This window comes from Triturus cristatus, chromosome 8 (assembly GCF_964204655.1).
Source record: "Triturus cristatus chromosome 8, aTriCri1.1, whole genome shotgun sequence".
In the NCBI taxonomy this organism is placed as follows: Eukaryota; Metazoa; Chordata; class Amphibia; order Caudata; family Salamandridae; genus Triturus; species Triturus cristatus.
In genome coordinates this window covers 541,535,925-541,824,282 of record NC_140591.1, presented here as the reverse complement: position 1 = coordinate 541,824,282, position 288,358 = coordinate 541,535,925, and positions in this window count along the sequence as shown.

The following is a 288,358-nucleotide window of genomic DNA, read 5'->3' as shown; positions in this document are numbered from 1 at the left end:
AAAGTAACATAAGAACCAAAAATCTGAAATCAACGGTGGCCAGTCATTTTATACAAGCAGGACACAACATCAGTCAACTTCAATTACGTGTACTGGAAATAATAACCAGAGGCGAAGGAAAAGATAACCACAATTATCTACTACACAGCGAAAATCATTGGATACGCCTATTGAACTCCATGAAACCCGATGGGATGAATGATCATATGGAATATCTGTTATCTCTGATTGACTTCATAAGGAACAAACTACGTCGTATCCACATAGTGATATGAACATCAACGTCATTGATGATTGACATTGTTATGAACATATCACGTAATATCTAAATATTGTGCCTCATGCACCCATTTTTAACCTATTGTTAATCTACACCATTTTCTCATATTTGTTCTATATTTTTTATATAGTTATTTTTATATAGTTTTAGCCTGCTCGTCTTATCACACTGGATTTGATTTCATCCTTTTGTATGTGAACGTACTTGAGTCCGTTATTTTCGAGGATTCACTCACTTGTCCCATTTTTACTTCAACCACTGACGTCATCACGCTCCATTTAAACACACGGAACAACTTCCACTTTATTTTATACTGAACGCGCCAGGATCACAACAAACACACACCCGACACGACGAGTAAGTAAACACGAAGCGCGTTAACATTGCATTTTATTTGAGCACTACAGAGTAGTCCGTCAGACAACTGAGAGGCACACGCCGGCAATATTCACCCATAGCAAGTTAAATGTAGAAATAGATCCGAGCACCATAGATGATAAATCACGATCAGTTTAATAACTGAAAGATGCACGCCGGCTACCGTAACTCACCCGAACACCATAGAAGATGTATAACTGAAAGGCACACGCTAATCACATGGCCCTCATTAGTATTCACCAAACTCCATAAGTTCTTAGTGCACAGTAACTCATTGCTTTAGACCTGTATCGCGTTTCACCAGCACCCGTTTTCACCACTGTAAATACACACCAAGCACCCTTTGTACCTTCAGATACACCACTTTTACCTCGCACTAGCCACTTGTATATTGTTTTTTAAGACCCCTTGGTCCTTGTATATTGAGCATCACCCTTTTAATTTATTACAGATATTCCCCAGATGAAGGCCAATGGGCCGAAATGCATTGGAATATTTGAATGTCATATATAAAATTGAGTATAACAGATGCATTATGGGTGATGAAGTATCATTTCCCTAGGATGAAAAACTAAAATAAAAACCAATTCGGAGATTATCTCAGAAAATTGTATGAAACTTTATTGAACAGGATAAAATCTCACAGTAGAGATACAAATCTGTGCCGAGGGGACATGTTCATGGGGATGCGATTTATTTCATTGAAACACACACTCTGGTTCGGAGAGTGATACCCAGGAGCAGGGAGAACCAAATTAACCATTGGAGAAACCCACAGCTGTGCACGCACTACCTAATTATAAAAAACACTGAGTGGGTTTTCCCACGCAACTCCCATGGGTTTTTGAAGCATTCCCAAATTTTTCAAAAGTGGTAGACCAGGGAATGCTCTAAAAAGGGGGAGGCATATCGAGGACAAATATATGTATTTCTCCTTGTTACTTCCTTTTTCTATATGTGCATTCTGCAGCGCACAAAGAAGGTGGAATAGGCCTCTCAGTATTGTTTTTGTACAGGGGGGTGTCTCTTCCTGCATAATTACAATACTGCTTGCAATGCAGACACTCGTGCACCATGGTGCAAGGTTGCATGCATTGACTCTAGGCAGCCTATTGTGTGCCAGCGCTGGGGAAAGGACAGGAATGCACTGTATTGCAAGGAATACAGCACATTCCTTCCTTTCCCTGTAAAGTAGCATTGCATTAGAATCCCATTAATATACCCTCCCCATGGCTGGCAGTAATGGGATAACCACTAAAACATTCTTGTCCACCTCATTTAATGTGCTGGTGACGGCGGCTTTCTGAACCCCTGAGGTGATGGCTGCTCTAAAATTTGAAAACCAATGTCCAGGCTGCCACCAGTGGAAATAATATAGGAAATGATACAAGAGTAGTCACCTTATTTACCTATTTTTTATGGAACACCCTTCCTGCTGTTTTCCTGTTCTTGCACCATCTTGAAAACCAGGGCAGCACTGGGCACAAACAAAGGAAAACATTTACATTGCCTCATCTCCCCTCGTGTGCCCCCTCCCCGCACCAGATATTTGGTTCATTGTTTATTCCTTAAAGAAATAGAAAAATACTGATAGTTCTAGCACGGAGATAAGGCATACCAATCCTCTCTTCATACAGACATCCCATAGCCTAAAGAACACCCTCAATTCTTAACTCAGAATATCTTTAATGACACTAAACAAAATCATCCTTTTCTAATCATGGTATCTGATAGGTGCAATCAGGAAACAGATTTACATTGGTTAAGTGTGCTTTAAAACTACATCAAGGGTAAGTAATTGAAAGGACAACTCATGCAATGTCGCTGCATGCATAAAGTTCTTCAGTCTTTCCGATAATTTAAGTGCAGTCAATATAAAACGTATGACCATGTTATTATGTATAGAACATGTTAATATAATGATCCCCTACCAACAGATGCAATGAAAGAAATATGTAATTTGTATTTAAAAGTCGCTAAATATATTAACTTGAGGGTTAACTATATCTTGCATAGAGTCAGAAAACCTACTTAGGTGATGGACATCATTCGAATATTGGAATGTTGAGAGCTCCATTGAAGATAATGGAGTAGCTTTCGGCTTATAATGCCCTTTTTAGGCCTCGAGCTCCAACATTCCAATGTTTTTCTTGAAGTTTCTCCCTTTTTTATTTAGAACATTCTACCCTTACTAGGTGGAATATTCTAGCCATATAACCCTTCTGCCTCAGGCTATACCAGTGGCAAAAGGCCATCTCCCTCGTGACTGGCCCTCGCCTGCGGCTCAGGGCCTTTAACAACAGGTATATCCCTAGCCAACAGCCTATAATGCTATATTCTGTTACTAAGAACGTGGTGCATTCATGGTCAGACATTTTACTAACATATGAAATCTCCACTTTTCACAAAGTGATCTGCACTCACTTCAGTTTAGAAGTCGATCTTTCATTATTAATGTATTGTGAGCGACCTTTACATCCATTTTGTTTCAATTGTTTTCAGACAGTGGTTAATTTGAAAAAATGTATGTGCCAGGCCCCAGGTATTTCAAGGGTCCGCTACAGCTGGCACAATCCACATGTCAGGTTAATCCCCAGGTTTAAGTCCAAATACATTTTATCATTGTCTAAATTTCTCCAGTAATGAACTTTGCTTAAAATACACACCATACCACCATGTGGTGCATTCTTATAAATATATGCCATTGTTTTCAAATAAGTGAATTACTCCAGCACAAAATTAGCATTTTCAGAAATTCACAATCTCAGCAGGTAAGCATTAATCCACTAGAGAAAACATGGAGGCATATTTACAAGCGCATTGCACCACCAGAGTGTAAAATTTTGTGATGCTCCGGTGGCCCTGTGCCTAGCGCCATAAAAATATGGCCCTCCTCAACTAAGCTTTCCCGGCAAAGGGGCGTGCAATGGGATTTGCTGTGGGTGTTTCCACACAACACCCATTGTTTTTTGACATTGCTCCAGATTTCCAAGGATCTGTATATTGAGGCAGCGCCAAAGATGTACACCTCCCCAGGGGACGTGTAAAAGTGAGGCAACTAGGAGAAATACCTTTATTTTGACTCGTTTTTTTTCTTTCTATGTGTGCATCTCTCCCTGCACAAAAGTAATCATCCCCACCATGCAAGGACCCTTGCACCATGGTGCAAGGGTGCCTGTGCTGGTACTAGGCTGTTTTTTATACCAGAACAGGATTGAGTACTGAATGAATGAAATAAGCTTTATTTCGATAAAACATATCTTAAAAAGCACATACAAATGTAACATACAGAGTAAGCACAAACCGTTAAAAATGCAGTAACAATCATGCATCCCAAGATAAGCAGCAAAAGTTTAAAAAGTACATATAGACATAATAAATAAGACAATGTAAAAGGAGAATATATACAAAGGGGAGAATCAATCATCCAGCTTAACTAAGGGCTACAAGGGCTTTGGTTCTTAACAGCCAGGACCACCTCAAGAATTTCGACAGAGCGCAGACATGAAGAGGTCGAGCATCTGATTTCAGAATGCGCAAGGCTATGCGGTGGTCACGTGTTCCCAGAGTTTTGCATAGGGGATTAAGCCAATAAGATCTTGGAATTTTGTATTTCGGGCATGCAAATAAAACATGTGCAATTGACTCAATTATGGACTCAAAAAAAGGGCAGTATGGTGATGTCTGGGAGGGTGGTTTCCAGCGTGCAGTCAGCTCACGAACCGGGAGAGTGCCAATCCTGAACTTAAGATAGAGGGATCAGTCATACGGCTTTTGAATTATATCGAGGTAAGGCTCGTAACACACTACATCTTTAATCGTGAGGAATTCAATAGTTCTACTGCCACCAAGGGAGCTAGAATTTCTTTTTGCAATCACCCAACTCTAGTAAAGTTTCTTGAGCTCTGCTTTTGGGGGAGAAGTTTTATTATCCCATGCATCTCTAAGGCCGAGATCAAGAAGTAAAGCTTTGACATCTTTCAACCATTTAATTTTATGCCAAGAAGGGATGGATAGTATATCAGATAAACCCTCCGCGTATTTGGCTAACTCAGGGGTCCGCCAAATCCGGGCCCACAGGAGTAAGGGGCGTACTTTTGCCAGGTCTTTCATTGCATGGCACCCTAGGTCCATTAGTAACGGAACTAAAGGGGTGCTCTGCGGAAGTGCCAACAGTTCCTTATAGAAGCTAGATTCAGACTTGGCAAGCTCGTCAATGTTAGTTAGGCCCCATAGTTCGGCACCATAAAGTGCCGAACTCACACCTTTTGCTTTATATATGTCCAGAGCTGGAGCTATTGGCCGGGACATGGAGGATCGATGCTCCCTGAGGAGGGCGCCAGTAACCCTCTTGTGGGTTAGTAACATTTTTCGTAAATGGGATGACCAGGACACAGTGTCTGTAATGCGAATACCCAAGTAATCGAATTCTTTTACCCGCTCAAGAGTAACCGAATTCAAAACTGGGGGCCGCCCTAACTTTCTAGGTGGATTTAAGATTAGGTACTTGGTTTTGGTAGTGTTTATAATGAGGCCTCTAGCACTACAGAAAGCTTGGATGCTATCAAGCAGGATTTGTAATCCCTTCGGTGATTTGGATAGCAGGAGAGTGTCATCCGCGAACAGGAGAGTTGGAATACGGCCGCCCGCCAGGGATGGTGCATCAGAAGGGACTTTTTTCAGATGATCCACTACACCATTCACATAAAGTGAAAATAGGGTAGGGGCAAGAACACATCCCTGGCGGACGCCCCTGTTCACTGGGATTCTCTCCGTTTTCTGGCCCTGAGACCCCCATCGCACTTGGGCATAATTTCCATCATGTAATTTCATTAGTAAGGCGAACAAGTAAGGAGGAATATTCATGTTGGCCAAAACACGCCACAAAGTATCACGGGGGACAAGGTCGAAAGCTACTTTCAGGTCGATAAAGGCAAGATAGAGACTACCCTTTCCAAGGAGTACGACCTTCCAATAAAGGAGAAACAGTCTAAAGGCCTGCTCTATGGTGCCTGTCCCGACCCTAAAGCCTGCTTGGTAGTCTGAGAGGATATTGTTGTCATTTGCCCAAGATAAAATCCTCTCCAAAATCACTTTCCCAGTCACCTTCTGAGATGAATCAATAAGACTGATCGGGCGATAATTCGCTGGATCGTCTCTGGCTCCCTTTCTAAATATGGGAACAACCTCCACCCCCTTCCAAGACTCGGGGACCGGGGCACCATTTTCGATGGCTTTGATTAAGGTAGAAAGAAGCTTCCCCCATCTAGATGGGTCAAGTTTTAAAACATCGCCAGGAATGCCGTCTGGGCCAGCTGCCTTCAGGGGAACAATAGACTTAATGGCAAAGACTACTTCCTTTTTAGTGAAAGGAGCAATGTTCGAAGCTTTCACAAGGGGGGGGGGACGTCTTCAATAGAGGGTGTCCCCAAATCTTCCGACCGGGAAGAATAGAGTTTAGAAAAATGTTCGAGCCAGGCCATGCTCGTGATGTTACCTGTTAAAAGTACACGGGCTGGTCTGGTTTTGGATCTAATTATTTCTCAGAAGGAGCCAGAATCTCGTTTGAGGGAGGCCTCTCTTAGTGTCTGCCAATACTGTTCTTCCCAGAGTTTTTTTGGCATTAGAGACAGTAATCTTATAGTCCTTCCTAGCCAACTGGATCTTGGATGTGATCCTAGTTTTAATGGCCGCAATTAGGGCAGATTTTTTCTTCCTACAAATTGGTGTATACCACCCATCGGTGGGGGTGCGTTTGGTCACACCTCTTGGTGGGCCACCTTTATCCTCTATACGGAATAAATTACCCAGCTTGCTTATAGTATCTTGAAAGACCAAAGAAGCCTTATCTTAGGGAGTCTCATGGGTACTTAGTAAGGCCAGATCAACTTGCACTTCCCGCAGTATTGATCTTATCAAATCAACTTTCACATCATCTAGGCTCACGTTACGCCATTTAAGGCGTCTCTCGCAGTTGGCGGGACATACCTCATGGGTTTGCATAGTGCTAATTACTGGGAGGGGCAGAAACCCACGTATATCTTCCCATAGTGATTTTATACTGAGAGATAGCTGATTGTGGTCGCTATCGTGTGAGGGGATTATTTCCATATCTACCTCATGTGCCCAGAGATTAAGATCAAGAAGTATATAGTCGATCTGAGATGTATGATTGGTCCTATTGTAAGTGTGCGTACCTTGAAGGTCAGAAGGTGTTCTGCCATTTGTAGCCCTTAATCCAAACTCGAGAGTCATAGTATTTAAAAATATGGCTGTTTTCGTCCATCTCTTTATAGGAGTTAAGGATAGCAATGGGATGCCTCTTTTGAAGTCATCCTCAAAAAAGATCGGGAAGATCCAATGAGGCGAGAGGCTCATAGGAACAGTTGAAGTCGCCAGCTATTAATATATGGGATGTATGGTGGCACTTGCGCAATTCACTCTCAAGGAGTGGAAATACAGGCGATAATGCACCACCGTTAAGACCCCTGGCGTAGACGTTATAGATCACAAGAGACTTCCTTCCATGGGAACCCTTTAAGGTAAGTTTTAGAATGTCAGGGGAAACAGTACAAACCTGCCTTACAGAGCACCCAATGGAGATGTTAACCCAAATCAGGAGACCGCCCGAGGGGCGACCTCTTCCTGTTAATGGTAGAATGGCCGGTATAAAGAAAGTGGGTAACCGACCATGTGATGGGGCACTGCACTCCATGTCTCCTGGAAGATACAAATGGAGTAAGGCGTTATTAAGGAGTTCCAATCTGGAAGGTCAAGTTTGCTGGAAAGACCAGCTACATTCCAACTAAGAACCTTAAGAGAGGAAGCATCAGTTGCTACATCTTGCGTTGTGATGGGACCAGGAGAGTTCGAAGAATCCTGTAGAGAGTTATATGGAAAGGACGGCAAAGGACAGTTGCTAGCCTGATGAAAAGAGGTAGACTGCAGGCTACACTGCTGGATATTTTGGGGAAATTCCTCGGTTAGAGCGGTAAACGCAATTGGATCTTTAATTTTTTGGGCTCCTGCAGAGGGATAAATTTTGTCCCCAGAAAAAGAAGATTCATGTCAATAGGAATCAAAGCGCCCATAAGGGGCACAATACCTATTTTGGACAAAAGGAAGGTGGACATTTCCACAAGGAGGCCAATTTCCCATGAAATATTCATCCTGGGGCAGGTGAAGAGGGCAAGGGTGTAAATGATGGGAATACACAGGGTCAGAATAAAATTGACTTAGGTCTAAACATTCTATCCCGTTGGTATTAGAGCCTGGGTGTCCATTATTACAAATTAGCTTGGTTACATGGGGATCCCTAAAATTTATAATGACACAATCACCAGACGTTTGCTTTGGTCTGTTCCCTATTACACAGTTACTTTAAATGAAAAACCTGCTGGTACTTACAGAAGAATGGACCTTCAATGGGCAACTGTGCCGCCCCCACATACGCGAAAATATTTATGGGGAATTTTGAAGAACAACACATACTAACAGTACCAGAATGGAAGAAACACTTGAAACTTTTCATAAGATTTATTGATGATATCTTCATCTTTAGGAACGGCTCATCTACAGAACTGAGTGATCAACTAGCTAAACTCAACCAGGTAGATGAAAGAATTCAATTTACTTACGAAATCCAACAACAATCAATCAATTTTTAGATGTAAGGAGAACAAAAACAAACTATGGATTTGAGAAAGACTTATATAGGAAAGAAACAGACAGAAACAATACCCTTCTATATAGAAGTTTCCATCAATTATCACTCAAAAACCACATGCCTTGCACTCAGTTATTAAGAGTGAAAAGAATTGTATCAAATCCGGAAATCAGGGTGATACGCATCAACAACATGCTACAACGATTCAAGGCAAGAGATTATCCAGAACATATACTTAAACAAGCTGAGAACCGATGTGAAACAATAAGCAGAGATAAATTGTTATTACCCAAAGAAAAGGTTACAAAAGAACGGATGACTGTGGTATTCTACCATGAGTGGGACCTACAAAAGGACCATCAAAAAACATTGGTCACTATTACGGTTGGCACCAGATTTCAACCACATCTTTGAACAGGAACCAATTTTTGCTTACACCAGGGCAAAACATTTAGGAGAGATCATAAAAAATCCTAGAAAACAACAGAGCAACACCTCATACAAAGGAACTGTAGCCTGCTGGAATTGTAAAAACTGTAATAACATTATTACCGGCCCTTACATAACACACCCGATGAAAGGACTTAAGATCAAATTAAAAGTGACAGCCACATGTGACACATCAAACCTAGTATACCTGTTGAAGTGCCCCTGTGGGAAAAGTTACGTGGGACAGACTGAAAGAAAAATCAAGATTCGCAATAACGAACATAAAAGTAACATAAGAACCAAAAATCAACGGTGGCCAGTCATTTTATAGAAGCAGGACACAACATCAGTCAACTTCAATTACGTGTACTGGAAATAATAACCAGAGGCGAAGAAAAAGATAACCACAATTATCTACTACACAGCGAAAATCATTGGATACGCCTATTGAACTCCATGAAACCCGATGGGATGAATGATCATATGGAATATCTATGTTATCTCTGATTGACTTCATAAGGAACAAACTACGTCGTATCCACATAGTGATATGAACATCAACGTCATTGATAATTGACATTGTTATGAACACATCACGTAATATCTAAATATTGGGCCTCATGCACCCATTTTTAACCTATTGTTAATCTACACCATTTTCTCATATTTGTTCTATATTTTTTATATAGTTATTTTTATATCGTTTTAGCCTGCTCGTCTTATCACACTGGATTTGATTTCATCCTTTTGTATGTGAACGTACTTGAGTGAGTTATTTTCGAGGATTCACTCACTAGTCCCATTTTTACTTCAACCACTGACGTCGTCACGCTCCATTTAAACACACGGAACAACTTCCACTTTGTTTTATACAGAACGCGCCAGGATCACAACAAACACACACCCGACACGACGAGTAACTAAACAGGAAGGGCGTTAACATTGCATTTTATTTGAGCACTACAGAGTAGTCCGCCAGACAACTGAGAGGCACACGCCGGCAATATTCACCCATAGCACGTTAAATGTAGAAATAGATCCGAGCACCATAGATGATAAATCACGATCAGTTTAATAACTGAAAGATGCACGCCGGCTACCGTAACTCACCCGAACACCATAGAAGATGTATAACTGAAAGGCACACGCTAATCACATGGCCCTCATTAGTATTCACCAAACTCCATAAGTTCTGAGTGCACAGTAACTCATTGCTTTAGACCTGTATCGCGTTTCACCAGCACCCGTTTTCACCACTGTAAATACACACCAAGCACCCTTTGACATAAAATGTACCTTCAGATACACAACTTTTACCTCGCACTAGCCACTTGTATATTTTTTTTAAGACCCCTTGTTCTTTGTATATTGAGCAGCACCCTTTTCATTTATTACAGATATTCCCCAGATGAAGGCCAATGGGCCGAAATGCATTGGAATATTTGAATGTCATATATAAAATTGAGTATAACAGATGCATTATGGGTGATGAAGTATCATTTCCCTAGGATGAAAAACTAAAATAAAAACCAATTCGGAGATTATCTCAGAAAATTGTATGAAACTTTATTGAACAGGATAAAATCTCACAGTAGAGATACAAATCTGTGCCGAGGGGACATGTTCATGGGGATGCGATTTATTTCATTGAAACACACACTCTGGTTCGGAGAGTGATACCCAGGAGCAGGGAGAACCAAATTAACCATTGGAGAAACCCACAGCTGTGCACGCACTACCTAATTATAAAAAACACTGAGTGGGTTTTCCCACGCAACTCCCATGGGTTTTTGAAGCATTCCCAAATTTTTCAAAAGTGGTAGACCAGGGAATGCTCTAAAAAGGGGGAGGCATATCGAGGACAAATATATGTATTTCTCCTTGTTACTTCCTTTTTCTATATGTGCATTCTGCAGCGCACAAAGAAGGTGGAATAGGCCTCTCAGTATTGTTTTTGTACAGGGGGGTGTCTCTTCCTGCATAATTACAATACTGCTTGCAATGCAGACACTCGTGCACCATGGTGCAAGGTTGCATGCATTGACTCTAGGCAGCCTATTGTGTGCCAGCGCTGGGGAAAGGACAGGAATGCACTGTATTGCAATGAATACAGCACATTCCTGCCCTTTCCCTGTAAAGTAGCATTGCATTAGAATCCCATTAATATACCCCCCCCATGGCTGGCAGTAATGGGATAACCACTAAAACATTCTTGTCCACCTCATTTAATGTGCTGGTGACGGCGGCTTTCTGAACCCCTGAGGTGATGGCTGCTCTAAAATTTGAAAACCAATGTCCAGGCTGCCACCAGTGGAAATAATATAGGAAATGATACAAGAGTAGTCACCTTATTTACCTATTTTTTATGGAACACCCTTCCTGATGTTTTCCTGTTCTTGCACCATCTTGAAAACCAGGGCAGCACTGGGCACAAACAAAGGAAAACATTTACATTGCCTCATCTCCCCTCGTGTGCCCCCTCCCCGCACCAGATATTTGGTTCATTGTTTATTCCTTAAAGAAATAGAAAAATACTGATAGTTCTAGCACGGAGATAAGGCATACCAATCCTCTCTTCATACAGACATCCCATAGCCTAAAGAACACCCTCAATTCTTAACTCAGAATATCTTTAATGACACCAAACAAAATCATCCTTTTCTAATCATGGTATCTGATAGGTGCAATCAGGAAACAGATTTACATTGGTTAAGTGTGCTTTAAAACTACATCAAGGGTAAGTAATTGAAAGGACAACTCATGCAATGTCGCTGCATGCATAAAGTTCTTCAGTCTTTCCGATAATTTAAGTGCAGTCAATATAAAACGTATGACCATGTTATTATGTATAGAACATGTTAATATAATGATCCCCTACCAACAGATGCAATGAAAGAAATATGTAATTTGTATTTAAAAGTCGCTAAGTATATTAACTTGAGGGTTAACTATATCTTGCATAGAGTCAGAAAACCTACTTAGGTGATGGACATCATTCGAATATTGGAATGTTGAGAGCTCCATTGAAGATAATGGAGTAGCTTTGGGCTTATAATGCCCTTTTTAGGCCTCGAGCTCCAACATTCCAATGTTTTTCTTGAAGTTTCTCCCTTTTTTATTTAGAACATTCTACCCTTACTAGGTGGAATATTCTAGCCATATAACCCTTCTGCCTCAGGCTATACCAGTGGCAAAAGGCCATCTCCCTCGTGACTGGCCCTCGCCTGCGGCTCAGGGCCTTTAACAACAGGTATATCCCTAGCCAACAGCCTATAATGCTATATTCTGTTACTAAGAACGTGGTGCATTCATGGTCAGACATTTTACTAACATATGAAATCTCCACTTTTCAAAAAGTGATCTGCACTCACTTCAGTTTAGAAGTCGATCTTTCATTATTAATGTATTGTGAGCGACCTTTACATCCATTTTGTTTCAATTGTTTTCAGACAGTGGTTAATTTGAAAAAATGTATGTGCCAGGCCCCAGGTATTTCAAGGGTCCCCTACAGCTGGCACAATCCACATGTCAGGTTAATCCCCAGGTTTAAGTCCAAATACACTTTATCATTGTCTAAATTTCTCCAGTAATGAACTTTGCTTAAAATACACACCATACCACCATGTGGTGCATTCTTATAAATATATGCCATTGTTTTCAAATAAGTGAATTACTCCAGCACAAAATTAGCATTTTCAGAAATTCACAATCTCAGCAGGTAAGCATTAATCCACTAGAGAAAACATGGAGGCATATTTACAAGCGCATTGCACCACCAGAGTGTAAAATTTTGTGATGCTCCGGTGGCCCTGTGCCTAGCGCCATAAAAATATGGCCCTCCTCAACTAAGCTTTCCCGGCAAAGGGGCGTGCAATGGGTTTTGCTGTGGGTGTTTCCACACAACACCCATTGTTTTTTGACATTGCTCCAGATTTCCAAGGATCTGTATATTGAGGCAGCGCCAAAGATGTACACCTCCCCAGGGGATGTGTAAAAGTGAGGCAACTAGGAGAAATACCTTTATTTCGACTCGTTTTTTTTCTTTCTATGTGTGCATCTCTCCCTGCACAAAAGTAATCATCCCCACCATGCAAGGACCCTTGCACCATGGTGCAAGGGTGCCTGTGCTGGTACTAGGCTGTTTTTTATACCAGAACAGGATTGAGTACTGAATGAATGAAATAAGCTTTATTTCGATAAAACATATCTTAAAAAGCACATACAAATGTAACATACAGAGTAAGCACAAAGCGTTAAAAATGCAGTAACAATCATGCATCCCAAGATAAGCAGCAAAAGTTTAAAAAGAACATATAGACATAATAAATAAGACAATGTAAAAGGAGAATATATACAAAGGGGAGAATCAATCATCCAGCTTAACTAAGGGCTACAAGGGCTTTGGTTCTTAACAGCCAGAACCACCTCAAGAATTTCGACAGAGTGCAGACATGAAGAGGTCGAGCATCTGATTTCAGAATGCGCAAGGCTATGCGGTGGTCACGTGTTCCCAGAGTTTTGCATAGGGGATTAAGCCAATAAGATCTTGGAATTTTGTATTTCGGGCATGCAAATAAAACATGTGCAATTGACTCAATTATGGACTCACAAAAAGGGCAGTATGGTGATGTCTGGGAGGGTGGTTTCCAGCGTGCAGTCAGCTCACGAACCGGGAGAGTGCCAATCCTGAACTTAAGATAGAGGGATCGGTCATACGGCTTTTGAATTATATCGAGGTAAGGCTCGTAACACACTACATCTTTAATCGTGAGGAATTCAATAGTTCTACTGCCACCAAGGGAGCTAGAATTTCTTTTTGCAATCACCCAACTCCAGTAAAGTTTCTTGAGCTCTGCTTTTGGGGGAGATGTTTTATTATCCCATGCATCTCTAAGGCCGAGATCAAGAAGTAAAGCTTTGACATCTTTCAACCATTTAATTTTATGCCAAGAAGGGATGGATAGTATATCAGATAAACCCTCCGCGTATTTGGCTAACTCAGGGGTCCGCCAAATCCGGGCCCATAGGAGTAAGGGGCGTACTTTTGCCAGGTCTTTCATTGCATGGCACCCTAGGTCCATTAGTAACGGAACTAAAAGGGGGCTCTGCGGAAGTGCCAACAGTTCCTTATAGAAGCTAGATTCAGACTTGGCAAGCTCGTCAATGTTAGTTAGGCCCCATGGTTCGGCACCATAAAGTGCCGAACTCACACCTTTTGCTTTATATATGTCCAGAGCTGGAGCTATTGGCCGGGACATGGAGGATCGATGCTCCCTGAGGAGGGCGCCAGTAACCCTCTTGTGGGTTAGTAACATTTTTCGTAAATGGGATGACCAGGACATAGTGTCTGTAATGCGAATACCCAAGTAATCGAATTCTTTTACCCGCTCAAGAGTAACCGAATTCAAAACTGGGGGCCGCCCTAACTTTCTAGGTGGATTTAAGATTAGGTACTTGGTTTTGGTAGTGTTTATAATGAGGCCTCTAGCACTACAGAAAGCTTGGATGCTATCAAGCAGGATTTGTAATCCCTTCGGTGATTTGGATGGCAGGAGAGTGTCATCCGCGAACAGGAGAGTTGGTATACGGTCGCCCGCCAGGGATGGTGCATCAGAAGGGACTTTTTTCAGATGATCCACTACACCATTCACATAAAGTGAAAATAGGGTAGGGGCAAGAACACATCCCTGGCGGACGCCCCTGTTCACTGGGATTCTCTCCGTTTTCTGGCCCTGAGACCCCCATCGCACTTGGGCATAATTTCCATCATGTAATTTCATTAGTAAGGCCAACAAGTAAGGAGGAATATTCATGTTGTTCAAAACACGCCACAAAGTATCACGGGGGACAAGGTCGAAAGCTGTTTTCAGGTCGATAAAGGCAAGATAGAGACTACCCTTTCCAAGGAGTACGACCTTCCAATAAAGGAGAAACAGTCTAAAGGCCTGCTCTATGGTGCCTGTCCCGACCCTAAAGCCTGCTTGGTAGTCTGAGAGGATATTGTTGTCATTTGCCCAAGATAAAATCCTCTCCAAAATCACTTTCCCAGTCACCTTCTGAGATGAATCAATAAGACTGATCGGGCGATAATTCGCTGGATCGTCTCTGGCTCCCTTTTTAAATATGGGAACAACCTCCGCCCCCTTCCAAGACTCGGGGACCGGGGCACCATTTTCGATGGCTTTGATTAAGGTAGAAAGAAGCTTCCCCCATCTAGATGGGTCAAGTTTTAAAACATCGCCAGGAATGCCGTCTGGGCCAGCTGCCTTCAGGGGAACAATAGACTTAATGGCAAAGACTACTTCCTTTTTAGTGAAAGGAGCAATGTTCGAAGCTTTCACAAGGGGGGGGACGTCTTCAATAGAGGGTGTCCCCAAATCTTCCGACCGGGAAGAATAGAGTTTAGAAAAATGTTCGAGCCAGGCCATGCTCGTGATGTTACATGTTAAAAGTACATGGGCTGGTCTGGTTTTGGATCTAATTATTTCCCAGAAGGAGCCAGAATCTCGTTTGAGGGAGGCCTCTCTTAGTGTCTGCCAATACTGTTCTTCCCAGAGTTTTTTGGCATTAGAGACAGTCATCTTATAGTCCTTCCTAGCCAACTGGATCTTGGATGTGATCCTAGTTTTAATGGCCGCAATTAGGGCAGATTTTTTCTTCCTACAAATTGGTGTATACCACCCATCGGTGGGGGTGCGTTTGGTCACACCTCTTGGTGGGCCACCTTTACCCTCTATACGGAATAAATTACCCAGCTTGCTTATAGTATCTTGAAAGACCAAAGAAGCCTTATCATAGGGAGTCTCATGGGTACTTAGTAAGGCCAGATCAACTTGCACTTCCCGCAGTATTGATCTTATCAAATCAACTTTCACATCATCTAGGTTCACGTTACGCCATTTAAGGCGTCTCTCGCAGTTGGCGGGACATACCTCATGGGTTTGCATAGTGCTAATTACTGAGAGGGGCAGAAACCCACGTATATCTTCCCATAGTGATTTTATACTGAGAGATAGCTTATTGTGGTCGCTATCGTGTGAGGGGATTATTTCCATATCTACCTCATGTGCCCAGAGATTAAGATCAAGAAGTATATAGTCGATCTGAGATGTATGATTGGTCCTATTGTAAGTGTGCGTACCTTGAAGGTCAGAAGGTGTTCTGCCATTTGTAGCCCTTAATCCAAACTCGAGAGTCATAGTATTTAAAAATATGGCTGTTTTCGTCCATCTCTTTATAGGAGTTAAGGATAGCAATGGGATGCCTCTTTTGAAGTCATCCTCAAAAAAGATCGGGAAGATCCAATGAGGCGAGAGGCTCATAGGAACAGTTGAAGTCGCCAGCTATTAATATATGGGATGTATGGTGGCACTTGCGCAATTCACTCTCAAGGAGTGGAAATACAGGCGATAATGCACCACCGTTAAGACCCCTGGTGTAGACGTTATAGATCACAAGAGACTTCCTTCCATGGGAACCCTTTAAGGTAAGTTTTAGAATGTCAGGGGAAACAGTACAAACCTGCCTTACAGAGCACCCAATGGAGATGTTAACCCAAATCAGGAGACCGCCCGAGAGGCGACCTCTTCCTGTTAATGGTAGAATGGCCGGTATAAAGAAAGTGGTGTAACCGACCATGTGATTGGGCACTGTACTCCATGTCTCCTGGAAGATACAAATGGAGTAAGGCGTTATTAAGGAGTTCCAATCTGGAAGGTCAAGTTTGCTGGAAAGACCAGCTACATTCCAACTAAGAACCTTAAGAGAGGAAGCATCAGTTGCTACATCTTGCGTTGTGATGGGACCAGGAGAGTTCGAAGAATCCTGTAGAGAGTTATATGGAAAGGACGGCAAAGGACAGTTGCTAGCCTGATGAAAAGAGGTAGACTGCAGGCTACACTGCTGGATATTTTGGGGAAAGTCCTCGGTTAGAGCGGTAAACGCAATTGGATCTTTAATTTTTTGGGCTCCTGCAGAGGGATAAATTTTGTCCCCAGAAAAAGAAGATTCATGTCAATAGGAATCATAGCGCCCATAAGGGGCACAATACCTATTTTGGACAAAAGGAAGGTGGACATTTCCACAAGGAGGCCAATTTCCCATGAAATATTCATCCTGGGGCAGGTGAAGAGGGCAAGGGTGTAAATGATGGGAATACACAGGGTCAGAATAAAATTGACTTGGGTCTAAACATTCTATCCCGTTGGTATTAGAGCCTGGGTGTCCATTATTACAAATTAGCTTGGTTACATGGGGATCCCTAAAATTTATAATGACGCAATCACCAGACGTTTGCTTTGGTCTGTTCCCTATTACACAGTTACTTTAAATGAAAAACCTGCTGGTACTTACAGAAGAATGGACCTTCAATGGGCAACTGTGCCGCCCCCACATACGCGAAAATATTTATGGGGAATTTTGAAGAACAACACATACTAACAGTACCAGAATGGAAGAAACACTTGAAACTTTTCATAAGATTTATTGATGATATCTTCATCTTTAGGAACGGCTCATCTACAGAACTGAGTGATCAACTAGCTAAACTCAACCAGGTAGATGAAAGAATTCAATTTACTTACGAAATCCAACAACAATCAATCAATTTTTAGATGTAAGGAGAACAAAAACAAACTATGGATTTGAGAAAGACTTATATAGGAAAGAAACAGACAGAAACAATACCCTTCTATATAGAAGTTTCCATCAATTATCACTCAAAAACCACATGCCTTGCACTCAGTTATTAAGAGTGAAAAGAATTGTATCAAATCCGGAAATCAGGGTGATACGCATCAACAACATGCTACAACGATTCAAGGCAAGAGATTATCCAGAACATATACTTAAACAAGCTGAGAACCGATGTGAAACAATAAGCAGAGATAAATTGTTATTACCCAAAGAAAAGGTTACAAAAGAACGGATGACTGTGGTATTCTACCATGAGTGGGACCTACAAAAGGACCATCAAAAAACATTGGTCACTATTACGGTTGGCACCAGATTTCAACCACATCTTTGAACAGGAACCAATTTTTGCTTACACCAGGGCAAAACATTTAGGAGAGATCATAAAAAATCCTAGAAAACAACAGAGCAACACCTCATACAAAGGAACTGTAGCCTGCTGGAATTGTAAAAACTGTAATAACATTATTACCGGCCCTTACATAACACACCCGATGAAAGGACTTAAGATCAAATTAAAAGTGACAGCCACATGTGACACATCAAACCTAGTATACCTGTTGAAGTGCCCCTGTGGGAAAAGTTACGTGGGACAGACTGAAAGAAAAATCAAGATTCGCAATAACGAACATAAAAGTAACATAAGAACCAAAAATCTGAAATCAACGGTGGCCAGTCATTTTATAGAAGCAGGACACAACATCAGTCAACTTCAATTACGTGTACTGGAAATAATAACCAGAGGCGAAGGAAAAGATAACCAAAATTATCTACTACACAGCGAAAATCATTGGATACGCCTATTGAACTCCATGAAACCCGATGGGATGAATGATCATATGGAATATCTGTTATCTCTGATTGACTTCATAAGGAACAAACTACGTCGTATCCACATAGTGATATGAACATCAACGTCATTGATAATTGACATTGTTATGAACACATCACGTAATATCTAAATATTGGGCCTCATGCACCCATTTTTAACCTATTGTTAATCTACACCATTTTCTCATATTTGTTCTATATTTTTTATATAGTTATTTTTATATATCGTTTTAGCCTGCTCGTCTTATCACACTGGATTTGATTTCATCATTTTGTATGTGAACGTACTTGAGTCCGTTATTTTCGAGGATTCACTCGCTAGTCCCATTTTTACTTCAACCACTGACGTCGTCACACTCCATTTAAACACACGGAACAACTTCCACTTTGTTTTATACAGAACGCGCCAGGATCACAACAAACACACACCCGACACGACGAGTAAGTAAACAGGAAGGGCGTTAACATTGCATTTTATTTGAGCACTACAGAGTAGTCCGTCAGACAACTGAGAGGCACACGCCGGCAATATTCACCCATAGCACGTTAAATGTAGAAATAGATCCGAGCACCATAGATGATAAATCACGATCAGTTTAATAACTGAAAGATGCACGCCGGCTACCGTAACTCACCCGAACGCCATAGAAGATGTATAACTGAAAGGCACACGCTAATCACATGGCCCTCATTAGTATTCACCAAACTCCATAAGTTCTTAGTGCACAGTAACTCATTGCTTTAGACCTGTATCGCGTTTCACCAGCACCCGTTTTCACCACTGTAAATACACACCAAGCACCCTTTGACATAAAATGTACCTTCAGATACACAACTTTTACCTCGCACTAGCCACTTGTATATTTTTTTTAAGACCCCTTGTTCTTTGTATATTGAGCAGCACCCTTTTCATTTATTACAGATATTCCCCAGATGAAGGCCAATGGGCCGAAATGCATTGGAATATTTGAATGTCTTCCTCCAAAAGGTGCAGGACATCTTGTCGGATATCTCTAGGCTCTCGGACAGTTTACCAACACAACTTGGTATGGACAGCTTGCAGTCCGTAGGAGCTTTGGTTAGGTTCCCAGCCATCAATGGAGAGCACCTGATAGAACTGGTTAGCCGTATAAAATCAGGATCCTCCAGTGATCCCTGCCCTCCGAAAATTTTCAAACTAGCCTTGCCAGGTATCCAATCCCAGCTCTTGCAGCTAATCAATGCTTCATTGGAAGCGGGTTACCTCCCAGCATCCCTGAAGGAGGCCAGGGTTTCCCCACTTCTGAAGAAAGCAGGTACTGACCCTTTAGTACTAAAAAACTACAGGCCTATCTCTCAGCTGCCTTTCCTAAGTAAGATCTTGGAAAAACATGTCTTGAATGTAGTCACCCACTACCTTGAGGAGCACCATCTCCTACATGTCAGGCAGGCGGGATTCCGACCACAACATAGTACGGAACTGGTGATGGCCACGGTCACCGATGAGCTAAGAGTAAGAGCCGATAATAAACAACCCTGCGCTCTGATTCTGTTAGATCTCTCGGCAGCTTTCGATACGGTCAGCCATTCCATCTTGCTGAGCCGTATCACGAAGTTGGGGATTGCTGGCCAGGCATACAAGTGGCTGGAGTCCTTCCTGTCGGGTCGCTCTCAGAGGGTTCAGATGGGGGACCAGATATCAGGGAGTAGTGATGTGACCTGGGGGGTGCCTCAAGGATCCGCACTCTCCCCCCTACTGTTTAATATCTATCTGCAACCCCTGATTGAGCAACTCACGCGTAAGAACTGTGAGGTCTTTAACTACGCAGACGACACACAGTTACTGGTCCAGCTGGGTGATACATCAGAGGCCCAGGAAGCAGTCAGAGATCTTCTGAGATTCACGGTCAACTGGATGACTAACAACTTCCTTAAAGTTAATGCAGATAAAACGGAGGTTCTGGTGGTGACTAACATTGCCAATCCCTGGGATGATCTGTACTGGCCCCCAGAACTCGGCAAAACTCCCAGCCCTGGGACGGTAGTGAAGAGTCTTGGCCTAAAGATCGATGCGGCTCTCTCTATGGCCCCCCAAGTGTCGGCGGTGGTAGGTTCCTGTACTGCCGTGATGTGGCAGCTGCGTAAACTTACTGCCATTCTCTCTGCCTCCACGCTGCAGACTGTTGTCTCCGCTACCGTCATCTCGAGGCTAGATTATGGCAATGTTCTGTACCTGGGCCTGTCACAGAAGCTGATGAGGAAACTGCAAGTCGTGCAAAACGACGCTGCCAGACTGGTCTTTTCTCTTCCTAGAAGTGCACATGCATCCACTCTCCTTCGCAAACTGCATTGGCTTCCAGTGAAGCTTAGGGTTCATTTTAAAGGCCTCTGTATGGCCCATAAAGCACTGTTTGGCAATGCCCCGGAATATATTAAACAGCGATTAAGGAAGTATGTTCCCGGTAGGTCACTACGTTCTGGTTCTGTCCCAAATTTGGCTCAACCTAGATTCAATTTAAAAACTAAAGGAGGTAGGGCTTTCTCAGTGCTCATTCCTCAACTCTGGAATGACCTTCCTCCGAGCCTGAAGGAAGAAATCAACCTTCTTTCCTTCAGGAAAAAATTGAAGACATTCTTGTTTGGCACTGTAACATCTTCGGCCTAATTGGGAATTGGCAGATGGTTGGGAGGGGCATGATGTTTGTGGGTCGCCTGTTTAGCGCTTAGAGACCAGTGGTGATAAGCGCTCTATAAGAGCCATATAACATAACATAACATATATAAAATTGAGTATAACAGATGCATTATGGGTGATGAAGTATCATTTCCCTAGGATGAAAAACTAAAATAAAAACCAATTCGGAAATTATCTCAGAAAATTGTATGAAACTTTATTGAACAGGATAAAATCTCACAGTAGAGATACAAATCTGTGCCCAGGGGACATACCCCACGTTCATGGGGATGCGATTTAGTTCATTGAAACACACACTCTGGTTCGGAGAGTGATACCCAGGAGCACGAAGAACCAAATTAACCATTGGAGAAACCCACAGCTGTGCACGCACTACCTAATTATAAAAAACACTGAGTGGGTTTTCCCACGCAACTCCCATGGGTTTTTGAAGCATTCCCAAATTTTTCAAAAGTGGTAGACCAGGGAATGCTCCAAAAAGGGGAGGCATATCGAGGACAAATATATGTATTTCTCCTTGTTACTTCCTTTTTCTATATGTGCATTCTGCAGCGCACAAAGAAGGTGGAATAGGCCTCTCAGTATTGTTTTTGTACAGGGGGGTGTCTCTTCCTGCATAATTACAATACTGCTTGCAATGCAGACACTCGTGCACCATGGTGCAAGGTTGCATGCATTGACTCTTGGCAGCCTATTGTGTGCCAGCGCTGGGGAAAGGACAGGAATGCACTGTATTGCAAGGAATACAGCACATTCCTGCCCTTTCCCTGTAAAGTAGCATTGCATTAGAATCCCATTAATATACCCCCCCCATGGCTGGCAGTAATGGGATAACCACTAAAACATTCTTGTCCACCTCATTTAATGTGCTGGTGACGGCGGCTTTCTGAACCCCTGAGGTGATGGCTGCTCTAAAATTTGAAAACCAATGTCCAGGCTGCCACCAGTGGAAATAATATAGGAAATGATACAAGAGTAGTCACCTTATTTACCTATTTTTTATGGAACACCCTTCCTGCTGTTTTCCTGTTCTTGCACCATCTTGAAAACCAGGGCAGCACTGGGCACAAACAAAGGAAAACATTTACATTGCCTCATCTCCCCTCGTGTGCCCCCTCCCCGCACCAGATATTTGGTTCATTGTTTATTCCTTAAAGAAATAGAAAAATACTGATAGTTCTAGCACGGAGATAAGGCATACCAATCCTCGCTTCATACAGACATCCCATAGCCTAAAGAACACCCTCAATTCTTAACTCAGAATATCTTTAATGACACTAAACAAAATCATCCTTTTCTAATCATGGTATCTGATAGGTGCAATCAGGAAACAGATTTACATTGGTTAAGTGTGCTTTAAAACTACATCAAGGGTAAGTAATTGAAAGGACAACTCATGCAATGTCGCTGCATGCATAAAGTTCTTCAGTCTTTCCGATAATTTAAGTGCAGTCAATATAAAACGTATGGCCATGTTATTATGTATAGAACATGTTAATATAATGATCCCCTACCAACAGATGCAATGAAAGAAATATGTAATTTGTATTTAAAAGTCGCTCAGTATATTAACTTGAGGGTTAACTATATCTTGCATAGTGTCAGAAAACCTACTTAGAAGGTGATGGACATCATTCGAATATTGGAATGTTGAGAGCTCCATTGAAGATAATGGAGTAGCTTTGGACTCGAGCTCCAACATTCCAATGTTTTTCTTGAAGTTTCTCCCTTTTTTTATTTAGAACATTCTACCCTTACTAGATGGAATATTCTAGCCATATAACCCTTCTGCCTCAGGCTATACCAGTGGCAAAAGGCCATCTCCCTCGTGACTGGCCCTCGCCTGCGGCTCAGGGCCTTTAACAATAGGTATATCCCTAGCCAACAGCCTATAATGCTATATTCTGTTACTAAGAACGTGGTGCATTCATGGTCAGACATTTTACTAACATATGAAATCTCCGCTTTACACAAAGTGATCTGCACTCACTTCAGTTCAAAAGTCGATCTTTCATTATTAATGTATTGTGAGCGACCTTTACATCCATTTTGTTTCAATTGTTTTCAGACAGTGGTTAATTTGAAAAAATGTATGTGCCCGGCCCCAGGTATTTCAAGGGTCCGCTACAGCTGGCACAATCCACATGTCAGGTTAATCCCCAGGTTTAAGTCCAAATACATTTTATCATTGTCTAAATTTCTCCAGTAATGAACTTTGCTTAAAATACACACCATACCACCATGAGGTGCATTCTTTTAAATATATGCCATTGTTTTCAAATAAGTGAAACACTCCAGCACAAAATTAGCATTTTCAGAAATTCACAATCTCAGCAGGTAAGCATTAATCCACTAGAGAAAACATGGAGGCATATTTACAAGCACATTGCACCACCAGAGTGTAACATTTTGTGATGCTCCGGTGGCCCTGTGCCTAGCGCCATAAAAATATGGTCCTCCTCAACTAAGCTTTCCCGGCAAAGGGGCGTGCAATGGGTTTCCACACAACACCCATTGTTTTTTGACATTGCTCCAGATTTCCAAGGATCTGTATATTGAGGCAGCGCCAACGATGTACACCTCCCCAGGGGACGTGTAAAAGTGATGCAACTAGGAGAAATACCTTTATTTCGACTCGTTTTTTTTTCTTTCTATGTGTGCATCTCTCCCTGCACAAAAGTAATCATCCCCACCATGCAAGGACCCTTGCACCATGGTGCAAGGGTGCTTGTGCTGGTACTAGGCTGTTTTTTATACCAGAGCAGGATTGAGTACAGGAATGCACTGTATTGTTGTAAATACGGCACATTTCTGCATTTAAAGAGATTACTTCATGATGTTGTAATAATTGAATTTCCCAGAGATGTCCTTTGCCAAACAAGACAATAGGATATATTTTCAATCCCCTGGAACCACTGGACAATCACTTTTTTGATGCTCTGATGCGCTTTATGCAAGCCCATGATTACAAGGCCCCACTAAGCCACATTGTGCGGCTTAACACAGCCTTGAGAATATTGCCCTCTGCAACACTGTTTTCTGCGACAAAGAGGTGTGCAATTGGTGTTGCTGTTGGCATTCCCAGACACATCCATGGTTTTTTGAAACTACTCCAGATTTACAAGGATCTGTAAATCTGAGGGTGTGAAAAAAACTCACCCCTTTCAAAAGGAGGCTTGAATGTGGCACAACAAGGAGAAAGGGTGAAACAAGTGGGAAAACCCACTTGATACCTCGCACTGTTCACTGAATGGGAAAAAAATCCCTAAGTGCAAATTTATCAAGATTTTTCTTGGAAAATTAATTCTTAATTAAGAACAAGAAGAATGTGTTTATGGCATTTAAACGATTTTTGCAACAAAAAAACAGCAAGAATTTAATCATCACATAACCATTGTTCAATTCACAATACGTTTGACAATAAATTGGTACATCATATTCAATTTGGATAAGTATACAATGAACTTAAATTTCTGTTGTAATGAAGAAGAAAATAATCAAGTTGTATTTGTCATCATTGATGTTGGAGCCCAATGCATTTCGGGATTGTGGAATCCCTTCGTCAGGGGCAGTCTAAAAAATAAACAAACTAACATGTAGATAGGGAACCTTAAAGATTCAAGCATAATTTAGGCTGATGCTCAAATGGTGGAGACGCATGCATGTGTAACCTCGGTGACGGTTACTGATATTATCGACTCAAGTGCACATGTTCCAAAATGGTGGGATTAGTATATAAATATGGTAGAAAAAAGAAGCGTGAACAAAGATGCCAGGTAGGGTAGAAAACCAACAAGATCTTCAGGATGTAACGAGTGGAAGATGAAAAACGTGAAAAATTATGGAAATGGGAACTAGCCACAAGTGCTGAAAAAAGTGAACGTCGAAGCGCTCACCTCAATGAAGCAATAATGATGAAGAGTCAATGGGTGACCAGCCAGTCGGTCGCTTTAAACAAACTGGAGTGTAGAGAAAAATAAAACGATGATGTAGCCTTGTGTCAACTCAAGATCAAGCCTTACTGAACTCTGCTGAGTACAAATGAAGAGTAAGCATTTACCTGAAGTCTCGGCAAGACTGCTGAAGATGCTGTGTTTCCGGGCAATGCCGTAGAGCTGTGAACCGGGCATGAACCGGGCATGAACGTGTGCTGGCGGGAGATGCGTGGGCGAGTACACAAAAACGATCTGTGAATAGTGAAAAATGAGGTAAACCTGCTGCATGGTTACGTGCAGGATGATGACGCGCAACGGGAGCGAGCTGGTGAACGCTGGTGTGCCTGAAGTCCGTGTGGTTACGCTCGAAGACGTACTGACGCTGTGAATGAACCGGAACGAATCTCGAAGGAAACGCAGTGATAGGTCAAGAGGTTACGGCTGGGTTAAATGGTCGTGGACAAAAAGAATGGAAGAAAGACTGAAGGTGTAAAAATCGAGGAAAAAGGTAATGATAGCTGATGGCATGACATGTCAAAATGGGTGAAATGAGAAAAACTGGAGTGGTCACTAGGAAATAAAAACGAAAGATGATGGTGGAATGGAGAGAACCTGTTAAATAGACTCGCGTGCGGAAAAGTCGGTTAAAAACTGAGAAGGAGAAAAAAAAAAAAAAAGAATAGATGTGCTGATGCAAAAAATACTGGCAGGTAATGAGAAACAACAAGAAGTCAAAAACCAAGGATACAAATGCTGTGAACAGATAATGAGAAACAACAGGAAATTGAAGATCAAGGATAATTAAATGAAAAAGGTGGCAGAGCACACAACAAATGAATGAGTGGAAACACTAAAGTTCTGAAAAATGGGATGAGTGGAATAATAAAGTGTTCACGTGTGAAGGAAAAATAACGGAATGAGTTCATCAAGAGCCTGAGAAAAAGAGAAAGTGCTGTATAAAGAAATTGAATGTGCTTGTACGGAATGTGTGTGTTAGTAATATTAAACAATAACGAATTGTGTGAGCATATTTGATGTGGCATAAGGACTTGTTCCATCTATACCTGAACACAGATACCAGTGATACAAACAATTGTCAATTATTACTTGTCAGAATACTGGATGGGCACAGAACAGTACATAAGTGATCAGTAAATACATGATAAATACCATGGTTAAAAATGTGGACTTGATGTTTTTGAAAAAAATGGGTAAGGGAAAAAAGGATAGTGGTGGTGTGTCTGGGATGCTAATTTCAGAGGGAAAAAAAATTCTTAGAGGTAACAACTCATATCAATCCGGTCATTTAATCCGTGTGGAATCAAACTGTTCAAAAATTTGATCCAATGGGTTTCTCTTTGGAGAAGCTTTTGGGTAATGTCGTATAGGTTTAGATGCGGTGGAAAATTTGGATTCAATCAATCAATCAATCAAATAAGCTTTAATTCGGTTTGTACAAATACAACCATATAAGCTGAACAGATTAAAATTACATTAAATAACAAGACATATAATTCGGCAAAATCATGGACAGGTAGTTATTCCTATACAAGCCCTAACTTAACTGGCATTGAATGGTGAGTCATAATTAATATATCCAAAAATATACATATTTAGAAATAAATAAGACATTATAAAATTAAGTCATTTAAAATCTTTTGTCAATAGCTATTACCATGTAGGTGAGGGAAGTAGATGGCTAACATAAAGTGACTCGTGCATAAAAATGGGTCCAACTCATTATAGTAAAGTGACTTATGCATAAAATAGATTATTCCATGAATGACTTATACATAACTATAACATCAAAGTAAAATACAATTTGACATTTATCATTTAGCAGATAATTATAGATTTCCTAGCGGCTCTGCATTTTATAATATATAGTGCTACATGGAAACAAATGTCCCAACTCTCTAGAGAACAGAGTAGGTTCATGGCATCAGCTGTTAAGCGAATGTTATATTTTAAAAGGATCGGTTTCAGATAAAATTTCCTCAGGAATATATAAAATTTACAAAACAACAGGAAATGGCAACAACTTTGTTTGGAGACATTGTCACATGGGCATACTTTGCTAGAACCAGCCCCAGTCACAGGGAATGATACGAGATGGTGTACGGTACCCAGTCTTAAACGTACAAGAACATATCGGTGTGATTTCCTGGTCACTTCCACCAAATATGTCTGAAGGCCTTTTTTTAGGTTAAGCTGCCTATAAAATACAGAAGTTTTATAGGTCTTAATCAATTTATTCCTTTCTTCTGTTTTATATAGAAGGAATGTATCTTTAATTTCCTTCTTAGAAGGTAGAATATCACCAACTGAATCTTTGGAGATCTTAATTCCAAATAAGATGTTATACCAAAAAATAATATAATTCAGCCATTGAATGCGAAGATGGAAATCCAGTTTAAGACAATCCTTAATTACAGACTGTGTGAACCCAGTTTCCTCTTTGTTCCATATTGAACGCCATAATAGTAGAGGGCGTAATGCAGCCAGGTCCGATAAATAATTAAGGCCTGTTTCTTGATGAATTAAATCAGATGAGGCTGCAACTGGGACACATAACAGACGTTTAAGGAATGTATTTTCATTTGTTTGCAATTGGGCCATTGGGGAATAGCCCCATAAACCTGCTCCGTTTAAGGCCGAAGAGACACATCTTGCGTTATATATGGTTAACATATCTTTTATTCTGTAATCCCCTATTTTTGAGGCAAAACGAAAAATGCCATTAGAATTTCTAGTCATTTTGTGACCAATGTTTCCTTGCTCGTTGGACCATTTGCCATTCGCATCAAAATTGATGCCTAAATAACAAAAGGTATCAACCGCTTGTATCTTCGAGCCTTCAAGAGAAAAGGACCGTGATGATTTAATTTTACGTCCACATATCATGGTAAAAGTTTTTAGTTTGTTAATCAGCAATTTCCTGTCATTAATAAAACCAGTAAAAACATCAATTAAACGTTGTAGACCCAGAGGAGTGCGTGAAATTAGGACGGCGTCGTCCGCATATAACAAAATGGGCACAACAGTGTTATCTATTTTGGGGGCATCAGCAGGGGTATTATTTAAAACCTCGGCAATTTGATTTATAAAAAGAGAAAATAAAAGAGGAGCCAATACGCACCCTTGTCTGATGCCCCTGCGCACAGCGAAAAAAGGGGTTCGCTCACCCATCGGACCATAGCGCACACTACAAGAAAGTTTTTCATATATCCTGGCTAGGAAAAACACAATCTCCTTTGGTGCCCCAGATTCCAGTAGTATCGACCAGAGGAGCGAATGATCCACTAAATCAAACGCACTGCTTAAGTCGGCAAAGCATAAAAACAAATTACCCCCTTTTACCACTGTATATTTGTTAATAAGTAATTCCAAATTAACACATTGTTCAATGGTCCCAATGCCCTTCCTAAAACCATATTGGACTGGAGTCAGTACATTGGATTCTTCGGCCCATGTTTCCAATCTTTTTAAAAGCACCCTACTTAGTACTTTTATGGAAGAATCTAGCAATGAAATAGGGCGATAATTGCATGCTTCCGCGCGCGAACCCTTTTTAAAAAGTGGGACAATTAAAGATTCGGCCCATGACAATGGGAAATTGCCTGTAGCAGCAGTATTAAAAATTCTTGCAAGGATTGGTGCCCAGAGATCCATTTCGTCCTTGTATAGATCAATCGGGACACCATCCGGGCCGGGGGCTTTTCCCCCTTTGCTATTTAACAAACCTTCACGCACCTCCTCAACGCTAATTGATAGTGATAATGGGGGCCAAGTAAAATTATTTATTAAAAGAGGAAAAGTTAAAACGATCTGTTGTGGGTTAAAAAATTTTGAAAAGTGCTCAATCCATTCAGTGCAATTAACATGGGACATCAACTCCGGGGTGCAATCCTCTTTTAGAAAGGGGCTATTTACAGTTTCCCAAAAGAGTTTGATATTGTTCAACTCACTGGCCATGGTTAGTTTATCCCAAGCGTCTGATCTCAGTGCCTTTTTTTGTGCAAGAATTGCTTGTTTGTAGTCTTTACGTAGTTTACAGACAAGAGATTGATTACGAGGTTTAGTCCTTAGTGCTAGTTTTAATTTTGATAAAATCTTGGAGCATTCAGAGTCGAACCACTTCTTACCATTCTGCCTAGAACCTTTGGTGTTCCTAGTTAAGATATTTTTTATAACAGTATTTATGGTATCAAATTCCATACATAGCTTTCCAGGGGTAACCTCCTCACTGAGGCAGTAAATAATACTGTCCCTGCATTTACCAATCACATCCCGTTGGATCTTTTGTGGGTCCAGACCAGTCCACTTAAGTCTGCTACCGTTTGGTCTAATGGGGAGGATATCATTGATTGTATGGGTAATGCTAGTAATTCTGTTTCCCCAGGCTAACAAAACTATGGAAATACTGTTATGATCACTAACTACCTGTTCGGATATCCAAAGGTTCATATAAGGGCAGTTCTTGGAGAATAGGATATGATCTATGTTGGTACTAGCTTCCCTGCCAGTGAATGTGGGACATTTATGATGGTCCTCATTTAAAGTGCAATCCAACAGCTCAAGATCGAATTTGGCCATTAAGGTGTTGAGGATTGTACCATATTCACAATGGGAAAAGTGCAACATGTCATCTTTATTACCATCAGTGGTGGAATAGGTATTCAAATAACCGCAAGAATTAGTATATATGGTGGGACATGCTTGAATGTTAAAATCGCCGGCCCACAAAACTGCAGCCAATTTGCTAGATGAATTTAAAAGTCCGTCCAGCTCTTTTTCCAGTGGCGCTAAACAAGCTCCTCTATCTTTCTGGAAATTATTATTATAGAAATTTACTAGTACCAGGTCTTTGCCTTGCGGGAAAGATAATCGTAAAACTTGACTATAATTGTCGATAGGTAAGTGAGATAAAACTTTGCAACCAATCAGTTTAGTAGAAATTAACACCATAAGACCTCCTTTTGCTCTACCCATTAGCGAGGGGGTCGCATTTACATAGTACGAGGTATAGCCCTCTACCGAGATAGGTTCTGTACTCCATGTTTCTTGCAAGCATATAATATCAGTGCCGCAAGTAATAAAGTCTTGCCAGAAGGGCATCCCTAATTTGTTTCTAATACCTGCTATATTCCATGTAGTCAATGTGTACCCCTTTTGAGTTAAAATTTCTTCGTCAATAATCAAATTTTTAGGTACATCCTTACACAAGTTAAACTTATCAGAAGTATCAACTATAGGATTAACAGGCTCATTGTCACCATTTACCCCTGTTAACTTGGTTGTCAAAAGCAGGTCCGTACGCAATCCTTCACTATTCTCCTTTTGTATAGGGGTCAGGTTTGGTGTCCCATTTCCCTCCCCATCAACAATCTCCACAGATTTTGTGTGTCAATCAGTGTCCTCCATTGAGGTCAGACATTGAAACCTATTATACAGTGGTAGTGGTGCACTCACATAATGGGTAATGGGTTTCATGACATGATTATTAGCTAATGGGTGTCTATAAAAGTAGGCAAGTGGCAACAGAGTAGTATTAAATACCCAATGAGAGGGAGGGGGGGCACTACGCAGAACTTTATGTGCCCAGAATGGTGATCTAAAACTAATAATAATACAGTCCCCATTAAAGTTCTTAGTTGTGGGGCCTATCCATCCTACTCGCTGAGTGAGTAGGATCTGTTCTGCATATAAAATTGGCAGACCACAGTTATTAGTTAACCAATAAAGAGTTTTGTTTTTCAGAGTCTCATTGGTCTCAAGTTGCCCTTCCCGTAGCCTAGGGACATTACAAAGGATCGCGACATACGCTCCACATTCTGGAGGTAGATTCATTACCGATGGTACATTATCACTTTTGTAATCTATATGGTGAAAAGTACTCTTCAATTGCTCTGGTTTTTGGGGCCCATGTTTCCCAGCATCTGCCCTTGGAGTTACAACCTTTTCCGATGGAGCTGTGTCTTTATCTTCGCTAGTCCCTACATCAGGGGGGCGGCTATTACTACTACATGAGCTTATAGGTAAGGTACTTGGGGCACCTAGTTGTTTATCTCACCCCCTTGATCTTGACTTTGTGCCATCAGATACGTGCGAGGCAGGGGCGGGGGTAGGTGTGGGCATCCTCCTGCTCTGATCAGGGTTGGGTATAGTGGCAACTGATTGGGTTGAAATCGGCTTGAGTGAGAGTATTATTGTCTGTACATGTTGATCAATGGAATTAACCCTAGCTTCAAGAGCCCGAATACTCTCGTTAATGGGCCCTAGAAAGGTTGATACAAGTACGTCCAATCTTTCCCAAAAGCCATCAGTACTGGGCTCAATATTGGGACGATTTAGCTGGACATTAGTAACCTCTGGTTGATCTACACGTGGCTCTACTACAAGTAGTTTTTGGGCCGCTTTAGAATGGCGGCCATTTCCTTTACCCTTGGGTTTAGATGCCTTATGTTCTTTGTTATTATGTTTTTGTTTATTTTTGGCCTTTTGGCCTCGTGTTTGAACTGGTGAAGTAATAACAGGGGATTGTGTAATAACAATAGGTGTCCCAACAACACTATTACCATCAACATTAATAAAGTCATTAGCCAAAGGCTCCTCCTCATTTGAAACCTGCTTCGACAGTACAGGGGTGATGGACAGTCTGCTTGCCGGAGGAGTGTGATCCAAAGTCCGAGAATGATTAGAGTTAATTAATTCCGAGTTAATGTTAGTTCCTGGAAGTTCAGGTAAACCAGCGTAGGAAATCATTAACATAGAGTCATAGGAATTGCCCAAGGTTGTAGATGCATTCTCAGGTAAAATAGGTGGGACTGATCCAATAGGAAGAGAGAGACGCCTTTCGGTAGACTCTATAGCCGAAGCGACTACCCCTATAGTCTTTTGCAGCATTCTGTCAATTGCTGTTAGGCTTGGAAGAGGATTGGTAGATGTTTTATTATGTCTGGTGTTGGGTCGTGGATGGGTAGGATTGTTTTTACCCATAGCAGACTAGCGTGACAGACAGAATATACTATTCAATGGCAACTCTTACCTCCACCACGGGTGCTATAGATCGTAGCGAACAAGGGGGGTGGCCCAGCCCAGCCTCGTCCTGCCCCGGACGGCCACAGACGGTCCCGCCCTTGTCCCGGGCTTCGCCCGGGCGCTGCCCGCGCGCGTCCCGCGCTGCGAGACTGCTGGAGTCCTTAAATGTGACCCGGGCGCAGCGTGATGACGGGTACAACTAGCGCCGGGTGCTTTGAACTCTGGGGGATGTAGTCTCCCCAGGGCCGTTCCCCTCACGGCGGCGATATTAGAAATGAGGTGGAGGGTCAGGAGTGCCCCCAACACTGGCCGTTTCCCTCACGGCAGGCTCCAGGAACAGCAGAGAGCAATAGTAGTTTTCAGCGCGTCCCGCGCTGCGAGACTGCTGGAGTCCTTAAATGTGACCCGGGCGCAGCGTGATGACGGGTACAACTAGCGCCGGGTGCTTTGAACTCTGGGGGATGTAGTCTCCCCAGGGCCGTTCCCCTCACGGCGGCGATATTAGAAATGAGGTGGAGGGTCAGGAGTGCCCCCAACACTGGCCGTTTCCCTCACGGCAGGCTCCAGGAACAGCAGAGAGCAATAGTAGTTTTCAGCGCGTCCCGCGCTGCGGGACTGCTGGAGTCCTTAAATGTGACCCGGGCGCAGCGTGATGACGGGTACAACTAGCGCCGGGTGCTTTGAACTCTGGGGGATGTAGTCTCCCCAGGGCCGTTCCCCTCACGGCGGCGATATTAGAAATGAGGTGGAGGGTCAGGAGTGCCCCCAACACTGGCCGTTTCCCTCACGGCAGGCTCCAGGAACAGCAGAGAGCAATAGTAGTTTTCAGCGCGTCCCGCGCTGCGGGACTGCTGGAGTCCTTAAATGTGACCCGGGCGCAGCGTGATGACGGGTACAACTAGCGCCGGGTGCTTTGAACTCTGGGGGATGTAGTCTCCCCAGGGCCGTTCCCCTCACGGCGGCGATATTAGAAATGAGGTGGAGGGTCAGGAGTGCCCCCAACACTGGCCGTTTCCCTCACGGCAGGCTCCAGGAACAGCAGAGAGCAATCTTGTGTTAGCTTGGTTGGTGATTGAAGTAATTTGGTTCTATCTAGTTGTTGAGCACGTGAGAAGCAATCTTTGAGTACATTTTCAAGGTAGCCTCGTTCTTTGAACCACTGAATATATTCCTGTTCTTTGATTTGGCTTGTATCTGGGTTGGAGCAGATGTATCCGACTGTAGTTGGGAATATGGAAGGTTCCTAAGAAGACTCTCAGTGTTGAACATGATGTTTTCAGATTCAAAGAGTGACATGAAGGTGTTGGCATAAGCAACACTGACTGGTGGAATCATATATTGATGTATTGTCGTTATATTGATGACATCTTCATATTATGGACAGACACCAACACAAACCTCGAAATCATGATTAGTGCACTCAACACCATCAATCCGAGGATTCAATTCACCCACAACATCCAACAACAACAAATTCATTTCCTTGACGTTCTCATCTCTAAGTCACCAGACAACCGGACTTTTGAGACTTCTGTTTTTCAAAAACCAACGGACCGCAACAGCACATTAGCTTTCACCAGCTTTCACCCTAAAAGTCTTCTTAGGAACCTTCCATATTCCCAACTACTTTAGAGTCAGACGCATCTGCTTCAACCCCGATACAAACCAAATCAAAGAACAGGAATATATTCAGCGGTTCAAAGAACAAGGCTACCCTGAAAATGTACTCAAAGATTGCTTGAAGATCTTGTTGGTTTTTTACCCTACCTGGCATCTTTGTTCATGCTTCTTTTATCTACCATATTTATATACTAATCCCACCATTTTGGAGCATGTGCACTTGAGTCGATAATATCAGTAACCGTCACCGAGGTTACACATGCATGCGTCTCCACCATTTGAGCATCAGCCTAAATTATGCTTGAATCTTTAAGGTTCCCTATCTACATGTTAGTTTGTTTATTTTTTAGACTGCCCCTGACGAAGGGATTCCACAATCCCGAAATGCATTGGGCTCCAACATCAATGATGACAAATACAACTTGATTATTTTCTTCTTCATTACAACAGAAATTTAAGTTCATTGTATACTTATCCAAATTGAATATGATGTACCAATTTATTGTCAAACGTATTGTGAAATGAACAATGCTTATGTGATGATTAAATTCTTGCTGTTTTTTTGTTGCAAAAATCATTTAAATGCTAAAAACACATTCTTCTTGTTCTTAATTAAGAATTAATTTTCCAAGAAAAATCTTGATAAATTTGCACTTAGGGATTTTTATCCCATTCAGTGAACAGTGCGAAGTACCAAGTGGGTTTTCCCACTTGTTTCACCCTTTCATAGTTTCACATCCGTGGTGACAACGGATGCAGTACCTCGGCACCCTTAGTTGAAATACCTTTATCCCAACACGTCTAAAATTTTAAATTTAGTCTTGCTCACAAATTGGAGTGCTCCTTATTCCCATTCCCTCACAACAAGGAGAAATACTTAAATACTTGTATTTCTCCTCATCTTTTTGCTCTTTCTATGGGGTATATTTACAAGAACCGGTGCTCTGCTGTTTTGCCACAGCAGAGCGACAAACATTTTACCGCTTCAGTACAACTGTTTCTAATGCCATGTTATCGTCATATTTACAATACAGCACTCCATGGCATTAGGAAGGAGCTGTGGTCATAAAAACAGATGCTGATGCGTTGGCGGTGTCATTACAAATTTCACGCTAATGCTGCAAAATTGACGTTCAGCCAATTAACGGCTAGAAAAGTATGCTAGCCATCCTAGCATCACTTTTGGGTGCTTATTGCGAAAATAAAACTCTGCTAGTGCAAAAAAAAACTTACACTTACCTGAAAGCACCGATGGAGAAGCCATGATTGAGCACAGCCCAGAACAAAAACCCCAGCATCCCCATTACCTGCCAGGATGACCAGCCAGAGTCCCAAGGGAAGCACCTGTTTTCACCACTGTAAATACACACCAAGCACCCTTTGTACCTTCAAATACACAACTTTTACCTCGCACTAGCCACTTGTATATTGTTTTTTAAGACCCCTTGGTCCTTGTATATTGAGCAGCACCCTTTTAATTTATTACAGATATTCCCCAGATGAAGGCCAATGGGCCGAAATGCATTGGAATATTTGAATGTCATATATAAAATTGAGTATAACAGATGCATTATGGGTGATGAAGTATCATTTCCCTAGGATGAAAAACTAAAATAAAAACCAATTCGGAAATTATCTCAGAAAATTGTATGAAACTTTATTGAACAGGATAAAATCTCACAGTAGAGATACAAATCTGTGCCGAGGGGACATACCCCACGTTCATGGGGATGCGATTTAGTTCATTGAAACACACACTGGTTCGGAGAGTGATACCCAGGAGCAGGAAGAACCAAATTAACCATTGGAGAAACCCACAGCTGTGCACGCACTACCTAATTATAAGAAACACTGAGTGGGTTTTCCCACGCAACTCCCATGGGTTTTTGAAGCATTCCCAAATTTTTCAAAAGTGGTAGACCAGGGAATGCTCCAAAAAGGGGAGGCATATCGAGGACAAATATATGTATTTCTCCTTGTTACTTCCTTTTTCTATATGTGCATTCTGCAGCGCACAAAGAAGGTGGAATAGGCCTCTCAGTATTGTTTTTGTACAGGGGGGTGTCTCTTCCTGCATAATTACAATACTGCTTGCAATGCAGACACTCGTGCACCATGGTGCAAGGTTGCATGCATTGACTCTTGGCAGCCTATTGTGTGCCAGCGCTGGGGAAAGGACAGGAATGCACTGTATTGCAAGGAATACAGCACATTCCTGCCCTTTCCCTGTAAAGTAGCATTGCATTAGAATCCCATTAATATACCCCCCCCATGGCTGGCAGTAATGGGATAACCACTAAAACATTCTTGTCCACCTCATTTAATGTGCTGGTGACGGCGGCTTTCTGAACCCCTGAGGTGATGGCTGCTCTAAAATTTGAAAACCAATGTCCAGGCTGCCACCAGTGGAAATAATATAGGAAATGATACAAGAGTAGTCACCTTATTTACCTATTTTTTATGGAACACCCTTCCTGCTGTTTTCCTGTTCTTGCACCATCTTGAAAACCAGGGCAGCACTGGGCACAAACAAAGGAAAACATTTACATTGCCTCATCTCCCCTCGTGTGCCCCCTCCCCGCACCAGATATTTGGTTCATTGTTTTTTCCTTAAAGAAATAGAAAAATACTGATAGTTCTAGCACGGAGATAAGGCATACCAATCCTCGCTTCATACAGACATCCCATAGCCTAAAGAACACCCTCAATTCATAACTCAGAATATCTTTAATGACACTAAACAAAATCATCCTTTTCTAATCATGGTATCTGATAGGTGCAATCAGGAAACAGATTTACATTGGTTAAGTGTGCTTTAAAACTACATCAAGGGTAAGTAATTGAAAGGACAACTCATGCAATGTCGCTGCATGCATAAAGTTCTTCAGTCTTTCCGATAATTTAAGTGCAGTCAATATAAAACGTATGGCCATGTTATTATGTATAGAACATGTTAATATAATGATCCCCTACCAACAGATGCAATGAAAGAAATATGTAATTTGTATTTAAAAGTCGCTCAGTATATTAACTTGAGGGTTAACTATATCTTGCATAGTGTCAGAAAACCTACTTAGAAGGTGATGGACATCATTCGAATATTGGAATGTTGAGAGCTCCATTGAAGATAATGGAGTAGCTTTGGGCTTATAATGCCCTTTTTAGGCCTCGAGCTCCAACATTCCAATGTTTTTCTTGAAGTTTCTCCCTTTTTTATTTAGAACATTCTACCCTTACTAGGTGGAATATTCTAGCCATATAACCCTTCTGCCTCAGGCTATAGCAGTGGCAAAAGACCATCTCCCTTGTGACTGGCCCTCGCCTGCGGCTCAGGGCCTTTAACAACAGGTATATCCCTAGCCAACAGCCTATAATGCTATATTCTGTTACTAAGAACGTGGTGCATTCATGGTCAGACATTTTTCTAACATATGAAATCTCCACTTTTCACAAAGTGATCTGCACTCACTTCAGTTTAGAAGTCGATCTTTCATTATTAATGTATTGTGAGCGACCTTTACATCCATTTTGTTTCAATTGTTTTCAGACAGTGGTTAATTTGAAAAAATGTATGTGCCAGGCCCCAGGTATTTCAAGGGTCCGCTACAGCTGGCACAATCCACATGTCAGGTTAATCCCCAGGTTTAAGTCCAAATACATTTTATCATTGTCTAAATTTCTCCAGTAATGAACTTTGCTTAAAATACACACCATACCACCATGTGGTGCATTCTTATAAATATATGCCATTGTTTTCAAATATGTGAATTACTCCAGCACAAAATTAGCATTTTCAGAAATTCACAATCCCAGCAGGTAAGCACTAATCCACTAGAGAAAACATGGAGGCATATTTACAAGCGCATTGCACCACCAGAGTGTAAAATTTTGTGATGCTCCGGTGACCCTGTGCCTAGCGCCATAAAAATATGGCCCTCCTCAACTAAGCTTTCCCGGCAAAGGGGCGTGCAATGGGTTTTGCTGTGGGTGTTTCCACACAACACCCATTGTTTTTTGACATTGCTCCAGATTTCCAAGGATCTGTATATTGAGGCAGCGCCAAAGATGTAAACCTCCCCAGGGGACGTGTAAAAGTGAGGCAACTAGGAGAAATACCTTTATTTCGACTCGTTTTTTTTCTTTCTATGTGTGCATCTCTCCCTGCACAAAAGTAATCATCCCCACCATGCAAGGACCCTTGCACCATGGTGCAAGGGTGCCTGTGCTGGTACTAGGCTGTTTTTTATACCAGAACAGGATTGAGTACTGAATGAATGAAATAAGCTTTATTTCGATAAAACATATCTTAAAAAGCACATACAAATGTAACATACAGAGTAAGCACAAACCGTTAAAAATGCAGTAACAATCATGCATCCCAAGATAAGCATCAAAAGTTTAAAAAGTACATATAGACATAATAAATAAGACAATGTAAAAGGAGAATATATACAAAGGGGAGAATCAATCATCCAGCTTAACTAAGGGCTACAAGGGCTTTGGTTCTTAACAGCCAGGACCACCTCAAGAATTTCGACAGAGCGCAGATATGAAGAGGTCGAGCATCTGATTTCAGAATGCGCAAGGCTATGCGGTGGTCACGTGTTCCCAGAGTTTTGCATAGGGGATTAAGCCAATAAGATCTTGGAATTTTGTATTTCGGGCATGCAAATAAAACATGTGCAATTGACTCAATTATGGACTCACAAAAAGGGCAGTATGGTGATGTCTGGGAGGGTGGTTTCCAGCGTGCATTCAGCTCACGAACCGGGAGAGTGCCAATCCTGAACTTAAGATAGAGGGATCGGTCATACGGCTTTTGAATTATATCGAGGTAAGGCTCGTAACACACTACATCTTTAATCGTGAGGAATTCAATAGTTCTACTGCCACCAAGGGAGCTAGAATTTCTTTTTGCAATCACCCAACTCCAGTAAAGTTTCTTGAGCTCTGCTTTTGGGGGAGATGTTTTATTATCCCATGCATCTCTAAGGCCGAGATCAAGAAGTAAAGCTTTGACATCTTTCAACCATTTAATTTTATGCCAAGAAGGGATGGATAGTATATCAGATAAACCCTCCGCGTATTTGGCTAACTCAGGGGTCCGCCAAATCCGGGCCCATAGGAGTAAGGGGCGTACTTTTGCCAGGTCTTTCATTGCATGGCACCCTAGGTCCATTAGTAACGGAACTAAAGGGGTGCTCTGCGGAAGTGCCAACAGTTCCTTATAGAAGCTAGATTCAGACTTGGCAAGCTCGTCAATGTTAGTTAGGCCCCATAGTTCGGCACCATAAAGTGCCGAACTCACACCTTTTGCTTTATATATGTCCAGAGCTGGAGCTATTGGCCGGGACATGGAGGATCGATGCTCCCTGAGGAGGGCGCCAGTAACCCTCTTGTGGGTTAGTAACATTTTTCGTAAATGGGATGACCAGGACATAGTGTCTGTAATGCAAATACCCAAGTAATCGAATTCTTTTACCCGCTCAAGAGTAACCGAATTCAAAACTGGGGGCCGCCCTAACTTTCTAGGTGGATTTAAGATTAGGTACTTGGTTTTGGTAGTGTTTATAATGAGGCCTCTAGCACTACAGAAAGCTTGGATGCTATCAAGCAGGATTTGTAATCCCTTCGGTGATTTGGATAGCAGGAGAGTGTCATCCGCGAACAGGAGAGTTGGAATACGGTCGCCCGCCAGGGATGGTGCATCAGAAGGGACTTTTTTCAGATGATCCACTACACCATTCACATAAAGTGAAAATAGGGTAGGGGTAAGAACACATCCCTGGCGGACGCCCCAGTTCACTGGGATTCTCTCCGTTTTCTGGCCCTGAGACCCCCATCGCACTTGGGCATAATTTCCATCATGTAATTTCATTAGTAAGGCCAACAAGTAAGGAGGAATATTCATGTTGGCCAAAACACGCCACAAAGTATCACGGGGGACAAGGTCGAAAGCTGTTTTCAGGTCGATAAAGGCAAGATAGAGACTACCCTTTCCAAGGAGTACGACCTTCCAATAAAGGAGAAACAGTCTAAAGGCCTGCTCTATGGTGCCTGTCCCGACCCTAAAGCCTGCTTGGTAGTCTGAGAGGATATTGTTGTCATTTGCCCAAGATAAAATCCTCTCCAAAATCACTTTCCCAGTCACCTTCTGAGATGAATCAATAAGACTGATCGGGCGATAATTCGCTGGATCGTCTCTGGCTCCCCTTTTAAATATGGGAACAACCTCCGCCCCCTTCCAAGACTCGGGGACCGGGGCACCATTATCGATGGCTTTGATTAAGGTAGAAAGAAGCTTCCCCCATCTAGATGGGTCAAGTTTTAAAACATCGCCAGGAATGCCGTCTGGGCCAGCTGCCTTCAGGGGAACAATAGACTTAATGGCAAAGACTACTTCCTGTTCAGTGAAAGGAGCAATGTTCGAAGCTTTCACAAGGGGGGGGACGTCTTCAATAGAGGGTGTCCCCAAATCTTCCGACCGGGAAGTATAGAGTTTAGAAAAATGTTCGAACCAGGCCATGCTCGTGATGTTACATGTTAAAAGTACATGGGCTGGTCTGGTTTTGGATCTAATTATTTCCCAGAAGGAGCCAGAATCTCGTTTGAGGGAGGCCTCTCTTAGTGTCTGCCAATATTGTTCTTCCCAGAGTTTTTTGGCATTAGAGACAGTAATCTTATAGTCCTTCCTAGCCAACTGGATCTTGGATGTGATCCTAGTTTTAATGGCCGCAATTAGGGCAGATTTTTTCTTCCTACAAATTGGTGTATACCACCCATCGGTGGGGGTGCGTTTGGTCACACCGCTTGGTGGGCCACCTTTACCCTCTATACAGAATAAATTACCCAGCTTGCTTATAGTATCTTGAAAGACCAAAGAAGCCTTATCATAGGGAGTCTCATGGGTACTTAGTAAGGCCAGATCAACTTGCACTTCCTGCAGTATTGATCTTATCAAATCAACTTTCACATCATCTAGGCTCACGTTACGCCATTTAAGGCGTCTCTCGCAGTTGGCGGGACATACCTCATGGGTTTGCATAGTGCTAATTACTGGGAGGGGCAGAAACCCACGTATATCTTCCCATAGTGATTTTATACTGAGAGATAGCTGATTGTGGTCGCTATCGTGTGAGGGGATTATTTCCATATCTACCTCATGTGCCCAGAGATTAAGATCAAGAAGTATATAGTCGATCCGAGATGTATGATTGGTCCTATTGTAAGTGTGCGTACCTTGAAGGTCAGAAGGTGTTCTGCCATTTGTAGCCCTTAATCCAAACTCGAGAGTCATAGTATTTAAAAATATGGCTGTTTTCGTCCATCTCTTTATAGGAGTTAAGGATAGCAATGGGATGCCTCTTTTGAAGTCATCCTCAAAAAAGATCGGGAAGATCCAATGAGGGGAGAGGCTCATAGGAACAGTTGAAGTCGCCAGCTATTAATATATGGGATGTATGGTGGCACTTGCGCAATTCACTCTCAAGGAGTGGAAATACAGGCGATAATGCACCACCGTTAAGACCCCTGGCGTAGACGTTATAGATCACAATAGACTTCCTTCCGTGGGAACCCTTTAAGGTAAGTTTTAGAATGTCAGGGGAAACAGTACAAACCTGCCTTACAGAGCACCCAATGGAGATGTTAACCCAAATCAGGAGACCGCCCGAGGGTCGACCTCTTCCTGTTAATGGTAGAATGGCAGGTATAAAGAAAGTGGTGTAACCGACCAATGCATGAGGCACTGTACTCCATGTCTCCTGGAAGATACAAATGGAGTAAGGCGTTATTAAGGAGTTCCAATCTGGAAGGTCAAGTTTGCTGGAAAGACCAGCTACATTCCAACTAAGAACCTTAAGAGAGGAAGCATCAGTTGCTACATCTTGCGTTGTGATGGGACCAGGAGAGTTCGAAGAATCCTGTAGAGAGTTATATGGAAAGGACGGCAAAGGACAGTTGCTAGCCTGATGAAAAGAGGTAGACTGCAGGCTACACTGCTGGATATTTTGGGGAAATTCCTCGGTTAGAGCGGTAAACGCAATTGGATCTTTAATTTTTTGGGCTCCTGCAGAGGGATAAATTTTGTCCCCAGAAAAAGAAGATTCATGTCAATAGGAATCATAGCGCCCATAAGGGGCACAATACCTATTTTGGACAAAAGGAAGGTGGACATTTCCACAAGGAGGCCAATTTCCCATGAAATATTCATCCTGGGGCAGGTGAAGAGGGCGAGGGTGTAAATGATGGGAATACACAGGGTCAGAATAAAATTGACTTAGGTCTAAACATTCTATTGGTATTAGAGCCTGGGTGTCCATTATTACAAATTAGCTTGGTTACATGGGGATCCCTAAAATTTATAATGACGCAATCACCAGACGTTTGCTTTGGTCTGTTCCCCACCCAAGAAACCCTCCTAACATGAAGAACATGGCCATCCAGGTGCCTAGGGAGTGGCCTATTAATGTTCAGCCAGTATGTCGTCTTGTTTTTTAGCTCGGTGAAAGATTCTGTCTTGCCAGCTTTAAGGTGTGGAACACCTGTTAGAACAGCAACAAAGGGCTGGCACTCGGGTGGAAGGTTAATGTGAGGTAGTTTTTCCACAGGGATACTGGCAACGCCATTCAGGTGGTCTTGGGCTGGGTCGTTACTAAGTAGTTTGGAAGAGTTCTGCGCGGGTTTTGCTGCGCAACCTGGTGCTTCAAGAGTAGTGGGGCTGTCGGTTAAAGCAATGGATAATTTCTTCCCCTTGGATAAAGTACCCGATTTAGATGTAGATGCCGGGGACTTAGTACCATGAAAAATAATTCCATTCGTTACCCCTGGGCATGAGGCCGCATTTAGGTGTGATGGAGCAATTTTGGGAGCAGGGTCAACGTGTATAATTTGGTGGGGGTCAATGGTTACACAATTTTCTTGGCCCATTTTTGAATGCAGCTTGATTAGAGATTTCAGGGAGAAGAAGTTGTCCAAGGAGGACTGTTCAAACTTCTCAAGCCTCTCGGACAGTATTATCACTCTTTCCATCAGAGGTTATAGAAGGGAGTTAATAAGTGACTTGATTTGATCGATAAACAAGTGATGGAATTCTGGGACCTCTAACGAATCAGAATGTAAAGGGCGCTGCTCAGCAGAGTTTGTGGGAACTAAATTAGGGGTCTGTACGAGAGATGGTCTGGACCTCTGGTGGTGAGGTTGAGAAGAAACTGTACGACCTGCTTTCTTTTCGACAGTGTTACACAATTTCCCTTTGCTTTTCTTGGGGACTTTTGTATGGCCCTCAATGTTACCGCTGCCCACTCTTTTACTTTTACTTAGAGTGGGTTTCGGTCCTGCTGGGGTAGGTGGCTCGGGGGAAACACAAGTTTCGGGAGAAGGAGATGTGTTATTAATAGATTCAGAAACAACTAATGAGGTAGGGAAAAGAGGAGAGTATGATAAGTTGAGCTGTGAATGTGAGCCATGGGCTATGGGTCTCGCAAGAGGCACAGCCACAGTGGGTGACGTGTGATGTGTGTGTCCCAGTGGCATTCCATTGGGTAAACTATTATCTGGGGCAGGAGAAACAGCGGAAGCAATCTTTCCAATTGAAGAGCGTTTATCGTTGTGCACGTCAAGGGAAAGACGGCGTTCAGTGAGGGCAATTTCTTTTTCGAGTACAGAACAGGCGCGAATTATAAAATGGTCTAAAGTGCCGCTTACTGATGGCCCGCCTGGAGCGCCTCCCCTACCTGATCGGGTCGACATTGCCATTGACAGGTGGTATGGGAACAGTATAGAACGTAAGGTGAGGCTAACCGTATGTTATACGCACGAGAACTCAGTATAAGTACGGTCAACAGCAGATAGTCACATTACCGTCCTGGAGCAGGGACAAGAGACCTGGAGGATGGGCCTGGCCCGGCCTCCCTCAGCCCCTGACGGCCACAGATGGTCCCACCCTTGTCCTGGGCTTCTCCCGGCGCCGTCCGCGCACGTCCCGCGACGCGGGGGCTCAGTTCAAATGTATGCGCCTCCGTGCGCGGTGGTGATGATGAAGGCGGACTTCCGCCGCTAAGGCTCCTGGGGATTGTGGTCCTGCTCTCGGCGGCCGGAAAGGAACGTGGCTGCGGCAGGAAGATTGGAGATTCGGCCCCAGCACCAAGATCAGGTAGGATGATAGACACTGCCGGTTTTGCTATGCCCAAGGTTTCAAAGTCGCCCGCTCTGCCGGGGCTCAGTTCGAATTTATGCGCCTCCGTGCGCGGTGTTGATGATGAAGGCGGACTTCCGCCGCTAAGGCTCCTGGGGATTGTGGTCCTGCTCTCGGCGGCCGCAAAGGAACGTGGCTGCGGCGGCGGCAGGAAGATTGGAGATTCGGCCCCTGCACCAAGATCAGGTAGGATGATAGACACTGCCGGTTTTGCTATGCCCAAGGTTTCAAAGTCGCCCGCTCTGCCGGGGCTCAGTTCGAATTTATGCGCCTCCGTGCGCGGTGGTGATGATGTAGGCAGACTTCCGCCGCTAAGGCTCCTGGGGATTGTGGTCCTGCTCTCGGCGGCCGCAAAGGAACGTGGCTGCGGCAGGAAGATTGGAGATTTGGCCCCAGCACCAAGATCAGGTAGGATGATAGACACTGCCGGTTTTGCTATGCCCAAGGTTTCAAAGTCGCCCGCTCTGCCGGGGCTCAGTTCGAATTTATGCGCCTCCGTGCGCGGTGGTGATGATGAAGGCGGACTTCCGCCGCTAAGGCTCCTGGGGATTGTGGTCCTGCTCTCGGCGGCCGCAAAGGAACGTGGCTGCGGTGGCGGCAGGAAGATTGGAGATTCGGCCCCAGCACCAAGATCAGGTAGGATGATAGACACTGCCGGTTTTGCTATGCCCAAGGTTTCAAAGTCGCCCGCTCTGCCGGGGCTCAGTTCGAATTTATGCGCCTCCGTGCGCGGTGGTGATGATGAAGGCGGACTTCCGCCGCTAAGGCTCCTGGGGATTGTGGTCCTGCTCTCGGTGGCCGCAAAGGAACGTGGCTGCGGCGGCGGCAGGAAGATTGGAGATTCGGCCCCAGCACCAAGATCAGGTAGGATGATAGACACTGCCGGTTTTGCTATGCCCAAGGTTTCAAAGTCGCCTGGAATGCACTGTATTGTTGTAAATATGGCACATTTCTGCATTTAAAGAGGAGATTACTTCATGATGTTGTAATAATTGAATTTCCCAGAGATGTCCTTTGCCAAACAAGACAATAGGATATATTTTCAATCCCCTGGAACCACTGGACAATCACTTTTTTGATGCTCTGATACGCTTTATGCAAGCCCATGATTACAAGGCCCCGCTAAGCCACATTGTGCGGCTTAACACAGCCTTGAGAATATTGCCCTCTGCAACACTGTTTTCTGCGATAAAGAGGTGTGCAATGGGTGTTGCTGTTGGCATTCCCAGACACATCCATGTTTTTTTTAAACTAATCCAGATTGACAAGAATCTGTAAATCTGAGGGTGTGAAAAAAACTCACCCCTTTCAAAAGGGGGCTTGAATGTGGCCAACAAGGAGAAAGGGTGAAACAAGTGGGAAAACCCACTTGATACCTAGCACTGTTCACTGAATGGGAAAAAAATCCCTAAGTGCAAATCAAGATTTTTCTTGGAAAATTAATTCTTAATTAAGAACAAGAAGAATGTGTTTATGGCATTTAAACGATTTTTGCAACAAAAAAACAGCAAGAATTTAATCATCACATAAGCATTGTTCATTTCACAATACGTTTGACAATATATTGGTACATCATATTGAATTTGGATAAGTATACAATGAACTTAAATTTCTGTTGTAATGAAGAAGAAAATAATCAAGTTGTATTTGTCATCATTGATGTTGGAGCCCAATGCATTTCGGAATTGTGGAATCCCTTCCTCAGGGGCAGTCTAAAAAATAAACAAACTAACATGTACATAGGGAACCTTAAAGATTCAAGCATAATTTAGGCTGATGCTCAAATGGTGGAGACGCATGCATGTGTAACCTCGGTGACGGTTACTGATATTATCGACTCAAGTGCACATGTTCCAAAATGGTGGGATTAGTATATAAATATGGTAGAAAAAAGAAGCGTGAACAAAGATGCCAGGTAGGGTAGAAAACCAACAAGATCTTCAGGATGTAACGAATGGAAGATGAAAAAAGTGAAAAATTATGGAAATGGGAACTAGCCACAAGTGCTGAAGAAAGTGAACGTCGAAGCGCTCACCTCAATGAAGCAATAATGATGAAGAGTCAATGGGTGACCAGCCAGTCGGTCGCTTTAAACAAACTGGAGTGTAGAGAAAAATAAAACGATGATGTAGCCTTGTGGCAACTCAAGATCAAGCCTTACTGAACTGTGCTGAGTACAAATGAAGAGTAAGCGTTTACCTGAAGTCTCGGCGAGACTGCTGAAGAAGCTGTGTTTCCGGGCAATGCTGTAGAGCTGTTAACCGGGCATGAACGTGTGCTGGCGGGAGATGCGTGGGCAAGTACACAAAAACGGTCTGTGAATAGTGAAAAATGAGGTAAACCTACTGCATGGTTACGTGCAGGATGATGACGCGCAACGGGAGCGAGCTGGTGAACGCTGGTGTACCTTATGTCCGTGTGGTTACGCTCGAAGATGTACTGACGCTGTGAATGAACCAGAACGAATCTCGAAGGAAACGCAGTGATAGGTCAAGAGGTTACGGCTGGGTTAAATGGTCGTGGACAAATAGAATGGAAGAAAGACTGAAGGTGTAAAAATCGAGGGAAAAGGTAATTATAGCTGATGGCATGACATGTCAAAATGGGTGAAATGAGAAAAACTGGAGTGGTCACTATGAAATAAAAAGGAAAGAAGATGGTGTAATGGAGAGAACCTGTTAAATAGACTCGCGTGCGGAAAAGTCGGTTAAAAACTGAGAAGGAGAAAAAAACAAACAAAAAGAATAGATGTGCTGATGCAAAAAATACTGGCAGGTAATGAGAAACAACAAGAAGTCAAAAACCAAGGATACAAATGCTGTGAACAGATAATGAGAAACAACAGGAAATTGAAGATGAAGGATAATTAAATGAAAAAGGTGGCAGAGCACACAACAAATAAATGAGTGGAAACAATAAAGTTCTGAAAAATGGGAGGAGTGGAATAACAAAGTGTTCACGTGTGAAGGAAAAATAAAGGAATGAGTTCATCAAGAGCCTGAGAAAAAGAAAAAGTGCTGTATAAAGAAATTGAATGTGCTTGTACGGAATGTGTGTGTTAGTAATATTAAACAATAACGAATTGTGTGAGCATATTTGATGTGGCATAAGGACTTGTTCCATCTATACCTGAACACAGATACCAGTGATACAAACAATTGTCAATTATTACTTGTCAGAATACTGGATGGGCACAGAACAGGACATAAGTGATCAGTAAATACATGATAAATACCATGGTTAAAAATGTGGACTTGATGTTTTTGAAAAAAATGGGTAAAGGAAAAAAAGGATAGTGGTGGTGTGTCTGGGATGCTAACTTCAGAGGGAAAAAAATTCTTAGAGGTAACAACTCATATCAATCCGGTCATTTAATCCGTGTGGAATCAAAATGTTCAAAAATGTGATCCAATGGATTTCTCTTTGGAGAAGCTTTTGGGTAATCTCGTGTATGTTTAGATGAGGTGGAAAATTTGGATACAAAAACAGAAGGATCTTGTGTTAGCTTGGTTGGTGATTGAAGTAATTTGGTTCTATCTAGTTGTTGAGCACGTGACAAGCAATCTTTGAGTACATTTTCAGGGTATCCTCGTTCTTTGAACCGCTGAATATATTCCTGTTCTTTGATTTGGCTTGTATCGGGGTTGGAGCAGATGCGTCTGACTGTAGTTGGGAATATGGAAGGTTCCTAAGAAGACTCTTAGGGTGAAAGCTGGTGAAAGCTTTCACCCTAAGAGTCCGTGTTGGACATGATGTTTTCAGATTCAAAGAGTGACATGAAGGTGTTGGCATAAGCAACACTGACTTGTGGAATCATATATTGATGTATTGTCGTTATATTGATGTCATCTTCATATTATGGACAGACACCAACACAACCCTCGAAATCATGATTACTGCACTCAACACCATCAATCCGAGGATTCAATTCACCCACAACATCCAACAACAACAAATTCCTTTCCTTGACGTTCTTATCTCTAAGTCACCAGACAACCGGACTTTTGAGACTTCTGTTTTTCAAAAACCAACGGACCGCAACAGCACATTAGCTTTCACCAGCTTTCACCCTAAGAGTCTTCTTAGGAACCTTTCATATTCCCAACTACTTAGAGTCAGACGCATCTGCTCCAACCTCGATACAAGCCAAATCAAAGAACAGGAATATATTCAGCGGTTCAAAGAACGAGGCTACCCTGAAAATGTACTCAAAGATTGCTTGAAGATCTTGTTGGTTTTCTACCCTACCTGGCATCTTTGTTCATGCTTCTTTTATCTACCATATTTATATACTAATCCCACCATCAATGATGACAAATACAACTTGATTATTTTCTTCTTCACTACAACAGAAATTTAAGTTCAGTGTATACTTATCCAAATTGAATATGATGTACCAATTTATTGTCAAACGTATTGTGAAATGAACAATGCTTATGTGATGATTACATTCTTGCTGTTTTTTTGTTGCAAAAATCGTTTAAATGCCATAAACACATTCTTCTTGTTCTTAATTAAGAATTAATTTTCCAAGAAAAATCTTGATAAATTTGCACTTAGGGATTTTTTTTCCCATTCAGTGAACAGTACCAAGTGGGTTTTCCCACTTGTTTCACCCTTTCATAGTTTCACATCCGTGGTGACAACAGCACCCTTAGTTGAAATACCTTTATCCCAACACGTCTAAAATTTTAAATTTAGTCTTGCTCACAAATTGGAGTGCTCATTATTCCCATTTCCTCACAACAAGGAGAAATACTTAAATACTTGTATTTCTCCTCGTCTTTTTGCTCTTTCTATGGGGTATATTTACAAGAACTGGTGCTCTGCTATTTTGCCACAGCAGAGCGACAAACATTTTACCGCTTCAGTACAACTGTTTCTAATGCCATGTTATCGTCATATTTACAATACAGCACTCCATGGCATTAGGAAGGAGCTGTGGTCATAAAAACAGATGCTGATGCGTTGGCGGTGTCATTACAAATTTCACGCTAATGCTGCAAAATTGACGTTCAGCCAATTAACGGCTAGAAAAGTATGCTAGCCATCCTAGCATCACTTTTGGGTGCTTATTGCGAAAATAAAACTCTGCTACGTGCAAAAAAAATTACACTTACCTGAAAGCACCGATGGAGATGCCATGATTGAGCACAGCCCAGAACAAAAACCCCAGCATCCCCAGTACCTGACCAGCCAGAGTCCCAAGGGAAGAGGAAGTGCAAGTTCAGTCAGGAGGAGAATGAGATACTGATCACTGCGGTGACAGATCACCAAGACCAGCTCTTTATCAGCTCTAAAGTGCCATTAGGGAGGAAAAAGACCACATGGCAGACCATAGTGGACAAGATGAACAGCGTTGCTGAAGTCAAGAGAACAGTGAATGACTGTAAGAAGCGCTGGCATGATTATAAGTGCAAGACAAAGGAGAAACTGGCAACCAATCTCAAGGCAGCATTGCAGACCGGAGGTGGTAGTCCAGTGCCCCAAGAAGAGCTGGATCCCTTGGAGGAGCAGGTGTCCGCGGTCATCTCCGAGGAGTCAGTGGTTGGAGTTGTGGGGCAGGATAGTGCTGGCTATGATGAACTACAACAGAAACAGGGTAATTTGCAAGAAGGGGCAATGTGGGGAACTACGCAATGTCATGCAGTGCATGCAGCTATGTCCTAGCACTCTCTGGCACTGTCTTCAGGCCAAAGGGTGGGATGCTGTCTCATCTATTTTGTAAACATGACATCAGTGGATGGCTCATGGGCATTTTGATAGTATATTGATGTAGGGCAACACCATAAGCCTATGGCTGTGCTACCCTGCATCAAAAGGAAAGGGCAGGAATGTGCGCTAACTAAAAGATATGGTGCATTTCTGTCCTTTCTGCCAGTGCTGGAGCATAAACCACATACGTTCATCAAAGCAGGCACCCTTGCACTGGCTTTGGTGCCAACCATCTGAATGTGCAGCAGCATACAGAGATGCACAGGGATGTGTTGTATTTACATAATCACAGTGCAGCCTTGTACTTTCCTAATCGTACAGCTTGGCACAGCAAGGTGGTTTGTGGCACTGCACTACACCACATGTCCCTCTGTCTCAACTGGGCTCATGCACATTAATCTAGCTTGCAAATAAATCATAGCACAGAATTGGCATCCCAGAGGTGAAAAGACACACCTGAGGGTTGGGGGCTATGTATACCATGGGTAGTACCTACGCATAGAGATTTGAAGAGTCATGTCCATAGTCACCTATGTTAAACTACTTTGTACGCAGCTGTCCTGGCAAGCAAGCTCAGAGAACACAGGTGTTAGCTGCCATGGTAGGGACCACCTGACCTCTCATCTACTAAATATGACTGGGTGTGGGGTAAATGCAAGTGATGTACACCAGAGGACCACGGGCCATATTAACAGTGAAATGCCGCACTGCGTCGATGCAAACAAATCAGCTGTGCTGAGCTGCGTCATTGCAAAAATGCATGGATGGGCTGAAATTACAGGAATATGTGCCACCCCTGTTCACAACCCTGCCCTGGTGCAAAAAGAACAGTTGTGCCCCAATGCAAACCACCTTGTACAATTCTTGTGAACAAGGTGCACCCCTGTGCTTTTTAAATGACAGAGGGTGGTGTTGCTAAATTTCTTACGCCTACATGTTGTGTCATTTCTATGTGACTATGCCCCTCGGTGGGTACACGTTACCATCTCCAGCACCACTACCATCTGGGGTGCTGCCTGACACATATCACATTATAAGAGCCTGCAATATCAGTCTATTAGATAGGGTCACGCATGATGTATGTCTCGTAGGCACATGGGACTCAATGTATGATGAGGATGCCTTCACTGTGTGACCGTAAGTTGGTTGCCAGGACCAAAATCACAACAGCTAGAGGATGCGTGTAAACATACAAGTGCACAGGTCTGATGAAAGCAATGTGTGACACCCTGCAGACAAACAACTCTGGTCCTGTAGAGATAGGTTGAACATCAGTGATCATAATCCAACTACTATGACAGGGCCCATTCACTCAGAGTAGGCACACAGTGGTAGTGATAAAAATGCTGAAATCTAGTCATCCGAAAGGGAAATACAGTGTGATTTGCAATCCATACCCTTATGTAATAGTTGTCCTACGCATCAATGAGGAACTAAAATTTAAATGTGTTGCCCCTTGATTGTCAGCTGGATTACTCATGTCAACATCTAAGAGGGATAAGCAATAGCATTTCTCGCTCTCATTGCACGGAATGAACCCTCACCTCCTGGCTAGTAAACTGTACTAGACTTTAGCAATGATGGGGATGATGACAATATTCAAACCATCGACCAGGACACCGTCCAAGAAGTCCTGGATCCATGGGACACCATCTCCACATACGGGGAGGATTAACAGCATTGTGAGGCCTCCACATCCTCTGCCTACAAACCAACAGGTACCACCTACTACTCCACCCAGACCCTTGGACTCCGAGGACCCACAGGTTAACTTCCAACGTACTGAAATAGGAGTCCAGTGGCAGTTGGTAGAGCAGGTGCGGGAGGGTTTGGAGCCCATGGCAGCCACCCTAGAGGGAGTCAGTGGGTGCCTCAGGCCCAATAGAGGCACCTACTCTCCGCTCCGTGGCATCCAGCAGTCCCTGGCTGACATCGCTGGTGTCAGAAGGCAGAGACATGAACAAATGCCCTGCCAAAGGGGTACCAGTGAGGTGGTCAACCAGCTGGGGGTAATGAGGATGATCCAGGCGTCCGTTGAGCAGAGGCTGACTCCCACTTTGCTGCCATTGCTGCCTACCACCGTAACATTGCTGCTGTGTTGAGAAACCAGCAGATCCTCCGCGTTGCTGTGCTGCCTCATATGTTGGCACAGATCACTGCTGCTGCAGGTACGGGATCCACATATTCCGCCCCTGATGTGTGTGTGCTTCCCTCGGATGCCCTACCTACAACACCACCCTCATGGGAAAGATCGCACACATCAGAGGAGGAAGATGTGGATGGTACCTCTTTCCAACAAAGAAGTCTCTGGTAGCATTCATCTGTTCCACGTACTCGGTGTCACCTTTGCCCAGTGATTATGAACATGCCAGGGTACATCTGCTTTCACTGTCTTCATTTTGACTTCACAGTGTTCACCTTGACCATTTGTAGACTGTCAATGTGGCCTATTCTCCCTAATGACATTTTGTTCATACTCCTGACTGAAGCACCCCTCTCTTCCACATGTCCCATAATATGTTCCCCACATGGACTCTGTTTGGACATCCACTGGCTCTTAACTTTTCTTTCGGGTTGTTGTCTTATGAACTTTACCTGTTAGCCACTTCAACATTTGCACAAATAAATAAATGCACTTAGAACTATCTGTGTGTTCTTCGTCTAAAGGAGTCAGGACCAGGTTGACCATTTAAAATCTGTGAGGCAAACACATCAGTTACTTGCCAAATGGACATGTTTTTGTGGATTCAGGGGCAATGCTAGGCAGTGAGAGTAAACATATTTGGTGAATACTATTTGTGCATTGACTAGCAAGTTCTTACTCAAGGTTGCAAGCATGAAGTTCAACTGGTGTCATTCAGTCAATGTTAAGGGTGAATCCCACAAGTGCCGGGTCCACCCATAGTTACGAGCACACATTCATCATTGGGCTGAACAGTAAACTCTACAAGTGTGAGTGGGTACGGGTCAGCAATCAGTGTGTGAGTCCTAAAACCTACTAATTGGGCAAATGCTTTTGACTACAACATTTCTCCAAGGCATTTTGCATGATGTACCCACACAGAGCTATTGTATGTGAACACCTGATTTGCACTGTGTACAATCTCCAGTATGATTGCCACGTCCACTACTCAACAATGTCTTACAGTTAGATGATATCAAGTCATGGTCAACCGGACAGATCTCTGTCCATAGGTAAGACACCGATTCACACATGTTGCCAAACACTGCTAGGAAAGACATATGCATGTAGATAACATTACCTGAGCACATATGGTAACTCCCACACAGTAATGTAGCAAATACTGTAATGTCAATAGAAAAGTTAAAAATATAAAACTACCTACCCTATACTAACTATTCTAACCTAACTAATACTATCTTATCGTATCTAACATCGAAAATTACCTTCTCTTAACCTACCTTGCTCTACACATTTAGCGTGACTTGGTAGACATAAACCGCCCCACCCCCCTTTAAGACACGGCTTCACACAAGGACAACATAAACTATACCTTAAAATGTAAATACCTACACATAGGATCCTATCCGATCATATATATTTTTGTATATTTAATTATTTAAATATTTTTTGTTTTTTATTGTTTTATACATATGAAACACATAAGTCCCATCCCTCAAAAAAGTACGCCAGCCCAACCCTACAAAACCCCTAAAACCACTATTCCTGTACTATCACTATTACTACACTAACCTATACTAAGCTATAAAAAATGATGTGTAATGTTAAAACTATATACAGTGGGAAGGGCAGAAAGGGTCCTTGTGGCTATGGTCACTTGGGCCTTTCCTCTGCCTGCTTGATCTCATAGAGGAGTGTCATAGTCTTGTTTATTTTGTTTTCCAAAACAGCCAGCGGCAACTTCAAATCAGAAATGGCCATCCTCCAGTCCAGTTCAAAAGAGCAAGGCTCTCCTCTGACCTGAAGTGTGGGTCCAGGTGGTTGTAAAACCCGATGGTGGAGGTACTGGCTACTGGTGGCTCGGAGGTACCTTTGCTGGAATGTCCATTTCTGCCAGAACTCCCTTTGTCAAGTGTTGGTGGTCAGAGTGGAAAGTTTCACCACTTAGTTTAGTTTAGTTTTTGTTTATGAAGCGCCTGGTTACACCAGCTGGTGTGTCCCCGTGCTCTTTCAATTCCAGCTGATAACTTCAAGGGCCATTTGCATGCAGTTATGTTGCCTTCAGTTCAACTCTGTGAACAACCATGTTTTTAATCTCTTGCGGAAGATTGTGTGTGATTGTTCTGTTTGGAGAGATATAGGAAGCTCGTTCCAGCTCTTTGCTGTCAAATATCTGAATGAGCGTGCACCTTGTGTGCTCTTCTTATCTTCGGGACGTCTACTTGGTGTGTCCCTGTTAATCTTAGCTGACGTACCGTTTTATATGGTAGGTGTAGGTTGTGCAGGTAAGCAGGGCCTTTCCCCTGCAAAATACGATGGCCAAAACACAGTGCCTTGAATTTAATCCGTTTCTGCACAGGCAACCAATGCAGTGTTTTCAGTGCATTTTTAGATGGTGCCTTTCTCTGTAAGTTTAGGGCCAAACGGGCGGCTGCATTGTGTGTGGATTGCAGCTTCTGAAGACCCTTTTTTGTTACACCCAGAAGCAGCACATTCCCATAATCCATTCTTGATGTAACGAGTGCATGGATTAGGGTTTTTCTGGCAGTCATAGGAAGGATGTCCAGGGTTTTCCTGATAATCGTCATAATCTCGTAGCATTTTCCTCTTGTTCTATTAATTTGGACTTTGAAAGACAGTTTCGAGTCCATCCATACTCCCAGATTTTTCACCTCTGTCTTGTGGTCGGGAGTAGGTCCTAGCATGATTGGCCACCATAACGGTGACCATATAGATGGGGAGTTCCCCACTACTAGCACCTCTGTCTTACTGCCATTCAGGTTCAGAGTTACCACTAACTGAGTATCATCTGCGTACGACACAATCGAAACTCCACGTTTTTCTACTATGTCTGCCGGGGGTGCTATATAAATATTAAAAAGAGTTGGGCCCAATATAGAGCCCTGTGGCACCCCCTGTGCCAGATTAATGGATTTAGATGTGTACGCAGATTGTATCACTTGAAAGCTGCAGTCCTGCATAAAGGATAACCTCCAGTCCATCGCAGTCCCGGTCACACCCCCTCTCCTTTAGACAATGAATGAGCAGCTTATGTGACACCTTATCGAATGCTGCGCTCAGGGCTAATACGACCAGCGCAGTTGTCAGCCCTTTGTCTACTCTCTTCCGTATTGTTTCAGTAGCAAAGAGCAAAGCTGTCTCAGTTGAGTAAGTTGGTCTAAAGACAGATTATGTGGGATGAAGTAGATTATTCTCCTTTATATGCCGTTCAAGCTGTTTATTAACCACTTTTTCGGCTATTTTTGAGAAGTATGGTAACAGTGAGACTGGTCGTAGGTTTCTTAGTACGTTCCCATCTGCTATGGGTTTTTTCTTAGTTGGGCGACCCATTGCTCGTTTCCACCTATCAGGTAGTGGGCCTTCCTGAAAGGAGGTGTCTAGCAATTGTCGAATATAGGGGAGTATTACCTCTAACCCTATACCAATCACCTTGGGGAGTAGCTGGATCGGTAGGGGAGCCTGATCTTATACTATGTGCTATCTTTTTCAAATCTTCTAGAGGGGGCAGAGAAATTGTTGAATACTGTTTTCGCCCCAGTCTTGTATTTGCTCTTTGGGTTGTATACAGCCATTCCAGGCATCAACAGTGAAAGAATCCTAGATCTTGGAAACTTTTCCAGCAAAAAAACTCCGCATTATCATTGCATGCCTCTACTGAGCCTAAGATTGGGGTTATTGTTCTCTCTAATGAGGATATCTCTTTAAAAATTCTAAATGGTTCCTTTGATGAATTGTCTGCTATCTTAATTCTTTCAGAGTAATAGATCGCACATGCTTTCTTTATAAGTGAATGATATTGTCTAAGCTTGATTTTATATATCATTTTCTCTGAGTCTAAGAAGCTTTCTCTCCATTTTCGTTCTTGCTTTTTGCATACCTTTCTGGCCAATCGTAGAGTCTCATTGAACCAAGGTGCACTCTTTGTCTGCCTCTGTGGACTACTGTTGGTCCATGGCGCAGCCACATCTAATGCGTCAATAATTGATTTATCTACCCCTAGGCTTGCTTCATTACTGTTATTTCCCATGATAGGATGGTTTGCTAAGAAGGCCTGGGTAAAATTACTCTCATTGAATTTAGCCCATTTCCTTCGCCTGTTGTAGGTCAGTAAACCGTTTTTTGTAGGTGATCTTAGTATTGGGATAGAGAACGTCACCAGATAGTGGTCTGACTTTGGCACCACCGTTGGATGTTCTACCAATAATCCTTTACAATTAGAAAAAATGGGGTCTAGTAGGTGTCCTAATTGATGAGTAGCATGTGTAGATTTCAATTCTACTGGAGCCCCGCCTACTCCTGGTGTAAAGATTGTGCTTCTTTACACATTTTATCATCAAAATGTATGTTTAAGTCTCCCAGAACAATTGGGTTACTATGGTACAATGCAGGTTGGATTAAATTTTCCAAAAGGCTCAAATTAAAATCTTTACATGTCCCTGGGGGTCTATAAATCAAATAACCATTTATAGTTTGTTTATCGTTAGGTTTTATTGTAAATACCCCCGCTTCACATTCTCCAATGTTTGTCTCCATCAATGTACAACTAAGTGTCAGTTCATAAATTATGGCTATACCTCCTCCCTTCTTCTTAGTACGGTCCAGTCTAAGAATTCCATAGTCAGAAGGGAGTGCTTGTAAGATGTCAGGCGCAGAAGATTCCTGTAGCCAAGTTTCAGTAACAAACAAGACGTCTGGATCATTCTCTGACATACATTCATGTGTTTCAGTTTTATGTCTACACAATGATCTACAGTTAATGAGAAGGCATCTCAAAGCGTGGGCGGTTTGTTTGGTAGTCCGTTCAATAATGGGATTTAATTTGAACGGGCAGTGTGTACATTTCCTTGTTGCTAGCTCTATGTCAAGATTGTGTCTGCAATTTGGCAATGATTTTGGTTCTAGTTGTCTAAGTTGAGCACTGGAATATTTTATCCTACTTTCTAGAAAAAAATGGGCAGCGCTTTTTGGCCCCTGGTCCCGGTTGGGCGCGGACGGGCGCAGACAGGCTTGCCGGTGGCGCGACCGCTGCACACGTCTGCTGCGCGTCCTTGCTGTCATCTACTTTTGTATGTGCGATAGTCGTACCACTAGACCGCTCCCTTCAGCGGAAGTGTGTCAAACAGCTTCCAGCCCCGCCCTCCGCACAATCGGCACTCTCAGCCGCGGCGGACCAGGACATATTGGGGAAAGAGCAGGCTTGGTGCACTAATCAGGCAAGAACAAGGTTAGCGTTCATTTTAAAACTAAATAATTGGTATTTGTTCCTCAAATGTTTCACTTCGGCGCATTAAAAAAACATTGAAGCAATTTTAAAGCACACAGCTAAATCTTTAAGTTCCAGTTGGTAGCGTCGCTACCGCAGCCATGTTACCTGCTGCTAACTTGCCCTGAGCTTTCTCCCCCTTGTACCATTTCTTCATGGCCCTGTGTGCCTTGGCAACTCATCTGAGGTGGTGGTTGCGCTCCTTTATTTTGTTGTGCTGCATCAGTTGCTCTGGGGTCATGTTGTCTGTTGAAGCAATAAGGATAACTGCCAGTCAAAGGGTGACTGGAAATAGGTACCAACATCATGACATATAATTATTTACACAACAGCTAAGGTAGCAGCCCCTACAAGCTAAATTCATCTTGCAGCTTAGAGTGACCATGCATATGCCTATTATCTATCATATTAGATGTACTAAACCCTAATAATAAAGGCAGGCCAATTTCTTCACAATGCAGTTGCACCACCATGGCACACCTAGGTAAGACCATGTTAGTACTTAGTATGCTTGGTAACAATGCACTTTGGTACCCATGGAATGGTACATATGTCACTTTAACTGTACATTTGTGTGCCTTTTGCACCCTGCAATGGTATTTATGCCATAGGGATTTGTGACAGTAAGATGTACAAAGTCTGCAATGTACATGTATTGTCTCACAACTTAGTATAACTGATATCGCAAGGACCCATATCAGGACACATTGCTAACTAAACTGAACACTTGGCAGGTATGACATGTAACAATAGATGTTGAATAAGTATCTCACATCACACAAAGGCATGTGAATCCTCTACCATCAGAACTGTTGTAAGTCCATGTTGGACTATGCCACTACTCATGACATGCTACCAATACATAGCATGTGCAACTGACATGCATTCCAAATATATCACAATCACATACATATTCAGATGTGTATATACTACCCCATATATTCGTAAAGTCTGCCACTGTGATCATGACTCTCCTGTCAAGCCTCTATCATGTGGTCCATCCCAGATTGGAAAAATGTTCTCCTTGACAGTAGTCATAGGCTGATAGACATGCAACAATTAACGCCCACTTTTCTCAACCTATCTATCTTAATCCAAAAGTTTATTTGTGATAGGAAAGCGCATTGAATCTGGCAAGTCACACGGCGTGTGATATCACACTCATTCCTTGTACTACACAATTAGCATGGATGAAGACACTTACTGGTGAAGTTGGAGTCCTTGAAGTTATCCACCTCACTATGTGTGTATGATGGGTCCATCTACAAGACATAACATTTAAAACACATCAGTAAATTAAAACACATATTTGATATGCAACAGGAGCACCACGCATATGCATAGCTATTGGCTTTGTAATCCTTCAGTTTATGAATAATAACATTTCGCAGTTGACATGCCTAAATGATGCACATTGGTAAGTCCGGCTGAAGTGTACATACATATTAAGATCCAAAACCTACATTGATTGACCAGTGTGCGGAACCAGCTCATAAACCACAACACTAACAATTTTCACTATGGTAGCTGTCTTTTATGATTCTCTGCACCTGCATACATCACATACCATACTCAGCAGGGTATTGCAAAACCCAGGCCCTCTTAAATTCTGAAACCAGAAATTAAGTATGTTACATACATTTAACATGATGCGTACTTGTTCCCTAATTTAGGTGAGTTCTGTACCTGTCGGTGCTGCTGAGTGCATCAAATTTTTCACACATGTTCCATGCATCATTAAGCTTGAAATAGCTTAATTGAATAATAACACATGTGGGATAGGTTGAGATGTGTCATATTCAGGGTAGCATACCCTTGGATACAGTACCATGTGAGTTGACTTCCATCTGACATACATTGGACCGCTCATACTAGAGACATGTACTATGTGAGTCTCATATGTAAGGACAGCTCCAGTGGCTCTACACACAAAAACAACTCCATGAGGCCATGCAAATGCAGCACGTGGCATTTGCTATGCAGTCAGAGATATGTAGTCAGGCAGGCCAGTGCGAAACACAGGGTTGCAATAGCGGACATCAAAGAGCCATACCTTTTGCATAAGAAATGCTGTTCAAGATCTGCAATATCTGTTTCGCCACATTCAGAGGTGAGCTATGTAGTGTAAGGCATGGCAGGCCCCATTAATGACTGACAACCCAGGAGGATATTCGAGACATTGCTATGGGCCTTATTTACAAGACCCTTGGGCAGCCGATGCATCACTTTTGACAATGTAAATAGCCCCTTTACATGTAATGTAAATGCATGCTGTGAAATAAGCAGCTCTGGAGCAGATCTGTACTACTGGTCTGTCATCATATGACTTGCCCAGGCGTATGCTATGGGCATATACATCAGCTCAATACTTCCTCGGGACTCATTTGTATCACCTACAGAGGCGCGTATACTTGTATGGCATGCGCAGTGTCACAGATAGCACTGGTACAGAGATCGTGCCAGCTCTCTAGCCACATCATTTCCCGCTTTTGAATGGGGGCATGGCTAGTTTAAGCCAAAGGTTAGGTGAGTCATACTTAATGGTACCACAAACAATCAATGGGTTCAAGTGACACATAGGATATCTGACAAATCATGTGTACTTACCAGTTACTCCTTCAGCTTCTTTGCCAACATAATCCAGGAGGTCAAACTCCCTGCCGACCTCATTAGCCGAGCAATGTTTTAGCTGCTGGTTGTTTCTGTCCACTCCGAATGTCCTCTGCATCTGGAGACATAAACTCTCCCAGCATTATTTTCAGACCTTCACTGAGTAACCCTGAATGACACATCCCCCACTGGCCACCATGGCAGACAGGTAATGCATTACTAGCCACATGAAGACCCCAAACTCCTGCTTAGTCCTGGGGCGAGACAGACACTTTCCCGACATGATCTCACCCCAATAATAATAACACCCAAAAACAACTAAACTCCCCCCGAAACCCACTACTATCCTTATAACAAATATAACCCAAAAGACAAACACCCAATAGCACATAGGACAATACACCGCAATATACAACGATAAAACTCAAAAAGGACTTGAGGGACACGACATGGACAGTATGCATGATGAACTAGCTCCAGCCACACCGAAACCACTCTCCAGCACAACCAAGAAACCACCACTCCCAAGCTCAGATAGAAAAACTGTGACTTAAAGTGAAAATGAAAGTAATTTCACAGTTCCTGGTTTGCAACATGCAGGATCCATTGCATCTTTTCCCTTTAGCCATTACTTCACTTCCTTGGGCAGATGTGTCACAATTTCAGCTGAAGTATCATTTTTTTTTAACGCAGGCAGTCAATGCGTCAATTTCACACAAGGCCTGACAAGGCACAATGCTTTTTTTGTATGCTTAGGGTGGGAAGCGCCATTTTTGGCTTACGTGGTGGCTGGAAAAATCCCGCTTAACCCTTTCCGTGCGCACAACCGCCGGGAGCCATCGTGCACAACGGTGCTCGTGTGCGCCGGACGGCTCCCGAATGTCCTCGCACATGGCACCGGAAATCCCTCTGGTGCAGGCACCAGAGGGATTTCTTTTTCTTCCCCAATGTCTTGGGAGCTGTGGAAGAGCTTCCCCAGCTCCCGAGGCCCCCAAACGGTTTCTATGAAATGATGATCCGCGCGCACATCGCACTGACATCATTTCATACAAACAGAAACTGAAATGAGCTTTCTCAGCCCCTGGAGCATGTAGAAAGATGGGAGCGGTATCATTGGAAAGGGGAGAATCCCCTGCAAACCTCAAATTTAGCGGAAAAAAATAACTTTTTCTCAAATTTCTGTGTGGGAAAGTTCTAGAATCCACGTGGATCCACAAATTTCCTACCACCCAGCGTTCCCGCACGTCTCCCGATAAAAATTATACCTCGGTTGCGTGGGTGGGACAAGTACCCGCGACAGGCAAGGGCTCAAAACACATAGAGGAGACATCAAAATGACCTATCACAAAACACCCTGGTTTTGAAAGGGGGGTCACCTGGGTTTTTGGCCCCGGGCTTGGCGGCCATCTTGGAAAACTACCAAACCCACACATTTTTGAAAACTAGACACCTGGGGGAGTTCAGTAAGTATGGCTTGCGCAGATCCCCCAAAGTTCTCCTACCCAGAATGCCCTGCAAACCTCAAATTTAGCTGAAAAAAACACAAGTGTGGGTGGGGCAAGGGCCTGTGACTGGGAAGAGCCCAAAACATAGGGAATAAGGGTAAAGCACCGAAAATTCTAAGCGCTACATTTTTTAAAAAATAAGGTTTTTAGCCAATTCTGCATTGGACACCCATATACGTGAGGTATCATTTTACTCTGAACACTAGGGAGAACACTGTGGGGTAGGACATTTGTGCCGGCACAGTGATTCCATGCAAAGATATGTGTAAAAGGTTTTTTTTTCAGCTAAATTTGAGGTTTGCATAGCATTCTGGGTAGGAAAACGTAGGGGGATCCACGCAAGCCATACCTCATTGTACTCCCCTGGGTGTCTAGTTTTCTGAAATGTTTGGGTTTGGTAGTTTCCCAAGATGGCCGCCGAACCCTGGGACAAAACCCCAGGTGCCCCCCCCCAAAACCAGGTAGTTTTGTTATAGGTAATTTTGAAGTCTTCACAGTACGATTTGGGACATTTCCTGTTGCAGCCACTATGCCTACCCACACAAGTGAGGTACCATTTTTATTGGGAGACCTGGGGGAATGCTGGGTGGGAGGAAATTTGTGGATCCACGCTGATTCCAGAACTTTTCCACACAGAAATTTGAGAAAAAAGTAATTTTTTTCAGCTAAATTTGAGGTTTGCAGGGGATTCTGGGTAGGAGAATGTTGGAGGACCCTCGCAAGCCATTCCTCGCTGGACTCCCCTGGGTTTGGTAGGTTTCCCTTGATGGCTGCCGAGCCACGGGCCAAAAACTCATGGGACCCCCCTTGCAAAACAAGGTTGGTTTGTGATAGGTAATTTTGATTTCGCCTCAATAGGTTTTTGGTTCTTGCCTGTCACGGGTACTTGACCCACCCAAGCGAGTGAGGTATCATTTTTATTGGGAGATCTGGGGTAACGCTGGATGGTAGGAAATTTGTGGATCCACATAGATTCCAGAACTTTCCCACACAGAAATTTGACAAAAAAGTGATTTTTTCAGCTAAATTTGAGGTTTTCAGGGGACTCTGGGTAGGAGAATGTTGGGGGACACCCATGTTAGCCATACCTTGCTGGACTCCCATGATTGTCTAGTTTTCAGAAATGTGGTGGTTTGGTAGGTTTCACTAGATGGCCGCCGAGCCTCGGGCCAAAAACAAATAGGACTCCCCTTGCAAAACCAGGTTGGTTTGCGATAGGTAATTTTGATGTCGCCTCAATAGGTTTTGGGCCCTTGCCTGTCACGGATACTTGACCCACCCATGCAAGTAAGGTATCACTTTCTCAGAAGACTTTAGGTAACACGGGGTGGGTGGAATTTGGTAGATCCAGGCAGTTTCCCGAACTTTCCACCACAGAAATGTGACAAAAATGGGTTTTATTGGACAGATGTTTAGGTTTGCAAGGGATTCTGAGCAACAGAGCCTGGTGAGAGCCAGTCAAGTCACCCCATCCTGGATTCCCCTGTGTGACTAGTTAAAAAAAATGTATAGGTTTGCTAGGTCTCCATAGGTTCCGGCAGAGCTAGGGTTAAAAAACTACAGCTAGGCACTTTGCAAAAAAAGGGTCATTTTTCACTGCGAAAATGTGGTGTGTCCACGTTGCGTTTTGGGCCGTTTCATGTCGCGGGCACTAGGCCTACCCACACAAATGAGGTACTATTTTTATCGGGAGACTTACGGTAACACAGAATTATAGAGCAACTGTTATTACCTATTGACTTTTGATGCATTTCTGCCTTCCAATTGAAAGACAATGTGTAAAAAAGAAGTCATTTTGAAAAATTACCTATAATTCCCATGCTAGTATGGGTACTTCCAATTTCGGAAATGTGCAAATATCCACTGTTTCTAAACTCTATATTTTGTTCCCATTTCAGAAATACACAGGTGTCTTTCATACTGATTTTCCCAAAATAATTGCTATATAGTCGGTACATAATTAAAAACCATTGCAAAATGCTGATCAGTTATAGGCTCTGGGTTCTAGTTCTTGGTGAACCTACAAGTCCTATATATCCCCACAACCAGAAAGGTCCAGCGGATGTAACGGTGTAATTTGCTTTCAAATAGCTGTCATGATTAGATGAAGTTACAGTTGAAAACTTTGACACAAATGGCTGTTTTTTTCAACTAATTTTCAATTTTTCCTATATTTAACTGTTAGTTTCTATAAAGAAACCTTGAAGGATCTACACAAATGACCCCTTGCTGAATTTAGAATTTTGTCTACGTTTATAAAATGTATAGCTTTTCAGGATCCATTATTGCTTTCATACCCATTTCTACCATTAACTGGAAGGAGACACAAAGCAAAAAAAAATGCAAAAATAGGCTATGTTCCAGAAAAACTGTGCAAAAAATAAATCGGTTTTCTGACAAAAGTCTGCTTGTCCCTGAAAGCTGGGAAGTTGGTGATTTCAGCACCACATCCCCTTTTTTGATACTATTTGCAGGGAAAAAAAGATACTTTCATCTGTTCCACTTTTTTCCCATTTTTCCAAAACAAAACCACATTAAGCTGTATTTTGGCTAATTTCTGGGTCCCCTCCAGGGGAATCCACAAACCCTGGGTACCGTTGAAATTCCCATGATGTTGGAAAAAAAGGACGCAAATTTGGCGTGGATACCTTATGTGGTCAAAAGGTTACAGGGGCCTAAGCGCAAACTACCCCAAATAGCCCAAAAAAGGCTTAGCACGGGAGGGAAGGCCTGGCAGCCAAGGGGTTAATGATCATGCATTATTTTTGTTTGAGGCAATGGGCAAAACCTATTTTTTGAGTGTATTGAGATGTGCAATGCATGTAATAATGTACAGAGATTGCAGTATGGGGGGCGAGTAGATGAATTTACCTGTTTACAGTCTTTGCGTGTGTTTACGACGTGTGTTTGCGATGAACATATGTGTGAGTTCATCCTGTTCAGGGACCATACTACGCATAGTGCCCAGATACTCTGGTAGCACAAGGGCACACCTTACCAGATGTTCTCTGTGAGCTAAATTAGTTCTAGCACCCATTGAAATTGTATTAGCTTCCCCTAGGGTTGCAACAGGCTACCACTGCCATCGGGTAAGTGCACTCAAATCTACGACAGCTCAGCCTGCTTTCAAACAGCCCTGTTTCCCACAGTGGAGGTATCAGCCTGTGTGGAGATTTGGGAGTGTACAGCGATTGGCTGCGCCACCATGAAAGAGGCTGTATGGAGGGTGCTATTTGATTGTTTGAATATTTGCCATTCATACCCTACTGCCATACCCCACAGGAAAGTTACAGTGTCATCATTTGTGGCCAACATGATCCGCAATCATGCTGATTGCTATGGTAGATCACCATGCATGCCATATCGTGACCTCCTTCAAATTGCTGATAGTAAGGCTGCGTCCATCACTCCATAACTACACTCTGCATCAAGGCGGTGTTGCTTGTGCATAGCAGTGGTTGTTCACATGGAACACTTTTGCACTGGCAAAGTATAGAATATAGCATTTCTATGTGTGATATGAGATAACCTACTGGATTTGACATGTAGATACAGCTATTGAAGTAGCATATGTAGACTGTAGTTTTGTGCTTGTGTTCCCAGGCACATACCATGTGGAACACTTCAAAGTCATCATATTATGAGTGCCCTCTACTATCGTCCACAAGTATGAGGTCGTATAAATGGCGAGCAGCAGGAGAGACAGACACACAGTCATTGCCCACTATCTACATTACCAAGCCCATGTTAATTGTAGGTTACAATGAAGGACTGTTGAACTTGGCCCTTCAGGCAGGTTCACCCCTGAACTTTTTGCCTTAAGCTCTGACATATTGGTAGTGATTTTTGGCCTCTGCGCACTTTAGCACTGTGGCCCAGTGTAAAGTGCGTGCGCTCTGAGTGCGTGTGGTGAGATTGGCCTGCCCTCCCATAGGAATGCATGGGGGATATGTGTGTCCATGGTAATTCCTGGTATGAGAGGAGTGCAGAGTCGAGTTTAGTATGTGCGAACTCGTGAGAATAAATGCTTCGCAATGGTGGGCGCAGATTTATTGTGTCTATTGGAGAAGTGCCGCTTTTAGAAGTTGGCATTTCTGTGTGCTGTGTGATGTGAAGGTGACACAGGAAAATGCTGTATAAAAGAAGGGGCTGTGACCCCATGAAAATGTTCTGCTTTGGATCCTGATTCCTGCGGGGCGTGCTGCTGCTGGGGCCCAGGAGGACTTGCCAGGAGGGCTGCCTCCCTGGGTCCAGCTATGCCCTGGAACCCTTTTGCCTTTCTTCCCAGCTTCCAGGACCTTTGCAGTATGGAAGTGCTTTGCTTTACTTTGAAAGTGCCAGCTGATGGAGAGCGCTTTATTTGCTATTTCTGGAGCCCCTTTGTTTTGAGGAGGGACCCTCTGTGTACTGCCCTTGCAGCGCTGAGCTGCAGCGTGTCCTGAGGGAGTCCCGACGTAGGGACTCCCCCCGCTTTCTCTGATTTCTTCATGGGTGCCCACCCACATGGCCACTATTTTTATATTTCGAAAAGCAGGAGCCCACCCTGCTTTATATTCTAAATCGGAGGGAGCCTACCCCTCACTGCGCCTTGTTGACTTTTGTTTTTGGACTGCGGGTGCCCAACCCGCATTCTGCTGCCGGAGAGATCACCACCACAGCCCGAGGGAGTAATGGCCGCCAACCCGGAAGCCAGGCAAAGTTCGCCTGCTTCTGGGCGGGGCTGGCGGCAGGACCGGAAATCGTGCCCTGTTGATGCCTGGCTCCCGGGAGTCGATGGAGCCCCGGTATGCCAAGGGGGAGGACGAGAGCCTACCCTGCCTCCCCGAGTACTGATGATGAGTCCCGGGTCCCAGGAGGGGGCCCGGGTGAAGAGCTGTGATGCCGCGAAGCCAGGTGGGACTCCCGTAGTGAAGAGGGACTCCCACAGGCAACCACAGCGTGACCGGGAGAGGCGGCCCCAGAAGAGAGACGAGCCTCCCGAGCCCCACCGGCGCAGAGAGCAGCCGAGCTCGGCAGCAGGACGGCCCGCAGCCCGGTGGGTGAAGAGGGCTGGGGGGGAGAAGAGGGGACCGAGGCACAAGTTCCGGTACCTACCCCCTGAGCGGTCCCACATGGCAGAGGGCCGCTCCATCGTGGGCATGTTTTGTTTTAGAGCCCGTGTGGCTCCATCGGGGGCATGGTGGTTTGAAAGTGCCAGTGCGCTTCCTTGGGGACAGATGTGTTTAGGAGAGCCAGTGCGCTCCAACGCTTGGGGGCAAGTTATTCTTAGTGCATACTTGTTTTTAGAGCCTAGATGGCTCCAACGCTCCACATATTTTCCAGAGCCTGTGTGGCTCCACTGTTCTGCATATGGTGTACAGAGCCCCGTGTGGCTCCAACATGGGGGCAGAGTGTATTAAGGAGCCCTAGTGAGGCGCCCGAGGGCATAGCCATGCCAGGGCCCATTTTGCCTAATTGATCAGAGGGCACAGTGAGTGCCAGGCCTGCAGGTGTGACCCACAGCTGTGCAGCACTTAGTGCCAGCTGCGCCGTTTAGGCTTCCTTCTTGAGTCACAGCTGCCCAGCAAGTAGTGGGCAGCTGCAACGTTTAGGTTTGCGCAGTGGCACACCCTTGACTTTCTCTGCATTGGCAGCAGCCCTGACTCTTTGGACATAGGGCATTTGAGCCCCTTTTTGAGATGACCTGTTGGCCAGGGGGACGGTTAGATTTATAGGGCGCCAGGCCCTAATGTGATGTGGTGCTAGGAAATGTAATGTGTATAATATGTTTTACGCACCCAGTTTGATACCTCTAGAATGTGGTTTATGCTAGTGAGATTATGTTCAACTGTGTGATTTATGCCCCTAATGTAGTTATACATAGGAGGTTAGGGTCTAATGCGTTTAGAGAGAATTGCATAATGTGTTTATGCTGGTGAGGTTGGCGCACAATGCGCTTGGCACCTAATGTGATACTGTGCATAATGTGGTTTATGTTACAGGCTGAAGCTGAATACAGTGATTACCAGTAGGTACTGGTTGTGTCCTATGATTATGATATGTTCTACATTTAGTAAGTTCACTTTGTGATGGTACCAGTGTTCCAGTTGGCCCTGTCAGGTGTAAATAATCCCTTGTAAATATGACCTACTGCCAGGTGGCACCATGTATAATATGTGCTTACTATTCTAATGTGCTATAATAATACAAAGGCCATATTTAAATATAACCTATAATCCTTTTGTGGTGTGCCAGGGATGTTGTTGCTGTGTGCGTGTGCGCAAATGCTTTACACATTGCCTCCGGGATAAGCCTGACTGCTCGTGCTAAGCTACCAAGGGGGTGAGCAGGGGTTATCTTTGGCTTGTAACTTCCATGCCCTGACTAGAGTGGTGGTTTCTGCCTGGCTTTGGCGCACGCCTTTGCCAACCAGAGATCCCATTTCTAACAAGGACTATCTGCTAAAGGTAGTTGGCGAACACCCACTATTTCATTTGTACCAGATGATGTTCAGTGCTCTTTGTTATACATAGCTACATACATTATCTGGGGGACTATTAGCAGCAGGTCAAATGTGAATGATTAGGTGTTTGCTGTGAGAATGAAATCAAAAAGCATACACAGTGGTAGTGCTCATATATTTATTTACAAATAGATTAACAATGTTAGATCTGTCATCATTTTGTGAGATCATGTCCATCACTCATGATTCTGTGAAGAAATGGTTGATTATTTTGTCCCTCTGCCGTATTTTGGCAATTGATGGTAGGCTCCTCATCTTCCTCCTCCTCATTGTCTGGCAGTTCCTGCTCCCCATTGTCGAATCTGCCCTTGGCACATTTGTCCTTACACATACGTTGTGCAATATTCAGCACACCAACATCACTTTGCACACCATAGGCAGCGAGTGTATCAATCTACCCCCAGATATGTCAAGGCTTCGGAAGCATCATTTTTATACTTCAAATGTCTGCTAAATGATGGACCTGGTGCTGCATAGGGCATGATTGTAGGTCTGCTGGGCATCTGTTTGTGGGTTTTTCAGAGGAGTCTTGACCCATGGCAGCAGAGCATATCCTTGGTCAGCTGCAAAGAAAGGAGGTGTACAATTAGTTACGAGTCACAACAAGCAATGACCCATCATTCATGTCCATACTGTTATGTGTCCTGGTTGGCTCATACACCGTGCTTACTGTAAAAGACGTGCTTTGATATTGTGTGGCATACACGCCAGTAGGGATTAGAAATGATTGGCGCTGGGCCACACATACAGGTGTGCTGTCCTATGCAATGCACTTACTATCTGTCATACTTGTGAGTGCCAATGTCAAGCAGGTGATGATTTGTCAACAGTAGGGAGAGTAAAATTGCCATATCTCACATTCACCTATTGTATCTATTATTGGCTACTATTGCCATTCCTGAACTGATACCGATCTGTTTTACCACATGTAACAGGAGCAGGTGATGTGGCGTACTTCAGTCACACAATAATTGCCATTGAGAGCCAATGTTGTTCAGTGTGTACTGCAATGGGAAGGATAGTGAGTGGATATCAATGTGGGACATGATAGTATACACATGGCAGTTCACAGTGTCCACTACGGTGACAGTACACAAGGGGTTAGAAATATGTGTTAATTGTGCACTGTACAGCGCAACTGGTAGACTAACTACACTACAGTGCCACACTGCTTGTTGACAGTGTAGGCTATATTTTCCACATGTTTTTTTGTCCAGTGTGTTGTGACTGCAACGGCAGAACCTGTGTAGTATTACTCCAAGACACACATTATTCCCATAATAACTCTGTTGTTGGCTATCGTGGAAGACATAGTTTGTGCATGAGGCTGCACCTTGCTGCACAGTCTGTGGCCTTGAATGAATGATAGTGGTTTGTGCACAACAAAAAAGTGTGTGCATATGATGTGATGCGTGTTTATGATGAGTGATATAATGTAGCATGGTAAACCTAATCCTGGTAAGGTTCATATATGACAATATTTCTCAGTTTCACAGGTCTGGGATACATCTCATGATCATGAGATTTACATGTGGACACACAGACTAGAGACGGTTATTATCTTGCTTCAACAGAGTTTTTTGATGCATTATTTTACAAGGTGTTGCATATGTGAGGGTCTTTGACACTATTAAATGCACACATAGGGCCTCATTTAGCACTTGCATCCAAAGTGCAGGTGTCTAATGTGCCTTTTTCCTAACATACAGCAGATCCAGTGTTTGTCCCATACGCACCATCACATGGTAGTGACTAGTGCAACACCCTCCCTTGCACCATGGTGCACCTGTGTCAGCTTAGTGTCCTCACATGAGGTCATGCTTTAAGGGACACATTCCAGCACCAAAAAACAGACAATCTATGCAATTACCTCCTCCTATGTGTCATGTGGAATGCAGGACACTTAATAACTGGACATGACCAAGAGACATGTTATTCCGTATCATCATTTCACCTCCCCTTGGGAGGCACAATATTTGCACACAGTCCCAGGGTGCCTGAACATAGGATGTGTGGAAATGTGTGAGATCTTCATTGGTGTTGCACTGGTAAGGCCGCTGCAAGGCCAATGGAACACATTCTTACGGGGGGTCAAGGAATGCTGCACTTTGTTGTGGCTTGCCTTACTGCATACCAATGAGGCCATGCAATATCATGCAGACAGACGTTGCATTGCCATACTGATATGATTTGGGAAGCTGCTCCACCAGAGCATCTTGAATAGTGATACTCTATCAGCGCAGTTCCCTTTTACATATGGCCCACAGTGCCTTTGGCAGTATAGACGTGTGACTTGAAGGGGTTGTGTTGTGCATATGCCATGTAATATGGTACAAGTATGTAGGCCCACACCAACTACATATGCACTGCCTCATACAACCCAAGAGTAATATATCAACGTATTCCTACATAATTGACTGCAATGAGGTCTTTCAAGTGCTTCAGATATATTTACCAACCCGTAGTCCTTTCCCATAGGTCCCATTCTGGAAGTGCTCATTGATGGTGGAATACCGAAAGATAAAACAATAATGAGCACTGCCAGGGTACTCTTCAGAGACATTTATGAAGAGGCCCAGATGATCCATGACTGCCTGCACATTCATTGAATAGGTGTGCCTCCTGTTGCGGTACATGTGTGATGTTGCCGCTGGAGACACAAGTTGCACACGGGTGAAGTCCATTGCCAAAAATACATGTGGAAATCATGTCATGACATAACAGCCTTGCTTGTTCTTATGTTGTTGCTGCGCTGTGTTGGGTAAATAGTGATAATGGGGTGTGATCCTTATGATGGCATCCAGAAAGGAGGGGAGGAACCTTGAGAAGGATGCCTGGGATAGTCCTGCCACTCTGGCCTTGGTGGGTTGGAAAGTTCCAGATGCCAGCATATGCAGGACAGCAAGTAGCTTGGCCTATGACAGAGGTCTTCAAACTTTTGTAGGTTGAGCCCCCCCAGCTGAATTTTTTTAGATGTTGGGCCCCCCCACAACCTGACTGAAATTTTTGGAATCGACCACCACGCGCATATTCCAAGCATATCCAGCAAATAATGTTCAATACAATAAAAGTGTTTAGTTAACGGCAGGTTTGTGAGCGGGTGTGGTGAAATCACAGAGGCTTATTACACAGCTCAAAACACCACTTTCCAAGATAAAATGTGCGCAAATTGTTTTTACTAGGATGCTTTGTTTCACCACCAACATAAATGTGAGAGGTGTGCCTGTTTTTCAGAGACGGTCAATCTGTGGATGGATTTTTGCTACTGCCATCCTCAGGTTGTGCTCCACGTCGAGTCTTGAACGGTACTTAGTCTTTAAAACCGCAAGTGCTGAGAAACCAATCTCACATAAATAGGACGAGCTGAAAGGCAAGAGAGTTTTGATAGCGGTTTCTCCCAAAGCTGAATATTTTGCAGAGATTTTCAGCCAAGACAGGGACTGTAAGCTAGACAGTGTTTTCAGATTTTTCGAGCACTCCCTAGTTTAGAGCTGGTATACGAGAAACAAATCTTCTCTAGAAATCATTACCAAACGTTTTAGGCAGCATTATAATAGGATAATTGCCCACCAACCAGTTATGGATCTGAAGATAGTTGAAAGTCCACACAGAGGGCGCTGAACGAACACCTAATTGAGAATTCCGTTGTGGTACGATAAGTTGCTTGCCTGAAGCATGGGGGGATTTAGGACACGTCGGGCTGATGTTTAAAAAACAAAAATAGACCTAATAATAAATTAATGATGTTGTCTATTTTACTTCAGAGTAATGTTGTCTGACAGACTTTGTGATGGCATGGACATGTTAGGGATTTTGGGTGCCCTGGGCCAAAACTATTTTTGGGGGCCCTTGTTCAGTACAGCTTTGAGTTTAAATGATTTACTTTCAGCTCTGCCATACTCTATTTAGCCAGGCTACTAACGGTGCACAGGCACTGTAGTCGAAATTCTAAAAGCGTTTACATCTAATATTCAGAGATAGTGATGTGTTTTCACTTTTGTTACAAAGCAGCAGCCCACTAATTTTACAGTGAATAATATCTGTGATATCCTCCAATTTCTCATATGTGAGGACCCGCTTGGATCTAACTTTTTTATGGTTGTTGCATGAAACAAACACATTTCTCTGCAAATAGTAATAGACTCCCTCATATCAATCACATTAAAAAGAAATTAAACAAAACTGTTTGTAAGAATCTGTTGAGGAATTATTCCAGGCCATCGGGGCAAAAACAGAAATGTCTCTATCAAGGGGCCCCTGGAAGGCTGGATTGCAGTGCATTTAGATGGCTCCTTTTGTAATTTAGGACAAAAACCTTGATGGGGTACGACACGCCCATACTTGTGTACAGGGGTGAGTGAGGTGACCATATGAATTTGGGTGCGCATTTTAGTGCAGAGTGGGAATAATGAATGTATGGTTAGGGGTGGGCTTATTTGAGTGAGATTGCAGATTGAGCAGTGAGGGGGACAGGTGTGTGAAGTATCACATGAGTGCAGGTTGAGTAGTGTGCTCGTGTGCAGGGTGAGGTACAGGGTGAACAGCGCCAGTGCATTGTGAGTGCAGAGTGATCACTGTGAGTGGAGGGTAAGTGGGTGAATGGTGTGAGTGCATGGTGATGGTGTGAGCGCATTGTGATTGCTGTGATTGCAGAGTTATCAGTGTGAGTGGAGGGTAAGTGGGTGAATGGTGTGAGTATATCGGATCAGTGTGAGTGCAGGGTGAGGGTGAAAGTGAAGGGCAAGAAGGAGGAGCGAGTTGTCTGAATGCAAGGTGCAATCCCAGACACTTGAAGTAACTCAGCAAGTTATTGATGGCAGCGTAGGGTTTCAAATGTGTTAAACTATTGCTCTTATGACAGTAACCAGGGATAAGGGTGGAGGAAAGAAATAATGTGCTGATCCCTCAACAAACTTCCAGTCTTATGATTAGGGTTTCCACCTCATTATTTTTATGTCACAGGCGGTATAAAAATAAGCAGTCACCTAAAGCTGTATTTTCAGCACTTGTCTGTGCATACTTTGAACAGCAAATATAAATAGAAAGAACTTTTAATTGTTTTCTAGAGCTGCCTGAATGATCCATGACTGATAATAAAAGGGAACAAAGACAGAAAAGTCACATTACAAATAAATTCATACTTCTTTATTTATAACCATATTTCGTGTCAAGACAAGCAATTTGCAGGCTGTTTAAACAACACATGGTTGGCTGGCATTTTGCGCGCCTGCCTGTGTAATTTTAAAAGAAACTTTCAGGGACGTTTTAAGAATTTTGTGGGAACTGGGCTAAATGTATTTTGGGGTCCCCTGTTCGGTCCAGCTTTGATTTTATGATCCAGTCTCAGCTCTTTCATGCCTTCTTTGGTCAAATAAATGTGTGTACATCTGATATTCAGGGATAGTGATGTGTGTTTTCAGTATGTAACACAACAGCAGTCCACTAATATTACTGCAAATAATCTCTGTCACACCCTCCCATTTCTCATATGCGAGGTCCTGTACTGATCTAAAATCAACTTTTTATATGGATGTTGCATGACACAAACACATTTTGTCTGCAAAATGTCTATAATAGACTCATACACAATAAAAACAAATGATAGAAAAACCCTATTTACAACATTGTGTTTACAAAATGTTAAAGGTCATGAGGGCAAGACTTTAGAACAGAGCTGGCAGTTACAGAGCTGGCAGTTTCAATCCCCCCAACTCCCTTTGAAAGGCTGGAGCCCACCTTGCCCATACCTTAAAACGTCTGTGGAAACGTTGTCTCCATTCTGGGAAGAGCTAACTCTCCCAGGAGGGGGTTAATTCATAGACCTGAAATGCTTCAGCTGCGGTGGGAGGCAGGGGGTCTCCTCTGCTATGATATCGAAAGCGAAGAGTCCTGTTGCAATGCTTTCGGTTTTAGCAGAGGAGACAGCCTGCCTTCCACTGCAGCTGAAGCATTTCGGCTCTATGAATGAACCCCCTCCTGGGAGAGTTAAAAAGACAAAAGCATGGGCACTTCGTGCCCCGTCGATTTCCACTCCCGCCCCCCTCCAACCATTACGGGAGTTCTCCAAGAAGACTTGGAGTGCGCGCCCCCCCTGAGATGGTGTCGCGCCCCCCCAGGGGGGCGCGCCCCACAGATTGAAGAACTCTGGCCTATGAGGTATGACGGTGCAGTGCTGCGAAGTTGGCTGAATTGGTGCTATCTGATGCAGGAGGTGGAAAATGGACTCCCTCCTGAGCCTGTAATGGACAATGACCTCCTCCGAGGTCAATGAGGAAAATCCACTGGTGGTATGTCCGCTTCCTTCTCCTGCAATGCCTCTGTGGTTGTCATGGGCATGGTCATCTCCTTGGTGCTCCGAGATGCAGTAGTAGATCTATGGTGTAGCTGAGCTTGCCAGAGTGATTTGGGTGTGTTCTGCTATAATACCAGTGCCCATGTGCCATTTTTAGGCTTGTTTTTACAAAAGTAGTGCCATTTCTGAAAATCCTTGTACATACGGCTGTGTCAGTTTTGCGATGCTTTTTCCATGGGTATGCCCACTTTGCATATCATCACCAAAACCTGCAGCTAACGCATCTGGCGATAAGAAAAGTAGGCGCTAGCAGTGAAAAAGTGACGCTAAAGGGCTCTAGCATCACCTTCTAAAAATATTGTGCCAAAAAAAGCCATCAAAGCATCAAATAAGTGACACAGCAACGGAGTCAGGTTCTTCTAAATATGCCTTTATGTGTGCTGCATTCTGCAGCACACATAGAAGGAGCAAAACACAATTAATGAAGGTTTTTGTGCAGGAAGACAGGGCGGGGAGATGAGGAAAAATAAATGTTTTCCTTTTTTCCTGTCCAGTTCTGCCATGGTTTTCAAGGTGGTGTAGGAATGGGAAAACAGTGGGAATGGTGAGCCATAATAAATAGGTAAATACGATGACTGCTCTTTATCATTTCCATTGGCGGCTGCCGGGACAATGGTTTTCCAGCGATGGAGCTGCCATCAGCTCAGGCGTTCAGAAAGCTGCCATACCCAGCACACTAAAGGAGGTGGACGAGAATGTTTTGGTGGTTATCACATTACTGCCAGCCATTTAAGGGCATATATATATATAATTGTAATGCAACACTGCATTACAGGGAAAGGGCAGGAATGCACTGCATTTATTCCAACGCAGCACATTCCTGTCCTTTTCCCAGTTCTGGCACACAATGGGCTGCCTAGTGCCAATGCAGGCATCCTTGCACCATGGTGCATGGGTACCTGTATTGCAAGCAAGATTGTATTTTGCAGGAAGGTAAACCTTTCTGTACAAATAGAGTACTGAGAGGGATATTCCTCTTTCTGTCTGTGCTGCAGAATGCAACACACACAAAACTAGGAAGTAACAAGGAGAAATAATGATATTTCTCCACGATATGCCTCACCTGAGATGGCCTATCTTTTTTGCGCATTCCCAGGTCTACCACTTTTGGAAAATCCGGAAATGCATAAAAAAACATGGGAGTTGCATGGGAAAACCCACGCAACACTCATGGAATGCCTTCCCAAGGCAGGGTTACAAAATGTAGCGATTTTCAGTGTGATGCGTTTTTCCAGATTTATGAAGCCACTCAGGCCTTGCGTGGCTTCATAAATCTGATTTTTGAATTGCGTTGCTCTTGCACCACATTGCATGGTGCAAGGCATGACACAACTGGGCTCATACATATGGCCCTAAGCAGGGCCATGAATGAGAGGTTAGTTACATAGATGGCTGCATTAAATGCAAAGTCATAACAGCTAAAGCTGTAGCATGGTTGAATCTACACAGAGTTCTGTGTCTGTTGAAGGGGAGAATTCCAGCAGGATTGTAAACCTGTAATCTGGGGCATATTTACACGCCCCTAGTGCCACCGGAGCGTCACCTTTTTTGACGCCCTGGTGACGCTCTGTGCAAGCCCATATTTACAAAGCTGTGCATACCCACTTTGCGTGGCTTAACACAGCCTTGTAAATATGGCCCCCTGCATTGTAGTTTTCTGTGGCAAAGGGGAGTGGAATGGGTGTTGCTGTGGGCGTTCCCAGCAACATCCATGGCTTTTTGACACTGCTCCAGATATACAAGGATCTGAAAAATGCCTTTCAAAATACTTTTATTTCTCCTTGTATGTGTTTGCTGCATTCTGCAGCAGACATAGAAGCAGCAAAACCCCAGTATTGTTTTTGTGCAGGAAGGTATCCCTTCCTGCACAAACACAATCATCTCTACAAAGCAGGTGCCCTTATACCATGGTGAAAGGGTGCCTGCGTTAGCGCTAGGCACCTTTTTTTGCACCGGAGCAGGGGTGAGCACAGGGATGCGCTGTATTCTTGTTAATACAGCGCATCCCACATTTTGAAAATGACGCACCTCAGCGCAACAAACTTTCTTGCGGCACTGCGTTGTGCCCTTTTCATGTAAATATGCCCCCCCCCCACAGTGATGTAGCTAGGATGGGGCGGTGGGGGCGGTCCGGCCCAGGTGGCACTATTTTGGGGGAGGCATTCAGATAATGCTCAGCTTGCTTTCGTGGACGTTCAGGGACGGGCAGAGAAGGAATAGGACTCGGGCAATGTCCTCTTCTTTTTTTGTGCTGGCAGCTGTCCCCCCCCTCTCTTCCTATTATTCCCTCTCTTTCTGTCTTGCTCCTCAATTACTGAAAACCGTGACTTGAAGAAACGGTTTACAACCTCTCTTTCCTTCTTTCATTTAGTTGCTTCCCTGTGAAATGGATCCAAAAAAGAAAAACACCCTTGCGAGAAATGCTCTTTTTCTGACATTTTTCTATTCCAAAGTGCAGCGAGATCTAGAGAAATAGAAGGTTTTAAATATGAAAAATAAATACATAACTAAATAAAGCAAGACAGAGTGGTTGCAAAGTGGCCAGATTGGTTTTATTTACATCCAAATACATCAGCATCACTTTACAGAGTTTGCCAGTGAAGTGCTACTTTTGTTTTCCCGTCTTTCTTTGAACAGCATTGTTGTTCCCAGGTGAGAAAGTATACCATTCCTGGAGGTACTGCAATACCTGGTTGATGGGTGGATTGGAAAACCACATGTGTACCATGGCTCTGTATTTATGGATGTGGTCTTTTTAAACCATGCTGCTTACGTTTTGTAATGATATAAGCAATGGACATTGAAACGGTTCCCTTCAGGGCCCTCTAGTCATGTCCTTAACTTTTCAGGTAAAACCACTCGCTGATTTCTGAATAGTGAGTGAGAGATCGTTAAGGTAAAAATGTTGTTTCTGCTTATATTTCACATGCTTTACTTAATCTTGCATTCCCTATGAGTGGTTGCTTTTACTTTTTTATTTTAGGCCACATATTACTCTTATCAAGTGCATAATTTGAATTGAGCCACATCCAAGTGTTTATAGCGGGCACAATTAGGTTATAGCTGAAGGCAGTGCGAGTTTCTTTCAGTGGGGAAGTATGGTGTTCAGTGGGGGAGAGGATGTGGCACTTTGGCCAGAGCTGTCGAATTTGGAACTGGGATCCGGGTTCAGCCTTCATGACCAGTCCACCGGACCACTCTACTGGGGAGTACATTCCCATGCTAGACCTTAGAAGGCCCTACTAGACCTTAGAAGGCTTGAAGTCTTAGCACAAGCAGGTGTACCCTAGTGGTGTCAATTGTGGGTTAACCTTGAAGGCCTCTCCACCTCAATCCATACTGAAGTTCATCTCCAGTCTTGCGGGCAGGCCTACGAAGCAGCACACCCTAGAGCAACAGTGATCCAGTCGCTGTGACTCTGTCACTGAGGTCACATGAACCTTGAGCAGGTTAGGGCGATGCGAACGGTGTGACCTCACTGGGTACCTATTTTGGGAGGGTGCGTAGTGTTTGCAAGTATATTATGGTTTAAAAAAAACTTGCTGCCTCCTTCCTGGCCTCCAGCAATTTTCAGAAACAATAAAAATGTCAGGATAACTTCGGTGATTAATGTTCTTCCTAGAGAGAGATCAGAGTTTTGTCTAGTGGAAGGGTTGACTCCTGGAAAGGTAGCACAGAGGGTTAATGTGCCTGCTGCAAAGAACATGTACCATGCAGATCACAAAGTGCACTGCTTTAATGGGGGGACCATGATGAATGGTCATTTAATGTCAGCTGTAGATGATGGATCCCTGAAAAGTGTCTGGTATGTGCATGTGTGCATTGTGCTGAGGAGATTACCAGGTAATTATTCACACAGCTCTCTGATGGATGTCACATGCGGTTTTTCTGAGTCCCCAGATAGATCATGCAGTCTGTGTGTTCTCTTTTGTGCTGCCAGTCACTGGTGTATTCAACTGTGTAGCCTTGGACCGTGTCATATATGTGCATGTAACTTGCATGATCGAGGCAACTATTAGCGGCGATACTACGTGTCTCTCGGACCTCTTTCAAGTGCTCGCCGTCCTTTTTCCCCAGCAACCAGGGGCGGCAATCTGAGGGATAGCCCCGGGCGCCACAAGCTCTAGCTACGCCTCTGCCCCCCATGTCTTTCAACTGTGGACTGTTGTCAAACCAACTGTTACTCAGAAAAGTCCATGTACTTTAAGTGTTCTTAATCACATTGGAATAAGATCACATCAAATAAGCATACATTCTATTAAACACGCTGGTGCTTGAAAAGTGCTGGGGAAAATGCAGTAATTTTAAACCATTGCATTTGCCATCAACTATGTATGAAGTCTACTAAATATGTTCAGCATAAATAAAAGCACTTGTGCAAACACGTGTCATAATTATAATATATTGTGTACCTATTTCCTTTGTATGTGCAAAATATAGCAGTAATTTTCGTAACAGAAACGTGTTTTCCGACCGGCGAATTGTGTTTTCATTATATAGTGCTTGAGCTCCTCATCCGAACAGAACAATGTGGCTATAGATGAGACAACACTGCCATCTAGGGTTCGATTTGCCACGGATATCCAAACTGGAATTGGAACTGTGAATGCCATAGTAAAGACATCGCACTCTTACAATAATCGTGATGCTATAGAGAAGTAAACAATCTATTGTCGCAGTCATTTTCGAGCTGGATATTAATAAGTAATTATCAGTCTTTATTAATGCTATTTTGGTTGCCGGGTATGTTGGAATCGATATCAGTGTATTATTGACTTCGTAATTAACAATATCATGGTTAATAAACTGCATTCTGACAACATCTTTCACACTCACCTTAGGTGCATATAAAATACACAAGTAATACATGCGTTATAGAAAGAATCATGGTTCATGTAAATGTGCGAGACTTGCATGTTTAGTAAAGCTAAGGCAATCTGTGACACATTGGTTCAAGGGAGGGTAGGAAAAGGGGTCCACGCCAATTGTCGTGATCCAGGCTTCCTTGGGGGCATATTATCAAGCACAATTATCGTCGGTTTAGCGGCAGAGAACTGCCGCTAAACCGGCGATAATGGGCTTGAAAATATGCCGCAGAGAATTCCAATAGAATCCCATGTTGACACCAGAACATGGGCTTCTATGGAAATTCTCAAGGGCATATTATCAAGCCCATTATCGCCGCTTTAGCGTCAGTTTTCTGCCGCTAAACCGACGATAATTTTTAACGCCGTCCATGATAATATGCCCCTTGGTTTTGATACTTTCATCCACGGAAAGCAGTAGGGGGCATATTATCAAGCCAGGCGATAAAATTATCGCCGCTTTAGCGGCAGAAAACTGCCGATAAAACGGCGATAATGGGCTCGATAATATGCTCTATGGAATTCCAATTGAAGCCCATGTTAAATGTGAAGGACGTTGAGCATGGGCTTCAATTGGAATTCCATAGAGCATATTATCAAGCCTATTATCGCCGTTTTAGCGGCAGTTTTCTGCCACTAAAGCGGCGATAATTCTATCGCTTGGCTTGATAATATGCCCCTAGGTGAGTTGTCATTTACTCCTAAAACCATCAAAAGTCATGTTTTTGGCACTAGAACAAGACCCTTTCAACGTGTTCTTTAAATCTCATTGGGGGATATTTAGAAAATGCTTGAGTGTGGTGTTACGGCAAATTTGGTGACACCGCGTTCTGACATTCCATTTTCCCTAGCGCTGGTGTTAAAAAAATGCCTAGCACCAGAACAGGCACTATTGTGCCATGATGCAAGGATGGCTGTGCTGCAGGGAGATTGTTTATGTGCAGGTAGGGACACCTCCCTGTGCATAAACAATCAATAATGGTGATTTGCTCTTTCAATGTGTTTTGCAGAATGCAGCACACTAAGGGGCATATTATCAAGAAACAGAGTTAAAATTATCTCCGCTTTAGCGGCAGAAAACTGCCGCTAAAGCGGCGATAATGGGCTTGATAATATGCCCTTGAGAATTCCCATAGAAGCCCATATTTTGGTGACAATATGGGCTTCTATTGGAATTCTCAAGTGCATATTATCAAGCCCATTATCGCCGCTTTAGCGGCAGTTTTCTCCGCTAAAGCGGCGATAACTTTAACTCCATGCTTGATAATATGCCCCTTAGAAAGAGCAAAAAAACAGGATAAATCTAACATTTGACCTTGTATCACTATTCTAAGTCCATGTATTACCTGGCCTTAGTTTTTGGGGCTGCCCCAGCCTTGTAAATCTGGTGCAGCGTCACAAAGCAATGGGTGTTGTGGTGGAACTTCCACAGCAACAGCCATTGCCCCCACCACCTTTGCCACAGCAGACTTCTGCGGCAAGAGGCATTTTTCAAGGTGGCATTAAGCCACGCCAAGTGGCTTAAGGCCACCCTGTAAATATGGGGAATGGCGCAACGTCACCGATCCGTCAGAAAAAGTGCTTCTCCGGTGGCATTACGGGCTTTTAAATATGCCCCCATCTTCTGAATTTTTAAACATGTTAGATCAAGCAATACCCTGAGAAAACAATGATTTGGAGTACTCTTTGTGGCTTCTATATTCATTACTACAAATCCTAGTCATTGGCAAAGTCATATCTATCTGAGGTTTTGGATAGTGAGTTTGCTGTATTTTATTTGCTAGCCTACCTGTTGCATTAGTTAATTTTTTCGCCACTTTGTCTCATCTCTGAATATTTTTGAATGTAGGATGGTACATCAAACACACAAAAGGTGATAGGAGTATGCTTGTAATACGTTTAACCACTGGCAATCACTCAGGTTACCCTCCAACCCATTGTGTGTTAGATGTAGTGCCTTAAGTGGCCATGGGTATGCCCAAGACGTGGGTCCCTTACTCACTGTGCCATTTACCCAATGAGCTGCCCCTGAGTTACACCCGACTGAAGAGCCCAAATCAGGGTGAAACTGGTCTTGAATTGCTTGTGTTCAGGAACCTGGCTTGGCAGTTCGGGTTGGACTGTTCCTATTGGAGCAGGGACAGGACTGATGTGCATATGGCTAGGTCTAATCTGAGGTGGCATGGTGGGCAAAAGTATGAAAGGTTGGAATGTTACCCCAAATTATTTCCAGTGATCAAACTTCTAGTAAGCTTCCTCCCATCACTTTTTGTGCTTGTTGCTAGTAGTGACATCATCATGACAGGAATGCCCCTGATATGCATGAATTACAGCTCTAATGCATGGGTCAGCCTTACAGCATGTGCAGGTGCCATAGACAATTAAATTATGTAAAGAATTACCACCTCACATCCAGAACAATAACTGTACCATGGGTGCCACAAGATAAGGTTAGTATCAACATTATGGCTGGTTCAACATGAATGACTGGATATACAGCCCCTTGTCAATAACTCTTAGAGTCACAAATCTAGTGTTTTTCCTTCTATGTGCATCTGTCACTCATTGAACACTTCTGCATTGTGTGTACACTTTAATCATGATGTAGTCAATCAAATTATCTTTATGGAAATAAATTGTATTAAGTACCACTTTGGTTTTGGTTAGTTGGTTACCACATTGACTTATGTTTTCTTGGATAGAACTAGTCGAATGTGTTTCCTAGTGGATGAATGGACATCCCCCAAATTGAAAAAAATGCCTTGTTACAAACCAGTCGGCAGTGAACCACTCTTCTCAATGGAACCCTGCTATGGTTGAGTTCTAGGACAGCTTTGCTTGATCACAAAGGGTCTATGTGTCCATTGCTGGAGAGTCTCGTCCAGCCCCTCTGACTTCATGTTATATATCTTGGTGCTTGGTGCACCTGTGTAGAAAGAATATTACCACGTTGCCATGCCTCTACCCACTGCAGTACTGGCTTCACCTAAGCACTGCCTTCTTCATGCAATGGATCTTCAAATGCCCTCCTGAGCAGTCAGTAAGCCTTCTCATTGGAATATGGATGCAGGCAGCCCACCTGGCAGGCCTGTTGGTTCTTTCTCTGGTGCTAGTCCTCAACCTGGCAAAGGAAATTGGCAATTCATCTTGTACGCAGATGACACACAGCTGCTGTGTACATGTGAGAAAGGCAAGGACTTAGACGGAAAGCTGATTTCTCGCTGTCTCACCAAGGTGTTTCAGTGGCTGTAGTCAGACCATTTGAGATGCAATCTGGATAAAACAGAGATTGTGACCTTTGGAGCTGTCACCCTCAAGTTTGTGGAAACCTGTTGGCTGAACAACCAGCTGCTCCCTGGCCTCCCACAAAACTGTGTCAAGAATCTCAGAATTAAGATAGAGAGCACCCTCTCCTTCCTTTTGCAGATTGAAGCTCTTGCTGGGTCTTGTTTCATCGTGCTTTGCATGCTGAAACAATTTCTTCCGCTTCTATCTGAGGCTGCTGGTTGAAAGATCGTGTCAAACCTGATTATGTCTATATTAGACTATGGGAATGCGCTGTACTTTGGCCTCCCTGACTATCTCCTTAACAAACTACAGGTGGTTCAGAATTCTGCTGCAAAACTGCTGCTCAGACTGCCTCCCAGGTCCCACATGACCCCTCACCTAAGGTCCCTGTATTGGCTCCAGGTGAAAAAGAGGGTGGCGTTTAAAGTAGGGGTGGGCGGAATTTGCGAAATTCACTTTCGCAAATTATCGCGAAAATGTTAAAAATCTCCGCAAACACGCGGAAATATCGCGAAGATGCGGAAGTTTTTTTCCCGCCCGTTCGCGGTATTTTCTGCTTGGTCGCGGCTCGCCAACTTACCCATGCGGTTGCTCGCGGGCGCGGCCACCTTGTTTTCACTTGTCTCGCGGTGCAGGATCGCGAGAAGAAAGACGTGATCGCGTGACACATGACGTTACTGCGGGCGCGAACTGTCATGAGACAGCGCAAATGGCTACCAACAATCCAACATCTCGTGGAGAACGCGACCGGATCGGGAAAACTTGTCGGCGAACGTGGGGATTCAGGTAAGGCGATCGCGCGCATGCGAGAATGTATTATTTTACAGCGCGAGCAAGAAACAAATTATCGCTAAGCTGAGGAATGCGGAAATTTTGCCATTTTCGCGCTTTCCGTGGAACGCGAAAATGCCAAATTATCACAATTTCCGCAAACGGAACGGAATTTTGGCCCAGGCCTAGTTTAAAGGCATGGTCCTCATGTACAAGGCCTTACATGGGACAGGAGCATTATATCTCAATAAGAGAATCAGTACTTACACCCCGGCTCGCAACCTTTGCTCTTTTTCGGTGTGCCTTGCAAATGTGCCCCGCATTGACCACTTCAGAATGGGTGGGAGATGCTTTTCCTATCTAGGTTCACTCTTTTGGAACAGACTCCCACGAGATCTTTGGCTTATAGACAGCCTTGATTTGTTCAAGAACAAGCTCAAAACCTGGTTTTTACCAGTTAATCCCTAGGTCTGCCCAATTCCCTTTATGACAGTGCCGGGACACTCTTTGAGTAGCTGTGCGCTTTATAAATTAATATAACATAACAATTACTCCCCCAACAATGGAGCTGAGAGAAGTCTTCCAGTCGGATGTATGTCGTTACAACGCACACTTTTACAACACATGCACTTACAACGCATTTTTTACAACGCAACATCCACTACAACGCATTCCATTACATCGCATGACACTACAACGCATTTTTAAAAACTACCTTTACAACGCATTCCATTACATCGCATACTACCTTTACAACGCATACCATTACAACGCATAATATTAAATTGCATTTAAGGTAAGTATTGGATAGTATAGGGGTAAAAAATACTATTCTTACTCCAGGGGGTGCAACAGTAGGGTAAGTGTTGGATAGTATAGGGGTAAAAATTACTATTCTTACTCCAGGGGGTGCAACAGTAGGGTAAGTGTTGGATAGTATAGGGGTAAAAATTACTATTCTAACTCCAGGGGGTGCAACAGTAGGGTAAGTGTTGGATAGTATAGGGGTAAAAATTACTATTCTAACTCCAGGGGGTGCAACAGTAGGGTAAGTGTTGGATAGTATAGGGGTAAAAATTACTATTCTAACTCCAGGGGGTGCAACAGTAGGGTAAGTGTTGGATAGTATAGGGGTAAAAATTACTATTCTAACTCCATGGGGTGCAACAGTAGGGTAAGTGTTGGATAGTATAGGGGTAAAAATTACTATTCTAACTCCAGGGGGTGCAACAGTAGGGTAAGTGTTGGATAGTATAGGGGTAAAAATTACTATTCTAACTCCAGGGGGTGCAACAGTAGGGTAAGTGTTGGATAGTATAGGGGTAAAAATTACTATTCTAACTCCAGGGGGTGCAACAGTAGGGTAAGTGTTGGATAGTATAGGGGTAATAATTACTATTCTAACTCCAGGGGGTGCAACAGTAGGGTAAGTGTTGGATAGTGTAGGGGTTTTAATGTAATATTATGCGTTGTAATGGTATGCGTTGTAATGGTATGCGTTGTAAAGGTAGTATGCGATGTAATGGAATGCGTTGTAAAGGTAGTTTTTAAAAATGCGTTGTAGTGTCATGCGATGTAATGGAATGCGTTGTAGTGGATGTTACGTTGTAAAAAATGCGTTGTAAGTGTAGTGCGTTGTAAAAGTTGCGTTGTAAAGGTTGTTCCCCCTTCCAGTTACCAATGGTTCATGACCCAGTCTCTGGTAAGGAAATCTTGGCACACAGACTGAATGTTTCTGCCCCATCCATATACTCAAGTTGCAGATAGACTTTTGAATATTCAAGTAGTTTAGTTTGGTGACTCTCTCTAGTCTGGCCCACTGCCAAGATCCACGAAATGTCTGAATAGACCCTCAAATCCACATTGGCTATCCGAGCTCTGTCTCTCCCTGTCCACCTCTGGTACCACTAAATATCAAAACAGAAGCCAATGTGGCAATGGCTACATGCACCACAGTTACTTCACTCCTACCTGTAACTCTCATATATATGCACACAAGTGCTACTCGTCTTAAACTTGGATGGGTGAATAACCTCATAGTAGGAACTTGCAGGCACACTGAAAAGGCCATATCCCTACCAGTTGACAGGTTAAATAAAGTCTTACATAATTACCAAAATTAGCATTGCTGCCACAACTGAAAGTCTTCTGCAGTCCAGGTAGGTGATAGTAATCATGTCCATGCAAAGAGGCATAGACAGTGTGCCCCTGCAACCTCATTGCCTTGCTTAGGGTCTTATTGCTTTTCAAAAAATGCCTCAACACACATGCATGGTCTCAATGTGCATCGAGGTGGTGGTCAAAACACTACTTTTTAATTTGGAGCAGGGCGGCACACTCTCCAGAGACATGCAGCTGGACCTTTCTCTGTCCCAATACTGCATAACACTCACAATATGGTGGACAGGATATCTGCCAGCTTTGGGAAATTGTAATGCATCTACGAAACTCTACTTATCCCTTCATATTACTGAGAAATACACCGTAGTGACATCAAATCTACAAATACATTGAGCTCGTACATGTTTCCAAGCTCTATTTGATCAAAGGTCTTAAATTAAGGGGGCTATCACAAACCATCCTCCCCAATGCTGGGTCAGTTTCTAGCAGACATGGTAGAAAAACATGCTTTCAAGTCACTGGAAGGAACATATGTGACACAGGAGAAGTCAAATCACAACTTTTCTCACAAGCAGGGTGTGGTATCCTAGGTTATTGAACCACTTCTTGAAGTGGTTCTGTAACCTAGGAGATTGGGGCGGTTGAGGCAGGCTGGACTGAAGACTGTGATCTCAGCAGCTGCTTTGGGGAGTGGTCCTGTGGATGAGGTTTACGTGAACTTAAACTTAAATAAACATCCTTTACGTTCTCTGTTATACTCGTTGGCAGCCATCTCAGTAAAGGAAAACTTCTCGGATTGGGTGAAAGCTACAAAAAGTGAAAGGTGAAGGCTACGATGAGCATGCGGTAATGCGCACACCAAACATAGAGAGCAGTGACGAATAAATAAATTGAAGGACAGTGCCAGCGCGGTGATACGCACCCCGAAATAAAAAAAGGACAGTTACCTACATATTTTTTTTTTTAAAAAGCGCGGTGACGCACACACCATTTAAACCTTTGTTATCACACGTCTTTCCACTTTTATATGACAAAGGTAACAGCGCGGTGACGCGCACACCAAATAAAGGTCATACACTTTCAAGTTTTCGGTGGCACGCAATCCTGTTTAATATTTAGCGTGCACTAATTTAAAGCTGTGATGCAAACGATGTGACAATCATTCACTTTGAAGTTTGTCATTATCTAGCATGCACCATGTTTATTTCTCTGTGGTCTCACACGCCATTTAAATACTCCCTGTTTATGGCACGGTGACATGCACACCATTTTAAGAATTCTCTTCCTTTATTAATTTTGTATTTTCTCACTTCTATTACCACTATGGCTATGCAAAATGTTCCTACACCTTCATTTTTCCTAAATTCACCGGGTGATCCACCATTAAAATGTTCTAAATGGAAGAAGGTGTTCGCTCATTATGCAAAAGTGTGTGATGCTAATTTATGTGCGGAGAGAAAAACATCCCTTTTGCTACATTGCCTTTGTTCTGAGGGTCAAGAGGTGTATGAGCATCTTCCAGAACTAATAGAAGATATTGTGGCTGATTTAAGTGAATACAAAATTGCTATCAAAAAGATTGATATTCATTATCTGCCCAAATTAAGCATGGTTTTGTAAAGATATCACTTTGGAAGAAGGTTGCAACATGAAGGTGAGACTGTTGAACAATATATTACTATTCTTCGTAAATTGGCTTCTACATGCAATTTTGGAGCCTCCTGTGAAGAACATCTTCGAGATCAATTCATGTTAGGGTGTAACTTGGAAAAAGCCAAAGAATCTATGTGGGAGAAGAATGATCCATCTTTACATGAGGTGTTAACTATGGCAAAAACTTCTGAACATTCAAAGGCTTGTGTAGAAGTGATAAAGAAAGATGCCTTAGCCACAAATAAAGATGCTGATGCAAGTGGAAAAGTAGTAGAAAAGGACAAGGATACATTTCAGAAACCTAATTCATCCAACACAAAGTACAGTTCTCAAAACAAGTCTGCAAATAACAACTTTGTAGGAAAGTGTTTTCAGTGTGGCGATACGGGACACTTGGCCAATAACAAATTATGTCCTGGATGGAAAGCTACGTGTAAGGTTTGTGGGAGGAAAGGGCATGCTTCTAAATGTTGTAGATCGAGTTCATCAAGCAAGACCAAAGTTAGAGAAGTTGAATGCGATGATGAAGATTATGTGGAAGAAATTATTATTCTAGAAAACTGTGTTGAGAAACTTGATGGTCCACTCGAAAAAGTACTAGTGAATGACAAAGAAGTTCTTATGCTTTTTGACTCTGGGGCGAAGATTACTTTGATACCATTTACATTTTATGAAAAAGAACTTAAGAATTGTGTAAAGTTACTAAAACCAGATATAAAACCTAGAGGGTATGGCGGTGAAGCAATAAAACTAGCTGGATATTTTTGGGGTTCTATAGAATTTAAGGACAGGATCACCTCTGGGAAAATGTATGTTTCGATCAAAGGAGACTCGTTGATAAGCTGGTCACATCAACAAGACCTTTTTGTTTTTCTGGATCCTAATGCTAAACCTATGGTCTATTTAAGAGATAGACCCTATGTCAATTCAGTTGGAATTGATTGTAACAACCTACTGGATAAGTTTTCTGAAGTCTTTAAGAATGAGCTTGGGTGCTTAAAGAATTATGCTCATGAGATTAGGTTGAAAGAAAATGCCATTCCCAAAGCTGCCAAAGTAAGAAATGTTCCCATGGCTGTTAGAGATAACATGAAAATAGAATTAGACAAGCTTGTTGCCAATGGGATAATTGAAGAAGTTGAGGCTTCTCTATGGGTCTCCCCAGTCGTGATGGCCCGTAAGGCCAATGGGGAGGCTCGTCTTTGCATAGATTTGAGGGAGCTAAATAAAGCAGTGGTTGTTGACCACTATCCCTTGCCCAATATTAGTTAGATGCTGAGCATGCTAAATGGTGCCAAATATTTTCTTCCCTTGATCTCAGTTCAGCCTACCACCAAAATAAACTTACTGAAAAATCCCAAGAATTGACGATTTCACCACACCCTTTGGTACCTTTAAATTCCTAAGGATGCCATTTCGGCAGCTTCAGTTTTTCAGTGAGCCATGGAAAGAATATTAAAGGGTGTGGTGGGGGTGAAAATCTATCAAGATGATATCTTGGTCTCTGGTTCAACTGAATTAGAACACAACACAAGACTTTGTGAGGTTTTAGATATCTTATTGAAATCTGGTGTGACTCTAAAAAGGGCTAAGTGCAAGTTTGGAGTTCAAGGGATTGAGCACTTGGGACATCTTGTCACAAGCAAAGGAATCCAACCAAAAAAAATGTTGATTGACACAATAGAGAATTTACCTTCTCCAAAGAATAGAGAGGAGTTGGTTAAATTCTTGGGAATGGCTGAATTTTACAACAAATGTATTCCCAAGTTTGCTGAGAGGTCATTATCTTTAAGATCTTTGTTAAAGAAGAACACAGAATTTGTCTGGTCAAATCCATGTGAAAAAGAATTCTTGGATATCAAATCCAGTCTGACCTTGGGAGTTTTGATGTTGGTGATGATGTGATTGTGATGACTGATGCTAGTTCTAGAGGTTTAGGTGGTGTATTGTTGCAAAGATCAGGAGGTGTGTATAGAACGATTGCTTTTATTTCTAGAAGTTTGCGTGGTGCTGAAATTAGTTATTCAGTCATCGAAAAAGAAGCCTTAGCTGTTTTCTCTGCGGTAAGAAAACTGAAAAAATTTCTTTGGGGGCGCAGTTTTGAAATAAAAACGGATCATAAGCCACTTAAGGAGGTCTTTTCAAAGAAGGGTGTGGCTCAGATATCAGTTTGTATACATAGGTGGGTTATTGCTTTGCAAGAGTTTGATTTTCAGATAAACTATATTCCTGGTGCTAGTAATTTACAGGCAGATTGTCTTTCAAGATTGGTTGATGAATCTGTATGGAACATAGATTCCTTGGAGGAAAGTTTTGCTGGTGAAGAGTTTGAAGAAGATTTTAAGGTGTGTTGTGTTACTGAAGGGATAATACAGGAGACAGAGTGGAAAGTTTCCTTGGAGTAGGATGCTTGTTTGCAGAAGGTCATGAAAATGGTTTTAGAGGGTTGGACGGTAAAAAATAAGGTTGAGGCTGTTTTAATGAGTTTTTGGGAAGTTTGTAATGAACTCTCTATTATTGATGATTTACTCATGAGAGGGAGTAAACTTGTTCCTCCGGAATATCTGAGATTACTTTTGGCAAAGAAGGCTCATTCCAGTCATATGGGCATTTCTAAAACCAAAGAGAGGGTCAGGGAAAATTTCTGGTGGCCTTCGATGGACTTAATGATTGAAAGAGAGGTTAGAGAGTGTTTGGATTGTGCTAAAAGTGACAAGGTGTTAAAGTGTAGAACACAACCTATGGTTGTTAGAGAGAGGGCAGCTGGTCCGTGGGTAGACATTTCAATGGATATTCTGGGTCCTATAAGAGTCAGTTCAGAGGACAGATATGTGATTGTTTGTTTGGACATGTTTTCACGGTGGCCAGAAATAAAGGTCGTGAATTCAATTGAGTCTAGTGATGTGATAACATTTTTAGAAGAATTGTTTGAGAGAGAAGGTTTTCCGTCCAGTCTCCTTACAGATAATGGGGTACAATTTACATCTAGGCAAGTTGAAGAGTTTCTTAAGGAGAGAGGTGTAAAGCATAAAAAGGCTTCACTCTATCATCCGGAGTCTAATGGTGTTGTTGAACGCTTTATTAAGGTTTTAAAGGAACGTCTTCAGTTGTCTCTAATTTGTGAATCTAACTGGGTGGAAGGATTGAGAAAGAAAGTAAGAGAATACAGGTTGACTCCTCATTCTAGCACAGGGATCTCACCTTTCTGTTTGTTTGAGGGGAGATTACCTTGGTGTGAGGTAAGTCCTGGTTGGCTCATTGAGAAAAGGTTAAAAGTTGATAAAGAAATTTGTGTTCCTACAGGTTGGGAAGCCAAAGAGGAAGAGAAAAAGTTAAAATCCAGGATAGTGTATGACATGAGAAAGGCTGTTAAAGAAACTAAGGTTGAAATAGGAGATTGGGTGAGAATCAAATCTCCAAGAAAAGGTGTAAAGTGTTCAAAATTTAGCATGCCTTGTCAGGTTAAGAGATTATTTAAAAATGCTTTCAAGACTGATGACAATAGAATTTGGAATTTGAACAGAATTTCTAAATGTTCTTATGAGCCTGAAACTGTTCCTTCGTTTTCCAATATTAGACCAGCTTCCGGTCCTGCTACCTTGAAGACTAAAATATGAGGGTCTGATAGAGTGCTGGTCAGACCTAAACGTGAAAAATGTACACCTATTCGCTTTAAAGATTATGTTTAGTATTTTGTTTTTGTTTTCCTTTTAATTTAGTTGTTTGTTTATTAATGTAAAGCTATTCGCTTTTATGATTAGGTTTAGTATTTTGTTTTTGTTTTCCTTTTAATTTAATTGTTTGTTTATTATAGGTAAGGAGGTGATGTGGTATCCTAGGTTATAGAACCACTTCTTGAAGTGGTTCTGTAACCTAGGAGATTGGGGCGGTTGAGGCAGACTGGACTGAAGACTGCGATCTCAGCAGCTGCTTCGTGGAGTGGTCCTGTGGATGAGCTCTACGTGAACTTAAACTTAAATAAACATCCTTTACATTCTCTATTATACTCGATATCTCATTATTACACAGGGATATCTAACTGCCCATTCAGGTCCAAGCAGATAACTCATTAATAACTAATGACAACGTGTAAGAAGCTGTGGCCCTTCCACCTCACCTTTTGTACCTCAAGAAGAGTGTCTGTCAGGCTGAGAAAAGTTCAGCCTGAAAGACACTCTTCATTTTCTGGTCAGGCAGTCAGGAGCTAAACATGCGCTAAATGCACAGACTACTAGCTGCCTGAGCTGAACTTTACTGGGCTCGGGATGTCACAGCTCCTGTGGTTGTGACCTCCTCTTCTCAGAAAAGGTCCTCGAGGCCCTCCCCCTCGTGACAAAGGGGAGCATCGCTCATTGCCTCGGACATGGGCGCTTCAGTTTTTAGGTCTGAAGTTCCCAGGGCCGAGTGTCACTCAATGACACCTCATCACAGGATGGGGTGGGCTCAGCAGTCTCACTAATCCCATCCCACTCTGTGACGAGTTTGGGACTGCTGCCTTACACACAGTGTTGGCCAGTAATTTTAGGAAGGAGGGAGATGGACAGGACTCACACGCCCACATACACACTCATTCACATCTATGCATTTACACACGCATGAACACACACATATTGATTCACGATAGTCATTACCAAATATACTTACATACATGCACACACGCATGAATCATTAATTTTAAAAAAATCACAATTACCAGCAGCTCTGCCTTGGAGGAGCCAGGATGCTTGAGACTGCTGCCTTCCCACACTGGCTGACCTAAGGTCAACCAGCGAGGGAAGGCAGCAGTCCCAGCTATCCTGGGACATCTGAGGCAGAGCTTCAGGTAAGTGTGATTTTACTTTTAATGAACGTTTGGTTCATGTGTGTATATTTGAATATTTATGTTGATATTGATATATATTATGCCATTGCGCTGAATGGTACACTAGCATACATGAACTAAATTGCATCATTATTATCAAATTCACCCGTCATGAACTCTCCAGCAACCCTGACTCATAAATATGTGATCAGTGATCAGGCAAGTTCCCCTGCGTCTGTTTCTTCAGCTGCAATCCCGCGGTGCATCGGTTCTTGCAACCATGACAGGCGTTGCGTTATCTCTGCAGTGGCGCAGCAATGTGTGGAAATTCGTCTCGCACAGTGGTGCTGTGTCAGGAAAAACAGCCACAAGAAGAGCAAAGAGTCAATTTTATCAGTTCTTCGGGTTTCTTCCAGCACCCAACAGCAGAAACAACCTCAAGAGGCCCAGAACTGGAAGAGGCACCTCCTGGCAGTTCAGAACTCTCAGCAGCAGAGTTCAGGGGAGCTGGGACTTCAGAGCAGAAGGCCAGCATACACAGGCCCTTAGAGATTCTTCTTCAAGCAGGTTCACAACAAAGTTCCAGTCTTTGTCCTTTCCTTGGCAGAAACAGCAACTGCAGGCCAACCCCACACAGTAGACTTCAAAGGGGCAGTACTCCTCCTAACAGTTCTTTAGCTCTTCTCCTTGGCAAATGTTCCTCTTGAGTCCAGAAGTGATCTAAAGTTCTGAGGTCTAAGGTCTACTACGTATACCCCATTCTGTCTTTGTGCTCTTTGTGCAAGGGTCTCTGAGCCCAGTCCAAACCAGTTCTCTCCTCACCGGTGCAGTATGACAACAGGCATGGACACAGCATTGTTCAAGAGAGACAGGCCCTATTCAGGTGCAAGGACAAGTCCTCCCACTACTCTAAATTCAGCTCAGCTCTGAGTCGTCCAGGAAGGGCCAGGCACACCTCAACCCCCCAGAGGATGTCCACAATGAGTGCACATCCACAGGCCCTGTCACTTCAAAACCAGACAGTCAATTCACAACAGGCAAAGGCACAGAGAATGATTAAACAAGGAAATGCCTACTTTCTAAAAGTGGCATTTTCAAACTCACAATATAAAAACCATCTTTACTAAAAGATGTGTTATTAAACTCTGAATTCAGAGAGACTAAACTTTATTTCTCTATCATGATCCAATAGTAAGTTATACTTGTAAGTTGTTACAAATTATCTCTCATTCGATTCTATGGGACAGATAGACTTTCAATAGTGAAAAACTAAATTAGCAGTATTTCACCATCGGGATTTTTCATACACACAAGTACATACCCTACCTTTCACATACACTGCACCCTGCCCATGGGGGTACCTTGGGCCACCTAAGGGGTGCCTTACATGTAAGAAAAGGGAAGGCTAGGGCCTGGCAAGTGAGTGCTCTTGCCAGGTTGAAATGGCAGTTTAAAACAGTGCACAGACACTGCAGTGGCAGGACTGAGATACCTTTGCAGAGCTGCTCAAGTGCGTGGCACAATCAGTGCTACAGGCTCACTAGTAGCATTTGATTTTCAGGCCCTGGCACACTCAGTGGACTTTACTGGGGACTTACCAGTAGATCAAATACGTCAATCCGGGAGAACCAATTGTAATAAAAGTTTACACAGGGAACACTTACACTTTGACACTGATCAGCAGTGGCAAAGTACTCAAAGTGTCTAAGCCAGCAAAAACAAAATCCAGCACAGCATAATAAATATAGGAGGTAGAGGCAAAAAGTCAGGGGAAACCACGCCAAAGATGCCAAGTCAATCAACACGCAGTACACTCAGTCATCATGCACCCCTCAAGCCAGACATCTGGACTCATTACCCACTGGCCCACACTGTGTCCACACAAAGTCGAGCCCTAACTGCATTTGCTATCAAGGACCTTTGATTTGCGACTCTACAGACAAGGCCCGCATTATTTTACCAAACAAGGATCGCCGGATGTAATTTGATGACATCCAAACCTGTATAAAAATCTTTTGTATACATTTTATTTTGAGACAGTCCTCATAACGTTTCTGTACACTGTACTCCGGGCCGAAGTGTTTAATTAAACAAAATGTTTCTGTTTTGCCGAACGTGTCTTTTCTTTTCTTTTTTTATTCTAGCAACATTTGGTAATGAATATTGTGAATCGAAATGTATGCGTGTGTGTAAATGCATAGAAGTGAGAGTGTATGTGAGTTCCGAACACCCCCCTCCCTCCTAAAGTTAACAGCCGCCACAATGTGTAAGCTTTGTGGTATGACCTGGGACAACATTTCTAAATCATCTCTCACTTCAGTGGTGTAAGCTGAGAATCTAGGACGTTAACCTAACTCAGATTCCAGTCATCCGCTTAATAAAAGTGATGACAACAGAAACAATGCCCTACAGTGAGCACCAGTTATATCAGGTGTCTTGGTGAGTGTCTTTTTCAATCATGATTAATGTAATTGTGTATATGAGGAAATTTGCACCAACAAAGTATCATCATCAAACTGCGATTCTCTCATTGGACCCGCAACTATCTGATTGCCACTGGTACTTGGTATTCTCTAACTGATACAGTGTCCACAATTCTTTAAATTCTTCTAAGTTGCTGATGGCTTGTGAACTTACACTTTCAACGACGAATTTGCAGCATATTAAAAAGACAGAAGGAAACTCCTGGAAGATTAGAAATATGTAATGGTGGCCTTACACTTTAACGCTGCATCTTAGGGTTTACACTTCTTAGCGGAGAAAATACCTCACTCCTTATATAAAACAATGATTGAGGGAGTTAAGGGATTGCAGCTGATATTTGCAGTGACCTCCTGTAGGTCAAGATTTTGAATAATGATAAGGTCAGTTCTGCCTTCGATCCTTCTGAGGTGGTTACATTGTGTATTTTAAGTTGGTAGCAGGTGCTACTTACAGCACGTAGGACAAGCTAAGGAAATTAATTAATTAATCCTTTGAAGTGTTTTGAAAACACAGCATAGCAGCTGCCAGGGAATAAGGGTAAAGGGGCGGGGTGGAGTGGGTTGGCATGGGGGAGAAAGAAAATAATTCCACTTACCTCTTCCGCCGGCTGCTGCTTTCCTCGCTTCTCCGGCAGTCCTGGAACCAGGAACCACCCAGGCTCCCCATAGCCAATCACAACGCTGCAATACAGCACTGTGATTGGTCTGAGCACCGTGGATTGGCGCTCAGATGGGGATTGGGGTTCTGGACATGTTCCCCACCAGGTTGTGTAATGCAGCCTGTTAGGGAACATGCAAGGTGTGCATGACTTTTTGGCCAGGCCAAGACGGCTAGCCATGCAATCATGCACGCTTGGAGTGTGCAAACCACTCCTTCCCCTGTGCCTCAAGTCACGCCCTGCCTTAACCCAGCCCGATCCTACGAAAAATAACATTATAATACCTATGTTATTATGATTTTATTTTTCCTGCTCAAAGAGAAGTGGGACTACGCTCCTCCGCCTTAGAGGAGGAGCTGCCCCTGAATCACCATCTCTTTTAATAGCTTCCTCCCTAACACTCTCTCACAACCATGCTCTCTGACATACTCTCTTTTAATGACACGCCCTCGCATACTCCATTGTGCATTCATCCGCTACAGAGTGTAACTCACAAGTAGACGAACAGTATCTCAGTTACGACGTCCTTAACACTACTGATTAAAGCACAGCTCTGTTTACTATGTGAGGATCGTGTGCCTCTTCTGTCTAATCACGGAAGGTCACAGAAAGGGACTGTCGCTCGCGTTGTCCTTTTGATGTGCGCCGTGGACATGACGCGCACATTGTAACAAAGGGCAGAAGCTTAATGAGCCCTATTAGAAATGAGAACCTGCTCTGTATGTTTGAGTTCCAAAGAGGTTGCTTTGAAAATTAAGGGCAGCGTTGCTTAAGAGCGGGGTCAGAGGGGTTGCGGTGGCAGGTTGCACATCACATCTATGAATGTCAAAAATTGGAACTGAATGAATTCAGTGCTAAAGAGAAATCAATTTCTGTCTGTTGGAGTTAATTAGCAATTGATTTTGACTAGCTGTAAACACATACTCGCCATTAAGGATTCTGAACGTTATTCTTCTGGGACCACGGTTGAATTACAAGCACACCCAATGTGAACGGAAAGGGCTAACTCAATTATTTTATGTTTTATTTTAGGTTGAAACTTTTAATGGTAATGTACTAGGAGCCTAAGGAAACAGGTAATCCAAAGCAGGAGCGACGGCTATCTGAATCCACTAAATGCCTGGTGACATGAATTTATAGTGCAATTCATCATAGGGTACAGATAAGAAACTGGAGAGGGTAAGCTGACAAGTTTAACTGATTGCACCAAGTAAAAATACAAGAAATGTATTTGCTGCTGACGCCTGGGAGACCAAAGATGTGCATGTTTTTATAAATGGAACAACAGAGCAAGTTGTGCAGGCGTGGGCTACCGACAGAGTGCTGACTGTTCCATCATACTAATGTGCCAAAGGAGGCGACACAGGGACGTCTCATCAGGAGGGTGGGAGTCATGGCGCGACTGTTCTGCATCAGTGTACCAAGTATGAATCCATGCATGTATGTACATATGCACACGTGTGCACCAGTAGACGAACCCAAATGAGAAGGACATGCACACATTGCAGCATTCTGTGCAGGAGGAATATCTGCCCGTTACTGATAACAATGATGCGTGTTACAGCTTTCAACATTAAGGAGATCGAATTAGAATAGGGGTTGGATTATCGGGATGATGGTGCCAGGGCACTGCATGCACACTTCAGGCATGTGCAGTGTTTGCAATTAATTACAATTAGGGAACTCTATCCCCTTTCTCATCTTTAACCCTAAAATAATTTATTAATGCTTTTATTTAGTTTAGTTTACTTATGTATTTATTTGAAATAAATATAGATACATTTTTGGACATAAATATGGTCATTAAGGACATGAAAGGTGATCGAAAAATCTGTACACAGATGCTGATTTGTGAGCGACGAAAAGCTAAATGAAATGATACATCGAAACGTTTACATGGTACATTCCAGCCCTGAATTGGAGAAACACATTCCTTGACCTTTTTGTTTGAATAAATTATTAATATATGTGGTAATATGCAAGCCATACTACTGTTTGCATTTCTTTTCAAATTCATACTTGTCGCCTGTCACATTTGCTGATGATGGGATACAATCGAATAAGATGTGAAATAAGTACAACAAATACCGGCAAAGCCAATAAGTCTGGCATTTGCTGTTAAGCTTTTGGCTTTTTCCGCTGCTTGTTTCCTTCAAATGTCTTTTGGCAAAGTATAAAGAAAAACAATTCAAATATGGTGGACTGGACATGTGCACTTGATGCATGCCTACGCACAGGCAGTCATCTTTGAATAATCTTAAAACCCTTTTAGAAACAGGTGTCGCTGTAGTGCCTGGCTGGGATCCAGCACACTGTCATCTGCAGCGAGGCCTCAGCAGCAGTTTTAGGGCGGCTGGGCCCTCGCAAAATAAACAAAGGAAAACAATTTTTTTAACTAAAAAGGGTATACTGGCCCAATCGTCTCTGGCATCGACATGAACTACTCTTGAATTTGAATTCCATATGCCAGCAGGTAAAATAGCAACAATTACAGTGAGTGGAGCCAATGGCTGAAGTGGGCAGACCCGCTGACCACTGCTGAATGCTGTGGTTGGCCATGCAAAATGTGACTGCCTCCACACTAGACCAGAGGATGAAGAGTACTGACTGAAAGGCCCTGTAAATATATGGAGTCATTTGGGAGTAACAAAGGCAAGTAGGTCAGCCCCCCCTTTCTGTATGCTCCTTCGATGACTACAGAGTTTTGTGTATGTATGACTAGATGCCACAACCCTGTTCAGATAGGCAAGGGGTAAGCAGAAGTTACTGGGCCCAACTGGGGGGGTTGAGAACTTATTCTCCTGATGTCCTGAAGCCTGATCTACTATGTATCTTGAGCAACTGGCCCCCAGAACCCATTCAGCCATTGACTCTCACGGGTAGCGCAGGACGGCCAGTCCAAGGGTTTTCGGTTGGGGAGGTCCCACGCCCCTCTTGCTAGTGGTAGTGGTTCCTCCTCATTCACATCAGGCGACATTCAGGTTAACCCCAACTAGTAGTTCGAGTTTCAGGAGTCTGAATCTTTATTGAAGTCAAAAGAGCTCCAGCTCTGAAGCGCTAAAAGGCAAGCATGTTTTCCAAAGGTTGTCTTTTCTCGAAAATCAATCTTACCCACACCAGCAGAATCTGAATGACTAGAGTATCCACGCATGCCACTTTGTGTAATGTGCCGTTAATAATATTAACGTGTGTGAACGTTTAAATGCACTCATGAAATGCAACTTGAGAAATTTAAGCTTTATAAACGTGTTCACTAATGTTCGTTTTAAATATGAAGATGTGTTCTTAATTCACGTTTGCATTTATACTTTCAATCAAATTTGCCTGCATACTGAAAGTCATGTTTGAAAGTGTAATCATGTATGCTTTTACTCACGCTTGCCTTTGTTCTTGAGTTACATGTTCACAAGTATACTCATGTATTTGAAGTGCACGTTTAAATGTTTAGTAAAAGTGAGTCTGACTAAAGACTATAATTTTGGAATGCATTTTGCTTGGTTAACATGTTCTTTCTTTTGCAGGCACTTTCTCATGATTTCATTAGCTAGTCTGATTATTAATTGGCAATAAATCTACTTCACTTCAATCACCGATTCCTGGTCCTTATTGTGGGGACAAATGGGCTTCACGTAAGTAGATTTGCTTTACTATTGCTAACTCGCACAGCGTCACGATCAACTTAAAAGGATTCATCAGATGGGAGATAGTAAATCATGCACAGGCGTTCTCTCAGTATCATCCAACACATTTACTTTATAATTGTCTAGTGATACCAATTAGTGACTGCTTAAGTCATTCAGAATGGTCAGAGTAGATCTGCACTACCGGTTTACCACACTGCAAGCCAAACTGGTCAATTGGGCTTGGCAATCACCCACCATGCAGGCAGCAAAGGAAAAAAATGAAGTGTTTGATAAAACTCAGAAATAATACAATGTGATTGGTATTGACCTTAGACTCATCTTTTGAATAAGGCCACCCTACTTAGACCAAGATAAAGCTCTCCTCCCCATCATCTATATATGCCATACAAGGGCCATGTTGCAGCAGTTTCAGATTCACATGACGTTGCAATGAAGAGGATGTGAATACGTTAAAAATCCACAATAAAAAAGTCCCACAAAGGACGCATCAGCCAACAGAGACCAACCGATGGCGATCAGTCAGAAATCTTGAAGCGAATCATGCAGAACACTCCCCCATGGAGAACCAATTACAGACCAATAATGCAAAAGCAAGAGAGACCCAGGGTGAAGGAACTGTGAAGTAGAGAAAAACCTTAGAAATATAACATACAGTAGCATTCAGCAGTAACGTCGTTTAGTCACCACAGCCCTGCTAGGAGCATGATAATTGTCCTGAAATACAGCACAGGAGGATCTGTTTATGCACTTCGAGTTCAGAAGCAGCAGATAATCACCCCAAGGTCCGTCTAACAGTGCCAAAGCAGAGCTGCTGACTTCAGGAATGAAAAATACTGGCTCGAGTTCCGGCCTCTGCTCAACATCCTGTAATTCCGTGCAGTCATTCAATCTCAGAGTTTATAAAAAAAATTGCTAATTAATCTGGTTCACTTTCAAAGCACGCTAATGCATTCGCAATATAGGAAACTACATAAATAAATAGAAAACAGTACAGACACAAAAGAAGGACTATGAATCTGTCAAGAAAGGCAGGTTTGTTACTAGTGATGAAGTGTACCTAAGTTTTGGAAGTAACTAATGCATCTTTGCGTCTTCTGTACGAAGACATCAACAATGATAAAATCAAAACGGTTTTCATAACATGGCAGGGCCTCCTATGAAGATGAATTTTATGAAAGAAATAAAAAGACCCATTATTCACAACTGGCGAGAAGCTTCCAAGAGAATGAGTGTAGGGAACATGCACAGAGGAAAGATATTGCTGAATACTATATGAGCCTTAGAACGCTGGGAAGACAGGCATGGCAACAACTTCTTGTAAAAGCCAGCTCGTTCCTGGTATCAAAGTGAAGCACTCTTACCCAACCCCATTGACGTCCTACAGCTAGATCAATTGGGGTGGTGCTAAGCTGTGAATAATGCCAAAGATGCTGTCTCAGTGCTGTGCTTATTTTTGTACTTACTACAAAGCGTATTTACTAAATAAGCTTTGTGAATGTTATAGCAGGTTCCAATACCCATGGTGCACTTTTGCCTCCCTCTCCTCATCATAATGTTCGCAGCAGCTACCTGTAAGGGCTTTGTGCACCGAGCTATGTTCTCCCTGGGAGGCACTATTTTATGCATGGATGTTCTACGTCCCAACTGCGGGATCAAATGTAGAGTGGAAAAATGCTGTCACTCACAGTGAAATCAGCTAATGGCTGAAGAGGGTGGAACCATTCCCCCATACTGTATGCTATACTGGGCTGTGTAATGTTATAGGCCAAGGAGTGCTCCTGCATGTGCCCCCTGGCCTCTTGGTGATAATGGTTCTGCCCATGGGTCACACAACCCGAGTCAAAAAATAAACGAGCAAGGCTGGAGTTTGGCAGTGCTGCACCAAACCAAGGGCAGGTGAACAGGCTCGCTAATCCAGAGGGACTCCTCCCCGCGCGCTGTGTCCCTGTGCGGCCTACTCGTGGTCAGACCTCAGGACCCAACAAATGGCGATGAGGAAGAGTTCCCCGCCCTCGCATCAACGGGCTGCTGTACTGAATCGCACCGCTCCCCTGCTCGATGCATAATCCAGCCCGGCAGCCCTCCAATGCCGTGGTGTGCTGCACCTCCCCATCCACGCCTCCTGGCTCCAGATGGCAGCTGCTTTTTAAATTTTGTATGTATGCTCTACAGTGCAGCAAACATGCAAAGTTGGAAAAATGTGGAGACTTTTTAAAGTTGCTCCAATAATGTGCCTGTCTCGACAAGGCGCAATTTTGAGGCCAAAGCCCTGTCTACAATTGTTAGTAGATAGGGATGGTCGGTTGCATGGTAACGCCCTTGTACCAACCTTGGTACACTCTTTGATGCATAATTGTGCATATGCTACATTGCGTTACTTCAGGCAACTTTCCGATACAAATCATGATTTGCGATGTCAAGTACATCCCGTTACAACACTTTGCAAAGGGTCTACATCTCTTTTGTGATGCAAACCCCATGCAAAAAGCTAGTAAACCTAGACCTTAATAAAAGTCCAAGTATTTTACCCAATATTTGGCCTCAGAAACAGGAAGATGAACATCAAATGTTGGTTGATAAATCCCACAATTCCTGTGTACAATGTATAGAAACAGCATTCCATGAATGAGTCATGAGTAATGCAAGCTAGCCAGCAAATATCAAACAACAATACCACTATGGGAACCTGTGGAAAAGCAGGACAATTAATAGTATAGAAATAAGATGTGTTGGAGCCACGATAATATGGTTCATAAATGTATTTATTCCTGCAAATAAAAAGGGAAACCTAATGTTCTTAGATAAACAAAGCAAGTCATCCAATTAAACAAGATATACAATGAAAGTGTTTACAAAAAGAGTAGACTAACACTGTAAAATTAATATTGTTGAATGCCCCAAAAAAGGATTGTTTTGTATCTTTTTCTTGCGTCTCTGTTGCTTATGTAGCTTTTGTAAAAAGAGGTTGGGGTCTCATTTACAATATTTTGACGCATGGCGACACGGCAAGCCTTCCTGCTGCGATGCCCTGCATCAAAAGAAAAGGGCAGGAATGCGCTGCATCTACTGGATGCGGCTCATTTCTGTCCTTTTCCCGTGTGCTGGCATACATTGGCTGTTTGCACCTATTCAGGCACCCTTGCTCCATGGTGCAAGGGTGTCTGCATTGTAGGGGTGGTTGTTTTTGTGCAGAAAGGGACACCTTCCTGCACACTAACAATCACAATAGGTGTTTCATCTTTCTTTGTGTGCTGCAGACTAGATAAAGAAAAACTGAGGAGACAAAAAGGTATTTCTCCTTGTTGCGCCTCCCTTATTCATCCCCTGGGATGGTGTAGGAATCTGATGCATTGACAGGTTTACAAAACCTTGTAAATTTGGGAATGTGTCAGGTTCCATGGATTTTTCTTGGGAACACCAGCAGCAGCACCCATGGAATGCCCCTTTCACACAGAGTAATGCATGAAAGGGGGCATTTTTACAAGTTCATGAAAAGCCACGCAGGGTGACTTTACGTGGCCTTGTAAATACGGGCAGGTGGGCTGCGCCACTAATGGATCAGAAAAAGTGATGGACCGGCGGCGCAATGGGCTTGTAAATAATCCCCTTGGTTTTTGATTTGGCACAGAGATCTCTAAAAACAGCTGGCCGTAGTCTTCCTGAGTGGCAGAGGTCATTATCTCCACTCTTCGGCCAGACAATAGGTCTCCCTCTCTACACTGAAGGTGGATAAAACAGGAGTAACAGAATTGTGTTACTGTCCTGAGGCATAGAAAATACGTTCATGTCACCTGTCCTGGTGCTATGACATAAAAAAAATGCTAGCTGGTCAGAGTATTAAAATAGATACACATGGTTCTCAAGAAAAAATACACAAAAATGGTACCTCTTTGCTCTTATGTGACGTGAGTCCAAGCATGGTCTGTTTATCTGTTGAGGTGGAGAAATGAATGCTGGCATCTGTGCTTAATTTACAAAAAAGTAAGTGCCAGGGCTCTTCTCCAGAGGCCACTGCAATTAGCACCACCAATTGTCCCTGCCACCCCTACCAAGGCTTGTAACAACACAATTTCTAAGAATCATACTCCCATTTGTGTATCAATTCTAAATATTCCATTCCACCTAAAGCTATAAGGCTGGCCAGGGCAGCAAGTATTTTACATTTTTAAATTGTATTGAATTATTAAACATTCTGATGCTGTGCTCATATCAAAATGTGATAAACAGCATCACCATGTTGCGAACTGTCATAAGTGCCGGTGGTGAGAATGCAGTGCCGTACCGAACACTGGCAACCACCAGCTCAACTTAAGGACTGGTTGTTGTATGAAGTCACAAACCAATGTTACACTGCTATATACTTTTGTCAGAATGTGTGTGATGTGACAAGTACTGTCAGAATTCAGATATGTCCAGCATTACGTGGAATTTTGCAAATGTTATTGTAAAAAAAAAAATATTCTGCCTATTACCTCAACACCTATGACACAATAATGCTAATGGATTCATTCCTAGAACTTCCCATTATATATATGTCAAAGAACGTTCGGTGCACTCACGGGCATGTTGCAGGCTTACATCATCTGCAGACACGTTTCTGGCTTCTGCCTTCTTCAGTGCGGAAAGCCTCAATTCCTGGAGCTCAGTGACATTTAAACCAACCTGAAATCTAATAGGTGGTACTTTAGCCAATGGGAGATCTGTATTCCTCAAAGGCCAGCGGTGGGGTGTTCGCGCTTTGCTACGATGCGTTGTTGTTCGAGCCTTGACGCTCCATTCCGTACTTTCAAATTTCCATATTCCTCCACATCCAAGCATATCCACTGTGCTCCCATGCCCCTTGCCTGCCGCTGGATGATATGTCTGATTACCCTGTGGGTGTCCTCCTTATGATAGAGCACCCTGGCTTTGTATAAGCCATGACCATCACGGGTCGTCTGGGTCCGTCAGCTGCAGTTCTGGTAGCACTCACGGGGCTTGACGCTGGCTTACATCAACCGCAGACGCGTTTCTGGCTTCTGACTTCTTCAGTGCAGAAAGCCTCAATTCCAAGAGCTCAGTGACATTTAAACCAACCTGAAATCTAATAGGTGGTACTTTAGTCAATGGGAGAGCTGTATTCCTCAAAGGCCGGCGGTGGGGCGTTCACGCTTCTGCTACGATTCGTTGTTTTTCGAGCCTTGATGCTCCATTACGTACATTTCAAATTGCCATATTCCACCACATCCAATCATAGCCACTGTGCTCCCATGCCCCTCGTCTGCCGCTGGATGATATGGCCGATTACCCTGTGGGTGTCCTCCTTATGATAGAGCACCCTGGCTTTGTATAAGGAACGACCATCACGGGTCAACAGGGTCCGTCAGCGGTGGTTCTGGTAGCCCCATATTAAATTATAACCACAGTTCCACCTAGGCCACCGAACCTCGGCGGGTGCACCTGTAAAGCGGGGGTGGGACCCATTTGTTTAATGTCAAAGAACGTTCGGTGCACTCACTGGGCTTGTCGCAGGCTTACATCATCAGCAGACGCGTTTTGGGCTTCTGCCTTCTTCAGTGCGGAAAGCCTCAATTCCTGGAGCTCAGTGGCATTTAAACCAACCTGAAATCTAATAGGTGGTACTTTAGCCAATGGGAGATCTGTATTCCTCAAAGGCCGGCGGTGGGGAGTTTGTGCTTCTGCTACGATGCGTTGTTGTTCGAGCCTTGATGCTCCATTCCGTTCTTTCAAATTGCTATATTCCACCACCTCCAATCATAGCCACTGTGCTCCCATGCCCCTCGCCTGCCGCTGGATGATATGTCCAATTACCTGTGGGTGTCTTCCTTATGATATAGCACTATGGCTTTGTATAAGCCACGACCATTACGGGTCGACAGGGTCCGTCAGCAGCGGTTCTGGTAGCCCCATAATAAATTATACCCACAGTTCCACCTGGGCCACCGATCCTCGGCAGGTGCATCCGTAAAGCGGGGGTGGGACCCGTTTGTTTAATGTCACTGGGCTTGTCACAGGCTTACATTATCCGCAGACACGTTTCTGGCTTCTGCCTTCTTCAGTGCGGAAAGCCTCAATTCCTGGAGCTCAGTGACATTTAAACCAACCTGAAATCTAATAGGTGGTACTTTAGCCAATGGGAGAGCTGTATTCCTCAATGGCCAGCGGTGGGGCGTTCGCATTTCTACTACACCGCATTGTTGTTCGAGCCTTGATGCTCCGTTCCGTACTTTCATATTGCCATATTCCACCACCTCCAATCATAGTCACTGTGCTCCCATGCCCCTCGCCTGCCACTGGTTGATATGTCCTATTGCCCTGTGGGTGTCCTCCTTATGATAGAGCACCCTGGCTTTGTATAATCCGCGACAATCACGTGTCGACAGGGTCCGTCAGCGGCGGTTCTGGTAGCCCCATATTAAATTATAACCACAGTTCCACCTGGGCCACCGGGTGCATCTGTAAAGCGGGGGTGGGACCCGTTTGTTTAATGTCAAAGAACGTTTGGTGCACTCACAGGGCCTGTCGCAGGCTTACATCATCCGCAGACGAGTTTCTGGTTTCTGACTTCTTCATTGCAGAAAGCCTCAATTTCTGGAGCTCAGTGAATATATATATTCACTGAGAAAACCATAGGTTTCAGGGATGTTATAGTTAGTTGGACATTTCACTCGTACAAAGCCATTGAAATTCCCCCGTCATAGTTAGTTCAGATAACTATAACTCGTGCCCCCGCAATGCACTGCTGATGACATCACATATTACATCATTCATGACATGGTCAGTGACATCACTGATGACATCACTGATGACATCTCAAATGACATCACTGATGACATCACTGATGACCTCATCCAGTGACTGTGTGTTTCTATAACGTTTAAATATGTTTTATATGTATGCCAAGGTGTATTGAAGAATGAGTGGGTGTATGAGTGTCTGGATTGAGGATTTAGTATGTGCGTGACTGACTGTATACGTGAGTGATTAAATGTGTCTTACTGAATGCATTGGTTAGTGACTAAACTGACTGAATGTGTGTATCAATATGTCTGTTGTTGTGTAAGCGGCTGCATGTGTTGGTCGGTAGTTACATGAGTGTCTTTATGGGTTATTGATTGGTTGCCTGAGTATTTGTATGGGAGACTGAGTGTCTGTGTGGGTGGGTGGGAGGTGTGTGACTCTGTGCATAGATGCGTGAATGGTTGATTCACTGGGTGTATGGGTTCACGAGTGCATGTGGAAACAGCTGTATGGGTGGGTGAGTGTGTGTATGGGTGTGTTGGAGAGAGATTGGATGTCTCAGTGGTACATGTCCAAGTAACTACATATGTAAAAGGCAGTGTATGTGAAGCTTGGAGTATATAATTGACTATACGTGAGAGTCAGTGACTGTGAGAGTGGCTGCATGGATGAGTGTGTATTTGTATCAGTGATTGTATGAAAGTGTAAGTATGCATTACTATATGTTTGAATAAGTGAGGTGGTGTGTGTATAACTGCATAGGTGAGGAAATGGGAGCGTGATTTATTCTTTGCATGACTGACTAGGTGTGTGGGTAACTCCATGGATGAGTGGCAGTGTGGGAGTGTTTGTATAGGTGTATGCGTGCATATGATAGTGTTGTATTGGTGAGTGACTGTATGTATGAGTGATTGTATGGGTGAATGAGTGGATGTGTGTGTAGACCTAAGAATCAGTGAGTGGATATGTAGTAACTGGTATTGGTGTGTCTATGGTTTCAAAAATGGTAGTCTGTATTTTAGAATGGGTGTATCAAAGGTTATATTAGGGTGTGAGGAGGTACATCGTATTATCAAGTAGATGATGTCATCAGTGATGTCATCTGAGATGTCATCAGTGATGTCACTGACCATGTCATGAATGATGTTGATAACCTGTATATCGAAGGCTACCACTGTTTCAGCCTGACATCTCTAAAACCTAGTTTTGGCCGAGCGGTGGGCGGACTTTTTACGGGGATTAGAATTTTGGCAGGCGGTACAATTAATGTTTTGAAGTCAGACAACCTTGCTAATTCCAACATTCAAATTCTGGAATACAAATTGAAATCAAAGACCACAATTTATCTAATCAATTTTTATAACAATGATTTTAATGGTGTACCGAACAAAAATTTTGTTGCTTTATCTAAGGTTTTAAATATAATTGATTGTTCCATGTCAGTAGATACTAAGACTAGTATTCTGATCGCGGGAGATTTTAATGTGAAACTTATAGATAACTATGGATCCACTAACTTTGATCACTGTAATGACCGCAGGGGTTTGGAACTGATTAGCATACTCTCTGATTTTAATCTTGTTGACGTAATGAGTGTAGGGTATGATATGAATTTTCCCTACGCCCCTACGTTTAAGGGCAGGGATAACGGTTCAATTATCGATTACATTTTTACATCACCTGTGTTAACGGACTGTTTAATCAAATCTTCTGTGGTGCAAACGTCCTTCAGCGATCATAATCCTTTGTTTGCTATCTTTAACCTCGCACCCAGTCCGATTTTTATGAATTTAAATGGAGCTAGGGATATCACACCCTCAATTGATGGCCTTCGCCTTAAATGGAGAGGAATTGATTGTGGGGCTATTATAGATACGATTCAGGAGGCATATCCGGATCTATTGAAATGTCTCTCCTCCCCTAGTACAAATAATGAAGAACTGATTACTGATTTTGAAGCTTTATGCACCAATATAAAAACTCTCCTGTCAGTCCCACTCTCTACTGACCATAAAGAGCCACGGTGGTTTGATACATCTTGCTCCGTGGCCAATAGAGAGTTAAGAAAGGCCCTCTCTGCCAATCCCAGGTGTAAGGACGCTGTTCGAGCCGCCAGGAAAAACTATAAAGATAAAACATCGAAAAGGAAGGCAAATTTGCTCTCCGATCACTGGGATAAGCTGGTTATCAGCGCCAATCTGGGTGGCAGCGGCCCATTTTGGACGGCAGTTAGGAGAACGAGGGAAATGGGCAAAGAGCTTACTAAAATTAGTTGCAACATAACCAGTACAGCCTGGGAGACCCATTTTTCTAATATTTATGCTGCCCCCTCTGATGAGCAACCTCTCCCTAACCTGAACCAAACAGCAGGCTTAGAGATTTCGGACTTAGAAGTCAGGAAAGCTATCAAAGAGAGCCTAGGCAACAAGGCGCCCGGGCCAGACGGCCTCCCTATAGATATCCTTAAATTTAATGTTGATCTTTGGACACCAATACTTTTAAACATTTTTAATAGTCTTCCACATGTAGCCATGCCTGCCACCTGGGCTACTAGTATTATTGTCCCCATTTACAAAAAGGGAGACAGATCTGACCCAGTAAACTATCGTCCCATCTCCCTCCTGGACAATACTTTAAAAATACTAGGACGAATAATTTATAATAGGGTACTGGTATGGGCGTCTGATTCTGACTTTTTAGACCCCTGCCAGATGGGGTTTAGGAGTGGGGTAGGAACAGTCGAGCAATGCCTAAACTTAAAATTGATAATAGATAAATACTGCATTGCTCGCTCATCCCCCGTTTACCTAGCTTTTATGGATCTTTCATCCGCATTCGATCTTGTGAATAGATCCAAGCTATGGTTAACTCTCCTGTCAAATGGTCTCGATGCCACTCTTGTTAGATTTTTAGCCTATCTCCATACTGACTTGAAAGCTCGGGTACGTATTGGTATGGGCGGAGAGGTATCGGGAGCCATTAAGATAGGGAGGGGGGTGAGACAGGGGTGCGTCTTAGCACCCCTGCTGTTTATCATTTATATTAATGGCCTGTCCAACTGTTTAAAGAAAGCTACCCCCGATGTCCCAATTATTTTAGGAAATCCCTTGCCCGTACTTTTATATGCAGACGACGCTGTCCTTTTGGCACGTACACCAAACGCCTTACGTCTGCTTGTACATAGTTTTGTAAATTTTATGGAGGGACTGGATTTGAAAGTTAATTTTAAAAAGTCTTTTATTATGCCTTGTGGGCCGGGCAAAAGGAAGCTCGGCACTATTCAAATTGGAACAGATAAACTCGAATCTGTCCATAAGTTCCCTTATCTGGGGTTGGTTTTCGCTGCGAACGGCTCCTGGAGTGGGCATGTGGCCCACGCCACGAGCAAGTTCTCGAAAGCCAACAACTCCGTCCTGAGTCTCCCACGCCCTAAGAAAATCGGCGCCACTAAGGCTATTGTTCAAATTTTTAAATTACAGTGTTCCCCTGTTGCTACGTATGGAGCCGAAGTTTGGGGATCGGCCAGCAGCATTGGTATTCAAAGAGAGGAAAACCGTTTTTGCAGGAAATTGCTGGGAGCACCGATTTCCTCTTCCAATTTCATTTGTCATAACGAACTTAACCTCCCATTCATAAACGATTTTATTAAAGCAAGACCAGCACTCTTCTGGATCAGAATCTGGAGGAATGAGGCTGCTGCCCTTACGCAAAATATCATTAGGGACTGCCTCAATAGTGATAATGGCATACAGATCCCCTGGTTTAAAGAAGTTTTTAAAATATTTAATGAAATTGGAAGAGGTATTTTGTTTACTGAGCCAACGGCTATTGAACCAAAGGACAAACATGAGGTTCAAAAGGCACTCTATGCACTTTATCGTAATGAACGGCTTGGAATTGAACTACAGAAATCAGGGGTCAAAAAATACCTTGGTAATGGTCTCTGTATGCAAATCATGCCACCCTACCTATCACTGCCTATGTCAAATTGGGAACGATCTCTACTGTTTCGTCTAAGGGCAGGAATTGTTAAATTTCTGCTCTCTTTTCCTCTGGGGTATCAACACCATACTGTCCTTACCCCCTGCCCCTGTGACGGTACAAGCACTCAAGACGATTTGCACTTTCTGTTTTTCTGTAAATATTATGTGAGATATACCAAATGGCTTTTGACCCCATATTTTAGAAAGCTCAGACCTCTTACACTTCAGGAATCCTATATGCTGCTGCTCACCCTGGACAATGATGAACTGACATTTCGCACTAGCACTTTTCTAAGACTAGCCATACGTGCACGCAAGACTATGGAAAGTCCTTCTAATCAGATTCAGTCAAAAAATACTACTGCTAAAACCTTATAAGTTAATGGAATTTACTGTTTAACCTTTGTATGAATTGCTTTGTTACTATGAAATGTAAATTATTTAACCGTTTTGTATTATGTGTATGTATATGTTCTTTGATGTGTCGGTACTTTTATGAATTTTAACAAATTCGAATAAAGGTCTTTTGAAACTTGAAACTTGAAAACTTGAATGAGTGGATGTGTGTGTAGACCTAAGAATCAGTGAGTGGATATGTAGTAACTGGTATTGGTGTGTCTATGGTTTCAAAAATGGTAGTCTGTATTTTAGAATGGGTGTATCAAAGGTTATATTAGGGTGTGAGGAGGTACATCGTATTATCAAGTAGATGATGTCATCAGTGATGTCATCTGAGATGTCATCAGTGATGTCACTGACCATGTCATGAATGATGTAATATGTGACGTCATCAGCAGTGCATTGCGGGGGCATGAGTTATAGTTAGCTGAACTAACTATAACGGGGGAATTTTCTATGGTTTTGGACGAGTGAAATGTCCAACTAACTATAACGTCCCTGAAACCTATGGTTTTTTCAGTGAATTTCTAAGGTTTTTTAAATGATAATTTCTAACTATAACGTGCCTGAAACCTATGGTTTTTTAAGTGAATTTCAATGTTTTTTAAAATGCTAATTACTAACTATGTCTACAAAGTTAGGACATGTGAAGAAAGAGGTAGAAAAGCGCAAATGCAGAAAGAGGCAACAGAAGTCCAGAAAGAAAAAGCAAAGTGTAGGAAGAAGCAAGAGATGTGCAGAAAGAACCAACAGAGGCATAGAAAGTCCTCCTGTGCCCCCAACGTTTTAGTGACAGGTACTGGTGGTAGCTGACTCTGACTAACCAGGACCAGAGCAAGTGCTCTGCAAAAATACACTTAGAATACAGTGAAAACACCTACATACACTAGGGAACACTATGTGTTGGGGTACCCCTGTAATGAGCATGACCTCCTCTGTATTTGCCATGAGTTAGTGCTTGGGTCATTGCATGAGTACATGGGTAGTGACTGGATGATTAGAGTGCTGCAAGGACAGTGCATGGTGATTTTATAGCTGCTTGGGATTTGGCGGAGTGATTGGATAAGTACACGATGCTGGATGGGTGATTGGAGGAGTGCATGGGTGGTGACAGAGGGATTTCTGGAGTGCATGGGTACCACCTGGGTAATTGGAGGAGTGAATAAGTACTGTGTAGGTGGTTGGAGGTCTGCATGGGTAGTGCACAGGGGACTGTAGCGGTGCATGTTTTAGTGGCTGGGTCACTCCATAAATACATGGATACTGACTGGAAGATTAGATTACTGCAAGGAGAGTGCATGGTGAATTTATAAGTGCTTGGGTTTTGGTGGAGTGATTGTATAAGTACACACATGTCCGATCAGGCCCCGCCCCCTCCCTTCACCACTGTGCAAACACGCCCCCTGGCAGGTTTTAATTTGGGGGATTAATTCCCCTTGAATCCTGAGGGTCCCTGGGGGTCAACTAGCCCACCATGTACCTCCAGTAAGGGCCACAGCTGCGTTGCAGAGAGGTGGTCCGAGGCCACGCCCCTTTTTACACTTCTCTGCAACGCAACTCTGTGGCACTTACTGGACATACCTGGTGGGCTAGTTGGCCCCCAGAGACCCTCAGGATTCAAGGAGACTTAATTCCCCAACTTAAAATGTGCCACAGGGCTCCTTTTCTTGTTTTTCGCGTTTGTTTTTTCTCTTTTCTTGTGACTCAGTTCTACATAGCAATGGAATTTTTTTTTCAGAGTGGGAGCCAAGTGTGACTGAGCTGACAAATTACAAATCAACCGGGCAGCAGTATTCTGACAAAGCTGTAGTTTAGGTCGCAAGGTTTCACTAGCTGTGACCAGCAATGCATTCCCATAAGCCTGGGGCTAATTATAAGCGTCGGGACCAGAATACCAGAAGAAAAATCCCAAACCAAGTTAGGAAAACAGAGAACATTTAAATAAATAAAATATTAAAAAACCAATTACAATCTAATCAGTAGAACTGGAGATGTGAATTTTTTACGTTTTTTGTGTAATGTCCCACTCTGTAGGCTCCAAGGTGTTGCCGTTACACTCAACCTTTTCCTGGACAGTGAAAGGGGAAGGGTTCCCATGTCCCTTGGTCTTTCTCTTTTGGAAAACTCCTGGGCCATATTTGCAGGGTCTAGGTCCTCTTGGTTTCCCTCTTGGGCTGCCATGGACCTTGTGGTCAGGGACACCCACCCCGGCAACCCTAACATCTGCAAGCGGGACCAGAGCTCCACCACCTTCTAGATGATGTGCTCTAAGTCATTAACAAGAAAACAACCCACAAGCATGACAGCACGAGCAGCTAACTTCAAGGAACCTGAGCCCATTCCCACTCAAACGGAACCAGAGCCACAGGATAGTGACTCTTACAGTTGTCTGCTAAAACATGCTGTTAGGGTTGTGGTTAACAAGGAAACCCGAGGGTCACCCTGGACTTTGGGTAAGTACATGTGAAAGAAACACTTGTCCTACAGTTAAAAACATTACAATCAAAATAAAAGAACCAAATAGTTATTTTAGTCATTAATTATAATATATCATGTATAAAGAACTTTTATTAAAAAATGTTTTCCTTGTGATGATGCAGTGGGTGTGTAGGGAGAAATGTGCTTAGTGCTCTCACTAACGTGATACACACATGTGAAGAAATTCAGTGATCAAAGTTGTGTATCTTTAAAACAAGAACAGGGCCCATTTATACATAATATGATCTTTCTAAGGCCCATAGTAGTAGTGGATGGCGTTTCGATCCCTCAAGAAGATAATGGGACCACAATCAGACCTCCTATGATAAAGAGGAGTCTAAAACAAGGAGAACGAGGAATGAAAAAAAGAATAACAAACATAGCTAAGGAAGGATAGTGTTACGGTGTGAGGTGTAAGCCTTAATATAGACTTTATACTCACAGAGCTAAGATTGAAAGCATCTATGGGGAAGAAATGCAGCTGTCCATAAAATTAGAGGTCAGAGTTCAAGATATAGCCGGTAGGCTGCCTAATAAAAGCAAAAATTGTAGAAGTGAGAAGAACAAGCTCTACCAGAATCCTAGTAGGTTTAGTTAACAGTTAGCATAATTTAATTTGTGATGACTGTCCCACTGGAGTATGGCTGAAAAAGACAATTTTAAAAAGGAGGGGAAATGTCTTCAAGTATCTTGAGGCAAGAAGTGTGAATAAAACAACATATAAAATGAGAAAGGCAATACCTTTTAGATTTTCCTGAACAAAAATTATAATGGGCTGGAAGGGAGACTATAAGGCAGCATATACGTGCACAGATACTGTGCGCACTGTATCGCAGTGTATGCATGCACAGAGTGCTTTGCTGTGCTCAGAAGGTAAAAGGTGATTCACATAGATTGGTCCCTGAACTGCAGTTCTGCATGCCGGTCGGGCAAATTCCAATGAAGGGAAAGCTGTGCATGCTCAATGGGGAAGTCCATGGGGGAGTAGTGGAGGTCAAAGGACTAATAAGGAGAAGGGAATAAGTGGCTGTCGTGTTGGGAAAACACAAATTGTCCTATGGAAAGGTTACAGGAAAGTAGAATAGGGAAAATATCTAGACAAACAGATTAGAGACAGATGTATTGTCAGACAAAATAAATCAATAGAAGTCATGTGTAACACAACAATTTAGCATATGTGATAAATGCAGAGAACAGGAAACAGCCACAACATTTGCATGTGTTACCTCGCATGCTTTTACAATGCGGTCGTTACAACGCGAGCCAGTACATCACAAGTCATTTCAACGACTTGCTGTAGGGGGCGCACTGGTGTTGGATTTACAATCCAACTCCTGCCCTGCTGTTGCAAATAAGGTCAAATAAGGATCCCACAAGTGATATCCAGGTGAAGATTTTTAAACTCACAACAGTTGCTAAAGAAGAGGGGATTATAGGCAAATATTAATTATTTATCCTGAATATAAAGAACCCTCGTACCCCCGTGATTTACATGTGCCCAAAATTCACAAAAAACCATCAAGTCTCCTGGAAAGACCCATTGTATCCAGGTGTGGTTCTATACTCGAACCCATAGAGCAATATATAGATGTCTTTATAAAACCTTTTTTGCCTTGGCACTTGTCTTAAATTAGGATTTTTTCTTAAATTAGGATTTTGTCTTAAATTAAACTTAAGTTAAACTTAAGGGTGTCTTAAGTTTTGGTTTTAAGACGAAAACCTAATTTAAGACAAAATCCTAATTTAAGACAAAATCCTAACTTTACTACTACTAAATGCCTTCTGTGAATACCAAAAGTAGTAAATTTAGGATTTTGGCTCAGATTAGTTCTGTGAATCGGCCCCTAAGAAATCTGAAAATCTGGCTTGGACTACTATATAGCTTGAGTTACCGATATACAAGTCCGGAGTTTGCCCCAGCAAAAAAACTTAGATCTGAACTGATTGGCAAGAATTCAGAGGGATTGTTGTGGGGACTGGGGGAGCCAGTGAGAATTAGAGAGCACAGGATATTCTTGATGGTTGAGTTAGCTTTTTACTCTGAGTTTATACGATATTTAGCATGTTTGGGTGTGTTTCGTAGTCTATATTTGTGAATATGTGTAGAGTGTGAGGTAAGGCATTTTTTCAGGGGACTCTAATGCTTGGTGTATACTATAAACTATAAAACTCCAATAAAATATATTAGAATAAAGGACTTATTCAAGGACTATGGTTGCAATTATATAGAGGCAGACTGTCCTTTGTATATGCCCAGTCATGTGTCCCAAGATTTGGCGCTCAAGCAATACATCACAGTGGCACACATAAATACACACACACAACTCTAACAAATATTACTTCAATAAGCCCCACTGTGGATTCCCTAAATTTTTCCCAGTAGTAATAGAATGACATCATCTTTTACTTTGATATCAGTTTTTGCTGATAAAAAAACAATAACCTGGCTGTAAGTCCTCCTTATTCTCTACCTCATGTCCTACTTGATCCTCATTTGCAAATGCATATGTAAACATCCGTTTATTTATGTGCATACTAGGCATGGTAATATTTTTGTAAGATGCAGAAAATGTGAATGTGAAGCTTAGATGTTTTCTTCCTTGGAAACAAGAATAATCTTTGACACATCTTGTTTCTCAGTTGCAAATGTTTTGTGTTTCATAAATACGCTGCACTAGAATCAATCTCCTGTAAATGTAATTGAATGATAAAAACAAAACAATATTTGCCACTAATATATCTGTCACTCACCCAACTTCTTAGCCGCTCCTGCACAATGGTGAGGCGCCATACATTATGAGGCCGTGTTAACGTCAAATATGTAGAATCAGATTATTCATTGCACACTCTTTGCTGGTGATTGGGAGGTTTTACGAAATATACGGCTGGGATTCTAGTCGCTGTGCTTTACGTTGATAACAATAACTGTAAAATACATATTGTTGCTCTCTGTAATTGCCGCCATTTATCATGCAGAACAGCATGAGTTATGCCGCTGCACGACAAAAGCACTTTGCATCAATGAAAGTTTCTGAGTAAAATGAAATAGGGGATATTATTAGGGAATCTTTTCGATTTGAAGACATTATTCAAGAAATGATACAATAATGAAAAGAAAATTGAGGAAATGGCAAGAAGAACGAGGCTTGAATTAATAGTTGAATGTTGTGTTAGCAATTCTACAGCCCACTCATCATCAGTAAAGCACAACCGGGCATATTATCAAGGACGGCGTTAAAAATTAATGGGCTTGATAATATGCCCTGGAGAATTCCAATAGAAGTCCATGTTCTGGTGTCAACATGGGCTTCTATTGGAATTCTCCGGGGCATATTATCAAGCCCATTATCGCTGCTTTAGCAGCAGTTTTCTGCCGCTAAACCAGCGATAATTTTAACGCCGTCCTTGATAATATGCCCCAACGTACTTTGGGGCATATTATCAAGCCAGGCGATACAATTATCGCCGCTTTAGCGGCAGAAAACTTCCGCTAAAATGGCGATAATGGGCTTGATAATATGCTCTATGGAATTCCAATTGAAGCCCATGTTAGACGTCCTTCACATTTAACATGGGCTTCAAATGGAATTCCATAGAGCATATTATCAAGCCCATTATCGCCGTTTTAGCGGCAGTTTTCTGCCGCTAAAGCGGCGATAATTTTATCGCCTGGCTTGATAATATGCCCCACAGAGAGAAAATGAAACTGAATGTTGTTGTTAATATTACTATTATTATTAATAATATTAATACATTGGAGTGCTTCAGAAATAGGGAGGGTTCAAAGGCACCACTTCAACATCAACTTCGAATCCAAATAATTTTCTATTTGTATTTAATTTGTCACCATCTGCAATTAATGTGCTGTTCATATGGTGAAGGTTCATTTATTTGTATTTTATTTTATTTTTTTGTTTTACTTTCTCCCTTGGGGGCATATTATCAAGACAGGCGATAAAATTATTGCCGCTTTAGCGGCAGAAAACTGCCGCTAAAACGGCGATAATGGGCTTAATAATATGCTCTATGGAATTCCAATTGAAGATCAGGATAGATGTCCTTCACATCTAACATGGGCTTCAATTGGAATTCCATAGAGCATATTCTCAAGCCCATTATCGCCGTTTTAGCGGCAGTTTTCTGCCGCTAAAGCGGCGATAATTTTATCGCCTGGCTTGATAATATGCCCCCAAGAGTCTTTAGGACGGATCTATTTATTTTCTTATTTTCAGTTTGATGACATTTATGAAAATGTATTTCCTTATTTTATCATTTGTCCAAGTGTTTTGCTTATGTTATGGTTATTTTATTCCGAAATTACTATCAACTAAACTATGTTTATTCTCTTAAAATGCTTTTAACAGATAGAGATTATTTATGAGTAATTGAGGATTTCATATGCAGATCGCAAGAAGATCTTCTCGATATTGTGTAGTGGGCTGCACACCTGAATATGGGAGTAAACAATCACTTGAGCGATTGAAAAGAAAGGCCGAAACCAAGAAAAACAGGAAATGTTCTATCTACTCACAGTTCAATATCTGACAAAAAATGGGCGGGAAGAGAGACATTGATATACCCGGGAAGGAGTAGACAAAGTGACAAGGGGGCATATTATCAAGCCAGGCGATAAAATTATCGCCGCTTTATCGGCAGAAAACTGCCGCTAAAACGGCGATAATGGGCTTGATAATATGCTCTATGGAATTCCAATTGAACCCCATGTTAGATGTCCTTCATATCTAACATGGGCTTCAATTGGAATTCCATAGAGCATATTATCAAGCCCATTATCGCCGTTTTAGCGGCAGTTTTCTGCCGCTAAAGCCTCGATAATTTTATCGCCTGGCTTGTTAATATGCCCCAATGACATCTGTGAACACAGTTCCTGGAACAACATCGACCCCAGAGTGCTCCTATTTAGAAAATAGCGTAAGGAAAACGTCATGACCCATTAATAATAGATTTCCACTTTCAAAATCAGCTACTGCCCTAATAGCTTGCTTCCTTTGAACCTTCACAGCACTCAGTTGCGATTTGACTAGGTGTGTGCTATACAAATACCACTGACATAAACACAACCATACACACATATGCATGTACGCCTGATTAGTAATTGTGAAAAACCAAGATGAAAATCTCTGCATGCCTGGAGAAGATTGATGAATATTTTCTTTGAATTACCAGTTAAACCAGGAATATGGCTAGCAAAATTGCATAATTTATTTGATATAGGGGACATTACCAATTCTAGTCAGGTTTGCATACTTATGTAGAGCTCTCCTAGAACTGATTGCCATGTTTGTCATAGATAATAAAATAAGAGATTGCAAAAGATAAATCAGATGTAGTATTGATGAATTATCGAATAGGATTGGTATAGCCGGTCATTTGGCATTTTGTTATAAATCTTTGTTGATGTGGGGTTCCTATTACTATTATTTGAAGTTTCTGCTGAGGAATCACGAGGAAAATATGTCTTTGTTGTTTAAACCGCCAATGTGTACATGGTATGAATCATGTATTACTCTCTTCCCCTAGTTAATATTGCCTTAGCAAGAGATTAATAGTGATGCGTGTTTGTAGCAAATTCACCTTTCAGTGCGCTGTCCTTAGAATTTTCACTGTGTTATGGACTGATTTTTCCTGGAATTGGGAAGGACTCTGTGAGTTGTGACATTGCTATCCAGGCCCCAAATGTGTATGTTCTTTCCTTATACACATAGATTAAAAAGCTGTTACACCCAATTGGCATATTCACCTCTACTCTAAGGCCATAGTTTGTTGGTGCAGGAGTGTAGTATCCTCCGCCACGGGGGATCCTTTTCTCTAGCCACCCACCCACCTCTCCTGGTGTTCTGTTAGTTTACGCCACTGTGATTAGAATGTCACAGCGGCCAACGTTCGAAGTCGAGCTCCCTACGTGGGGTATTGACGAGACCGGTGTTCGCTATCACAGCTGTGGCTGAGGTCATCCTGTGTACTTCTTTCAAATAAACAACTTTGTTCCATCTTCGCTGAGTCTCTTCGTCCCTGCTGATGAAGTAACCACTTTTCTACACTGGCGACAAGTAACGTGGAAACGAAACTACCAGAAGTACATTGAGAGGGGCCTCAACACGCTAAACAAGTATGCTGAAGGGGGGACCCAGGGGGTGCAGGGCGCGAGCCAGGTCTCCCCCTGGGTGGCTTCGCACAATGGAGCGGCCACCTAGGTGTAGGTCAGGGGAGGCAATCAGGGAGGCGCGCGATGCGAGGGAAGGGCATAAGTAGGTGGAGGGAAGGGCGGGAAACTTACTGTGCCCTCGGGAGTGGGGAGGAGGGGCCGGCGGAATTTTTGTCCATTTCGCTCACCGTAGGAGCAATGACGTCGCGGGAGGCGGTCCGGGTGCTCTGCGAGGCCGGTAGAGGGGATTTGCTCAAGCCCGGTGTTGCTGGTCAGGCCTGGGTGGGCCTTGAACGCGCCCCCCAGGAAGGCGAGGAGTGGCGTCGCGAGGGCGGTGGCGACCTGCATATCCCCGAGGCCCCAGGCTGGAGAAGAGGTCACGCTGGCAACGGCAGAGGGGCCTGACCAGGCCTGGTTCGGGGGAGAGGAGGCGCAGGCTGGCCCGGCTGCTGAGGTGCACGAGGAAGTGCAGGTACGTGGGCCCGCTCGTCCCGCTGTGGGCGGGCAGCGCGCAAAAACGGGAGGAAGGAGGGGGCGGTCCTTAGTTTCGTCCGGTTTGCGTGGGTAAAGTGCTGTGGGCAGGGCCGGTGTGTCGGCTATGAGTGCCAGGCGCCGAGGGCGTGCTAAGAGTTTCGAGGCATTGGAAGCCCCTTTGCAGTGTCAAGCTCCCTCCCCAGCTTTCGGGCCTACTGGTGTGGTGTGGCAGAGCAGCCCCCAATTGGTGCATGTCAATGGACAGCAGTTTTTCCTGAGCCCAGCGCCATCATTGCCAGAGATTTCCACCCCGGAGGCATGTAAGGAGTCACATCCGGTGGGGAAGTTGGGGGTTTTGCCAAGCAGGAGTGTCGTGGGGGCCCTGGGTGCGGACAGGGCAGGTGCAGCCTATGCAGGAGGAGACAGTTTGGGGCACAGTAGTGCGCTGGGAGGTGCGGACTACACACAGTTGCAGGCTGGTTCTTCCCAACTTTTTGGTACATGCCCCCTTTTTTCTCAAGGCGAGTTCAGTGGCCAGGCAGTACACAGGTCCTCAGGCACGTCAATGGTGCATGGGCCACAGGGAACGACTTTGGAAGGGTTTTCACAGAAGGGGGCACAGGCGTCACAGGCAGGTTGGTGGGTATGGGTGGGTAGTGAGGGTGCGACGGTCACGGCGAAGGGTGGCAGACTTAAGGACCGGGGCTTTGCAGTGGGAGAGACGGAGCAGTATGGCTTGAGCGGCTTGCAGGAAGATATGCCGGTTTTAACCACAAGGGCTGCGGCCGGCAAGCGCACAAAGCGGACGGAGCACGATACGGCTCTGTCTGGGGGGCCTACTGAGGGAGGGCGATCTGGAGCGGATTTCCTTTCACAGATAGGTCACCCTTCCGCTCTGAGGACTGCTCAGTGGAATTTGGGTTCTGGAAGAGGGGGTTTGTTGGATGTGATGGGGGACAGTGGGGCACCTTCCGGTGATTTTGGTGTTGTGGGGTGTCCGGATATGGACAGTGATGATTTGGAGGAAGGAGAATTGAGGGATGGGGATGGTGACATTGGGGAAAAATTGGGGAAATCTGAGAGGGGCAAGAGGGGTTTGTTGGGGCAACAAAATGTGCTTAGTTTTTTGCAGACGTCAAGTGCGGACAATGCAAAGGCGCGGGCTCCTCCATCTGTCAGTCGACCACAAGCAGACCGGGCAGTCATCAACCCACGAACAGCTCCTTTGCCTACAGGTACGGCTGGGTGGTGGTCGGTTTGGCAGCCAGGGGGTCACCCGCAAAAATCAACCAGGTCTATTGGCATTGGGGGGGATACATTGGGGGATAAGGTATCTTCCAAGGTGGGGCAACAAGGTTCCTCTATGGGGGAGGTGAGGGGGGGTTGCCCTCGTCCCTGGGACACAGTCTATGACGACTCCGGGTAAGGGGGCCAAGGATGCAGGGAAGGAAGATAAAAATATACACAAAAAACTGCCTTGTATGGGGATTGCTATGCCGTTGGGCTCGCATTTATCAGAGAAGACAAAAAGCAGAATTTGGCGTCATGAGTTTGTGGATGTTTTTAAATTGTTAAACCGCGACATTCAGGCAAAAGAGGGGTCTAAGGAGGAAGAATGGGAGCTGGCTAGGTGTTCTAGGGTCCCCAAAACTATTGAGAACTGGACTTCCGCTTTTCTGATATACGCCAGCATATATTGTGAAAAATATCCAGATAGGGCGGTAGCTATTTTCAAATACATGGATATTATTTGGAAAGCTCAGAGTTACTTTGGGGGTTTTGCATGGCTGTCATATGACGAGGAGTTTAGAGCTCGTCTGAGTGTGTCTCATGACAGACCCTGGGGTGATGTGGATTCTGAGTTGTGGCTACAATGGATGGCGTCTTCTCAGCCGCCTGCTACTACTCACACGGCTAGTGGGCTACCAATATCGTATCGGCCCTTTCAATCTCGTCCCGCCCAGACTGGGGCGGGGTTGGGAGGCAGAGGGCAGACAACCAATTTTGGGGCCTGTTGGAACTTCAACAAGTGTTTCTGCAACAGGCAGTTTTGCAGATATAAGCATGAGGGCTCGCAATGTGGTGGCAAACATCCCCTCACACAGGGCCTCATGTAGGTAGCCAAATACCGGTCGGTAATGGCCGATTTTCGGTAAATATGCCGTTACCGACCGGTATTCAGACAAGTGAGATGTAGGAGTCCAAAAACCACTTTTCGGTAAATATGAGGCGGTAAATACCGAATCATATTTACCGAATTCTAAAATACCGATTCATATTTACCGAAGACATAATTAACGATTCGGTAAACATGAAGTGGTAAATATGAAGTGGTAAAATTTAAAATGACATGTAGGAGCACTCGGTAATTAAGAAATCCAGTAAAATCGGTAAATAAGAGTCGGTAATTAACACGGATTAAAAGCAGGTGGTAACCATCAACAATGGATATAAGCAAACCCAAAATGCAACAGCGTGGACAACATGGCCGCTATGTACGTCATTGCAAGGCGCCTACGTCTACAGGCAGCAGGACTGAGGGTGTGGCGACGGGAGGAACAAATCTACAGACAGCGCATCACACTATCACAGCTGACTGATGCAGAGATACATGAGAGGTACAGGCTAGACCCCGAAACCATCATGGACTTAATCAGGGACCTACACCCACTCCTGGACCATCCAATAAGAAGGGCGCACGCCATACCCCCACATGTGCAGGTGCTCTGCAGCCTACATCTGTTGGCATCCGGCAGTTATCAGGTGGTGATAGCTGCGGTGGGTGGGGTATCCCAGAGTTGCCTATCACGTTTCTTCAGGAAGTTCCTGGATGCCATGATGCAGAGAATGCACCACTACATCAGCTTCCCGAACACACAGGCTGCACTGCAGAAAACAAAAACTGACTTTTATCACATGGCACAGTTCCCCCATGTCATCGGCTGTATTGATGGTACACACATTCCAATCTGTCCACCAGCTGATACAGAGCACATCTACAGGAACAGGAAGTCCACCCACTCCATCAATGTGCAGGTGATCTGTGATGCAGGGAACATCATCACAGATATTGTTGCAAAGTTTCCTGGGAGCACCCACAACTCTTACATCTTCCAGAATAGTGGGATATACACACGACTGAGTGCCGGAGAATTCGGAGAGGGATACCTGCTAGGTAAGTAACAGTGACGCCCCTTGAAACCTGCAAATCATAGTGTCATGAGGCATGTTACTGATGGTTCCCTTTTACTCATCCAGGCGACAGTGCATATGCATGCCGGTCATTCATCCTCACTCCCTACCTACACCCAGCAACCCAGAGTGAGAGACGATACAACGTGGCACACAAAACAACACGCAATGTGGTGGAGCGCACGTTTGGACTACTGAAGAGCAGGTTCCGCTGCCTGCACAAGAGCGGAGGCGCACGCCAGTACAAACCCATCACCTGCTGCAAGATAATTGCCACTTGTGCAATGCTGCACAACCTTGCCACGAAAAAAGGTACAGATGTGGAACTAACATATTTTGAGGACAACGAGGATGAGTCAGGCCAGCCAGAGGGCAACGCAGCTAGAGTGCCAACTGCAATCGATGGGAGAGAGAGACGGGCAGAGATCACATCCAACTATTTCTGAGTAAGTAAGGGGACACAGCGAGTTGTGAGAAGTCCTGACGTAGTTTTAATGTGGCACCACGCCATGCACACATGAACAGGCCAATCTGGCAATATACCATCTATACAAGGAGTATGTCCAGGGTTACGTCACCCAATGGGAAGTGGCTAAGCAGGGCTACATCAATGTTTGCGCATACGCGCTGCAGTGGTGGATTGCACGGCCTGTGCATCCTCACTAGAGCCAACCCCAAGCCGCCTGCTGCTCCTGCGTGCTTCTGGGACGGGGGGTGTGATGCTGCTGCTGGTGTCGATGCTCTCCGCAGCATCCCCTGCAGCAGTTGTCGACGCCTGACTAGTCAATAGCACCCCTAGTGCACTTGTCACCTGCACCATCCCCCGAGACAGGTCGCTGCAGCACTGTGTTAGGCCCTCCTGCATCGTCACAGAGCGCCGGCACAGTAGAGAAGTGGCAGTTGCCAGACGGTTGAGTGCCCTGCTGGTAGTGTCCCTTCTCTGGCGTTCCCGGCGCCGTGCTTCGATGTCAGCATCTAATTTGCTGCACAACTGCTGGATAGACTGGGACATGTCCCGAATGCCCGCAGCCATGCCGCTAATGTTAGTGTCCATGTTGACTAATGTTGTCTTCATCACCCGCATGTGCCTCTGGACTGACATGACTGCCTTTGATTGCAGGCGCTGTTGCTTCAACATTTGGCCCTCGAGCCCCAAGAAGACACCATGGCCGTCAGTGGGTGCTGGTGGACTCTGGACACGCGACCTGCGGCGCCCTCTTGCTTCCGTCTGTGCTGCCTGTGAGGTGTGGGGCACAGTGGCATGGCTCCCTTCCTGGGGCCCGGTGCGGTCTTCTGGGCCCATGCTGTCGTCTGACGAGGTGTCTAAGGCTCGTAGCCTGGCTGCTGGACGCCTCCTCATTCTCACGCCTGCAAGCAGAGATGTGGCCGGTGATTCGAACATGAGTGGCGATGCTGGCTCTGGTGGTGGTGATGCTGGCTCTCGGTGAGGTGATGCTGGCTCTGTGTGCGGCGAGGCTGGCTGTGTTGGTGGTGCGGCTGCCAGTGGGCCTGCTCCCTGGTCTGAACTTGTGCTGGCTAGAGGTGATTTATGTGGCCGGTGTGCCGTCTCTCCTGCAGCATGCCCTGTCCTGCATGATGTCACATCTGTGGACAGAAATACAACATTGGCTCAGTGTCCCCGAAGGGCTGCATTGCAAGCGTCACAATAAATCATTTCACATTCCAATATGTCCCCTGTCTCCTTGTGCCTCGAGTGCGTGACATGCCTTGTTGCCCTGTAACATTTACGTCATGGTTAGTGTTGCCCTGACTACATCTCCCGGAATGCATTGCCTGTCTGCACTGACACGTGTGGACTGCAGTGTGATTCTCGTTTCACAATTGGGGGATGTGGGATAGGGGTAGGGGGGGCTACATTGCTGTGCTTTCGTCTTACCTTGGTGTGTTGCGGCTCTGGCAGAGCTGTCGGCGTCCCCAAGACCCACGACGCTCTCTTGCTCGATTGTGGCCGCCACCAGCTCCTCCAGTTCGGTGAGGGCAGGTGCCCTGTTGGTTCCACCTCCGGTCTGGCTGGCCTCCTTCTGGATGTCGCCCATATTCCTCTTGGTTACAATCCTGAGGTCATACCAGCGCTTTTTGAGGACCTCAATGTCCCTGTGGGTCACTCCCACAGCATTGACCTGCGCCTGGATGGCCAGCCATATGTTGCGCTTTTCCACCTCAGGCACTTGCAGGGATTGCCTTCCAAACAGCTTCTGGTGCTGCTTCACCACCTCCTCCACCAGCACCTGGAGTTCCTTGGGGCTAAATTTCAGCTTCCTCCTCCTTTCCCCTCCGTCTTTCTGTGTTCTCTGGCTGGACATGCTGTTCGTTTACCCGCTCGCACATGCAACGGCTCCCTGCCTCTCCTCTGCACTCCAAGCCTCTCCAGGGTCGGCTAATTATGTACACCTGCCTGGGTGTGGCCACTTCGGCTAATTATGTACACCTGCCTGGGTGTGGGCACTTCCTGGTTGGGTGGGCTGTCGTTGCACTGGATTAGCTGTTTCGTCAAGTCATGTGATTTTATTTACCGAATCCGTACATACCGATTCGGTATTTTCCGATTCGGTAAATACCACCTCGGTATTTTCCGATTCGGTAAATACCACCTCGGTATTTTCCGATTCGGTAAATACCACCTCGGTATTTACCGATTCGGTGAATTCCGATTCGTGATTACCGAATGTTACCGAATCGGTAACTGTTACCGAATTTTTACCTACATATAACTTACCGATTCTAATTTACCGATTCGGTACGGCTCGGTATTTAAGAACCGGTAAAATTTATTTACCTACATGAGGCCCACAATGTTTTGCTGGCCAGAGGTTTGGGGAGCAGGGCAGGGGCAGCGGGGAAAAGGCCATTTTTTCCAGTTTGCAGCAAAAGGGTCCTACCCCAGTTAAGTTTGAGATTTTGGTGCAATGGTTGGAGGAGTATCCGGATGTTGAGGCTGCCAGTAAACTCTTTTGGGGCTTCAAGGATGTTTTCAAAATAGGTTACCAGGATCCGAGACTGAGTAGGTGGTCTGATAATTTGAAGTCAGCTAAAGAGTTCCCACAGGTGGTTCAGCAGAAGTTGAGATCTGAAGTGGAGGCAGGTAGAATTGCTGGTCCCTTTGAATGCTGTCCAATGCCCAATTTGATTGTCTCTCCACTGGGGTGGTACCCAAGAAGAAAGCGGGGGAGTTCCGGCTGATACACCACCTGTCCTGGCCTGAGGGTTCCTCCATTAACGATTTTATATCGCCAGTAGATTCATGCGTGTCCTACGCTTCAGTGGATGATGCTCTGCGTTTGATTAGATCGGCAGGGAGAGAGGCGCAATTGGCCAAGAGTGATATCCAGTCTGCTTTTCGGCTGCTACCCATTCATCCTTCTGACTTTGAACTGTTGGGTATGCAGGTGCAGGGAGATTTTTATGTAGATAGAATGCTTCCGATGGGATGTTATCTTGTGCCCTTTTTGAAACGTTCAGCACGTTCTTGCATGGCGCTTTGCTCATGTTACTGGTCATGCACTCATTTGTCATTATTTGGACGATTTTCTGTTCATTGGCGTTCAGAACACAGGTCAGTGTCAGGGAGCTTTGCTTTCTTTTCAGGTAATGGCACAAGAGTTGGGAGTGAGGGGCCGAGTACAACAATGGTGTTCTTGGGTATTGAAATCGACACAGTGGCTATGGTAGCACGGTTGCCAGTGGCAAAAGTTCAGGAGATTTCTGAATTTTTGACATCTGTGATAGCAGAGAGCAAATTGGAGCTCAGGAAGGTGCAGAAACTTTTGGGCTACCTTAATTTTGCATGTCGGGTGGTCCGGGCTCGGAGAACGTTTTGCAGGAGGTTGGGAATGTCTATGTCTGGGGCTTTTCTTCCTCACCACAGAGTGCGTATCTCAGCAGCTACTAGGGCTGATTTGTCTATATGGTTGACTTTTTTGGCAGAGTTTAATGGTGTGTCTTTGTTTTTTGTGGATGAAGACATGATTTGGCAAGTGCAGATTTACTCGGATGCGTCCGGGGCAAAAGGTTTTGGTGTCTTTTGGGAAGGGCGTTGGTGCGCTGAGAGTTGGCAACGCCATTGGATATTGCAAGGTCGTAGTATCGCTTTCCTAGAGTTTTTTCCCCTTCTAGTTGCCTTGTATGTTTGGGGTGACGAGTTTCAGAATCGTTCAGTACTGTTTCACGTTGATAATCTAACGGTGGTTGAATTGATTAATAAACAGAAAGCCAAGGATTTGAGAGTCTTACTCTTGCTGCGTGCTTTTATGCTCAAATGTTTACAGCTCAACGTTGTTTTTAAGGCACGACATATCCCAGGAGTGCATAATGGTATAGCAGACTCTCTGTCTCGTTTGCAGTGGGCGAGATTTCGCAGGCTGGCTACCGGGGCAGAACACACCAAGACGCCAATCCCGCAGTGTTTCTGGGAGTGGGGGGACTGAGACTTGTCGCCTTCATAGAGAACTCAATAGCGGCATCTACAAGACGGAGGTATCAGCACGCATGGAGCGAGTTCTTGCGCTATGGTAAACTGTGTGCTGAGAATAGGTGGAGGATGGGCGATGATCAGTTGGTACTAGGTTTTGTGTTACACATGATAGACAAAGGTTTTTCACATACTACCATTTCTGGCAAGTTGGCCGGGATTTCTTTTTATGGGCAGTTGTGGTGGGGGAGGGATCTGGTAAAGGGGGTTTTGGTGAAGAGGGTCCTCAGAGGTTTAAGTAGGGTGCGGGTGGGGGGACAAAACAGTTACGCAGGGCAGTGACTTATGATTTGCTACAAAGAATGCTTTTGCAGTTACCAATTTTATGTTACAATTAGTCTGAGTGTAGGCTGTTTCGGTTATGTTTTCTATGGTTGTTTTTTGGGGCCTTCAGAGCGTCGGAGCTCCTTGGGCTACGCCATAGGTCAGGTATTCACAGTGATGAGATTTTTTTAGAAGAGCACAGGTTGCGCCTTTGGTTGAGATCTTCAAAAACTGATCAACTGGGCAGGGGAAAATGGGTTTTCTTAAACAGAAGTGAGGAGGGTTTCTGCTGTCCTGTAGGGGAATGGGAGATTTTCAAGGATTCTAGTGTTTTTGCCCCGGGACACATATTTTGCCATGCCTCGGGACACCCGATATCCGTGGCTCAGCTGCTGGCTGTGATGAGGAAGGTACTCATTAGCTTGGGGGAAAATCCCTTCAGTTTTGGAACGCACTCTTTCCGTATTGGGGCAGCCACAGAGGCAGCCAGGTTGGTTTGGTCCTGGGCAGACATACGTCGTATTGGGAGATGGAAGTCCAAATGTTGCGAAAAATATGTTAGGAAATACTCTGCATAGATCCTCGTTCTTTTGGTTAATCATTGTTTTTCTATCTAGGTAAGGCACCGGGGCTTGTAAGTTCGAAAAAGACAACATGGATAATAGGACACTCCTTCGTAAAATGGGCTGCAGTTTATGCTGAGCAACAGATTTGCGGGTGCTCACTTGGACTGCAAAGTGCCAACCATGAGGTGGTATGGAAAGGAAAAGGGGGAATGCGTTGGGAGGGTTTGTTTCCTGTGTTGGCCACAATGTGTTCTGGAGGGGGACCACCGAATTTGCTCATTATTCATTTGGGAGAGAATGACCTGGTCGACTTATCTGGGCTGACTCTAATAAAGCTGATGAAACATGATCTGGAGGTCCTCCAGTCTACGTGGTAGGGCACTCAGTTGATTTGTACAGAGTTCATTACGAGGTTGCACTGGAGAGGAGCACGTCAACACGCAGCTATGTAGAAGGCAAGAAGGAAGGTCAACCGAGCTATGAGACTGTTCTGTGAGGGTCGTGGGGTGAGGGTCCTCGCTCACTCCCACATAAAAAGCACGGAAGGGTATCTGTTCCGGGAATATGGGGTTCATCTGTCTAAAATGGGGCAGGCATACTACCTATTGGAGTTAAGAGACTTGATTGCACAAATCTGGAATGAAAATATATGGTGCTCTTGAGAAGGGTTTTTTTGCAATAACAAAGAATTTTCTTTTAGGTGGGGCAGGAAAACTGTTGGTTTTCCTGGGTGGCGGGGTTTTTGCTGGGGGGGTGGGCAGCCTAGAGTGGGATTGTCCATCCTCCAACGGGGGAGGGGGGGAGCAGTCACGTGAACAGGAAATGAGAATTAGGGGAAGATACACACAGGGGCAGTATTCTGGTTAGGAGTGGGGTAGGTTTTGGGGAGAGGTGAAGACAAACTTGGGGAAGTTTATTTCTTTGCAGAAAATTATAATTGGCACCCGTCTTAATAAAGTGGCCTTTTTTGCTAAACGAGTAAGTGGTGGTTCGTGAGTTATTGTGCGAGGGGGGACCCAGGGGGTGCAGGGCGCGAGCCATGTCTCCCCCTGGGTGGCTTCGCACAATGGAGCGGCTACCCAGGTGTAGGTCAGGGGAGGCAATCAGGGAGGCGCGCGGTGCAAGGGAAGGGCATAAGTAGGGGGAGGGAAGGGCGGGAAAATCACTGTGCCCTCGGGAGCGGAGAGGAGGGGCTGGCAGAATTTTTGTCCCACCCACCCATCCCTTTTTTTGCTAAGACATTGTTTTATCCCCTTTTTTGATTGGCAATAAGCCTGTATTAATTTATTTTTGCCACGCTAAGACAGGTATTCTTTTAATTTCAGGCCAGATAGTGTCATGGGTAGGCGGGGTTTTTGCTGGGGGGGTGGGCAGCCTTGAGCGGGATTGTCCATCCTCCAACGGGGGAGGGGGGGACCAGTCACATGAACAGGAAATGAGAATTAGGGGAAGATACACACAGGGGCAGTATTCTGGTTAGGAGTGGGGTTTTACATTGGGGGTAGGTTTTGGGGAGAGGTGAAGACAAACTTGGGGAAGTTTATTTAATTGCAGAAAATTATTTGGCACCTATCTTAATAAAGTGGCCTTTTTTGCTAAACGAGTAAGTGGTGGTTCGTGAGTTATTGTGCGAAGGTGACTGACAGGAATCGTGAGAACATAAAGGAACTTTGTTGGCCCTGGGAATAATGAAATTGGGATTTATTATGGAGGAACAAGTAAATTTTTCTCGTCCAAAGCTGTCACTTGTTGGGGTGAAGCCGACTCAGCGAGTGACATCTGCCGTGTATTTGTGTGGAAATACTGCCAAGGGAAAGTAACAGCAGGTTATCCCCATGCTAGTTGCGCTGACTCGCACAGCTGGTGTTGGTGGTAGGGAGATTCGCATTCCAAGCCCCCACGAGACATCGTCGTGTCAGGTGTGTTAAGTAAAACTCATTCAGCTGAGGAGACTGTATTCAACGCTTCAGAGCATCGCCGGTCACGCTGATTGGCACAGCTCCTAGGCATAGGGAAGTTTTGTGTGCAGCCCCTGTCCTCAGGACTTCAAAATTGTGGCACAGTGTTTCCTCTCACCATTCCCTCAATGTCAATTTCCTCACGGGCATCTTGCACTCGGTGAGAAAAAGAAAGGAGCTGGGGTCACACCAGTCTGAAGTTGTGGTGTCTAATCAAACATGTTCAAAGTAAGTCACTAATCCAGGAGGAGTACAGTCATGGCTTTCTCTATTCACGACAAAGAGGAAATAAAACATAAACCTTACATATGACGAGTGGTTTGTGAGATGAACTGTGACTTGTACGGTAAACCGTTTCTCAAGCATATACTGCCTCCTAGTGGTTAGAACTATACTTTCACCAGTCTGTTCCCAGAGGTTTGATTTTCTCATCACGCCTGGACAGATTGGAGATCACTGTTCATTCTTCCATGCCTGCTGCTCCCTCAGTTCCCTGCACAAAAATTGTCTGGTATAAAGGGTGGGAAAGTTCTGGAGGGCAGGAAGCCGTGCAGTTGTGAGCTTAAACATCAAGAATATACATTTTTTGTGTTGTACACGGTATTCCCATTTAACCATCTATATTATCTTGTAGACAGCATGCAGAATGTTACTCCTCCACCTTTTTTCCTATCCACCCCAGGAGAGCCAGTCCTAAAATGGAACAAGTGGAAGAAAGTTTTTCAGAACTATGCAGTGGTTTGTGGACCTAACTTGGGGTAGGAAAGGAAAGTAGCACTTCTTTTGCACTATCTAGGAGCAGAAGGGCTAGAAATATTGGAACATCTGCCTGAGTTGAATGCTAGTGATGCGAGAGCTTTGAATGAGTACGAAATCAGCCTAAAAAAATTGGATATCCATTTCTTGCCAAAAATTAGCATGATAATGGAACGCTACAATTTTGGAAAGAGAGGGCAGAAGGAAGGGGAAACGGTGGAAGAATTTGTATCAGAGTTAAGGAAACTAGCTGCCACGTGCAAATTTGGGGGCGCATGTGAAGAACGGATATGTGATCAATTCCTGTTGAAGTGTAAAATTGAACATATACGTGAAGAGTTGTGGTTGAAAGATGACCCGCCTCTTGGGGAAGTACTCAGTGTAGCGCAACAAGTAGGACACATGATGGAATGTGTGAGTGAGATAAAGCAGGATAGCGAGGGCAATGCTAAAGGGAGTGAAGTCTCGGTTGAAAGTGAGAAAGAACTGGCAGTCAAGTCTCAAAAAAAGGAGAGTAAAAGCGTTTGGAGTTTCAAGGGAAGCTGTTATAGGTGTGTTATAGGTTTGGATTGAAGGCCAACTGCAATAAGTGTGGGAGAAGGGGACATTTCAGACAATGTTGTAGAAGCAATCCAAATTTCAGAAAACCATTCAGGGGTGACACCACCCGCGCATGTGATGAAATTGTGTTACAAGTTAAGAGTGAGTCTGTCAGCAATCCTAAAGACTTCATGGCGGTAGAGGAGACAAAAATTGAAGCAATATTTGACTCATGCTCAAAACTGACTATAATATCTGCAGAAGATTTTGAGAAAATCTTCAAGGGAAAATTGTCCTTGCAGAGAATGGATGTGAGACTGCTATGGTGGGCAACCCATACAAATGAAAGGTTACTTCTGGGGCACGGTAGGTTATAAAGACAGGCTGTCAGTTGCTAAAATGTATGTGTCTAGGTAAGGAGATAACATCCTGGGTTGGCAAGCACTGAAAGATTTGGGAGTATACCTCAATCCCTACGAGTACCCCAAAATACTGATACAAGAAGTGGGTAGAACACTAGAAGGGATAGAGGAAAAATTCAAGGACGTATTTACAGACAAATTAGGATGCCTAAATGTTAGAATCCGGGTACTCTGGTTGGCACAGGTAGGTACTTGTGACAAGCAGGGAACCTTTCCTCTAGTCAGGGTAAGGGGTTACACTCCTAAAATAACCCCTGCTCACCCTCTAGGTAGCTTGGCGCGAGCAGACAAGGCTTATCTCAGAGCGTTATAGGTTAAGCACATACAGTAACCAAGTGACAACACTACAAATGGACACCACACAGGTATGTATATTTAAAAATAAGGATTCTTTATATAGGATTATCACAAGACCATTAAACGAATAAAAATACACAATACGGTTGCTTAGTTGGTAGAAGATTGCTTAGTTTCTCTTAAGTTCTTAAATGCTACACTTTAAGTCAATGTACCTTAGATGCGACACGCAGGGCAACGAAAGTGTTGCAGCGATGCAGATGCGTTGAAGTTCTTGGTGCAAAAGAAATAAAGACGGGATCTTCCAGATGCGTTACGCTTCTCCGATGTTGCGAGAAGGCTCGACTTGATGCGTCAGCTACAGGGGCGTCACCTTTGGCGAGATGCGACAACAGCGGCCTTGGCAGCGGCACTCTTCTCCGATGTTGCGAGATGCTTCCGCTCGATGCGATGCTGCAGCGGCGACACCCCTTCTGCGAGATGCGACAACAGCGGCTCCGACGGCGGCACGCTTCTCCGTGGATGCGAGGCGCTTTTCTGGATGCGGTGCAATGCGACAACTACGATGGCTGCGATGGCAACACGCTTCCTCCTCGATGCGAGACTCTCCTCTCGATACGGTGCAATGCGACAGCTACGATGGCTGCAATGGCGACACGCTTCTTCGGCATTGCGATACACTTCCGGAATGATGCGAGACGCTTCCGCTCGATGCGATGCTGCAGCGGCGACACTCTCTGCGAGATGCGACGGCAACAGCTCCGACGGCGGCACACTTCTCTTCCTTGCGTCGCGCTCTCAGCTCCTTGCGACACGCAGTCCCTCAGAAGGCCCAACAACAGCAGCAAGCACTTCTAAAAGACTCTGGGGAGCTGGGGGTGAAGTCCACTGGTCCTGGGACTTCGTTCAGGGGGCAAGCTCAGTTCAAGCCCTTGGAGATCTTTTCAAAGCACAAGTTGAAGCAAAGTCTTTAGTAGTCTTTCTCCTCTCCTTCAGCAGCAAGGCAACCAATGCAGGCCAATCCCCCAGGTCAGGGACAGTACTCCTGCTACAGCTTTCCCAGTTCCTTCTCCTCAGGCAGAGGTTCTTCTTGTTTCAGCAGGATCTGATTTCTTGGGAGCAGGGTCCCAATACTTATACCCCTAATTCCTTTGTTCCTCTGGGGTAGAGGGGCCTTTGCCCAGTCCAAACCAGTTCTTGAGCACTCTGTTGACATTACTCTGCCATTCTATTCAGGGTGCAGGGCAGAGACATCAGCCGCTCCACAGGGGGTGGAACCAGCATTGTGGTAGCAGAGCACAACCCTATTCAGAGCCCAGGTGTACTCCTCCCACCCATCTGGCTGCCAATCTTCCTATTCACCACCAGGCTACCTAGCCCTGCCCCTCTGGGTTTCCCCAGCCCTGTCACTCACACAACCAGACAGGCAGATACACATCATAGTAGAGGCGGGCTGAAATGGTCAGGCAAGCAAATACCAACTTTCTAAAAGTGGTATTTGCAAACACAGAATATTAAAATAAACTTTACTAAAAGATGTATTTTATTATTCTGAGTTCAGGCATACTAAACTCGAATTTCTACCATGTTCTCTGGGTCTGTTAGGATCATAGAATGTAACAATTCTAGCAGCCCATTCTGGCCTATGGAGAAGAGGTAGCCTTACAATAGTGAAAAACGAAAATGGCTGTAATTCACTATTAGGACATGCCCCACACATCAGGGCTTGTCCTACCTTATACTTACAATGCACCCTGCCCTTGGGCCTACCATAGGGGTGACTAATATGAAGTTATGGGAAGGTTTAGGGACTGGGAAGTGGGTGCACTTGCCCAGTCAGTATGACAGTACCAGACTGCACGCAGGTTCTGCAATGGCAGACCTTAGATACATTTTACCAGGCCACTTCTGTGGGTGGCACAACCAGTGCTGCAAGCCCACCAGCAGCATTTGTATTTACAAGCCCTGGGCACTCCTGGTGCACTTTACTGGGGTCTGACAGTAAACCAAATAAGCCAATCATGGAATCCAACCAACATATACATTTTAAATAGGGAGCACTTGCACTGTGGCACTGGTTGGCAGTGGCACAGTGCTCTGAGCAGCTAACATCAGCAAAACACATGAGGCACAGCGACAAAAAGTGGAAGGGAGACTAACTCAAATGTGCCAGGTCTAACACGAGTCCCCTCCAGCTGAAAAGTGGGGAGAACTACCCTACCCCAGGGAGTTCCTCATCACTAAGGCGGAAAAATCTGGACAGACCGTCAGCATTGGCGTGATCTGTACCAGGGCGATGTTCCACCGTGAAATCCATACCCTGTAGGGAAATGGACCACCTCAACAGCTTTGGATTCTCACCCCTCATATGCATCAACCATCTGAAGGGCCTGTGGTCTGTCTGAACCCTGAAGTGAGACCCAAAAAGGTATGGTCTTAGCTTCTTCAGCGCCCAGACCACAGCAAATGCCTCACGCTCAATAGTACTCCATCTCTGTTCCCGTGGTAGTAACCTCCTACTAATAAAGGCTACAGGTTGATCTTGGCCCTCTTCATTAATCTGTGAAAGAACAGCCCCCACACCATGCTCTGAAGCGTCTGTCTGAACGATATACTCTTGGGAGAAGTTGGGAGCCAAAAGCACGGGCGCTGTGCACATAGCAGCTTTCAGGGCCTCAAAAGATTTCTGACAGGTGTCAGTCCAGATCACCTTCCTGGGCTGCTTCCTTGAAGTCAGCGCTGTCAAGGGGGCAACAATGTTGCCATACCCCTTGACAAACCTCCTGTAGTACCCGGTGAGACCTAGGAAGGCTCTCACCTCTGTCTGGGTTTTGGGCGACTCCCAATTCAGGATGGTTTCTATCTTGGGTTGAAGGGGTGCCACCTGGCCACTCCCAACTTGGTGCCCCAAGTACACCACTGAACCCTGCCCGATCTGGCACTTACTCGCCTTGATCGTGAGGCCTGCCCTCCGCAGCGCCATCAACAATTCCCAGAGGTGGCGCAGGTGTTCCTCCCACGTGGAGCTGAACACTGCGATGTCATCCAGGTAGGCGGCACTAAACGAATCCAGCCCAACCAACACCTGGTTGACCAACCTCTGGAAGGTGGCAGGGGCATTTTTCATCCCAAAGGGCATAACCCGGAACTGGTAATGCCCATCAGGGGTGGAAAATGCTGACCTCTCTTTGGCCCCCTCGGTCAAGGCGATCTGCCAATACCCAGATGTTAGATCAAACGTGCTGAGATAGTTGGCAGCCCCTAGCCGATCTATGAGCTCATCAGCTCTGGGGATGGGGTGTGCGTCAGTCCTGGTGACTGAATTGAGTCCTCTGTAGTCCACACAGAACCGGAGTTCAGGTGTGGCTCCCGGCGCTGCAGCCTTTGGGACCAAGACCACGGGGCTGGCCCAAGGACTGCTTGAGGACTCAATTACCCCAAGGGCAAACATCTTGGAGACCTCCTCCTTGATGCAGACCCTTACCCTGTCAGTCACCCTGTAGTCCTTGTGCCTCACAGGTGTACTATCCCCAGTGTCCACATCATGGACCCACCAATCAGTGACACCGGGAACCAGGGAAAACAGATCAGAAAATTGTCCCAGCAGCTGGCGACAATCATTCTGTTGCTCAGGGGTCAGGGCAGAAGAGAGGATGACACCATCCACTGACCCATCTTGCTCCTTGGCTGACAGGAGGTCAGGAAGAGGCTCGGTCTCCTCCTCCATCCCAGCATCTGTCGCTAAGAGCATGCCCACTTGGGACCTCTCCAAGTGGGGCTTGAGGCGGTTGACATGTAGGACCCTTAAGGGGTTCCTAGGAGACTTCAGGTCCACCAAGTAGGTAACAGGACTCTTGCGCTCCACAACCTCAAAGGGACCAGTCCACTTATCCTGGAGCGCACACAGCTCCACGGGGGCCAAGACCCACACCTTCTGTCCAGGCTGAAGCTCTACCAGAGTGGCATTCTGGTCGCACCACCGCTTCATCTCCTCCTGGCTGGCTTCCAGGTTTGCCTCAGCAAGTTCCCTGAAACGCCTAGTCTGGTTTCTGAAGGCCAGCATGTAGCTATATACATTCTGGGGAGGTTTCCTGGGAGATTGCTCCCAGCCTTCCTTGACCAGACTTAGAGGTCCTCTCACTGGGTGTCTGTACAGAAGCTCAAAGGGACTGAACCCTAGAGACTTCTGTGGCACCTCTCTGTAAGCAAAGAGAAGGCATGGTAAGAGGACATCCCACTTACACCTCATGGGTTCCTCAAGACCCATTATCATGCCTTTTAGGGTTCGGTTGAATCTCTCAACCAACCCGTTTCCTTGGGGGTGGGAAGGTGTGGGGAACTTGTAGGTTCCACCACACTCTTGCCAAAGGGATTTCATATATTTAGATATGAAATTGGTACCTCGGTCAGACACCACCTCTAGAGGGAATCCCACTCGGGAGAAAATTCCCATCAGCGCACGTCCCACCACGGGGGCCGTCACTGTCCTCAGAGGTATGGCTTTCGGGTACCGGGTAGCATGGTCCACCAGGACCAGGATGAACCTATTGCCCATCGCTGTCCTGGGTTTCAGTGGCCCTACAATGTCAATCCCCACTCGCAGGAATGGGGTACTGACCACAGGGAATGGTTGGAGTGGAGCCTTCTGCTTCTTTCCACTCTTCCCACTTGCCTGGCAAGTTTGGCATGTTCTGCAGTGGGTGTCTGAACTCCTGCGCATTTGGGGCCAAAAGAAGTGGGTGACAAGCCTTTCAAAGGTCTTGTCCTGCCCCAAATGTCCTGCTAATGGCACATCGTGAGCCAGCCCCAGTAGGAAGGCTCTGAAGCGCTGGGGTACCACCAGCACACGGGCTGACCCAGGCTCAGCAACCTTAGGCTCAGAATACAGGAGGTCGTTCTCCCAGTAAATGAAATGTGTTCTGGACTGATCACCGTTGGCCTGGTCTGCAGCCTGCTGCCACATACCCACAAGAGAAGGGCATTCTTTTTGCTCCCTGCAGAACTCTTTCCTGGAGGGTCCTCCTTCTTGCTGCAAATGGGTCAGCTCAGGCAGGTCCCCCAGTGCAGCTATCTGTTCCCCTGTAGGTTCCAGGGCATCCCCCTCAAGGTCTGCTTCCTCCTGGACCGGTGGAACTTCAGGAGCCGGTTTCCCGTGCGCCCTGCTCCTTCTCTTTCAGGCCGGTCCCTGGGCCTCCCTCTCAGGCTCCAGGACCTCTTGAGTACCTCTACTGGCTGCCATGGACCGTGTGGTGACACACGCCCAATCCGGCATACCCAACATCTCCAGGTGAGCACTCCGCTCCACCTTAGCCCAAGGTGAGCTCTCCAAGTTGTTCCCTAACAGACAGTCCACAGGCATGGTTGGCCTCACAGCTACCTGAAGAGTACCAGAGACCCCCCCCCCCACTGAAAGGGAACCTGAGCCACTGGGCAGTGACTCTCGGTGTTGTCGGCGGCAACAACCGGATAGAATGCTCCTGGGACAACCTGCTCCTGAGACACCAGGTGGTGCTTGACAGCCGTCACACTTGCTCCTGTGTCTCTGAGAGCTTCAACCCTATGGCCATTTATGGTCACCCACTGCCTGTATTTTTTAGTGTTCTCAGGCAGCTGGGTTTGGGGGACCACTTCACAGTCTCCTAATGAGACAAGGGACATCTCTGAGGGACCCCACCCACCTTGGGCACCCATCTCCTCCCCCAGGGCTACACTAGTCACCTGCCGGGAGGGAGCACCAGTGGGTGCAGGTTTACCAAACAATGGACACTTCACATCAGAGGCAAAATGCCCCATGTTACCACACTTGTAACATCTGATGGGCCCCTTCTGAACAGGTGTACCTGTTGGGGCCCCGGTCAGCTTCTGCGGTGGGGGAGGCTGAGAAACTTTCCCTTGGTTCCCTTGGGGATTACTTTGGGGCCTCTTCTGGGACTCCCTCTGTTTACCCTTGTCCCCCCCACTCTTCTGCTGGGGACCCTGCCCACCTTTGGCGGAATCTCCCACTTGACCCTTGTGAACCCTGGTACTGACCCAGCGGTCCGCCTCCTCAGCAAGCTTCCTATGGTTAGTCAGCCTACTATCAATCAGGTGTTGGCGTAGCTCAGGAAAACAATTACTAGACAAGTGCTCCCATGCCATTAAATCAAGAAGCCCTTGAAAATCATTAACTTTGCTACCCTTCACCCAACCATCCAGTGCTCTGCAAAAAAAAGTCACATACTCAACATACGTACTGTTTGCAATCTTGGTGCAACCCCTGAACCTTTGCCTATACAACTCAAGGGTCAACCCATACCTAGACATCAAAGCAGCCTTCATATGGGGGTAGGAATTATAATCATCTGAAGGCAAATCCAGCAGTGTATCCCGCCCCTCGCTAAGGAACCGTCCCCACAATCCCGCTCCCCAATCTTTCTCAGGGACCCGGTGGGAAGACATGGCTACCTCATAGGCCTTAAACCACTGCCCTATGTCATCATTCTTGAAGAATTCCTTAACCACATCCTTGGGTATGTACACCCTTGATTCTTTCTGCACTGACGGTGTGCTGCCACCAGAGGGAGTAGACTCTAAACTCTTAGCTTTCAGATCTAATTCCCTCAACTTTGTTTCATGCTCCATTTGTATTCTTCTCTCTTCCAGAGCCAGCTTTTTGCTCTCTAGCTCCAGCTGCCCATTCAATTTGAGCTTTGCCATTTCCATTTCGTGCATCCTACCCTCTCTTCTATCTGCCAGCTCCTCTGGAGATATACTTTTCCTAGAAACACTGCTACCAGCAGGGGAAGGGCTTCTCCTTCCTCTTGAGCCCACTGGCCCATCCAGTTGTTCATCTGCATTTTCATCATCAGTGGCCTTCCTTGCTTCTACCCAGGTCCTCAGCGCCTTGTAGAGCTGTGTCTTGTTTTTACATCCAGTTGTAGAAACATTAAACTTCTTGCAAAATAACTTTAGCTGTTTGGCAGTGTAATTATCTATTTCCTCTTCTTCCCATTCGAATTTGGTACCAACAGAGACTATAAAGACAGAAATAGCTCAGCACACATCTTAAATTCATATATTGTAGACAGAAATATTTGTCAAAATCAATAATCAACAAGTATGTGATATATCCCCAAAGATTCACGGTAAACTTTGTTGTCTGGATGATGATTTTTTCTTTATTTTGTAGTTCAAATTATTCCGATTTAAAAGTACAGCATACAATTCATAGCCAATTCATAGCCGACGCGACGCGTTTCGTCCCTACGGGACTTCTTCAAGGCTATAAAGATACATATATAGGACATACATTATTATATACAATTAAAATTACATAAAAAGAAAAGACACAATTATCACTTAAAGATCTAAAGTATTTTCTCAATACATTTTATATGTACAGTTAAGACCGAGAATCTATGCGGACTAGGGGATACATTCAGGAACAGAAACGAGAATATAAAAGAAGCAATTTTTTGGAGGATCTGACAGAGTTTCCCTGATCTTTTTTAACATTTATAGTCAAAATGTATTTATGTCCAGTTTTTTCTAACTCTTGTATATATGTATTTCAGTTTTGTTCAAATTAATCAATCAGTGTTACAAACAATTTATATACAATAGTTCTGCAGGCAAAGTGTGCCACAATTAACATTAATCAATGGTATCCAGCATGAGAAAGAGTCAATAATTGCCTAATATTGTACATACCTCGCAAATAATGCTTAAAAGATCCAACACGAGTTAAAGTTTTCCCTTTTTTTTCTTTCTGTAATTGTATGGTCAAATGTCTAAAATCTATAATGAGGAGCAAAGATTTATGTCAAATTGTTGTTCTAATAAAGATCGAACCATTCATAATGTACAGAATTATCTTATCTTGTCTAAAGAAACAAAAATTGTGTAAAACATAAACAGTTGATGTGTGGTTGTGCTTATGACAAAGCAAAAACAACTAAATCATATTTTAGCTTTATTATCGAATTATTTGGACAAATTAACCTGGTAAGTTTGGTAGACATGTAATTTGACCAATAGAGACCATTTATTCAGAGCGTTGGTTTAAACATATATGGTACATAAAACATACCTCATGTTGACAAAACCTCTGTATTTGTGTGATGTAGAGGTTGAAAATGCAAGGTACGATGGCCTTGATCCTATAGGAAAAGGAGTTCATGCAGATTATGGTTACAATTTTTCGAAGTTGTGTTATTATTTTTAGTTTTTAATTTTACTACTCTATATGGTAAACGATATAACATGTAAGGTTATCAGCATAAAAGCGATTGGTTAAAGCTTACAATGCAAAAGGCCATATTCAAGTTGAACATGGCGGTATGGACATCTATTAGACCATGAAAGTTTCTATTATACAGTACATGCTAATCCATTAGAACTTGAGATATATGCACCAATTTGCATCGTTCATGTTTAAAATATGCAAAAACTATCAAACGATGTGCTTCAATTTCAGAACTTGTTTGAAGTAATTAACGAATTCAATTAGGCTTATATTTAATAAAGATCAAAATTATGTACATCACGGACATTTGTGTGCTATCCTACTATGTATACAAAAAGTGTACATGAAGTGAACACAGCGCTGTTAATGAAAACGCGCTGAGAACGATAATATGGTCATCACAGGGCTCAACATATCCGATGTATATCATTCTAGTACAATAAGAATTGTGAGCTTGAGTGAAAACCCCACTATTAGTGGGGACACTCCTTATCCAACCTAAGGTCAAAAGTATAGCTAATCGAACAACAATGGTCTTTATGGGATTCCAAATTGCTCATAAGACTCCTAAATGGGAGCGTAAGCAAAACCGCGCTCGTACGTAAACGTCAGCGCCATATATACAAGTTAAATAGGCACCATCTAATGGCTCTATGATCGCAGGAAACAGCAGTACCATAATTACGATGTTAAAGAAAATCCCTGGGCGATTATGAAAAGTAAGAAGAAAGAAAGTAAAAGTTTAATATACGCGATTTTAAAACTTACGTGAGATATGGTCAAACGCCACAGGGTCCGCGCTCCGCGTATGCAAAAAAGGTGGAAAATGACCGATTGGCGCTGTGCCTCTATATATATGCGGAATTTAACTATCTACACCTGTGTGGTGTGAAGCAAAATTGGATGCCAAAGCGGAAACCATGTAATGTTATAGAACACCTACACAAACTTATCCGCCATCTTGGAATGGTATGACGATCCTAGCGATAGATATGTAATAATTTTAAGGAATATCTTAAATACAATGATATATATTTAAGACAAAGAAAGGAGAGTAGTGTATGTTTATATTCAGCAAATAACAGGAATTCAATATAAAACTTAAGCAATTAACCAATTCAACATTTATTAAACGCTGTCACGGAAAAAATATCCGCCATTTTGTAATGGTTATGCGCAGACGAAACAGAGAGAAAAGAAAAATAAAAGCAATGTCAAGCCTAAATTGTGAATTAAGAGCAAGATCTGAACGTACGGCAAATAACTTATATTCAGCGAATAACAAAACTCAATGTGAAACTTGAGCATTAGCCATTTCAACATTTATTGAAGGCAGTAACAGAAAAGTATCCGCCATTTTGTAATGGTTATTTGTAAACGAAAGAACGAAAAAAAGAGAAAAGCAGTATCAAGTCTGAATAGTAAATTAAAGATAAGGTATGAACGTACAGCAATCGACATGTTATAAGCAAAGTAGATGTTAATAACGTGTAGCGCATGTATATATAACTAGTGACATATGCTAAAACGACAAATAAAATGTCTGCCTTTTTACAGAGTTGTCAAGTAAACCGACTCAACCGCCATATTGGAGTGGTTGTTTAGGATGGAAGGAGGTGTCAGAAATACATTGTATATAAAATAGAATTGCAAACGATAGTTCAGGTAATAAAGTCAGGTTATTAGCAGATGGCCATCAGTGGTGAACTATGATATTATATTACGTTACCTGAAAAGAATAATCATCATTTTTTTGAAAGGTGGAATATATCTGCTCAAGCAGGCCATGAATGGAAGACTGATATTCATAGTTCCTATTTGACCTATCTCATTGCAGGGCATAAGTTATTATAAGCACCCAGATGAGATTGAAAAAATGTATTTTATATTATTTGTTCATGTATATTGTATTGATGACATAATCTACAATAGTGGCAAATGACAAGAGAATGGAATCCCAGGAAGTTAGTCAAAGCCAGTTATCATCTGAGAATGAAAGAACACAGGAAAAATGGTAGAGCCAGGGTGCACGCTAAGCGATCGATGTGACCATGAAATATAATATTACAAATTGATGTTCGAGTTATTTTCGAGGGCATATGTCAGAACGTCAAATGCTGCTACAAAAAATGGTAAAATTCATTGTTGGTGTTAAGACCAAGCATTACAGTACGCAAACGACAAATCCAGCATGCCTCGGTTTGTCTTAAAAATGCTGTCCTGTCACCACCCCTTTCATTTTTGGTGACATGATCTATAGCATGAAAAGTGATCTTAGTATTCTCCGGATGGGTTTCATGTATATGAACGGAGACAGGATATTTATCATCTCGATTTTTTATAGCCCTGACATGTTCCTGTATTCTTGTCTTTAGACTGCGAATACTGCTTCCAACATAAGCTTTTCCACATGCACATTTGAGAAGATAAACCGTGTGTGTGGTATTGCAGTTGATAAAGGACTTAATTTCAAATTTCTTCGAGTTGCAATATTGAAAACCAACAGTCTTATTAGTTCCCAAATTGCAGATGTTACAATTACCACAAATGAAAAAACCACAGGGTTTTTCAGGTAACCAAGTTTGTTGGCAAAGTTTCAATGATTTTACATAGCTAGGACAGATAACATTCTTTATGGTTCCTCCCCTCCTGTAGATTACTTTTGGTTTAGTGGAGACTAAATTGGCAGATGAGGTATTTGATGTCAGTAAATGCCAATTTTTTCTGAGTATATTAAATATTTGTCCACTAAATGAATTATATTCAGTTATAAATGCCAAATCCACATGATCAGCATGAGCCTTCTTGCTTTTGGCCTTAGAGAGAATGGATTTGCTGTCTTTTTTGACAATCTTATCCTCAGCCCTTTGTAGACAATCCTTATCGTAACCTCTTTGTACAAATTTTTTCTTAATCTTTTGTACTTGTGTCAAGAATGTATGATCCTCGCTGCAATTGCGGCGAGCCCTAACCATTTCTCCAAAAGGGATTGATGAGATGGTTGCTTTCGGATGACAGCTCCTAGCGTGGAGGACGCTGTTGCAGGCAGTCGACTTTCTAAAAGTATCGCTATGTATTGTGTTGTCTTTAGAATACAGTCTTAGATCTAAAAAGTCTATCTCTTGTTTGGAGCTCTTGATTGGTAATTTTACGTTAAACCCATTGTTGTTCAAATAATAGTGATATTCTGTGAGCTCTTCCTCACTTCCTTTCCATATAAGGAAGATATTGTCAATATATCTACAGAAGAAGAGGATGTTATCTATCCATTTGCTTGCCCCTGAGCCCCAGGCATGCTCCACCTCATACAATCCCATAAAAAGATTAGCATAAGATGGAGCAAACCTGGAGCCCATGGCGGTTCCCTGCTTTTGGAGAAACCAGTCCCCACCATGCATAAATGCATTGTGTGTGAGAATCAGTTCGGACATTTGTAGTAACATATGTGTATGGTGCAGATGTTTTGCATTCCGTTTGTGCAAATAGAATTTCAATGCTCTTAAGCCACATGACATCTGTATGCATGTGTAGAGACCTTCCACATCCATAGTTACGAACGTGAAGGTATCCTTTTCCCATTTGAAATCTTCCAATTTGCGGATTAGATCTTTGCTATCTCTTAAGTGAGATGGTAAATTTAGTACTATTGGTTGAAGGAAATGGTCAACATACTCAGCAATTCTCTCAGTGGGTCCTCCGTTACCAGATATTATAGGCCGGCCAGGTGGAAAGGAACCACCTTTGTGTATCTTCGGTAGGATGTAGATACAGGGGTGCCTGGAATTATTTGCTGTGAGATATCTATATTCCAGATCGGTAATAAGGCATGACTCCTGCCAATCCATTAAGTGCGCATTGATGGTCTTTTCAATGGCTGTAGTAGGATTGCTCTTAAGTTGTTCATAACAGTTTCCCTGTCCTAGTTGGCGATTAATTTCAGCCAAATAGTCAACCCTATCCATAAGGACAATGTTGCCGCCCTTATCTGCCTCGCGAACGACTACATTGTTATCATCTCTAATTGAGTATAAAAATTCTTTATCCTCATTAGTTAGATTAGGGGGGCATGCATATTTTTTATTCTTGACATAACTGTCCTCAAGTTTGTGTAATTCTTCAGTTATTTTTCTTGAGAACTCGTCTATGCTGAGGTCTGTTACAGTTGTAGGAGTGAATTTAGATTTTTGGCGTAAGCCACTGTCTATAGACGTGTCTTCACGTATATTAAGATCTAATGCAAAGTCCATTAAGTCAGTTGAATCATTCACATCGTCTAACGTAGTGAGAAGATGTAATACATTCACATCCGAAATGCTAAAATTCGAGTCTAGAACAGTGTCAGAAAAAGAATGATGGGCAAAGGGATCTTCTGGAAAATATTTCTTTAATTTAAGTTTGCGGACAAATCTGAATAAGTCCAGATGAACATTTTCAAAAGAAGGTCTCTCAGTTTTACAAAAATTAAGACCCATGCTTAACACAGATTTCTCATGGTCATTTAGAGCTCTAGATGATAAATTTACAATGCTCAAGGTGTTCAATACATCATTATTATCGCTGCCCATTTCATGGTTCACAGTCTTTGTTATTTCTTGCCCTGTTGTGTTTCTACTCGTGCCTTTGTTCCTGCCCTTGTGTTTCTGGCCACCCCTCCTTGTTCTTCGATAGGGTTTTTCTTTTTGTTTCCCAGACGGTACCGCTGTACCTCTCGTAAAAAAACAGAAGGAGCATTTGGAATACTAGATATGCTAGTACCTTCCCCAGAATCGCTATCAATTGAAGAGATGGAGGTGTTACTAGAGGAGGTGTTCGTATCTTTCACATTACTCTGTATATCAGTGGTCTGTTTGGGCATCATATCATCATATTTACGTGCAAATGTGAATATGCGACCTTTGTCATAATCTCCCTGATCACGTAATATCGTTTGTTGTTTTTTCTCTTTAAGATATATTTGATATTTCGCTAGTTCTTTTTTTTAAATTTCTTGATTCTTTGTGGTGACATCTCCCATATTCATATCACTAATTTATTTTTCTAATCTGGATATATCTTCCCTGATTTTTTTAACTTTACGTTCGGAATTCCTAATAAGAATATCCATCATTTTGTAAGATGAGTCATAAAGACCCTCCTCCCATTCTGCTAATAAATCAGGGTCCAGATCTTCATAATTGGGGAAGATGAGGATACGGAGCCCACGTGGAATTCTCTTATTTTCAAGATATTTCTTTACGGTAGCTCCGTCCCACCATTTGGCAAGCTCTTGTAGATGATGTAGGGTTATTCGTGGTCTCACTTCTTACAGTATTAAAAAGATCCCCTATCAGTTCCTCCCTATTGTCTTCAAAATTCATTATATTAGAAATAGTTACTGTAAATTTAACTGTGCTAGGTGGCCCAAATTTGTGCAATACAAAACAGCAATGAGAAGATCAGGGCACTAGAAAACCTGCACCAATCAAGCTAGTACAATATTGTAAACAGACAAAAATATGGTGCAAAGAGCCAGGGACGTGACCTTCATGCGTCCCTAATATTTGGTGTCACCCAAAAAAATGCAAAAGACAGAAATAGCTCAGCACACAACTTAAATTCACATATTGTAGACAGAAATATTTGTCAAAATCAATAATCAACAAGTATGTGATATATCCCCAAAGATTCGCGGTAAACTTCGTTGTCTGGATGGTGAATTTTTCTTTATTTTGTAGTTCAAATTATTCCGATTTAAAAGTACAGCATACAATTCATAGCCAATTCATAGCCGACGCAACGCGTTTCGTCCCTACGGGACTTCTTCAAGGCTATAAAAATACATATATAGGACATACATTATTATATACAATTAAAATTACATAAAAAGAAAAGACACAATTATCACTTAAAGATCTAAAGTATTTTCTCAATACATTTTATATGTACAGTCAAGACCGAGAATCTATGCGGACTAGGGGATACATTCAGGAACAGAAACGAGAATATAAAAGAAGCAATTTTTTGGAGGATCTAACAGAGTTTCCCTGTTCTTTTTTAACATTTATAGACAAAATGTATTTATGTCCAGTTTTTTCGAACTCTTTATATGTATTTCAGTGTTATTCAAATTAATCAATCAGTGTTACAAACAATTTATATACAATAGTTCTGCAGGCAAAGTGTGCCACAATTACCATTAATCAATGGTATCCAGCATGAGACTATGGATGCTGCTTTCTCCACCATGGTAAAGCTTGGCAGTGCTCAAAAATAGACAGATTGCAGACCTTCACGAAGTGCAAGTTCTCTGCTTCTGAAACCACCGATTTTCCACAAAAAGAGAACCAGTTACAGAGCATTCTCAGGCATTGCGCCAAAGATTTGGAACTCTCTTACACCGGAAGACTGTCAATCTCATCTAGAGCTTCATTCAAAAAGGAAGTAAAGACAATTCTCATCAACAAGTTTCTGCCCTAAAAGACCTTGGCTCTTTTGTCTACTTACCTGGCCACTATTCTGATGCCGGATTGATTACTAAATTTTTGTACATCTGTGAGATCCAGTGTTACAATTCTATTCACATATATGTAATGATTGTTCTTTCCCTGCAAATGAATCCTACCTACCCTAAATGGGAAGCGCTCTGATACCCTCTGGATTCATATTCGCTAAAAATAGTATAAATATGTATGTATATGTATGCCCCAATGGGAGCACAATGAGATGTTCAAAGGAGGGAACAGGTGACGACAATTCAGCAGCAGCATCTGAAGAAGACGAAAAGTCGAAATGCATTATGCCATGCTGACAATCTGTGAATAAAGGCTTCAACAGAATCCCCGCTGTGTCCCTGGACTTTTTTGAAGGAAGCTGGTCGTTTGGTGATATTTTTCATGCCTGCCTGGAGCGCCATACAGGGACCCGTCCATCATGTGTCCTGGTCTTTCCTGGCAATTCGGACTGTGTAATAAAGGTATTTATTTCGCCAGGACCACCTCGAAAACGGACCATACCAGCGGCCACTGCGACCAGGCAGCCCGTGATTACATGGGGAGGCGAGCATGACTTCAGTTTGCCTCAGGCCCGGTGTGTTCTCATTACTGGGGCTGGACGTAGGGGACCTGAGGAAGCCTGCAACACGTTTATAATTTTGTTTTAACCTGCCACTACATGGCCCCCCCTTTGTGATGCAATGTTCAGCACTCACAGCAGTTACAATCTTATCCGGCTGCAGTACTTACCTGAACAATGAATGCTGGGAATTGTAGTTATACATGAAACTACATTCCTTATATGGCAGCAGGACCAGCTCATCTCCCACCAATGGGAGTGCAATGAGATGTTCAAAGGAGGGAACAAGTGACGACAATTCCGCAGCAGCATCTGAAGAAGACGAAAAGTCGAAATACATTATGCCATGCTGACAATTTGTGAATAAAGGCTTCAACAGAATCCCCGCTGTGTCCCTGGACTTCTTTGAAGGAAGGTGGTCGTTTGGTGATATGTATGTATATATTCACTGAAAAAACCATAGGTTTCAGGCATGATATAGTTAGGAATTAGCATTTAAAAAACATTTGAAATTCACTGAAAAAAACATAGGTTTCAGGTCTGATATAGTTAGGAATTAGCATTTAAAAAACCTTAGAAATTCACTGAAAAAACAATAGGTTTTAGGGGTGTTATAGTTAGCTGGACATTTCACTTGAACAAAACCATTGAAATTCCTCCGATATAGTTAGTTATACTAACTACATCTCGCGCGCCCGCAATCCACTGCTGATGATGTCACATATTACATCATTCATGACATGGTCAGTGACATCACTGATGACATCTCAAATGACATCACTGATGACATCACTGATGACATCATCCAGTGAATGTGGTTTGGTTCGTTATTTAAATATGTATTATATATATAGCAATTTGCATTGAAGAATGAGTAGATATATAAATATAAATATCTGGATGGAGGATTTAGTAGCAGTGTGATTGACTGTTTACTTTACTAATTTATAGTGTCTCACTAAATATATTGGATAGTGACTAAACTGTGTGAATATCTGTATCACTTTGCCAGTTGTTGTGTAAACTGCTGCACTAGTTGGTTACTAGCTATGTGAAAGTCTATATTATTTATTGATTAGTTAACTGACTATTTGTATGGGAGATGGAATGTGTGTGTGGTTCGGTGGGGGGTGTGTGACTGCCCAAAGATGTGTGAATAGTTGATTCAGTAGGTATATGAAGTTAAAACTACATGTTATAACAGTTGTTTGGGTGAGTGAATATCTTTATGGGTGTGGTGATGAGCAAATATATGTCTCAATGGTACATGTCCAACAAACTAGAAAAATAAAAGCCAGTGTATGTGTCAGTTGTTGTATATAAATAAGTATACATAAGACACAGTGATTGTATGAGTGACTGTATGGATAACTGTATAGTTGTAATAGTGATTTTAAAACACACTAAGTATGAGCTATTATCTATATGAATAGATGAAGTGGTGTTTTTATGTGTATAGCTAAGTAAAATTAAGTATGATCCATTGTTTGCATAAGTGAGTAGGATGACTTCATAAGTGATTAGGATGTGTGCTGGTGTGTAATGTTGATATAGGTGTATAAGTATATTTGATAGTGTTCTATTGATCATTGACAGCATGTATGAGTGAATCTATAGGTAAGTGATTAGATGTGTGTATAGATCTAGGAATCACTGAGTGGGTGTTTAGAAACTTGTATTGGTGTGTCAATGGTTTTAAATCTGGCACTCTCTATTTTACAGTGAGTGATGAAAGGTTATACTAGTGTATGATGAGGTGTATCTGATTGTCACGTGGATGATGTCATCAGTGATGTCATCAGTGATGTCATTTGAGATGTCATCAGTGATGTCACTGACCATGTCATGAATGATGTAATATGTGACATCATCAGCAGTGGATTGCGGGCGCGCGAGATGTAGCTAGTACAACTAACTATATCGGAGGAATTTCAATGGTTTTGTTCGAGTGAAATGTCCAGCTAACTATTACACCCCTAAAACCTATTGTTTTTTCTGTGAATTTCCAAGGTTTTTTAAATGCTAATTCCTAACTATATCAGGCCTGAAACCTATGTTTATTTTAGTGAATTTCACAGGTTTTTTAAATGCTATTCCCTAACTATATCAGGCCTGAAACCTATGGTTTTTTCAGTGAATTTCACAGGTTTTTTAAATGCTAATTCCTAACTATATCAGGCCTGAAACCTATGTTTTTTTCAGTGAATTTCAAAGGTTTTGTAAATGACAATTTTTAATGTATTAATTGTTATACTGATTTTTTTATACTGATTTACTACATAGTTTAAAGATATTTTATTTTTTTAATTACATTATACATTACAATACAAAATATACTTTCTCAGAATGAATTACTTTAGTTTAAATACTTTGCAAATAGGCAATAGACTTTTAAGTACAGTAGTTACAGTTGTTGCAATGGGCAACACAATTTCAAACACAAAGCAACATTGAGCTCAATGTGAATTTCTAGTCAAATGCAATTAGTTACTTTATGGATTACTTTTCTAACCACAGGACTGGATGCTAGATTCAGTCCTTGGACATCTCCTGTAAACAGTTGAGTAAAAGCGTTTTGGTTACAGTAGTGACTTTTAAGGATTATTATTGTATTTTAAAAGTTGACACTTAGAAAATGTTTCACACAGAATCACCAATGTTATCCTATGGCAGAAAATTCACTTAGCAGGTAAGTAGTGTTATCGTTACTTTTTCTTACTCAGTGGTGGATCCTGGATCCAGCACAGGTGAATCTCCTGTAAACAGTTGAAAGAATGTGTTTAAGTCATACAGACGATTTTTTAGGAATATTTTTAGTTTGTGAAAATAGACACTTAGAAACTTTTCTGCTGAAAACCACACAATGGATTCCTATGGAAGGAAATACAAGTTACTGGTAAGTACGCTTAGAATTATTTTTCAGGGTCAGTGCTGGGCTAAAAGATGCAGCCCTGGGTTCTCTCCTGATAACAGGTGAGTAAATCGGAATTCGTAGTTCGACTGATTTTAGAGGAATATTTGTACTTTTCAAAAATGGACACTTGGAAACTTTTCTGCTGAAAACCACACAATGGATTCCTATGGAAGGAAATACAAGTTACTGGTAAATATGCTTAGAATTATTTTTCAGGGTCAGTGCTGGGCTAAAAGATGCAGCCCTGGGTTCTCTCCTGATAACAGGTGAGTAAATCGGAATTCGTAGTTCGGCTGATTTTAGAGGAATATGTGTACGTTTCAAAAATGGACACTAGAAACTTATCTGCTGAAAACCACACAATGGATTCCTATGGAAAGAAATACAAGTTACTGGTAAGTACGCTAAGAATTACTTTTCAGGGTCAGTGCTGGTCTAAAAGACGCAGCACTGGGTTCTCTCCAGATAACAGGTGAGTAAAGCGGAATTCGTAGTTCGGCTGATTTTAGAGGAATATTTGTACGTTTCAAAAATGGACACTTAGAAACTTTTCTGCTGAAAACCACACAATTGATTCCCATGGAAAGAAATACAAGTTACTGGTAAGTACGCTTAGAATTACTTTTCAGGGTCAGTGCTGGGCTAAAAGATGCAGCCCTGGTTTCTCTCCTGATAACAGGTGAGTAAATCAGAATTCGTAGTTCGGCTGATTTTAGGGGAATATTTCTACGTTTCAAAAATGGACACTTCAAAACTTTTCTGCTGAAAACCACACAATGGATTCCTATGGAAAGAAATACAAGTTACTGGTAAATACGCTTAGAATTACTTTTCAGGGTCAGTGCTGGTCTAAAAGATGCAGCCCTGTGTTCTCTCCTGATAACAGGTGAGTAAATCAGAATTCGTAGTTCGGCTGATTTTAGAGGAATATTTGTACAAAGGTAAAGGAAGGGGGCAGGGCCTGAGGTGACGTGTGCAAACACACCCTGTGGCGCTTTTTAAGTTGGGGAATTAATTCCTCTTCAATCCTGCGGTCCCCTGGGGGCCAACTAGCGAACCAGGTACCTCCAGTATGCGTCAGGGAGCTGCGTTGCAGAGAGGTGTTCAGAGGCCACGCCCCTTTTTACAACACTCTGCTGATGAAAAGGAACTGCTCTGAGCCAGAAGAAATGGAAAGCAAATTTCTGGAAACAAAGACACGCTTTGCGAAACGTGGTTATAAACATGGTGATATCGTGCGTGGAGAGGCCAAAGCAAGACAGAAAACAAGAGCCCAAACTCTCATTGTGAAAAATAAACATGAGAAAACATGAGAAAACAATTAAAAACGATGAAATGCCACGATTAATTATGACTTATTCTAAAGAAATTTTTAAAATTCGCAAAATCCTGATGAAATACTGGAATGTGATCAAAAAAGATACAGACATTGGTTCCACAATAGGAGATCGACCTCTAATCTCATTTAGAAAGGTACCATCACTTTGTGACACATTAGTCAACAGTCACTTTGAATTAAAAAAAACAGAAACCTGGCTTCAAAAATGACAAAAGGGATTCACAAAATGTCAGACTTGTAAAGCTTGCAAAGTAGGAAAAAAGTCATCAAAGATCCAAGAGGAAAAACATTTGAAATCAAAGACACAATTACATGTGAATCGCAGTTTGTAGTCTATCTTATTGAATGTCTTTGTGGCAAATGCTATATAGGCTCTACGATCTGTCCATTGAAAAAGCGTATATTAGAACACATTAGAGCGATCCAAAACAAAGACAGAACTTTTGCCATAGCTAAACATCTGCAATGTCACAGTGGAAACACTTGGCAAGATATTAGATACTCAGGCTTAGCGACGATTTGTGAACATGAAAGAGGAGGCAATCGTACTCAGAAGCTGAGACGCTTGGAGTCAGAATTAATAATCCGCTTTAAAACGAAAAGCCCATTGGGGCTCAATGGAGATAAAGAGATGTATGTACATCTGTAAATAACAGACTCGATATATGGTACTTCAAATATGTACAAATGGGATTCGATTCTAAAAATCGTCTTGTTTGCTATCCATTTGGCTGAAAAATATGAATATTGAAATTGATTGTTAAAATGTGATGGAATGAAAAGGAAAAAAACATATAAGAAACACAATGGTATAATCATGGTCAATAATAGTTTCTGTCCACTGCTTGCCCTGCTGCTTGGCATGGTGTGGAACATCAGGTTAATTTTGGAGCTGTTCAGGGCACTCAGCCGTGATTTGTTTGATACTTAGTCAATATAGTGTGAGCGGTCGTTCCATAGAGAGCCCGAGATGCGCTTAGATAAGCGATGAAGCAATGAGTGTCACTTGGTGTGAGAATCTCAAATCACTTATAAACCACTCACGGACAACCACTCAGGTATTGATAAAAAAGCCCCTAATAAACTAGTGCGATACACCTATGCCGGACAGCATCGCAAATATGGACTGAAAGCATGGAATCGTGCTTGACTTAAGTAAACAAACTACCTAACCCACAATGCCCCATTGTGGGATAATGTGGAGCCAAGGTATAAATTAGTGAAACAAACATTGGACTTATGTTACTACCGTGATCAGGAACTGTGTGAGTTCGAAACGCGTAGGTGGGGAAGAGGAAAAGGTCATTAAAACTGAGCTGATAAATCCAAGAGGAGTGAGGCATTTTTTCTTCATGTGATTGATACATATATATATATATATACGCTCTTTTGACTTACCCCCAGAATTGAGCTGCACTCACACACAGGACCAAAGGTGGCAAGCCTTTATTTCAGAGAACAAGCGGCATGCTGCAGGCGGTATCAATCTGACAGCCGCAAACGCGACCTGCCTGATGCGTTTTGAAGGTGTATACCTCTTCTTCAGAGGCAATCGCGATTGCAGGCCTGCTCTGGTTTCCATCCAAATATGCCAATTTAACACCCCCAGATGGGCGGGTCAAATGTCCCAGGGCATCATGGAACTTGTAGTCCCGGTAAATCCAACCACTGATGGTGCACTTATGTTCTGTCCCTTTCAAGCCCACAGATGGGCCACCGCCCACAGAGTTCACTTTAATCCCTAGTCTGTGCTCCACAAACAAAGGCTTCGGCATATGTCCTGCATTGTGGCCCGCTCTCTTCCCTGGGTGGTGCAGCTCGACGGCCAGGCCGCCGCCAAAAATGTACGCTCTTTTGCCTTACCCTAAGAATTGAGCTGCACTCGCACACAGGACCAAAGGTGGCAAGCCTTTATTTCAGAGTACAAGCGGCATGCTGCAGGCAGTATCAATCTAACAACCACACACGTGACCTGCCTGACGCGTTTCGAAGGTGTATCCCTCTTCTTCAGAAGCAATCGCAGTTGCAGGAGTGCTCTGGTTTCCATCCAAATATGCCAATTTAACGCCCCCAGATGGGCGGGTCAAGTGTCCCAGGGCATCATGGAACTTGTAGTCCTGGTAAATCCAACCACTGATGGTGCACTTATGTTCTGTCCCTATCAAGCCCACAGATGGGCCACCGCCCACACAGTCCACTTTAATCCCTGGTCTTTGCTCCACAAACAACGGCTTCGGCATATGTCCTGCCGTGTGGCACCCTCTCTTCACGGGGTGGTGCAGCTCGACGGCTGGGACGCCACCAAAAATTTACTCTCTTTTGCCTTACCCCCAGAATTGAGCTGCACTCGCACACAGGACCAAAGGTGGCAAGCCTTTATTTCAGAGTACATGCGGCATGCTGCAGGCAGTATCAATCTAACAACCACACACGTGACCTGCCTGACACGTTTCGAAGGTGTATCCCTCTTCTTCAGAGGCAATCGCAGTTGCAGGAGTGCTCTGGTTTCCATCCAAATATGCCAATTTAACGCCCCCAGATGGCGGGTCAAGTGTCCCAGGGCATCATGGAACTTGTAGTCCCGGTAAATCCAACCACTGATGGTGCACTTATGTTCTGTCCCTATCAAGCCCACAGATGGGCCACCGCCCACAGAGTTCACTTTAATTCCTGGTCTGTGCTCCACTATTAACGGCTTCAGTATATGTCCTGCCGTGTGGCCCCCTCTCTTCACGGGGTGGTGCATCTCGACGGCCGGGCTGCCACCAAAAATGTATGCCTTTTGCCTTACCTCCAGAATTGAGCTGCACTCGCACACAGGACCAAAAGTGGCAAGCCTTTATTTCAGAATTCAAGCGGCATGCTGCACGCAGTATCAATCTGACAGCCACAAACGCGACCTGCCTGACGCGTTTCAAAGGTGTATCCCTCTTCTTCAGAGGCAATACTGCCTGCAGCATGCCGCTTGTACTCTTAAATAAAGGCTTGCCACCTTTGGTCCTATGTGCGAGTGCAGCTCAATTCTGGGGATAAGGCAAAAGAGTGTACATTTTTGGCAGCGCTGAACAGACTCAAACAAAATTTGTCAGGGAGGTAGATGTCGCTTCAAGGGAGTACCTTTTGCTTTTCTGGTGTAAATCCATTAAGTAGTTTTTGAGAAATGTAATTGTAAATTATAGTGATATCTCTGGCAGTGGATATTTAGCGGAGGTTTCACGATGAATCATGAATGCACGGGACAAGGGGAATGCTCTAATTGGCTGGTAGCAACCTGAATAGATATTTGGGGCTGCCTTTTTATCTATCGGGAATGGTTCCTGGGGGCGAAAATCTGTGTGAAACCCCATATAAGGGATCAGGGTGGAGATACGTTGACCCCATGGTTGAGAACTGGAGGTATTAGTGACACAAGTTATGTGTCCAAAGTTGATTTATTTAATCACGGCCAATATTCGCGACTGCCAGCTCAGCCACCCTGTGTACTGTTGCAGGGATGTTGCGACTACCTACGTTGTTGCGAATATTGTTGAAAATATTTTAAAAATAAGTGAATTATTAGTACACATTAAATTATTTTGAGATTTTGATGAATTTGATAGAGTTATTTATATAGTGAGTTTTCTACTGTGATAGTTAGAATTAATTATATAGCTATATTTTTTTAATGTGATGGTGGCTATTGAAATCCTCCTTTTGCTCTCTGCGTTTGCGACGTAGCCGCAGGGATCACGATTACCGATGTTATCGCGGTATCCAGAGTCACCGCAAAAACAGAAAATAGGATTTAGAGATGGTTGTTCTAGTATTCAATAGAAAAACCTAAGTTTGAAGTGTACAGTGCTAAACTGCTAGTGTGTAGAATACTGTAATGTGTGTGCATATATGTGTTTTCACTTTATGGAAAAGGCGTGATCGGCATGGTTAATGACCGCATCGCGGCGTCCCAAAAAACCAAAATAAGTCTGAAAGATGGTTTTTAAAGAAACTTAGTACTAACATATGATCTAAACATGCTTTGAAAGAAGTATGTATGTAATAGTGTGTGTAGGGCAATGTTCAGAATGGATTGATTTAGATATTATTTTTGGAAGTGTTGATGGCCATTGCATGTCTGCATTTGTTTTCCGTTTAAGTGACTTGCCCACAGGGATCGCGTTGTTGTCACTTAGATCCCCAAAAAGTAGAGAGAATAAAAAACCTTTAGAAAAACACTTCACACTATTTTGGGTACTAGGGTGGCTCTGACAATTGCTGTTGTGTTGGTTGTATGTATATGGCTGCTACACATAAGTCCGGATGTAGAATTTCAGGTTACTTATAAACACCCCATTGCTTTCATATGTAAAGTGCACTCCATCATTTCTATAAATTCCATGCATGTCAAAACACAGGTTGTTGTTATAGATTCAACCCATGTGATGGTCTCTGAGGAATGCAGACACAGGTTTATTAACATGTGGCCTAGCTTTGTCAATCTGAGGACAGAATTGATTTGACCACTTCAATTTCTGTCTTTGGCATATATTAGAGTACAACAAGACAGTGTGAGGGAAAGTGACATCAGTTGTGCAATGGTTTCTTTCATTACGATTTCCTCCGGTCCGGAAGTCCTACCTCCGGGCCGGAAGTCCCACCTCCGGGCCAGAATCTCCGCCTCTTGGCCGGAATCTCCGGCCCAAGTGCGGACGTAAAGTTAGTAGTCGTAAACCCATTCTGTGAATACCAAAAGTAGTAAGTGCATTCTGTGAATACCAAAAGTAGTAAGATTAGGATTTTGTCTTAAGTTAATTCTGTGAATCGGGCCCAAGGTGCCTAGGTCATTGCCATCTAAGTGCACTATCATGCGGTGAAGAGCTTGGAATCCACAATGGATTTAACCAAAGCCAGCAACTGATGAAACTCTCTGGCCACTCCAAGTAATTTGCACATTTGGCAAACCCGAGTCTCTGTCAATACCTCTCTTTTTTGCAGCCTCTTAAGCCCAATAGATGTAGCTGCGGCCCATAATCCATACTCTAAGCATTTTGAAGTGAAGCAGCAATAGCAGTCAGGAGATATATTTCATTGGATGGTGTAAGCATGAAAGTGAATAAAATTAGGTAGTCTTATTTTTGGCTGTTGTTTAAGAAAATAAATGTAATACAGACCTTAATATGCTTTTGACTTTGTGGAGTACAGCACACCTGCCGTATCTTATTTTGAAGCAGCAAGTTCCTTCTAGAATGTGTTACGAACTTGGGACCTACTTGTTGCACTGGGTTGGTAGGTATACTGAGGTAAGAATGTATTGAGGGGGAAGTGTGTTAAAGAGACAGAACATTTTAAAAAGTTTGAGGAGAGGAGTGATGACAATTTAAGTAATGGCAAGATTTAATTTTGGTTCTTGTGGTTGCACATAGCTATGTATACTGTGGGACTTTTGAGTTTACTTAAAGATGCAGGCACTACCCTTGCACTCATTCATTCACTGAGGCATTACCCATGCACTGATCCACTCACACAGTCATTACTCATGCACTCATCCAAACACCCAGATAGTAGTGATATACTCATGTAATCATGCAGGCAGCAACTATGCAGAATGGAATGACCCATGGAGTTCTGATATACTCAAGGAATCATCTAGGTAGTACCTGTATCCTCAAAGAATCACCTAAGTACTATGTATGCACCAATTCAATCACCCAGTGAGTATTCATGTATTCAACCAGAAATACATGTTTTACTGAACAATATGTAGTCTTTCAAAACCATCTGGTGAATGATATATGAAGCTGTGACATTCTTTTGGATGCAGTTGGAAGAATTAGTGAGGTATGTGCTTTGATAGACATTAATGTGCAGATTGTTATAAGCACCATTTCACAAAAGATTATTCTGATACATTGAAGTAGAACAGTAATGAGATAGTAAATAGAGCACTAATACATGTGTAGATAGGCATCCAATAGCTATTATGTTGTGTTTGAATTTATTGTAGTGAGACTCTGTATGTACTTGTTTACTTGGGGCTACATTTAGAAGAAAGTAATGCAGTGTGGAGCTGCAAGCCATAAGGCTGTGTCATGCTGCATTACTTTCAAAGCACAGGGATGTGTCATATTTACAACAATATGATGGATTCCTATGCTCTCCCCTGTGCTTGTGCAGAACTGGCTAACATGCACCAATGCAGACACCCTTGCACCATGATGCAAGGGTGCCTATGTAGTGGGGATGATAGTTTTTGTGCAGGAAGGGGCACCTTTCTGTACAAAAACAATCACAAGAGGTGTTTTCCGCTTTGTCTGCATGGTGTTGAATGCAACATGCATAGAAACAGGAAGAAATTAGGAGAAAACATGTATTTGTTCTCGTTGCATCTCCCTACACCTCCCTGGGGAGCGCCACCCACAGCAACACCCATGTCATGCATCTTGCACGCAAAGTGGTGCCTGAAAAAGCTCCTGTATTTATAAAGCCATTAAAAGCTATGCAGAGCGGCTTTGTAAATATAGAGCACCACATTACGGTGCCAGTGTGTCAAAAGAAGTGATGCTCCAGAAAGTTCATGGTGCTTGTAAAAATGCCTTCTTGCCTTAATGTTTATTTTAAAATGTACTATAGAATGGATAAACTGTTCTTTCACCATGTATAAGTGAGAAGTGAGATATGCTGCAGCTGTGTTGTAAAAGAGGGTGCTAAAATGTTAAAAGGTAACTAATAAAATTTTGTGTTTTGCCCTGTGTTTGTTATATTGAAGTAAGTTCATGTAATAATATTTCTAGGTTCATCTGTAGATTTAAAACTATAACATAACATGAAAAATGTTTTTGCATTATATGTTAGAATTGAGTTGCAAAAGGGGCAAAATGCAGAAAAAGTGGTTAAAGAAAAAAGAGCTACTGGTAAGAGGACAAAGTCATTTCTCAACAGTATATGCATTTACAAAAAATACAAAATGAACATTAAATTATGACTATGAGAAACACAGAAAAGATTGTAAAAGGCATGGACGCGCCTTAACCAGGAAGCCGTTTAAGAAAATCAGAGGCAGAATGTTTCGGAGTAGAGTGGTTATACATCTACAGAGAACTATGAAGAAGTATAGACGAAGGAGAGAGGCACTGACTCATAGAAAATGAGTTGACAGAGTAGTTGATAAGGCCTTTGTTTAGAAGAGGAAGCTTTTCATTTTGATTCTAAATAGAATGAAGTCTCTTGATAAAAGTGTTTTGCATGAAGAGACAAACCCAGAAGAAAGGATTAGTGAATAGAAGTAACTTTTGTACAGTTGTTTGTGGAGAATAGATGCATATTTCTTGTACAGAGCCCTTCTTAAAATGAAGAAAGCTATCTCCGGAATAAGAGATTTGTTTATGCTATTGATGAAAGGGAACGATATTATGAAATGAAGAATGACATTCATATAGGAAAAGAGGTGATTGCACCTAGTAATGCAGGAGAAGGTATTGCAGAAGAGGTACAAGGAGGCATAGTCAGGCCTCTGTTTACAGATGGAATTGTAGTAGTATTTGAAGTATTAGACAGCAATCCATTGATATATTAAGGACATTCCTATGTATATTTCCAAGGCAAAGTTCAAAACACAAAATAAGTACTTTACAAGGTTTCGATCCTTGCAAGCTGAGAAAGCATACAGATTTGCAGGGACACTCACTCGCTTGTTTATAAAAGAAATTGTGCCACAGCACCTTTCATAATTTTTGGATGTTAGCTGTACACCAGTCAACAATGCAAACTTTAGTTAGGAGGCTGTATTATGTAAAAACTCCTGGTTTATGTTTAGGAGAAATGAATAGGGCACTTTCGCATGGTACTATGGCAGAGGTAGAAAAGGTTTGTGATGATATGCAGTTTGGTGCAGAAAAGGACTATAGGAAAATTGAAGAGTTGATAATAGGAGGAGTTGTATAACGCGACACAGGTACTACAGTTGATAGTTTTGAAAAAGAGATTAGAAAATTTAAGACAGTATGTGCTGAAAAACCAGAGTATGTTTGTATATGCTGTCGGCACACTCACAACTAGAATCAAACACAGACTATTGACTTATATTTAGAAAGTGAAATAGAGAATAATGATAACTGGCAAAAGTTTGCACTGTACTTATTTTTAGAAGAAACATTTCACTTGTCCACACAAAAAGTGATATGTAAGTACTGCTACATGCACAAAAGTTAGAACTGGTTCCCATTCCAGAAGCACTTTAAGGTTTAAATATGTATGAGTCCATTTTTATCCAAGCTATACATCTATTTCAGGCGATAATAAGTGTGAAGCCACAGTCAGGCAAGTTAACCCCAACAGAGCTGCAAACATTTCTAAACGGTGGATTACTATATTTGCCATTAGATGTTTAGAAAAACATTGAAATTATAGGGGTAGATATAGATTTAGAGGAAGGACTTGTAATTCTTGTAAATGGTGTGCCTACCAAGATCAAGAAGATATGGCAGTAGTTAGTAGATGTTACCAAAGTTAAAAAAGCTACTTTATTCCTGGTGCAAAACAATGTAGAAATGTGGAAAGCCTGCAAGATACAACACATATGGAGGATCAGGCATTTCCATCAATAGGTCAGATTGAGGAGGTGGATCAGTCCAGAACAGAAGAAATGATTGAACAATATAGCATCCACGTTTGCATTCTAAAGAGGTTATTGATGATGCAATTGAGCTGTTTCAAATGTAGGAAGCAAAAGGAGCTCTATTAAGTGTGCGAGAAAAAGGTTTAAAAGCTTGGTGTATCCCACATCTTTTTTCTACAGGAGTAGGTGGCAAGTATGACGAGCGGCCTTTGCAAATACCTGCAGCTGAGTATAGATATAGTAGACTTTATTAAGAAGACCAACTTGCTCCTTCCCAAAGGATAGTAGTGACAACATTTTAAGACAAGTTCTATGATTCCAAAATCATAGATTTGCAAAATACTGTCAGCTAAGATACAGAGCAAAAGGAAAATTGTAAGCAAGCTGTTGTTTTGGATTCCCATGACCTGTCATCTCACAAGGAAGAGACAACAGCTTTTTGTCTGCAGTCAGACATACACTTACAAGGAAATCACTGAAAAATACATACAACCTAAGAAGAACAGAGGATTCCAAATACATTAATGACTACAAACCTGTGATTCTGAAGAAGTGAAATGCAAACAAGGAGGTGCAGTTTGTTGCAGACAACTCATTTGCTGTTGCTCAGTATTCCATCTTATATAACAAAGTCAGAAAAAACTGAGAAGAAAGATGTGGGAGGAGATAACAGCAGAAAAGAATCTTACGAAGAAAGTGTACAGTTTTAGTTTGAAAATGCTTTCTCACAGAGAGATATGCTCCTATGAGTTTGTAGACCGGTTAAGCTCAGCTAGTTTGTTTTCTAAATCTAGAGGAGTTTTATGGGTGAGTGTAGGGCTTGCTAATACTCGTAACAGAGTACTGAAATCTTTTCCTGAAATTCAATATCTTGCAAAATTTAAGTCAAACAGTACAGTTATTATTGAAGAGTAACATGCTGGATACGTACTATTCGAGAAGAAAGGAAGTGACTTTATGAAATACTTCAACATTATACTTTCAGAAGTAAGGTCAGTGAAAGCATAGATGAAGGTAAATTTGCTGTGGCTGGATGTGAAGGATGTTTGGTGAGACATAACCAAGGACATGTAATCAACCATTGAAAGCTAAGTTGCCCAACTCAAGAGTTTTTCTATTTAGCCTTGTTACAGTTGTTTAAGCCATGGTGAACTGAAAGTGAGCTACTTGTAGAAATTGCCTGTTATGAAGACTCTTTCAATGCTGTGAAAGACAGCAATGAGTGCTCTGTGTTTCCAGTGTATCTTCAAATGTTGAGAGATGAGATTGAACAGGAAGAAACAATTTCTGCTGAGATAGCAAGAGAGAGTTCTCAGAGCAGTCAAAGTTCAACACCTAGAAGTCAAGATTCTCTTGGACAGCCAATCATTGAAAATGAATCTGCAATAGCTTTGAATGAGGAGGTGGAGAATGCAATGCAGAAAGTAAGACATGAAACTGTGGATCCAGAACTACTAATACATCAACTGATTGCAGATCAAAAATACATTTTTGAAGAGGTAAAAGGTAAAGTAGACATGGGTTTCTCAATGAGAATAAAAAGTGTGCATGTTCTACATATAAACCAGTTCTATTGTAAATAAGTGGTCAAGCTGGGACTGGAAAAAGTTTCTTAATTAACATACTGACAAGTTACCTACAGAAGAGAACAGAGTCTAATTTGTCATGTGTAGTCACTGCGCCAACAGGCTTAGCTGCTCATAATGTTAAAGGAGTAACCCTTCATCGAACATACCAATAAATTACAATACAAAAAATTATCTGGTGATGCTTGTCATGAAGTGGGAAGAGTATTAAAAATAATAAAGCTCCTAATTATTGATGAAGTCAGTATGGTGTCTAACCTAATGCTAGCTTTTATACATTTAAAAATTCAGCAAATATTAAAAACTGATTAAGATGTACTTTTTGGAGGAAACACGTATTAGACTTTGGAGACCTGCTATAACTAGCTCCCATAAAAGGACAACCTGTATTCAAGAAACTACTACATAATGAAACAGGGATCTCACTAGGAAGTATTGGAAATGTAAACATATGGGAAAACTTTCAATACAAAGAGTTAATCAAAAATATGCACCAAGCATCAGATATGCATTATGCAGATATACTAAATGATATAAGAGTGGGAGTCCTCACAAAAGAGGGAAAGACAATATTACAAACCCATCTCATCAAAAACTTGTTTCCAAGTAATGCTTTGGCTGCTGAAGTAATGTACAGTTTTGTTAAGGAAGAGAAGTCTATTGTTTGTTTGATGACTACTCTTGAGGAGTGTAGCAAACTCAATGAACAATTATTGCAACTGGTAAAAGAAGAGATTGATGAAATTAGAGCAGATGATAAAACAGAACATCAAGGAGTTACAGTGCCACTAACAGAAAAACTGCAATCAAAATTGGATTGTTTAGAAAAGTCTGTGTTGAAAACTGCAGGATGAGAAAAACAGTATGTATCTGTAGAAATTGTTGTGTAATCTTACGTCGTAATTTAAATGTTGAATAAGGGCTAGTGAAAGTTGCAATGGGTAAATGTATGAAATTTGTTATTATCCAAACAGGAATGATGTGGAATACTTAGTCATAAAATGTGATGATATTGCTGAAGTTAAGCAGATTGGTAGGTGTGTTGTATGTTTCCCACTTGTGAAAGACTTGTATGTCCAGTGAAATCAGTTTCCAGTGTCTTTAGCATATGCAGTAACTATTCCTAAATTGCAAGGTTTTTAGATACAATTCTTGTTAATATTGGTAGTAGTGTATTAAAAGAAGGAATGTTATATGTTGCTTCGTCGCGAATTAGAAAATTGTCTGGTTTATTCCTGATTGATTTTGATGAGAAGTAAGTAAGTGCTGATTTGAGCTGTGTAATGGTGTATAAACACTTAAGCGCTCAATATGCACTTCATTTAGACCAGTCTCCTGTTGTTTAAATAGCAATACTGTGTCCAAAGCGGAAAATATCTAAACAGTTCATCACAGTTGAACAGAAAGATGAACAAAAAGAAAATCAACAAGGAGGAAAGAAAACAAAATTGGAGCACAATGAGGAAATACAAGGCTATCACTTTGATAATAAATCAGGACTGAACTGTTATGCAAATTTTGTGTTAAATAGACTATATAATTTACTTCATTTTGCAAATTCTATGAAAGAAAAGGTAGATTAAAGAATGTCTTCACAACTGTGTAGTTTACTTGAAGAATTAAGAAGTAATAGAAATATTATACATTCTGCTACTGGAATGAGAAAACTCACTGATGACTGGACTGGATCAGTAGTGTTCACTCAATATATTCAGCAGGTTGCTCAAGAACTTCTAATGGTAATGATAGGACTATTAGATGAAGAAGATGTGAATATCAATGAAATATTTGGCTTAACTTATAAATGGACCCGTAACTGTGAAGATTGTGAATTTAGGTCTAGCACTGAATTCAATTCAGAACAATTCCTCTGCTGGACATTATCAGATTGTGAAACTGGGCCCTTTGAAGATTTAACTACAAACGATCATCAAGAAAAGACCTGTCAAAACTGCAGATCTGTCAGGTTTCTAGTTTCTCAGGAGCAGTACCCTCAAGAAGCCCACCTTCCGGCAGCTTTGACTCTGTGTAAAATACACCAGAGGATCAAAGTGGCCAGACGAGGGGAATTGAATTAGGAAGGGTACTGTGGGGAGGGAGACCTGGAACGAAGATATCACAATAGTTCTAGTTTCTTGCTTCTTTCCTCAGAAATCTAAATATATTCATATACATGAAACAAACTTTATTTGTAAAAAAAAAAAGTTTTCAAGGAATTTTAGGAAATATATATATAAATCATCAATTCACTTATTCTCAGTGCCTTGATAACATTCCCCAGAGTGTTTGCCTTTAATATCTCATACTCCTGGTTCATGGACAATTATAAATATATAAATTCTTATTTCACAAGAATTAAAGATTGGTGCTGAATCCACACTAGTAAGGAAGTTTTTGAATTTACGGCTTTAGTCACAATATTGAAACAACATTTGTCCTTGACCTTTACTCCTTTTGTGCTTAAGTAGTTCCTATTATTAAAGAGAAATTTGTTATGCTTAATAGTATGAGCCAAGTTTGTTATTTGTTACATTTAACAGTATGCACCAAGTTTGTTCAATAATTTTCAAAAAATGTCTTAATTAGTTGCCTCGGAATATCACACATTGGATTCTCACGTGGGTCTGAATTGTTTGTTTCTCATACACGATCCTCAATGTGCACGGAAAAGCATCAAACTGAAAAGACTGTCGTCTACTACCTGAATGTTCACGTCCCTTCAAAAGATCTTTCTAGACTGGAAATGAGCGACATTCCTTTGCTCGTCGGAGAGTCCCCTGCCGCACGTTGAAGCCGAAGGAATAATCCGCAGGGAGCGGATGGGTGCGGCCTTCTTTTATAGAGGCCACTTAATGTACGGCAACCTCCGTGTTCCAAATGTCTGCACAACACGAACACAGTGAAATAAATACTTGCCACAGAATAAAAGGAAATACACGCTTTCCCTGTCTACTATGCAGTTCAAAATAAAATAACAAAAAGGTAAAATAAAATACAACATAAAATAATAAAGCCTTTGGCAAAACAATAAGGCTAAATAAATCAAAGGCCAAGGCATGATAGAGCAGCTCAAGGAGGATCCTGCCAAGTTCTGCATAACCCAGTGTGAGAGCGGCGCAATAGGAGTCATACATGCCCAACACAATGTTAATCAGCGCAGCTCACAATGTTAGTCAGCGCAGAGCGGTAGGAGTCAGCGCAGCGCGGTAGGGGTCGTGCAAAGAACAGAACTTAGGTCAACATTGTTTCTACAGAGGTATGGAAAAAACATCATAGTCATGCTACAACGATGCAGAGTGTATGGAACTAAAATTACAAACTTTAAAGCTGCACAAATTTCCATATCAAAAAGAACTTTCACAACTAAAGCAATAATATTGCATGAAGGAGTTAATATAACCTCTGGATAATACACAATATATTTAAAATGTCAAACAGGATGGACAGAGTGCAGAGACTTACAAGTGACATTCAAATTGAGACTACCCAAAAAGTTACCAAACTCACATCTGCTGTTTCTAGAACCGAAGTTTTAAGGAGAATCTAAGATAAGAAAAGTTGGTATTGTGTTGATATGTATGTGGATTATGAGTTTCTGAGTCATTACTCTGCCTACTGGGGGTATTGTCTACAGCAAGCTGTTAGAAAAGGAGGACTTTTTAACTGTGAGGAAAGGAATTTATAAATATTTGAGGACTGCATTGTGTTACTACAGATAAAAAGTAAATGTATGTACTATAATATCAGTAGCCTGAAGTTGTAGGTGAAAATTCTCTTCACCACAAAACAAAAGTCCCCTATAGTTTCTGCTACAGCAACTTCTACGATGTACTATGAGTTATATTTTTCATACATGGACCAAGAACATTTTGGACATCATTTGGCCTAACAGGGATGATGTTTATAAAAGGATATGCAAAAATGAATATTGCTTCATAATTGTTGGACATTTTGTACCAGATATAATAATATCATAAACAATTTTACCATATAGTTTTCAATAAGGTAGTAAGCTATCAACAAGCCACATTAAAAAACTTTTAGTGAGTGCAGTGAACAGTATGTATGAAAGCTGAAGACAGGAAAAAACAGTAAAACATTTGTCTGCTTTGACACTAGGCAGCCCATTGTGCGCTAGTGCAGGGAAAAGGACAGGAATGCAAGCTATTGTGATAAATATGTCACATTCCTGCCCTTTCCCTGTAACTCAGCACAGCAAAGTGACTTGCTGCGCTATGTTACCTTTTCATATATAAACCCCTTCGTATCTATGGGCAGACTAATAAGAAGGGGATGAGCTTCTGCATACTAAGTGATTAATTTTAAAAGCCAAAAACCGAACGCATATGCATTTTATACATTTTGCTTGATTTCCATGAAGCAAAAGGATGAGAAAAGCCAACTAACCTTCCCAATAGAAAGCTGGATGTGAGCAAAATGAGAATGTGCTCGATTGTTCTACCTTAGAAGTGTCCAGGAGAAATAAGAGGTAGCAGCATCCAGCTGAGGTGCCAAATTAATATTATATTTTCCTGGCTTTAATCTTTGTTGTTCCCATAGGCCAAGGTCTGAACATTTTTTGCAATAATTTAAATCAAAACATTACAATATTCTTTGTATTTTGGAATATTAGGAAAAGCTTTTTGACCGTGCAGATGGTAGCAAGAAACATTATGCATAACTAAACCTGACTGTTAACACTACCATTATAATACCCCCAACTCCCAAACTTTGCAATTGAGGAAGAGAATATGTGCCATCTTTCAGTGAAAACTGCATGGTTTTTTTCAAAGATGACAAATGTTGCCCACTTCTCTGGCATATGAACATGTCAGTGAGGAAAGTGGACCCAGATATGCATACCCCTGTACATCCTGAGTGTATGCAAAAGAAGAGCAGTTGTGCACAAATTAGTGTGTCCATCTGCTTACCAGCTATTATTCAATCTAATAGTCTATTGAAGATTTAGCTGTTTGATTGGTATGGAAGCAACAATAACACTAACGTACCCAGGGAAAAATGTTCTTCCTTATAAAGAAAGTTATTCCCCTACAGTCCAGTAACCTTAAAGGGGATCCCCTTCCCCTGCAAATCCTGGTAGGGAAGCTCCTCCAGCCCATAGATAAATTACCAATCTTTGTTTACAACGAGAATACCTTTCCAACTTTCTACACAATGGTACAGTACAGGTGAATTGCAAATACATTGTTTTGAACTTATTTACATGTTACAAGTATTCTTTTCAGCTTGTGTTCAGACCATTTAAGTCTAAAACACATATACGTGTATCTAGAAGTCTGTCTGACATAGTGCTGGAATTAATTCACTGCGTATACATCTATACATGAGGCAGGGACAGTGTTGCAGGCAGCACTGGAGGTGGTGGTGGTGGATGCCGCACAGGTCATTACAGCAGGGGTCAGCACCGTTTTTGTTGCTGAGGTGGTGGTGGTGGGGACAGTGGGGGCCTGGGACCTGGTGCGCCCTGGCAGGCCTGATGGGCCAGCTTCTGGGTCCGCATCCGAGAAATTTAGGGAGTCTGCATCCGAGAGTCCATGTTGCGGGTGAGGTTCTGGACTTTTAAGAGTCCAGAGGTGTCAGGGAAACAACACCCAAAGACCCCTGAGTTCCTTCCTGTCTTGGTGCACAAATAAACAGAGACGCGGGCTTCTCGATGGTGGCGTCAGAGACCAAGATTTATTTACTGCAGGGACACAGAAGTCATAGGAACCACACGACGGCAGAATCTACGAGACTGTTCGAATTGCAAAAAGTGGGTTGCTCCTTGTTAGACCTGACATCCTTGGCGTGGGTTTTTCCCCTATCCTTTGCCTCTGCTACATGGATTTTTGATGCTGTGCTGGATTTCGTTTTGCTGGTTTAGATGCTTTGGACACTCTGCCACTGCTAATCAGTGCCAGAGTGTAAGTGCTCCCTGTATAAAATATCATATTGATTGGATATACCTGATTGGCATATCTGTATCACCATGAAGTCCCTAGTAAAGTGCACTGTGTGTGCCAGGGCTGGTGAGGACGGATGCTACTAGTGGGTCTGCAGCGCTGATTGCGCCACCCACCTGTGTAGCCCTAAAACAGTGTCTCAGGCCTGCCGCCGCAGGCCTGCCTGCAGTCCCCGGACTGCCATGTCCCCCTGGCCAGTGTCCACAGTGACCGGGCCTAACCCTTCCCTTTTCGTACGCATCAGTCTTCCCTATGGAAGGCCCAAGGTACCCCCCTGGGCAGGGTGCAGTGTATGTAGAAGGTAGAGCATGTACTAGTGCAGGTAACATGTTCTGGTAGTGAACACCGGCCATCTTGTGTGTTCACTACTGCAAGGTTATCTTGTTCCATAGGCTATCATGAGGGAGGCGGCTGCCAATGGCTACCCGCCTAGCTTCTCATACGAACAAGATAAGACATGAGTGTTTGATATCCCTGAGCTCAGCATTTAATAACACATCTTTTATGAGAGATTGTTTTTAAATCCTGAGTTGGAGAACAGTACTTTTTAGAGAGTAACTGTTCTCTTGTCTGACCCTTCTGTGTGCCTGGGCGCGCTTGTGGATTGACTGTCTGGTTTGAGAGTGACAGGGGCTGGGGTTCCCCCGGGAGGTTGGCTGAGTCAGCCCTCTGCTGAATGGTAACAATCGCAAGGAGAGTGGAGGGAGGAGATAGCACCTGGGATTGAATAGGGTTGTGCCTGCCTGCCACTCTGCTGGCTCCACCTCCTGCTGGGCGGCTGACGACCTTGCCCCTCGCTCTGAAAAGAATGTAGAAGCCAGGAAAACAAAGTGCTCCAGCAACACCCAGAACGGGATCAGACCGGGCTCAGGACCCACTTGCACAAAGACTTCAAAGACTTCTAGGGGTATAAGTACAAGACCCCTGACAACAGATTTTTAGATTCGACCATCGAGAGGAACCTCTGCTGAAAGACGGACCGCTGAAGAACTAAAGGAAGATTGCCGTGCTGTGTGCTCTAAAGGCTGACCTGTTCTGGCGTACAACTGAAGCTAAGGAGAAGAAGGGGTCCTGCTGTGTGCTGACCCTATCCACTTGACCAAACAAGACTTTGCTGTGTGCTGTGTCTTCAACCGAATCTCCAAGGGCCTGAGAAGAGCTGGCCGCCTGTTTCGCAACCCAGGGATAGAAAGGTTGCCAAGAACTCAAGACTCTGCTGTGTCCCACCTGCGCTGCTGTGTGCCGCAGGGGCCGTGGATTGTTCAAACAAGCTTCTCAACATCTGCCTGCGAGGTGGGCTGGCTGCTCTCTGTCTTACTGGAGAGTCCCGCACCGAGCCGGGCCCGACGCCGGTTGCCGCATCAAGAAGATCGACGTGCTCATCGGCACGTGCTTTGCCGCGACCCGGAGGCCTGAAGCAGATCGAGAGTCGTATTTCCCTGCTCTACAAAGCCGCTCTGTGAGTGGCTGTCTCCGGTGACGTCGACATCGTCACTGGGGGCTCGTCGAGGGAGTTGTGGAATCCTTGCACCGAACAGCCCGAGGAGCGCTTGTGCAACGAGCGCAGTGACACCGCCGGAGCAACGTAGCTGCCTAAAATATCGAGAGCCTACAAACTGATTCATTCTCAGTGAGTATCGAATCACTCAAGAGACTAGAGACTATCGTCTGACGATCCCGACCGACCAAGAAAGCGAATATTGTGTAAACCTGTGATGCTTGATTTCAACTGCGGAAGCTAGATAAAGATATATTATTTTTGATATAACTCACCTGTGTGGTCTAAGTTTGTGGTGTCCGGAGGGGAGATCATTGTGGTGTCTACGTGCAAATACCTTACACATTGCCTTTGGGATAAGCCTGTCTGCTCGAGCCAAGCTACCTAGAGGGTGAGCAGGGGTTATCTACCGTGTGTGTCCCTGTACCCTGACTAGAAGCAAGGGTCCCTATTTGGTCTAAGGTGTACACCTCTGCCAACTAGAGACCCCCAGATCTAACATTGGTGGTCAGCGGTGCGGATAAGAACCAGTATTTGCACTTGACCTGCAGTGATTCTTCGTACATCACTAATCTAGTAAGCAGTTGCATTGCACAAAGTTTTTAGCGAAGACTATTCTTGGAGGATCGACGAAGCATCATGTCTCTGAACGGAGTAGGCGAGGAGCCGGAATTACAATTCGAGGTGAAAAAGTTGTTTGAGTATAAGAAGGAGCAACTAAAGCAATTATGCAAGCAGCTTGGATGCCCAGCGAAGGGCAGCGCCAACAAGACGGAGCTACAGAAAGCTCTAAGGGCCTGGTGGGAGGCCAAGAATGGCGCAACCGAGGAAACTACTGAAGGGGATGGCACACCGGAGCACGGATTTGGATCCGATGATCTGCCAGTGAATAGGCCAGCGTCTAGGGCTGGCAGCGCCCATGCCAGTAGGAGCCTCTCTCCAGAGGAGCTGGAGGAAAACCAAAGGGTTAGAGCCCATGAGATTGAACTTTTTAAGCTCAAAGCTCAAGCGGAAGAAAGGAAACTGCGCCTTGACAGTGAGAAAGAGGCGGAGGAGAGGAGGAATGCTCTCGCTTTGGAAGAAAAGAAACTCCAGTTGGCTCATGAGTTGAGCATGAGGGAGCTGGACATTAAAGCCAAACAAGTGGCGTCCAGTCCGAATGGTGGCAGCGCACAACCAGTACAGGCGGGTAAAGTATACATACCGAAAGATTTGGTGCAGAATTATCAGAGGGGTGAGGATATCTATGCATGGTTTAGATCCTATGAGCTTGCCTTGAAGATGAATGAAGTGCCTGAGAAGAGTTGGGGAGCGGGTTTGTGGAAGCATTTTGAGGCCTCTGGGAGGGATGTCTTAGCACCCTTAGAAGCAGCAGGGACCTTAACCTACCCCACGATGAAGGAGGCCTTATGCCTCAGGTATGGGCTTACACCAGAACAGTACCGCCAGAAGTTTAGGAACTTCAAGAAACTTGATTCGAGTACGTGGGTGGAGTGTGTGAGTATGTACACGCGTGCACTGGAAGGTTGGATAAAGGGCAGCAAAGTTACTGATTATGTGGGGTTGTGTCACTTGATTAGTTGGGAGCACTTGAGTAGTCTATGTGTTCCAGAGATGCGCCAGCATCTTTTAGACAGCAAGTTAACTGATCCCAGTGAGCATGCTAAAGAGGCAGACCGCTGGACTAGCACCAGGGTCAACAAAGGGGTGGTAAGTATGCCAGCCAAGGGTGGGCAGGGTCCCCAGCAGAAAGGTGGGGAGGACAAGGGTAACAGTAAGGAGTTCTCTAAAGGGCCCCAAAACAGTTCCCAGGAGAAGGAGTCCCAAGCCCCCAAGCCGAAGAGGTCTTGGCCCCCTAAGGGCAATAGACCACCGCCTACTTGCTATGCTTGTAGGGAAGTGGGGCATATCGCCCCTAAATGTCCCAAGAAACCCCCAGCACCAGCTGCTGCCCCAGTCCCAGGGTTAGCTAGTGTAGCTTTGGGAGGGGATTTGATTTCCAGTGGGGAAAAGGGAGTAGCTATGATGACCCTTGTCTCGTTAGGAGACCAAGAGATGGTCCAGGATACCTTGATACCTGCTAACACTAAGAAATACGGGCAAAAGGTGACCATCAATGGGAGCGAGATAGAGGCTCTGAGAGACACCGGGGCTAGTGTGACATCTGTCAGGTGTCAGTGGGTGTCTGAAGAGCAAGTCATTCCCAATGTGCTCCGCCCAGTAGTGGCAGCTGACACTTCAGTTCGCCTCTGCAAGACGGCGCGTGTTCCCTTTACATGGGGGGGAGTCTCTGGTACCTTGGAAGTCTGTGTCAGTGATGCCTTGCCGGTAGATTGTCTGTTGGGTAACGACCTGGAGAGCTCTCCATGGAAGGACGTAGAACACAGAACTCACTTGGAGATGTTAGGACTGCCAGCGTGGATCTGTGTATCCACACGTGCCATGACAGCCAGTAAGGGTGGATCAGTAGAACTGGAGCCTGGAACGACGGCCCAGGAACCTGCCAGGAGAGGAAGGGGCAGAGGGCGCGGGAAACCGGCCCCCACTGTTCCCACGGTCCAGGAGGAAGCAGAACCTGAGGGGGATGCCCTGGAACCTACAGGGGAGCAGGTGGCCGAACTGGGGGAGTTGCCTGAGCTGACCCATTGGCAGCAAGAGGGTGGCCCCTCCAGGGAGGAATTCTGCCAGGCTCAGAAAGAGTGCCCTTCTCTCGTCGGTGTGCGGCAGCAGGCTGCAGACCAGGCAGCAGGCCTAGGGTCCAAGGAACATTTGATTTACTGGGAAGATGACTTACTGTATAGTGAGCCTAAGTTCGCTGAGCCCGGTGCAGCCCGTGTGCTGGTGGTACCCGAGCGCTTCAGGAACTTCTTACTGGGTCTGGCTCACGACGTGCCTCTCGCAGGACATCTGGGGCAAGACAAGACCTATCACAGGCTTGTCACCCACTTCTACTGGCCCCAGATGAAGAAGCACGTCGGTACCTTTTGTAAGTCATGCCAAACCTGTCAAGCCAGTGGTAAGAGCGGAGGGAAGTGTGTGGCGCCCCTCCAGCCGTTTCCTGTAGTGAGCACCCCTTTCGAGCGGGTGGGCATTGATATCGTAGGGCCCCTGGATCCCAAGACTGCCTTAGGCAACAGGTTTATCCTGGTCTTGGTGGATCACACCACTCGGTACCCGGAAGCAGTCCCTCTCAGGACAATCACAGCACCCATGGTGGGCCGTGCATTGATGGGGATCTTTTCCCGCGTGGGGTTCCCCCGAGAGGTGGTCTCCGACCGGGGTACCAACTTCATCTCTAGGTACATGAAGTCTCTGTGGGAGGAGTGTGGGGTAATTTATAAGTTCACCACTCCTTACCACCCTCAAGGAAATGGGCTGGTTGAAAGGTTCAACCGCACCCTGAAAGGTATGATCATGGGCCTAGCGGAGCCCATGAGACGGAAGTGGGATGTCTTGTTACCATGCCTGTTGTTTGCCTACAGGGAGGTGCCTCAGAAGTCCTTAGGGTTCAGCCCCTTTGAACTCCTGTATGGCCACCCTGTTAGAGGACCTCTCACACTGGTGAAGGAGGGGTGGGAGAAATCCCGTGGGAAAACCCCCCAGGATGTGTTCAGCTATGTGCTGGCCATCCGCAACCAAACGCAGCGCTTCAGGAAGCTCGCTCAGGAGAACCTAGAAGCCAGCCAGGAGGAGATGAAAAGATGGTACGACCAGAATACCACTCTGGTAGAATTTCATCCCGGGCAGAAAGTGTGGGTGATGGCGCCGGTGGAGCCTTGTGCGCTCCGTGAAAAGTGGACCGGGCCATATGAGGTGGTGGAGCGCAAGAGCGCAAGAGTGAGGTGACCTACCTGATCAACATGAAGACTCCTAGGCAGCCCCTTAGAGTCTTGCATGTGAACTGCCTCAAACCCCACTTCGAGAGGTCTGAAGTGACGATGCTCATGGCTACAGATGACGGTGGGGAAGAGGATAGTGATCCTCTCCCTGACCTCCTGGCAACCAAGGAGCAAGACGGGTCAGTGGATGGTGTGGTCCTCTCGCCCACCCTGACCCCAGAGCAGCAGAGCGACTGTCGCCAGGTGTTGGGTCAGTTTGCCTCCCTGTTCTCCCTGACACCAGGTGTCACCAATTGGTGCGTCCATGATGTGGACACTGGAGATAGCCTGCCTGTGAAACAGAAGTTTTACAGAGTAGCTGACAAGGTCAGGGCCAGCATCAAGGAAGAAGTTTCCAAGATGTTGGTGTTAGGGGTAATTGAGCCCTCTAGCAGTCCCTGGGCTAGCCCAGTGGTCCTCGTTCCCAAGAAATCTGCTACACCCGGTGGCCCGTCAGAACTCCGGTTTTGCGTGGACTACCGCGGGCTCAATGCGGTCACCAAGACTGACGCACACCCCATCCCCAGAGCTGATGAGCTCGTGGATCGGTTAGGAGCTGCCCGGTACCTCAACACCTTCGATTTGACTTCGGGGTACTGGCAGATTGCCTTAACTGACGGGGCAAAGGAGAGGTCGGCATTTTCAACGCCAGAGGGGCACTTCCAGTTTCGAGTCATGCCCTTTGGATTGAAGAATGCCCCTGCCACCTTCCAGAGACTGGTCAACCGGGTACTGACCGGGCTGGAGCAATTCAGCGCCGCATACCTGGATGACATTGCTGTGTTCAGCTCCACTTGGGAAGAACACTTGCAACACCTCTGTGAAGTGTTGAGGGCGCTGCAGAAGGCAGGTCTCACTATCAAGGCCAGTAAGTGCCAGATAGGGCAGGGATCGGTGGTGTATTTGGGACACCAGGTGGGGAGCGGCCAGGTGGCGCCCCTACAGGCGAAGATCGATACCATTCTGGCTTGGGAACCCCCCAAGACGCAGACAGAGGTGAGAGCCTTTCTAGGACTCACCGGGTATTACAGACGGTTCATCAAGGGATACGGCACCATTGTTGCCCCCTTGACGGAACTAACCTCTAGAAATCAGCCCAGGAAAGTGAATTGGACCGAGGCCTGTCAAACTGCTTTTGATGCCCTGAAAACAGCACCTGTGCTTAAGGCACCTGACTTTTCGAGTGAGTTCGTAGTGCAGACAGACGCTTCAGAGCAAGGCGTGGGAGCAGTACTCTCACAGATGGACGACGAGGGCGGGGACCAACCCGTAGCTTTCATTAGTAGAAGGCTATTTCCCAGGGAACAGAGGTGGAGCGCTATTGAAAGGGAAGCATTTGCTGTGGTCTGGGCTCTGAAGAAGCTGAGGCCCTACCTGTTTGGGACTCACTTCCGTGTTCAGACTGACCACAGGCCCCTCAGATGGTTAATGCAGATGAGGGGTGAGAAACCAAAACTGTTGAGGTGGTCCATCTCCCTACAGGGAATGGACTTTACGGTGGAACACCGTCCCGGTACAGAGCACGCCAATGCTGATGGTCTGTCCAGGTTTTTCCGCCTTAGCGATGAGAACTCCCAAGAGGGTGGGTAGTTCTCCCCGCTTTCAGCTGGAGGGGACACGTGTTAGACCTGACATCCTTGGCGTGGGTTTTTCCCCTATCCTTTGCCTCTGCTACATGGATTTTTGATGCTGTGCTGGATTTTGTTTTGCTGGTTTAGATGCTTTGGACACTCTGCCACTGCTAATCAGTGCCAGAGTGTAAGTGCTCCCTGTATAAAATATCATAGTTATTTGATATACCTGATTGGCATATCTGTATCACCATGAAGTCCCTAGTAAAGTGCACTGTGTGTGCCAGGGCTGGTGAGGACGGATGCTACTAGTGGGTCTGCAGCGCTGATTGCGCCACCCACCTGTGTAGCCCTAAAACAGTGTCTCAGGCCTGCCGCCGCAGGCCTGCCTGCAGTGTCCACACTGACCGGGCCTAACCCTTCCCTTTTCGTACGCATCAGTCATCCCTATGGAAGGCACAAGGTACCCCCCTGGGCAGGGTGCAGTGTATGTAGAAGGTAGAGCATGTACTAGTGCAGGTAACATGTTCTGGTAGTGAACACCGGCCATCTTGTGTGTTCACTACTGCAAGGTTATCTTGTTCCATAGGCTATCATGAGGGAGGCGGCTGCCAATGGCTACCCGCCTAGCTTCTCATACGAACAAGATAAGACATGAGTGTTTGATATCCCTGAGCTCAGCATTTAATAACACATCTTTTAGGAGAGATTGTTTTTAAATCCTGAGTTGGAGAACAGTACTTTTTAGAGAGTAACTGTTCTCTTGTCTGACCCTTCTGTGTGCCTGGGCGCGCTTGTGGATTGACTGTCTGGTTTGAGAGTGACAGGGGCTGGGGTTCCCCCGGGAGGTTGGCTGAGTCAGCCCTCTGCTGAATGGCGACAATCGCAAGGAGAGTGGAGGGAGGAGATAGCACCTGGGATTGAATAGGGTTGTGCCTGCCTGCCACTCTGCTGGCTCCACCTCCTGCTGGGCGGCTGACGACCTTGCCCATCGCTCTGAAAAGAATGTAGAAGCCAGGAAAACAAAGTGCTCCAGCAACACCCAGAACTGGATCAGACCGGGCTCAGGACCCACTTGCACAAAGACTTCAAAGACTTCTAGGGGTATAAGTACAAGACCCCTGACAACAGATTTTTAGATTCGACCATCGAGAGGAACCTCCGCTGAAAGACGGACCGCTGAAGAACTAAAGGAAGATTGCCGTGCTGTGTGCTCTAAAGGCTGACCTGTTCTGGCGTACAACTGAAGCTAAGGAGAAGAAGGGGTGCTGCTGTGTGCTGACCCTATCCACTTGACCAAACAAGACTTTGCTGTGTGCTGTGTCTTCAACCGAATCTCCAAGGGCCTGAGAAGAGCTGGCCGCCTGTTTCGCAACCCAGGGATAGAAAGGTTGCCAAGAACTCAAGACTCTGCTGTGTCCCACCTGCGCTGCTGTGTGCCACTACTAGAACATACTTCAAATTGTTACAGCGCTCAAGCTGGATATAATCCATCTGCAGAACCTCAAAGGGTGCAGTGGGCGTCGCAAATCCTCCTGCTGGAGTTCGCGTGCCTTTCCCTGGGTTATACTTCAGACAGATCATACAGGTCTGCACCACCCTCTTTGCTGTGCTAGCAATCTCTGGATGCTCCCAGACTTGGGTAAGCAATTTCACAATTGCGGAAGCTCCAACATGTGCTAGCCCATGTGCCATCTGAACCATAGGTTGTACAAAAGCCGTGGGTAATTTCCATCTATCCATCTGCTTATTTCTCCAGCAGCCTTCATCATCCAACTCTCCCTCGCTAGCCCATTGCTCCCGCTCTTTATCAGAAGCGGTCCTTTGCATTTCTCGCACTTCTTCCTTTGCATCACGCCATCTCTCCACCTGTGTTTTCACTACATACATGGCAGTAGTACCGGGCTGCATCGCAGTCTCCCGTGCCACTCGGTCTGCTAACGCATTTCCTTCTCCAACTTTATCAACTACTTTCCTATGGGCACTACACTTAACAATGGCAATTTTCTTCGGGTATGTCAATGCAGTTAAAAGATTGTGGACTAATTCCCCATGCATTATCTGTACCCCATGTGACGTTAGAAACCCTCTCTCCTTCCAGAGTAGGCCGAAATCGTGCGCTACTCCGAAGGCATAGCGGCTGTCTGTGTAAACATTCACACACAATCCTGTACTGAGCTCACACGCTCGTGTTAACGCTATCAGTTCTGCTGCTTGAGCTGATTTCTGCGGTATGCGTGCTGTCTCCACTATCGTCTGCAATGTGGTAATTGCATACGCCGCTGAAGCCGTACCATCTGGTAGCTTCAGGCATGACCCGTCTACCCACAATTCTCCATCTACCTCTGAAAAGGGCGTATCCTGGAGATCAATACGACCCTTTGTTTGTTCCTCAGTCACAAGAATACAATCATGCGCCTTCTGCGCCTCAGGCTGGGTCTCGGGGTATGGCAACAATGTGGCCGGGTTTAATGTCACGCACCTTTTCAACGTAATATGAGGAGCCAAAAGCGTCAACTCATATCCCGTTAAACGGGCACTGGTCAAATGCTGCGTCTTTGTTTGATTAAGCAGGGCATCAACAGCATGGGGAACTAACACCAACAGTTTATGGGACAACACAATTCCTTCACTTTGGCGTATTGACACAGCTGTCGCCGCAACCGAGCGAAAACACCCTGGTAATGCTCGGGCGACAGGATCAAGTACAGCCGAAAAGTATGCACAAGGGCGCTGCTTATCACCATGCATCTGCACTAAAACTGATAATGCACATCCATCTTTCTCATGCACATACAACGAAAAGGGTTTAGCATAATCAGGGGTCCCTAACACTGGTGCTGAGCAAAGGGCCCGTCGTAATTGCTGAAAAGCAGCATCACACTCATCTGACCAAGGGATTGGGATAGGCGTATCTTTTGTCAAGAGAGCTAGTAATGGCTTAGCTATGTGTGAAAACCCCATTATCCATTGTCTACAAAAAGAAACAAGGCCCAAAAATGCACGCACATCCTTCTGCGTGGATGGTCTCGGTGTGTCCAAGATTACTTGGATACGATCTGGTGTGAGTGCACGCCCCTCCTTAGACAAAAGGTGACCCAAGTAAGTCACCTTTGGTCTACAGAATTGCAATTTCTTCCTAGACACCTTATGATTGTGGGATGCTAAAAAGGAAAGTAGGGATAACGTGCTCTTCTCACACAACTCCAGGGTGTCAGCCGCCAACAAGATGTCATCGACATATTGAATGAGGGCGACCCCCTCGAGTAAAACAAAGGAGTCCAACTGTCGTTTCAAAGCTTGACTATAAATACTAGGGCTTTCTGTGTAGCCCTGGGGAATTCTACAAAAACGATAAGATCTATTGTTTAATGTGAACCCAAAAAGAAATCGGCTATCAGGGTGAATGGGAATAGAAAAGAAGGCATTTTTCAAATCAATCACTGAGAACACGGTCGCCGTAGGCGGGACCAATGTAAGCAACGTCGTGATATCGGGAACCACCGGGTACTGAGGTATCACGATCTTGTTTACCTCCCTCAAATCAATTATGAACCGATAGACCTTTGCATCCGTGTCCTTTTTCAGAATAGGGAGAATCGGACTGTTACAGATATTATAGGGAACTTCTTCCACTACTCCTACTGTGATCAAATCTTGCACAATCTGTATGAGAGCTTCCTCGCCCTCCTGGGAAATACGATACTGTGGGAGGCGTGGTAGCACCGCCCCCTCCTGAACACTAATGTGGACCGGAGGAATCACCATTTGTCCCACATCTGTGTCCGAAGTCGCCCATAAAGCGCGGGGGAGGGTAGCCAACAACGCATCCTCTGAGATCGTACACATCCGCCCAGATCGGGGGTAGTTGTCATTTAGAATCACCCTCACACCCTCAGGGGAACAGCGAATTGTAGCCCTAAAGTGCTTTAACATGTCAAGGCCCATAATGTTATCCGGTGTGTACGGGGCAAGCAGGAACGGACAGGGCGCAGAAAAACAATCAACCGTAAATGTAAGGGGCTGTGAAAGAGGGCTTCGGGAAAGCGTACCGTCAAACCCTACCGATGTAACCATTGAGCCGGATGGGGGAGCCCCCGGAACCAAGTACCTAGACAATGCACTACGTGTCGCTCCTGTATCCACTAGGAACTGATCAGTAGAACCTAAAACCTCAGCCGATACATAAGGACCCGTCTGATCGACCGGCACCTCAACTGATTCAGACCCCCATCCAACGCATTCCTATGCATGCTGAGAATCATGGTATTCCGAACGATCGATATCCGATACATGATACTGGTGCTGGCGATCAAAAACATTGGAGCTATCTCGGTGCTGTCCGGCAGTATCAAAACGGACATTATCGTTAGAACTCCCTCTAAAGTTCGAGAAGCCCCCTCTACCTCTCGGGCCACCCGGAGTGTGCCCCTGCCGCGAAGCACGCAACACTGGGCACTCCCTGGCCCAATGGCCCAACTGCTTGCAGTACGCACACTGGTTCCTATTCAAATCAGATCGGCCCGAAGGGGGACCATAAGATCCGCCCCTTCCCCTATTATTATTACCCCGGCGGGGCGGGCCATATACTTGTGCTAACATCACTTTGGTTTTGAGATCTTTCGATTTCTTCTCCTCCTGGCCCTTCGCCTCGTGCTCCTGACGCTCATAATACTGGGCGATGGTCAGAAGGGCCGTCGGTGTCGCGGAGGACCAAGAACTCTGACTCGCTTTTAGCCGGGCCGCAACTGCCGGCAGCAGATTAGCCACATATTTGTCCGCGAAAACGTGGCGGCCTGTGTCGTCGGTAAGCGACTGGCCACTAAAGTCATGGAACGTTTCTTCAAAGCGCGTGAAGAAATCTGCAACTGACTCATCAACTTTCTGCTTACATGCCGCTAACATATTCCAGTCAATCTTTTTAGGGGGAATTATTGTTTTCAATTTAGCCACAATAGCAGCAGGGAGATCTAAAATATTCTGGGGTGGTTTCTGTGCGGGCTTCCTTTCCCTATCTTCATCCTCAAGGTCAGACCATCGAGCCTTAAAGGCAACTATATCATCTACCTTTCGGACAGACCGCCACGTGTCCGGTGGTAGAATAAGGCCAAAGAACAGGTCTATATCTGCTAAAGTCATAATGCAAGAATTCAAGGCCCCCTCAACTTCCTCATAAAAGGCCGCTGGATTCTTGCGGGGGTCAGGCAACGCATTCTTTAATGCCATAACATCGGCCCTATGCCATGGAGTATAAACCCAGTTATACACAAAATATCCCCTAGCATCGGCGGAATTAATGTCCGAGCTAGTCCCTGCTCCTTTCGGAGGGACATACAAAGGTGCCGCCTCTCGCATCGGTTTAGCATGCACTACATTATCCTTATCTGACTGGGAGGTGGATGGGTAGTCCCCTGCCGCAACCGAATCCGACTGCTTCTCCTCCTCCGCTTGTTGGCGTGCTTTCTCTCCAAGGGCCAGCACCTCGTCCCGTAAGGCGAACAGCCGTCGAGCCGCCTCAGGAGCCTGAGAGGGAGAAAAAACACCGTTACGTATTGCTCTGGCATCCAAAGCCACTTCGTCAGGCTCTAGGACATCGGAATATTTTCGAAAAGCAGTAATCACTTCATCCGCGAAATGACCCAGAAAATACACTTTATCTCTCTCCTGCCACGGCCCCCAAGTTTGAAATAAGTTCTCCATGGATACCTTGCCCTTAAGCGCACGGAAAGAAATTTTCCGAAGCTCAGCCATTTGCTCGGCCGACAGCATTGACCGTGTGTCTACTTTACCCGAAGCTGGGTCGGAATCTTGCGGCCGTGGAGCAGACGCGCCAACATAAGGGGGCGGAGAGCGATCTAGCAAAGAAAAATCATCATCAGGATTATTAAGGACAGGATAAAGCGGCTGACGAACAACATATTGACCCGAAACTTGGAGCCTACGTTCTTTCTCTTGTCTGTCCGTTTGCTCTTTGTCCTCCCGACGCTTTGCTTCCTGAGCTCGCACATGATCATTCTTCCGTTGTTCTTTATCAAACAGCGCTTTCTCACGTTTCTCTCGCTCACGCACTTCCTTCACCCATAATCGCACACACTCAAACATATCCTGACGAGCACGTCGCTTACACATACACTGTTCCACATACTCAATCTTACGTATATCAAACGATCCATACAAAGGCCATCGCAACTCAGGATCCTTCCTCGTATATTTCCTCCACAACGTGCTGTACATTATGGAAGAAAGACCATGCTTCACGTACATATCCCTATTAGGAGTCCCCTCTGGGGGAGCTGGAGCAGATTCCTCGAGGTTCAACCGGTGTCCAAAACAGCAGCACCACTTACGAAGTGCGCTAAAAGCAGGCATGCTAGGAATAATGCAAAATATGCAATATTATCAAGAAAAATGTCACTTAATCGTTGCGACGTCCAAAGTTTGCACAGCTCCGGAGAAATTTCTCCACATTACCTGCCTATATGTGTTGCAACGCATATATTTTCACAAAGACAAATTCAAAATATGACTAGTCACCATCAATCAAACTCAAATAGCCAGACCAGGCTTCAAAACTCGGAGCAAGTACCGTACAACGGTTCTTACCAATCAAGAGTCCAGGTTCCAACTGCCAAGCTCCACAATCGCCCAAACGGCTCTCACGGCAGGACCGACAGAAGAGGTCTCAGTCGATGACTGGCGCCACCCAGACGGTCAGCTCGGAAGGGAAGGAAGAAAAACCTCGGGATGCCAGGGCTAAGACGCCGCTGGCAGTGATCACGTCCCCGGCCAAACTCGTCACCTTCGTCGCGACCAGTCCTTCGAGCATCCGAGTCGCCGATGAGCCCCACGTGACGGGCGCCAATTGATGAATACAAGCCCCAGCTAGGCCCGCAAGAGACAAGGGTTCGCTCTTCTGTAACGAAATCTGTAAGGAAGTTGGCACGGAAACTGCAAAGTACAAAGACAACGTTTATTAACCCTTAAGGGTGGTCCTACAATCCACACAACACTCTTCAGTATTGCAAGGAGTAGCACACAGAACTTGCGTACATTGTCCCCTTTTATACACAACAGAGGGGCTCATGAGTGGGTGGATACCACATGAGGTTGAAGAACATTACCATTTAGGGTCATTCTCGATACTGAATCAATACATGGGCGGAGCTAACACACTCCTTGAGCCCGCGAAAACACATGGTCAAGCAAAGCTAATTATAACAGATGTGGTCAAGTCTGGGCATGCGCCAGATAGACAAGAAAGCTATTTATACCTGTTACTAGGCAGATTACAAGAGCAACTAACACAGAGGTCGGACTCTCCTCGTGACGAACACGTGGCAGCATGTCAATACAAAATGGAGTCCGGACTTCGGCCAACATAATGAAGAGAACACGATAAAAGGGGAAGCATTAATGTTTTCAGTAAATGCTTAATCACATTCTGCTTTAATTTACAACAACATTGCCGGCCGGGCTTCCTTTTTAAACAACTTCATTTCTAGGTTGTCTAGAATTTCAATTTCAAAGCTACCATGCGGTGGCCAACTAAGGACACCATCTTTCCTGGTGTAATGGACCCATACTTCATTATAAGCGATAGGACCTACACCGTGTTTACAATAGAGCTCATATGTAGGAGTTCCAATCGGAGGAACCGAACACGGATCCTCCAACCGGGAATCCCCGTTGCAACTTAACCAGGACAGGAAACAATTACTACTGTTAGTCATTACAAACTAAGGACAGATTCCAACCAAAATGCGCAAAGAACTTAGGCCTACCAAATGAACCAATACCAAAACAAAGATTATCTTAACAAGAGCAACCAATGATAATCTACGAATTCAAAAACAAACGTATCCAGAGAGCAAAACAAGAGCAACAAAGAACAACCAAACTGAGCACAACCCACTTAATACTTAACTGAAATGTGGAAGACGTCACCAAGGAGAACCCGTCTACGTCTCGCCGTACTAAGGTCTGCACCTCGGGTCCAAGACAGGGCGACAATCAGGGCAGCGGTCCTCTGTAGCCATCTGGGAACGGGAACCCTCGTGGAAGAGATCGTCGGGCCACTTTTACGACATGCAGGGATCGATGAAGCGGGGTACCTCCCTCCGGAATCTTCACACGAAGCTCCTCGAAATTTTCAGGCTTTGGACCGGTACCGAATGACGTCGCCCCACGTTGGGCGCCAATTTGAGGTTCTGGACTTTTAAGAGTCCAGAGGTGTCAGGGAAACAACACCCAAAGACCCCTGAGTTCCTTCCTGTCTTGGTGCACAAATAAAAAGAGACGCGGGCTTCTCGATGGTGGCGTCAGAGACCAAGATTTATTTACTGCAGGGACACAGAAGTCATAGGAACCACACGAAGGCAGAATCTACGAGACTGTTCGAATTGCAAAAAGTGGGTTGCTCCTTAAATACACAAAATATGTCTTCAGGCAACATTACACGAATATCTTTCATGCCCAACCCGGTATCCCAAACAGACAATAAATATACACCAAACAATAATTAGTCGTAGGGTTTTGGTATTCGATCAAGTCTCTTTGTCAGTGTTCCATTCTTTGACCGATCCTCCCCATCATAAAAATCGCATCCTCCCCATTGTAAAAGCCCAGAAGGAGAGGAGCAGAGCCAGGTGTAAGGGATAGGAATATAGGATAAGAGGTGTTTATGGATCATAAACGGGCATGGCTACCGTCTTCGGCCTCTCAATCAGGACAATGGACACGAGAACCAGTATAGCAGGGTTGGCCTCAGGCAGGGGAGGCAGCTTGATTCTGCCTAGTCACGCAGCGTCAGCTTCCTCGGGCTCGAGCTTACGTGTCCTTAACAAGGTGATTCTGCCGGGGTCATCGCTCGTCCATTGACTATGTGAGGGCAAGAAACAAAATGGGTGCCGTATCTAAAATGGATGCCATGATTTTACAACAGAATGCCCTATTTCTCAGTGAATTCATGCTCGTAGCGCAGCGAAAACACTGTCATGCATTAAATGGATCATTTACGGTTCATTGGTACCAAAATCGTGTCAATACTACGATACCGAATACACGGGTTCGGAACGCTACAGAACCTCACGGGGGTGGGGAGACTGGCTCTGCAGGATAGTGTTGTCATCTGCAGCAGTCAATTCTTGGTCACCTATAGAACAGAGAGTAAATGGTCATTGAAGTGCACCCCACAAGCTTGGTGTTAGACGTTTGATGTTACATGTTATACACCACACATTTTACTTTGAGATCACTTTGTATGGCTGCACGGTACTGAGCATCATGACATGACATGGAAGTGCATACATTACTTGTCCATGGTGTGACATGTCAATAGATACCATGCTCCACGTGCAGATTGTGTGATAACGAGGACATGTCGTCCTCTAACGAATAGCAGCACAACAACTTTATGTGAAGCATCTTTGTTGTTTACTCTGCATCGAAGACATTCCTTCTGAGCATGTACAAGCCAAAGTTATCCCATGCATCCCTCTGTCATTTCATGTTTGCTTTATTTTTAAAACTGACCATGCTTGTTTTGTTTTCATATGGGCCTTGATGCTCTGCCCCCATGGCACTTACATATAACCTTCAGTGCTGTGCATGATTGTGCCCTGAATTTCTTCAACATGTGATTAGGTGAGTCAAACTTTAATTTCTGTGACGGTTGCATACGCTTAGCACACTGGAAGTGGCTCTTGGGTCTATGGGATGTAAGGGCTAGTGTGATCATATGGCTCCATGCTTTTTGACAGGAATGGCAGGGTGCATGCACTGTCTACCTACATGTTCTGTGGCACAGTTGAGGGGAATTGCTGACACATGTTTCTGGTTGTGGGGGGAGTGCTCCATCTTGCTGAGCTGTGAGACAAGGGGGCCTGATGGGAGTTGAAGTGCTGCCTTGCTGCCCACAAACACCCCTCCCTGTTGATATGGCTACCTACCTGTAAGGTGAAGGTGAACAATGCAATGGCTGCCACATGCTTCTGGGTGTGGGGCAGTGTTCCATCCTGCTGGGCTGTGGGACAAGAAAACATAAGATGGCTACCTACCTGTAAGTTTGAAGAGAGCAATGCAATGTCAGCCACAGGGTTGTGGGTGTGGAGAGTGCTCCATCTTGCTCAGCTGTGGGACAAGGGGGGCCTGGTGGGAGTTGTAGTGCTGGCTTCCCACCGCCAAACACCCCTCCCTGTTAAAATGGCTACCTACCTGTAAGTTTGGTTGATGAGAGGCAATAGCTGCCACATGCTTCTGGGTGGGGGATTGCTCCATCTTGCACAGCTGTGGGACAAGGGGGCCTGGTAGGAGTTGTAGTGCTACCTTGCCACCCCCAAACACCCCTCCCTGTTAAGATGGCTACCTACCTGTAAGTTTGGTTGGTGAGAGACAATGGCTGACACATGGTTGTGGGTGGGGGGAGTTCTCCATCTTGCTCAGCTGTGGGACAAGGGGGCCTGGTGGGAGTTGTAGTGCTGGCTGCCTTTACACATGCAACCCTGGGAATGTTGCTAGCTACCTTTGGGGTGATTCAGAGGGAGTGAATGTTACATCTCTGAGACATGTTGGGGAGTGTATGGTGCACATAAATGCATTTGGGCCTAGGAGGTGTTGCTTTGTAGTTGTGCAAGACAGTACATAGCAGTGTGATGGTAGACATTTGTTGTTACTTACCAGCCTCCACTCCCCCAGCTATTCCTGTGAGACTCTCTGGATACAGTATGCCAAGCACCTTTTCCTCCCATGCGGTGAATGGGAGGGCCACCGCCAGTCATCTGAGCCAGCTTGAGGTTCTTGTTGTTCTTCACTTTCACCTTGCTCTTGAGGTCATGCCACCGCTTCACGATCTCCTTCTTGGTGCGTGGGACAGTCCCTACTTCATTGACCTTGCTGACTATCCTTGCCCACGTTTGTGTTCTGGTGGCTAATGGTGTCTGTTGGACCAGGTTTCCAAACAATTGTGGTTCTACACTGATTACATCATCTACCATGACTGACAACTCATTGTCAGTGAATTTGGGCATTTTCTTCTGTGCCATGGTGTGCAAATGGGTTAAAGGTGCAAGTTTGAGAGTGGTGGTGATGATGTAAGTGGTGTGTGTGTGTGTCTTCTTGTGCTGGTGAGATGTGTGGTAGTTTGCCTCTCCTTTGTGGTGTAGGGATGTTTCCTTCAGTGGTGGAGTGTTGCAAAGGATTCTGGTCAGGGGAGGGGCTGGTTTTATACTCAGTTTTGTGGGTGTGTCAGAATGGAGTGTACCAGTCAGGTGTGTTGTGTGGGTTGACCTGGGATTTGTATTTTTTTAATTGCTATGGGGATGAGTGATTGGGGTGTGTTAGGTGTTTTTTGGGGCTGAGCCAGTTTGATGGGTACACTTGGTGGGCATGTTGTGTGTTTTTTTTTTGCTGACACCAATATTTTTCCGGAGCGGCCGTGGCGGTGGGTATACAACCGCCCTACAACCCGCTCTCCCATTCATCAGTGGTTGCCATTGCGGCAGTCGGAAACAGTGTATCGTTCCGCTGTCACATCAATGGTATCCTAATTTCACGTGCTGTCAATCCGCTGGCCGATGCGGGGGTTTTGAGTTTTTCCGCCGTGAATCCGACCGTCGCAGACTGATTTTCACCAGCTCCACACGCTACCGGTGGTCTTTCATGGCATCGTTCCGCCGCGGTCGGATTTTTCTGGTGGTTCGTCCTAATCAGACCACCGGTTTGCCACGGTACATGCGGACGGTTCTCATTTCCACGTACACGGCGGTCAGAATGGTTTTCCGACCGCCGTCCTAATCGACCCCTTAGATCCTTGTCTTCGGAGTTTTGCTAAAGTATCAAGTAAACTTATCATTGAAAATGACATTTTGTTGAGGCATGATTTATTTGTACCACTTGTCGGTATTAGAGACAAACTTATTCAGTGGGCTCATTCTGGGCATCCTGGGGCTTCTGGAACAAAAAAATTACTCAAACTTTATTATTGGTGGCCGGGAATGGATGCCTTTATTGAATGGTTTGTGGATAACTGTAGTGTGTGTGTTAGATTTGATAAACATTGGAAGGTTTTTACTGAGCCTTTATCTGTTCAGGATGCTCCTATGGAGCCCCGGGAAAGAGTTTCTATTGATTTCTCAGGGCCATATGATTGTTTAGGCAGTGTGAGCAGATTTTTGATTGTTGTCATTGACATTTTTTCCAAGTGGATGTATTACACGTTTGTTGAACATCCCAATACAGATGAGGTTATATTTTTCAGAATTGAAAGAGCACCTGATGTTCTTACGTCCGATAACAGTGGGCAATTTGTTTCTACCAAGATGTTCGTTCTGAAAGGGCACCTTTGTATTGTCTTAGGGCTAATGGTCAAGTCGAGAGGGCCAATAGGTTCATAAAAGAAGGGATTTAGACTGCATTAGAGAGCAATCTTGATGTTCTTGAATTTTTGAAGGAAAATATTTGGAGTTATCGTGCGGTGGAGTAACTCCATATATTTTGGTTAGGGGTAGGCAAGTTAAAATGTTTTTGACACCTCTTTTTTTAAGAATTTAAAAGGTGACACTTTAGAGTCGTGCATTGCTAAAGCCAGAAGTAATATAACTTCTTCTCACATCTATGGAAAAGCTTACCATGACACCTGTCATAAGGATAAGAGCAAACATTTTGAAATTGGTGATTGGGTGCGTGTTATCAAACCTTCCTTACAAAGTAAGGGTTCTTTGAAATTCTCTGTGCCTTTCAAAGTAGTGAGAGTTTCTGATCCTGCTGTTTTGCTAAAGGACAAGGGTTGGTGGAACAAGAGCTCTATAGCTGTTCTCAAACCTGGGCAGGAATGTTTCTTTGAGCAGGAAAAGTTTGTGGATGCTGATGTGTGGTTTGGTGAGAATGGGGGAAGTGTATTCCTGCTCAAGGTTCTACTGGGGGTCTTACGGTTGGTGAAGGCTCCAGTGGAGGCATCAGCATTTCTGATGCTCATCCGGTTGAACCAGTTGAGGAAGGGAGTGTTCTACAGGGTTCTTCTGATGAGGCTAGTCTCATGTTACAAAAAAAGGTGTACCAAGGTACCAAAGAAGTTTGAAGATTACATTTTGGAGTAATTTCTATTTTTTTATTTTTGTTTTTTTTTGTAAGAAGGATAAATGTGGTAATTCATATTGTTTTTCTTTCTTTTATGTTAATTCATTTAATGTTTAACTCTTGTAGAGCATTCTTTATTAACTCCATCGCTTCTTTACACCTTACGCTATCACTCGGGGTTTAAACCGAGCCCCAGTAGTGCATGTACAAATACACTTAGGTGCCGATTCCGATCCGGTAAAACCCGGGTACGAATGGTCGTACGGAGCGTTTTTTCCGTCCGACTCGTACCCGGGAAAAACAGCTTACAAACTCGCAAGTACGATTCGTACAGAACTACCATTTCTGCACGAGTCGTAAAAAACACCGACCGGCAAAAAAATGCATACAAATCTGAATCTGGACGGCGCATACGCGACGTACGGACGGAGTCAGACAGCGTTCTACGGACCAGCAAGTACGATTCGTGCCGACGTCACTCCGCACGCAGCATTTTTTATGGCCAAAAACTGCTGGGAAATTGAGGACGACGCGAACAAGGAGTCCCGGTACGCGACGGACAGCGATGGACCCCAACCTACCCGTCATCCCGGCCCTCATAGCCTACCACCTCGTGTACAGAAACCGCCGCAGAAGGTCAGAACAACCCCCAGGGGCAAAGGGGGGGGGGGTGTGCAAGGGGCAGGAAACATAACCCACACCCCACAAATTACTAATACATCCTGCACATGAATTACCTCCATGGTCTGATCACTTCGAGGGGCGTGTCCACCAATCCCATGTCCTGCCACAACGGAAGTGGACGTGGACGCGTACCCGTCACCACCACAATGGTGGTACGGGACGTACCCACACCCCCCAGAGCATGGTTACGGCCCGTCCCACCATTGTAGTGGTGATGTAGGGGTACGTGTGGGTACGGGCCGTACCACGCGTACCCCTACGTCACCGCCACAATGGTGGTACGGCCCGTACCCACACTCTCCAGAGTGTGGGTACGGGCCGTACCACGCGTACCCCTATGTCACCGCCACAATGGTGGTACAGCCCGTACCCACGCTCTCTAGAGCGTGGGTACGGGCCGTACCACCATTGCAGTGGTGATGTAGGGGTACGCGTGTACGGACCGTACCCACGCCCCCAGAGCATGGGTACGGGCCGTACCATGCGTACACCTACGTCACCGCCACAATGGTGGTACGGCCTGTACCCACGCCCCCAGAGCGTGGGTACGGGCCGTACCACGCGTACCCCTACGTCACCGCCACAATGGTGGTACGGCCCGTACCCACGCTCCCAGAGCATGGGTACGGGCCATACCACCATTGCAGTGGTGATGTAGAGGTACGCGTGTACGGACCGTACCCACGCCCCCAGAGCATGGGTACGGGCCGTACACGCGTATCCCTACAGCCCCAATACATGATGGATACAAGGCGTACACACGCCACGAATGTAGGTGTACGGCTTGGTGCAGCACATCAGCTGTAAATTGGGGGTGGTGTATGGTCAGGACAGCAGTGTACCACAGCAAGGGCGCAGGTGGGTGGGTGAAGAGGACCCCCAGCAGTGCCCAGACATATGAGGGGTGGGTGCCCATCACCCCCAGCAGTGCCCAGACATATGAGGGGTGGGTGCAGAGGACTCCCAGCAGTGCCCAGACATATGAGGGGTGTGTGCCTATCACTCCCAGCAGTGCCCAGATATATGAGGGGTGGGTGCAGAGGACCCCCAGCAGTGACCAGACATATGAGGGGTTTGTGCCTATCACTCCCAGCAGTGCCCAGACATGTGAGGGGTGGGTGCAGAGGACTCACAGCAGTGCCCAGACATATGAGGGGTGGGTGCCTATCACTCCCAGCAGTGCCCAGACATATGAGGGGTGTGTGCCTATCACTCCCAGCAGTGCCCAGACATATGAGGGGTGGGTGCCCATCACTCCCAGCAGTGCCCAGACATATGAGGGGTGGGTACAGAGGACCCCCAGAAGTGCCCAAACATATGAGAGGTGGGTGCCTATCACTCCCAGCAGTGCCCAGACATGTGAGGGGTGGGTGCCTATCACTCCCAGCAGTGCCCAGACATGTGAGGGGTGGGTGCAGAGGACCCCCAGCATTGCCCAGACATATGAGGGGTGGGTGCCTATCACTCCCAGCAGTGCCCAGACATAGGAGGGATGGGTGCACAGGACCCCCAGCAGTGCCCAGACATATGAAGGGTGGGTGCCTATCACTCCCAGCAGTGCCCAGACATATGAGGGGTGGGTGCCTATCACTCCCAGCACTGCCCAGACATATGAGGGGTGGGTGCCTATCACTCCCTGCAGTGCCTAGACATATGAGGGGTGTGTGCCTATCACTCCCAGCAGTGCCCAGACATATGAGGGGTGGGTGCCTATCACTCCCAGCAGTGCCCAGACACATGAGGGGTGGGTGCAGAGGACCCCCAGCAGTGGACAGAGACATGGGGGTGTACATCATTATCAGATGACCACAGCTCCATGGGTGAATGTACGTATCCCTAACTTAGGACAATGAGGATAGTGCCATAACAACACATCACTGACAGCATTGTCCCATTCCCAGGAGGAAGGAGGTCTTACACCCACTGCATGACACACCACATGTGGGTGTGCGGACAAATAACACATGCATACCCACCCCTGGCAGATGCAGCACAATACACACACTGAGATCATGCCACAAGACTGTATAGTCATGTCACTGCCTAACAAACTAAGAGAGCCAAAGAGAACACACACTGTCACGCACATCCCAGGACTGATAGGAATGTTCAGGTGCTGGGCTAGCCACCAAGATGTTGTCTGTCATGGAACGAATAGTGTGGAGTTCCCACAGATACAATGCCCACAATTGTGAGTCAGGTGTTCAAATACCCAGCAGAACAAGTACCATATGTGTACTAGGCTGGGATCACACACATGCATTGTGCGGAAAAGGGACCATTTATCCATGAAGGCATGGCAAAATACTCTATACACAAGTACAGTGAGAACCAAGGATGGCACAGACAATGCAGGCAGACACATTGCTGAGCAGGCATGCCCAGAGTTGAAGGGATCCATCACCAACAAAGGACATGTAGACACAGGGCAACAAAACAATTGTGCAACTCTCTGCAGGGGAGATGTCAGGTGCCACAGAGGAAAGAACACCCCTTGGGACAACGTCTCCAAACACAAAGAGCATACACGACAAAGAATCTTTGCAGAGATCGCGTGATGGAACGCAGATACCAGGTTCCACCCTATGAGCAGCAGACCACAACATTTCCCTGAAACATAACACATGCCCCCAACCCCAACTCCTGTAGCATCAGCATCAACATCAATACCTGAAATGCAAGACTTTTCCAAAGTAAAAGAAAATGCTTTATTCAGCATGAAAATAATAATGTGTAAACGAGACTATTCACAAAGGCCAATGGCCAGTCGATATCAGCAGTCCTTGGGGGGGGGACACATGGCCATGCATCTCCCCTAGCTTGCCTGCACATCACAAGAGTGTTTCGTCGACTGGGGGGGGGGGGCATCATGTGGGGAAGGACCAGGCACTGCAGGGACAGGAGGGGGAAGGGTAGGTGTTGTGGGTGCAGGGACGGACGACTCCACCACAGGGGGTGGGGCAGCGCCAAAGGTGGAGGCGAGCTCAGCGCTGCACACTTCTGCCAGTTCTTCAAGCGTCTCCCCTGCACCCGGAGAAACAACAGGCCCCAAGGAGGGAGGGGGGTCGGAGGGATGGGTTGCAGCGCTACTGGGGGAGGTGGTGGACGGGCTGGGGGACTTAACTCCCCTACCCGTGGAGTGCTGTGACCGTTTGCGTCCAGATGAACTAGTGGGGCTGAGGCCCAGCCCAGCAAAGTAGGCCTCCTTCTCCGAATCTGGGGCAGGGGAGCCAAGGGGAGTGACATCGGAGGGACTGGGGAGTGAGTCATGTGGATGAGAACTGTGGCTGCGTGCCTGCCTGTGTGCCCCAGACCCAGTGGGTGTGCCTGCTACCCCCTGAGTGTGCGTGTCAGGATGTGTGCGCTTGCCCTTACGTGGTGGTGTGCTGCTTGTGTCTGGTGGGGTGCGTGTGTGTGGATGTCTGGGTGTGCTTGGGACAGGCATGGGTGTTGGACTTGTGGATGGGCCAGGGGTAGGGTGGGAGGCAGCACTGCAGGTGACTCGCTACTGCCGTCAGTGACGAGTCCAGGGACCTCAGCAACATCCGTTGGTCAGACATCGCTGATGACATGCCCTCCATTTACGACACCATCTGGGTCAGCTGTCTGGTGTGGCCATGGAGGACAGTCAGGATCGATGTCTGCCCAACTTGCAACTGCCGCTGAATGTCCACAGACTCGGCAGTGAGGGCAGCAGGGGGGACAGGGGCAGGGTGTGCGGTGCCTGGCACAAAGGAGACACGGTGTGGCCTAGCACGGACAGAAGAGACCCGAGCAAGTGGGAGGGCAGTGATGGGAATGGAGGGGGCGGCGAGAGATGTACTGCTGCTTTCAGCTCTGGGAGCAGCCTCCGCCCCCTCAGGGAGCTCAGCCTCAGACCCGTCTGCCTCGTAGTCTGTGTTGGTGCGGGGCAGGTCCTCCGCCTCACTCCCCTCGCCCTCCGTGCCACCAGATCCCACCGACTCCACAGCAGTGGTGGCACCACTGCTCGATCCCTCCTCCACGCCGTGCCGGTGTCTCCCTCGGTGTCCTCCGATGATGCTGTGGGCAAGGTGAAGAGACAGGAAAAAATCAGTCACCTGTATACATCTGACTCATGAGTCCAAACAAAATAGGCAACAGTGCATATCAGGAAAGGCATCAGGAGTAACATCTAGGATACTCCCCACATATGTAAGCCCTGCACTCCCCAGTTGGTTGACGCACCATGCCACTTGCAAACAATGAAAATTAGTACACAACAGCAAATAACTTGAAATCACAAGATCATGAGAAGCTAGTGTCTGGGATCAGTTGAGCACAGCAAGACTATGAAGGCATGCCACCTCTTGTTGACTGGGAAACAAACAGTATTGTCGCACCCAAGGCCAAATACCACATGCCAATGAAGAAGGTGTCCCCACACTCAGAGACCTGTGAGTACTTTTGACCCCCAAAGAAATACATTGTGACTCCTGGAGAATCACAACCCTTTACAAAATGGACATGTCTAGCATGTGTGAATGTGGCACTCTGTGAACACAACACACATAGCAGAAGTCACACAAGGAGGTGCACACCAAACTACATGTACACAGTCATTGTCTGAGCTGCCAGACTCATTAAAATCAGCCACTGTTAGGAAGAAATGGCGTAGCAGTAAGTACATATACATGGCACCAGGGTGGCTGGATGACTTGACACTCGTAATTTGGTACCAGCAACAACCAAGGACTAACACAAATGCTAGCACACTGTGGGAACATGCATATGTATGAACTCCAAACAAGTGTTGTCCAAACTGTGCATTACTGTAAAATGCGCCAGCGTGTCCCTTGAAAGTGTAAAGGTGGTGCCTTGTGCACTTGCTTGGGAGACATCTGTCCTGCAGGCACATCATTGTCCTTCACAACCAAGCAACAAGGTCAAGCATATGAAACATTGGGACATGTTGACAGGTGTAGTGAGTGCCAATGGACATTTTCCCAGAGTAAAAACTTGAATAATGTCATTTGTCACATGGCTATCCGTCACCTGATCACATAGTTGGCTACACATATCACCTACTGACTGTCATCTGGAGTGGCACACATGTCCACACCCAGGACAATGCATAAGCTAATGGGCCTGCAATTGTTTAACAAAAAAGCCTAGCTGTACTGTGGGTTCCCACTCATGGCAAGCCAGAATGTACCCACAGATGTCAGCACACAAAGTCACAACTGTGTAGCATCTGAACCACACACAGGTGCCAAAAATGTCCAAGCAGGATACATGATTGCCAATAACTGACAAAGGCAATGAAGCACCAACAGCAAGCACTGGCCAACATCACGGGGGCACTGCACGATGACTTTCTGTACTTTGATTCATCACACACAAGTCAGCACTGGCAATGAAACATCAGTGTTGAACATGTACGCCCCTCCCGTGCACCCCCACCCATACCTGAGTCAATGTGACTGATACCAATCAAGAAGTGAGAGCTCATATTCAGGGTTACAATAACTGTGCTTGAAAACTAGCTTTATTAACACGACATCACCTTGTAGGGCTGGTAAAACATATTGGTCACAAACAATCATCAGCAGATTGTTGTGAATAGCCACACAGGCACTGCCCAGTGTGAGTATGCACAAGCAAACTGGTGTATCCCTGTCCAGTGGGCAAATGTATCACACATGTGAAAACTACTACCTAGGGCAGGGAACAATGCCACAGAGGCAGAGCCATTATGAACCCACAGTGAATGTGCACAGTGTTGGATGACACACATGAGTAGGAGGGCAGGCTGTGACAGGGGACTGTAGTGTGCACACTGCTCCATGGTCCTGGAATGAGCTGACTGTTACAGGAGCAACCGTCCCGGCACTATGCATATATCCCACTCATGCACATCATGTCTGAGGTCACAACATTGGTAATGCATGCAGCACGTCTGTTCTTTTGAAACCTCACACTCGTATGTTGGGACTCAGCATCAGTGGCAACAAATATGCACCCCCTAATGACTGTACAGGACAGGGCACAGGCAGACCACCCCCACACATGATGCTGAAAGCATTGTGCACCTTGATAAAGTGGCAGCCTAGATGACCATGTGCAATAGTGATCACACACAGACCAGGCAACACATGTCAAGGTGGGGAAGGGAGGAAGAACAGCGCAGGTTGACTGTGGGGGAACAGGATATGCACTGCACATATATACCCTGGCAGTGTCTCCAGGCGACTGAGCAGCAACAAAAGCTTGCAACACACAACAAACACACATGTACCTACCCCCTTCCTGCTGCTGTAACTCCTGTATCCGCCTATACAGGTCAGAGAAGACCACCGCCAGGACACGCCGCATCTGGTGGGTCAGGCGCCGGCGCCCGCCATGCTTGCGAGGAGGTGAGTCCTTCAGCATGACCTGGGCGATCCTCCGGGTCCAGCACCGGATGTCCTGCCATCTCTTACTCACTTGTGGCAGGCGCCGACTGCGACCCTCCGCAGATTGCACGGCCTTGACGGCGCCCTTCCAGATCTTCCCCTTGTGGTAGGGGGATACCTGTGTGGATGACAAAGTGGGACAACATCACTACACCTGCACCATGTCACAGAGACACACAGTTGACCATCTTAGATTTGTAGAACAGGGCATAGTATGCTGGCAAGTAATAGCACCTTAGTCATAGGGACTTTTTCCACTGGGGATGCAGCAATGCACTACATGGCATAGTAAGTACACAGGTGGCATGAGGGGTGCAAACCAATCCCTGATCATGGCACACACTGTGCATCCCAAGCAACACAAGGCTGATGGACAGCAACGCAAAGCAGTCACATGCGCCAGGCCACTGACGAAACCTTAGCAGAGTACACAGACACACACAGGCACACCTCAATCACCTGCCATTGGCAACAGCGGATGCAAACCTCACTCTGCACATGTGCCACTTGCCAGGGGGTGTCACAGGTGTGGGGCTAGCTCTGCAAGTCAGACACACAGCACAGCTTACTTCACACATCAGATTGATTGAGCAGTTGCCTCCTCCATGCAGCTGTGGTGCAACACTCCACATAGACACTCATCCACATGACAAGACACATTCACACACATCAATGTCCAGGGGGCGTACACATCATTTGGACATTCTCACCACTCTCACCACAGCTCCACTCAACTCTCACACACATCTGTGGGTGCAGTCACCTGTCACACCGGGGTGACCACTGAATCACCGCAGGACAATAGAACAAGAATGCCCACGAGGATTTGACTGGCGGAATGTGCCATGCACTATGCAGTGAATGTCACAGTAAGCACAATGCAAGTGAGGAGTGCACACATGAACTACATCAAGCCCTGCATGGGAGACATAAGCCATCCCCCCCCGGGACCCACCCCACCCAACATTGCATGTCTGTCACACCTGGCCACAATGCCAGAAGTGACAGACACAATAACGGTGCACAGGCAAAGGTACTGGAGTCAGCACTCACCTGCTCCCCTGGTCGACCATACAGCATGGGGTACTGTGGGAGAATCACATCCAGCAGGGCCTCGTTCTCCTCCTGGGTGTAAGGCTGGGCCCTCTCCACAGTCCTTGACATGGTGCCAGAGGGAGACAATACAGCAGCAGTGGTATCGACTGACATGTTGTTCAGGCAAGTGCCCTCTCATGTGTTCTGCCTGCCTTATATCTGCCTTGCTGGCCTATTTCATAAACAGAAGTACAGAGTGATTGGTCAGACTCATTTGCATCCTACGTTTCCTCCAATCCCTTTAAACATACGCCAGTGACAGCCTTTGCATCTTTCGATTTTGCAGCATCATGTCAAGTCAACAACCACTTCGCAACAATGTTAAATGTGGCCAACTGATTTTTCCAGATCACATGGTGTAAAAATTTGAACCTGAAAGTCGGTATCCATGACAACCAGCATGCATTTAGGCCCTAATACTTGTCCCTCATGTGTCCCCATTGTAATTCTTAAATCCACACACAGGTACGGCGCTTTTCACACGTACCCCTAGGGCACCATCACTACAGTGATACGGGCCGTACTCACGCGTTTACTGCCCATATCACTAGGCCCTACGGTACCCCCAACGATAGTGATACGGCACGTACTCACGCGTGTACGGGCCGTACACGCGTGAGTACGTGCCTATCACCATGGTTGGGGGTACCGTAGGGCCTAGTGATACGGCATGTACTCACGTGTGTACGGGCCGTACACGCATGGGCCGTACTCACGCGTGTACAGGCCATACACGCATGAGTACATGCCTATCACTATGGTTGGGGGTACTGGCGAGCCTAGTGATACGGAAAGTACTCACGCGTGTACGGGCCGTACACGCGTGAGTACGTGCCTATCACTATGGTTGGGGGTACTGTATAGCCTAGTGATATGGCACGTACTCATGCGTGTACGGGCCGTACACGCGTAAGTACGTGCCTATAACTATGGTTGGGGGTACCGTAGAGCCTAGTGATACGGCACGTACTCACGCATGTACAGGCCGTACACACGTGAGTACATGCCTATCACTATGGTTGGGGGTACCGTAGAGACTAGTGATACGGCACGTACTCATGCGTGTACGGGCCGTACACGCGTGAGTATGTGCCGTATCACTAGGCCCTACGGTACCCCCAACCATAGTGATAGGCACATACTCATGCGTGTACGGCCCGTACACGCGTGAGTACAGGCCCTACACACACCCTCAGAGCGTGTGTACTGCGTTTCACTGCTTACACTGGTGATAGGAGGCGCACACAAAAGGAATGGAGGTGTCAGACTCGCACAAGGCTGTACATCAAGTCATTGTCAGTGCAGTCCTTCATGTGCAGGGCCTAGGTGTGTCAGGCAGTGATGTGGCACATGTCTCCTTATGTTGTGGCACAATAGATGTGTGATGAGCTGTTTACACATGTCATGTGTGATGGGGCACTACGTGGCACACTTCCCCTTCACACTTTGCACATGTGTGCATGTGCGGCACACGTGTCAAGCACTGCATCACTGGTATGGCACAGTCAGCAACACCCGTAACTGTCCCCTGATGGCAGGTACACGGATAATTACACCTGACATGTGACTCCCAGTGTGCCACGATGTGACTATGTCATGTGTGTGTCATGTGTTCCCATGAGCTTTCCGCTGGTGTTCCGTCAACTCCATCTGCTGTTGCAGCGTCCAACATGTGTATGTGTGCATTTGTGCATGACACACATATATGCACACCATGCCACATGTGGACTCACACGTTACATGTGTCATGATGGTTCGAAGATGACTTCCTGACGTGAGGCAATGTCTGCGTTGTCTCAATGTCTGTGACATAAGTTTTTGAAATGTGTGTCATCTGTCCATTTCCAGATAACATGTGACCTGTGCGTCTAGACTCCCGCCATCTGTCTGTATGAGATGACATCCTTCTAATGCTAATATGTGGATGTCTGTCACTCATGTAATGTGTCTGGCTTGTCACTTACACTGGCCAACAGCTATTTCATGGCATGTCACGTCAACATTGCCATGCAAGTATTGTGGCTGGCTCTTCATAGGAGTATCACCTGGCTGGCCCACATGTCCTGGATGTATTGCACAGCACAGACTCTGTATTAAGCAGATGTGTATTAGCTGTTGACCATGTGCTCACCTCAGTGACATTGGTGTGGTAATGTACTCACTCTTCGTTATTCCTTCCAAATCTCTGCAGGGCACCGCCTCTCCCCAGACGAATGCCAGACCTGGATGCCATGCATGAACATGACTGCATACGCAGATACAGATTCTCGCAAGAGTTGATAGAGGACTTGACCCGCCGGCTTGCACCACACCTCCAACCACAACACAGGTATCCTACAGCTCTGACCCCCAAGGTGAAGGTGATGGCAGCCCTACATTTTTTTGCAACCGGCACGTTTCAATTGACCCTAGCTGATGTCGGTGGCATGTCCCAGACTATGTTCAGCCGTGTCCTGCATGATGTTATAGAAGCCATGTTGTTGTACCTGGATGAATTCATCCATTTTCCCACTCGTGAGCAGTTGACAGGTGTCAAGGGTGAGTTCTATGCCCTGGGAGGGATGCCTCATGTAATTGAGGCCATTGATGGGACACATGTGGCTTTGGTACCACCACAGGCACAGGAGGTAGCCTTCCGTAACCGTAAACATTACCACTCCATTAATGCGCTTGTGGTGTCTCTTGCTAACATGCTGATTACCCATGTCTGTGCACGTTTTCCAGGGTCCGCACACGATGCATACATCATGATGCGTAGCAGGGTGCCAGAAATGATGCTGCAGCTGCACGCGGAACGAGCATGTCTTGGTGGGTATACTCTGTTATTCCTGTGTTCAGCGCTATCTTTGTATCTTACGGCATCTCGTGACCCACTTCTTCACATGATGTTTCCATGTAGGGGACTCTGGCTATCCCAACATGCCATGGCTGATGACGCCTCTCCGCAACCCCAGAACAGCCGCAGAAAACCGGCACAACGACACCCATGGGCAGACGAGGCGTGTGATTGAGAGGACGTTTGGACTCCTGAAGAGCAGATTCCGGTGCCTCCACAAGATCGGCGGCGCCCTCCCATATGCCCCGCTGAAGGTCTGCAAAATCTTCATTGTGTGCTGCATACTGCACAACATGGCAGTGGAGAAGGCCGTGCCACTCATCCTTGATCCGGATGAGCAGGATCATCCACCCGTGGAGGATGAAGGGCTCGGGCACGGGGCAAGTGAGGATGGGGATGAGGATGAGGACATCCGGAGTCAGCTTATCTGCAACTTCTTCACATGATGGTGAGTCCCTGTGTCTGAGTGTGCACACTTTGAGCCTTGTGTGGCATGTGTTGCAATGTGTGTGTCGAGCTGACTGTGTGCTAAGTGACTTGGAGGTGTTTTCTGATGTGTCATTCAAGTGATGATGTCATTCCACACATATTAGCTGGGACACTAAATTTGTTAAGGGCATGGTGACAACATCATTCCTGTAGAGTACATGTACATGTCTGCGGATTACTAGCTCTTCGCTGACTTGTTGTGTGTCTGTCCTCCCCAGGTTCTTGCGGCTGTCGTCTGCTCATGTCATCATTCCCCTCCTGCTATTCCTCATGAGTATTGCAACGTGTGCTGGATCAGAGTTACATGCACAGACATGGTGACAAGTCATTTGGGGTAAGGAGTGCAGCAAGGCATTTTGTGGGTGGTACGTGTTTGTGATATGTGAGGACTGCTCCTGTGCATGTTGTGTTACCATGCATACATGTCGACTCACCATGGGCCACATGACGTGTTGCATGGCTCCCATGAATTGATGGTCACCCTTCCTGGCAGTCATCTGTAATGGTGTGTGGATTCTGATGGAGGCATCAATGTGTGTATAACGGCTCCAAGGAACATACGGGATGCTAATGGTGGACATAGTGTGGGACATCCCCATATGAGGCTCAATGGGGAATTGTAGACTCTCCGTGTAAAGCAAGGGGTGTTAGGCTCAACCCCTTCACTTGTGTGCCAGCTCAGTAGGATTTACACATCTGTGTGTTGACGGGGGTGTCCAGTGTAGGTCACACATGGTCAGCCAAATGACCTGTGAGTCTGTTCCAATTGATGCATTTCCCTTAGTGTGCGGCTGAGTAATTAGGGTGTTTGTCACACTCCAAGGTGCCTCATCTCTGTCAATGCAGGTCTCTTGCCACTTTGCATGCGGCATATCAGGCATAGTTGTGGAAGATTATGCATAGGAGTCCATGTGTAGTTTAGCAGCATGCATGCAGTTGCTCATGGGTTAGGCTCCCTATTGGGCATGAAGTACATGGTCGTGTATGTTTTTTGGCATGTTGGTCCGCACAATGGGCCACCAACAGCTGCTGAGGGTGTGTCTCTTGTGCGCAGGTCGGCCTTCAGTTTCCTGATCCGGTGTCATGCTTCTTTGGTGATTGTGCATGCATTGTCTCTGGGTGTGCCATGTGACACTGGACACTCCTTACTTTACACACACGCCTGTTGCAGTTGTGCTTCTGACATCCTAGTCTATGTGTGCAAATTCTGTCATTTTGCGAGGAGATGCCGCCTGCTGCTGCAGCCTCTGCAGAAAGGGCCAACAGAGTATCCAGATTTGGCAACACACACGTCTCCAGGATGCTCCTCACTTCCTCCCTCCACCCATTCATTTTGCTATCCTCAGCTTGTCTATGCCACTGTTGACGCCACGCGGTGCCAAAGGCTGGACCATCAGCACATGCAAGGTGCACATTGCACCACCATCCTGTCCTTGCATTACCCACATCACACTACAGTCTGATGTATCAACCACACTCTGAGCTATGTCCATCCGCACATCCAACGCCTGCTGTCAGACATACCCTGGGCACACACACGACACCTTTGTCTGCTGAGTGTGCAACTCCAACTGCCTACACTGCGCTGCCCCACCTTCCAGGCCCTGTCACACCAACCAGGTCACATCCCTAATACTCCCCACAGGCTCTGTAGCCCAGTAAGGGCATGGGAGTGGGACTCAGGGCTTCAGCATGTAGTATGGTGTCATCGTCTGGGACATGGCACAGGTATCATCTCTCAGCATGTCAATCTACAGAGTCTCCAGGACCCCCTCTCCACCATCACATGCGCACAGCACCTCATCATCAGCTCGTATGCCATTGACAGCCAGGTGCTCCTCACCTTCAACAAGGTCACAGACATTGGCAGTTCCATCATTCAAGTATGCATGAGATCTATTGATGGATGGCTGCACACGAGCACCCGGAGGCTGGACTTGTTCAAGGCTGAGGTGAACATCTGAGGATTGTCCCCTTCCAGCTGGGTCAAGTGCCTGTGTCCCACCCGCAAGAGCCCTGCACAAGCACCCAGTACCACACACACAAGATGGTGTGCATCATGTTTGGCTCACTCACATATGCCATGCTAGTCCACAGCATCTGTACCTCATGCTGCAACGCCCTCTGCATTATGCACATGTTCCACAGAGAGATCCACTCCAAGAAAAGACAGACCATCCCCCAGGTCCATGACAACATCCGTGTCAAATACTGCCCTGCCCTCTACAGAGCAAGTACATCCAAACTCCTAGGAAACTGGTCCACTTCCAGGGTGCATCTGCACACCTCAGATTCAACACCCTGCACCCCAGCTACCTCACCGTCCACCATGGATAGCTGCAATGGATTACTGTCTGCTGCAGGGTGACCTCCACACTCCCCACCCACACTCAGGAGGCAGTCCACAACCCCGACCCCAACCAACCTTGTACGTCTGTCATCCTAGATCCCGTTGGGCCATCTCCGTGCATCCAACCTTGCCCTGGCCACCGTTCTTCACATCCACTGTACTCCAGCATACAGGACATTGTTCTCCCACCTGGCCACACATACCTGGGACTCCCTCCCCGGGAACCTCCACATGAGCCATGACCTCTACGCCTTGATGATGATCTCCCAAATAGGTCTCTCCGCACAGTTTAGCGAGCCCCCCCTCAGCAGCCAGAGGCCATCACAGGTGAGTGTTGTGCTCCATGCCTACATTGAATGATACCTTGTGACCCATGTGTGTCCTGTACCAGACTCTGATTCCAGGGTATGGATGGCTGGAGTTGGTTCAACACTCAGCCATAGTTTGACATTTCCACACACATATGTCGTTGAATGATGCAAAATGACAGGAATGTCTCATGTCCAAAGAGTAATATTTATTTACGGTGGGGTAAGTGGTTTGGTAGATGCAATTGGGTGCTGTACCAGGGGAATAGAATCCAAAGTTCACAGGGGGAGATGGTATCCTTGGCGTTGGAAGTCATCAGAGACCACAGTGTTGGTCATCATTGGTCAGACTGTGACCAGCAAGTCCATGTGGGAGAGAATGTCATTGGATGAGGTGCTGCTGTTGCACCGGAGGGCCAGGTGCCAGGCCAGGTGACCTGGGAGATGTGGATGGTCCGCTGACTCTCACGGTCTTTTCCGTGGACAACCCACCTTCCTCCGGGGACCCTCAGATGCAGGCCTTGACGATGCTGGGGACGCTCCGTCAGATGAATCCTCCTCCTCCTCCCTCCCTGTGTCTGGTGCTGGTCTACGCGTGGTGGCACAGGGAGGGTTTGCCAGGCTTTGGGCGATCTGACAGAGTGATTGGCTCACGCCCCTGTGCACTGCCAGGAGCCCAGCCAGTCTTGCCTCCATCCGTCCTTGGTGTTGTTGATGACTGGCATGATGCTCGACCTGCAGGTTCTTAATGTCATCGAGGGTCCCCTGCATCTCGGAGAGTCTTGACACGACCTGGTTGATGCCTCTGGTGTCACACCGGTATGAGTCCAGGATGTTGCGTATGTGTGACATACCGGGGTCCTGAGCTGGCTGGTCAGGTTCGCGCCTCCGCCTGCCTCCACTCCCACCACCCCTGCCCACTTGAGCCTGGCCTGCCCTTGTGGGCACATCAGGTCTACGGGACACCTGAGGGATGGCATTTGCAGGGTTGCCTGCCTCCTCCTGGGTGCCCGGAGAACCTTGTCCCTCCTGGTCAGACTGGCTCTGTTGTTCAATGTGAGCAGGGCTCCTGGGTGTGTCCTGGGATGTGGCAGGAAGGGGGGTGGTGGTTGGCACAGATGTACCTGACGCAGGTGCTGCAGGGGCTTGGGCACCAGAGGGTCCAGGTTGGTCGGGGTAATTCACGGAGTGGTGAGAGTCGTCGCTGCCGGTGGGATCATCTTCACGCAGTGCCTGGGACTGTGATTCTTCCCCCCCAGTGTTGGGGGGAAATCGACGATACAGATATTTACATATTTAAACATTACTCACTAAGCCATGTATTCACTATGATACACTTTATCAGTCAGTTACACAATACATTTTTCAAAAAAAAAATCATCCATTTAGACACATATATACACATTTATTGTTCCATCGACCTTGAGATATACATATATAAAACATATTTAATTTTCAGAAAAACACACATTCACTGGATGATGTCATCAGTGATGTCATTTGAGATGTCATCAGTGATGTCATGAGTGATGTCAGTGACCATGTCATGAGTGATGTAATATGTGACGTCATCAGCAGTGGATTGCGGGTGCGCGAGTTATAGTTAGCTGAACTAACTATAACGGGGGAATTTCATTGGTTTTTTACGAGTGAAATGTCCAGCTAACTATAACGTCTGTGAAACCTATGGTTTTTTCACTGAATTTGCAAGGTTTTTTAAATGCTAATTTCTAACTATAACGTGTGTGAAACCCATGGTTTTTTCAGTGAATTTGTATATTTTTATTAATGCTAATTCTTATATTTAACGTGTGTGAAACATTTCTTTTTTTTTATCTTTGCAAGGTTTTTTACATCTTTTTTTTTTACTTTTTTTTCCCTTTAAACACTATGGTAAAATTTAATGCATTCTGCAATATATAAAGTTTCACCTTTTTTTAAAAAAAGGTAAGATATAGTTGTATAACATAGTGAATCTTTTTAACAAATAAAAAAAAAAAAATAATAATTTTTACCGTACGCGCACGGTAAGCTTACCGTAAGCGCACGTTTCGCTTTATGTACGTAATATTTCTACTCTGTTTGCGTATGGTTACACAATTTGCGTAGGCGTCCGTACTTCCTACGCGACGCGTAAGAGCATACTTTACACGCGTACGTGCGTGCGCACGTTACGCAGAAGTGTTCGAGCGTGCCTGTTATGCGCATGCGCGCGTGCGTGTGTCTTTTGTACGCGCATGCGTACTTTTACCGTAAGTGCTCCGTAAGCATAACGTAAGCGTAACGTACGCGCACGGTTGGTCATGTGATCAAGAAACAACACTTTTGATTGGTTTAAACTACTTTCAGTTCTAGAACCTTCCTACACCACACCTCATTACTGCTTGTGACCCCTTAGGAGAAGGAGCTGAGTTGTCTTTGAGATACGATGGCAGAACAGCAGTCCTCTTCTGAGAGTGAGCCTGGTAGCAGCATCATCAGAGAGAGAAGGAGGAAACAAAAGACTTCTTTTGTATGGGAATATTTTACCTATCCAGAGGGGCAGAAAAAGGTAAATGCTCCTTTAGTCACCTGCTCACTTTGTGAGCGTGTCTTATCTAGAGGGAATCCAAGGAAGAAGTATTCCTTTGGCAATCACTCTATTATTAGACACATTAAGGATAAACATCCCAGGACTTATGCTCGACATACTGGAGAAACATCTCCAGTAAGTCACCCGAGCACACCTGCAGAAGCTCAGCCGAGTACATCTTCGGCAGCTCAGCTGAGCCCTTCCTCTGCGGTGGGAGCATCACCCTTTTCTGCTCCTCTGGATATAAACCCTCGTTTTGGGAGGGTTTCAATGAGGTGCACAAGATGTCATGGCCTTATTGTTCATGCGGAGACCAGTGTTTCCCTACTAAACAATAGGATAGACCAGCACATCTGTGGTCCTTGTTAGTATTCCCATTCTTTCTTTCCTCTTTCCCTTTATGAACACAACGGTTCTTTTAAGAGCCAACCTTACCTCTTAACTTTTTTTAAAAAAATGTAATCACTTTTTTATTTTTTTTATTTTTACCGTACGCGTACGGAACGCGCATTTTTTTTTTTTTTTTTAAAACAAAATTTTTTTAATCACTCTACAAGGTCCTTGAGGGACAACTACAGAAATGAGAAAAGCATAGAGAAGAGTAGTGAAAAAAAGTGAGCATTAAATAAATGTGTGATAATTCCAGAAATTTCACACTTACCTGACAATCAAAATAACTTAATTAAAAATAAGTGATTTATTTAACTTTCTATAAAGAAGTTCATTTTTCATATTTTTCCTTTCTCAATCTGTGAAAAAAGAAAAAGGTATTAATATTTAACAATACATTTTAGAATACAGTGCACATATTTTCATATTTCAACAAACATTTTTTTGCCCTTTTTTTGCTGTTTTCAGAATATATTGCATTTCACTGTAAATCGTAAAAGCAATTGCATTCATCACTTAACAGCGGGCAAAAAAAAAAAAACAATCTGAAAGATTGTTTAAAAAAAGCCCAGAATCTCTTCTCACTAAACCATACCGTAATAGAAATGTAACATTTGCAATAAAAATCTCACCTAAGAACAATAGCTAATTCCAATAAATATCGTCTGAAAATTCTGTTGCATAAGCATAATCACCAAAATAATTTGTGTCAAAGAAGTCCACAATGCAAATTATTACCTTTCCTTGAGGCCAAATGGTAATTTTTAAAATATTTTTTGATGACATTTCCAATGGTAATCCAATTAAATTGCAATAATGTTTTGTACAGATGTTGCAATTTCTGTCTAAAATTTTGGTTTCAGAAAAATTAAATAGGAATTTGCTAAATCAAAAGGCAAACGTTGCTTGAAAACCAAGGCAGAAAATGGCCGACAACAGTTCCTGGTTTCGAATGTAGAGGGACACTCGACAGCCAATTAGCATTTAGCACGCGATCGGGAAGGTGCGCGCTCGGTTCGGGGATGGTGGGCTTACGGTGCGGGTAGGGTCACGGATCCTCCCCGGCCATAGATATCACTAAATGGTGTCATCGTCTGGGACATGGCACAGGTATCATCTCTCAGCATGTCAATCTACAGAGTCTCCAGGACCCCCTCTCCACCATCACATGCGCACAGCACCTCATCATCAGCTCGTATGCCATTGACAGCCAGGTGCTCCTCACCTTCAACAAGGTCACAGACATTGGCAGTTCCATCATTCAAGTATGCATGAGATCTATTGATGGATGGCTGCACACGAGCACCCGGAGGCTGGACTTGTTCAAGGCTGAGGTGAACATCTGAGGATTGTCCCCTTCCAGCTGGGTCAAGTGCCTGTGTCCCACCCGCAAGAGCCCTGCACAAGCACCCAGTACCACACACACAAGATGGTGTGCATCATGTTTGGCTCACTCACATATGCCATGCTAGTCCACAGCATCTGTACCTCATGCTGCAACGCCCTCTGCATTATGCACATGTTCCACAGAGAGATCCACTCCAAGAAAAGACAGACCATCCCCCAGGTCCATGACAACATCCGTGTCAAATACTGCCCTGCCCTCTACGGAGCAAGTACATCCAAACTCCCAGGAAACTGGTCCACTTCCAGGGTGCATCTGCACACCTCAGATTCAACACCCTGCACCCCAGCTACCTCACCGTCCACCATGGATAGCTGCAATGGATTACTGTCTGCTGCAGGGTGACCTCCACACTCCCCACCCACACTCAGGAGGCAGTCCACAACCCCGACCCCAACCAACCTTGTACGTCTGTCATCCTAGATCCCGTTGGGCCATCTCCGTGCATCCAACCTTGCCCTGGCCACCGTTCTTCACATCCACTGTACTCCAGCATACAGGACATTGTTCTCCCACCTGGCCACACATACCTGGGACTCCCTCCCCGGGAACCTCCACATGAGCCATGACCTCTACGCCTTGATGATGATCTCCCAAATAGGTCTCTCCGCACAGTTTAGCGAGCCCCCCCTCAGCAGCCAGAGGCCATCACAGGTGAGTGTTGTGCTCCATGCCTACATTGAATGATACCTTGTGACCCATGTGTGTCCTGTACCAGACTCTGATTCCAGGGTATGGATGGCTGGAGTTGGTTCAACACTCAGCCATAGTTTGACATTTCCACACACATATGTCGTTGAATGATGCAAAATGACAGGAATGTCTCATGTCCAAAGAGTAATATTTATTTACGGTGGGGTAAGTGGTTTGGTAGATGCAATTGGGTGCTGCACCAGGGGAATAGAATCCAAAGTTCACAGGGGGAGATGGTATCCTTGGCGTTGGAAGTCATCAGAGACCACAGTGTTGGTCATCATTGGTCAGACTGTGACCAGCAAGTCCATGTGGGAGAGAATGTCATTGGATGAGGTGCTGCTGTTGCACCGGAGGGCCAGGTGCCAGGCCAGGTGACCTGGGAGATGTGGATGGTCCGCTGACTCTCACGGTCTTTTCCGTGGACAACCCACCTTCCTCCGGGGACCCTCAGATGCAGGCCTTGACGATGCTGGGGACGCTCCGTCAGATGAATCCTCCTCCTCCTCCCTCCCTGTGTCTGGTGCTGGTCTACGCGTGGTGGCACAGGGAGGGTTTGCCAGGCTTTGGGCGATCTGACGGAGTGATTGGCTCACGCCCCTGTGCACTGCCAGGAGCCCAGCCAGTCTTGCCTCCATCCGTCCTTGGTGTTGTTGATGACTGGCATGATGCTCGACCTGCAGGTTCTTAATGTCATCGAGGGTCCCCTGCATCTCGGAGAGTCTTGACACGACCTGGTTGATGCCTCTGGTGTCACACCGGTATGAGTCCAGGATGTTGCGTATGTGTGACATACCGGGGTCCTGAGCTGGCTGGTCAGGTTCGCGCCTCCGCCTGCCTCCACTCCCACCACCCCTGCCCACTTGAGCCTGGCCTGCCCTTGTGGGCACATCAGGTCTACGGGACACCTGAGGGATGGCATTTGCAGGGTTGCCTGCCTCCTCCTGGGTGCCCGGAGAACCTTGTCCCTCCTGGTCAGACTGGCTCTGTTGTTCAATGTGAGCAGGGCTCCTGGGTGTGTCCTGGGATGTGGCAGGAAGGGGGGTGGTGGTTGGCACAGATGTACCTGACGCAGGTGCTGCAGGGGCTTGGGCACCAGAGGGTCCAGGTTGGTCGGGGTAATTCACGGAGTGGTGAGAGTCGTCGCTGCCGGTGGGATCATCTTCACGCAGTGCCTGGGACTGTGATTCTTCCCCCCCAGTGTTGGGGGGAAATCGACGATACAGATATTTACATATTTAAACATTACTCACTAAGCCATGTATTCACTATGATACACTTTATCAGTCAGTTACACAATACATTTTTCAAAAAAAAAATCATCCATTTAGACACATATATACACATTTATTGTTCCATCGACCTTGAGATATACATATATAAAACATATTTAATTTTCAGAAAAACACACATTCACTGGATGATGTCATCAGTGATGTCATTTGAGATGTCATCAGTGATGTCATGAGTGATGTCAGTGACCATGTCATGAGTGATGTAATATGTGACGTCATCAGCAGTGGATTGCAGGTGCGCGAGTTATAGTTAGCTGAACTAACTATAACGGGGGAATTTCATTGGTTTTTTACGAGTGAAATGTCCAGCTAACTATAACGTCTGTGAAACCTATGGTTTTTTCACTGAATTTGCAAGGTTTTTTAAATGCTAATTTCTAACTATAACGTGTGTGAAACCCATGGTTTTTTCAGTGAATTTGTATATTTTTATTAATGCTAATTCTTATATTTAACGTGTGTGAAACATTTCTTTTTTTTTATCTTTGCAAGGTTTTTTACATCTTTTTTTTTAACTTTTTTTTCCCTTTAAACACTATGGTAAAATTTAATGCATTCTGCAATATATAAAGTTTCACCTTTTTTTAAAAAAAGGTAAGATATAGTTGTATAACATAGTGAATCTTTTTAACAAATTAAAAAAAAAAAATAATAATTTTTACCGTACGCGCACGGTAAGCTTACCGTAAGCGCACGTTTCGCTTTATGTACGTAATATTTCTACTCTGTTTGCGTATGGTTACACAATTTGCGTAGGCGTCCGTACTTCCTACGCGACGCGTAAGCGCATACTTTACACGCGTACGTGCGTGCGCACGTTACGCAGAAGTGTTCGAGCGTGCCTGTTATGCGCATGCGCGCGTGCGTGTGTCTTTTGTACGCGCATGCGTACTTTTACCGTAAGTGCTCCGTAAGCATAACGTAAGCGTAACGTACGCGCACGGTTGGTCATGTGATCAAGAAACAACACTTTTGATTGGTTTAAACTACTTTCAGTTCTAGAACCTTCCTACACCACACCTCATTACTGCTTGTGACCCCTTAGGAGAAGGAGCTGAGTTGTCTTTGAGATACGATGGCAGAACAGCAGTCCTCTTCTGAGAGTGAGCCTGGTAGCAGCATCATCAGAGAGAGAAGGAGGAAACAAAAGACTTCTTTTGTATGGGAATATTTTACCTATCCAGAGGGGCAGAAAAAGGTAAATGCTCCTTTAGTCACCTGCTCACTTTGTGAGCGTGTCTTATCTAGAGGGAATCCAAGGAAGAAGTATTCCTTTGGCAATCACTCTATGATTAGACACATTAAGGATAAACATCCCAGGACTTATGCTCGACATACTGGAGAAACATCTCCAGTAAGTCACCCGAGCACACCTGCAGAAGCTCAGCCGAGTACATCTTCGGCAGCTCAGCTGAGCCCTTCCTCTGCGGTGGGAGCATCACCCTTTTCTGCTCCTCTGGATATAAACCCTCGTTTTGGGAGGGTTTCAATGAGGTGCACAAGATGTCATGGCCTTATTGTTCATGCGGAGACCAGTGTTTCCCTACTAAACAATAGGATAGACCAGCACATCTGTGGTCCTTGTTAGTATTCCCATTCTTTCTTTCCTCTTTCCCTTTATGAACACAACGGTTCTTTTAAGAGCCAACCTTACCTCTTAACTTTTTTAAAAAAAATGTAATCACTTTTTTATTTTTTTTATTTTTACCGTACGCGTACGGAACGCGCATTTTTTTTTTTTTTTTTAAAACAAATTTTTTTTAATCACTCTACAAGGTCCTTGAGGGACAACTACAGAAATGAGAAAAGCATAGAGAAGAGTAGTGAAAAAAAGTGAGCATTAAATAAATGTGTGATAATTCCAGAAATTTCACACTTACCTGACAATCAAAATAACTTAATTAAAAATAAGTGATTTATTTAACTTTCTATAAAGAAGTTCATTTTTCATATTTTTCCTTTCTCAATCTGTGAAAAAAGAAAAAGGTATTAATATTTAACAATACATTTTAGAATACAGTGCACATATTTTCATATTTCAACAAACATTTTTTTGCCCTTTTTTTGCTGTTTTCAGAATATATTGCATTTCACTGTAAATCGTAAAAGCAATTGCATTCATCACTTAACAGCGGGCAAAAAAAAAAAAACAATCTGAAAGATTGTTTAAAAAAAGCCCAGAATCTCTTCTCACTAAACCATACCGTAATAGAAATGTAACATTTGCAATAAAAATCTCACCTAAGAACAATAGCTAATTCCAATAAATATCGTCTGAAAATTCTGTTGCATAAGCATAATCACCAAAATAATTTGTGTCAAAGAAGTCCACAATGCAAATTATTACCTTTCCTTGAGGCCAAATGGTAATTTTTAAAATATTTTTTGATGACATTTCCAATGGTAATCCAATTAAATTGCAATAATGTTTTGTACAGATGTTGCAATTTCTGTCTAAAATTTTGGTTTCAGAAAAATTAAATAGGAATTTGCTAAATCAAAAGGCAAACGTTGCTTGAAAACCAAGGCAGAAAATGGCCGACAACAGTTCCTGGTTTCGAATGTAGAGGGACACTCGACAGCCAATTAGCATTTAGCACGCGATCGGGAAGGTGCGCGCTCGGTTCGGGGATGGTGGGCTTACGGTGCGGGTAGGGTCACGGATCCTCCCCGGCCATAGATATCACTAACTTTTTTACCCTAATTTTCTCAGGAACTACTGAACAGATTCACACCATATATGCAAAAGGCACGAGTCCGAACTGAGGACTTCCAAATTTGGTGTAATTCCGTTCAGCGATTCGGGCTGTAGCTGCGACAACAGATCCTATTGGAAATTGCATGGGGAAAATGCGTTTTGGGACCCCCCTTTTTTGTTGGCCCCCGCTTGACGGATCACCGCAAAACTTTCAGGGTAAGAGCGGAGCGGAGCTGGCCAAAAGTTTGGAAAATTTCGCAAAGATTCATCAACCGGCGCCAAAGATATTCCCAAATAGAATGTTGCGGATTTCCTATGGAAAATAGGTCCTAACTATAACTATCTACTGGCGACCGCCAGTAGATAATATATATATATATATATATATATATATATATATATATATATTACCTACTGGCGGTCGCCAGTAGTTAGTTATAGTTAGGACCCTGTTTCCATAGGAAAACCGCAACATTCTATTTTGAATAACTTTGGCGCCGGTCGACGAATCCTCAGGAGGTGTTCCTCATGGCCATTAAATCGTTAAAATACAACCCTGTATGGGTTCTGCCTCACGGTACTCGTGATCAAGACTCTCGATAGAGCCTCCGGTTGCCTCGCCAATTATATCTCAGCCTGCCATCCTGTTATAGCATAGTTGAGAATCCGGCTCCAACAGTCCATTACAATTATTTACATGGTGGTGCTGCCTTCGTGACCAAGAAGGAAACCATTTTGGTGACAGTGGAACGATCCCCAGTTCTGAACGTCGCAATCGCAACCGTTGATGAATGGGAAAGCAGGCGAATGGGCGGATGTATGCCCACCGCCGCGGTCACTCCAGAACAGTAATGGTGCTCGACAAAAAAGACACAGAACAAGGCTACCAAGTGTACCCATTAACCTAGCTCAGCCTCAAAAAACACCTAACACACCCCAATGACACATCCCAATGGCAAGTAAAAAAATACTAATCCCAGGATCAACCCACACAACACACCTGACGGGAAGACTCCATTTTGACACACCCACATAGCTGAGTATAAAACCAGCCCCTTCCCTGACCAGAATCGTTTGCAATACTCCATCACTGAAGGAACCAACCCCACAGCGCAAACGAGAGGCAATTTTACACACATCACACCATCACACCAACACACACACACCTCACACATAACCACCACTACTTCCACACCTACACCTTAAACCCATTCACACATCACACACCATGTCACAGAAGAAAATGCCCAAATTCACTGACAATGAGTTGTCAGTCATGGTAGATAAGGTAATCATAGTAGAACCACATTTGTTTGTCCAACAGACACCATTAGCTACCAGAACACAAATGTGGGCAAGGATAGTTGACAACGTCAATGCAGTAGGGACCGGTCCGCCCACCAAGAAGGAGATTGTGAAGCGGTGGCATGACCTCAAGAGCAAGGTGAAAGAGAAGGACAACAAGAACCTTAAGCTGGCTCAGAGGACTGGCAGGTGGCCCTCCCATTTCACTACGAACATTCACCGAATGGGAGAAGGTGCATGGCATACTGCCTCCAGGGAGTCTCACAGGAATAGGGGAGTGGAGGTTGGTAAGTACCAACAAGTGTCTACCATCACAATGCTATGTACTGTCTTGCACAACTACTAAGCGAAACCTCCGAGGCCCAAATGCATTCATGTGCACCACACTCTCCCCAACACATGTCTCACAGATCCAGCATTTACTCCCTCTGATTCCCCCCAAAGATAGCTAGCAACATTACCATGGGGGCATGTTTGCAGGCAGCCAGCACTACAACTCCCACCATGCCGTCCTGTACCAAAGCTGAGCTGGATGGTACACTCCACCCCACACCCACAACCATGTGGCAGCCATTGTATTTCAACCTTCAAACTTACAGGTAGGTAGCCATCTTAACAGGGAGGAATGTTTGTGGGTGGGAGGCCAGCACTACAACTCGCACCAGGCCCCCTTGTCCCAAAGCTGAGCAGGATTGTACACTCCACCCCACAACCACAACCATGTGGCAGCCATTGCATTGCTCTCTTCAATCTTACAGGTAGGTAGCCATCTTATGCTCTCTTGTCCCACCCCTGAGCAGGATGGAAGACTCCCCACACCCGCAACCATCTGGCAGACATTGCATTGCTCCGCTCAAGCGTACAGGTAGGTAGCCATCTTATGACCTCTTGTCCCACCCCTTAGCAGGATGGAACACTCCCCCATTTAACAGCCAGGTGTACCCTAATCCCTTCCTCTGCTCCACTTCACAGGGAGGCAGCCACCCTAACAGGGAGGGATGTTTGTGGGTGGAAAGCCTGCACTGCAACTCCCACCAGGCACCCATTGTCCCAAAGCTGAGCAGAACGGAGCACTCCCCCCCAGAAACATGTGGCAGCGATTCCCCTCAACTGTGTCACAGAACAGGTAGGTAGACATTGCATGCACCCTGCCATTCCTCTCAAAAAGCATGGAGCCATATGACCACACCAGCCCTCAAATGTCACCCAACTTGGCATACATCCAATAGCCACTTCCTGTGTGCAGACAGCTAAGCATATGTAAATGTCACAGAAATTAAAGTTTGACTCACCAAATCACACATTGAAGAAATTTATGGCACAATCATGCACAGCAGTGAATGCTATCCGTAAATGCCATGGGGGCAGAGCTTCAAGGCCCATATGAACACAAAACATGCACGGTCAGTTGTAAAAAAAAAAGCAAAGCACATGACATGACTAAGGCATGCATGAGATCACAATGGCTAGTACATGCTCAGATGTAACGTCTTCCATGCAGAGTAAACAACAAATCCGCTTCACATAAAGTTGTTGTGCTGCTAGTCATTAGATTACGACATGACCTTATATTCACACAATCTGGTCGTGGAAAATGTACTCTATTGTCATGTCACACCATGGACAAGTAATGTATGTACCTCCACATCGTGTCATGATGCTCAGTACCATGCAGCCATACAATGTGATGTCAATGTAAACTGTGTGGAGTATAACAAGTAACAACAAACCATCTAACACCAAGCTTGAGGGGAGCACTTCAATGACTATTTCATCTCTGTCCAACAGGTGACCAACAATTGACTGCTGCAGATGACAACACCAACCTGCAGAACCAGTCCCCCACCCCCTGGGACATGGACTCTTGGATGCAGACTCCCCAAGTTCCTCGGAGGCAGACCCCAAACCTGGCCCATCCGGACTGCCAGGGTGCACCAAATCCCAGGCCCCCACTGTCCCCACCACCACCACCTCTGCAACAACAATTGCGCTGACCCCTGCTGCAACGACCTGTGCAGCCTCAACCACCACCACCACCACCACTACCACCACCACCAGTGCTGCCTGCAACACTCGCCCTGCCTCAGAGGATACCCACCCCACAATCTGAGGAGGGCAGGGAGAGTCAGCGGGCACTTCGAGTGGTGACGCCACAGGTCCGGAACAGCAGGGCAGGAGGGTGGGTAACTGGGCGACAAAACCAACAGGACACTGGGACCTAAGCCCTGGCCAAAATCGACAGAGTCCTTGGGGCATATGAACAAGCCCAGGGACAGACAGGCCAGGCTCTGGAAGAATCGTGTGAGCTCCGCCTGCTGCTGAGGTCCATAGACACGCGTATGGACCAAATCATGGACCTCTTGGGCCAGCTTGTGGGTGTTCTGAGGGACAGGCCTATGGCCCAAAGGACAGCTCAACCTCCCTCCAGTGGCCAGCAGGATGACAGTCCCACCACCTCACCTGCGGCCACAGAGAGGGGTTAGCTGGAGCAGGATAACTCCTCAGACACCCTTGAGCATGCAGCAGAGGCCCCCCACCAAAGGCTCAAGGGGCCGCCAGAGGAAAATCACAGGAGGATCACATGGCAAAGCACCAGCCAAACGCTAGTCAAAGAGCCAGCCATGATGGCACATCTCTTCACCTTGACATTAACCCCTTCTGTGCCCATGGCGTGCTGGACTCGTCATGGAGCACAGTCGCGCTGTGCCCATGACGAGTCCAGCACGTCATGAGGCATTCCCTGGGGAATCCCTCTGGTGCGGGCACCAGAGGGATTCCCTTTAATTAAAAATAGCCTCGGGAGCTGGGGAAGAGCTTCCCCAGCTCCCGAGCCCCCCCCCCCTTTCAGCGTAATGACAATCGGCACGCACGTCGCACCGACGTCATTACACTGAAAGTGAAACTGAAATGAGCCAAGAGGCTCATTTCAGTTTCACTTTGTACATGCTCAGGGGGCTATCTCAGCCCCCTGAGCACGTAGAAAGAAGGGAGAGGTATTGTTGGAAAGGGGAGAATCTCCCCTCCCCATTGGATCCCTGCTTGGGGATCGCCACAGGAGGGCAATCCCCAAGCAGGGATCCACCCACTAGACACCAGGGAGGGTGGAGCTGCCCCTTGGGCAAGGGCCTTTGCTCCCCCAAAATAATTTTGGCATTATTTAGTCTTTTAGCCCCCAATCTGCCCTCGGTGGGGAGGCAAAAAGCCCACTAAACACAAGGGATTTAAAAAAAAAAAAAATAGGGGTGGGGGCTTCCCAAAACGGGCAGGCCCATTCCCCCACCCCACCCCCCAATAATCACAGTCTTTCTGCCCCCCCCGGGGGGCAGATGGGGCATTGGCCCCTAATCAGCCCCTTCGGGGGGGCAGAAAGCCCACTATATACCAGGGATTTCTTTTCAGTTTTTTTTAGGGTGGGGGCTGCCCGAAATGGGTACGCTAATGCCCCCACCCACCCACCACCATTACAGCCTTTCTGCCCCCCGGGGGGCAAAAAGACCACTAGACACCAGGGAATTGTAAAAAAAAAAAAAAAAGGGGTGAGGGCTGCCCAAAACAGGCAAGCCCATGCCCCCACCCCACCCACCAATTATCAAAGTCTTTCTGCCCCCCGGGGGACAGATGGGGCATTGGCCCCAATCTGCCCCTTTGGGGGGGCAGAAAGCCCACTATACACCAGGGATTTGTTTTCAGTTTTTTTTAGGGTGGGGGCTGCCCGAAATGGGCACGCTAATGCCCCCACCCACCCGCCACCATTACAGCCTTTCTGACCCCCCTGGGGGGGCAGATGGGGCATTGGCCCCCAATCTGCCCCCCCCGGGGGGGCAAAAAGACCACTAGACACCAGGGAATATAAAAAAAAAAACAATTGGGCCTCCCACACGAGTGAGGCACCGTTTTTATCAGGAGACCCGGGGGAACGCTGGGTGGTAGGAAATTTGTGTCAGCCCGGTGATGCCACAACTTTCCCACACAAAAATGTGTGAAAAACGTGATTTTTTCTGCTAAATTTGAGGTTTGCAGGGCATTCTGGGTAGGGAAACTTTGGGGGATCCATGCAAGCCATACCTCCCTGGAATCCCCCGGGTGTCTAGTTTTCAGAAATGTGTGGGTTTGTTAGGTTTCCCTAGGTGGCCGCCGATCACCGGACCAAAAACCCAGGTGACACCCCTTGCAAAACCAGGTCGTTTTGATGTAGGCAATTTTCATGTCGCCTCAATACGTTTTGGGCCCTTGCCTGTCGCGGGTACTTGGGCCTCCCACAAGACTGAGGCACCGTTTTTATCGGGAGACCCGGGGGAATGCTGGGTGGTAGGAAATTTGTGTCAGCCCGGTGATGCCACAACTTTCTCACACAAAAATGTGTGAAAAAGGTGATTTCTTCAGCTAAATTTGAGGTTTGCAGGCCATTCTGGGTAAGGAAACGTTGGGGGATCCACGCAAGCCATACCTCCCTGGAATCCCCCGGGTGTCTAGTTTTCAGAAATGTGTGGGTTTGGTAGGTTTCCCTTGGTGCCGGCAGAGCTAGGGTTAAAAAACTACAGCTAGGCACTTTGCCAAAAAAGGTTAATTTTTCACAGCGAAATTGAGGTGTGTCCCCGATGCGTTTTGTGCCGTTTCCTGTCACGGGCACTAGGCCGACCCACACAAGTGAGGTACCATTTTTATTGGAAGACTTTGGGGAACACTGGTTGGTGGAAATTTGTGGATCCGCGCAGATTCCAGAACTTTCCACCACAGAAATGTGGGGAAAATGTGGGTTTTTTGGCAATTTTTTAGGTTTGCAAGGGAGTCTGGGTAGCAGAACCTGGTGGGAGGCAGTCAAGTCACCCCATCCTGGATTCCCCTGGGTGTCTAGTTTTCAAAAATGTATAGGTTTGCTAGGTTTCCCTAGGTACCGGCAGAGCTATGGTTCAAAAACTACAGCTAGGCACTTTGCCAAAAAAGGGTCATTTTTCACAGCGAAATTGAGGTGTTTCCATGTTGTGTTTTGTGCCGTTTCCTGTCGCGGGCACTAGGCCGACCCACACAAGTGAGGTACCATTTTTCTCGGAAGACTTTGGGGAACGCGAGGTGGGTGGAAATTTGTGGATCCACGCAGATTCCAGAACTTTCCACCAGAGAAATATGGAGAAAATGTGTTTTTTTTGGCAATTTTTTAGGTTTACAAGGGATTCTGGGTAACAGAATCTGGTGGGAGGCAGTCAAGTCACCCCATCCTGGATTTCCCTGGGTGTCTAGTTTATAAAAATGTATAGGTTTGCTAGGTTTCCCTAGGTGACGGCAGAGTTATGGTTCAAAAACTACAGCTAGGCACTTTGCCAAAAAAGGGTCATTTTTCGCTGTGAAATTGAGGTGTGTCCATGTTACGTTTTGTGCCGTTTCCTGTCGCGGGCACTAGGCCGACCCACACAAGTGAGGTACCATTTTTCTCGGAAGACTTTGGGGAATGTGGGGTGGGTGGAAATTTGTGGATCCACGCAGATTCCAGAACTTTCCACCAGAGAAATGTGGGGAAAATGTGTTTTTTTGGCAATTTTTTAGGTTTGCAAGGGATTCTGGGTAACAGAACCTGGTGGGAGGCAGTCAAGTCACCCCATCCTGGATTCCCCTGGGTGTTTAGTTTTCAAAAATGTATAGGTTTGCTAGGTTTCCCTAGTTGCCGGCAGAGCTAGGGTTAAAAAACTACAGCTAGGCACTTTGCTAAAAAAGGGTAATTTTGCATTGTGAAAATGTGGTGTGTTCACGTTGGGTTTTGAGCCATTTCCTGTCGTGGGCACTATGCCTACCCCTACAAGTGAGGTACCATTTTTATCGGGAGACTTAGGGTAATTCAGATTTGTAAAGGAACTGTTATTACCTATTGACTTTCGATGAATATTGCCTTCCAAATGAAAGATATTGTGTAAAAAAGAAGCCATTCTTAAAAATGACTGATAATTCTCATGCTAGTATGAGTATTCCCAAATTCGGAAATGTGCAAATATCTACTGTTTCTAAACTCTATATTTTGTTCCCATTTCAGAAATACATAGGTGTCTTTAATACCGATTTTTCCATGTACACATTTTTACAGAATAATTACTATATACCCGGTACACATTAAAAAACCATTGCAAGTTGCTGCTCAGTTTTTGGCTCTGGGTTCGTCGGGTTCTTGGTGAACCTACAAGTCCTATATATCCCCACAACCAGTAATGTCCAGCAAATGTAACGCTACATTGCTTTCAAAGAGCTGTCATAATTAGAAGAAGTTACAGGTGAAAACGTTGACACAAAAGGCACTTTTTTTCAACAACTTTTCAATTTATCCTATATTTAACTGTTAGTTTCTATAAAGAAACCTTGATGGATCTACACAAATGACCCCTTGCTGAATTCAGAATTTTGTCTACTTCTCCAAAATGTATAGCTTTCCAGGATCCATTATTGATTTTGTACCCATGTCTACCATTAACTGGAAGGAGGTCGAAAGCACAAAAAATAGCAAAAATAGGCTATGTCCCAGAAAAAGGCCAAAACTGTGTAAAAAATGTTGGGTTTCTGACAAAAGTCTGGTATCCCCTAAAAGCTGGGAAAATGATTATTTCAGCCCCACAAACCCTTTTTTGATAACACTTGCAGGGAAAAACCCAGATGCTTTCATTTGCAGCCCGATTTTCCCATTTTCCCCCACAAAACCTAAATTTTGCTGTATTTTGGCTCATTTCTGTGACCCCTCCAGGGGAATCCACAAACCCTGAGTACCTTCAGAATCCCCATTATGTTGGAAGAAAAGGACGCAAATTTGGTGTGGATACCTTATGTGGTCAAAAAGTTACAGGGGCCTCAGCGCGCACTACCCCAAATTGCCAAAAAAGGGCGTGGCACAGGAGGGGGAAAAGGCCTGGCAGCGAAGGGGTTAACTTTGTTGACTATCCTTGCCCACACTGCCATGTTGATGGCAGGCGTCTATTGGACTGTGTCACCACATCAATGTGATGTCTACTCTATTGTCTCGCCTACCATCACTGACAACTCATTGATTCACTTTGCACCTTTTTGTAAATAATCACTTCTCTGTCAAAAATACTTATTGTAAATAAACACTCTTTACACACCTATGTTTTTGTGTCAGCTCCATGTTTATCACAGGATGCACAATGTTGACTCTGATCCTAATGTACCAGAAACACTGATTGTTTTGAGGCATTGAGAGGCTGAAGGGAACTAGAAAGACACAAGAGAACAACATTCACGTGTCAGGTGATGGCATCACAGCTATTACACAACCCTTGTTATCAAGGTACACAAACCAGCACACATAACAATGAGCAACAATATCAACATAGACATCATGTAGCCGGGCATAACTACCCTGTGCCACAAACATCAGCAATCATCACAGAGCCAACAACAGGCAGCACTCAAAAAGCTCCTCTAGGCCTTTTCACCAGCATCAAAAACAGCAGACATTGGCACCATTGTACAATGTCACTCGCCTTCAAGGGAAGTAGCGGTTGATGAGCTGTTGACGCAGGTCAACACCTTCCTCCTCTCCACTATCCTCGTCACTGGACGTGTGGGTTTGGAGGTAGGGGCATCTGCTGCTCATCAGCGTCCAGGATCAGGGGGATCTCTTTGCGCAAGGCCAGGTTGTGGAGTATGCAGCATGCAACTACGATCTGACACACCTATTGGGGAAAGTACATCAGTGCACCTCCGGTCCTGTCCAGGCACCGAAATCGAGACTTAAGAAGACCAAAAGTACGCTCCACTACAGGACGTGTCCTCCCATGGGCATCATTGTAGCGGACTTCACCCGGGGTCCTGGGATTCGTCAGTGGGCTCAGCAACCAAGGCTGGTTGGGATATGCAGTCACCTAGGTGTGAGATACATAGACCAATTTTGTAATATAACTGTGGCTGATAACATCATGTCACACATACAGCATGGTACTTGACTCTGCGTACTCACCCACAATCCACGCACACTCCGGATGCAGATTTGCCATCAGCTATGGTACAATGCTGTTACGCAGGATGTAGGAGTAATGTGCTGATCCCGGAAATTTGGTGCAGACATGTGAGATTATCATATCCGCCTGGCATACCACTTACACATTGATGGAATGGGTATGCTTCCTGTTCCTGTAGATGTGCTCACGTGCCTGTGGTGGAACCAGGCCAACATGTGTGCAGTCAATGGCACCCACAACATCTGGGATGTGGGCAAGGGCATACAAATCACCCTTCACAGCTGCCAATTCATGTCTCCTTGGGAAATGGATGTAGCTGTCCTTGTAGGGCCACCATCACCTTACACTTTGGTGTCAGAGCAGTCGGATAGGTTCTGCGCGGCCTCAGATAGGGCTCCAACTGAGCACATAGGTCCTGAAGGGTAGGTCGATCCAAACAGTATTTCCGTATGATGCCCTCCTCCTCCATGTCCGCAAGCACTGTGAATGGACGATGCACATTTGGTCGCCTCCTAGTTAGGATGAATGGGGACACATGTCAATTCTATTTCACTCTGAGATGTGTCCAACATCTTACGTTTTGACTGACACAGCGTCAACAATAAATGGCCTGAAACTACAGCTTACAGCACAAGTCACATGTAAAGACACCTTGATCTAAAGTAGTTGTACACGTGTCCAATATTTACACAGTAAGTACCCCCAAAACAGCTTCAGACTATGTGAATGCCAATAGGTACATTTCAACATCTTGTGTCACCAGCCATGAGAGTAGTTGACACAGCACATGTCTGAACCAGCAACACTGCTGGCTTCTACATGGCTGCTGTACCTGACACACCTTCTTGCGTAAGTCGGACAAGGCACACATTACCAACACAATGAGCACAGTGTGTGCATAAAGATCAAGTATTAACATGAGTCCTGCAATCTGCACAGTGAAATAGGCACATTATGTGGTTAGACCTTCATTACTATGGTTTGCTTAGCCATCTCACACATTGACAGGTGTACATATTTGAGAGTCCATCACACCACAGATCTGTGTACATGCACAACAATATCATATGTGACATGTGAGGGAGTATATGCCAATGCATGTAATCCTGTGCACTGTCATGGCATGTGTAGTCATCAGTGAGTTAAATGTCAATCTAGCATTGAATTACACTATCTGGTGGCATGATTCATAGTAAGTGTCTACTGTTCAATGCTGAGGACTGGCAAATGCAATTACTACAGCATGTGTCCATAGGTACCAGAAGCGTGAACCACCACCGTAATCACAGCCATAGGCACCAATGTCAAGCTGCCAAATCGCAGTAGTGACCGTCTGGCCCCTGCAGTGTGACACCGCCAATGCCCAGGCCCTTACAGCCAATGGGAACCACAATCGCGGTAGACAAATGCACTTTTGAAAATCGCTGTAGGTGTGCTCCGCTACCGCGGGGTTAGGTCATTGGGTGCAATTAAAAGATGCACGATCGCGGTAGCCACCGCCTGGCCCCTGTGGTGTGTCACCGCCAATGCCCATGCCCTTACAGCCAATGAGAAACGCAATTGCAGTAAACAAATGCACTTTTGAAAATCGCGGTAGGCGTGCTCCGCTACCACGGGGCCGGTCATTGGTCGCATTTGAAAAAAGCTGACCTGGAACACCAATTACAGCAGCTGAATACCACTGAAACAACCCCAGAGGGCTATATACGTGTGGGAGAGAGCCACACATTTCCACTGCTTCCAGACACTGCTGACTGACACCTTCACCACCAACTGCTGCTGTTCCTGTCTCCTGGACCCAGTGATGGCGAGAACTGAGATCATCAGGGCCCGTCCTTTCACCACAGAGGAGCTGGAGGTCCTTGTGGACGAGGTGCTCAAACAGTATGGTACTCCTGATGTCATGGTAAGTGTTTCAGATTAGAAGAGAGAGTACAGGGAGTGCACACATGAAGTTGATCTGCTGCAGTATGTGCCTGAGAGTGTGGGTTTGTGTGGTACACTGCCTAGCATTGCTTTCTATGCTGGCATTCTGCATGTGCATGAGATGGCCAGGTACTGTGTCCATCCTCATAGCTGCATGCATTTAGGTACAATTGTCTTATGCTAATGTACTATGTGTCATGCTGTATGGCCTCTGCTAAACATATATGAATAGCTGCGCTAAGTTTGTGCATGCTCCTGTATTGAGACACAGTGGTACCGAACACAATGTTACTGAAATTTCCTCCTCTTGTCTCCCATGCCTGCAGCTTAAAGTCCACCAGCGGAAGGCCATATGGAGGGCCATTGCACGCAAGGTGCGGGCTCTGGGTGTCTCCAACCAATGGCACACACACTGTCGGAAGAGGTGGGATGACATCTGTCGGCTGAGCAAAAACGTGGCAGAGATGACGCTGGGGCTGCTCCCTCGGACTGGCAGGTTGGTGCGCAGGAGCATTACTCCACTAATGGGCCGCATCTTGGCAGTGACAGAGCCAGAGCTGGATGGACGCTTGAGGGCCCATAAGCAGCAAGTTTGGGGTGAGTATTCTGCGAAGTGTGAATTTGGGTGAGTGACTGCATGTATGCCAACCCTTGAGCCAGTGCAGAGCTCTGTGATGTTTCTAGTGTGATGCTGTGGCTTGTAAGTGGCCTCTGTGTTCATTGCAGCTATCATGCATTTGCGCTACATGTACTTTCTCATGTCTTTAATATAATGGCCCTTGACATTGCATGCTGTGATGTGGCCTTATGGCATCGGCTGCATTAGGGGAGTCATGGACATCACTGGGCAGTGAACGGCAGTGTGCCTCATCTTAATGTGCTTTCATTGATGTGTGCAGTGCCTGACCTCGAAATTGTGAGAACTGCATATCTGACACCAATGTGCAACTTTAGTTGGGCTTCAAAGCACAACATGGTGATAGCAGGAGTTTATGGACATTGCAAAAGGACATTTGGGAGTCTGTATCTGTGTTGTCCCCTTAAAGTGACTCCATATGTGACTGTGACAACATGTTGAGATGTACATCTTTTTCACCTACAGGCACGTAGGTATGCTTACAAGAATCTGTATGTCAGGTTACATGGAGGCACGGGCAAGCTATTTGGCTGTGTGAACATCACATGGGTCATCAATGCCAAGTATGCATGCTTCCATGCATATTTAGATTTTTGCATTAAGCTTGCACATGCAGACTGCACAGGGGGGTTTGCAACATGGGGGTATCATCATCTTGTTTTGTGCTTTGTTTGCATATGATGTTTGTGAGTATGGCACTAAACTGAACCTAGGTCTCTGTCTCTTGCAGCATCTACTCAGGGCACAGAAGGACAGGGGACGGACACCATTTGTGAAGCTTCTGACATGACTGCTACATATGATCTCACTGACACTGATATGACCAGCGCCTCGGAGGGGAACAGGAGTGCCCTTGAAGAATCACGTCCAGAAACACCATCCTCAAGGTCATCTGAAGCCAGCGGTGACTTCCCCTGCCCACACTCCCACCTACTTCCACTAGTGCTGCATGTGCCCGCAGCAGTAAGAAGGGAAGAGTGTCCTTCCACCCAGGCACCACTGCCCCTGCCCCTATCTCCCCGGCTGCCCTTAGTGTTGAGGGGGTGGACCTTTTGCACCAGCTGTGTGTGGGTCAGACTACTCTCCTGAATGCCTTCCAGGATCATGACAAGAAGTTGGCACAGGTAGTTGCCTTCATGGAGGGGTTCATTCTGACGTGGGTGGGCAACACAGAACTGTCCAGCCTTTGTCCTCCACAGTGATGGCAGCCATTCAGCTGTCACAGGCTCAGGGTCCCGCTCCAGTCCCTTCGGCAACCCCCTGCCAGTGGCAACATCTGACGAGAGTGACAACACACCACAGCGCTCAGGCTCCAGGTACACCACACGCAGCATACAACAGCAGCACTCCAAGCAGCCCAGAGCACAGACACCATCCCCAAAACAAAAAACAGGCACACAGGAGCGCAAAGGCAAAAGCCGTTCAGGTGACACTCAGGGGCATCAATCCAAGAAGCAGTCCTCAGGCTCACATACCTCAAAATCAGCCCCATCCAAGGACACTCCTGTCCCAAAACCTGCTCCCAAAGACAGGCAAATAGTTGTTGTGCCTGCTGTGAAGCTGAGTCCGCAGAAACAGCTCTCTAAGGCAGATTCACCCACAACCTCATCTCACACCCACACCCCTGTGAAGCTGGGACAGGAGGGCACTGTGAGGGGTTCACCTGGTCAACAGGGGATGGAGGGGGAAAGGCAAGGTCAAGCATACCACCAGATCCAACAGATCGCCAGAGGGAGGGCCACCACCTGCACCTAATGCACCTTTGGTGGAGAGTGTGCCTGTTGTGCCCGCCCAACTTCTCACTCCTACCAAGATGGTTCTTGGCAATCAAATCCCCAAGAAGTGGAGAGGCAGCCCTCCACATTCACCCTCACACATTGTGTCTCATGGCATCATATCTCTGCCTCCCCGTGTCACTGCGCCACCCGGTCAGAGCAGTCCTCCGGCTCCGAAAGCAACTGATGCCTCTGCCTCAGCTGGTCCTCTCTCTCCCAGGTCCAGTCCTCCAACTGGCCCCGACAATCAGCTACCCCCCAGTTCGACTGACAGCCAAGTCTGAGCAAATGTACCCCGCCCAAACCTGTCCCTTCCACAGCGGTGTTTGGACTGACCATTGTTATCCTCCTAGCTGCGTTGCTTCCCATGGCAGTGCACGCTGTCACCCATTCCCTGTGCAGGTTCTCATGCACACATGTACCTCCTTTGAACTATGGACTGGCCACTGGCCTTGCTGTTTGTCACTTTGAATGCCCATTCCCTGTGCAGGTTCTCATGCACACATGTACCTCCTTTGAACTATGGACTGGCCACTGGCCTTGCTGTTGTCTACTTTTGATGTCTATCTTGGTGATATGTAATAAAGACAGTTACTCCTGTTGTCTGCTTTGTCTATGTCCTGGCTAAGTAAATGGTTTTATGTATGGTATGGTTTCATGTGACAAATGCTCTGTATGCTACTTTAACATTGCCAATTTCTTGTTTTACTTTTTCAGAGTATGGCAGAGGTGACAGGCACTTTAGTTCTTCTTGACTCTGAGGCTTGAGGGTGTAATGATGGTTGTTTGTGATGATCTACTCTTATCCTAATCATTCTATCATCAGGTTTGCTAAATTGTACACAAGTCATGGTGGGATGCAATACCACAACAGAGGTGAATTCTATCCACAGGATTTCTTGTGGGCTGGCCCGTGTCCATCATATCTGTGTGATCTTTTTTGATGTGTGAACAGCAGTGTTGATGTGTGGTCATCTAGTGTAGGCCTGTCTTCCTAGTCACATGGGTACTTTGAATATGTGAACTCGAGTGGTCATACAGTGTGAATGGGCTGTCATTGTCAGTAGTGTTGATGTGTGTGTGCCTCTGCAATGCCAACTGTACACCTGTGTGATCCAGTTAATGAGTGTCTGTTTGTTTCAATTGTCTGCCATGTGCTTCAGATTGTGGGCACATGTAGGAGATGGTAGGTTGGGCACTGTGCAGTGTGTTGGTGTGTCCTTGCACTCCTGGGGGACACCTACTTGTTGTTGTTGCCAGTTGTGAGTATGCAGAATGTGTGACAGCCAAGTCTGTGTTGTGTTTTTTTGAACAGCCATGTGTCTTCTTACTGTTTGTGCTCACTGTGCAGACCTGCTCAGCCACACTGATATTTTTTGTGGGTTTGCTCATGCATTGCTGTCACTTGACCCATTTTTGGTTCCAGTATGGTATGTGATATGTGGAGTCATGCCATCCCCTATGTGTGCTTCTAATGCCTACACATTGTGAGTGACTCCTCTATGTGTTTGTGTACAGTACACTCCTCACCTGTCCAATACTGACGTACATACCACTTCAATCTCATGTCTTCCACCCCTTGACTTGCCAGTGTGTGTACCTCCCCACCACTTCATTTGTTGCACTATGCTTTGTGATGCTGATCTGTGTACATGACCAATGCGCTACTCAGGACAGTTTCCCAATTAGTTATGTGTTATTTTCTTCTACTGTTTTGCTGTCATGGTTGCTCATGTACAGTGCAGATTTTTGGGCAGCACAGCCCTCTGGTCATGTTGTTTGCACCTGGGTGTCCTTGAGTTGTGCATCTGTGGGTGATGGGTAAGCTGTATGTGTGTTTGCAGAGGTACTGCTACCCTTCCTGAGTGTGATGTTCTCTGTCTGCTGTGATAATTTGTGTTGTGGCAGTACATGGTGTGCCACTCAGATGTTTGTGCTACTGATTTGGTTGGTGTGCACATACAGCTTGGTGCTCATGCAGTATTGTCAGTGTATGTTGCCTTGTACTTGCTTGTTGTGCATCCCCCTGATGTCCAGCTGAGTTTGCCATGTGATGGATTGGTCTGTGCATCTTTTGTGTTTTTGTTGTGGATGTATGCAGTGCTTGGCCTGTGTTGGCTCTTTCTACTGACAGCTGCTATGTGTGTGTGATGTTCAATTTGCATGATGTTGTGTGTGAGTAGCTGTTGCTGTGTGATACATTCAGATGGTTTAGCAGGTGTGGTGTGCATTACTTGTGTGTCTGTCAAATGCAGCAAGGTGGATTCTTGTTGCTGGGCTTGTTTTGAGTGCACATTGGTGGTTTGTCCTCCTATTATTGACCTGTCACTTGTCAGGATTGTGCATGTGCATGCTTGTGGTACAATATGGCACCTTGTCCACTTTATGAGTGGTATGGTGTCTCGTCTGTGTTAGCTGATTGTCCCATTGGTCCCAGTTAGTGTTCATGGTTGATTATTGAGGATGCACTTCTTGTTTGTGTTGAGATATGGTGTCTGTGCATTGGCCCTGAGTGACAATGTTGTGTATTCCTGTTCTGTCTAGGGTCACATTGCCTTTCCACTGTTTGTCTGCCCATGTGTGGGCATGTTGGACTTCTGTGTAAGTTGTTTGTGAGCTTTGTGTTTGGCTATTGTTTTGTGTCTGCATTGGTTGAGGCATCCCTGAGTGTGAGTGTGATGTTTGTGGATGCACCACAGGGAGTGTGATTGGCTGTCAGTGAACTCACAGGACATCATTTGCACCATTCTGTGTGTTTCACACAGGTGTTGGGTGTTGCAGGTGTGTGGTGTGTAGGTGAGGGGCATGTGTGAAGGTCTTACTTGTCTTTGACAGTCAGGGAGTGTGGCAATGACCCATGTGTGTTGTGCTGATGACATACACATGTCAAGTAAGTTGACACAGATGTGTGGCTGATCACTGTCTGACTTCAGGCACTTCCTATCATTCCTGTGCCTATGCATGGCTTGCCTTGATGTCTCCCTGAGTTGTTGCACAGATGTCACTTTGGTTTACTTTCACTGTCTGTGCCACCCATGTCTGATTTGATGGCCTAAGGGTGGAGTGATATGTTCCTTCTCTTGCATGTGATGTACAGATGCTATGTGGCTTGCTCCATGGTTTTCCAGCACTGTCCACTTCATTTTTGGCTGGCTCATTTATTATCCTCCATTGCTGCTGACCTATGGTATGGGTATGTGGCAGAGTGTCAGTGAGGGGTGTTTGTGGGTAACTTGACAGGCAGTGTGAATGGGTCAGTGGATGTTCATATGCAGTGTTAGTCTTCATTTTGTAATTATAATCAGTTTGCTTCGCATGAGTGAGGAGGAGGGTTTCCAGCCCCTGAGCTTCTGTGCAGGGTGTTCCTCTTCACCCCCACCTTCCAGGACAGGCTCCATTGTCCTTTGGTGTGTGAGGTGCAAGGTCTGGCTACACCTGGCAGATGAATTGTGCAGGGGGGGCACATGAGGGGCACACAGCATGTTCCCAAATGGGTGTGGGAAGTGTAATGTGTGAAGGGTAGAGGTGGACCCCTGTAAATCTTTGTGGCCTGCCCATGGCTGGCACCAGCCCTGCCTACTAAATTGTGCGCAGGTTTTCCCGCGTCTTCACTGCTGCGGTGACGTGACTGGGACATTGCAGTGATTTTGCGGAGGAGTTATTTTCTGACAGGTAGGAGATGTGTGGGTACACTGGGGAATATGTTCCTGTCCCCACCAGAGTGTCTGATGTGGACAGGAACCATATGTCAGCACAGGAATTGTGTGGTGTGGTTGTGTGCGAAGTTGTGTATTTGCATACCTGCAACGTTTTCCGTGATGGTCCATTATTTGCTGGTAGTGGATGAGATAGATCATTGGAATGGCTTGAAGGGCTGGATCCATTGCAGTCCAAACCAGGTGGAGGGGACCGGGAGTCTTGTTTCATGCTCCACTGTCGTTCTTCCGCTGTCTCTGGGTAGGTGGATTCTCCACTGCGGTGTGATGGGCTGTTTGGTGCATCGTGAATTGAACGGCAGACGGGACGTCATTCCGCGGTGGCGGGTGCCATCTTTTGGGGTTCACGTCGCTCCGCGGCGGACGGGAAATGGGCTATGTTTGCCCATTGTAATATGGTGGGTGCGAGGACCGCTACTGTAGTGCGGAAAAGGTCATTTTCTGCCAACACCGGGGTTGTGCCTCCTCCCGCCTTCTTAATGACCCCGTTAGTTGGAGATCAGAAAAAAGACAAGGGTGACTTCAATAAAGTACAGGTGTTACAGCAAAAAAAAGAATAGTGGGAATTGCACCAAAAGGTATCTCCAAAGAATCACATTTGTTATTGGTGTTTCAGTTCTAAACACACAGCTGATTCTGAAAAATGTTTGGCTACAAAAGCAAGGTGATTTAAATGCAAGAAGGTTGGACATTTTTCCCTTATGTGCAAGTCAGGGTCTGAAGATGGGTGGAAGTGTGCTGTACACATGGCCAATTAATACTGTGAAGAATGATGGGGAGGAAGACAATATAGAGGTTTTAGTGGTATGTGTTGATATCATAAATGAAATAGTTGAAATTCATAAAGGGTAAAATCCACCAAAGTGCACTATGGAGATCAATAGAAGGAAGGTATCAGTTTGGCCAGATTTTGCTTCACCTTACATCATCATTGACAAGAATGCATGGGAAGGTGTAGGGAAATGTAAATTGTTTTCTATTGACATGCAACCTGTGGGGTATTGCGCATAAAACTTCGGCTGCTAGAATTTTTTTATTACAAACTATCTTACAAGAATAAGGAGGTGTGTGGCAAAGTATATGTAGTAGAGAAAAGGAGGGCACTTTTACGCTGGTGTGAACAAAAAGCATCAGGAATTTTTCCTAAACCCATATCGTCCTCAACAAGTATTGTTGACTGAGGATGCGGGAAGGTTAAAGTGGAGCATCAAGTATCCCAAGTTGTTTGGGGATGACTTGGGATGCGTAACCAAATTTGAGCACTGTATTGTTTTGAAACCTGGTAGTATTCCCAGTGTGCACACAGTGAGAAATGTGCCGTTTGTGCTGAGAGAACAATTGAAAGAGGAATTAAACAGACTGTGTAAAGCACTGGTGATTGAACCTCTAGAGTTATCTGAGTGGCTCAGTCCCATAGTTTTGGTACACAAATCTAACGGAAATTTGTGCATGTGTGTTGACTTGAGGGATCTCAGTCATAATATTTGGGTGACCATCATCTGTTACCACACATAAATGAGATAGTGTCTTCTGTGAAGAATGCAATGTATTTCTCTTTGATTGATTTGTCTAAAACAAATCACCACATCCGGTTACATCCTTCATCAAAGCACCATACCTCATTCATTACACCAAAAGGCCTATTCCAATTTATGCGGATGCCTTTCAGGTTGGCTTCTACTTCCACTGTTTTCCAAAGAATGATGAACAGCATTTTGGGATAAATATCTAATGTCATGGTTTTCCAGCATGACGTCTTAGTTTGGGGTCCCTGCTTGGAAGAGCATGACCGTACATTGGACAGGACTCTTAGGAACCTGCAGGAAGCAGGGTTAAACATGGGGGCTAGCAAATGCAAGATCAGTATTAAACAGGTGACTATTTAGGTCACACTTTATCTGGCGTGGGTGTGAAACCAAATAATGAATTACTGGATGCCATTGAAAATACACCTTCACCCAGTTATAAGGAACAATTATGTTCCTTCCTCGGACTTGCCGAGTTTTATTCAAAATGTATACTGAATTTTAAGGATAAAGTTCAGGTGTTAAGGGCATTAATGAAGAAGGGGATTACATTTGAATGGACAGACAAATGCCAGAGCGCCTTAAGAGGAATCAAAGAAAAAATTGTCAAGGCTGTGGCACTCACACCCTTTGACCCACAAGATCATAGCATCATTTTGGTTGATGCCAGTGCTTATGGTTTAGGAGCCGTGTTGTTGCAGAGGAAACACGGACAATAGCGGGTAGTGGCATTTGCTTTGCGAACCCTCTAGGGAACAGAAGCCACATATTCAGTCATAGAAAGGGAAGCACAAGCATGTTAGTGGGGAGTCAACAATTTAAAAAACTACTTGTGGGGCACCAATTTTGAAGTTAGAATGGACCAGAGACTGCTAATAGATATGTTTACAACAAAGGGAGCATGCAAGGCAACACCAAGAATTCCCAAGTGGTTGTATAGGCTCCAAGGTTATGATTTTGAATTGAATTATGTGCCTGGAAATCATAAACTTAATGCAGATTTTCTTTTCCACTTACCATTACAGTGCATGTATGAGGAGGATTATTTGAATGATAGATATGTGGTAGCTAATGTTTCAGAGTCATATGAAGGTTTCATAAGCGAGGAAGAGTGGAAACGATTTGTAGTGGAGGACAACGTCATGAAGGAACTGCAATGTGAGTAATCCTTGTTTTCCAGATCTGATCTCAGTATTAAGAAGGAATTTAGTGAGTTCAGGATGGTATGGTCAGATCTTTCAGTAGCGAACACTTAATCTGTTACAAGCGGGGCATAGCAGTATGTCAGGCATAAAAAGGAGGGCAAGGGAAAATTTCTGGTGGCCAGTTATAAACAAAGAGGTTGTGAGGTGTGTATGAAGTTTTGTTGATTGTATGTGCAGCAACAAATCTCACCAATCAGAGGAATCTTCCATCACATCAACAAAGCTACCTGATAGACCATGGCAGAAGGTAGCTATGGACATTTGTGGCCCGTTCACATCCAGAAGATTAGCGAATTAGTATGTGGTAGTATTAATAGATTATTATTCTAAATGGCCAGAGTTGACTTTCACAAGAGAGATCAAAGCATCTAAGATCATAGAATTTTGTGACAAAGTTTTCCACAGGGAGGGGTGTCTTGAAATGTTGGTCAAGGACAACAGTCCCCAATTTACTACATATGAATTCAAGAGGTATTTGGGAAGGATGGGAGTTCTGCATCATACTACAGCTGTATATCATTTCAGGGAAAATGGTCTTGTTGAGATATTCAACCGTATGTTGAAGGAATGTGTACAGTTGTGTGAGGAAAGTGGAGGTGAGTGCAAGGAGGCGGTCAAGAAGATATTGTGGACTTACTGCAGTATACCCCATTCTGTTAAGATGGAAAGTCCATTTAAGCTTTTGAAGGGGAGACAAGCAAGTACCAGAGCCTTTATGGCTTGGATGTGCAAACTTGACACGAGTAGTGTGAGCAAGAAGGATTTCGAGTGTAGAGTCAAGGATTATCAAGAAAAGTATGTGAGGAGACACAATGACAGTCTGAAGAAGAAAGTACGCAAGTTTGTGAATGGATATTGGGTGAGGACAAGCGTTATGGGTGCTCAGAAGGTGGGTTTGTCTAAGTGGTCCGAGCCAAAGTGTGTCAGAAAAGTAATGGGTAACAATGTGTGGTTGGATGATGGGAGAAGATGGAATATCCGCGGGGTCACATCATGAAATGAGCTTGAACATAAAGTATGGCTAAGGAAGTTGGACAAAGGTGTTCTTGATGATCAGTGCAGATTCACTGGCACAAGAAGTGATAATAAACGTGTCAAGACAAAACCCAGGTGGCATCAAGATTATATGTGCTGGTAGTTGGGTGGTGGCTTTGAGCCAATGATGTTTGGTTTAGTGCCACATCACATGCTCTGTATTTTAGGTTTTTGTTGCAATAGTTATTAGTGCATTGAGTTGTTTTATTTTGTATTTCTAAACACTTTTACTGGTGTAATGTTATATGTAAGTTCTCAGTTGGAATTCCACTCTGTGTCAGTCGAAGTATTACAGCAACCTGTAAGTGTTTACAACTATGTTGTTAATATTATATGTTTGTTTTGGTGGAAAAAGTAAGATGTGTTGCGTCTTAGAAACTGGGTTGCTAAGCACATTGGATTATAGAATGAAGATTCCAAGGTAGATAAGGTAGCCAGTTACTGAGGTGAGAGGACGTGTACAGGGTCGTTACTACCAACTAATTAAACCCTTCAACTACTACCAACTGTGTCCAAGTGTTTTAAAAGATAGTAATTTGAATCCATCACTGTTTGCTTTTTTTATTGAGCCACAATAAATAGCATGGATATTCCCAGATGAGGGTACTGTAACTGATTGTGTCATGGATACAAGCTTTAACTTTCCTTTCAGGATGAACAGATATTTGAATTTCTTATACTCACGCTAGAAGGGCCATGATCTAGAAGTGACCTTTGCTGCCCTATATTTGACAGTGACAAACGTGAATTATAGATGGTTCCTCCATTATTCCAATGGAACAGTGAGTAACAATAAGAATAGACTGGGATTAATTTCAATCCATCACATTTTACCTCTCTGAGCTTTTATAACTAATGGCAATTTGAAAGTCAAACTAAAGCTTTAGTCGCAACGTTTAAAGTAAAGTCCCGAATGCCATTTTAAAGATTCAAACTCCCTCCTGGTTTGGATGAAAGAAACTTGCTGCTTACTTACTTCATTTTTCCTAAGAGTATCAGAATGAAGCTGGCTGCTAAAGCTGGGCGAAAGTAATTGAAAATGGACCTCTTACTAATTAAGGGGCATATCAGCAAGGCGAGGCGATAGAATTATCGCCGCTTTTGCGGCCGTTTTCGGCCGAAAAGCGACGATAATTTTATCGCCTAATTAGCAAGCTCACGCTAACATGTGAAAACTTGCGTTAGCGTAGGAATTCCTAACGCCCAGCTTTGCATCTCTAATGAGATGCAAAGTTGGCATTCCTGACTTGCCATGACAGGAGAAATGTCGCTAAGCGACATTTCTCCTATCATCAAGCCCCACGCTATGAAGCATAGCGGCAAGAAAAGTAGCGATAACACCTGTTATCGCTACTTTCCTTACGCCTGCTTCCGGACTGACTTAGCCATGATATCCTATGGAAGGTGGATATCATGGCTAAGTCTGTGAGTCCCTATCATCAAGCTAACGCCACATTGCGTGAGATTATCGCTGGGTTTCCAGCGATAATCTCACGTTAGGCAGTTAGCGTGAGGATTTTTATCGCTTTTGAGATATGCGTTGCTAATAGCACGCTATCTCAGCGATAAAAATCCACGCTAGCCGGCGATAATTATCCTAGCGCTAAGTGCGCTTAGCGATAATTATAGCCGGTTGTTGCTGATATGCCCCATTATACTTTAGTCAGACATGCCTAGCCCTTTTAATATTGAATTGTGAAGAAGGTTAACAGTGCAACATGCTCAATGTACTCTGTGATCCCATTATCCCTATGCCATTATTTAAAACTGAAATATTGCATACGTAAATATGCATTATGTCTGAAGGAGCTAATTGGAGTGTTTATTCCTTCACATCACAACAACAGGAATGCTAGATGCCATGTAATCCAATCTTGGTCTACGAAAAGCCACTTAGGTTGCTTCTGTAGCTTTAAATTAGGTAGGGTATAGCCATGTGGAGAGCAACAGGATTGGGGAACATGGGAGGCTCTGGATTGGCTACTGTGGTTTCCTAGAATTTAGTGAATTTTGATTTGGAGAATTGTAAGATGTTTCAAAATGAATTACAACTGGCTTGTCTTTGTGATGATGTTTCGATCGAGACAATACTGAAGGTTTTCTTGAACATTTTCATTACTCTTTTTAGGAGGAATGCATTTCATATTGCTTGATACCCATATGATGTAACCATATGTAGATTATGCATTGCAATTTGTCAAATTTGGGTGGGCACCTCAGTCATTGTCACTGCAGTTTGATTTTTTTGTTTTTTTAATTTATACTTGATTGTTTTACATGTTATCACTAATATATACGTTCCTTTTTTCTGTATGATTCAGCATATTTCTTTAAAGTAGAAGTAGTGTTGCAATAGAGATTACCAAAATAATTCTCTGTTACACCTAAATCCTTTTGAGTAACATTTTTCAAGCTTCTGATTAAATTAGATTGTGAGTTGGCATGCAACCAGTGCTAGGGGTAATAGCTTGAGCTGGTTAGCTGTAAGTTAACTCTGACACATTATTTTCGAAAAACATTTAAAATGCGAACCTTTAAAAAATTGTCGTTTTTCTTTAAAAGCATGTTTTAAAGATACTTTTGCTTTCAGCACTAGAGTGGGTGTTAACTTTGGTAGCTGACTTTGTGGGCTGGCACATCAATGGATTGCGTCCTTCCAATCAGATCGGTCACAAAGGGTCCAACTGGTTGATCGGGTGTCTAACATCGGTGCACTAACATGCGGAGTTCCCCAGGGTTCAGCACTGTCTCCCCTTCTCGTTAACATCTATCACCAGCCACTTGTGGCCGCTTTGGCCCACATGGACTGCCAAGTGTTTAATTACGCAGACGATACACAAAAAATCCTCCAGATTGACAACTCCTCCCATGCGTGCAAAACATACTTAGGTACACGGTTAACTGGATGACAACCAACTCTCTTAAAATCAATCCCGACAAAACCAAGGTTCTTGCCATCACCACCGGAAACAACCCCTGGAATGACCTCTTCTGGCCACGAGAGCTGGGTACCACCCCTACGCCAGTCCCGGTTGTAAAAATCCTAGGCATCAAAATAGATGCCAAGCTCACCATGTCGAACCAAGTGTCCACTGTGGTCAGGACCTGCGTGGGCTTAATGAGACAGCTGCGGAAACTGGCTCCCCTCCGCTCATTTGCCACACTACAGATGGTCGTGTCAGCAATGATTGTGTCGCGGCTAGACTATGGCAACGCCTTGTACATTGGTCTCCCCTAGAAACTGCTAACTAAACTACAAGCTCCCAAGACAGGCACATGCTACTCCTTTACCGCAGCAGCTGCACTGGCTCCCCATTAAATAGAGAGACAGTTTCAAAGGCCTCTGCATCGCCCACAAAGCCATCCATGGCCACGCCCCAGTATACATCAAGGAGCGCCTAGGGAACTATGTGTTTGGACGTACTCTCCGGTCGTCCAAGGCAGGCCTTCTGGCCTGCCCACGATTCAAACAGCCTCCAAAGGCGCCAGAGCCTTCTCTGTACTGATCCCTTAACTGTGGAATAGGCTACCAGAGAGCCTGCGTAAGGAATCCACACTTCTCCCCTTCAGGAAAAGACTCAAGACTCTTGTTTTTGGGCACAGCATAGGCCTCAACCGGGAGTATGTACATCCTACCTTTGGCGGGGATTAGTTTCTCTTTCTCAACGCTAAGAGACCTGCCGGTGATTATGCGCTCTATAAATCCCAGTTAACAAAGCATAACTGTGGGCAATTGGGGTTCAGTTTTCCAGATATGGGTTTAGTTGGTGAGTTTTCTTTACACATTTATGTAAGCTTGCATGGCACAATCGTCAAAAGATAGCACAAAGATTAAAACAATGCAAAACGAAAGTTCAAATTCAGTGCCAATTTGAAATGAGCAAAAGGACTAGAAGAAAAACATTGAACAGGTCGACATTTGCCTGGGACAACAACAGAAAGAGGGATACGTTTCAGAATATAAGGGTATGGAGCCAGATTGGGGGCAGAGCAATAGGTGAAAGGGAGATTATTCCAGAATTGATGGGTTCTCAATCAAGTAAAGTAAATCTAAATTTGAATGAGGAGTGGACACCAGTGAGACCTGGAAAGTGGAGTGATTAGAATAATGGTATAAAATAAAATGCGATCATAGTTGAGGGACAGGTTGATATAAGGCCGTGGAAACACTAAAACACAATGCACAAAAACAAGAAGTAACAGTGAAAATGTAAGTTGTAGTGCAGGGAAATGAAATCATAGGAGACAAGAAAAGAGAAAGGAAATGGGATGAAGAGATGGGGAAGAGGAGGGGTATTAAAAGAATAATCATTTGTTAAAGACGAATAAGTGAAGGTCCCAGATGGAAAAAAAAAAGCCGTAATCGACATGGAAAAAGTGAAGATTGTGAAAATGTGTTTTCGGAGTGGATGTCCTGATATTAGACTTTGAAGTGTGTGGAAACTGGTGAGATGTGAGTGGAAAATAAGAGTGGTGGTCAAGAATGACTCTTCACTTTTGGGTTGAGGAAGAACTTTGCAGTTGGGAATGAGAGAAAAAGATAGCATGTGTGGAAGGACAGTCACAGGGTGCCAAGACATAAAAGTAAAGAATTCCCCTATTTGTTAAAGTAAAGGTTGTGGGATAACCTGCAGTTGGTGACAGTCGAAAGACGTCAGTTAAAAACAGTGATATTGAGGAGAATTAGACTGATGGGAAGAGTGATGGGAAGATTTGAAACTCATCAGCACAAAAGTAATGGGAAATTCCAAACAAACAAGTAGTATAGAAATGAAGTTAAGTATATACAGGGAAATGTAAAAGGCCCAGTGTAGATCCCCATAGCACTCTGTAGTGGGGATTGAAAGAGAGGGAACACGGTTTCCGAGGGCACTTGAAATAAATGTTTAGGCATAGCATTGAAAATTGATAATCTAGCAAAGGACAAAAGGCGGCTGAAAGAGAAGGAAGGGCAACAGTGTTAACAAATAGCATATATATCATGATGGATAAATAAACGATTTGGAGTAAAAGGGAGTCATTCATGGCAGACAGAAGGGCTGCCCCTATATAGTTTGGAGTTTTAACACAAGTTTGAAAAGTGAAGAGTTGAATGGGAATCGTGTAAAGCAGAATATGGTAAATAAACAATACATTCAAGAAGTTTAAGGAGGTGTTTCCCAGCTACAAATACCAGGTGTAATTATTACCCAGCTAAATGGAACTTAGTTTATCAACCTTCGAATGAAAGTGTTATCTGCTACACATTGTTTGCATAGGTGATAATCGTGTCATGCACTTTTGTTATAACCTACTGCCCTGATTACTTATTATATATACTCTTTGCTTTTCTTACATTTATGCTGATTATCCTATAATATGCGACACGTGTTATATGATATGATAGAGTGCTTTTAACTCATGTATTTGTCAAAATATGTAGTGTTATATGTGGTCTAGTTGTTTGATATATGGACAATTACTGGTAAGACGTTCGTCTTACAGTACAACATGAATCACAGGGATGCTTTCTCATAATTGCTCTGAGAGACAGCATAAACAGTACACAGCTTCTTGAGCTCTCACATGGAGTATATTGGATATCAGGGTCACATTGGCCTATAGAGCAATCAGGTAGTGCCTGAAGGGTTGGTCTGACAGGTCAGCGTGTGGACCCTTTTGTTGGCCTGTTTTATGGTCTTTTGGTGCAGTTTTTACTGTTTCCCTGATATTTAAACAGCATTGCCTGCAGCAAGCTCAAATCCATCCAGTCTTTTATGCCTTGCAAAACATTCATTCAACGTGTTATTCACGCTAAAACTGCCCCAACTTGCACGCATGGGCCAATTTATTTGCTATGTAATTTACTAATGGGGCACACTTTAGTTTTGGTGCCTGGTCCTATTTTGTGTCTCAGTCGGACTCTGTCCGATTTGATGGAGCTTGTAACTCCACTACCGAAGACAGTGGCCAACAACAAGCTGGATTCTCATAGACAGAGGATACCTCTGTGAGCACAGTGCATCTTTCCTGTTCCAAACAAGTATGGAATTTTGATGTACTGCACACCTCTCAATGACAGACCGTTCATGGTGAGTTCCTATTAGCAAAGACTTAGTACCAAAGAGAATTACATAGAAAAATATGTTGCCTATTTTAAATTATTCAAGTTGTTTGTTATCATCACCTGGGGTGGTTCTCCATCAAGACTGTGTGGCTGCACCCCTCTGAAAATTCCTACACATTTACATTAAAAAATATAAAATAGATGGATTTATTTAGAGATACTATTGTATCTTTAAATAGATTGATGTGTTTAAGTCTGCGTTGTCTGTTTCAGGCTGCCTGCCCCACCTCGCTCTGAATGAGAAGGGTTAGATCGGTATCCAAAGGAGAAGAAACTACATACACCTCAATTTCTGGTAATAACAATCGTTATTTATGTATATAATAATGCAATATTTTACAAAAAAAAAGAGCAATAGTGCGTAGTGTCCCCAGTGAACATGGAACCTAAAACATTGGTGACATATTTGTGACATATACACTTGGTTTCCAATATTTTGTAAAGTCGACCATCATAAATGATGAGAACAGCGTCTTTATAAAAAAATAAGCACTGATAAATGGTTTTCTTTAATTTTTATCGAAGACATTTCAACCCCTTATGCAATCAGGGGTCTCTTCAGGACCTAGGGATGTAGGGACATCTGAGGCGAAGGTGGTCTATCAGCGTGAAGGATGTGCACCTCAAGGAAGTGAAAGTGTAAAAGATTACTCACATGGGAGCCGGCCGGGCACCCAATGTGAGTGGAGGGAGACTGACCAGAATGTTGTAGGTTCAATGTTCACTGGGGACACTAACAACTATTGCTCTTTTTTTGTAAAATATTGCATTATTATATACATAAATAACGATTGTTATTACCAGAAATTAAGGTGTATGTGGTTTCTTCTCCTTTGGATACCGACCTAACCTTCTCATTGCAATTGTGCATACAAGTAGTATCATTATTTAACATATTATTCCACAGAAACCACTGTTTCTGTTTGCACTTATATTACCCTGGTTCCTTGTGAGTAGGGTCTCCCTTTTCTCTTGTTCCCGCCTTGCTCTGAAGCAAGAGACGGAAGACAGGCAGTAAATAAACTTTCTTAACGTGACACAAGATGCAGGGCTTTCTGTTTTAAAGCCCTTCATTGCCATTGGGATCTCTGGTTGTGTGCACACTGTAGGCCAGTGACGCAATGAGCGTCACTGTCTCGGGCATAGGAGACTTCATCCCTGAGTGATTTCAGATGTCCCTCAGTCAAAGACGTAGATCTCACCCTTTCGTCATACATAAGAGTGGATGCAAGCACTTCTGATCCGGTGCCTTGTTCTCGGTCTCGGTAATGGTAAGTGATTGCAAGCTAATGCTGCGTTCTGTATATTGTGTCGAGACCCCTCATCACTCTAACCTCCCCCACTGACTCCCCAGGCCCCTCACAGCACATTGCTCACTCCTTTAGATGTGGAGCTGTGGCATTTGCTCCCTTGTGAAATGGATCCATATAAAGAGCAGGGTTTGCTCGTGTTCCCTTGCGAAATGGATCCAAATATCCGAGTCAGGCCCAAAGCAAGAGATTTTTGCTTACTGTGTAACATGTGCTTACAGTGGCCAGTTCTCTGTGGTATGGCATTAAAAACAGGCCCTGTGTGCATGACCCTAAGTTAACACTGATACTAAAAACATGGATTGACTTGCAAACAATGAATGCTAAAAACGCCAAGGGAATGCATTTCAGCGATTTAGTTCCTCTCTTATTTTACATGCTTTACTTAATCTTGCATTACCCACGAGTTAGCCTTTTTATAATGTTGTTGTTTATCTGTATTTTTTTCTGTGCATACTTTGAAGTTTGAACCATGCCAGGTGTTTATGTGGGGCTTTGATAGAGCGCTCAGGCGCTAAGGCTAAAGCCAAACAAAGTGCCTGTCAGTGGGTTGGCATTGGCCTCTCTGCAGAGTACATAGAACAATGTTTATGTATTCCATTTGCAACTGAAATTCTGTGGATGTGTGTGTGCAGGGGGTACACGGTCAAAATATTTGCAAAGGAAAAGTAAGAGAAATTAAGTGCTTAAATTTGAGGGACTGCAGTGCATGTTGGGGGCAGTGAAGTGACAGAGATGCAAGGAAGTGCATTCGGGAAGAGTGAAAAGAGGATGCTGAAGAGGAAAGAGAGGGGTTGAAGATGTGCAGATGGACAAGATATGCAGAGAAAAAGAGGATACTTATCTAACATAAACCAAACATAATTGAAGGCCAAAACTCCTTCCACAGTCCTCAATGATATTTTATTCACAGACTCACTATTTCAGAATTTAAACATTTCCAGTGTTAATGATTTATAAGAAATCATTGTTGTTACTCATTTATCTTAAACAGCTAACACCCAGTGACAAAGCCAATCATACTGACAGGCTTTAGGCGTTTGTCAGTTGCTGAGCCATTTATCTGGATAAAATTACATCTCAGAGAGAAACCAAAATACCGGTCGGATGGCATGCTATGGTAATCACAGAAATGTATTTGGCATGTTCCTTTATAGAGAGCACCCACTGTTTCGATCTCACTTAAAGACCTGTCTGCACATATTTCTATATGACTGGTTACAGCTAGCATCTGTGGGTGCTTCTTGAAGTCTGGTTAGAGCATATTTTTCCAAAGGTAATGCAGCATGCAGTGCAAGACACTGGGCAAGCATACATTTTAAAGGGCTAAAGTTGTCATGCAGAACAATTTACACATTACAGTAACTGTTGAACAAATTAATGCAAGAAGATATGGGGCAGTTGTTATTGTGTTTAATATTTCAAGACATAGGGGCAGATTTATGTTCCCTGGCGCATCCCTGCAAATCAGCAGGGATGCGCCAGGGAAGATGCGTCACGCAAGTTTGCCCTTGCGCCACCGCAGATGCGCCGCATTTACAATGCGGCGCATCGTGGCACAAGGACTAGCAGATACGTGACGCATCTGCCGCCGTAAGGTTGGCGCAGTGCTGAAGTTGCGTCGCAAGCGTGACGCAACTCCAGCACTGTTCCAACCTACCCTATCCCTAACATGGTGCGTCAAGCCTTACGCCTGCTTCAAGCAGGCGCAGGGTTTTGACGCATCAGCGTTGGGAAAGTGACTCAGTGAAATCTTATAGATTTCACTGAGTCACTTCTCAGGGGCGTTCCTGTGACGGAACGCCCCCCCTGAGTAGCAACGCCCACATGAAACCTGTCGCAGGTTTCATGTGGCGCAGGGCTTTACACCGTGACGCATCTTCATAGATGCGTCACGATGTAAATGGGGCGCAACATGGCGCAGGGTTTACGCCGCCGCTGCGTCACAAAAGTGATGCAACTGCGGCGTAAAAGGGGCGCAAGTCCCTCATAAATCTGCCCCCTTATGTTCCCACTGCTTAATAAGCCGTGCTTTTTCGCTACATTAATTTGCTTCAAAATGCACCATTTGCCAATCTTATTTTTCATTTCTTTGTCTGAAGAGGGACTCCTCCCGGTCCCCAGGTTTGTCTATAGAACTTGTTCACATTGCTTGCTATATAAAAGTCATGCCCAATGTTTACCCCTCACAACTTTCTAATGTCAACAGCCACCACTGATCATCACCACAAGTCGTAAGTTACTTTCTACTATAATACCGTAATCTGTACTGGCTTGGCTTTTTATAAATCCTTATGAAAGCCTACTAGTCTAGATTTCTTTTCTGTGCACTCTTTGGGGAAAGGGTAGGGGGAACCCAGACAAACCTGTGTCTCTGGCTGGTTATATACATTCTTCCTATGGATTCCGTCCAGGTAAGTTGTAGAGCGATTCATGGGCCACCATCTGCCTGTTTTTCTAGTTTCATATGGTAAGTTGGTATACCTGCAATGCCTTGGGGCCTAGGTAAATCTATCAGATGTGTGAAGGACTGACCTAGCATGCAAAATCAGGAAAGCTTAATCGGCCTTGCTGAGGTTTAAAAGTGTGACCTGAAGAGCACCACTCAAGTAAAGTGGGAAGGGTGAAGATAAATAAGTAATTAGCGCCTGGTTTTGAACGGTGCTAATTTGATGAACTAATTTCAGAAAAGCTAACTTTAAACCATCTCAGTCTAATGCATGTGTTATTATCACATACTGAAATAATGCATGTGATCATTCCTGATGTGCTAATGGCTCATGGTCCCATTCAGCAACCAATTAAATCTTGTGTGCCAATTCCACTTGTGATGTTTATTTTTATCTTTCAAAGCGAAGATGCATTGTTTTCAAAATCTACTTTAGAGAGCACTGCTTTTCCACATTTTCAACAACGCTATTGCTATAAATGGGACATGCTGATCTTTTCCTTAAGAACCTGAGCAGTTCATATGGCAGTTGTGCAGCTTCATTTCCAAAATAGTACCTTAAACACGGTTCTAAAACAATTGCAGACGTGTGGCACACAATTTCTTGTGGAAAAAAGAAGTTTGTTTATGAGCACAGACTGTGCAAATCACCTGAGGATTTTGAAATAGGACTTCAGGCAGAGCAGGCTTTAGCACTGTTGACTCCCGTTGCGACAATCATATTTGGTGCCATTCCCCACTCCACACGTGAACTCCTTCTTGGATTACCTCACCACCACCGGGCAAAAGTGCCCCTCATCTCTCAAGCCCCTCACTCACATACATTTCATTTGTTTAAAAGCACTGGTAAAGGCTGGCTTTAAAAATGAGAATGTATATCTAGCCAACCTAACCTTTTTAGCAACATTAGGAATAGATCATAAAAGACTGGGGAAAAAACACAACCTCCTAACCTATTTTATGCAGTTTGCATTCAGCTCTTTAATGACAGTTCATAACAGTCACTGTTCCATATTTGTGTTGTATCTAATGAACTGCGGTAATAAAAGGATCTCTATGACAAAATTAGTAATTCACTCAGCTAGCCACATAAAATACAGATCTGTGATGTGCACGGGATGCATTCTTTGCAGCAGACCTATTAACCCTTTGGCATACTTTATGGTGAGTCAAAACTGCCATAAGACAAAACTCTGATCTCTCCCTTTAGCAGGAATAATAATTACAAGAAATCCTGCCATTTATTGCAGCCTGAAAGCACAAGAAACTCTGCAGCAGATGTTTTTAAATTGTAAGTTATCGCTAAACAGCGAGCCCCCCACTGAGGTCAGTTCCCCGCTCCCAAGGGCAGTGCCCTGCGGGGTCACAATGACACCGCAAAATACCACTGCAGCCATGCTTTCTAACCAAAGTTGAAGTTGGCCAATGGTGCCAGCGTGGTCCGCAGGCCCTTTAGAGATAAAGCCCACCTTGGACTTGCCCACTGTGGACTTTCAGCCATCGCCTGCAGCCTCTGTTTGCAGTCACCCTCTACTGTGTGTGCTCCCTGTGACGACTATCTGACACCTAAAGACACCTCTGCCCCCATCACCTCTGGAGAAGAGGACTAAAGGCATCCCCATGTTCCTGAGCATTGCAAGAGTTGAGCCCCCCTATTGGTTCAGCCCGACTGGTACCCCAGTCCGAGCCTGCAGCCTCTTTTCGGACAGACCGTTATCCTTAGACTTGAATGGGGCACCTGACGTTATAAGGCACCTCTGCACTCAGCCACCCCAGTGGTGTCCTAAGTGAACTGTTGGTGTTGCCTGGGACCTTGCTCCATACTCACCTTACACCAGGACGATTGGTCCAGTAAGTCACTGTTGAGTGCCCGAATGCAATACATATTTTTCCTCCAGAGGTTAACATTACCACAAAGTGCCATATTTACGATTTAAAGTATCGAAATCACCCGATGGCGAAAAACTCACCTCTGCACCCATAAGCCCAGTGCCTCCTGAGGGATCTATTGGTGCAACCTTGGACGGAGGAGTCCTGCAAGTTGTTTTTAATTAACCGTATGCAGCGTATGTTTTCTTACAAAATTAATATTGCTGCAAAGTGCTTTAGTTATGATTTAAAGTTTCAAAAACCTATTTTCTTCAAACCTGCTATGTTAAAAAGTACTTACCTAATATTGATGATCTTGGTGCTTAAATTTATATAAAGATGATTGTTATGTTTATAAATTAGTGTGTATCTCCTTATTGAGTCGTGTGTATCATTTATTGGCTGTGTGTGTGTGTGTGCAACAGATGTCTAACACTCCACACTGATAAGCCTAAGACTGCTCGACCACACTACCCCCTAGAAGAGCACCTTGCGATTGCAGGAGCAAGCCCTTGTCCACTAGTAAGGAAACACCTTGACTCTTTGCACGGTATACCTCTTTTTGGAATACCATAAAAAGAGCCAGCTTCCTGCAAAAAGCAATACCTGAGACACTTGACGTTAATTTGTCTGAATGATTCAGGTATGTCCTTCCACCGAACATCATAAAAATGCTATTGGAAGCATTTGATTGACTCCCAATAAGGACTATTGGATTATGTTGAATGGGAGAGTCACTATAAAACAGTTGAGTGCTTTATATAAATTGTCCCGTGTGAGCATTAAGATACTTTGGTTCAGGACATCTTGATACTTAGAAGGAATATGTGATTTTCTCAGATAGAGACCCCCAATATTCAGAATACATACTTTTTAAAATTTCAGGAATTAAAAAAAATGAAAAAGCACACCACAGAGGGGTTTAATGCAGTTTGTTTTATTGAATTGGGAAACTTTTATTGCACATTACCACTATCATTTTCAGAGATCGTCTGGTTTCTGGATTGATTTTAACATTTTTCTGTTAGAAGAATCTCTGAAAATGTTCACTTAATGTTTCCACTAGGTGCACTTCCTCACCCCATCACCTAAGTAATCTAGGTACATTTATCTGAAGCTGCCTTTCCAAACTAGGTCCCAAATTTACTACACTTTCATGCAATGCAAAGCAGCAAGGGAACTTGCTGCTCTGCATTGCATGAAAGGGAGACATCAGAAATGTGCTATATTTACTAAGAAATGGTACACTTCTGTTCTGTCCTTCTGCTGGCTCACTCGTGGCAGGCAGCCAAGCGCCAATGCAGGCAGTGCTGTGCCACAATGTCAGTATGCCTGTGTTGTTGTCAGAAAAGGTTTTGTGTAGGAAGGCATACCTTCCTGCACAAAAACGATTTCTAGATTCTTATTCCTCTTTGTATGTGGCCAGCAGAATGCAGTATGCATGCAAAGAGAAAGTAACAGGGAGAAATAAAGATATTTCTCCTCCTTGCACCAGCCTCAGGTAGGCGCACCACTTCGGCGAAAACTTAGGTTCACACTTAAGTAGATCTGGGTTTCCATCAAATAACAAGGGTGGATGTACAGGAACGTCTATGTTACTCTCATGTATCGCCTCCCGATGCAAAGTAACGTAAAGCAGCACAATGCAGTGGATTACATCACTTTTTTTTTTTTTTACAAAGCCACAGAAATCGGGCTTTGCATGGCTTTGTAAATCCCAAAATACATTTTTCGCAGTGGTTGCGCTGAAAAGTGGCACACCAATGACGCAAAATGTTAGTAAATCTAGGCCTAAGTTATTTATTGCAGTGCTCAGAGTTCGCAAATACATTCATAGATGTTTATGCGCGTCTCTGTGAACAGAAACAATGTATTTGTAACTTGCAAAACGTTCCGTTTTATACAAGCCTAATTTATCAGTACTTCTTAGTAAGTCAGGCACAATTTAAGCATTCGGATAAATGCAAAAAGCTTACAGATGTTTTTGAATATTTATAAAAGTACGAAATTGTATGATACTCCGTTGCAAGCATGCAGTTTACAGATCTAGGTTCCATTTGTGAATCCATAATTTACACAGAATAACCTCTATTCACAATGGAACTTGTAAAACTGCTGTAGCAGATTTACGACCTGACATGAGTTCACATTTATAACTTTATCGCATTAATTAAATATGGGAAAAGTCATATCTGGGAACCTGCAATAAGTCACAGGAGTTCTGGCATACTTTGCAAAGGTTTGCTGAATACCTGCATACCCCATTTTCTTTGATATTTCAGTTGCCACAAAAGATGACATTCTGGCTGCTGAAATTTTTGTGTTTTTTTTTAATGGCGCAATTTTTGACTTATTTTGCGACAGGAAAAATAGTTTTTCCGTTCTAGAGAACCTCCTTACCTTGAACCCGAGCAAATTTTTAGGATGGCTTTTTCCCCGTGCCATCATTGAAAAGGGATTTACTCCTCCATTTTACAGGAGTACATGCCTGACCTCCAGGTTGGAGGTGTGAGTGAAAACTATAAATTTCAAATGTGCAGGTGTTAACAAACTTTCAAGGATAAACACGCTCTGGATATCTACTTCACATCGTTTGCAGGGTATTTATTGTTGCCTAATGTTAGTGGGGGGGGGGGGGGAAGTGATATTAGGTGAAAGTGAAAGAATCTGCAAAACGCATGGTCATCTTTCGCGAATGTTTCATAGTCGTATATCCAGCAATTTAAGCTTATACATCTTATTTATACTTACAAATGGCTTTCCAAATTGGTCTCAATTTGTGTAAATTCTACCCTCTTAGATAACAGCTCCACTTATATAAGTTTGTACATTTGGGAAACGCCACTAAGGCATGCCCAGTGGCGTTGCAAATTTTCCCATTCGCCGCGCTAGCATAATTAACACCTTTGGGAATTGTCACATTATATTTAATCGGCGTTTAAATAGAACGCTCTGTTAGCAGTCTACCTCCTTTATACGGATATTCGAAGCAGTGTGTTGTCTCGCCAGAGATTTAGTATTTCCTGAAAGCGCTTTACAGGTTTCAATTTGTGTACCCTGTTTTTAAACTGCAAAGTTCTCCATGTTCACTTGATTATCTTTTGAAAAGCAACATCTGTATTACAAAAGGGCTCTGACGCGCAGCAGTCCCTTCAATTGCTTGGCAACGAAATCTGACAGAACTATATCTGAGTTCGCATTCAGCCCCATAAGCTGGGGAAGTAATCTCTGTGGTGATAGACAGATGCTCACAGGAGCTTTCACCGGCCGCCACACATACACACGCACGCACACGAGGGCATTGGAATAAAGCTCACTTGCTTTATTAATATCCTGTCCAAATCTCTGTGCTCTATCACAGACTAACAGTTTTTTAGGAAAATTCAGCTGCACAGTACACAATGTTCCAACGGAGAGCTGCTTGATAGCTGAGAGCAACAATATTAGAAACTCTGGTCCTTGAAATACAGCTACTGAATCACAGTATCGCTTGGGGTGTTGACAAGTGTACAGAAAGAAAAGCAGGGATTGAAACACAAATGTTAGCTTTGATGGTAAAAAGGCTTTTTTGGAAAAGAAAATATGTACAGGAACAAGCTTATGCGGCCATTACCTTAAGATTGTTTTTAGTATTTCTAAAGAGGTTAAACATGCAGAGTTAAGGGTAGGCCTTGCATCCTTTCTTGGAAGTGGAATTAGGAACAATTCATAATTAAAACTGCTACAAACACAAAAGATACACAGCCGACTGATAAAGCGCACATCAATATCAAAGTCCCATGTTAGTACGTTTCCTGTGCCAGACAACTCCGAGATCTGCTGTGTTTGGATCCCACTGGAAAACCAGAGAAGACAAATGAAAAGAAGTGGAGGTGGCACCAGGTATGAAGTCACAGTCACGTGAAAATGGATTGATTCACTGTGGTACTTTATTCTCCTTCTTATAACATGTGAAAACAGCCAACGCGTTTCGTTCCGTTTAAAGGAACTTCATCAGGGCAGAGATAAAAGTCCATAGGTGAACACTGTGTATAAGTTTTTTTCGTAACTATCCGAAGAAAATAAAAATCCAGAATGGCAAAGGTCAATCAGAAATGTAATTCCGAAAGCGACCTTGTGTTCGAAAGCTCCTCTATACGTTGTCCAGAAAGCAATAAGTGTCAAAGGTTGACGAAGTGTGTTGTCGGCGTTACGATTGACGCCTCACGATCACTAATTTCGGCACCAACAGTTCAATGGGCTTCTCCATTGAACTGTTGGTGCCGAAATTAGTGATCGTGAGGCGTCAATCGTAACGCCGACAACACACTTCGTCAACCTTTGACACTTATTGCTTGCTGGACAACGTATAGAGGAGCTTTCGAACACAAGGTCGCTTTCGGAATTACATTTCTGATTGACCTTTGCCATTCTGGATTTTTATTTTCTTCGGATAGTTACGAAAAAAACTTATACACAGTGTTCACCTATGGACTTTTATCTCTGCCCTGATGAAGTTCCTTTAAACGGAACGAAACGCGTTGGCTGTTTTCACATGTTATAAGAAGGAGAATAAAGTACCACAGTGAATCAATCCATTTTCACGTGACTGTGACTTCATACCTGGTGCCACCTCCACTTCTTTTCATAATTAAAACTGCTAAACAAGGCGATAATACCTGTCTATTTTCCAGGGCTGGACTGGAAACCGGCCCTGGTAAACTGCTCGGCCGGCCCCCCTAGGGGGGGCTGAGGGGGGTGCGGCCGAGCTGTTTGCAAGGGCCGGTTTCAGCCGATATTGTTACGGGGGCAGATATTGCAGGCCACCCGTGCAAGGATGCCTGAAGATGATGACTTACTTAGCCCCAGCCCTATTGGCCTGTCTCCAGCTTCATAGACCCTGTGAGAAGATGATGCCTGTCCTGCAGCCAGCGACTTCTAGATTACTGAGAAAGACTGTCTGGACTTCGACAAAGACTGGAACCCCTAGAGGACAGCAGTTCTGTCCCTAAAAATACCAGCTCAAAGGACTCCGGTATCCTCCGGACCTTTGAATCCTGCGCACTCTGCACCCAATGCCTACGACCTGAGTCCAAGTTGACAACTGACACAGAACTGGTTCCGCAGCGATCTTGACCGCAAGTCCAGCATTGGTGGATCCCTCCTGGACTCCATGATGACACTTGCAGTCTGAATCCAGAGGCTCCTTCTGATTGCCACAGGCTTCGGTAAGAAGACTCCGACGTCTAAAGACCCCTGGGCATTTGTGAGCTGAAGCGACGGTTGCCCTATACCCTCCTACATCTCTACTTACCTCTGCTGTCATTGGGCGCCCAATGCTGAAATTGCACCCTGCACCCGGCTGACCCTGTGCCTATGGTGGTGTAGGTTTCGTGCTACTTTGTTGACCCACCTGTGCTTGATCTAGCTCCCAAAGTTTGGCTCCTGCTACCAATTTACCTACCTGCAAGCAGTGTGAATTTGAGCACCCCCAATCTCCATTGAAATGCATTGGGCTAAACTCCTATTTTTCACCTCTGCACCCAGTCGCCCCTGTGACCCTGCCCAATGTTGACCTTTGGTCCCGCAGACTGGAACTGTAAGTCGTGTACTTACCTTTATAACAACATTATTGTTTTCCTCCATAGGATAGCATTGAACTGTTCAGAAATTGCAATGTGTCATCTTTTGAAAGTTAAAAGTATAAAAACGTACTTACCTTATTGTGAAGATCTTGATCTTAAAATAAAACACAAACAAATCTTAGGGCCATATTTTCAAGGAGCTATCTCCGGTTTAACGGCACTTTAGCGCAGCCAAAGTCGTGATAAATTTACCTCCCCATTCACAAGCTGGTACAAACAGCCTACAGCACCACTTTTCCGGCGTTAGCACCCGCAACAAACATCGCCACTGATGACCCCGGAAACTATCGCTAATGAGATGCAGAGTAGGCGTTCCCGGGCAAAAAGCCATGACAACACCACTCCACAACATTCTCAATGACCAGCCAGATCTGCGATAAGAACACAAAACAGGAGATAAGGCGCAGCAGGAAATTAACACCTGCTCAGACCTGGTGCAAAGTCGGGCCACAACCTGCACTAGACAAGGGAGCACAGCCCATAGCCACACATGAAGAACAACAGAGGCCCCCGAGCAACTGAACATGCAGCACGGACACCCAAGAGGGCCAAAACACCCACCGACACCACACCCAGGCCCGCAACACCCCCCCTCCGGCCCACCCCCAACCCCGGACAAAGAAACTGCACACCAGCACCACGAATCCCAAAGCAAATTTGTTGCCTGATGTCACACAAGCAGGAAAATCAGCATACATGCGTGGCTAGAAAATGTAGAATCAGTCATACAGCAATGCAATCACCAACACAAAACACCATTCAAACAAAAGCCAAAACAACCATTCGGATGAGTCCTAGCAGGTCCTCACTGGACAATCTGTAGGACACAGCCTGGAAGGCAAAATCCAAGAGAAGAAGGTGTACAATGCGACCAACAAAGGAAAGAGAGAGGGAGAGAGGGAGGGAGAGAGCGAGGAAGAGAGACAGGTGAGATTGCACAAGCAGCGCAAGGCCTCTCGGGCACCTAGCTCCACATGCCAAAATGTGTGTGTGTATCGCCATTCATACACCATGAGCCTTACAATATCACGCAAAGGTAGTGATGGTTTAGAACAGTTGCACATCACATTCTATAGTCCGTATAATTTTTGTTGTTTTTCACTACATTATATGTTTCAGATGTGGTGCCCTTCGAGGTGACATGAACATCCCACTACCAAGGATGTAAGGATAAACACAAATTCCTAAGAAACCTGTTATTACAATAGGTTTCAAAAACAGTTGTCCCTCGGCACTCCAACAGTGAGTGTATTGTAGTTGTTTAAAAAAGAAGATGAGTAAGTGTAACATAAATGGCCTGTTCAAAATGATTCTACGTTAAGGATTTCTTTGTTTTGTCTTATAAGCAAAAACACATGGAAGAAATACACTTCATTTTTAAAAAAAGAGAACATCAATTGGAGGTATTTGTGTATGGGATTTAATGTTATTCCACCCAAATTTATTTTTCTTTCTAGAAAACGCTGTATGCCATTCACAATAGAATGCTGATAAATTTCAACACAACAAAATACATTAGATAAGGTTTCTGCAAGACAACAAAGTACAATATATGTGATGTCGAAAGTGGTACAGAATTTCAATGTTACATTAACACATTTTTATTCTCCCTCTCTCACTGAGAGCAATGTAAAACAGTGTACAGGCCAGGAAGGCAGTCCTAATCCTAGAGCCTTCCAAATGTTGGCGATTATAAACAGTCAGAAACAATCCAGTTTGGAAGTAGCCAAGAGCAGCCGGAATTTGCCAAGAACAGCCTTTGCCAAGAACAGCCGACACGTGTTTCGTTACTTTATGTAACTTTATCAAGGCTTTCGAAAGGTGTTATTGATCTGTCGCATTGAAAAAGAAGGGGGGGATTTTTGAGTGGGAAATTTGAACTGGCGTGGGCTGAGCACACCTGGCCAGACCAGTTAATAGATTAGCTCACCCCGGTGTTCCTTGAACACGACAACGACGCACTATTGGAACACATTGCACACGTAGCTGCACGGGCATTCATGGACGAGTAACTACGTTCTTGCAGCCACATCGGATTGTCACCCACAGCACAGGTCCCAACAACTTGTTGCATCGTGGGGAATGCTCATATATGCCATCACAACAGAGGACATGTCGTCTAGCAACGTTGCCAATTCAGACACACTGCTGGGGGGAAGAGTAAAAACATGTCAATGTAGCACAACATGTGAACCTGTCGGTCCCTTTCACCTGATCACTGTCAGCAGAGCAGACGATCGGCGCACTTCGGTGGCAGAGCCCTATGCAGATCCCATGGGCAGTGAGTCGTGTGCCCTCACAAGGAGCAATGGGCAGAACCCAAACAACACATGACTCATCCAGCAAGGCAAGTTGGGCTGAGACCGTTGCCATCCGTGATGATTGTTGTCCATTTTTTTCTTACCATTTCCTGAACCTCGACATGTTCCCATGCTGCGTGTAAGTGTCTTAAGCATGTCCCTGCCTGTTGTGGCTGTTGCGTTGTCCATACTTACACGCACATGCCAATAAAGTCTATGCCACTCCACTGGTGTCTAACTGTGATGTGTGTTGATTAGATTTTCCACTTGTGTGCCACAATAAGCATCGTCCCTACACAGGGAGGAACTGAGTGATGCATGTGCAATGGGGGTGGCTCCCTTTTGCAAGCTCTACCTCTGTGAGCCAGACATTGTTTTGGGATAGGTGCTGGCCGACCTGTGAACTTATGTGACTTCAGCAATGTGAGTATGGTGTCCAACCTCTGACCATGTGGAGCAATGTCATATATCATAACAGAATGTGTCCACACAGATGTGTGTGAGTAAGTATGCAACGTGAAGTTCTGTTGTCACATGTGATGTAGGACCCCACTCCTGGCCTGCTGCCGATTTGGTCATTCCTACACACAGCCCTATTCAATACATGGATGTATGCCTACGTTGGGGGGTTGTGAGATTGTTGTTGATGTGCAATGGGGACACAGCTAGTACTCACCTTCACAGTCATCCGATTGGCCATGTGTCTCAGGGATACGCATGCGCATAGATGTCAGTTACCAGTGTGTACCTTCTTGTGCAATCATTGTCCCTACATCCAGCCATACTTCCATACGTGAGTTAACATAGTCATTACACATCTGTGTGATTTAGAATGTTTTATTCACATTCAGGTGATTGACAGAGCTGGAGCTGTACATGGCCATCCAAGCCCACATTACATGGAAGCCCAGTGGTGGGCCAACCAGAGTGATTTGGGGATTTAGAAGTGATTAGGAAGAGGGGGAGTGCAGTCCGCAGCAGGATTGCTGTGTAATTGCCCAGCAGTGAAGATATGGCAGTCCGTGTCGGGGTCCTGGTTAATTTCGCAGAGTGTTCTGGGGGTCAGTGGGAGGTATTGTCCCAGGGCATGATGCATAGGGCAGAACCAGGCTGGGACAGGCCATTTGGCGGTGATGGATGCTACTGCCTCCTTCCTCACACAGTAATTACCATCCCCATCTTACTCCCCTGATACGGGTTCTGTGTCCGGTGTGTGTGGCAGGGTAATGGCTGCATCACTGTGTGCCACTGACACATCAGACTGCGAAGGTGATGGGGCAGCATCACTGTATGCCACTGACACATCAGGGGTTGGAGCTGTGTGTGTCAATGTTCCCACTTCAGTCATCTGGGACAGGCTCAGTTGCAGCAATGGCAAGATGATGAACTGCAGGACATTGAAGTTTCCAGCTACTACTCGCTGGTGTCCAGCCGCGGCAGCCATACTTCCAGTCTGCATCTGCTCCATGGTCTCCATTGTGCTCCACATATGTGCCAACTCTGTGCTGTCATCGCTGGTGCCTGTCTGACCAGGCAGTTCTTGTATTCGATTAATGGCCCCAGCGAGGTCAGCCAAGGTCTGTGGTGGAGCATAGTGCGTACATGGAGTGGCTGATAGGGACTGTACGTGGTCCCTGATGGGACTCAGACACCCACGTATGGCATCGAGTTTGGATGCCACGAGCTCGAAACCCACCCGCAGATGTTCAGCCAACTCCACCTGGCAACCCCACACACGATGTTGGAACTCCATGTATTGGTTGGGGGGTCCTGGGAGACAGCCGTGGTGGTGTGTGTTTCATGCTGTGTGGTCTGTGCAGGTGGCGGGGTCACCTCGGGACAGCTGGCCTGCCCTGCTCCTGGGGATGGGATGACTGTCCATTATCCGTTGGAGGGTGTCTTGACATATGTGCAGGTTGTCCTCTACATCATCAATGATGGGAAGTGTGGTGTGCTCTGCAGGAGGTGTTGTTTGTTCCTCTGCAATGTAAAGGGGAGATGCAGGTTATCAGAGTTACACATGTATGTTGAGGATTTAAAAATGTTTACATTCAGACTGCATGCCAATGTACATTGTGACTGTTTTGGTGGAGCTGGCTATTTGATGGCAATCAGTGTGTTTTTCTTTTTTTTTTGTTTTTTTGTTTTTTATTGGAATGATTGGTGTCATACATAGTTATAGATCAAAAGTACATAGCAAAAATAAAACATGTGAACAGCAAATCTCGTACAGAAGACCCTGCTTGCAGCAAGTAATATCAACATATGGATAATTTACAGGTTTTCCAAAATCGAGAACAAAAAGGAAATTAATTATTCAGAAAAAGTTTCCCCAGATCTTTTCAAATTTTCTTCCCCCCCCAATTCTCAGGGCATACCTTTGCTCACTTATCTTAACTCTACGCATTTTGATTAACCATTCATGCATAGATGGAGTCTGATTTGTACGCCAATTCTGAAGAAGCAGCGATCTAGCTACTGCCATACAGATATACACCAGTTTTGCAAATGGTACAGAAAAATTAAGATAAGGATCAAAACCATAAAGCATCAGTTTAACATTTGGAAATAACTGGATATGAAAATGTAAACGTAGGAAGGCAAAGATATCCTCCCAAAAGGCTTTCACCATGCTGCAGTCAATTATAACATGAGTCCAATTAGCTGGGGCAAAGTTCAGGCATCTGAAACAATTAGGTATAAAATTACTGTACATTTTAGAAATTACCGCCGGGATACGATATAGAAGCCACTTACCAAAAAATAACATTCTGCGCCAATTAGCTCCCCTTAAAGTAGAAAAATGTAACTTATTGATGGTCCGCCAAGCAGTCAAACATAAAACATGATTTTCTTGTTCCCACCATTTTTTGACAGCTTTGGAACCCAGATCCCCTTGTCTACATTGAGCTAAAATACGTTTCCACTCGCCGGGTTTCCTTATCAGAGTATTATTAAAGAAAAGATCATTATTTAATGAGGAGATCTGAGAAAATGAAATGGGAGTATACTGTAGCAAGGATTGATAATTTTTTTTATAAGACCCGATTAACAAAAAATTTCCTAAGAGTAGTACTCGCATCTCGGACGGGGTTATCCAGCTTGATTGTTGTAGAAAATCGCCCACTTTGCTGTAACCAGCTTTAGCCCAATAAGACATTAAATCAGAGCCTGGACTCATCCTACTAAATGAAAGTAAGGAAACAAGAGAAGAGGAGGAATTAAAAAGAGAAAGAGAATATCTTTTAAGCATAACGGTGCGCTTCCTAAAAAACCATGCAATTATTTTATACCTCACCAATTTGGGAGATTTAGGTACCAAAAGAGGGGAGGGTATTTGACTTTCCGAAAAAATTAAGTAAAAAAAAAAGCTGATGTATAAATTTGGATTCAGAGTTGAAATTTTAAATCGAGAGAGGTATTGGGCAAAATAGCCGCTATAATAATCTCTAATATTAGGAAGTGCAAGGCCTCCATTGTCTGAATCCTCATAAAGAGTACTCATCGCAATACGAGGTGTTTTATGTGCCCACAAAAAACAAGAAAATAAAGATTCAATTTTAGTAAAGAAAGTGCCTGAAAGAAAGCAAGGGATTGTTGAAAACAGAAAATTAAACAACGGTAAAATAGACATTTTTATCAAGGCGACTCTGCCCAAGATTGAAAGCGGTAATTTATTCCAGCGCGATAACATTGAGCGAACCTTCTGAATAAGGGGATCAAAATTCAAACGGTAGAGATCTTTAACTGAAGATGAAAAAGAAACCCCAAGATATCTCTTAGGTTTATTATTAATGCTGCCCCGTAGATCCGGATGTAATTCCGGAGTGTGATTACCACAGACCAATATTTCTGTCTTCTTTTTATTAATCCGGTAGCCCCAAAAAGTCTCGAATTCCTCAAAAAGTTGGAATGCGGAAACATGAGACTGTAAATCGGATTTGATAAGTAACATAATGTCGTCGGCGTAAAGTTTTATCTTGGACATAAAAGGAAGCGGAGATAAGATCTCAGTACACTTACGAATTGCAATTGCGAGAGGTTCAATGAAAAAAGCAAAAAGAATTGGTGAAAGGGGGCAGCCCTGCCGAGTACCCCGATTAACAGAGACTGACCCGACCATTTGTGAATTAATAATAATGTTTGCTTTTGCACCCGTGTATAAATTTCGAATTAAGTTAATGATATTTGGCGGAATATGAAAGTGTGACAAAATAATAAAAAGTGTCTCCCAAACCACCAAATCAAAAGCTTTTTCCGCATCCAATAAAAGAATAAGTGCGGGAATTATCTGTGTCTCAAAATAATCCAAAGCTTCCGAGAGATAATGAGTATTGGTCAGCAGCTGTCTACCGGCACTAAAGCCGTTTTGATCTTCGTGAATCAAATCCGTGGAAATCTGATTAAATCGAATAGCCAATAATTTAGTAACGATCTTATAATCAGAATTTAGGAGGGTAATTGGACGGTATGAATTAGGATCTCTAGCATCTTTCCCCTTCTTCAAAAAGCTAACCACAGTACCCTCACGAAATGAGTCTGGAATAAGAGCTCCTGCCAAAATTGAATTGAGAAGGTCAAGAAAAAAAATTGAGAAGGCAGGAAAAAATACTTTAAAAAATTCGGCGGGTATCCCATTTGGGCCAGAGGCTTTACCCAAAGGAAGTTCTTTCACTACGAGCTTTACCTCTTCCAAAGAGATTCCACCCATCATATTTAATAGTTCAATTTGGGAAAGAGAAGGAATCGCGGCCTTCCTCAAAAAGGCGTTCAATTTAGACTTGTCAATTTTATGCTGATAGCTATATATTTTTTGATAATGACAATGCATTATCTTACCTATCTCATCCGGGTCAGTTGTAAATTGAAGCGTGGCTGGACAATTTATCCCCCGAATTAAATTAGACGCTGCTTGTTCTTTTGCTTGCCAAGCCAAGAATCTTCCCGTAAAATTGCTTTCTTCGTAAACTTTCTGGTAATGAGTACGAGAGAAAGCCTCTCCTTGCTCATATAAAAATGAACTAAATTCTCGTTTGGCTTCATTTAATTGATCTTTGATGATTCTGGAAGGATTTTGCTGTCTTTGGACACTGAGAACCTGTATACGATGTTCTAATGATTTTTTTATGGCCCTAGCCTCTATAGATGTGGCAGCGTCTTTTCCAATACAGATACCACGAATAAAAGCCTTTAAAGCATCCCAAATAATACTAGAAGAAGCGGTGCCAGAATTTCACGTTAGGAATTCTCTAATCTCATGTTTTACTTCGGAAACCCATTTTTCGTCATTAAGATAAACTTTATTGAAAACCCATCTTTTAGGGGAGCTTCTAATATCCCCAAGAATGAATTCCCTAATGAGCATAGCGTGATCAGAAAATTCATTATACACCGTATTATAAGAGCCAAGCCTAAGTTTACGTGAAGCTAAAAAAAAATCAATACGAGAGGAGGACTTAAATCTGCCCGACCAACAAGTATACTCTCTTTTAAAAGGATTGGCTAAACGCGAATGATCAGAGAGATCCAAAAATCGTATATAATTAGAGATGGTGTGAAAAACTTTGGGTTTAAGTTGTTTTTTTGATTGTGAAGATGAGTCCACTTTGGGATCCATCAAAACATTGAAATCACCAGCAATCACTATATCGCCTGACACCGTTAATAAAGATTGAAACATATCTTCATACATATTGAAATCGTCATTTAAAGGCCCATAACAGGATACAAAAATAAAGGGTCTTTGTCTACTTTTAACTCTGCAAGAGACCCAGCACCAACGTCCTGAACCTCCCTCTTCTGAATGAATAATTTCAGGATAAATATTCCTATTTAAAAATATCGCCACCCCTCTTATAGATTCATCACATGATGCAAAACAACGAAACGAAGCCCAGGATTTAAACATAGAAAACTCGTCCAATTTAGAAGAGGGAATATGAGTCTCTTGTAGCAGAATTACGGATGGATTTTCAGCCTTTAACCAGCATTCCACAGCGCGCCTTTTCTTAATATTGTTTAAACCATTAACATTAAGGGAAAACAACTTCAAACTTTCTTTCATTGACATTGAGATCCGAGTTTAACTAGCTGAAGACAGATATCATCAGACCACCCCTTGCACATTATATACTTTCTGGCACTTGGAATCGAAATCGAGGAAAAAATAAATAAGCATATCCTGACACCATCAAATTCCTTTTTTGATTCATCCCACCCATCTTCGACATCCCCACACCAACCATCCCCACCCTCACCCCCCCGAACCTTACCCTCCAATGGCCAAATTTCCTCCTCCCACGCAGACCATAGGAACCTTCCCCACTTCATTGGGGTGACCTGTTAACACCCCCTTGGTCCCCTGGGTTCCGCACTCCTTCATGCTCTCATAGCCCGCCCCCCACCCTCCAATTAATCAGCTCGCAGAAAAAAACCTATAGCATCCTATGGACAGAAAAAGACATAGCTCAACATACACTTCTCCCAATCTAACTAGATTGAGAGGATGAAATCTCCTTAAGTAGATCCTGTGCTGCTGCTATATCAGATAACATAAAAATTTGCCTCCAACCAAAACTTTAAGCTTAGACTGTTGCGCTATCGTCGCTTGGGCGCCTTTAGCTTTAAACAAGTGTAACATTTGCACAAACTCTTTTCTCCTCCGAGCTGCGGAAGCCGACATGTCTGAAAAAATACAACACCTCGAAGATTCAGTAACAAAAAATTGTCTTTTCTGTATTGCCATTGAAAGAATAGTCTCTTTAATCCGTATATCAGAAAAATTTACTAATATTGTTCGAGGAAGAGAAGAATTTGAAAAAGGCTGGGCCGGAACTCGGTGTGCGCGCGTAATAGTTAAGTCGCCCTCATGATTAGGGATCACTTTTGATTTTAAAAAAGAGGTAGCCCATTGCAACGTACTGGATCCTTCAAGGCCTTCCGGAACCCCCACTATACGAAGATTCGAACGACGATTATAATTTTCCAAATCGTCCAGTTTAGTTTCTAGAGAACGTGTAGTAAGGAAAAGCCGACTAGTATCTTTTTTAACCTCGATCATTTGATCCTCAAGATTAGAAATGCGAGTTTCGGCTTCTTGAAGGCGGGCAGGAAATGTAGAAAAAAGATCCTCCATTTTATCCAATCGCTGATTGATCAAAGCCAACTCCGACTTTTGAAACCTCTTTAATTCTCGAACCTCATCCAAAATTAAATTTAGCATATCTTTGACAGACATCTGGATCTCACCGACAGTCTCAGTGTCCAAATCTAACAAAGGACTCAGGTGACTATCATTTGAAACTAAGTCAACAGCAGTTTTGGGAAGCTTGCTGAACAATGAAGTGGCTGTGGCCGAATTTTCCGAGGACAAAGCCTCTTTCTGAGTGTCGTCCATAATTTTCAAGGAATGTTCCAAAGAGTTTTCTTTGAGTGGAGAAGTCAAACTTGTTGAGGGTGCCAAGAGGTTAGGTTTATGCAAACAATTTGGGGGTTGAATGAATGAGGGAGCAGAGGAGGAACATACAAGAGCGGGAGTTATCTGACAAGATGCTGCATGTTTTTTATCAAAAAGAGGAAAAGATTTAGCACCTTTTGACACATCCGTAGAACCTTCTTGTTTCGAAATAGTACCCGAAGCGGGAGAAGAACATGCCACCTCTACAATTTGGGAGTCCTCAAAATCCGGAAGCGGAGTCGAAAACTCCACGAAGGACTCCTGCATCACATCCGAGCTTTCAGAACTATCAATTTTATCCCCTGCATCGCCTTTATCGCAGATGGTATCTTTATTTTTATTTAATAACTTGGCTGCGTTTTTTGCTTCTCTGGCCTGAACACGAAGCGCTTTTGCCTTACATGTATTAGTTAGCTTCCCCATATTTAAAGAAAGACGGGGCAGCAGAGAATTAATTAATTAATGCCTGAGATTGAAATTCAAGCCCAAAGCCACTGTACCTGGAATCCACGACTTGCCGTCCCATCAGATACAGACACCAAGGTCCAAAGATAGTGGCTGAAGCCAGCAGTATTCCGCTGCACAGGCAGAGAAAGGCAGAAAAAGAGCTCCACAAGTGCAGCTCACCACAGCTCATCACAGCTCCCCACAGCGTCCTCTGCAACTCTTCCAGCATCCAACACAACCAAAGAAGACAAACGGCTCCACTCTACGCCGTTTTGCAGTGAACAAAGGCACCCCCTTTGGCGAGGCGGCACGAATTTTCAGCGCCGCAAAAGAGAAAAGGAAAAAGCCGCTCCGCTCCGTAACGGTGTCTCGTAGCCTCGGAGCCCGTAATCAGCGTCCTTCACTGCCGTCCACCATCAGCCTTGCCGTGCAACGAAGGGGAGGGGAGGAGCCTGGAGCCAGAGACCTCAGGTGTGCACCGAGGCGTGGAACTCCATGCCTAGGGAAATCAGTGTGTTTTTCAACTACATGACGGATGTGTGGTAGTACCCGTACATTATCATCACAAAGTGTCAGGCAATGCCAGATGTGAGTGGACAGTTACTACGCACGTGAGGAACCTGTTTTGAGCCCTGTCCTGCGGTGTTGGTGTTGCACTTTGCACCACATTGCCGTCATTGCTGATGTCCTGTGATTGCTATGTGTGTGTGCTGCAATGTGGGCGAGTTGCCCCTGCAGCTCTGATTTTGTGTAGCCTTCTCCCTTTGAGGTGGGGTGCCTTTGAATTGTGTGCTTTTCAGGGGCTGAATTGTTTTTGACTTGGGTCATATTTGCTCTCGGACAGATTTTGTGGCCTGGTGCATTGTTCGTCTGCTACGCGTATTGTACGGCATGGGTTGTGGGTATACGTGGATATGTCAGAGTGTGACCTGCTCCTTTACGGATGTGATCCGCACTGGGCCACCTCCATGTTGATTCATGGGCCTTGTCTGTTTTTTGGCTGCTGCCATGCTATCGGTCATGCAGTGTAACTTCATAGTCAATGTGGGTCACAGAGCCGCTGCTTTGCTTGATTCAGCACATGGGCATGGGTCGGTTGTGATATTGGTGATAGGGAGCTGGGCCCTTTGTGCACATTGTGGATGGGGGCCTACTTGGTGTTTCTATGTGTGCTGCAGTATGCCAAGGCTATCAGGGACATGTTCCACGATCATTGTGGGTGTGCAGTGTGCTACACTTAATTGTGCATGTGTGCCATTGTGCCCATCTCCCACCGTCCCTCCAGTCCCTGGTCGTTACTCAGCCTGTTTGCTGTTGGGTCAGGTCGTATCGAGCTGTGTCCAGGCCCACAAATCCTGCCACCGTCTCCACACTGCTGACTGTGGCCACCATTTCCTCCAGCTCCTCTAGCTCCTCCTGTGTCACAGGACTCCCACCTCCAGTCGCCGTTGCTGCCTTCCTGTTGGCGGCGAGTTTCTTTTTGGTTTGGCTGTGCACTTTATGCCAGCGCCTCTTGACCTCCTCCAGTGACCTCCTCGACACTCTGGTGATGATGGCCTGCCCTATTTCCGTTTGGGTTGCCAGTGCCAAAGTAGAGGTGTCAAACAGTTGTTGATGGTGTTCTATCACCTCCATGACGATGATCCAGTCTTACTGCGGAATGAACCCCGTCTTCCTCTTCCTCTTCTCCTTACTCTTCCCTGAACACGGGGTTCCTGGCTGGCCCTCCGTGGGGCTTGTGGAGTTCGGCTTGTCCTCTGCACTTGGTCCAGGTGCATCTATGGTGCTACGCAGTTTGAATTTGTTTTGGTGGCTTTTCTTCTTTCTTTTATAGTGCATTTTCCCACCAGACGCATGGGATTTGCAGGCATGTGGCTGGTTTTTGCTGATTTTTGTACCGCGATTGGCCTCATCGCATGATTTTTTGCATTTGTGTTTCACATTTTTGCAGCGTGGTGTTGATTTTCACGCTGACATTTGACGAGTTATCTGGTGGCTATCGCATGCTACCGCTGCGTTGTGAATACTTGGTTGGCACGGCGTATTTTTCCCACGAGAGGCTGCGATGTTGAGAGTAGTGTTAAGTTACTGTTAGAAATGGAGGTCTCTAGTTGGCAATGGCTGGCCACTGTCCAAGTAGGGACTCTTCTCCCTAAGTCAGAGTAAGCGGGCATTACCCTTTAATAACCCCTGCTCAACCCTGTGGTAACGTAGCACGAGCAGATAGGCTTATCTCAGTTGCAGTGTGTGAAGCATTTATGACCATACACAGTAACACAGTGAAGAACACTACAAAGGGACACCACACAAGTAGTTATAAAAAATAAGTATCTTTATACATAGACTTAACACAAGACCAATAACAGTAAAAAGCCACAGTACTAGAAAATAGGGTTACTCTTAAAATGCTGCAAACATAGTTCAAAGTGTGCAAAGAGGAGTTCAGTTCAAGGCAGTGGTCTCTGCGACCCTTTTACTCACAAACTACCTGGATTCTGTAGCAAAGCAACCAAAATGTCGCTAAGGAGTTGTAGCGATGATCTCCGGTAGCGAGCACTCAGCGGCAGCAGCGCGATGATTTTCCTTACGCTCTTCAGCTGCGGTGGCTCGCTAACGGGTGTTAGCGACAATTTTCAGCACTCTCTTCTCCACAGTAGAACTAGAGGACCTGGAACTCACAGGAGCCTCACCTGCAGCTAGAAATCTTCGCTGGGAGGAAACAGGAGGCTGGTGTTGGAGTATGATGTGCCTGAGACTCCTGCAGGATGCTAGCTCTCTTCTAGCCCTTGGGTGATTGCTGTAGCAAAAATAAAAGTTCCTTCAAAGTCCTTTTCCTCTTCTTCCAAGTCCAGTAGTAACCACTGCAGGCCAGTCCAAGAAACAGCACACAAGCACAAGGACAGTCCTCTCCTGCAGATTCCTTCAGTTACACGGACAGAGGTTCTTCTTGTAGTCCAGGAGCAATACAAATTGTAGGGGTTTCAGCACAGATATTTATACCCCAAAAGTCTTTGTTCTCAGAAGCTACAAGTCACTGAATCCAGCCAGAACCAGTTCTGCCCAGCCCTAGAGCACTTTGTTTACCAGGCTGCATCCTTCCTTTCAGAAAGAGGGGGTCTGCCATCAGACTCACAGTGGGAGGTGGAGCCAGCATTCACCTTGCCAGGCACAGCCCTATTCAGGTCCAGGAGCTACCCCTCCCCATACTCCAATGCAGATCTCTCTATTCAACCCAGGTCTTACTCAGCCTGCCCTGTCCCTCCAAAACCAGACAGCCAATACACATAACAGCAGAGCACACTGGAAGGCTTAGGCAAGAAAATACCTACTTTCTAAAAGTGGTATTTTCAAACACAGAATATAAAAATAAACTTCACTAAAAGATGTATCTTATTATTCTGAGCTCAGGCATACTAAATTCGTTTTTCTTCCATGTTCTGTGGGTCAGTTAGGACTATATAATGTAAGAGCCAAACCTCCCATTCTAGCCTATGGAGAACAGGTAGCCTTACAGTAGTGAAAAACGAAATTGGGTGTAATTCACTACCAGGACATGCTACACACATCAGAGCATGTCCTACCTTACACATACAATGCACCCTACCATAGGGGTGGCTTACATGATGCCAAGGGAAGGTTCAGGGGCTGGGAAGTGGGTGCACTTCACAGCCAAGATGGCAGTTCTCGACTGCACACAGACACTGCAGTGGTAGGTCTGAGACACACTTTACAAGGTGCTTTTGTGGGTGGCTCAAACCAGCGCTGCAGGCCCACCAGCAGCATTTGGTTTAGCAGCCCTGGGCACACACAGGCCACGCTACTAAGGACTAACAGGCAAACCAAATAAGCCAATCATGGATATACCAATTCACATGTCATCTTTACACAGGGAGCATTCGCGCTGCGGTACTGAATGGCAGTGGCACAGCGCCCAGAGCATCTATTACTAGCAAAAAGAGAGGAGACAACCGCGAAAAATGGAAGGGAGACCCACACCAATGGTGTCAGGTCTAACAGTTACTCTTGGGTTAGTTATCACACGTTCTTGTGAATATATGGCTAAGTTTTCTAAAATTGGCGTGGATGTCCTTTTTGAGTCGTGTGTCAGTTATTGGTCTTGTGTGATCAATAAATGTCTTACCCTCCTCTGTGTTATGCCTACGGCTGCTTGCCTTCACTACCACAAATAGAGAGTGTTGGGTTCCTCACTGGACCCTGTACACTTCAGGACTCTGTGCACAGTATTACCACCTACTGGCATACCATATAGAGAGCCAGCCTCCTACACTGTTTATGCAGTATTTTGAGTGAAATGAACATTCACGTGTCACAGGTTTTAAAGGAAGGAGATTTTTTTCCTACCTGTTTGCCTTGAGTGATGAATTAAATAGTTGAAGTCCGATTCCAATTCACTTGATCATAGATAGTATGTCATAAGCAAGAAACACTGTGATAGGGGACCCGATAAGGACCTGTTGTGAAGTCTTGACTGCCGATGCTGAGCACGATCAGACCAGCCTCACTGAAAGCGCTGACATTACCATACGATGATGCAGACAGAGGTAATAGTAGGCTGTTTATTTCAGTGATCAAATTTGAATTTAACATTGCAGCGTAGATTTTACTGCTGATGCTTGGAGGAATTTTTCACAACTGTGCGGGTTAAGTTCTTCACTGGATTGGTGCATCTAAAGCAAATACAGGAGAGCATGAAATACATGGTGGGCGTGAGCACGATGGCAAACTATAAGACGCAGTTGTTGGAGCTCTGGGCACAACTGCCCCATAAATCATTATCCGGGTGAGTTTACTCAATACTTGCAGTCCCATGTCGAACCAGGCCACAATGGCTGTAAGAGAGGAAAGAAGGAACAGGAGACCTGTGACAGTGAGAAAGAGGTCAGGGAAGCCATAGGCTGTAGACTAGAAGCACAAACGTCATGTTGATGATGAAAGTGCATTTAGTTGCCTAGGAACTGCCGCCGTAGGCTGGGATGAGCTTTTCTATTTCCTGGTAGGTGAAGCAGGTTTTTCAGGGGTGTGATGCAGCTGACATCATCGATGAGGGACGAGGGAGCTAAACCTCGGTCCTTTGTTTGCAAGAGCGTACGTGGCACAGATGATCGGGTTGTATCTCTCTGCGCCCTGTGGAGTATGGTGAGGGACCGGCGATGGCAGTTGGTGATTTGGCTAGCACTGTGGTGCTGCCCTCCTAAATATCTGTGAGTCAGCGGAGGCCCTACTTAAAAATAAAATGTGACCAACCCATTAGATATGCGCTCTTACCGCCCTTTCTCGTACTTAACCTGGATTGTAAATTAGCACAAAGATATTAATTAACCAGTTGTAGCCCATAGCAAAAGACATAATACACCCAGTCCAAAATGGGTCATACTGGGTAGAAAAACTTTCCTTTATTTATGACACTGGTTTTGCTTTATGGAAAGGACGCCAGTGAAGGGCCCAACACATCTGATAGCCTCGCTGAATATTCTCAACGCCTTTTATACTTTGAGTTGACCTTAACTCATGAAGGTACTTTGGAGATTGGGTCTGGATCTGGGCTTGTATAGATACAATTGCGCTGTAAAGATCTCAGAACAAGAGTTCATATGGTCCGGGTGATATCCAATCAATTCAATATAGGAAGAGGTTCAAGGCAGGGGTGCTTTTTGTCACCAATTATTTTCATGATGGCCATAGAACCATTAGCATGTCTCCTGAGACTTAAAGGACCAGACTCTGGAATAGATGTGGGTGGTAATTGGCACATTGTGTCATTATTTGGATATAATGCATTCAGTTACCTGTATGAGGTTTACAACACCACACCAGTGGTGATTCTACTATTGAATACTTTTGCTGACTTTTTAGGCTTAAAAATAAATTGTACCAGATCGTGTTAATTCCCTCTTAAATGGATGACAAAGGAACAACGTAGGAATACGAGCACTAGGTTAATTTGGAAATTAGACACACTCAAATACTTAATTGTGGATATTTATTCTACCAACGGTGACCTTTTTCAGAGCAGTCTCAACAGAGTGATTGCTGCAACATGTCAGTCAGTTGCATTCTGGATCACACCGCCTCTTTCATCTGTGGACCTTTTGGTGCTAGCTAAATGTAAATCCTGCCTAAGCTATTATACTTTTTGTTGCATAATTACTTGTGGTTTTAAACATGACATTTCTCAAGGAATCACTGAGCATTTGTTTATCCTTTATATAGGGCGCTGACAGGAATAGGGTAGAGCTCTATAAAATACTATAAAAACCCTGACCAAGGGAGGGCTGCAGTCCTTAAATTGCCAAGCTACAAGAGAACACGATTTTAGATTGGTTAATGGGTGAACAGCCTAGTCATGTGCTATTGCACAAGCTTATAAATGTAGTAAGATACGCTCGGAAGGCATTTTTTATTGTGAAGCACCAAGCATCACCATATTCCCCAAATATCTCTCACAGAGTTTACTGCACTGACAGTCTTACAGGACAAATGACCTTGAACAGAGGTTGGATAAGTAACATTGGTTGACATGATTGCGTATGGTCTAGTATGTTTGTTTGTTATATTAGAGAGGAATATGACATGGGGCCTTGGCAATTTCTGACACACAATGGAATTCTGAGACTGATATCTCAGATCTAGGGTCACAGCCTAAATGAATCACATGCATCAGCTGTATTACACTTCTCCTTGAATCACTGCTACAGCAGGAAGGTGATCTGTTGACAGAAAATACACCCAACGTGCTGAACTCTAAAGGAAATGGGAAGCTTGCATAGGATCGCTCCTAACGAACAACACTGTGCGCAATGTTCGAACTATTGAACTATGTGAATCTGCCTTGATGAATTCTAGAGTGAAATACATGTAGTTTTATTTTTTTCCCCAGACTTCTTTGACCCTGAAGGGCATTAGACAGATGTATCCTAGAGCGATGACAATATTGCTGAGTGTTGCACCTAGAAGCATATTTTGTCACGTGGTGTGACAATGCCTGGTAATAGTGAGTTTCATAGCTCAACTCACCAAAAGGTCAGCGGAGCAAGATCCACAGGTATTCCTTCTGAGCCTAATGCCACCAACAAAGAAAACCAAACACACATTTTAGTTTATAGACTGCCTATATTGCCATAAAGAAGTAGTGCTTTGTTGTGCAAGGTGACTTTAGTCCTCATATTGAACTCTTTAGTTAATAACAGGAACAAATTGAGAGTTGTGGAGAGCTTAGATTAATGATAATTATGTCCTCATATATGTTCTTTTTTCCTCCATCTGAGCCCTCTTTATTTTGCTGGTAGACTCACCAAATATCAGTTTTGAAACTGAAGACCCTCTCATGTTGGATCGTTAGTCTTTCCACCATCCTTTAAACCATCCAAGTACTCTCTCCACTCTCACCAGCATTACCCTGCACCAGTCAAGATGGAGGTAATCACAAAATGTGCCCACCATTTGAGCAAGTTTGAGCGGAGCTATACCTTAATGAAATGCAGATACAACTGACAAACTCACTGATTGCTGAAATGATTAGAAGAAGAAAGTAATGCAAGACATACTGGTTATGATTAGTAAACATAGAAATGTATCTACAACTTTTGTGAATAGAAGGCCCCGGTTCACAAAGAGCTTCCACACTCGTGGTGGAGACTCCTCAGTTGTGGCAAGATCTCCACACTACAGTTTCCCATTGTGGAGATCCGGCCATGTCTTTGAAGCCTCCGCCATGAGTGTGGAGACTCTTTGAGAGTGGGGGCCAAAGAGACTAGCGAAGAGTTTGCTACTTATATTCATAGGGTATCAGTCCCTCACAAGTGTGGACATGAGAGACCAAGTCAGCTGCCAGAAATCCCTTTCATGAAGCCATGTGAGATACAATCCAGCATTTCACTAGCATTTGGCTGTAAAGCAATATGGCCCTTCAGAAGCACACTCAGGCTTCAGGTAGACATTTCGTTACAGGATTCTTCCACAAAAATATAAGCCACATTGGCCATGGAAGCTCTAGAAGAATGAGCACAACTTAAGAAGGTGATCCCTATAGGTCTAACTGGTTTCAGGACGAGGCCTTGACACTAATCACTAAGGGCCTGTTTACAAGTTTGGCGTTTTTACGGCCATTTCACCTCAGTGGTGGTGCAAATACTTCATCGAGTCGACAGTCTATAACCCACCCAATTCAGATGTATGCAGGCCGAACTATGTCGACGGATTGTGTCCCGTCAGCGAAGTGGCAGAGTTCAATGCTGGTAAATAGTAATCTGTTGCTGTCAGGGCCGCGGGTTCCTGCTGAGTAGATTAGGAAATCACTGTTGAACTGTCAGTCTCCTTTCGGCAATTCCCAGACAGAGGGAGTCTGTTGTGGTATGCGCTAAGCAAAGCATAATAACAGTAGCCATTGGATAGATATAAATACAAAGCACCTGATGTCTACTGGCTAAGTGGACACACCTCCATATCACACTATAAATCACACCCTATTTCAGACCTTGAGCCATTGCCACTCCACTGCACCAGAGCATTTCAGAGGCAAGTGTTGGTTAGAGAAGGAAAGCTTTTTATCCTCATCACTTGGCCACTCTCCACACAATTTCTTCTGCTCATTTTCCTATTTTCTGGTTCTAATTTTTTGTTTTACTGTCACTTCCTTTAATTTGAGGATATATCCGGGCTCATTTTTTAGAGGGAGAGTTGAATGGTGCATGAAATCATAGGAGAAGAGCCACCATTGTTTGGAACCCCAGTAAGAAAAAACTAATGTGGGCCAGAATAGCAGAGAGAGTAAATGCTCTGGCTAACACCTGCTACACACAGGAGGAAATTAGGAAAAGTGGAACGGCCTGAGGGAGAGGGTGCATTTCATGGACTCCAAGGAACACCTGGAGGCCCATAGGTCTGGCGGTGGTCCTTCCAGTGTCCCAATATGTCTGTTTCCTTAGGAGGAGAAGGTCTTGAAGATCCTCCATACTGATGGCTTGACAGGAATACCTCGTGGAGTGGACTCTGTTAAGTTACACTTTACAATGTCTCACTAACCCTCTATGACCTGTTTATTCTCAACTCAGCTTTTGCCATGTGTACTGAAAATATGTTCCTAACATATAAAACTCAAAGTATCAGTATCAGAGATTTTGCATTGTCAGTTTGCATGTTTTTTGTTGCATATAAGATCACATGTATCTATTTCCGTTACATGGCACATGATGGAATGATGTATGTAAGTGTTTATAAAAAAACAGTATCCCATGACCCATGATATGTGTCACTATGTAAATGTATGGTTCATCAGAACTGCAGTTTGTCAACAGGTATGTTAGACAAACCATTTTGCAGTGTTGGCAAGTTGACTTTGAAATGACAAGTACAATGATGCCCTGTTCCAATAGCTCAAAACAAGATGAAAATTTGATTTGATTTGTTGACACTTTTCTGACATATTGCAACAGATGTTCAATTCTCAGGGAATGAGCAATCTTCATTCAATGCTCTCCTCAGAGACATGTCTGCCTACTTTTCTATATTTGTCCTGGTCTTTGCAACTGAAACTATTGATGGCATGAGTGACACCATACAAATGGTGGTCTTCCAATATTTGTAAGGCATGAAGTTAACTCAGCTAATTAGAAGTACCAGGTGACCCATTGACTCTGCACTGCTCACATGATGATGAATGCCAAATATACAACCAAGTTGTGTCATTGCTTATTTTTTTACAGCTAGGCCCTGGAATGGAAGAATACACATCACCTCTCCACTGTGTTGGTTTGAATGTTTGGGAGATGTCATGTTTATTTTCTCATCCAAATGCAATATCTCAGGACATTTAATGAGCTGCTGAATTTAAGTACATGGATTTAAAATCTCAAAATGTCTGGTTAACAAGTTCAATACCACTGACATATATCACAATAGTAATCTTTACATATTTTGTTTTTCCTAGTTTTCACACATACTGTGTCACAAAAGATTTGGATGTAGATACCACACTTCACCAATAACAATGTTTTCTATTTTGCAACAGGTCTATCTGGCCAGAGCTCGGCCACAGAAGAGACACCCACTCTACCCCAATACCAAGCCTTCATTGATGGCAAGACTCTTGGTGTTCTAGATGAGGATGACAGTGCTGGTTCATCTGGTCAGCCTGGGCACACGGCAACAGTGAATCTCACTGAGCCCAAAACAACACCTCCCACCACAGCAGCAAGACCTCAGCCAAACTTAAAACCCACAGCCTACGTACCTAGCACAGCAACACCAATCTTGTGCCACCAGTCCTGGATCCTGATGTGAGAATCACCACCACAGCTACAGAAGAACCAGGACCCAGTGAGACAGGGCACCATAGGCCAAGGGCACAGAATTGTGGGGATATGGGTTATGGGATACTGTGGACCGGCAGAGTGAAGCCAATGGGGTAGCTCACCCCAGGCCATCATCGACCAATTCTTGGGAGCATATCATGAGTCCCAAGGCATGATGGGTCAGGTACTCATTGAAATACAGGAGGTGAAGCAGTTGCAGAGGAAAATAAACCATCAGATGAAGGCTGACAACTCTAACATGGGCTTCATCATTGGGGATCTGCATGACTTTCACACCCATCTGGTCATGGCTATTCTAGCTCCTTGTAGCTCTTTCTGTGGATCAGCAACATCACGGCCATCAACTTCTGCTGCAGCCATAGGAACGGAGGCCTTGCCAGAGGAAGACACACCTGCAGACACCCCATTCCCTTCAGCTGTGGATCTTGCAGGTGGGGACGTCCACGCAGATTTCCAGGAGGTGCAGACGGCAAGACCTCTACCATCACAACCAAGAAACCTCAAACCTAAGTTCCTCCAGTGTGTGTAACACATTCTCTCTGTTGACTGACTACTTCTGGACACATTTACCGTTCTGATGGCAGTAGTATTTTGGACATTGCTCTTCAAACAATTTGGCAACTATGGTTTCATTCACCATGACTGACTTCTTCATTTTTGTGTTTTCCTGTTTGGTTTACACAATGCTTCATTTCTACTTGTTCACTTAAATAAATCAACTAGTCTGGAACACATGCCCGCTGTAGTATATCTCAAAACTAGCAATGTATACATATACTGCCGTCTGAACTTCACAATGCCAATAATATTACCTTGTGTAAGCATGTATTATTTGCATGTACACAATGTTTAGCTCAGGTTCACAACCATATCTCACCAAAACGTATATACAAGTATGTTCTCAAATACCATCTATACCATCGTACAAACAATAGGCTTGCATCATGTCAGAAATACACCAAATCATACATTAAACAATTTTCTGTTATCACATTTTCAGTTCCAGACCTTATGGACATGGAAGGAGGGGATACATCGGACAATTTCCTATTGAATAGGCAAAAGAAAATTGGTCAATATCATCAGCTGGAGTCATATTGCCTAGCTCATAAAAGGAAGCCCACATCAATAACACCAATAGACAAACACGTCAGAACTACATTTTGTGATCACCGGTTCATTCTAATCCATTATTCCAGTATCTGGTGGAATGTCACAGACAAATTTCAGTGGTGTGCCACAAGAACGTTGGGCTACGTTGGGCTACAATGAGGAGACGCATACTCTTTACACGCAATGAGGATTTAGCTAATGCAAAGGGAGATAAGCATGATTTGGCTCTAGTACCACATTTTGCTGGAGCTAATGATGGTACACATATTTTATTAGGACTAACAAATAGCAAGGTACAAGTCCAATGCATTCCTCAGAGCTTCCATTATATACCTGTGGAAGCTGTTTTGGAACAGGATTTGGGCACCCAAAGTCTGTATCTCTCATTCCCAGGAACCACCTTTGTACTTGCAAACAGTATCATTTATCCACAAATATCACAACTCTGAAATGTCCAAATGAAGATGACATGGTGAATGTACCTAAGACAGACAAAACAAATAAATTAGCTATCAAACCATACATATATGACAAATCACATAGTCAACTTCTGGTTAACACAGTCTATAACAAACGTTGGAGCAAAACAATACAACCGAACAAAAATTACCATGTGTCTAAACCTTGTCCAACAAACACCTTTCTTCAGGATTTCACAGAGCTGCCCTTCCTAAGATTTAACCTTAACATACTCCCCTCATAATCACATCAAGACTTGCTGTAATAGTCAAAGTTATGAAATTTGAAAAAATACTTTCACTCATGAGAAGAAGTTGTTGGTGAGATCTTGACGCAAGTCAGCTCCTTCCTCTTCACCACTATCATCTTATTTTGGGATTTAAGGATCCTCACACACTAACACTTCCTGGCCTCCATCCTCTGCAATATAAGATATGTTTAGTTGCTGGATGATGTTTTGGAGCAGACCATAGTGATTTGACAATACTTTCCAGTTGAGTAGAGTAGGGCTCCCCCAGTTTTATCCAGACATCTAAATCTGAACTTCAGTAGTCCAAAAGCCTGTTCCAATGGCGGCTGTGTCCTTCCCTGGGTCTCACTGAAGCAGACGTCCCCTGGCATTGTTGGATTCCTCAGCGGTGCCAACAATCATGGCAGGTTGAGATAGGTTGAGTCTCCTAGATGGAAGACAGACATAAGTACAACAATAAGTTACACACTTTTGGATTATACTACTTGACATTATCCATACAAAGTTAGGACAGGTCATACTTACCAACAAGCAAGGCCCTCAGCGGTAGGAGTTGTGACATCAGATGGGGTATGGTTCCGTTCCACAGTGCAAAGGATCATGGGCTGATCCAGGAAACTGGGCACAAACATTTGAGATATACAAATCTGGTATGCAGGCAACTTGCATGTTGAATGGAAGGGCTTCCTGTTACAGTAAACCTGTTCCCTAGGGTGTGGTGTTACTAGGGCAATATATGTGCCATCAATGGCACCAACAACATGTGGTAGGCGAGCTAATCCATAGAAGTTAACCTTTACATTGGCTAAATCCTCATGTCTGGTCTTGGGAACTGGATGTAGCTGTCAATGTGTCTAATCAATGCCAAAAGTACTTCTTTTATTATCTCACAGACACTTGGTTGTCACATACCACCAGTTATTGCCACAGTGTATTGAAAGGAACCTACGGCTAAAAAATGCTGTACTGCCATAAGTTTAACAATTGGTGTGATACATGTGGGATTAGTATTGTGAGGCAGGAGACCAGGCCATAAATTCAGTGTGGTTTGCCGATTCATCTGAAAATTCTTGAGGATATCCCATTCTTCCATGGTCTGAATGTCTGGAAATGGGCAGTTCACTGGAGGCTGTCATCTTCTTTCTCTCCCAGGGTATGTGTGCAGTGGAATCAAACTTTACCATCTTTCACAAAGTCCAATGTAACATATGTAAACATTAAGCAAACAGTCATGTGATAGTACATCAATGGATCAGATTGCAATAAACATTATTCACATAGATAGAGCCTTATGTCCTTCATCCATCACTAATCACAGTTGTGGCCTTGACAAGAGTATGTAAAATAAATCTATAAATAATACATTCCAAATGTAGTATTTACATATCTTTCTTTTGTATTTTTTTTACACATTACCGTCAATGGAGCTTTCCACTACTCCATGCAAATATAGCGTTTGACAATAGTAATGCACTACACAACAGATAAGTCTCTGCAATTTTGAATCTCGATGTATGTGTCAATATATCAACTTGTTACCCCTCATTTGGAGTAGTGGTGATGCAAATAACAGTCACCAACACAGTAGTTTTAACCGCTAAACTGGCAGCTACCTGACCTCCCAGATTGGACATTTAGGTTCAGACGCCACCGACATAAGTTGACCGTGCATTTGACTCCACAATGGACATAGCCATACACTAACATTGGTTATTATAACGGTAGAGGTCCAATACCTGTGTCCATCTCAGTTGATGACGGCGTATGTCGCGTGCATGTAAGCCGTGGTTTGAATAATAGCTGCTTGCCTTCTGACACTGTTGCCCATGAGACATCCCCCACCTGTTTCCCACCTCTGGGAGCAATCATGCCACGCCAAACCTGTGAAAGCGCCACTGCCTTCTCAGCAGAGAAGCTGGGGCTGCTGGCAGATGAGGTATTTTCCCTGTATGGCCAGCTCTATGGCTCACCAGAGGAACAGGTACCTGTCTGACATACATATGTTATTCTGTTTGACTGCCTCATTTCCATCTCCCCAAGCTACAATATGCCTCTGAGTTCAGGAGTTAAGTGTGGTTATTGCTGTAATATATTATGGGGCTGACATAGGACATTCATGTTTGGGATTGTTGAGCACTAAACACTGATACAAATACAAAGCACCTGATGTCCATTGGCTAAGTGGACACACCTCCGTATCACACTATAAATCACACCCTATTTCAGATCTGTAGCATTTGCCACTCCACTGCACCAGAGCAGTTCAGAAGCAAGTGTTGGTTAGAGAAGGAAAGCTTTTTTCCTCATCACTTGGCCACTCTCCACACAATGTCTTCTGCTCATTTTCCTATTTTCTGGTTCTAAGTTTTTGTTTTACTGTCACTTCCTTTAATTTGAGGATATATCTGGGCTAATTTTTTAGAGGGAGAGTTGAATGGTGAATGAAGTCACAGGAGTAGAGCCACCATTGTTTGGAACCCATGTGCAACATACAGCTATCAGTCAGAAAAAACGAATGTGGGCCAGAATAGCAGACAGTGTAAATGCTCTAGTTAACACCTGGCGCACACAGGAGGAAATTAGGAAAAGTGGAACGACCTGAGGGAGAGGGTGCATTTCATGGACTCCAAGGAACACCTGGAGGCCCATAGATCTGGCGGTGGTCCTTCCAGTTCCCCAATATGTCTGTTTCCTTAGGAAGAGAAGGTCTTGAAGATCCTCCAAACTGAAGGTTTGACAGGAATACCTGGTGGAGTGGACTCTGTTAAGTTACACTTTACAATGTCTCACTAACCCTCAATGACCTGTTTATTCTCAACTCAGCTTTTGCCATGTGTACTGCAAATATGTTCCTAACATACAAAACTCACAGTATCAGAGATTTTGCATTGTCAGTTTGCATGTTTTTTGTTGCATATAAGATCACATGTATCTATTTCCATTACATGGCACATGATGGAATGATGTATGTAAGTGTTTATAAAAAAACAGTATCCCATGACCCATGATATGTGTCACTATGTAAATGTATGGTTCATCAGAACTGCAGATTGTCAACAGGTATGTTAGACAAACCATTTTGCAGTGTTGGCAAGTTGACTTTGAAATGACAAGTACGATGACGCCCTGTTCCAATAACTCAAAACAAGATGAAAATTTGATTTGGTTTGTTGTTACTTTTCCGACATATTGCAACAGATGTTCAATTCTCATGGAGTGAGCAATCTTCATCCAATGCTCTCCTCAGAGACATGTCTGCCTACTTTTCTATATTTTGTCCTGGTCTTTGCAACTGAAACTATTGATGGCATGAGTGACACCACACAAATGGTGGTCTTCCAATATTTGTAAGGCATGAAGGTAACTCAGCTGATTAGAAGTGGCAGGTGACCCATTGACTCTGCACTGCTCACATGATGACGAATGCCAAATATACAACCAAGTTGTGTCATTGCTTATTTTTTTACAGCTAGGCCCTGGAATGGAAGAATACACATCACCTCTCCACTGTGTTGGTTTGAATGTTTGGGAGATGTCATGTTTATTTTATCATCCAAATGCAATATCTCAGGACATATAATGAGCTGCTCAATTTAAGTACATGGATGTAAAATCTCAAAATGTCTGGTTAACAAGTTCCATACCACTGACATTTATCACAATAGTAATCTTTACATATTTTGTTTTTCCTAGTCTTCACACATACTGTGTCACAAAAGATTTGGATGTAGATTCCACACTTCACCAATAACAATGTTTTCTATTTTGCAACAGGTCTATCTGGCCAGAGCTCCGCCACAGAAGAGACACCCACTCTACCCCAATTCCAAGCCTTTATTGATGGCAAGCCTCTTGGTTTTCTAGATGAGGATGACAGTGCTGGTTCATCTGGTCAGCCTGGGATCATGGCAACAGTGAATCTCACTGAGCCCACAACAACACCTCCCACCACAGCAGCAACACCTCAGCCAAACTTAAACCCCACAACCTACGTACCTAGCACAGCAACACCAATCTTGTGCCACCAGTCCTGGATCCTGATGTGAGAATCACCACAACAGCTACAGAAGAACCAGGACCCAGTGGGACAGGGCACCATAGGCCAAGGGCACAGGCTTGTGGGGTTATGGGTTATGGGATAATGTAGGCCGGCAGAGTGAAGCCACTGGGGTAGCTCACCCCAGGCCATCATCGACCAAGTCTTGGGAGCATATTGTGAATCCCAAGGCATGATGGGTGAGGTACTCATTGAAATACAGGAGGTGAAGCAGTTGCAGAGGAAAATAAACCATCAGATCAAGGATGAAAACTCTAACATGGGCTTCATCATTGGGATCTGCATGACTTTCACACCCATCTGATCATGGCTATTCTAGCTCCTTCTACCTCTTTCTGTGGTTCAGCAACATTACGGCCATCAACTTCTGCTGCAGCCACAGGAAAGGAGGCCTTGCCAGAGGAAGACACACCTGCAGACACCCCAGTCCCTTCAGCTGTGGTTCTTGCAGGTGGGGACGTCCACGCAGATTTCCAGGAGGTGCAGATGGCAAGACCTCTACAATCACAAGCAAGAAACCTCAACCCTAAGTTCCTCCAGTGTGTGTAACACATTTTCCCTGTTGACGGACTACTTCTGGACACATTTACCGTTCTGATGGCAGTAGTATTTTGGACATTGCTCTTCAAACAATTTGGCAACTATGGTTTCCTTCACCATGACTGACTTCTTGATTTTTGTGTTTTCCAGTTTGGTTTACACAATGCTTCATTTCTACTTGTTCACTTAAATAAATCAACTAGTCTGAAACACATGCCCGCTGTACTTTATCTCCAAACTAGCAATGTATACATATACTCCCGTCTGAACTTCACAATGCCAATAATATTACCTTGTGTAAGCATGTATTTTTTGCATGTACACAATGTTTAGATCAGGTTCACAACCATATCTCACCAAAACGTATATACAAGTATGTTCTAAAATACCATCTATACCATCGTACCAACAATAGGCTTGCATCATGTCAGAAATATACCAAATCATACTTTAAACAATTTTCTGTTATCACATTTTCAGTTCCAGACCTTATGGACATGGAAGGAGGGGATACATCGGACAATTTCCTATTGAATAGGCAAAACAAAATTGGTCAAAATCATCAGCTGGAGTCATATTGCCTAGCTCATAAAAGGAAGCCCACATCAATAACACCAATAGACAAACACGTCAGAACTACATTTTGTGATCACCGCTTCATTCTAATCCATTGTTCCAGTATCTGGTGGAATGTCACAACCAAATTTCAGTGGTGTGCCACAAGAACGTTGGGCTACAAGGAGGAAACGCATCAACAGCTACATACTCTTTACACACAATGAGGATATAGCTAATGCGAAGGGAGATAAGCATGATTTGGCTCTAGTACCACATTTTGCTGGAGCTAATGATGGGTCACATATTTTATTAGGACTAACAAATAGCAAGGTACAAGTCCAATGCATTCCTCAGAGCTTCCATTATATAACTGTGCAAGCTGTTTTGGAACAGGATTTGGGCACCCAAAGTCTGTATCTCTCATTCCCAGGAACCACCTTTGTACTTGCAAACAGTATCATTTATCCACAAATATCACAACTCTGAAATGTCCAAATGGAGATGACATGGTGAATGTACCTAAGACAGACAAAACAAATAAATTAGCTATCAAACCATACATATATGAGAAATCACATAGTCAACTTCTGGTTAACACAGTCTATAACAAACGTTGGAGCAAAACAATACAACCAAACAAACATTACCATGTGTTTAAATCTTGTCCAACAACCACCTTGATTTCACAGAGCTGCCCTTCCTAAGATTTAATCTTAACATACTCCTCTCATAACCTCATCAAGACTTGCTGTAATAGTCAAAGATATGAAATTTGAAAAAATACTTACACTCATGAGAAGAAGTTGTTGATGAGATCTTGACGCAAGTCAGCTCCTTCCTCTTCACCACTATCATTTTATTTTGGCATTTATGGATCCTCACCCAGTAACACTTCCTGGCCTCCATCCTCTGCAATATAAGATATGTTTAGTTGCAGGGTGATGTTTTGGAGCAGATCATAGTGAATTGACAATCCTTCCCAGTTGAGTAGAGGAGGGCACCGCCAGTTTTCTCCAGACATCTAAATCTGGCCTTCAGTAGTCCAAAAGCCTACTCCAATGGCGGCTGTGTCCTTCCCTGGGTCTCACTGAAGCAGACTTCCCCTGGCATTGTTGGATTCCTCAGTGGTGCCAACAATCATGGCAGGTTGAAATAGGTTGAGTCTCCTAGATGGAAGACAGACATAAGCTTTTTTTGACTTGCCTATATCTTTGGCACTGGTTGACAAATCTTCTAGAAAGTTTCCCAAACAAATGCACCTGTAATTCTAGTTGCGTATGTAAAGTTTCAGGGTGCTCCATCAAGTGGGGGCTAAGAAAAAGGAGGCACAAAAAAGGTGCATTTCCCATGTTAATTCCCATAGACTCTTTAGACACACCTGCAGCCCAAACCCTTGGATGGAGTTTCTCCAAATTTTGCAGAAAGCTAGCTTTTGGTCCACAGATTGTCCTTATAGTTAGTTGGTGCAAATCTGTTCTGTATCTCTCCTTCATCACTTTTAAAGTGTGGAACAACCTGCTGCTACACACCTGAGCCTCTGCCTCACTTCTTGAATTCAGCAAAAAGCTGAAGACCTGGCTCTTCAAACAACCTCACTAAGCCCTATGCCTGGCTGTAGCCTCACCTGCTTAGCGCAAGGATACCCACACCATACCATACCATATCATACCATAACATATTATAGCATAACATAACATGAACCTGCAGCAGGATCTCTGCGCCCTTTTCAAATGCAGACTATGGTGCTGCCTGTGCAGTGAAAGTTTAACTGGCAGCTTTAAACAGCTGGTCTACCTTTCACTACTGTGCTGTCTCCAATGCAGGTGTGAGTTTGTGGATACACTACAAACAGCACATTTACTATAGTGTGTACTTGGTTTGCACTAGGCGCGCCCAGTTAAAAGTGCAGCGGGCACAAATTGAGACAGTTTTCCCTATATGTAGTACATGCCAGGCACTTTCAACCTCTCCTGGAACCCAATCTTCTCATTTTACAATTGCTTCACATAGTCTTACAGTGTAGTCCTTATTAATATAGGAATGGCCTGACACTTTGGAAGACAATATGCTGTTTCCATGATACAAAGCATATCCCCACCAGTGAAATGCATATTGACTGCCTATGTAGTAAAAGGTTGAGGAGTTAATACCACCTTTTACACTTAGGCTTGCATTGTCTCATATGGTTATAAAACATCAATCTTCTGTCAAGTGACATTTCTCCAAGCATGCAGTTGTTACTTTCTCAGGCTAATACCTTAGTTTTTCTTCAATTAACATTTCCAGTGTCTGGCAAGTTTGACTGATAGAAGCTATTGGCCTTATATTCTTCACATCTGTTTGATTCTCTGAAGGCCTACTGGCCTATGGTCTTGCTATCATGACTAGAAATTAACTTTCTTGACTTGGGTCATGGGCAAAGTGCATCTCACTGGACTTGGTAGTATAGTTGAAATTCACCACACATATGGACATATTTTATTCCCCACACAAAGTGGTATAGATTAGCAATTTATGATGACGTCTGAGCCAAGACAAAACTTGTCTCCATGGGCCAGATTTACCAAGAATTCATGCAATGCATTAGGTGGAAGGGAGAGAGAAGAACACCGCCATGTGTATTAAGATGTGACACTGTTCTCCTCTCTCCCTGCACTGGCACACTTTTCACAGCCATATACCAATGCAGGAACTTTGCACCATAGTGCAAAGGTGTCTGCATTCTCTAAAGCATATCTTTTGAACTGTAAAGGGTCTTCCCATATAAAGCCTATGCTTTAGGGCTTTTCTCATTATGAATGTGAGCTGTACAATGCAACACACATGAAAAGTAGGACAAATTAGGAGAAATAAACCATTTCTCCTTGTTGCGCTTGCCTCAAGGAGGCATAGGAGTTTGGTGTAAATCAAAGCCTTTGCAGATGAGTATTTGCGTAAAAATCAGGGTGGTTAGGTAGGAACCTCTTTGCACCACCCATGGAACACCCCCTTGGAACAAAGTATTGCAAGGCAGCACGTTGTATATATTTGCATTAATTTGAGATAATATCCAACGTAAATCCATACTTGCATTAGATTGTAAATTGCACCTTAAAACTTTGCTTTTGATTTGCATTACAAAAATAACACATACCTGACAGAACACGTTAGTAAACCTGAAACATGTGGTTACTTATTTTCTCATACAGCAAAGACGCTACAATGTAATTACAGTTTAGGTGTTCCTTTTTGGACAGGGAGAAGAATAATGTGTTTAGGGTGTGTCCTTTTTTGTAATGGAAGAGGCAACTAATATGGAATGAATCGATAGCTGGATTGAATGCATGCAGTTCAAACTGCCTGATGCATCACCATTCATTATTCATTATGTTTACTTTTCAAAATTAATCTTTCTAATTATCAGGGCCACCCAAGACATGCTTCACATCCTCAGCAATAAGCAGGGCTGGTTCTAGGATTTTTAGAGCCCCGGGAAGAAAGGGAATGCGCGAGGCCCCTCTAATTTACATAAGTGACACATTCAGTGCTCCAAAAGCGGCTTTGTGCAGACTCCTACTGTGCCGCAGCTCCTCCTCTCAGCCACTTCGAAGCACCTCTTTTACAGCTCCTAGCGGGCTAAAGGTGTGAGAGTTGTTTGTGGGCTGAAAGTTAAAACTGTGGGCCTCCCGCAGTGTCTCTGAATGAGCAGATGAGCAGGAGCCTAATTGCAGGACAATACTGCAAAACGTGTCTCCTAGCAACTGGGACAAAAGGAGGTTTCTCCCTCCCCTAGGCCTCCCAACACCACCCCTGAGAGGCCCATGGAGGGGGCCCCTCTCCCATGGGCCCAATTGCAAGGAGACTCCTTTCTTTCAGTTGGATCAGCAGGAATACAATAGGGCCGGTGGCGTGGTACACTGTGCGGGCCCCATGCTGGTGGGCTGATTTCGCGGCCCTAGGCAGTTGCCCACACTGCCCATGCCTAGCACCGTCCCTGGCAATAAGACTCAAAATGCTGTAATATATATGTTGTTGCTTTTATTCACATGTAGAGGAGACATGGCAGAGCAGGTTAGGTTGGATTTTTCTTTTAGAATTGAGTAAATGCTTATGCATATGAATTTTTCTCTTCTGTAATTTCAAAGACAAGAAAACGATGTAATGGCTCTTGCCCATTTTGTCTTTCTTAGTGACTTCCCACTCATTAGTTCTTAAGCTTGCTCTCCTTAAGGACTTAAGTTCAATCTCACTGTTACGACTAATACGACGGGAAAAAACTGGGACAGCTGCATCAAAACAAACTGCATTTGGACGTACTTGTGTCTGCATGCAAAGGGCATATCGCCTCTCAACTTGAACTGGACAAATACTATCGGGGCAGGGCCAAATGTTTTCTGAATGCTATGATGGCACACCAGAATCCCAAAAAACTGTGGAATTGAATACTACCAAGATATGACAGTGTTTATAATTGATTTAGGTGTTGCCTCCACTATAAACCACATTTTTAAATCTTTATGCATATTCTTACTAGCAGGAACAAAATGAAATTCAGCACATGATATTCAAAACATCAAATCACATTCCGTAACATCGATAAAGAACAAATCATTGTGAAATGTTGTATTTGTAACCTACAAGGCTATAACCCTCACTATACAACCATGCATATCCCAACCAAAAAAACATACATAAAAGGAAAAAAAGGTTGACTGCCCTACACAAAATGGTCAAATAATTGATATTCCCTGCGATATAGTTTATTGTTCACAGTAACATTTCTCTATTTATCAACAAGTGGTCCCAGACTTCTTCGAATACGCCTAATTGGTCGTTAATTTTGTGTATTTTATGCTCTGGCTTACCGAATAGTTCTCTGCATCATTCATCTTTACCTAGTGGAAATATATGAATAACACAATTTAGTGGTAATGTCTGAATACATCTCCAGAGTATTTAAGTATGTACACGTATATAGCATTATTCAATGCACATTCATTTGTATTCATTGTCAAGTAAATTCATTAAGTACACCATACTTCATTTCTTCAGCCCTTTATATTCTCACTCAAATGAGGCAACAAAAGTAAGGTGCATCATTATTCCACATGTCAGCAAGAATACTTTTTGTGCTCCATCCCCATTTTTTATTTTTTAGGTCGAGCCTAGAGTCAGCGCGCAATTGCTGCTCTGGGGAAGATCTGTGGTAGTTCACTACGTGAGGGATGCCCCCCCCACTGCCCCGCCTTTTTTTTTCATTGGCTTGTGTCTTTGTCCTTCGTAAATGCTGTCTTCTGATTGATTATGAGGCTTGTTAGTCCCTCCTTATTATGGCCATATTGTCATTTGTACGCTCCCACGGTTACTGGCCCCTTTACTTCGAGTGTTACACGGTATGGGACGTGTTATCTAGACTGTGAGCACAATTTATTTTCAGGCCTTCTCATCCCCGCCCGCACTTCCCTTGTCCATGCCTTCTCGCCCCCTTCTTCCCCCTCCCCTCACTGGCACACTCATTGTCCGCGCCTTCTCCCCAAGGCTCAAACCCCCACCCCTGCTCCCTGCCTGATCCGAATATTGTTTACTACCGTACATGATACCCACGATAGCTGTGAGTGGGGAAATATTTCAAAAGGATACCTTTTTCTTTTAAATAAACATTAGCTCCTCTGTTCAGTCAGTCCTTGGTTGCTACTGCTTTTTAGAGTGGATCTTCCGGTCTAATAAATCATCAGCAGGATTCGAAAGGTGTGCATTCAGAATAGTACATTCTAATCCTGTCTCGGTATTTGCTAAAGTGCACCAGGAGAACGTGGCACTGGCAGCCGAAACACATGCTTGGTAAGGCAGCCTGAGCACAACCATTGAAGTGTAAATCCTTTTGCATGCGCCCTTTTCTCTATGTAGGTGTTTGGACATGAGGCAGAGGCGAGTGAAGTCTTGGTAAGTAAGGCATTAGATCCCCTAGGCCCTTATCCTGATCGTCAAGGCAATACTGGTTCATCAGGATCGAGCTCCCTTGCAATTCGTATTTACTGGTTGCACAGTGCGCGAGGCCACACAATTCCCCGGCCTCCTGTAATCAGGGATTAGATGTAACCTAGATCGTTCAGTGCTACTGGAACACTTTTTAGGATGAATCTGGTTGGCACATGCGCTGCACTGCCAGGCATGCTGTATTCGAGTATAGACTTGAATCTGCCCACTTTCCGCTCATATTTGTCATTGGCTTGTGTCAATGTCCTTCTTAAATGCTGGCTTCTGATTTGTTAATAGGCTTGTTAATGCCTCCTTAGTACTGCCTTATCTTCATTTGTAACCTCCTGTGAAGACTGGCCTTTTTACTTCTGGTGTTATACAGTATGTCTTCTTTAGTCTTTAGGCACTATTTTCTGTAATGAGTTTCTCCTACTGCAGGCACAACATGCTTTCCTGAAACATTCAACGTGCTATGTGCGTTTTCACTTTCCAAGCAGCCTGAGACAATGGTGTCCAATTATTTGAAATGAAATAGGTCTCGCATTTACAAGAGTTTGAGCTATTGGCATTGTAAAACACAATGTTTTTTAGCTATGTGTTAATTATCCAAACAGATAAATAAAAGGCATTGTCATTTACAATGCATTTACAATGCCCATAGCTTAAACTCTCGAAAATGCGAGACCTAGAGCATTGCAAATGCTTGTTGATCTTCTGTAATCAGTTATGTCCTTATAGTTTTGTTTCATATGATTTGTAATTGTTTTGAGTACCCCTTCCAGGAATAACGTTGTAGATTATTAAATAATAAACACCGGCTAAACTCTAGCGCGGTAGGTCCAACATCATTTTAATTAACATTTATGACATCTTATCACCTAACACTTGACATAGATCATGTACAGAGGGCTATTAATATTATTATTATATTCCAATGTTTGATAACTTTTCGCAAATATTTTAACTTTGCATTCAATATTGTGTGAAGTTTTGCCATTAATGCTTAATCTTAAAAAAGAACTCTGCATAGCTATAAGTTTGAATTATTGCAGGAACAATAAATAGCATTACTCACCTGCGGGTGTGGTTCAGGATGGACATCCGATTTTTATTTCATTACTTGATCTTCGGCAAAGTTGCCTGAATTAAATCAATGTTATTTGAATCACAACATGGATTTTATGAAATCAATGCTTGTTTCATCTTTTTAGCACGCAAGCATTTTTAGATCTTTTGTCTTGGCAGTATTTCCTTCTTTCTTGTTGTCGCTTTGATTACCCCAGTTTGCCCTTAAGGAATTTTCTGTCAAAAATACTAACCGCAGCTTATTCTCTTTGGAGCTGATGGCCACACGCAATTCTAAAACACTAATTTGCAGTGGGATTGTGTCACTGGAAATTGGAAAGGGTTACTCTTTTCCTTAGCTACAGCTATGCAATTATTGAAAGGTCAGTTTTATACAATAACAATGGTTTCTATGATCACAGGCGGTGGATACATTTAACAACTGTGATAAGGTAGAAATTCTATCACCCAACAATGTGCAATAGCTTCCCTTACTCATGAATATTCAAATCAAACGATTTATATGCTATACGTATACATAAATAAAAGAGCATATATATATTTAAATTTTTATATATTTTCGCAAACTATTGTAAACGTGCACTTTAATCTATGCTTGGGGAATCCTTGACTGTCTAATTTTAAAACACATTCCTGCGTCACTAGACCTTTTGCTACTTGACTGAATTCTACTAAACACTGCACCTAAAGAAAAGTTATTAGTACGCAAAACCCAAAAGAAAATTACATTTTCCAAAAATGTAAGCGGCGCAAACTTTAATTTACACCCCACCATGCCTGCTTATAACGTCACACAAGGAAAAAGAGAAAAAAGAAGAAATGCGGAATGCTTGAATTAATCTCACCCACTCATATTTATCATAGGTTGAATTCTAATTCATTGTGTTTGTGTGATGTGCAGTAACAGACATAGACTAAGTCTGTGCAGTGAACTCTGCTCCGCTTGCGATGTTTGCGGAGATTTCTGCACTCCGCTTTACACGGAGCTCACAGAGTTACGAAAAACTCTGCTTCGAAGAGCGGAGTTTTTCCCCTCGCTCGCATTCGTCAACGTCAAGTTGGCGAGCGCAAGCGTGGAAAATCCACCTCCCGGCGAGATTTTGCCTCCTTCGCGATCTTCAAAATCAAGTTGGCGAGCGTGAGCGTTTAAAAACAACCTCCCAGCGAAATTTCTCAATGCTGGCGGTCAGATTTCTTATTGAGAGTGGGCGCGTAAGCTCGCTATCGCTTGCATTGAGAAACCATCCATTCGCGTTGAGAAAGCTGCTGCTCAAATAAAAATCTACTCAAGAGGCAGAAAGGAAGCAGAGCCTGCTTGCGCTGTGCATGGTGTCATACGCGATGATTGCACAGTGCAGACATGCACCTTGCACTGAAAATCAATGCGAACAGCATTTATCTATCGCCCTTCGCTTGCGAAGATCAGTGTAGCGCGGCTGAGTTTTTTTGCACTTCACGGAGTTCTGCTAACTCTGCCCAGGTTTAACATAGACCACCATAGTGAAAATATCATTGTTGTTTTTACTCTTTATCAAAATTTAGATGAGTAACAGTAAATAGCATTCATTTTTTCAAAGGATTCTTAGTCAAATCAAACAGGAAATATATATATTTAACAATAATTAACTTTTTTGAAACACTCACAGTTACTGGATGATGTCATCAGTTATATCATTGAGATGTCATTAGTGATGTCAACTGTGATGTCATTGACCATGTCATGAGTGACGTTAATATGTGAGGTCATAAGCAGTGCATTGTGGGGGCGTGAGTTATAGTTAGCTCAGTTAACTATTACCCTTAAATTTACGAGTGAAATATCATCCTAACTATAACGTCCCTGTGACCTTTGTGTTTTCAGTGAATTTCTCATGTTTTTTAATTCTATTTCCTAACTATAACATCCCTGTACACTTTGTTTTTATAGTGAATTTCTAAGGTTTTTGAAATGTTATTTCCATTATTGATATTGCATATTATATGTATATTATTTACCACTCATTTTTTTGATTTGGCATGTATTTATCAGAAATTACATTGATAACTGGTTTGATGTTTAACAATTTTTTCAGTCGGCACAACATTATCGCATTTACTGTGGAGAATCTGTGATCAGAAAATGAATTTCACATACTGAAAAATAAACGTAGACACATTTTTTAGATACAGTTTAGCTGTAAGGATTTAATAAATTAGGGCCCGATTCACAGAACTACCTTAAGACAAAATCCTAAACTTTCTACTTTTGGTATTCACAGAAGGCATTTAGTAGTTAGGATTTTGTCTTAAGTCTGCCTTAAGTCTGTCTTAAGTCTGTCCTAAGTTTTTCTTAAGTCTGTCTTAAGTCTGTCCTAATTTTGTCTTAAGTTTGTCTTAAGACTGTCTTAAGTCTGTCTTAAGTCTGTCTTAAGTCAAACTTGAGACAAAATCCTAACTTTACTACTACTAAATGCCTACTGTGAATACCAAAAGTAGTAGGACAGACTTAAGACAGACTTAACAGACTTAAGACAGACTTAAGACAAACTTAGGACAGACTTAAGACAGACTTAAGACAAACTTAAGACAGACTTAAGACAGGCTTAAGACAAACTTAAGATAAATTTAGGACAGACTTAAGACAGACTTAAGACAGACTTAAGACAAAATCCTAACTTTACTACTACTAAATGCCTTCTGTGAATACCAAAAGTAATGAGGTTAGGATTTTGTCTTAAGTTAGTTCTGTGAATGGGGCCCCTTATTGTTTTAACTTTTTTTTCTGTAATCAATTTAGGAGAAAACCACCTTTACAAAAACAAATTCATGTTCGTGACTACCAACCTCGTTGCGGTGACGTCGGTAGTCACAAGAGCGTGTGCTTTGTAGAAAATGTAAAACATTTATATAGACATATGTTACAGTATATTTAACAGTAGAGCTTTATTAGTGTACTTTTCAAACTCATATTTTTGTAGAATTTGCAGAAAAATCATCTTCAAACAGTATTTTCCATTTTCGCTAAGACCGCAGAAGTTGTGATGACATTGGTAATCGGAGGTACCATGGGTTTTTCAACAACTCTGGAACATGTACATATGGGTATTGTGAATTTCAGAAAACTGTAAAACTTCGCAAAAGCACTAAAAAAAGGGGTTATGTTGGAACTGACCTTTACAGTTCAAAAAAAATAAAGTATGTATATATGTTGGAATGAGTGTATGATGGTAAACAATGTTTACCATGAAACTTTTTCCCTGCAGGGAATCACAACGCGGTCGTTACAACGACCGCGTTGTGATTCCGCATACCATTACACCGCAAGTCAGAACAACGACTTGCGGAGGGGGGGGTGTTGGATTTAAAATCCAACACCTTCCCTAGTGTCCGCACAGTCTGGAGTTGGAATAGTAAATTATACCATTCCAACATCCAGCGCCCCCCCCCTCCGCAAGTCGTTGTTCCAACTTGCGGAGTAATGGTATGCAGAATCACAATGCGGTCGTTGTAACGACCGCGTTGTGTTTCCCTGCGGCGAAAAAGACGGCGGGATGATGTCATAGATTCGTGTATGACTGGTATATGGATGATTGAATGAGTGCATAACTGTGCTTGGATGTTACAATGAGTACAGCAGTGCTTCCGGGGTGAATCTATGAGTGCATAAGTAGTGCCTGAGTGATTGGATGAGTGCATGGGTAGTGCCTGGGTAATTGGAGGAGTGCAAGGGTACTGCTTGGGTGATTGGGTGAGGGCATGGATAGTGCTTGGGTGATTGGGTGAGTGTATGGATAGTGCTTGGGAGATTGTATGAGTGCATGAGTAGCGCCTATGTGATTGGATGAGTGCATGGGTAGTGCCTCAGTGAATGGATGAGTGCAAGGGTAGTGCCTCAGTGAATGGATGAGTGCAAGGGTAGTGCCTGAGTGATTGGATGAGTGCACGGGTAGTGCCTGTGTGATTGTGTGAGTGCATGGGTAGTGCCTCAGTGAATGGATGGGTGCAAGGGTAGTACCTGAGTGAATGGATGAGTGAACGGGTAGTGCCTGAGTGATTGGATGAGTGCAAGGCAGTGTCTGGTTAATTGGATGAGTGCAAGAGTAGTGCCTGTGTGATTGGGTGAGTGTATGGATAGTGCCCGGGTGATTGCATGAATGCATGGATAGTGCCAGGGTGATTGGATGAGTGCATGGGTAGTGTCTAGGTGATTGGATGAGTGCATGGGTAGTACCCGGGTGATTGGAGGAGTGCATTGGTAGTGTCTCAGTGAATGGATGAGTGGAAGGGTAGTTCCTGGGTGATTGGATGTGTGCATGGATAGTGCCTGGGTGATTGGGTGAATGCATAGATAGTGCCTGGGTAGCTGGATGAGTGAAAGAGTAGCGCCTGGGTGATTGGATGAGTGCATGGTTAGTACCTCATTGAATGGATGAGTGCATGGTTAGTGCCTCAGTGAATAGATAAGAGCAAGGGTAGTGCATGGGTGATTGGATGAGTAGTGCCTGAGTGAATGGGTGAATGCATGCATAGTGCTTGGGTGAATGTGTGCATAGTGCCTGGGTGATTGAATGAGTGCATGGGTGGTACCTGGGTGACTGGATGAGTGCAAAAGTAGCAACTGGGTGATTGGATGGGTACATGTGTAGTGTCTCATTGAATGCATGAGTCCAAGGGTAGTGCCTGAGTGAAGGTATGAGTGATTGTGGACTCTGTGAGTGAATGGATGAGTGTAATGGTACTGCCTGGGTTATGGGATGCATGCATGGGTAGTGCCTGCGTGAATGGATGAGTGCATGGGTACAGCACGAGTGAATGGATGAGTGGGAGGGTACTGTCTGAGAGAATGAATGAGTGCATGGGTAGTGCCTGGGTGATTTGATGAGTGCATGTATAGTTCCTGGGTGAATAGATGAGTGAATGGGTTGTGCCTCAGTGAATGGATGAGTGCAAGGGTAGTGTCTGGGTGATTCAATGAGTGCATGGGTAGTGCTTGACTGATTGCATGAGTGCATGGGTACTGCCTGGGTGAATGGATGAGTGCATGAGTAGTAACTGAGTAAAAGGAGGAGTGCATGGGTAGTGCCTCAGTGCATGGATGTGTTCAAGGGTAGTGCCTGAGTGAATGGGTGAGTGCATGGATAATGGCTGGGTGACTGAATGAGTGCATGGATAGTGCCTGGGTAATTGGATGGGTGTATGGGTAGTGCCTGGGTGAAGAGATGAGCACATGGGCAGTGCCTGGGTGAATAGATAAGTGCATGGGTAGTGCCTTGGTGATTGGATGGTTGTATGGGTAGTGTCTTGGTAAATAGAGGAGTGAATTGCTAGTGCGTGGGTGAATGGTTGATTGAAAGGATAGTGAATGTGTGATTGGATGAGTACATCGGTAGTGCCTGAGGGAATGGGTGAGTGCAAGGGTAATGCCTGGGTGATTGGGTGTGTGCATGTAGAGTGTCTATGTGGCTGGATGAGTGCAAGAGTAGTGCCTGGGTAATTGGATGAGTGAATGGGTACAGACTCATTGAATGGATGAGTGCAAGGGTAGTGTCTGCATGAATAGATTAATGCAAGATTAGTGCCTGAGTGAATGGATGAGTGCAAGGGTATTGCTTG